The 278,990-nt window shown below is 57.1% G+C and overlaps 5 protein-coding genes across 11 annotated transcripts in view; 3 read left to right on the top strand and 2 right to left on the bottom strand.

The window, feature by feature from the left end:
* STK32C (serine/threonine kinase 32C) overlaps positions 1-20,637 on the bottom strand; it is a 49,442-nt gene extending 28,805 nt beyond the window's left edge. Inside the window, exon 1 of the mRNA XM_066354803.1 lies at positions 20,275-20,637. Coding sequence (XP_066210900.1) covers positions 20,275-20,536 — 262 coding nt within the window. The 5' untranslated portion in view covers positions 20,537-20,637. The remainder of the gene's footprint in view (positions 1-20,274) is intronic.
* Positions 20,638-26,176: 5,539 nt separating this feature from the next.
* LRRC27 (leucine rich repeat containing 27) lies at positions 26,177-52,304 on the top strand. Of its 4 annotated transcripts, none has more exons than XM_066354860.1 (11): positions 26,177-26,245; positions 26,449-26,719; positions 29,260-29,390; positions 34,342-34,400; positions 37,680-37,835; positions 39,503-39,887; positions 41,080-41,220; positions 42,488-42,584; positions 42,974-43,092; positions 43,846-43,966; positions 50,682-52,304. In XM_066354860.1, exons 2-11 carry the CDS (start codon positions 26,507-26,509, stop codon positions 50,826-50,828), a joined length of 1,569 nt encoding a protein of 522 aa, XP_066210957.1. In that variant the 5' UTR covers positions 26,177-26,245; positions 26,449-26,506; the 3' UTR covers positions 50,829-52,304. The 4 variants fall into 4 exon arrangements, with proteins under 4 accessions (XP_066210957.1, XP_066210956.1, XP_066210958.1 ...); XM_066354859.1 differs by having other exon boundaries at positions 41,077-41,220; XM_066354861.1 differs by lacking the exons at positions 43,846-43,966; positions 50,682-52,304 and adding an exon at positions 43,714-43,782 and having other exon boundaries at positions 41,077-41,220.
* A 3,237-nt stretch (positions 52,305-55,541) lies between these two features.
* On the top strand, positions 55,542-74,284 carry PWWP2B (PWWP domain containing 2B). Of its 3 annotated transcripts, none has more exons than XM_066354857.1 (3): positions 55,542-56,863; positions 63,241-64,876; positions 67,737-67,998. In XM_066354857.1, exons 1-2 carry the CDS (start codon positions 56,739-56,741, stop codon positions 64,856-64,858), a joined length of 1,743 nt encoding a protein of 580 aa, XP_066210954.1. In that variant the 5' UTR covers positions 55,542-56,738; the 3' UTR covers positions 64,859-64,876; positions 67,737-67,998. The 3 variants fall into 3 exon arrangements, with proteins under 3 accessions (XP_066210954.1, XP_066210955.1, XP_066210953.1); XM_066354858.1 differs by lacking the exon at positions 67,737-67,998 and adding an exon at positions 73,748-74,284 and having other exon boundaries at positions 55,543-56,863; positions 63,241-64,571; XM_066354856.1 differs by lacking the exon at positions 67,737-67,998 and adding an exon at positions 73,748-74,284 and having other exon boundaries at positions 55,543-56,863.
* Positions 74,285-126,003: 51,719 nt separating this feature from the next.
* Positions 126,004-274,780, top strand: INPP5A (inositol polyphosphate-5-phosphatase A). Of its 2 annotated transcripts, none has more exons than XM_066355184.1 (16): positions 126,004-126,337; positions 173,989-174,030; positions 185,244-185,344; positions 188,199-188,286; positions 221,472-221,535; positions 226,459-226,562; positions 232,510-232,562; positions 234,026-234,145; positions 245,815-245,899; positions 257,772-257,867; positions 257,990-258,064; positions 261,563-261,636; positions 270,616-270,727; positions 272,394-272,462; positions 273,285-273,321; positions 273,457-274,780. In XM_066355184.1, the coding sequence occupies exons 1-16, from the start codon at positions 126,263-126,265 to the stop codon at positions 273,471-273,473; spliced, it is 1,212 nt and encodes a 403-aa protein (XP_066211281.1). In that variant the 5' UTR covers positions 126,004-126,262; the 3' UTR covers positions 273,474-274,780. The 2 variants fall into 2 exon arrangements, with proteins under 2 accessions (XP_066211281.1, XP_066211280.1); XM_066355183.1 differs by having other exon boundaries at positions 126,005-126,337; positions 273,285-273,371.
* Positions 274,781-276,130: 1,350 nt separating this feature from the next.
* Positions 276,131-277,646, bottom strand: NKX6-2 (NK6 homeobox 2). The gene is made up of 3 exons (XM_066354938.1): positions 277,009-277,646; positions 276,752-276,924; positions 276,131-276,552 (listed from the first exon to the last, which is right to left on the bottom strand). The coding sequence occupies exons 1-3, from the start codon at positions 277,412-277,414 to the stop codon at positions 276,292-276,294; spliced, it is 840 nt and encodes a 279-aa protein (XP_066211035.1). The 5' UTR covers positions 277,415-277,646; the 3' UTR covers positions 276,131-276,291.
* Positions 277,647-278,990: the final 1,344 nt, after the last annotated feature.

Here is a 278,990-nt window from a genome sequence, read left to right as displayed (position 1 = left end):
ATCACAGCCCCCCCCCCACAGAACCACCCACCACGTGCAGGCTCCCGCCATCCCCTCCCTGGCCACGTACCCCCAGGCAGGACCAGAGCACCAGCCAGGACAGAAGAGCTTCCTGGCCACCACGCCCGGGCGCCAGGACCCGTGTCTTCCCTCTCTGAGCGTCACCCTGGTGGTTTCACCTCCCAACAGCTGGGGCTGCCCCTGTCCCTGATAGCCACAGGCTTCTTTGCTGGTCAGGCCCCCACCTGACCAGCAAAGAGCCTCCTGGTCACTCGCTGTCCTGCTGCCCCAGGGGCCACCAACCCAACATCCTGGCCACCTGCTGCCACTCCTCCAGGCACTCAGCCAGTGGAGCCAGTCCATGTGTCCTGTTCGTCACCAGAGGAAGGGGACAGAGAGAGGCACGGGATAGGTGACGTGACAACTGATGGGTCTGGGGAGGAGGGCGGGTGTCCACAGCCCCTGAGCCTCCTCTCTGCGCTGAGCTACCGGGGCCGAGGGCCCCCACAGCCTCTGCTTCCCCACAAAGGGCCACCACCACCAAGGACATCCCTCCATGCCGCAACACAGCTGCCGATGCCAGGGGTGAGGGGTGGGGGGTGGGGACAGGGCTCACCCTGGGCAGCATGTGGGCACCACGGAGTGGGCCAGCGCAGGAATGGGTCTTGGGTGGGGGCTGCACCTGGTGCTCGCAGCCCAGGGCCTGCGCTCAGTGACTGTCACCTGGGGCAGGGGGCTGCCTTGCAAAGGCCTTCCCTCCACCCAGCGTGAGTGACCCGCACACCGCGGCCTCAGGGACAAGGGTTAGCCAGAGGAGAGCCGGAGGGGCAGGTACTACCAGAGATCAGAAAAGGCCGCTGTGGCCGGCCTGTCCCGCGGGCTCGGAGACACCAGAGCTGCCACGGAGCCGGCGTTCCGGGCGGGGCTGCCCTCACCGTGTGACCGCGAGCAGGCAGCGTCCCGGACGCACTTACCTGGGACGCGGGCTCTGCTGGCGGGGACGGCGGGTATGGGGACAGGCCGGCTCCACCCACAGGGCCGGGCCTGTGGGGCCTCTGCAGGGGCTGGCCACACTCCCTGGGGGTAGAGGAGGCAGGTGAGGGGACAGTGCGCCCACCTCCAGGGTGGGTGGAGATGGGAGAAGACCCCCAGGCGCAGGAGGAGCCAGGAGGGTCCAGCCTCTGCGGAAGAGCCAGAGGCCAGGGGGGAGGAGACATGGGATCCTGGGGAGGGAGAGACCGGTGAGGCAGCCGGCCGGCTCGGCTCTGAGGTGGGGTGACTGAAACCACCGTCTGCCGCCGCCCGCCTCCCCCAAGGTCCTGCCGGTGAGCCCACTCCCAGACTGCTTCTTGGGTCCAGCAGACCCCGCCCCAACCACCCCACCCCCACCACAGCCGATACTCAGGGGTCTTGGAGAAGGGGGTTCAGGTGGTGGGGGAGCCAGGCAGGAGGGCTGGGCTGAACAGCACCCCCTGCCTGTGTGGTACAGAATGTGATCTCCCTGTCACACATCCCCAAACCCCGGGACTCGCTGGCAAGGCCCTGGGGAGAGCCACGGCTTGGTCTCCCCACTGGCCAACCGAAGGCTGGCCTCCTGTGGATGCAGAGACAGGGCGGGAAGAAGACCAACCGAAGAGGCCCGAGAACGCCAGCAGGCACACCTGCTCCCCGGAGGGCCGGCCGGGGTCCCGGCGGGAGGGAGCAGGTCAGGAGGTGGGGACTCTCGGTGCAGAACGCCTTCAGGAAGGGGCAGCCCCAGCCCACAAAGCCATCCCAGGCGGACATGGGGCTGGCCCCTAGGCTTTTGCAATGCGGCAGCCAGGACCACCTGTCCTGGAGATGGGGACAACCCAGCACACAGCAGCACAGACTTGCGGTGCTGAGTGAGCAAGACACTGCCCCTCGGGGCCTTCACGCTTCAGCTTGGGAGGTCGATGGCCAAACAACGGACAGACGGGAAGTAGAAAGCAGAGCAAGACTGCCCACTCGGGCATGCCAACACTCACGTTCCAGTGAGCGGGTCCACCTCCCCAGTGAGAAAGCAGACATTTTCAGACCGGACTGAACAAACAGGGCTCAGCCACACGCCATTTGGGCAAGACCTGCTTCCAGTTTAAAGACACAGGCTGGGACGGAGACCACCGTATCCCGCGAGGACGGAATGGAAGAAAGGTAAGTGGCCGTGTTAATACCAAAAGAACTTTTGAAGCCAGGAGCGTTGCCCGTGACAAAGAGGGATGCTTCATTAGGGTAAGAGATGGCCGTCATCGGGGAGACCTGCCATTCTGACTGTGGATACAGCCGGTAACGGACCGAATGCGGGAGACAAAGCCAGACAGCAGGAGCGGAGGAAACGGACTAATCCACCAGGCTAGATCATTCCTGCCTTTGTTCGACGAGAGAAGGAGAGAAGATACAAAACACCGGTATTAGGAATAAAAGGGAGGCGTCCCGCAAACGTTTACACCAGCCAACTCGAGGACTGGGATGAAACGGACTGATGCCATTCTGTGAAAGACACGGATAACCCAGACTACTGTGAGGATCACGGGGACACCTGAGGACTCCGTATCTGTTCGAGAAACAGAGTGAGCACTCAAACTCTCCCCCAAACCCTCGAGGCTCCAGCGGCGTCCCTTGGGAATCCTAACAAACATTTAATGGAGGAACAACACCAACCCCACACAGACTTTCTCAGAACACGGAAGGAGGATGCTCCTCCTCCAGCCGTTCTACGGAGCCAGCGTCAATCTGATACCCAAACCAGGCATCTTCCCACCAGAACAAAAAAAACCAAACACCTGGAGCCACATCCCTCACGAGCACAGATGGGAGGACGATCGACGGATTGTCAGGAAACTGAATTCTGCGACGACACTTGTTCAGAAGTCAGCGCCGTTTTACCACCTTGGCTGAATAAAGACGGAAATCGTACCTCCAGCTCCACAGATGCAGGAAGAGCATTTGACAAACTTCCAACAACTGTGCATGATTTAAAAAAAGAAAAATAACAACAGTCATCACCTAAGAAAGAGGAGACTTCCTCCATCTGGAGAGGAGTCTTTGGGAGAGCTCAGATAACATTCTATGGACTACTTCCCGGCGAGATAAGGAATGTTCCCACTGAGATCGGGGGTAGGCAAGGGTGTCTGCGGCTCCACGTTTGTTTGCCACACGCTCGAGATGCGGGACCAGGCGGCGAAGGTGTGAAGAGTAAAGGACAGAAGTGTCTTTACTCAGGAGCGATGTGACGGTGACACAGAAAACCCTAGGAAGTCTACAAACAGGTGAGTGCGGCAAGATGTCAGGATACAGTTAACTGACATCGGTAACTGTATCCTGTACCGATGTATACTGTATACTGTAATGGTCTCTTGTAAAAAAAAATGTCAACTATGTAGCGATAAGTTAAAATGTGCAAGGCCCGCACACTGACCACCATGCAACAATGCCCATGGAAATGCAAGTGGAGGAGAAATGCGCCACGTCCGTGGACTGGAAACCCCAACTCTGAAGAGGTCTGTTCCCTCTGAATTGATCCCGTTCCCTCTGAATTGATCGAGGTCTCCACGCAGCCCCAGTCCGGACCTCCACCGGCTGCTCTTAGGGAAGGACCCGCCGGCTCTCACACAGGACGGGGGGTGGTGGCGGGTCTGGAGCAATCAAGACAGTTTGAAAAGAAAAGGCAGGTTGTGGAGCAGAGACACAGGCTTTCAGGTCCTGCTGCGGAAGCCGTGATCGTCGGATCGGTGTGGCGCTGGGGTCAAGATGGACACATGGGTCGGTGGGGCAAAGCGGAGTTCAGAAAAAGGCCCCCGATTGCCAAGGCAGCGACTTTCAAGGGGAGGGCTGAGGAGGCTCCCTGGGGAGGGGGAGTCATTTCAGCTCGTGGCACTGAGTCACGCGAAAAGCCACGCGCGGGGGGGGGGGGAAGAGACAGAAAGAGAGAAGATGGGAGAGAGAGAGAGAGAGAGAGAGAGAGAGAGAGAAAGCCTGCACCCTTCTTACCGATACAAGAACCAACAGGAAATGGCACATAAACAAAAACTAACAGCTCAAACGATAACGAGAGATAGGAGATAACGATAACGATAACACAGGAGAGCTCTTAGACTCTTAGTGACCACAAAGAGTTGGGCAAATATTTCCTAGAGGAGGCACAAAAAAGAACAAGTGGCCAGAGGACTGGACTTCCTCAAAACGAACACCTCCTTTGCCAAAATGACCGTGAAGAACTGAAAGGGAACGGGGCATTCGCAGGCGGGGCCCAGCCAGCTGGCCACAGGGCTGACCGCAGCAGGGCGTGGGGGCTTGGCCAAGGGGCTGACCGCAGCGGGGCGTGGGGGCTTGGCCACGGGGCTGACCGCAGCGGGGCGTGGGGGCTTGGCCACGGGGCTGACCGCAGCGGGGCGTGGGGGCTTGGCCAAGGGGCTGACCGCAGCGGGCGTGGGGGCATGGCCACGGGGCTGACCGCAGCGGGGCGTGGGGGCTTGGCCACGGGGCTGACCGCAGCGGGCGTGGGGGGCTTGGCCACGGGGCTGACCGCAGCGGGGCGTGGGGGGCTTGGCCACGGGGCTGACCGCAGCGGGGCGTGGGGGGCTTGGCCACGGGGCTGACCGCAGCGGGGCGTGGGGGCATGGCCACGGGGCTGACCGCAGCGGGGCGTGGGGGCTTGGCCACGGGGCTGACCGCAGCGGGGCATGGGGGGCTTGGCCACGGGGCTGACCGCAGCGGGCGTGGGGGGCTTGGCGGGCTGACAGGGACACTGGCATTCCTCTTTGACAGCTGTGATGGTCACACAGCAGCACCCATCTCTCAGAACTCACTGGATCACGTCCATAATGTGGAGGAGTTTTATTTTACGTAAGTTCTACTCCAGTAAGACGGACTTTTCAAGAGAACCCTGTCTCCTCCTGGCCTTGGGGAGCGGAGCCCTGCCTCCCGCACACCAGCTCAGCCACCCTCTCCTCCTGGCCTTGGGGAGCGGAGCCCTGCCTCCCGCACACCAGCTCAGCCACCCTCTCCTCCTGGCCGTGGGGAGCGGAGCGGAGCCCTGCCTCCCGCACACCAGCTCAGCCACCCTCTCCTCCTGGCCGTGGGGAGCGGAGCCCTGCCTCCCGCACACCAGCTCAGCCACCCTCTCCTCCTGGCCGTGGGGAGCGGAGCGGAGCCCTGCCTCCCGCACACCAGCTCAGCCACCCTCTCCTCCTGGCCGTGGGGAGCGGAGCCCTGCCTCCTGCACACCAGCTCAGCCACCCTCTCCTCCTGGTCTCTTTGGTTCGAGTCGACAAGCAAGACCCTGTGGAGTCCAATGTGACCGAAACGCGGCCCTGTCCTCGTGGCCTTCCCAGCCCTGGAGAGGGACCCGTGCTCACATCAGGAGGTTCCCGGAGAGGGTGCCTGTGCCCTGGCCTGGGTCACCCACCCCGGGCCCCGCGGCAGGAGGCCGGCAGGCAGGGGCACAGCCCCTCAGACCGTGGGCTCCTCCCTCTCGTGCCCTCATCCTGAGGACGAGTCCCCGCCCTGCGCGGCAGCTCCGTGTTTGAGCGGCAGAGAGCTGCGCTCAGAGCGGGAGAACCCGCCAGGGAGTGAGTGGTAATTACGGAGACTTTCTGAACCTCTCAATTAGCTCGGCCGGCAGACGAGCGGGCGCGCCCCTCTGGGGCACTGCACTTCTCTCTAATTAAAAGGAACCCGAGCTCATTTTGTAAAAGTTTCTCGAGAGTCCACTGGACACGCGCACGTGAGTCCAAGGCCGGGACCGCCTGGCTCCGGGTGACCATCATCCCCTCCACTTTCTCAATCCAGATGCTCCCGCTCCAGCACCACACCGGTGGCCTGAAGATCTGTCACCCCAGCGAGAGGGTGGGGCTCGGCTTTGAAAGGACCCTCGGGGCAGGGTGCCGCCCATCAACCTGGCCCCTCCAGGGGCGTGGAGAGCCCGAGTGGGAGAGCCAGGTGAACAGACCTCACCTCCCAGCTCCCACACCAGCTCTGAGACCTGCCGGCCCAAGGACACTCTGCCTGCAGAGAGGTGGACACAGCCACCTGACTCCAAGTCCACCCGTGGGCACAGGATGGCTATTCTTAACCTCCTGCCCCACAAGCCGGGCGCTAGCAGTAGGAGGTGGACAGTCCGCCTTCCTGTTGTCCCCACGGAGAAGAGCGCGGGAGGTAGAGGTCACGTATGGGGCCCATGGTCAGCCTTGCCTCCTCCCCCAAACACCAGGCCTCCCTCAGGACCCAAGGCTCCCCCTGCAGGGGCTCCTGAGGTCCCACAGAGATGACAGAACCGGGAGCCCCAACGATTCCAGCTCCTTCTTAAAGAGGCAGGGGCAACGCCGGGGGTAGAGCCAGAGCCGCCACCCCCCCAGCCCTCCATGCGGTGGACGGCCAGGGCAGCCCCAGGGGAGTCCGCCTATGGTGTGCACACAGCCAGGGCCCTCACTGGGCTGAGGGCTGGGGCTCGTTTGCTGTTTCTCGCCCCTGCACGCACACGTACACAAAAACATACAAACAGGATTGCACACAGGCACGCACACACAATCCCACGCGCTCACACACACATACATGCTTGCGTATCCATGCGTATCCATGCTCACACACTCATAGAGACACCCATACACAATCTCACACTTGCACATTCAGACATGTGCATTAATACATTCATACCCACAACCTCTGCACATGAACATCCACTCTTACATGCACACCCCACATTCGTGCATACATTGTGTTCACACACACATGCTCACCCACACATGTACGCATCCTCACACTCACATGTGCACACATGCTTGTATGCACACACACATTTGAACACGTTTATTCAAACACACAGGCACGTTGGCCCCCAGACCCCTAGGACAGCTGGGATGGTTAGGCTGTGTAGCTGTGCAGGTCACAGGCCTCTGCCCGTCGCTGGCAGACCTGGTCCTGGCCTGGCTGCGAGGCCCACGTGAGCAGTGCTTCTCTGGTCTCGTCCGTGAGCTGGGGCTCTGACTGGACCCCGTCCCTAGGATGTCCTGGCCCTGGGAGGCGTGATGCCAGGGTGGGGACACCTGGAGACAACTAGAATCATCCCCGACACCCCCACACTGTTGGCTGCGGCTTCTCACAGATTAGGGGGGGCATGAGCCTGTGTTGGAGGCATGATTAACTGTCACCAACCGAAGTGTGCTGCTGGCACCGTGGCTAGAGGCAGCGATGCTGCTGACATCCCACAGCGCACAGGCCGGCCCACCACACCCAACGGCCTCCCAGACGCCCACAGGGCCGAGCCAGCCTGGCTTAGAGGAGGCCCCGCCCCTGCTCAGCCCGTGGACGTGCAGGGGCCCTGCAGTCAGAGCCACCCCCAGCTGCGGTCCCGGGGCCACCCCACGCCCAGTGACCCCCTCGGACGGCCCTGGACCCTCTGCGGAGGCGGCCGCCTGCCCTGGACACGAGGCACTTGGCTCATGGGCCTGCTCTGAGCTCCTGTCAGACGGGTGTTTCATAACCAGCCCACATACAAGCCTCCAACCTAATTCAGGAAAAGGCCTTCCGGGCAGCAGGGCCTGCAGCTGCAGAGACTCATCCGTCACATTTGGCCAGAAGGGAGGTGCAGCCAGCCTCCGTGTCTCCTTCCAGTGCCCGGGCAGGCACCCTGCCCCCTCCCCCACAGCTGCTCCTGACTTGTCCTAACGCCCAGCTCCCCAGCGGGTCCCTCCCAGTGTCTGGCCTGTGCCCACCACCCCGACCGCGTAACAGACAGCTCGCCCATCAGAGAAGGTGGAACAGTCGGTATGACTGGGTGAGAGCTAGGCTGTGAGGGTCCAAACAGCCGCAGGCTCCTCCTGCCTGGAGAGGTGGGGCCACCCATGCCTGTTGCCCCCGCGGTGCCCTGCTGAGGCCTCCCCAGCTCGCAGAAAACCCCGCCAAAAGGAGAGAGTCTCCAGGAGCCACAGGAGCGGCTCTGCGCTGTGCCTCGACTGCCCCGACTCCTTTGAAGGGTGGTGGGGACGCTGGGAGGCCTCTCGGAGGTCTGGCCGACTGCTCCCCCCCAAAGCTGGCCCTTCTGTGTGAGAGGCGGGAGAACACCAGCCCCTCCCAACCTGTACCCCTTCCCACTTCACACAGACAAGGGTCCCACCACCTGGAAACGGCCCCACCAGGAAAGCAAAGCAGGCCGGGCCAGAGGTAGGAGCTGGGGTTGGGAGGGGGGTACCTAGTTTTAAAGTGGGTTTGAAGGAGATGTGGTGGGCATGCTCTTGCCAAACCACTGGCAGGTGGCCCCTTCGGCCTCTGGGACAGAGCCGGGCCTTGTGAGTGTCCGGTTGACACCTGTGAGCAGACAGCCTGGGCCACTCTCAGGCCAGAGCGGGGTGGCGGGGGGGAAGGTGGCTGGAATCAGAGCTCACCGTTGAATGTGCTGGATCTGAAACCTCTCTGAGACACTCGAGAGGGGTGGTGTCAAGTCTGAGAGTGGACAGAAAAGGCTGGAATGTGGGAGGCAGGTCCCAGCAGATTTAAATGAGGGTGTCGTGAGCATATGGATGATATTTGAAGCCCGAGGTCGCCCGTGCGTGAGCCTGCCGCGAAGAGCATGCTGTGAGAAGGGGCCCCGAGGCGTTCCAGCGTCCCGTTCTGAAGAGCGGGACATCAGGACAGTGGGCGTCCTGAAAACCACAGGAAGAAAGGGGGACCGAGGAGGGGTCCAGAGGGTCCAGCCTGTCATGGGTCCAGGACGTAGAGGACTTAGCAGCGTGAAAGGGACCTCACAGGAGCTTTGGGGCTGTGGAGACACATCCTGACTCCAGTCAGGAGGGGCTGGAAACAGCAGGACAAATGCTTTCAAGGAGTTTTGCTACAAGTGTGGAGCAGGGAGCCGGCAGCAAGCGAAGCCTTCTCACGAGTAGGAAATGAAGCATGCTGTGTGTTCACTGCAAGCCCTCATGGCAAATGCCTTCTAAATGCCTGCATGACGGCCTCCCGGGGACACAGACCCACGGTTCACTCCCGCCCACCCTCGGGAGCTGGTGGAGGACAAGTTATTAACCAAACGTGCACCTGGCACAGTGCAGAGCTCACAGCTGAGCCCCAGAGGCCCAGAACCTCAGAACCTCGGTCTGCTGGCCCGCCAGGCTCCCACTCAGAGCTGGCACCTTGGACAGCTCCCCTAGTCCTCTGTGCTGCCGAGAGGACCTCCCACAGGGCCACCAGGCCTGAGAGAGCTCACGCCCGAGGCAGGGGTGGGAGCAGGTGTCCCAGGCAGGGACAGGCACATGGCATCCTGGTCCTGGAGTTGAGAGGGGGTGTGAGGGACATGTTGGGGCTGATACGGTAGTCCGGGAGGCCAGGCATTCCTGGCCGAGGTCACTTAGGCGCAAGAAGCAGGAACAAGGGTGTGTGTGCCCAGTGACGAGCCGTCCGGAGCCCTGCGACCCCGGATTCCAGAACCAGGTCTTCATCCCACTCGCCTCTGAGCCCGAGCCTGTGCGGCACGGAACCAAGTGGAGCAGAATTTCTGGATCGGGGGCCCAGCACTGGTGCCTTTCAAGTATTCTTGCAAACTTTTGGTTAGAGCCGACGAAACACACAATAAGAAAACAGTGCCTGTGATGAGCATTCAGCTCAAATAATGGTTATAAAGTGAACATGCCCAGGAAATCGGTGAGCAGATCAGGACACACAGCCTTCCTGGGCCCCTGGAGGCGCCTCCCACCAGGGGACAGATCCGTGGCTGTCACCTGCCATGCAACAGAGTCAGCAGCACGAGCTGTCACTCCGTGACTCCTCACTGTGACGGGAGGCCCACGCGCATCAGGGTCTGGGGCCTGTGCTCTGGTCCCGGCTCCGGTGAGTCCACACGGTGCCATGTGGCCACCCACGCGTGTCTTGGGGTGCACGGAGGTGCACATTCTTTTGGGTCCACTCCGAGGAGCACTGTTGTAAGTGTCAGTGCCCCCAGCCAAAGTCCACTAACAGCAGCTGCTGCTGAAGGGGCCGGGTGTCCAGCTGCTTGCTCCCAGGGAGAAAAACTCACATCGTGGGGCACAGGCACCCGGTCAGAGGGTGTCGGGCAGGATGGATAATAGCGTCACTAAGATGGGCCAGAACAGAGCAAACTGTGGAGGAGGGAGGAATACGCCCCTTTCCCTGCCCCACTGCTGAGTAGGGACCTCTCAGCTCATCTGCTCAGGCCGTCACACTGGGACTCGGACCGTCGCCTCCACGGGCCTCAGGACGGCAGACTCGAACTGGACTATGGTACTGGCTTTCCTGGATCTCCAGCCTATGGACAGCGGACTGTAGGACGTCTTGGCCTCCAGAGCCAAGTGAGACAGCTCCTCTATTTCTGTACAATCCATCTGTCTCCCACCTGTCTGTTACCTATTGCCTATCTGCCTCTCTATCTAACTATCATCTATCTATCATCTATCTATCTATCTATCTATCTATCTATCTATCTATCTATCTATCTATCATCTATTTATCTATCTATCTATCTATCTATCTATCTTCTTATCTCTATATCTAATCTATCTCTCTATCTGTCTATCTATCACCTCTGCACATGCACTCACTATGGTCCTATTGGTCTGCATCTCTGACTCCCACAATAATGTATCAATATAGGTTCACTGGTTAACCACAGATGGACCAGACTCACTAATAAGACGTGAACACCAGAGGAAACCAGGTGTGGGGTGGATGAGAACTCTCTGTATAAGCTTCACAGCTTTTCTATAAATCTAATATATTCTAAAACAAGTTCACTAGGAAACCGTTTCTTTTTTCTGAGTGACATACATCCATTGTGCGCATCTGCAAGTGTGGACTGAAGGGTGGCGTAAAAACCCCGCAAACGGGTCTCGTGTGAGTGCCGAGTCCACGTGCGACACTGAACTTCTCGGCACTTTTTGTCTTGTCACTTTGTGTTACATAACGATGAGCTACAACGGAAATAGAAGGGTCATCCGGGCAACGGTGTCTGGCGGCTAGATGGGCGGCCATATGATTTATCATTCCAACCAGGACATGTCTAAGAGTGACCGCTATTAATAAGTATGCCCAGTCGACAGGCCTGGGCGCAACGGTCAGCAGCCACGTGGACGAGGGAACTGCCAGCTTCTTCCCTGTCTGGTCCCCCCCCCCCGGTGTCAGGGACCCTGGAAAGGAGCCAGGGGGCTAAGGCAGGGGGGGTAGGGGGCCGAGAGGAGCCTGGGATAGGAGCATGGGGGTCACCGCGTCAGGAGGCAAAGGCTCTCTCTTCTACCTCTGAACTCCGGTCACCTGTTTAGTGCCTCCCCCCACCCCACCCCGTGCCCAGCTCAGAGTCGCAGCTGCCCAGCGCTGGGGGAGGGGGCTCTGTGTCCATCGTCCTGCTCATTCTAATCGCCGAAGGGAAGGGGCCTCGGATCCAGATGACAGAGGAAAGACGTTTTAAAGTAACAGAGCATTTTGCCTGTTTGTATTCGCCGACCAATTCTGTGTCACACCGTACCCTCTGCAGGAACCACCGTAGAGAACAGTGCCCGGGGCTGTCCCTTCCCTGTGGCCCTGCACGTCTGGGCGCTGTCCCCTCGCTGCCCCAGCCACTCCTCTGTCCTGACTCCTGCTGTCCCAGCACCTTGCAGGCTGGACAGCTGGGCCCACCCCTGGGTGGCAGCCCCGCGGCCCGATGGGGCCAGGACTGGTCACCACTGGAGGTGGGCCCTCCCCTCCCTCCCTTTCCGCACACCTCCCCCCTTCTGTTCTGTCTCTTCCTTCCCCGTCTCCACCAGAGGCTGACATCTCAAGTGATCCTTACTGCCTGAGGAGCTGGTCTGCAGCTTCGGAACTCAAGCTGACTTTGATACTTAGAAGGCAAAGAAAAAAAAGAGAAAGAACTAAGGATAAGCCAAGCAAATGTGACCAGTGGAGCCCACAGTGGATGTCCAGCTCTCCTGCTACAGAGACCAGTGGACAAGGGAGCAGCCTTGTGACTACAGAGGATCCCTGTGGTCATTCGAAATAGGTCCACAGATTCTTCAACCTTCCCGCCAAAGTCCCTTCTTTTGATGGTGGGCCCGACACCCGCTGTGACTTGTTTCTGATGGATAGAATGGGGGGGCGGTGACCATGTGTAACTTCAGAGGCTAGGTCCTAAAACTCACCAGTGCCACCTTGTGAGGTCATACAGCTACCTTAGGAGAGGCTCTTCAGTGAGGAGCTGAGGCCTCTAGCTGTGACCCATGTGGGGGACCTGGCTTGGGAGCAGGTTGTCCAGCTCCGGTCGAACCCTCAGATGACCGCAGCCTGGCTGACAAGCAGACGGCAGCCTCGCGAGGGACCCTGCACCAGACCTACCTGACCAACTCACAGAAACCACGCGGGTAGCGTTCCTTGTCTCAGATCACTGTGGTCTGAGGTAATTTGTTAAGCAGGGTAGGTAACTAAGAGACCAGCTCACCAGCTCACCGCGGGAATGGAGGCGATGGGCTGTGACTCCCAGGGGGCCCTTCCCAGCCTTCATGACTCGGGGCCATTCCAGCCTGGAGTGGGCGCCAGGCGCATGAATGAGGCAGCCATCGTGGGGGTTCGGGCTCTGCAGATGTCCCATGGAGCAGGAAGACCCGTCCCCACGGAGTCCTGTCCAAGTTCCCAGCCCACAGAATCATGAGAAATGATAAAAAATGGCTGCTGTTACATCCCTGAGTCACTGACATCAGGCTCCCTGGGCGTGAACGCTGCCAGGTGTGAGAAGCTCAGTGCCACGCCGCTGCCCTGTGCCACCAGGGTCCCAGTGCTGTAGGACCTGGGCTTTGAGCTGCACGGGGGACAGTGACGGGGACGACACAAGGGAGAATGGGAGGCCCAGAGAAAAGGCACCAGACACCGGGGCGGACGTCCCCACTCGCACCGGCTCGCGTGCAGGAAGAAACTCGAAGCCCACAAGACACAGGCCCGAGCGCCCGCCGCCACGCCTACTGCCCTCCTCGGAGAGGTCGGTCTGCTGGCTGCTTCTGGGACGAGTCCCGTCTCGTGCACACAGAACAGAGAGTCACGGTGTGAATTCTGGAGGCAGTGAGACCCTCCTAAGGTGGCTTTGACATCGCTGGGAGAAGCTGGGGGTGCTCAGCTCCTATTTTTAATAAATTGGGGGCGACCCCAAGTCCCTCCCCCACCACCTCTTTGGCTTCAGAACTTAAATAACATCAAACGGGGGTTTTGCATGATTGACAGGGGCCTGTGCCTGAGCTGGCAGAGCTGGCAGCGCCCAGGACCCGCTGTGGGTGCCGGGGTCCCGTTCAGGAAAATGAAGGGGAGGGCAGGAAGTGACCTGTCTCATGGCTGGACGAGCCTGGCCACAGTGAGCCCTGGGCCTCCTCTCTGCCCTCAGCCAGGCTGATTTCGGTCGGTTGCCTTGTTTTTTCCAAAGACAGATTTTAGGTCAATGAGGAAAAAGCATTTTTTGATGAAGCAGGCATCCCAGTTTTTTTGTTTGTTTGTGTGGGGGGTTTTTTTGTTTTTTTTTTTTGTATTTTTCCGAAGCCAGAAATGGGGAGGCAGTCAGACAGACTCCCGCATGCGCCTGACAGGGATCTACCTGGCACGCCCACCAGGGGGCAATGCTCTGCCCATCTGGGGCATTGCTCTGTTGTGACCAGAGCCATTCTAGCGCCTGAGGCAGAGGTCATAGAGCCATCCTCAGCACCCGGGCAAACTTTGCTCCAATGGAGCCTTGGCTGCAGGAGGCGAAGAGAGAGACAGAGAGGAAGGAGAGGGGGAGAGGTGGAGAAACAGATGGGCGCTTCTCCTGTGTGCCCTGGCCGGGAATCGAACCCGGGACTCCTGCACGCCAGGCCGACGCTCTACCACTGAGCCAACCGGCCAGGGCCGCATTCCAGTTTTTAAAAATAACAATAATTTCATTAATTACAGCTTCTCCCGAATGGTCTCTAATTTTGATCATTAAAATCATCCTGCGTGCTGGACCAATGTGTTTGGGGAGCAGGGAGGAGCCCAGAGTGTCCTCTGTCCTCCAGGGCACCTGGCCAGTGTGTGCCCACTCCCCGGGTGGGAAAGAGGCAACTGGCTCTGAGCTTTCCACCAACCAGGGGACTGGGACCACGGCCACAGAGCACAAGCCCTTCACCTAAGAACTGAGGGGTTCAGGAGAGACCCAAAGAGCTTGCCTGGGCCTGGGCCCCCCCAGGAGGGCCTGCTTGGTGAGAGCACCCATCGGCACCCCAGGGTGAGTCCCAGCGGTGTGGTGGCTGACCCTGTGGTGTCCCTAGCTCTGGGACAAAAGGATGGGTGACCAGAAGGGCGGAGCATCCGCACACGCTTCCGCACGCTGCCGGGTGGGGATCAGAGGAAATCGGCCCAGCCTCTGCTGACCGTGAGGGAGAGGCTGGGGCTGCAGGGTTGGGGGAAGATGAAGGATATGAAACGCTAGTTACACAGGTGACAGGCCATGCACCTGTCACCAGGAAAGGCAGCCAGGAGCAACACGGAAGCCAACACAGAACCCACAGCGACAGCCACACCACGCCATGCCACGCCGTGGCCCAACCTGACCACCGGCGGGAAGTTAGAAATCTCCCGACCGACACCTGTCCTGCATCAGGGCAGGTGCCAAGGTCACCCAGCCAGGTGGGCTTCTGCCCTCACTCAACAATGACACCAGCTGGACACTAGAGTGTGTCCACAGGCCAGCAGCAGTGACGTCTCCTGGGGGGCTGCTAGGAAATGCAGAGCCCAGACCCCGCCCATTGCTCAGGGTCCCAGGGGCTGGGCCCCTGAGGGTGGAGGTGCCGCTCAGCACACCCTAACCCCGTGGGGCTGATGCGTTTCCACGGCATTCCCGCCCCAGACCACCTCGGAGTGCCGTCCTCAGAGAGAAACCCTGGACAGAAATTACCTCCAGTGAGTTCTTGCAGCTTTTCTCAGCTGGAAGCTGGGTGGTTACATTTTTAAAAGAAAACAGGCTTATTTTTAGCGTTGTAAAATGTACAAGCAGATGGATAGACGTGCAGAGCTGACATTTGTTACATAAAGAAGTGTGACAGTAGTCCCGTAGTCCTGAGTCCATTTGAGACCGGCCCTGCCAGCTGCAGGGAGAGGGAAGCGCCAGACCCCGTGGCTTCCCAGAGGTCTCCCTGGTTCACCCTGTGCTTCCCGGGGAACCCAGGAAGGAATGGTCAAAGTGGGCTGGACCACATGCCCTCCAACCCAACTGGAACCCACCCCCAGACCTGGGGCGCCTGCACTGTCTCCCACTGGGAAAGGACCCCTGTGTCTGCAGCCACCAGGGCCCCTGTGTTGTGGGGGAGGGGTGAAGGGCTTCCAGCCCAAGCTTGGCCCACACATGGAGAACCAACCTCTCTCCCACCCCTCTTTTCAGGGTCAGAAGGGAAGGAAAAAGGCACCTGTTAAAACTCAAATCAGTGCCCCACTGGAAGAAGATTTAGTAAACCAGGGCTAGACCGACGCTGGGAACTGCAGCCCCAGCAGCACGATGGGGACAGCCACACCTGTGCTCAGCCCCACTGGACCCTCTGGGTAGTACCACGAGGAACATGGGTCTACAAGGCAGTAAGTAGGCCAGTCAGGCCTTCTCTGCAGGGGACACAACCGGCCGCCCGCAAGGCCCAAGGAAACAACTCAGAACCGGTGGCAGAGTGGCCACACACAGGGCAAACACTGTGGGAGTCACCGTATCCCGCACCCCAGCACGAACCCAGGGTGAAACTCCCGTTCCCAATTCAACAACAACAACAAAGACAAGCAACTGACACACAACAGGAGTACATTTTAAATGTAGGAACCGCCCAACTGTGCACAGCCTAGGACAGCACACAAAGCACGGGAGGAAAACATTCCCGTTCTACCTGGAATGTTTGTCTCAAACGAAATTTGTGATGAAAACTGAAAAAAAAAAAAGTGAAACCACAGAGGAGAAAAAGTAGGTGCCGATTGGTTTCCAAATTGGATTATTCCCGCCTGGGCTGCCCGGGAACAGGCTTCTGTAACCCGACACCAGGACGAGACACCGCCAGGACCGAGGACGCTGATGGATTTGACCACCTGAACATTAAACACATCCGTACCAAAAAAAACCCCAAAAAACCCAAAAACAAAACCAAGAGCTAGCAACCTTACCAGGTGAATGATGAGCACGTGTGGGGAGCTGCTCACAGGAAGCCGTTATGTGTTGGGAGTGGTGAGAAGAAGAGGGACAGCAAACACCCCCGTTGTGACCAGGAAGGGCTGGTCAGAGACGGTGCCCCAACCACGGAAAGCAGAGGTGACCGATCTCACTGGTGGTCAAAGAAACTCGAAGTGTCCGTGCAACCTCTTCACCTTCCAGACTGTCAAAAAATGCAAACACCCCCAACGCCCACAGAGGACTCCGACAAAAGTACTTTCTGGCCCCTGAGAGGAGCCTCCCTTTCCGGCTGCCCGCCGAGAGCAGGCCTCCCCTTTCTCTCTGCTGCGGCCCCGCTGCCGTTCAGTAAGGTGTTCGTGTGGCTTTGTCGATGGCGGCTCTCCCCATGGCCCCCTCTGTCCGGCGATCCCACACGGGCGGCACCCGCGTCTGTTGGACCCCCGCTGCACACCCGAGACAGCGGCTGGCTCGTGACGGGAGCCGGGCAGGTGCATCGAGCCACCTGACATGGATACCCCTCTGACGTGGCCTCGTGGGCAGAGGTGAGCATACAGCTCTGTTCGTGGCTAAACTGTTTATGGCATTTAAAACGGAAACACCCAAATGTCTTACCATAGGGAATTAAGTAAAGAACACTCTGTCTGCACAGAGAAAAGTGACAGAGCAGTGATTGTAGGCCCTGACCGCCCATCATAATCACCGGTGGCGGGGGGTGTAAGAGGGGGGGCAGTGCTTCAAGATGTACTGATGCCTGAGCTCCCCCCCCAACTCAACCCCAACAAAGTCAGCCCACGTTTCTGGGGGCAGGGCCCGTGGAGTCCAGGTCACAGCCAGGGTGGAGAATTGCCGCTGTAAATTCAGCCGACCAAGGATGCTGCAGTCAAAAGACATGCACAGCACCCGGCTCGGGGGGAAAAGCCTGTTATGACAAAACCATCTATGGAGCTGACCCTGTTCCCCTGTCAGAGGAAAGCCGTGCCTTTCAAGACGGCCACATGCCCCTGGGAAAGGCTGGGAAGGTGCCCGGGAAACTCCTCCTGGAGTTACAGGTATGGATGTCTCGGTTTTCCTATTACGTAGGATAATTTTAGAAAACAAAACAAAACAGGAAAGTATGAAATTCTTACAAACGTATGCATTGTAATGCTTCTGTGACTAGAAGAAGACAGAGGCTCATTTTTAACTTTAAGGAAAGGTGACTTGGTAACCGGGTGGCCCTACTGCCCGCCCGCCCGCACACCAGCACACGGGCCAGGTTCTGCGCAGCCTGCCAGGGTTCCCTTACTCCCGGTCTCTCTGGGTGAAGGCACACCTTCTTGGTGACCAGTTACTCCCTCCGAGCAAGCTCATGCCACATCAGGTGTGAGACAAGCCATGGTGTTCCCCAGGCTCCCCAGCGGGTCAGCCGGAAGGTGCTAGACCCCCCCTCTAGCATGGAAGATACCAAGACGAAGAGCAGTGAAGAAGGCGCTTGCCCAACAGCACGGCTCTGGAGCAGAGCAGCAGAAGAAATGCAGGTCGTCACCTAGCAAGTTTAGTCCCTAAAAAGAATTGCCCCCGGAAGTCAGGGAGGGACAGAACGGGAGGAGGGGGTGGAAGGGAGAGGTGCAGAGGACACTGACCAGGCCCTGACCCTGCCACAGAAGGATGATAGCTACAGATTCCACTGGATTGGTAGGGACAGGGGACCGTTAAGATTTTTCATATTACAGCTCTGTCTTTTTAGTTGGAGTTTACTAAATGGCGCAGGTTGGGGACGGTGCCAGCAACTCAGAAAAGAATACCAATACCCCAGCCACGAAAAGCAAAGGTGATCAATCTCATTGGTAACCGGAGGGTAGTTGTTCAATTACCCTCTTCTTTTCTTTTTTTCCTTTTCTCTGCATACCAAATTTGATATATTAATGGGGTGTTTTAATAATAAATAAAAAGGCATCAGAAGGTTTCCCATTGCCATAGCAACCATGCAGTCCCAGTAACTGCGAGTCACCAGGGCTACACCGTCACCTCTCAAAGCCCCTCTGCAGCGGGGCTGAGAGGGTCATAAGATGCTATCTGGAGGCGATGGGTGACTTTACACCCTCATCCAGACAAGTGGTGGATTCAGGGGGCACAGCTCCCCTCCTGAAAGATGTCCCTTCCTTCTTTCCATTCCAGATAAACCCATGGCCTTCACGCTAGGAGCTGTACAACATTCTCTCTGCGGACACGGATGTGACTCCTGAGCCTTATGTGTCCTGATGGTGACACACACTCATGGAATAAAAGTGGCTGCCCACCCAGATCACATCCACAGCCCCCGAGCCCAGAGACAGGCGTGGCCTCCTGATCTCACCAAAGCCCAGGCAAATCCTGATCATGTGTTCAGTTCAGGAATGTGGCCACCGTGCCCAGTGATGAGCAGATGATCAATGGCCACATGTCCTAAAAACAAGCAAGCACCTGGAGCCAACACCAGTTACCCACCCACCTCCCACAAGCCAAGACAGCTGGGACCCTGTGCTATTCTTCCACAGGCAAATAAGGGGGTGGGCGGGCATGGGAAATGACTGTCGAATCAAAGTACGAGCATCGTAAAGCGATTCCGCGCTCTTTTTTTGCCTTTTTAATCACTCTCGGATCCTGAGACAGAACTCGCTGAGCACATAGAAGAATTCCACCCTAATGAGCCTACGTCAGTGCCTCCATCTCTGCCTCGCAGGGCTCGATGCCGAGGTGAAGAGTGGCCGTGGGTGGCGGACACCGGCCAGATCTGAAGTCTGATGTGCTTCCCAGCTGTGTTCTCCTCCTGCACTCAGAGGCTAGGTGCACATCTGCTCCCTGATTAGGTCCTAATTCACTCTGGGCTTCCTTTACTTTGAACACAGATGCTCAAGACAGAAACAGATAACATGAAACAGGCGCAGCAGTGAGTTCTGCTGTCCCCGAATTCAGAGCACAGTGAAAGGCAGCCCCAGATTGCACTGTGCGGGGTGTGGCTGGTCCTGAATGTTTGTCTGCAGAGTGCAGGCATCCCTGACCTGCGCCGGACTCACCAGGGCCAGCCCTGCTCCCACCCCACCCCCCACAGCACAACAGAAGGTACCTCATCACTCCCTCTGAGGATGGTGAGCACCTGACCTGCACACTCACCAACACTGGCCTCAGGTCGGACTGTTGTAATGTCCTGGAACGCTTAAATTATTTATCGGAAATAAATAGCTTGAGCTCTCGTACCGAGCTGCGCTCTAAAATGATAAGGGATCCATCCTACCTCTGAAGGCTGCCTACAAATGAAAAAAAAAAATCCCCATATTTCAACTATTTTAGGAAAATGTCAAAAAAACATCAAATGTGTCATCACCGTGCCATTTCCACGATCTGTGTGGCATCTGTAGAGAAGGGCTGGATGTGTGCCTGTGAATGTGTCACAGTGCCCCAGAGGTGGCCACTGCACAGCCACCTCCCTTCCAGGTGCTGAGTTAGGGGTGCCTGCTGCCCAGCAGGGCCCCAGAGGTGTGCCTGGATGGGTAGCTGCTGGTCACCTGCTTTCCACCAGCACCCACTTCCCTATGGCCATTCAATGGACACCTGTGCTCTGGGTGGGCAACTTTACCTGGTCCCGGAGGACCTGACAGCAAACCAGTTGACCAAAGGGCAGGTCTGTGCACAGAGGCAAGGCCATCTCCACCGCACAGCTGAGAGCAAAGGTTGGGCATGCCGGTGGCCACGTGCCCATCACTCTGGAGACTGAGAGCGAGGGCTAGGGGCCCTGAGCCACTTGTGGGACACAGGTCTCCCTTGCACACTAGGCACAGCACAGGTGCAGAGTAATGAACCGAGCGGCACACTGCCCCTAACAGGAAAATGAAACCGTACAGCCCTCGGTACAGCGGCTGGTGTCGCACCCAAGGTTAGAGCCACCTGACTGCTACTGTACACGGAGGATGCATGCGGGCACGCTGGACACGCGTGGGCACCACAGGCACTGTCCGCGAGTTTCCCTGGAAACCGAGTGGCTCCATGACGGCTTCCCAACCCGGGGCTGCGGTGTCTGAATGTGAGGAAATCCTACCGCCACGGCCCTCCTGCGAGGGCGCGTGGAGTCCCCACGCTGTTCCTGGAGCTACCCGGAGTCCCCGGCGTGCAGCCAAACTCACCGTCCTCCTTGTCGTCAAACACTGGCCTCCGTGCGGGGGCCGCCGACATGGACGAGCTCATCCTCTTCTTCCACTTGCTCCACGCAAACAGGGGGCGCGGCTGCGCGCGGGCATCGCCCGAATCCCGGGCTCGAGGCTGGCCGGCTGCGGGAGGCTGCAGGGCCAGGGGCGCGTCAGGGCCCGCGGGGCGCACGCGGCCGGAGGGCGGCGAGCCGGGGGGCGCCGAGGCGCTACTGCCCCTGCGCTCGGCGCCGCTCCTCATCGCGGGGCCTGGGTGCGCGCCGCGGCGGGAGTACGGGACATGGCCCACCCGCTGGGCCGGGGGCGAGTGTGGGAGAGGCTAGCAGCGGCCGCTGTGCGCCCCAGCTCCGCGCTCGCGGGTCCGGGAGGCCGTGCAGGCTCCGCCGACTGAGAGCGCGCGGGGGCGGGGCCGGGGCGGGGCCGGCGGGAAGGAGTCAGGGTGCAGCCCAGCGCCCGGGGCGGAGACGGGGCGGGACTGGCGCGGGGGGCGGTGCGTCGTGCTTTATGTGCACCGTGCTTTGTACCCAGGGTTCCTCTCCGGAGGGGCCAGTTCATCCCGGACCGACTAGGCGGCGAAGACAACAGTGAGGGAGGAACGGCCATGGTCCCCTCCGAGTTTCCTGAAGGCCCGCCCCTAAAGGATAGAGTCCTGGGGAAGGGACGGCTCCGCCCGACAATGCGGCGGAGATTCGGTGGTTCCGTGGAGCCTGCCCACCCCTGCTGCCTGCGTGAACAAAGCCCGCCCTCGGACTATCGCCGCTCGATCTGGGGAACCTTAAACGTCAGCCTGCGGCTCTGCGCTTCGCAAGGTCGCGCCGGGCTCGGGATGAAACAGCTGCGCTTGGACCGAGGCCGGGTCCCGCTCAGGCTGGCAGCCCTGAGGTGCTGGTCCGAGTGCGGATCCCGCCCTGGGGTTGCAGGTGGCTCTCGGGACTGCGCAGCGGGAGGGAGCGGGGGAGGACTAGGGAGCGCGGCTGCAGCAGGGCTGGTGCGCGAGCCCCTCCCCGGGCGGCAGGCCCAGAGCCTGGCTGAGAACGCGTGCGCACACGCCTTCGCGCGGGTGGTGGGGGCGCTTAGCACGTGCACCCGCGCTTTCAGGGTCCCCTTGGCTGGGTCCCCCTCCCAATGCGGTCGCCAGGGCATTGGTGCTAAACCTCCTGGGTACCGTGTGTCTGAGTCGTCCAGGGTCCCCATGGCCCTGCCCAACTCCCACAAGGGTCTGGGCGCTGACTGCTGGTCTCCCAGGGGCCTTTGCCGTGTATTTGGGGCGTGCGAGGCGCTGTCTCACGCCGTGCGCCTCCATCCCTGCTTGAGCAGTCAGGTGAGATCGCCTCGTGCCCTGCGCCTAACACTGTGTCGCTGAAGGAATCATTTTTGTTATGGATTGTTTGACTTTGACTTTTGGAAGCTTTTACCTCCTTAAGTTCTGCCTTCTAGCCAGGCCACAGAGCCAGCCATGCCTTTCCACCCTGTGAAGTCCGGGAAAGCCTTCTGCTGCAGCACTGTGAGAACCGATGCTCCACTCAGGCGATGCATGATCACCAGGCCCTGCGGGTCTCCCGGTCTCCGTCTGCCATGGCATGGGGCGCTACATTTGTCCCTCACCCCATCTCTGAAATTCACTGTGGCTCCTCTACCTGCTTGACCAATGAAATGTTAAGTAGGCCTGTGTCATTTCTGAGCCTCGCTTTAGGAACAGTGTTCAACTGGCCAGATGCTATTTGGGGACCACCTGCCCACCAGCCGGGGACATGAAGGGAGAGGGAGAAAGCAGCACAGTGCTGAGCCATAGCCATGTGGGGTTATTTTTACCACAGCATCACCTGGGGTAGCCCCGCCACCACCTACTGCAGGACCCCTGGGTCTCTAGTTTCTGGCCCCCTAGATCGGGCTCAGCCTCCTGAGCTCCCTCAGCGCTCTGTCCTGGGCTCCCTCCCACAACTGCCACTTCCCGGGAGGCACATAAAAGGCACTCAGCACGATGCCTGCACCCAGGAGCCTCAGTAGGGCTTCACCCTGCTCGGGGCAAGAGCAGGGGTGTTCTGAAAGAGGAACCCTGTGCAGCGAGGCGCACACAGAACCCCCTAAACCCACTGCAGCCTCGGACTCCCCAGGGCATACAGACTGCCATGCTCCTCTGTCTCCTCTTCCACCAAGACCTTCTAACAGGGAGGAAAAGGAATAAAAAAATTTTTTAAAAAAAGTATAACTTTCCCCCTCAGAGAGGGGATATTAGTGGAAAACATGTTACTGGATTAAAAGGTGGGCTGGAAAAGTACTGAGAATGTTGGAGAGACTGAGGCCTTGGAGCTAGCAAGCCCACAAGGAACATGGGGGCCTAGACACAGGAGGGGGGTGTTGGGCTGACTAGGGCAGTAGAGCCCATTGGGTAGGGTCTCCTCCCCACCCAGGGCTGCTGGGGCTGGACTGGCTTCTCTGGATAGAGGGAGCAGGGGTTCCTGACTCAGGGACACTAGGCCCAACAGAAGACACAGTGAAGGGAGCTGCAGGGACTGGTGGGAACATCTGCACACTGAGCACCCCAAAGGCCAAACCAGGCACCTGCCCCTGGTCAGGAAATAGAATCTCTTCTATTTCCTAAGATCTGGGTCCCTTCACAGGCTCCAGTGGGACAAAAGAGGAACCAGTATAGCCAATCAGCCTGACAGCCGGCCCGTGGGCTCAAGGCACAGCTCTGACCAGACCTGGCCCCAGGATGATATCCGTGGTTGCTCAAGGATTGGATCGGAGCCAGGACAGGCTGAAATAGGGTACAGTGTGGGTAGGGGCAGAGGAAAGGCTAAGAGCAGCCTCAGCTGAGAGCAGACCAGGCCTCTGCACCTCTGGGGTGACAGTGACATTCTAGGCAGCTAGGGATGGGTGGTGGGGGGGGGGACTAAGGCTGGCACGGGGCTATCCGTGAGTGGAGAGGAGGCAATGAAGCCAACAGAGTGTCCCTGAATGCCTCTGGGTGTCCACGCTGATCAAGAACCTCTTCTGTCTTGTTCCAATGACAGGAGACCATCAACAGCCCAGTAACCAGAAAAGTTGATCCACAGTGTCCAACATGTGGGCAGGCACAAGCAGGGTCATGGGATTTGGAGATCTTTATACGTATCTCACCATTTTACCTTTTCCAAGGAGAACGTCATTCTGGAACAGGTGGGTGAGGTGACATCACCAGCCCACACTTCCCTCCGATTCTGGGGCTGGTCACCTCTGGCAGCCAGACCTCAGAGAGCCGGCCCAGCCCTGTCCCCACCCAGTTGCTGTGACACCGAGCACAGAGACATCCTGCCCGATCACGGCCCCGATGGGAGCACCCAGTACTGCCTCTAGGTTAAAATTAAACCTTGGACTCTGCCCCAGGTCAGGGACAAGGGCTACATGGGGAAGAGAGATGGGGGGGGGGGGTGATCCTTTCCCCCGACCCTTACTTCTGAGTCAATTTGATACAAATTCTAAAGTCTTCAGAAAGAGAGGCCAGTCCAGTTTTCTGCATCTCCTGGCTTTCTGAAGTTGTCCTCAATCCTCTTTTTAAAATGGGCTTATCATCTTCCTAACTCCCTGATTCATTTGTGAAGCTACAAGCTAAGGCAACTCTGCAACACAGTTGCCACCGTAACCTCCCCTGGAGAGGTGGCACTGTCATGCTTCCAAGGTCGTGGGTCTCTAAGGGGACATGTCAGCCCTGTGTCTCAGATAGACTCACAGCCCACTCCCCATCCAGGCAGCAGACACCTGTGGAAAGGTGCTGGGCCTGGAGCCGAGAGGCCAGGTCAGTGGTCTGGGCAGGGATGGAGACGAGGTGACATTGTGCAGCCTGTCCGACCAGTGCGGAGGGCCTCTTTGCTCCATGGAGGTCCGGCCCAGGCCAGGGGCCAGCGGGCATCATGGTTGTTGGTGCAGTTCTCATCAGATGGTGAGTCCGCTGGCTCTGTGACCCCACAAAGGCCCCTGTAGAGAATTCACTTCTCTATTTTAGTCTTGTTGTGGGGGGAGGATGTCTACCTTCTTGTGTTCCCCTTAGATGTGTGTGGGGAGCCAGGCGGCTAAGGGCTTGGAGCTCTGGGGGCCCTCCACAGACCCAGAAGCCATCTCAGGCTGCTGTGACCTCCCTGCTCTTCTCTCTTCCCTGTAAAATCGGAGTGACAACCCACCCCCTGTGTGGTCTGTGTCCAAATGTCTTCTTCTGGTAGAATAGCAGCCCTATAGAGTTAGGGCCACTTGTGTGACCTCACTTTACCTCTGTAAAGACCCGACCTCCAAGCAGAATCACATCCTGAGGGGGTTAGGAATTCGATGTATGAATTCTGGGGGACACATTTAGCCCATAATACCCACCCTGGGCTCTCTTGTCCCCTGCCTGCCCCCAGTCTGGGTTAGTGGCCAGCCAGAGGACTTTCCTTGTTTTGGAGTCTTCCCATCCAAACTGGCAACTCTACACTCAGTCTTACTCGTCTGAGAAACGTTTGTGCTATGGGAGGTCTCCTGAGACTCCTCTTTCTAAGAGTTGTCCTTGTCCTGGTGAGCAGCTAGCTACTGTCCGTCCATTTCAGGACTTTCTCTTGTCCTGGCCTCTGAAGTCCAGCGCTTGCTGACCATGAGCGAGGCTGCTGTGAACATCTGTGCCCGTGTGTGTCCTGATGCATCTCCACACCTTGATCTCACTCAGGGAGACCACTAGTTCAGACGTCGGGCCTCCTGAACTGTGAGAGGACAAATATGGCTGTTGGAAGCCACCAAAGTGTTTGCAAACAAATACACTAGCATTGAGATACATGTTTTTACCCTATTATATGTGAATTTCAAGATGATGAAAGTCCATCAGACATTGCCCTGAAAAGGATGATCTCCTTCAGGCTGTCGGCCTGAAAAGTGTCCTTTCCCACGTGTTTAGGCAGCTATCCCCCGGGGCCCGGTGTCCGCAGACCCAGCTCTCTCCCACCATCCCGCAGATGTCCCCCTGGTGCCCGTGACTCTCAGGCCTCCGCACCCTTGTCCTCTGTACCGAACGCCCAACAACCTCCCCCTCTGTGTCGGCGACCTCCCGGCAGAAGAGGCCTCAGGAGGGTTGAGGGTGGGGCATCTCCTCTGGGGACACCGCAGAGCGCTGAGGCCCGCAGGTGCCCTGCGCGCACGCGCACCAGGCCCTTCACGCAGCTGGGCGCCTGCATCTCCATGGCGACCGCGAGCACACCGCGGCATCCATTGTTGGGGTGCCCTCCCCGGCGCTCCCTGCGCCCTGGCGTGCTAGTGGCGGGGGGGCGCAGGTGAGGAGTGGGTAGGAGGAGCTGCAGGTGAGGCTGGGGTGGGGGCTCCGCAGGTGAGGCAGGTTGAAGGGGGCCCCGCAGGTGAGACGGGGATGGGGGGCTCCGCAGGTGAAGAGGGGGTGGGGGCCCCCGCAGGTGAGGAGGGGTGGGGGCTCTGCAGGTGAAGCGAGCTGGGGGGCGGAGCTCTGAGCGTGCGGGGAACCAGGGTGGGCGGGGAGCAGGAGGAGGCGGCGCCCAGTACCCGCTGCGCCCCCAGGCCCCGCGCATCATTAGGGCGCGCTGGCACCGGGAGCAGTCTCAGGATCTCGCAGAGCTCGCCCCTCTCGTTTTTAGATCCTGGTGCTTCGCTCCCGGTTTTCAGATATTTTCCCGGTTGGGGGGTTTGTAGGAAGCTGAAGGTCTCCTCTCCTCGCAGCCGGTGGGAGACGCAGAAAAGGACGAACCCGAGAAAAGCCCCTGGTCTCCACCGAGGGCAGGCTGCCCAGGGTGGCACCTGTGGGTCTGTCCCGCTCCTTAATTGTTTGACCTTTCTCGGCAGTTCCTTAAGCCCGCATTTTATGGGAGGAACATTGGTTTCGGGGCTTTGAAACATTCCGCCCTGTTCCTTCTGAAGCAGCCATTCCTGTTTTGCATTTTCCAGGATTTAAACGTTTTATCTCAGAACTCCGTGGCGCAGGGTGAGGAGCAGAACATTTTAATCTGAACCTTCCTGAGTCCCTAGGGAGTTTTAAATTTTTTACAAAGTTAGAAGTCAAATTTACGATACTGGTTATTAAGACAAGGATTTTTAAGCAGGTGAAATCTTTGTAGCCAGCCTGTCCCACCTGTGAACTGGGCGGCAGTGCTCCTACCTGTAGCTGTGTCCCCTCCCTGTCTCCAGGCGACTCCAGACCACAGAGGATGCGTGGTGGCCCTGGAGGATTCCTCCCGGCTGACGGATGGAGGGAACCAGCCCTGGGGCTGCTGACCCTGCCAGTGGGGCGGCTGACACTGAGAGCGGTGCTGCTCAGGCTGGGAGCCTGCCTGCCTCCAGCCCCAGAAACATTCCTGAGAGTGTCAGGAAAGTCATCTTTTCTTCCTCGCCGATTCTGGACCTGAGCCAAAGTGGTCTTCACCACTTAGAAGACATCCTTAAAATTCCCACCCTTCAAGTAAGTGGGGCCTGTCTCGGGGTACAGTAGGCATGCTGTGCAGACAGAAATGAACAGCTCACCCCCCCAAGCTTTTACCTGTAGGCGTCTTCTCAGGAGAGAAATTCTAGAATGAAATTAAGGGCTGGCTCCACGTGCTACTCACAGCAATTGAGAAATTCAGCCAGTGGCAAAAAAAAACCTTATAGGGTCAGACTCTGATGTCCTCAGTCCTCAAGAAAGTCATGGGCACCAAAAAGCTGGTGGTAGACAGCACTTGCCATAGACCAGATAGCCTTGGTTTTGTCTGTGAAACACAAAATCCCTAAAAAACAAACAAACAAACAAAAAACCCAGGCAACACTGACCCAGGGAAAAACTGCCTCTCACCCACACTTCGCTGGTGTCATATGCTGATTTTCACCTCGTGCCTGGTACCTTCACCAAGTGAGCCCCTGCCTGCTGGTAATCTTGTGTGATTTCCAAACTAAAGTTCCCTCAGAGCCCAGCTTTGAGGGGAGACGGCAGGGGTGCTCAGCAGGGGTGCTCTCAATGTCTGGTGGTCACATAATTTCCTTATGCCTCATCTGTCCTCAGCGAGGACAGAGGAAGATGGGAACGAGAGTGTTTTCCATGGGTTGCTATAAGAATTGGATGGCGATGGATACAAAGCACAATGTCCACATCATGGTGCGCACCTGACATGTTGCTCCGTTAAAGTGTTGATTGGCATTTCTGAGTGCTTTTCCAGAAGCTGCAGATGTAGTTTGTGAGAAGCTGCCTGTTCACGGACCCGCGCCGCTGTGTCCCGTACCCTGGTTTTGCTGTCAGGGCCTGAACGGGTCTTGCTGTTGCTTTTTGTTTGAGCACTGACCCGGGTGTGTGAACTACTGGGTCCTCCGGGCTCAAACCCACAGGTCACTTTTCATGAGGCCAGAGCTCCCGGTTTCTTAATGAAAAAGCCAGCACTGTCATAAGATTTATCTACCTTCATGAGTCAAGGAAGAGGAAGAAATTTGAAAACTCTTCTCCAGGCTTAATAAAGAAATGTCAATTATTTCTTATGCCTTTTAGAAAACTGATCATGAAATTAAAAAATTTTATTTACTGTGGCAACACATCATTGAGTGAGGCGACTGCTCAGAGTTGTGGGCCCTTGGGGGTGACGGGGCATCTCTGGAGTCCGCAACAGCACTGCCACAGACCGTAGTAATCGTCACACAGTCTCAGGTCAATGCGGAGGGACAGGCTGTGTGATGCTGTCCACTGGCCCTTTACCGAACCAGCTGTGATGACGAGTGGGCCATCTCTTCCTGCTGAGGTCCCTTCCTGCTGGTGTTCAGGGACCTGTGGCTTCTAGGCTGAGCAACAGAACTAGCTTTTCCTGAGAGAAGGGAGGCCCGAGGACCTGAGAGCCCACCTGCAGCCAGGGGCTGAGAGCAGCCACGCCTCCCCCTGTCCGTGGTCACTGACTGCTTCCCAGGGACGGCCGTCTGCCTACAGAGCAGCTGTGCCCTCGTCCGAGCTGTCAGAGGTTTGTCCTCCCTGCACCGAGAGTGTGATTTCCGAGACAGTGTTCCCAGGTTTCTGCTGTGACTCAGAAAGGAGCTTGGAGGACGGCGTTGGAGGCAGAGCTGGGAGCTGACATCGTTTCAGGAGAGGACAGCACGACGCCCCTTTGCTGTCCTCAGTGGGTCTCAGTCACGCGGGCTGGTGCTGGCCTGGCACCGCCGTGCCCCCTGGGTGGTGGGGTCCCATGGCCTGTTTTACAGGTGAGGATTCTGGAGCACAGAGAGGTTTGGGTACTTGTTGAAAGTCACACCACAAATAGGGTTTAAAATCTAGGTTTGAACCCAGGAAGCCTGGCTTCCAGGCCGGTGCTCCACCCTCTGTGCTCTGCTGCCCAGCCGGGTGAATACACGTGTCTCATATAAAAGAATCCAAGCCCAGCAGCGGCATTGGAGGAGGCATTGTGAGTCACCACCCCCCTGTGCGCCGAGACTGCAGCTCACGTGGGCATCTCGCCATCAGTGCTGCACTGTCCCCTGCCGCCCGCACTGTCGCCACCTTTACGACGGTGACTTGAGTCCAGCGTGTGGACATGATGGTCTGGGGTTGGTCTTGTGTGGCTGCTGATCACAGTGCTGCCACAGCCGGTAGCTCAGTGTGTGTGTCCTTATCTCCTTGGGATGCGTCCCTGGGACCTGACCTAGCCGTTCCTTCCCTGGGCAGCAGCGTGGTGTCTGCACTCTGGCAGTGAGTCTGGGGTTAAAGGGTGTTTTAGAAGTGGCTCCTGGTGGCGTGTGAGCCGCCGGCATGCGGAGAAGCAGCGTCTCTGGGTTGGGACGCGCTCTCAGCTCCAACCTTGGCCCTCGGGTCCTGGTGATTCTCTCGTTCAGTCTCAGATCCAGCGTCTAAACCACTTATGATAAAACAACAGTGTTTCTTCTAACTTGTGTGTGGTGGCAGCGGCTCGTTGCTCTCTGGGAAATGCATTTTGGAGGGATTGTGTTTTAAAATTCAGTTAGTTCACACAACCGGGTCTTTTCTTTCCCTGGAAGCAACTGCATCTTCAGAGAAATGCCCTCTGCACGATCCCTGAAGACTTCTTCCGGCTGCTGCCGAACCTGACGTGGCTGGACCTCCGGCACAACAGAGTCCAGGAGCTTCCCCGGGGGATTGGCTCTCTCAGGTAAGCCGCGCTCCTGCTCCCGAGGTCAGGTCACCGTCCCTCTGCACGTCCACGGGCTGGCTCTGTTGCTGCTAGCTCCCCCTCCTGGTTGAGTTTTCACTTCAGAATAGACTCACCTGATGGGACTTGGGAAGCTGGCTGAGAGGTACGGTGACTGGCTGTCCACTACGCATAGCTGTTGTGGTAACTCAGGACACATGGTAGAGCAGAGGATGCCGATGGCCGCAGTGCCTTTGCTAGATGACCGGCCGTGTGGGTCTTGCAACGTCCGGTTCTGTCTCTGACTCATTGTGTGAAGCTGCCCAAAGGGTTGGAAGTACAGCCATCGGCTCCCATGAGCCCATGTCTACCTGTGCCGGCTCCTGGTGAATAAAGAGAAAGTCTTCCCATTTCGGAAAGTGGATATGCGCTCTCCTGCCACATTCCGGCCACTCTGACTCCAGGGAGTCTCAGCACCCCCACTTCCAGGACAAATGTCACGTCTCCCTCTCCGCAACTCACCTGGACCTTCCCCAGCAGCCTGCCGGCCAGCGGCTGCCATCCTCACTGCCTCTGGAAGCCACATTCACCATGAGGTCCCCTCCCCTCCTAGCCTCTTTGCCTCCCGCCCCAAGTCCTTCTGAGAAACATTGCAGGTCTTCCTCTATGTCAGTGCATGTGGGCAGAGGAAGCACGTGCAAAGGCCCTGGGGTGGGCATGTGTTTGGGGACTCAAGAGATGCAGGGAAGCCAGTGTGGTGCAACAGAGATGGGAATAAGTGGTAGGGGATGCATTTAAAGGGGATCGGCTGAGCTCGTAAAGCTATGGTTGCTGTTTTGAATTTCATTTTGAAAGAGAATTTGAGTGGATTAGGGTGGAATTCAACTTGATGTTCAGATCACTGTTTGGAGGGCTGAAGGTGGCAGCAGTAAGGCCACTTAGGAGGCCACTGCAGCAGTCCATGCGAGAGGTGCTGCCCCAGGCAAGGCCAGACATGGCAGAGCTACCGCTGGACTTGGCAGTGGGAGTGGGTGGGTTCAGGCTGGATGTGCACGTGGGGAGGGGGAAGAGAGGTGTGCACGGGCGACCCCCAGTTCTGACACGAGCAACTGTCGCAGCAGCCAGGAAGCCACTGTGACACGGCGGAACACAGACCTGCAGCAGGCCCCTCACGTGTCTGAACATAGCCCTGGCCAGACAGCTCGGTCGGTTAGAGCCTTGTCCCAAATGCCAAGAATGTGGGTTTGACCCCCCGCCAGGGCAGGTACAGAAATGCAACCAATGAATGCATAAATAAGTGGAACAGCAAGTTGATGTTTCTCCCTTTCTCTCTAAAACCAGTCAAGGAATAAAAGTAATAAAATAGTAAAAACAATTTTTAAGAAGTATCTGTCACGTGTAACAGTGAGAGAAAACTCCTCTGGCCCTCAGTCTCTTCGAGGGAGCAGCGGCCGTCTGATGGGGAGCGGGCATCTCCCACAGGATGGCGACCGAGCCAGGAGCCTTCTTCCTGGACCCTTGGGGACGGCAGGGTCCGCAGAGCCGGTCACCTGCCGGGAGTTGTGTCCCTGGCTGCGCAGAGCAGAGTCCTTGGCTCCGACCGGGGTGGGCGCGCTTGCCGAGCCTGGTCTGCATCTGGTTGTGTGACGCGTGGCTGTGTGTTCTTGGGGGACGCTCTGTCCTGTTCCCTCACAGCTGACCCGAGGGGCCTGCCACGTCCTCTGAGCTCCTCCGGGGTTCAGGGCGGGCTGGGAGGGCTTTGTTCTGCACAAGGCTGTCCTCTGTGTTTAGGGTGACAGTGCAGTTTCGCCGTGAGTTGTGCTGGCATTAGCACAGTTCTGGAGAGTAAATGTTGCTCGGAAGGTAAAATTCACGTGTGTCACCCTCAGCACTGGTGTGTTTTTTTTTTTCTGAAATAAGCACTTGGTTCTCAAATCATGGAATCTTTGATTTTGTTAGTCAAAGCCAGCTGCTTCATGCTGTTTAAGATATAATTTTACAGGCCTGACCTGTGGTGGTGCAGTGGGATAAAGCATCGACCTGGAACACTGAGGTTGCCGGTTTGAAACCTTGGGCTTGCCTGGTCAAGGCACATATGGGAGTTGATGCTTCCTGCTCCTCCCCCTTCTCTCTCTCTCTCTCTCTCTCTCTGCCCTCTCTTTAAAAAAAAAAAATCAACAAATAAAATATTTTTTAAAAAACATATAATTTTACATGTGATATACAACCCATTGCATTATTAAAGTAAGCGGCCTGCTAAAGACCTGAACGCCAATTAATTAGAAAGTTTAAGTAATTATGGGCTTTTTAAAAAAATTTTTTACAGAGACAGAGAGTGAGTCAGAGAGAGGGATAGACAGGGACAGATAGGAACAGAGAGAGATGAGAAGCATCAATCGTTAGTTTTTCATTGCGCGTTGCAACACCTTAGTTATTCATTGATTGCTTTCTCATATGTGCCTTGACCGGGGGCCTTCAGCAGACTGAGTAGCCCCTTGCTGGAGCCAGTGACCTTGGGTTCAAGCTGGTGGGCTTTTGCTCAAACCAGATGAGCCCGTGCTCAAGCTGGCGACCTCGGGGTCTCGAACCTGGGTCCTCTGCATTCCAGTCCGACGCTCTATCCACTGCATCACCACTTGGTCAGGCTTAAAAGCCTAATTAAAACAATCCAGAAGTAATGTTCCCCCTCCTCAGTGTTGGAGGCATGATCTTGCTGGCAGAGCAGATTTAGAAGTGGACATCGTTGATTTTGGGGGTACACTTGCACAATGGAATACTACACAGTCATAAAAAGGAGGAAATCTTCCTTCTGCAGCAGCCTGGATGGACCCGGTGTGCACTGTCCTCAGTGAAAGGAGCCAGGCAGAGAAAGACGAGAACCGTGTAATCTCTCTCATATGTGGAATCTAATGAACAAAATGAACTAACAAGAAAAATGGAGACAGGCTCAGAGATGGAGAGAGCAGGCTGATGACTGTGGGGGGAGGGGACTGGGTGAGGAACAGTGGAGGGATGGAGCAAAAAAGGACAAAAAAAGAAAGGAAAAACTCACAGACACAGACAACAATGTGGTGACTGCCGGGGGGGGGGGGTTGGAGGAAGAAATGGGGATAAACGGTGATGGATGAAGACTTGACTTGAGGGTGGGGGTGGACACACGAAACAGAGCACAGAGACGTGTAGTAGAATGGGACACGTGAGACCTGTATAATTATGTTAACCAGAGGCACCTCAATAACTTCAATTAAGAATAAATAAGTTAATTAAGTAATAAAAGTGAAGATTGATTTGCTTTCCAAAAAAGAAGGAGAAAAAGAGAAAGAAGAGGAAGAGGAAGAAGAGGAGGAAGTGGAGGAGGAAGAAGAAGAGGAAGAGGAAAAGGAGGAAGAGGAGGAAGAAGAGGAGAAGGAAGAGGAGGAAGAAGAAGAGGAGGAACAGGAAGAGGAAAGAGGAGGAGGAAGAAGAGGAGAAGGAAGAGGAGGATGAAGAGGAGGAGGGGGAAGAAGAGGAGGTCAGGAAGAGGAGGAGGAAGAGGAAGGAGGAGGAGGAAGAATAAGAAGAAGACATCAGCCGTGCACCCCCTTAGGCAGGTCGCTCCGTTCAGGCTGTAGGTGGACGTGTCCAGCAGAGAGCCTGTGAGATGAAATGATGGATTGGCGGTGGTTGTCATTTAAACTCTGCACAGGAACATTTTGATGTGTCGTTATACAAGGTGGAAAAGCCCTGATACTTCAGGGCAAGCGTTGGCCAACTTGCTCCACGCCCCAAACCAGCAACGACAGGAACGTCCCAGTGCTGACAGGTGACAGCTGTCTGCAGAGCTGCGGAAGAACCTGGGGAGTGTGGACGTGTCCCCCTCCCCCCACCCCATGGCTGCTTCGTGTCAGCATGAGCAAAGGACTAAACCAAAAGCAGTTGAAGTAACAATGTTGAAATAACTCCTTTGTGCACATCAAGAAAAGTTCAGTCCTTCAAGTTCATTCCTTTAAAAGTTCAAAGAATAAGGAACATCCAGGGACATAAATAGAAAGAAAAATGTTCAGACCCCCTGGGCTGATGACACAGAGGAGCCAGGGTATTTACGGTCCTTCTACGCCAGATTTCAGCTGGTGGCTCCTGAAAAGGGAAGGAGAAATCTATGACATGGTCCACATCTGAGGGAGAAACAAGGGTCCGAGGCAGAGCTGTGGTGAAGTTCAGAGGAACTAGCTGTTTCCATCAGCGTTCAATCAAGGAGGGCATTTTATTGGTCCCTCGAGCTCTCCTGTCTGTGGTCTCTTTTATGCTAAATCTCACAAGTCCCGTTCACAGATGTCAGATGCGGGAGAAGCACCTGACCCTGCGGCCAGGTCTTCTTGCTCTGGGTGTGTGAGTCCCCGTCTCTGAGCCCTGGGTGTGTGAGTCTCCGTCTCTGAGCCCTGGGTGTGTGAGTCCCCGTCTCTGAGCAGGGCGGACACACCGTGCAGTGCAAGTCTTCCTGACGTTATTGGCTACAGAAAATGTTCTCACGCAGCCCCTGGAAATGCTGGGGTTCCTCAGCACACACTCCGGGAACCCCCATATGTGGTGAGTGCATCAACGAGAGGTCAGCAGCCTGGGCACTGGTTCTCAGCTGGGCGAGTTTGCCCCCGTCCTGCGCACATTTGACCATGTCTGCAGATTTTGTGGTTGTCTCAGCAGGGGCAGGTAGGTGGACAGGCATCAATCACACGAGGACGGGCCTGGATGCTGCTATACACACCCTGAGGCCACAGCATGGGTCCTCCGACAAGAATTTCCTAGTCCCGGGGTGTCAGCAGTGCTGTCCAACTGCTGAGACGGTGGACTCTGTGTGTGTGTGTTTGTGTGGTCACCCTGTGTGTCTGCACAGCTGCCCCTTAAAGAGAGGACAAGTAAAGAAACATGGTCCAGGGTAGGAATGGTCACTTAATTTTCTGCTTTTTTAAATGATGTATTTTGTTTTGTTTTCAAGGTATTTGAAGACTTTGCTTTTAGAAAGAAATCCTATCAAAATGTTACCCGTGGAGCTGGGTAAGTGTTCAAACAATAGAATAAAAGGCAGGTTTTAAAATGCGTCTTATGAGATGGGGGCGCCAGGCGTGGCCCAGCGGGGAGATGGGGGGGCAACTGACACGTCAGGACCCCCCTCCTGCCTCTGTCCTGGGCTGGAAGAGCTGTCGGGGCTACCACGTGATTTCCGCAAGTGAAGAGCAATGCCCCAGCTCAGTGTGAGAAGGAATGAACCCCCTGGGCCCAGAGCATAGCTTCAGGGAAACTGTGAACTAACATCGCTGTGCCTGAGCCTAGGCTAGGCCCCCACCCTTCCATTCCATTCTGCCTCCCCTCTGCACAGAGGGGGGCGTGGCCCTGTTCCCCTGCTTCCACAGTGCGCTCGACCACTTACCAGCCTGAACAACAGGTGCTTCAGGGGCCCTCCTTCCCAGCCTCTTCTAAATTGAGTCAGGCTGGGTGTATTCTTGGCCGCAGGCCTGTCGTGTGTCATAGCTCAGCACCGGGTCTGGGGGTCATCCTTGTGGACGGGCGGCTCTCTCCTGCTTTCGGCTTGGTACCTCTTCCTTGTGTGTATGGTAGTGAGGACAGGGAGGGGGACGGGGCGAGGAGGGGGAGGAAAAGAGGGGGTGGCCGTCTGACGTGCATCTGTTGTATCTCAGAGTTGCCTGTTTCCTTCAGGTTTCATTTTTTGTTCTTTTTCTATCTACTGATTGTAGATCCAGTCTGTGCAGTCACATCTGGGGTGCCCCTCTGAGCACCCCCCTGGGTCTGAGTCACATGTGGGCTGTGGTGTCCCCGCCACAGAGCTCAGAACACCTTCTGATGCCCAGCAGCCACGGGCTCTTCGGAGGTGTGCTGCCCATTACGGACAACGGGAGGCTTTCTGTTCCTTCTTTCTGTTCCTGAGTTCTGCCATCACGCCGCCTGCCTGTGTGAGTCTGATTATCTGAATGCTTTGGGGCGTGCTCTCTCTAGCCCCGGCTGTGCTCTGTCTGCTGAATGTGACCTCGCCCTGGAGAGGGGGTTCTCAGCAGCCGCCGTGTAATGTCCACGCGCTCGGTGAGGTCAGGCTGGTCATCGCGGCGTTCAGTGATCTGCACCCTCGACCGTCTGTCCTTCACGCCGTCAGCCCTGGACACTGCGAACGCCGTCCACCTCGACGGGCGTTTCTCTGCCTTTCCGACCACCAGCCATCGCGTTTTGCTTTGTGTACTTTGATGCTGTGTTATTGGTCGAATAAAAATTTCGGATCTTTGTATACTGCTCACAAAAATTAGGGGATAATTTCAAAATAAATATGAAGCGATAAAATACTCCCTAATCTTTCTGAGCAGTGTATTTCCCTGTTACATTCCGTGCACCCTGGCTTGTGTGCAGTGCTGGCCCGTGGTGGTTTTCACGTGTCTGTCTCGGGCTCAGAGCCCGCCGGTGTGCCCTGCATGCCCACCGTCCATGCGGCGCATGCACACAGGCCATAGTTTGACTTCCAGCCTCTCTGCCGTCAGACATGGGCAGGTGTCACTGAATGTCCCTCTTCTATCCGGTCAGATGGTCTCTGCCTTTGCATTGGCATGTTCAGTGAGTTGTATTTAATGTAATTATTGATGTGAATGAACATAGGTCTGTAATTTTATTTTTTTTTCTTAATTGCATTTACTGAGGGTGGGGGGACATTGGCTTACACGATTATCCAGGTTTTGGGTGCCCAGTTCGACAAGTCGCCTGTTCCTCCCTCCGGAGGTCTGTCTTCCCCGTTGACCTCGTTTGGGTTTTTTCCCTCTCCTACTTTTGATGTTGCTTTTTGCTCATTCTCATTTCCTCTCCTGGGACTCCAGTTACACAGACACACACACACCTAGATCTTGATCCTGTCCAATGTGCCCTAAATACGCCCCCCCCCCCCCCGTTCTTTCTTCTCTCTGTTTCTCCAGTTTGTAGTTCTTTCCACTGACCAGCCTTGAGTCCTGTCTTCTGCTGAGTCTGGTCAGCTGTTCCACTCAAGCCAATCAGTTTAGTGCTTTCCCACTGGACCTGAGATTGTATGTGTGTTGGGGAGGAGGGGGGTTAAATACTTCATTCTTCTTCACTGCTCTTGGCCAGTTCGGATTCTCCATTTCTTCCTGCATCCATCTGGGAACGTCTTCATCAGTGTTTCCGACGAAGGCTGGTTTTCTGGGCTCAGAGCCCTGAACTAACAGCGCGGCGACCACGTGGTCCCACCGTCCTCAGCCCCCCCGCGGCCCTCAGCAGGAAGTCAGCGCCTGGTCTTGGGGTCGCTCTTCCCGTTGTGGGCGACGGACTGTTTTCCTCTGGCTGTTTTCAAGGTGAGTTGTTCTCTGTCTTTTGGTTTTGTGACTGTGACGTTTCCCAGTCTGAGTCCCCTCGGCCTGTCCTGTGTGGGGTCTGTCAAGCTTCTCAGGGGTCTAGATGGATGGTTTTTGTCAGGTCGGGGCCACAGTGGCCCCGGTTAGCTCAGAGTATTTTCTGTTCTTTCTTCTGCTCCTCCTGGGACTCCGTCATGTGTGCGTCGGTGTTCCGGACGCTGCTCCGGTCTCCAAGTCCCATGCTGGCCTTGTTCTCTCTTCTCTCTGACATTAGATGGGGTACTTTTTTATTTCGCCAGCTTCAAGTTTAACGTACTGTTTCTTTCGTCATTGTGTGTGTCCACTGAGTTATCGGTGAATTTTTTTATTTATTTAGGTTTTCATTAAGGTTCAACTTGAATACTGCTGTATTTTTTATTGACATTCTGTGTTTGTTGAATCATTTTACTGCATTTTCCTTTCATTGTTTTTAATATTGGGTGGTTGTTCTTTTCTGTCATAAGATGCTTCTTTGAATATATTTATAACATCTCCGTGGGAGTTTCTGTCTGCTAAGTCCAACATCTCGGCCTTCTCACAGAGTGCTTCTTGCTGTTGGCCTCGTGCATCCTGAGTCAAGCACGTTCTATTTTTCTGCCCGTGCCTTACGGTCTTTGTTGGCATGGAACACAGGAGCTTTAAACAATGGATTATAGCAGCTTTATGCCATGATCTTGACCTGCGGGCTGTTGTTGCTGCTTCTGTTCACTCATTTTATTTGATTCATTTAATTTTGTAAGCAGGCTGGTCTCGCTCCATGGACTCTGTGTGTTCCCTGCAGAGATGCTGTGAAAGCATGCTCAGACATGGGTCATGTCATTGTACCCAGAATTCTCGACAGGGTTTCTTCCCCGCTGTGCAAACCGGGGCCGTCACGCCCTGGTTCCTGTCGCACTGGGGAGCGCGTGATGCGTGATGGCTTTCCTCCCCGCAGGGAACGTGGTCACGCTGAGGGCACTGAACCTGCGGCATTGCCCGCTGCAATTCCCGCCGCAGCTGGTGGTGCAGAAGGGTGTGGCCGCCATCCTGAGCTTCCTGCGCGACTGTGCCGTTGCGGAGTCCGCCGCCCGGCGAGGCCCGGCTTCTCCAGGTTCGTGGCACCATGATTCTGGGCAAACTGAAAATGGAAGTGAATGCTTTTTAATCGTCCCCAGGGAGCCCCTTCTCACAGCCGCTGGTCACCCACAGACCTCCGTGCTGGCCAGTGGGGCTGTCTTTCCCTAGTCCATGCTCACGCTTTGCATCCTCAGTGTCCGTGGTAGAACCTGTCCGGTGGGCGTGGGTGGAAGTTCACTGGGGTGGATACAGTGAGGCAGTTCTTACCCCCAAGCTCCATCAGGTAAGTATTTCAAGAATTGCTTGGTCCATCAGACAAATGATTGCCCGTTTTGTAAACTTTTTTTTTTTTTGGTGAGACAGAGAGAGGGTCAGATAGGGACAGACAGACAGGAAGGGAGAGAGATGAAAAGCATTAACTCTTTATTGCGGCACCTTAGTTATTCATTTACTGCTTCTCATATGTGCCTTGACTGGGAGGCTACAGCAGAGTGAGTGACCCCTTGCTCAAGCCAGCGACCTTTAGGCTTAAGCCAGCAACCAAGGGGTCATGTCTATGATCCCGCACTCAAACCAGCCACTCTGTGCTCAAGCTGATAAGCCCACACTCAAGCCAGATGAGCCTGCACTCAAGCTGGTGACCTGGGGGTTTCAAACCTGGGTCCTCTGCGTTCCAGTCTGACACTCTGTCCACTGCGCCACCGCCTGGTCAGGCGTCCACTATTTTTCTTTGAAACACCGACCCCAGTCATGTAAGAGTCAGGAACGTGTGGCATTGGGAGCGTGCTTCCCTGTGCACGTGCATGTCTCACCCAGCCGCCGGTGGGGTCCCACAGGACACGCTGGCCATGGGGTCGTGTGGGCCAGCACTGACGTCACTGACGTCAAAGCCTTCACCTGCTTCATACTCTGCATGTTCCTGCCGGACATGGTGTTTAGAGAAAGGCTTTTTCTTGAAGAAAAAAAATTGTGAATCACTAATATTAAAAAAATATTTTTTTGGAGTTTAATGTTTTCATGAGTAATAAGATCGTCCTCATTCTTACCTTTCAACCACATTGCTGTTTTTGCTTTTCACATGGAAGCTGGTACCTGTTGAATACAGTAGACACGTAACTGACAAAAAAAAGGTAGAAAACAGCTAAGCAGATTGGGCTCGAAAGGCTGAAAATGAATTCGCTTCTTACTAGAAGTAACTTACAGTGGTTGGAGCTGGCGAGGGCACCAAGGGCGTGTGGGTCTGCGTGCCTGGAGGGACATGGCGGCCGGGGCTGGGTGGGCACACCCCAGCCTGTCCAGGTGTCTGTCCCGCTGGGAGCAGAGGAGGCCTCGCATAGCCAGGCGACCCCCCTCTGGGGGACCCCGTGACTATGACACCTGACACAGGGCCTGGCAAAGACAGTGGGCGAAGGGATTCCGGGCCGGTTTGCTCTCAAAGAATTGAGCTCCAGCTGGAGAGGAAGATGTGTGAACGTCAGCAGGGGCGTCGCAAACAAGAACAGCCAGCCCGTGAGCAGAAAGCGGATCAGGCGTTCAGATGACCGGAACGCGGGCGGGAGGCAGAGCGGTCTCTTCACTTCCGTGGCCATGAGAGTGTGGTCGTGTGGACGTGGCAGCCTGGGCAAGGGCATGGCGCTGGGTCTGCTCAGCCCGGGACCGGCTGGCAGCGCCATGGACTGACTCGGGGCTTTATTTTACCAGCGATCTCACCCCTGGAAAAGATACACCTCTGTCAGCCACCACATCCCCCATTGGGCTTCCCTGAAGATCGTGCCCCCAGTGGAGAAGGCACGCACCCTCCAGGGCTGACGGGGACCAGGAGAAAGGAAGCGGTGGACCCCCACCCGCCTGTTGAGACGCTGGACCTGAGTGAGCTGAGGAGGTCCCCGGAGCCTTGGGGGCCGAGCGAAGAGGACTGGCCGAGCGAGGGGGAGCTCCGGCGCTTCTGGGCGCTGCGGCAGGAGATCGTGGAGAAGGAGCAGGCGGAGGTGCTGGAGAGCCAGCTCCTGGCAGCGGAACTGCCTCCCACCCTGCAGGCTGTGCTGCGCGCCCCTGGGGCACACCCCAGCCCCAAACACGTCTCCCGGTGCGTCCCAGAGCCCGCGGCCCTCGTCTTGGTCTTTGTAAAGCTAAAAAGCTACTTTGTTGTTGTTGTGTATCTTTTAAAACATCAGAGCAATGGCTGTCTGCATTGCCATCCCTGGTCACAGGACGGTACCAACCTGGCTATGTGTCAAAGTCACCCAGCACGGCTCCAAGGAGATGGTTACCTGAGAGAAAGCCTGAATCCCATGTGTCTGAGTGTGTGTGTGCCTGGTGTGTATGTGTGGTGTCTGTGCATGGGGGGTGTGCATGTGTGTGTTTGTGTGTGTATTATGTGCTGTGTGTACCTGGTGTGTGGTGTGTGTACATGCTGTGTGCTGTGTATGTACATGTGTGTGTGTGTGCATGGTGTGTGTACGGTATATGTGGGTGTGTGTGCTGTGTGCTGTGTGTGCATGGTATGTGCTGTGTTGTGTGTTGTGTATGGTATGTATATGGTGTGTATGGGAGTGTGTGCTGTATGTGCATGGGGTGTGTGCTGTGTGTGTGGTGTGTGCTGTGTGTTGTGCATGGTGTGTGTACGGTGTGGGTTGTGTGTGTGCTGTGTGAGCGTGGTATGTGTTGTGTTGTGTGTGTGCATGGTATGTGTATGGTGTGTGGGGGTGTGTGCTGTGTGTGCATGGTGCGTGTGGTGTGTCCTGTGTGTTGTGTGTGTGTGGTGTCCATCATGGGGTGAGAGCCATAAGTGAGAGGCTGGGGTTCAGTAATATTGGGAACAGGCTGAGAACCTTCGGTCTTCAGGGAAGGTGTTTGGGTGGTCACTGCCTGTGTGTAGAATTGAAATCTCTCAAAATAAAACACTTTGAAGTGTTAGGAACTGTGACCTTGGAGGTGCTAGAAGCCGCCATGCAGGTCTCCATGGCAGCCTCTGCCTGGAGTCCCCTACGCCAGGACAGCCCCGCGCAGCCTGCCATTCAGAGCCTTCCTCCCCCTGCGTTACTGCTCTTGTCATGACCAGCTGTGAACGGTCATCCAGTTCACCCAAGGGAAGCCCTTTCAGAGCCGTGGCCCTAGGGTTCCAGGAGGCTTGGGGGGCGGGCGTTGAGGGTGGTGTCCCAGGGTCGGGCCAGCATGCACCTGGTTGTGTTTGTTCTCTAATGCGTGCCTCCCAGGCGTGTTTTCGTGGCAGGGCTTTTGTTAGACGTTCAGCTGGAAACCCTGTGTCATTCCAGAAGGAAGGCACCCTCCCTGAAGGACACGCTGCCCAGCCTGGCATCAACGCACCAAGGGCTGCCTGGAGCTGGGTGGCTGGAGGAGAGGGCCATGGCCCTCCAGGAGCTCCGAGAGAAGCAGGCGCTGATGGAGCGGCACTGGAGGTGAGCGTGGGTCAAGTGCACTCTCGCCCCTACCTGGCCAGGTCTGCTGCGGGCTGCGGTCACGACCCCTGTGCTCCCTGTGACCTCTGACCTCCAGCTCTGCTGACTGCCCATCTTCCCCGCACTCTGGGACCTGGGAGGCCGGCCGTTATGGACCTCGTCCACATTACCCTAGGACCCCTCAACCTCCTGGTTAGATGTGGCCAGTGGGGGAGTCCCAGCAGGAGGTCAGAGAGAAAAGGGAGCCGGGGGCCCCTTTATTCCCCGCGCCCCTCCCTGTCAGCACCACCCGGGCCTGGCTGGACCCTCAGAGTGGCCCGCTCCACACCTCTCCCTTCTGGGTTCCAGCAGCCACTCCTTCCTCGCTCTGGGGCCCAGCACTGCCCTGGGGCCTGCCTGCCCCTGCCCCTGCCCTGTAGGAAGACCCATTGTGCATAAACCCTCCTGAACCCATCCCACACCAGCGTGTCTTCTCTTGGAGCCTGAAGGACACAGACCCAGTTCTAAGGGGGCACGAGTGTCCTCCAACACCAGCCCTACTTTCTAGAATCTAGTCGGTTTCTTTTCCTTCAGTGCCGCACCCTCAGAACTGGTCACAGGGCTCACGCTGTCCCTGTCTCTGGGTGGTCACCCGGAAGGTAGGGATGCAGCCCACAGACAGAGAGGCTGAGGCTCAAGGTGTGGTCTGAGCTGCTCCTAGGATCACCCACCCCATCTCCAAAGCTGTGAGCGCAGCCCAGCCCAGCTTCCAAGCTGTGGGCAGTGTGACTCCTCTCGGGTATGACTGCGGGAGGTCACAGTGCAGCAGGGGACACCATGGAAGCGAGGTGAGAGTCATGGCCATATCACAGGCAAGGACTGGGGAAAGACACGTTCCCTCTGCAACGTGAAACTCAAGTGTCTAAGAGGAAGGCGACGTGTCCATGGTTCCTTCAAGCCTGCGGTGACTGGTCAGCACCTGAAGGCTTCGCATGCGAGGCTTCTGGCCACAGCCCGACCTGGCCTTCTCAGGTCTTACCTGGCAGAGGCTCAGGGCGAGCCCAGCTTGCCCTGGCCCAGAGAGCCTTGGGACGGGTCCAGTGTGCCCAGCTCTACCCAGGGCACTTTCAGAAGCTGCCCTGGATGCTGGGCACGTCCAGCCAGTGTCTGCCCCCTGGACAGCTGGACCGGAAGAGCAGGGCTTTTGTGCAGAGCTTTAGAATGGACAGCAGAAATCCTCGTAAGGTTCGCGGCTGCTTTGACCAATGCGATGACATCTTTTCTCCAGAGACAGAAGGGTTCTGCTGGACTGGCGAGAGCAAGCCCAGACGATGAAGAAGAGGAAGGAGGAGCTTGGCAGGCTGCTGCCTCCCAGACGGACGCTGGTACGTGGCGGTGCTGGGTGGGAGGGGCTGTGGTGCCCACAGGGAAGCCGCCGTGGGCACGCCGGCACCGTGCAGGGCAGGGCACCTTGTGCTTGTGCACATGCTGCTCAGCCCTGTGACGTGCTGGGTGGTGCAGACGAGCCTTTCACAGGGGACAACTGAGGCCGGCAGGCCCAGTGCAGGGAGGGGGGCTGGGCCGGCGCTCAGAGCACCTGGCCGTCTGCCCTCTGAGCTGTAGGGAGTGGAGGGCTGGGTTTCCTTGCCCTCGGGAGGTCACCCCTGAAGCTGAGAATCAGCGGTGCAGGGGCCTCGTGCCCTCAGCGCCCTAGGCTGTGATCACCACAGCGTCTCCTTAGATTCCTGAGAACATCCTGTTGCATTTTTCCTAGATGGCATCCAGCATCCCCTTCACCACAGACCTGCTAGACAGGGAGAAAATGCCAGTGAACCCATCTGGAAAAGGGGGACAGAGCAAAGAGAAGTCACTGCAAGCAAGTAACAAGCTGAGGTTGGTTCTGGGGGGGAAGCTGTGTTGATGCTCCCTCCCCCACCCCAGTTCACAGGTCTTGGTTCCCCACCGGGCAGCATCTAATGAGAAGAGGTCCAGGCATTTGGGGGCTCAGGTAGAACAGACAGCAGGGAGGATGGGTCCCCACCCTCAGGAGCTGCTGTAGTTGCCTGATTTCTCACCCGTGTCCACATGTCCCCTGGGACCCCTCCCCACACAGCCCAGCAGCTTCCCGGGGCCCCAGCATTTCCATGGTTTCCCGAGCTCCCCCTTCGCTGCTGGGCCTTCTCAGCCCCCACGCTGAGTGTTATGGTGTGTAAATCAAAGAATAGGACCCCCAAACTCCGAGGCTAACAGAGCAACTATGTTTAAGATACTAATTCCATTCAGTGTTCCAGGATTGATAAGAACTAGGTATCTGACATGAATGAAAACAGACACACTCTTGTCACGTGGCACCACATGCAGCACATCCTAAGTGTGTGACACTTGAATTCGTGAATTGGACGTTTCCAAAATAAAGTGTGTTTCAGCAGCTTCTGGCCAAGGGGAAGGTTGGAGGGACCCCAGGCCTGCCAGCAGGGAGAGGCAGCGACCTCATCCCCTCACCGCATACCGCAGGTGCACTGGCCCCAAACGCAGGTGCACTAGCCCGGGACTGTGATTGGCCCGGAGGAGAGGGGAGGTCCCGCCCCCAGCCTCATGGGGACAGAGCCAGTGGACAGCGGCCTGCCTGACCACCGGTCCCCTCAGTGGCACCAGCGTCTGCGAGGGGCCACTGAAGGAGCAGCAGGCGTGGCACGTGCGTGCACGAAGGGAAGCAGCGCGCGGGGCAGCGCAGGACAGCAGGACCTCCGCCGGGGACTTGGAAACGGTGAGTTTGTGTCGGCGGCGCCACTAAGACGTGAGTTGCTTTAAGAAAGCATAAGGGGGCCCTGGCCAGTTGGCTCAGCGGTAGAGCGTCAGCCTGGCGTGCAGGGGACCCGGGTTCGATTCCTGGCCAGGGCACATAGGAGAAGCGGCCATTTGCTTCTCCACCCCCCCCCCCTCCTTCCTCTCTGTCTCTCTCTTCCCCTCCCGCAGCCAAGGCTCCATTGGAGCAAAGATGGCCCGGGCACTGGGGATGGCTCCTTGGCCTCTGCCCCAGGTGCTAGAATGGCTCTGGTCGCGGCAGAGCGACACCCCGGAGGGGCAGAGCATCGCCCCCTGGTGGGCAGAGCGTCGCCCCTGGTGGGCGTGCCAGGTGGATCCCGGTCGGGCGCATGCGGGAGTCTGTCTGACTGGTTCTCCCCATTTCCAGCTTCAGAAAAATACAAAAAAAAAAAAAAAAAAAAAAAAAAAAAAGAAAGCAGAAGGGGGGCCCTGGCCGGTTGGCTCAGTGGTAGAGCATCGGCCTGGCATGCGGGAGTCCCGGGTTTGATTTCCGGCCAGGGCACACAGGAGAAGTGCCCATCTGCTTCTCCACCCCTCCCCCTCTCCTTCCTCTCTGTCTCTCTCTTCCCCTCCCGCAGCTGAGGCTCCATTGGAGCAAAGTTTGCCCCGGCGCTGGGGATGGCTCCTTGGCCTCTGCCTCAGGCGCTAGAGTGGCTCTGGTTGCAACAGAGCAACGCTCCAGAGGGACAGAGCATCGCCCCCTGGTGGGCATGCCGGGTGGATCCCGGTCGGGCGCATGCGGGAGTCTGTCTGACTGCCTCCCCGTTTCCAACTTTAGAAAAATACAAAAAAAAAAAAAAAGAAAAGAAAGAAAGCAGAAGGGGTGTGCTGAGCCCTTTGCAGAGCAGGGCTCCCTGCCTCAGGGTGGGCGTGTCACAGGACTGTGCTGGGTGCTGGGCACGAGAGTGTCAGGGGCACTGTGCCACCTGCTGGGCCTGCCAGCAGCTCCTGCTTTCTCAGCGGGAATGGGCGGGGCTATGTGTGTGGGTCCTCGCTGGCCGGGGGGCGGGGTGGTTTCTGGTGGGGCGCTGCCATGGTGGAGGGGCCACTCGCTGAGCACCCAAGTCTGCGCAGGACAGTGATCGCCTTCTGCCAGCCTCACCCACAGGTCCTGGTGAGCGCCCACTGTGTGTCCGGCATGTCCTGGATTGTGAGAGTAATGTGCAATCGATGAGGGCGCTCTGTCCTGCCTGACACAAGGACCGCTGCCCTCCCTGAGAGTGACCAGGCCTTATGGGGTCTCAGGGCGTGGCAAAAGCTGCCCACTCGTTCTCCTGGACCACCTGGCCCGGTTCTGACTCTCTTCAGTCCCAGTGACTCAGCAGCTTGGATCCCTGCTTCCGGGTCTGGCAGCCTTGGGCTGCACGTGGCTGTCCCCAGAGCCAGCTGCAACATCCCACAGTCCCTCAGGGCTCCATCACTTGTCCCCAGAGCCAGTTGCAACATCCCACAGCCCCTTTGGGGCTCTGCCACTTGTCCCCAGAGCCGGTACCACCATCCCACAGTCACTTGTCAGCTCTCTGGAGGCCCTGGCAGGGGTGGGGAAAGAGGAGCACAGGCAGGTCTGGGCCACTTCACAGAGACCCTGCCCCTCCCTCAGCCTCTCTTGCCCCTCCCCCTGCCCAGCCCAGACACGTTTACTGCATTCTGATAGTTCATTATTTCCCTCCAAATCTGCTGTTTACAGTATGACCTCGTCCTTGGATGTCCAGAACCCGACCTCTTAGGGCTCTCAGCATGTGTCCCAACCCACTGCTTTGGGATGTGGACTCAAAAGTCTATTTGTATTACAAACAACCCTATGCTCAGAAACTTGATAACCTACTTGAAATGGACCAAATCCTTGAAAGACAGGATCTGCCAAAACTCACAAGAAGAAAACGGAGTAGGTCAATATCTACTAATGAAAATGAACCTGTAACTTTCCAGTGCATTTGCCGGTGGTGTGAGGTCGACCAAATACTTATGAAATCACCAGCTCTCGACGATCCCTCCCTGCAGATGGAGCAGAGGGATCGATTCACAAGCTGCTGTGAGGCCAGCACGGCCCCAGCCACCACACCAGTCACCACACGAGGGAGGAAAGTACAGACCGTTTTTTTTTTTTCATGAACACAGATGCAAAAATTCTCAACAAAACATGAGCAAAACCAAGCCCCACAGTGTATAAGAAGCATTCTACAGGACGGCCGAGTAGGGTTTGTCTCAGGTGTGCAAGGAGGGCTCAGCATTCCAAAACACAGCAAGCCACTTCCACAAATTAAAGAGCCACAGGACCATGTCAGCAGAGGCAGAGAAAGCATCTGACAAAGCCCATCACCATCCATGGGGAAGACTCTCAGCCAGCCAGGAAGGGGCGGAGCTCCCTCAACTTGATGAGGAACATCTACAAAACCTACAGCCATGGTTACACTCCCTGGGGAGGAGCTGGGTGCTCTCCCCAAGGTCAGGAACCAGTCGAGGACGACCCTTTCTCTCCCCATTCCTTCGGCATCTACCGAGGCCCTGACAACCACAGTAACACCAGAGGGGGAAATGGCACTCGGATTAGGGAGGACAAGGTGAAACTTTGTTCTCAGCTGATGTAACTGTCTCTGTCAGAAATCCCAAACAACTGACAAAAAATAAAATAAAATAAAATAAAATAAAATAAAAAAAAACCCGTGTAACTAAGAAGCAGTGACAGCAAGGTTGCAGGATACCAGGTCCATAGTCAATCCCCTCCTACACACCAGCAATGAAAAGTGGAATTTGACACTTAAAAACGATACCATCTATATTAGCACCGAAAAAGTGGTGTAGGTATCACTCTAACAAAGTGTGTGCAAGATCTGCGTAAGGCAAACTGAAGAACTCTGACAGAGGAAGAAGTGAGCTAGGTTCCTGCAGAGGCATTTCATGTTCATGGACTGGAAGACTGAACCTTGTCGGAAGGTTTCGGTTCTTCCCGACTTTCCCTGGAGATTCAACATAAGCCTGCCAAAATCCCAGCCGGTTATGTTGTGGATGTCGACACTTTGATTCTCACGTTTGCGTGGAGGGCAGACAGAAGACCCAGGGTGGCCAGCGTCACAGTGACAGGGAGAGCAAAGTCGGACGACTGACGCTGCCCGACCTCTGGCCTGGCTGTAAGAGCTGCAGCCGTCACAGGGTGGGTGTTGGTCAAGGACAGAAGGGACAGAGACCCGGAAATGGCTGCACGTGAATCCAGTCACCTGTGCTCTTTGTCCTGGGAGCTGTGTTATACGACAAAGACACAGTGACATGGGCCTGCTCCAAGCAAAGTCTGTTTGGAAACTGAAACCTGAGCTCTGGCCGTTCAGTTCTGCGCTGTGGCCCGGACGCCCCACTTCCCCAAGGAGCCACCCGGGGGCCCCTGACAGAGCTGGGTCATGACCGATGCCTGGAATGATATGCCTCACAGCCTCAGCCTCTTCTCCGCCTGGTCCACCCCGCAGGGTCAGCAGGATGGTGCTGAAGCGGTTTTTAAGTCCAGTCCGGTGGGAGAGAGAAACCAGGCTTGGAGCACGCAGGGTGAGGGACTCCCTAAGACAACACTGCGGGTGGGTGTCGGCACAATCTGATAGCAGTATTCTAAAAGATGACCTTTTTTTTCTTTATAATTTTAGTGAGGAAAATTAATTTAATGGGGTGACATTGATCGATAAGAGTACATATATAGTTCCTGGCTGGTTGACTCAGGGGTAGAGCATCAGCCCGGTGTGTGGAAGTCCCAGGTGCGATTCCCAGTCAGGGCTCACAGGAGAAGTGACCATCTGCTTCTCCACCCTTCCCTCATCTCTCATTTTCTTCCCCTCCTGCAGCTATGGCTCAAAAGTTGGCCCCAGGCACCAAGGATGGCTCCATGGTCTCCCCCTCAGGAGCTAAAAATAGCTCGGTTGCTGAGCAACAGAGCTGTGACCTAGCCAGGCAGAGCATTGCCCCCTAGTAGGCTCGCTGGATAGATCCCAGTCAGGTCATATGCAGGAGTCTGTCTCTGCCTCCCTGTCACTTAATAAAGAAAAAAAAAAAGAGTACATATATTTTATAGCATTTGAACTGTTGGTTATGTTGTATAGTCATCTTGAGATGATTTTAATTACCATTGTTTTTTCTGAAATGTGCCCCCACCAAGGACCTCAGTCTCCTACAGGCCCAGGGCATTTCAAATGACTGTCTTTTTAAGCCGTCCACACGGGACCACTGGCCAGAAGGAGCAGTGCTGTGTGTTCTGCACCAGGCAGTGAGCCTGTCTGTACAATCCCTGGGAGAGGGTTGGTGTCGCCTTGCTTGTGACAGGGGTGACCACTCCCCTTGCCACTTGTAAAAGCACAGGCCACCCCACCAAAGGCCACATTTCCCAACCTCCTGCAACCACCTTCTGGCCAATGGGCTGTGAAGAGAGATACAGGTACATGGAAACTCCCTCTGTCTGGAACGCACAGGTGATGGCAGGAGCTGGGCAGCCATGTCAGGTCCTGAGGCAAAGGCCTTGGATGAGGAGCAGAGTGACAGCCTGCAGCCCGGAGACCCTCTTTCTCAGACATCCCACTCCACCTGGTGTCCTGGCTGTCACGGGCCTTTGTCACAGCTGCTGAGCCTGAACCCTAGCGCATCAGCCAGCTAGCGTCATTTGGGAAGAAGCCAGCCCCCTAGTGGGCAATGTGAGGGCCAGCTGAAGAGAATCCCCACAAGAATCAGGACCAGAAAGCACAGGCGGTGAGACTAGAAACAGATGGGAGAGTTGGAGGTCTGGACAGGGTCCTATTAGGTCCCCTTCCCCTGTGCTGCCTCTACGCTGCTGAGCTCACTGACACCCACCCACCCAGCAGGAGCCCTGGGGTGTGGTGTCTGGACACAGGAGCCTTCCTGAGCATGCAGGGTGGTGAGGACTGGCCTTCTCCAGGGCAGCGGGCCAGGCACACCCCTGCAGTCAAGAGCCAGCAGGGTCCTCTCTGACGACACTGATCCACACAGAGGGCCAAAGAATCCTGACACATGGGTGTCCCCTGCCCTGACCTGACTGACCTACAGGGACGCCTCCAGCTGGAAGCCCGCCTGCCGACATCCGCTGTATGTAATGGTCTGGAGTGAGTGCGAGTCACAGATCCCCCCCACCCCCCCACCCCCGGAGCACAGCCCCAGGTGTGACGGAGAGCGTTTGGAAGAAATGAGACATTTTGGGAAACAGAATTAAAACTAGAATTAAAAATCCTCGGGGCAACAATAGAAAAATGGAGCTACCCTGAAATAAGTCATTATACACACAGAACACTCAGATCACCAAGAATTCTCGGAGTTGTTTAAAATATGGCAAAAAAAAGTTTTTTTAATTAAAAAGTACTTAAATCTAAAGGCGAGTTGGAGTATGCCCCCACCACCACCACCAGAAGCAGAACAGAAGGACCAGGAGAGATGGAAGGCAGACAGGCAGAAGAGCGTGGCCCAGGGGTCACCCCCGCTGCCAGCGTCCCAGACGCTAATAAAAGGACAGCACGGTCTTCACGAAGGGAAGGGACGTGTTTCCAGACTGAAGGCTCGGCATCCCAATGGGGAGGCGAAGATCCAGAGATCCCAGGGAGGGAAGGCCAGGCTGGTGCGTCCCCTCAGCGAGCAGAGTTGTGTCTGTAGTCTGATGGGGAGTCCTGGCTCCGGTTACCAGCCAGGGCCAGGGTGGAAGGACTCAGAAACATTACCTCCTGTACAGCCTTCTCTGGAAGCTTCTACAGGATGTGTTCTCCCCAAATGAGGGGGTGGACGGAAGGGGACGTGGCTGGTGTCCAGGAAAGGGAGCCCTGCTGTGCACCGGGCAGAGCCAACGCCCCCCCCCCCCAGGCTGAGCGTGGTAGACAGGTTGGTCCGAGGACTTGACCGGTGACAGGCCACTGGGAGGGTCACAGTTTGGGAGGACTCAGTGACAGCTATGAAGAAAACAAAGTGTTTATGTTTTCATAAACACAAAGAATGCAGATGTTTCAGGGAAGAAAATGTGACCAGGGCATCGGCAGCAGATAATGTTTGCTGGTCACGAGGACTTGAACCCTGAGCATCAGTTCACCCCAGTCGTGGTGGGTCAGCACGGGAGGCCAGGCATGCCTGCAGGTGGGGGTCCAGGTTATAGAACAGAACTGAGGGGGGAGAGTGAGCAGACCATGGACAGGCCCTCCTTGGGGACAGGGAGGTCCTGGCACTGCAGACTCAATACCACTGGCCACCTGTAGGCCACCTGCCTCATTCTCCCTGTCACCTCTTTCTGGCCCAAGAGATGGGCCGGGGACAGGGCATTTGCAGCAGAGCCTGCACCTGGTCCCCTGTTCCGCCTTAGGCGTGCTGGGTTCTGTTTCTGTGTCTGTGGGACAGGGCTCCACCTCCCAAGGCAGGTGTGAGTCTCAGGTGGGACTGTGGTGGGGATGGTACCAGCCGGGTGACATGAAGGAGAGTCAGTCTCCCTTGTCCTTTCATTCACTGGCAATTATTCAGACATCTTTGTGTGCAGAACACCTGGGCTGAGCAATGAGTAAGGCGCCTCTGGGGACAGGCTTCAGGGCCCAAGGGACAGCACGCTGCCCCCTCCACAGGACAGTGTTTTGACGGAAACAGGCTAGCCCCAGTCCTGCCTGCCTGGGTCACTTTGTCCCCCTCTTCCCTCCCCAAAGGCCAGAAAGCTACAGGATAAAGTCACGAAACTGAAGTCGGGACCCACCCTGAGCAGGAGCTGCCCACACCCGGCCGTCCCCAAGGGCCTTCCCCTGCGCCCACCGGCATCACAGCCGCAGAATATATTTTCTAACACGAAGTACTAAGCATCGGAAAACGGTTACCGATACTGACGACAGAGTCTCCGTGCAGCGACAGAAACATCCCGCAGCCTCAGGTGTGCCGGGGGTCTTGGGCTTAGCGTCCCCCCATGGTTCACTGCAGACAGCCTTGTTGTGTCTGATCTGCGTTGCTTTTTCTGAGGCTGTGAAAGGGTCCGGCTGCATTAAAAGGAAGAGACTGCTGTACACCAGTCACGCTGCTTTCATGCCGAGTGAGCTCACAAACGCGGCCATAGCTTCCCTGACTGGCATTTCCCTGCAGGGGTAGGCCAGCCCACCCGATTCCAGCCAGGTCAGCAGTCCATCCCCACGGGGGCTGTGGCTGAGCTCACCCTCCTCCCGCCAGCAGCATTCTCCTCTGGCCTTCACCCCTTCCTGGTTGCGGACCCCTCACCCTGCACACGGGACAGTGACATCCAGCCTGGGCACACCCCTGCCCCCGGAAGGGCGTCCAGACCCGACACCCATGTCAGCCCTTTATTCCACATTCCCTCACGTGGGCGCTTCTGTTCCCTCCAACTCGGTGTTCTGCTCCGAGCTCACTGCACCCGGGAGGGGAAGCGGGGACCCCTGCTCCCTCCATCTCTGGGCCTCTGGGTGGGAGCTGCCCCAGCTGCCAAAGGGGCTCCCTGCTCATCCTGCCCAAGGGGCCGACTCCAGCCACGGTGCAGAAATTGCTCTGCTTCAGGAATCTTCAGAACGTTACAGATAGAAGTCAGACACTGTTAGTTACAAGGACGAGCCGATGGAAAACTCCATGGTAGGACCGGCGGCAGCTGGCTGCATGCCTGGTTCCCTCCCGCCAGCTTCACGCGTGTCCGTTTGTTTGCTGGTTTGTTCAGTTGAGGTGATTCCGTTGCTGTCCTTGTTTGCCTCGAGGGTTGTGCACTTTCATTATTCGTAGTGACAGTTCCTGTGTCCTCTCTCCCATCAGCAGGATCACAGCTGTTGGCTCTCGTCTGCTTCCCAGCCCCCCTCACCTGCTTCCCGCCCTGAGCCCAGATGAGGCCTTTACCCCGAACCCGCTCTCGGTGATCTAATGCTGCGTGACAGCCACCTTGGGCCCTGAGGACTCCCCAGTGCCCTTCCCTGTGGTCCCCCCGCAGGGAGCTCAGGGCTCTGAAGATGCAGAGCGGAAGCCTGCAGGCTGGTGCAGTGACCCGCGATCGCCTGCAGGTGGCGCCTGGGGCCGGCCGCCTGGGCACAGGCCGAGGCCAGGGCCTTGCCGGGCAGGGGCAGGCATCCTGGCTCATGTGCCCAGACTCTGCCGGTCCTCTGTCTCTGACTCCCACAGGAGAGCTCAGTTTCTAGCCAAGCAGTGTGAATCCACATGGGGCAATTTCTCCTCTTGCCCACACGAGGACATCAACGGCCGTCTGTGAACCAGGTCAAATGAGGACCTGGACAGGTGCCCGGAAGCCTCTCGAGGGGAGTGTCACAATCATGCTCACCCCCAGGACTTCCCAGTGGCCCCCACCAGCCAGGGGTGCTCTGCTCTAGTGCTGTTGTCATGGAGAACAGGCTTATCTTAAGGAATAAACAGCCAGCTGGCCCACAATAGGGCCACAGATCAACTCTTTTGAAACTGAAGCAATTATTTGGAAAAGAGATGCCCCACCCTAAAAAAGTGTTTGCTCAGATGCCTCCAACCACAAGGCTCTCAGATTGGGGCCTGGCAAGGATTTCGGGCCACGGCAGAGTGCTGCCTCACTCCCAGGGGATGCAGAGGGCACTGGTTAGGGAGTGGGCAGGGTAGCTCTCTAGGAGGTGCTAGGCCTCTATCAGGGCCCAGGAGCATCCCCACTGGCCCAGGTGAGATACCAGTGGGGGGTGGATGCTGCACAGGGATGTGACCAGTCTGCTGCTCCAGCCCAGCCCTGACCATGGCCCAGGGCCTGAGATCCCACTGCTGGCCCAGCCCCAGGGGAGAACTGTGATGAAGGTGATAATGATGGTGGTGGTGGTGGTGATTAATGGGGGTAGTGATGGAAGTGATGATGGTGGTGATGATGATGATGGTGGTGATGGAGGTGATGGTGGTGATGATGATGATGGTGGTGATGATGATGATGGTGGTGATGGAGGTGATGGTGGTGATGATGATGGTGGTGACAGTGATGATGATTGTGGTGGTGGTGATGGTGGTGGTAATGGTGATGATGGTGATGTGGTAATGCCTAAGAGGGAAGCCTGGCTGGCTCATACACCCCACTCTGCCCTGGGTCTAGGATGGATGCTAGCACATAATGATGAGTGCTCGCCAGGCCCAAGTTCTCAAGGGCCTCATCTCGTCCTCTCCCTTCCAGCAGCTGCCCAGCATGAAGCCTGCCGTGAGGTGGCCTGGGTCCACGTGATAGTTCCATTCTGGCCCTCACACCTGTGCCCTCTGGGCACTGGCTCTGGGGAGATTGGGTGAATCCTAGAGCACCTGGGAGGACCAGCACAGAGACCAGGACCCTGAGGGGAGGTGGACACAGAGGTCACCCCCTGCCTGAAGCACTATTGCCGCCCCTCCTGCCAGTTCATAGTCACCCAACTCAGTCCTAGAGAAGGTTCTGGGTAGTCTCCTATTCCCCTCCAGGCCACCACCCTGCCCATCTGACCAGGCTAGGCAGCCCTGGTCACTCTGCCAGAGCTCAGGCCAGGCCAGGCGAAGGGCTGGGTGCTGGGTAGGCCTGGTGGTGACTGTGGTGCCACAGGGGGGGTGCAGCTTCAGGGGCAAAGTCCAAAGGCCTAGGTAGAGGATCCTGGCCCTGTTTTCCCTCCTCTGGGGTGGGGGTGGGGGGGTCATTTGGCATCCTTGCCCCAGTCCTGGTGGGCAGCCACCCACAGCTCTTGGTCTGGGAATGTTCCTTCCAGGACCCGCCCGTTGTCACTGACCGCCACGCACAGGGCTGGCTCTTGAGGGGGACACTAGAGGAGGGAACACTGGGTCAGGAAGGAAGGGGCATATGGGGGTCAGCACCCAGGCCCCTGGGCTGATCAGGCCTCCCTGTGAAGGACATCTGCATTTGCACTTGGGGCTCTGAAAACTCCCAGGGCCTTCTGGAAATGAGAGAGGGGACGGGGAAATGGACAGGGAGCAGGTGAGCAGGTGGGCAGGTGGGCAGGCAGGTCTGCTGGGTGGGGCTCTGAACAGCCACTTTTAAACTGCAGATCCACTTTTCTGTCTACTCTTTTCCAAAATTTTCTACCCTGTAGAAACACGTTTGTACAATGGTTTCCGAGTTCACTTAAAAAATACACAGCACATGGCCCTGGCCGGTTGGCTCAGTGGTAGAGCGTCGGCCTGGCGTGCAGGGGGTCCCGGGTTCGATTCCCGGCCAGGGCACACAGGAGAAGCGCCCATCTGCTTCTCCACCCCTCCCCCTCTCCTTCCTCTCTGTCTCTCTCTTCCCCTCCTGCAGCTGAGGCTCCATTAGAGCAAAGATGGCCCAGGCGCTGGGGATGGCTCCTTGGCCTCAGCCCCAGGCGCTGGAGTGGATCTGGTCGCAATAGAGCGACGCCCCGGAGGGGCAGAGCATCGCCCCCTGGTGGGCAGAGCATCGCCCCCTGGTGGGCGTGCCGGGTGGATCCCGGTCCGGCGCATGCGGGAGTCTGTCTGACTGTCTCTCCCCATTTCCAGCTTCGGAAAAATACAAAAAAAAAAAAAAAAAAAAAAAAAAAAAAAAAATACACAGCACAACTGCACAGATGGGGCTGGAGGTGGGGGCTTCTTTCCTTTTTACTTCTCATCTCTGTGCCCCCCCCACCCTGTCCCATCTGGCCATCTGGTTCCCCTCCCCCAACCTCCACCCCCTCCCAAAGCCCATCCTATCTTCAGGTGTATCTGTCCCGCCTACCTCCTTCCAGGGAAACCTGGGAGTTACCAGGGAAGCCCCCGTCCTCACAACACTGGGTGCTTTTAAGAGGGTTCCCTTCTCTGCACTCTCCTGCACCCAACACTATATACCCCTGCCAACCGCCTGCCCACACTGCCATGTGGGGCCCATTCTCCCTCTGGATGGATGCCTTTCCCAGACACTCGGAACACCATCCACACACAGCCTCCTGTGCACACATCAACACCCCCCCACCGGTTGATGTCCCCACCAGCCAAGAGCTGATGCAAACCCTGGATCCCTGGTCCATGGTACTGCTGTCCCCAGTGCCCAGGAAGGGCAGTGCCCAGCAGGCACCTGGTGGCCCTCAGGCACCTGTGCTGAGCTGGTGGGCCGCCCCTGGTCAGTTCCTGCCAGCTCCCAGTTCCAGCAGGGGTCCCTATTGCCTGGCCTTTCCAATCCAATATCAACCCATCCAACTCTGCGTAGGGGAGGCTGCAAAGGCCTGTGGGTCCGGGGGCTAGAGTCGTCACGGAGAGGTTGGCTGACCCTGGAGAGGAGGCCGGGTTGAGGGGCCTGAGCCCCTCTGGTGTCTGCTGGCACCCGGGCCACGCAGAGGAGGACAGATGCTCGCTCTCCTCCCACACCTCCACCAGGACCTCTCCTAGGGCTGGACTGGCGCTGCTTGGGCCTCGTTCCCCAACCCTGTGCAGTTGGGGTCAGTGAGGCTCAGAGAAGGTCCCTGTGCCTTCCTCTGGCTCCGCCAGGACTCCTCTCGGACGGCTCTGCGCCCCGCGGCCGCTTGAGGGCGAGCACGAGTAGAGCCGCGGCGGCCCCGGGTCCCAGGCGGCACCGGGGGTGGCGGCCATGACGCAGGTGGGACCGGGCGGGGCCTGTGCCCGGCTCTGAGGGGCGTGGCCTGGCGGCGGGCGGCGTCCGGGTCGTCAGGACGACCGGCTTCAGGCTAGTCTTCGGTGCCGGGTCAGGCGCAGCAAGCCCGGCTTAGGGGGCCAGGCCAGGCTCCGAGCAAGGTCACTGCAACAGGGTGGGCCCCGCGCGCAAGTGCTCAGGAAAGCCCAGAGCTTTAGGAGGAAGGCGCGCGGGAGCAGGACCCGGGCTGGGGTCCCAGGCGAGAATCGGGCGTCCCCTCAGCGCCTCCACCTCCCATCCCCACAGCCGGCGCGCGAAGCGCCCCACTCTCCCTCGCAGTGTTCCTTCACATTGTGAACTAGCTGCGTGGCACTCCGGCCCCTCCGGCCGAGGTGGAGTGGCACGAAACGCGCTGTTTCCCCAGCGACCCAGGTGGCAAGTTCGCGACTGAGAGAGTTGCAGTCGGAATCACTCTCCCTAATCCTGGTGCGGGCCACCCCAGGAACACAGGACACCCAGAGCCCGGCGCACGTCCTATCGTAACCCAGGGGGGCGCCTAGTACACGGGAGTCGCCAACTGCCCCCCTACGCGGCGAGGGAGAGGCTGGCCCGCCCATGTCCCCTCGGCGCTGCGCGTCTCCTCGGCCTGGCCCGACCGGCTTCCTGCTCGCTCCGCCGGGACTTCCTTCCCGCAGTGCCGGGTGGCCACTGGGCGCCTGACCCGGAGGCGGGGGACCCAGGGTACGGGGTTTGGGGGCGGAGAGGAAAGGAGAGGAGGAGACCTGGGGCTGGGAGGGGAGGCACCCCGGAAGGCCCCAGGCAGGGGTGGGGGAGGGGCCCTGGAGCAGGGCTGGGAACGCTGCCCGCGGCCCCTCGACTCCGGCTCCTGGGCTCTTTCCGCGGACGCTCGCGTCCAACGTACCCAGAAGCCGGGCACAAACCCTGCCCTATCCCGGGAGCTGCGCAGTGCGTCTTCACGCCCAGCTCCGCAGGCGGCACGGCCCCCGCGCGCCTGTGCGCGCGGGGTTCCGGGACAGCGGCGTGGGCGAGTGTCCCGCGCGCCCTCCGCGCCCCCGGCCCGCGCGCGGTAGCTGGCCGAGCCGGGCTTTGTGACGTCAGGCGGCCGGTGGCGTCACGCGCGGGCTGACCCGGCGGCGGCGGCGGCGGCGGCGGCGGGCGGGCGGGGCGGCCGGGACGCGGGAGCATGGAGCCGCGCGCCGGCTGCCGGCTGCCCGTGCGGGTGGAGCAGGTCGTCAATGGCGCGCTGCTGGTCACCGTGAGCTGCGGCCAGCGCAGCTTCGCTGGGATCCTGCTGGACTGCACGAAAAAGTGAGCGCGGAGGGAGGCGAGGGCCCCGGACACCCCTGGAATCCCCCCGGGACACCCCTTCCAGCCCCCCCCCTCCCCCCGCCCAGGGCCGGACCTGAGTCCAGGGCAGAGCCGGCTCCCTCTTTCGGTTTCCCCAGCCAGGGTTTCGGGGCGCGCGAGAACGGCCGCCACTGGAGGCGAAAGTGGTTCTCAAAGTCGTTGCTACTTTTCGGGCTGGGGGGCGGGTGGGGCCTGGGCGCGGGACGTGGAGCTGAGTCCCCGCTTCCCGCTGGAACTCCACCCGTCTGCCGCAATTAACGCACTTTTCTTTGTTAAGACACACTGTTGATTTCGGCTGTTTTCAGAATTGTCATCCGTTGGGGGTGGGGGAATGGGTTCAGAGGCGAAAGACTTGCCTTGTCAGTTACTCACACTGGTGCTGCCCTGTCTGATGTCACAGTGCCCCAGGCTCCTGGGAGCAACTGTGACTGAGGTTTGGATTGGTGACCAGCAGTCGTGTCCAGCGGTGGCATTTAAAAATTGTGTGGGGGGAGGAGCCCCCAGCAGTGCAGGAGTGAAGATACAAGTTGTGCTGGTTTCTCTAGAGGAGGGTCCCCCGCAGGCCTGGGGGCAGGTCCCTGCAGAAGCACCTGTGCGCTGCAGGGCTCCTGCTGCAGGAGTCTCCTGGATACCGTGTCACATGGTGGTGAGCTGTCGGCAGATAAATGATGAGGCATTAACCAGGCACTAATGTCTGGGCACTCCTGCTGGGCCTTATTTTGAGACTGGGCCCAGGCCCCGGCTTTCTTTGCAGATGCCGGACTTCTCTCGCTGTGGAGCCGGATTTTGTTCCGGTGGTGTGGATGTGACTGTCATTCTTCCACAGTCACCCTGCTGGCATTCTCTCTTCATTAGATGTGCCAGAAGCCATTTATGCACAAGTCATGTGACTTACCTCCCAGTGACTGCCGTCCTGCTCCCAGTTGGCTACCGCAGAGAGTGCTCCGTGGAACCAAGGGACACCCGGGGGCTGCAGCATAGCTGCCTGCACGCTGCTAAGCCTGTGCCCTGGGGTGTCTGTCCCCTGCCACGGGTGGCCACCACGTCCTCCCTCAGGCAGGGCTGCAGGCCTGGGCCCGTTGCTGCTCCCGGGTCTGTGCAGGGCTGCTCCGACCAAGGAAGAGGGGCACTTGCAGCAGCGGTTACTCCTCCCCTTTTTTGGGGCTCCATGAGTCAGGACAAGGGAGACTGGTAGGGGCCGCCCCCTGGCTTGTTGCTGGGGCTGTCTGCAGAGGCAGCAGGCCTGTGGTAACCTGGTTTGGAGATCCACACCTCCCTACCCCCTTCCCACCAACTCAGGGAAGGAAGCAGGCCCTGCTGGGATATGGCAGCTGCAGGCCGAGTGGGCGTCAACCCTCCCAAGGCCACGTTTGGCTGTAACCAGAGCCACCCACAGAACGGGGAGCTGGTTCTCCGAGGACACAGCTCTGCTCAGCAGGGTCTCTTTCGGACTTGAGTCCCCCTCTCCGCACCCTGTCCTTATGGAGAATCAGAGAATGAACCTAGCCTCCTGGCCCTACAGCTTGCAAGACTTGGCCCTGGACTGGCTCCACGGCTGCAGTGCCAGCCCACCATTGGCATCCCTTGCTGTGTCCCCTGGCTCACCCAAGCCCAATTCTCTACCCATAACGTCATGAGTGGCAGTGCTTGTGTGTTCTGCCGGCTTGTTTGGAAAGGTCAAGGAAGCTCACCCCCTTGGCCTGTGTGGTTCGGACTCTGGGTGTCTGGCCTTGGGCCTCCGAGTCCAAAGCACCCACCTGCCTTCTCTGGTGCCAGTTCCCTCTCCCTGGCACCTGGTTTCCCTACACGTATATGACAGTGACAGAGCTAGATGTGGAAATTCACTGGCGGGGAAGAGCATGCGTCTGCCCACCTCTGGGGGCCCGCAGGCCCCAGAGCAGCAGTCCGTGTTGGGGTGCCCGGGTGTAGCAGCTGGGCCCGTGCCGACGACCACCGTGTGTCAGCAGCTTCCCAGGGTCACGTGCAGACCCGGGGGTTTGGGAGGCCCGTACAGTAACGAACCTCAGTGTCTCTGCTGGAATGGAGCCATCCCGTGGGAAGAGCTGTGTCCACAAATTCCTGGTCATTCTCCTTGAACAACCAGTGTTAATGGCCTAGTGTTTGGGAGGTGGGGTACTTCCCTTGGCGCTCTGGGAGGTGGGTTCTCTTCCCTGAATATTGGTGGAGGAGAGAGGAGCTCAGGGGCTGAGTGAGATCTCAGCAGGTGCGTGTGCGGAGGCGGGCTGGGTGCCAGGCGCCGCCTCCTGTCCATCATCCGTCGGAGTCTGGCTCCCACTGCCCAGCTGCTGTGCGATTTTAACCAAGACCCTCAGGAGCTCAGAGTGCCCACCTGCTCATGCGTTCACGTACAACTGTTAAGCACCTACTGTGCACCAGGACGTGGGCTGCCAGTGTTTCCACAGGCACAGGGATGAGGATGCAGGTGGCCCAGGGAGGGGCACAGGGTGGTGTGGGGGTATACCTCGGGTTGAGGACATCTGGTGGGGTGCCCTGGCTGAGGGGTAACCTGAGGACAGCAGAGACACAGAGTGGTGAAGGCACGGTGTCATGGACAGTGGGTGTGAGGGCCCCCTGCCTGCCAGACCTGACCAACCCAGAGCCTCCAGCTTTCACCTCTAAGCTGGTGCTTCTCAAAACTTCCCCAGGTTGCTGTTACCATGCAAGCCCCCGGGGCCCCCCTGCTGGGAAGGGTGGGGTGGGGGCCTTTGTGACCCACACTCTCCACTGGGGGATTGGGACCCAGGCGTCTGGGGACTCTGCCAGCCAACAACCCCTCACAGAAGGCCCCCGCTCCATGCTGGGCACAGCCCCTGTCCAGAAAGGAGACTTGGCTGCTGGTGGCTGCTCCCAGGACAAGTCACTGGACAGACACCTGGACCAGGCCCCACTGGGCACATCCTCCTTGCCCTGGGGGAGCTAGAGGGACTGAGAGTGAGATGTCCAGTGCGTCGTAGAGTGGCATGACCTGCATCCAATGGGCAGATGCCACACATGGGGACCTGACCCCCATCACTGGTCTTCAGAGCTTCTGCCAGGAGGTGGCGGGGGCTGTGGCCTGGAAACCTCGTGTTGCAGAGGAACCCTCGGAGGGCTTAGAGAGGGATGCAGTCAGCTTTGTTTGTTAAAATGATGCTTCTGGTTATTAAACCTTTTAGTCCAAGACCCTGGGGCCAGCTGTGACTACCTGGCCCCACAGCTCTCCCTGACGACCCTGGGGGAGGGGCGGGCTCCTCTGTGTGGCCCTGGACGAGGAGCCACTCGGGTGTCCAGACTGTGACTTCGCCCACCAACGTGCTTTCCCCAACTCCCTAAACAGAGGTGGACCCAGAGGCCTCCATGCTACCATAGGCCTGGTATCCCCTGTGGGGCACTGCCAGTCCAGCCGGAGCCTCTGTCCCTGGGCATGGGACAGTGCAGGCACAGCCTGACCTCACGGAAGGGCCAGACCCTGTGGGTGAACCCTAGTCCACAGGGGTGTGATGCCTTGTGCCCCGGGGCCCAGTAAAGGTCTTCCTATTGGGAGCAAGCTACTGAGGTCCTTCCAGGGGGCAGCAGCCTGGAGCCAGCGGGCACTGGGTCACGAGCACCGACCTGCTCAGCCCGTGGGTCTCCCCGCGCCTCACTCCCCCGCCCCCGAGCTGGGGCGGCGATGGCATGTACCTCATGGATCGAAAGGGCCTGGAGGCTAAAGCCAGGGCCTGATCCGTCCTGCCGGGCAGGCCCTGTTTACCCACCAGGCAGCCGTGGGTGTGGCCTGGGCAGGGCAGCCGCTCTGGGAAGGAAGTGTGTCTGCCTGTCATGCCAGAGTCACGGGGCCTTCCCTGTTGGCGGCAGGGCCGTCCACAGGCTGCCCCTGCGGTCTGGGAGGACGCCCCCACCCTCAGTTTTGGCCCAAGGGGCGTGCCCACCAGAGGGCAGGGGCATGGCTGGTCATGGTCCTGGGCACCATGCACCGAAGCTGCTTCTGGTTTGATGGGGCCAGGCAAGGAGGGCGAGCTGGCACAGTGACCTGTGTTTGGGGGTGCAGGCCGGCCCGCCCAGCGGCCCACATGGAGGGCCCAGGCTCAGGCCTGGGTCTCCTGGCAAGGGCCCCGTGTCCTAAACACGCTAGTTTCCCCTGAGGGGCCTGTACCACACACACACGGGGGTGAGGGAGGCACTAACACCCCTGAACCAGAGCTGTGGGGACTTTGGAAATGGAGCAACTTGCTCCGTACCCTTTGTCCCAGCCTGTGTGTGAGAGAAGTCGCCCAAAAGCCTCCCTGCCCTGAGCTGGCCGGCCGGGGGCCCAGTCTGTGCACAAGGTCCTGCAGAGGAGGGTTCCTGGAGGGCTGATGGAAGGCCCCTGGGCCCCAGACGGCCGGAGAGCTTTGGTCCGGCATAGGCAGGTGGTATGGGGATACAGGCCAGGGGATTGAAGACAGGTGGGAGGGAGGTGAAGGCCACAGAGGGAGTGTGGACTGGGACCGGGTCCGAGTAGGGTGGCAGACAGCACAAGGGCCTGGGAAGGTGGCACAGTGAGGATGCAGATGAAGAGGAGGGTGTCAGAGTGGACTGCAGTTCCTGGTCTTGAATACCTGCAAATGGGCAGGCAGTGGGATTTGGGGTAGGCCTTAGAAACAACCTTCCAGGCCACAGATGTGTGGTAGACCTCCGGACTGTCAACTCCCAGACTGTGGACCGCCCCCCACCCCTGGTCTGTCGATCCCCCTGACCATGGGTTCCTAGACTGTGGGGCCCCCTGAACTGATAGGAAATATAAGAAAAATGAAAAGTCTGTTGTGATTCCCAGGCTTTTACCAGAGGTGCTTTTACCAGTTGGTGACGTGAACTGTGGAGGGCGTGTCTGCTGTGCGAACATGTCCTCCAGAGTCCACGTCACCAACATCGTGACAGCAGAGCCCCAGGGGAGGTGACGGGGGCCATGTGCCGGGACGGGCCTGGGCCTGTCTCAGGGCCGTGGGCTCATTGCCGGCTCTGTGCCTGTGTTTGTCATGTAGCCTGTACCCCGCCCCCAGCCCAGCTGTGGGTCAGTTGAGGCACCGGCCCTGGATGCTCCAGGGACATGCTGGAGACTGGGACATCACGAGTGGTCAGCCGCTCTTAGCGTCCCTAAATCCTCCTGGAGATGAGTCAGTGGAGAACTCATCTGTAGGTTGAAAAGCAGCAAAGTCTTATCTTTCCTGCTGTCCGGTCAAATCAGAAAAGGAAGGTAGAAGGTAGTGATGCCACGTGCCCAAACCTCGTTGCTAAATATCTACTTTTGTGCTTAAAAATAACAGCTGTTCACTAAAGCAGTCTTACAAATCAATTCACATTTGTTTCAAAGTGATGTGTGTTCACAGGTGGAAGAAAGGTGTGGACTCTTTGGGCTTGTTTTTTACTGTTTGAAACAATGTTCCTGTTTTCTGGTGGGCCTCCAGAACAATGCAGCAGTCTGGTCTGGGGTAACCACCTGCTCTAGAAGACACAACAAAGCCCCCCCCCAGACCATTTGAGGTGCCCATCCCAGCGCTTTTGGCCTCTGGCCAGACAGGTCCTGCCCAGGGATCCTGGGGGGTCCTGGGGTGCTGGCTGCACCTGGCTGGCACCATGAGCCTCAGCTATGGTCTTCGTGGGAGTTGGACCTTCTGCCTTCTCGAGGCCCTTTCCTGCAGGTCTCCTGGCCTTGTGGGTTCTGGCTGCTCCGTGTCTGGAGCTGTGAGTCCTGATGGAAGGGCCTGAGGGTGCCAGGCAGGAGGGTCCCTCCAGGCTGTGGTGGGTTAGGAGAACCTGGGGGAACACCCTACCCAACGGCAGTGCTAACAGTTGGAGCCAACTCAGCATTCAGGACAGAGTGAGGTCACTCCCTGGCTCGTGGTTCTGACTTGGTGGCTGAGCCCTGACCCCCCAGGGGCTGCAGCTACAACCCCCACCCCCAGACACACGTCAGGCACCTGGGACGGGGATCCTGTAGCTGTCCTGGGCCCCAGGACTGGGAGTCCTCCGGGAGCTCCACTTGGGGTCTCTGTTCTGGGAGGAAAGAGGGAGCAGCGGAGGGCTGAGAACCTCAGGCCCTGGTCCTGGGGGGGGTCTCCAGTATCGATCCCATGCTCCCCCTTTTTGCCGGGAACTGAGATGTGAACGCAGAGGCCTCGGTGCTGGTCACATGACTTTACGAGCTCACACCTTCATCTGGGGTTCCCACATGCTGTGTGCCAGGTGCCCTGTGCCTTCGGATGCTCTGGGCGGTGCCAGCACCCAACTCCACAGAGCCTGGGGGTGGGGGGCGGCAGGGTTGTCACCTTCCTGATGTTCCTTCTGTCTCCCCCTGCCAGGTCCGGCCTCTTCGGCTTGCCCTCGTCCACGACACTGCCCCAGGCCGAGGACACCCCTGTCAACGGCCACCAGGGCCCAGCCGCCAGAGAGGGGGACACAGAGGCAGTGCAGCTGGGGATGGGTCCCCCGCCGCCACCCTGCCCCGAGCCGCCCCCAGCTCTTGTACCTCCGCTGCCTGCAGGAAGCCTGCCCCCGTTCCCACCATATTTCGAGGGCGCCCCCTTCCCGCCCCCGCTCTGGCTGAGGAACACTTACCAGCAGTGGGTGCCACAGCCACCCCCCCGGACCATCAAAAGGACAAGGAGGCGCCTGTCCCGTAACCGGGACCCAGGCCGGCTGGCCCTGAGCCCCATCTGCCTGCGGCCCCGGCGGGTGCTCTGCGAGAGGTGCAAGAGCACGCTGAGCCCTCCGGAGACGGGCCCCGCACCCCCAGCCACCCCTCGGCCTCGGAGGAGACTGGGAAGTGGCCCGGACCCCAGCAGGGAACCCCACAAGCATGAGGACCCCGATGGTGGGGGCGACGCCGTGGCCTCCGTCACTGCCAGGAGGAGCAAGAGGGAGAGGCGGGAGGAGGACCAGGCTCAGGTGCCCCGGAGCCCGGCCATCAAGATCTCCTACAGCACGCCCCAGGGCAAGGGCGAGGTGGTGGAGATCCCGTCCCGCGTGCATGGCTCCCTGGAGCCGTTCTGCCCGCCGCAGGCCCTGCATGGTGCCCAGGACCCCGAGACGGCTCGGGACAGGACCGCTGGCGGGCCCTCTGCCTCCATTCCTAAGCTGAAGCTGACACGACCCCCAGGGCCCCCCAGTGCTGACCTGCCACCCCCCAAGATCCGCCTGAAGCCCCACCGCCTGGGGACCGGCGAGCAGGAGCCCATCTACAGGGCTGAGCTGGTAGAGGAGCTCAATGGCCATGGGCGATGCCCCCGGGCCGGCTCACCCGCCCACCCTGCGCCTGGCTCTGCCCACAGTGCACTGGTAGACTTGTCTTCAGGAAGTTCCGGCGAAGACGATGACTTCAAGAGGTGTCCCCAGGGTAAGCATGGGCGTGGCAGCCTGGCCTTTCTCACCAGCTGCCCAAGGAGCAGAGGGGACTATGCCCGGGAGTCAGTGTGGAGCAGTGACAGCCTGGATGAGTCCAAGTCGTCCAGCTCAGAAGTCACATCGCCAGACACCTGTGACCTCTCCTCTGGAGACGGCGTGTCTGCGCCGTCCTCGTCTAAGGACGCGGGGCCGACGGTCCCGCCCCTGACGGTCAGGCTGCACACACAGAGCATCTCCAAGTGCGTCACCGAGGACGGAAGGACCGTGGCTGTAGGGGACATCGTGTGGGGTAAGATTCATGGTTTCCCCTGGTGGCCAGCTCGTGTCCTTGACATCAGTCTTAGCCAGAAGGAGGACGGGGAGCCCTCGTGGCAAGAAGCGAAAGTCTCATGGTTTGGTTCTCCAACTACGTCATTCTTGTCCATTTCCAAACTCTCCCCTTTCTCTGAATTTTTCAAACTGAGATTTAACCGTAAGAAGAAGGGGATGTACCGGAAAGCTATAACAGAGGCCGCCCATGCCGCACGACACATGGCCCCCGAAATCAGGGAGCTCTTAACTCAGTTTGAGACATGACGGGGGCTCCCTGACCAGGTGAGTGTGCGCTCAGGGGTGGGACGACCTCCTGCCTCAAGCTTATGTCTGCATTGCTGTCCCTCCGCTCTTGACCTTGCAGGGGTCAGGGTAGGGGGGCGTCGCAGCCATTTGCCTCGCTGCTCCGAGGGGGGCCACCCGGGAGATCGTCCTGCGTGCTGGCGACCTCACCCAGCTTTGCAGAGCACAGACGATACGTTTCAGAAGCGGGCCCGCCCGTCAGCCGTGGCGTGCAGAGAGCGGAGAAGCTGGTGTGCGTTCTCTGACCGGTTTCAAAGTGCCCAAAGGGAGTTCCTTACTCTGTCTCAGCCTTTGGGGGAGAGGGCTGTGTTTTTGTTTTTTTAAAAAAGGTGGTTGTGACTGAGAGGGAAGGAGTGCAGGGACCAGCCCGAGGGAAGGAACCCATCTTTCCATCTCCTGCTCACACGCAGGTCCTGTGGTCTTTGCGTGGCAGGAAGGAGGAAGGTCACTGAGGTGTCTGCCCTCACAGCTGCCGCCCCCCTACCCTGACCCCTGCAAGGTCAAGAGCGGAGGGTAGGGGCGCTCTGGGGTGACTCTCCTGCGTCTGCAGGTGGCCGGGTGCCCTGGGCTTCTGGTGTTGGCTTTGGGATCTGTCCTGGGGCCCGTGTCTGGCTGTTCGTCTCTCCCTTCTGGAAAACTTTGTAGGTCCTCCAGCCGTGCACCTTAGAGACTGTCTGAGCTGGGGACTGTCACCATGCGGAGTCGGGGACATCACCGTGTGCGATGTCTGTGGTCACCATGTGGGGTATCAGGATGTGGCCGAAGTGCTGATACCACTGGCCATGAGCTTACCCTGGACCCCGAGATGCTCTGCGTGTTCCCACCTGGTGGCTGCCACCAGCTGGTCGCTGGGCAGGGCGTGTGTCTGGCGGGTCACTGGCCCTTCTGAGGATGAGCACAGTCCTCCATCCAGCTGGGCCTCTCCCTTGGTCTCCATGATCTTCAGATGACCTTGTCTGGCCTGGCATGCCTGTCCACCCCCCTGTCTGGTGCCGCCGTTTCCCAGGGGACGAGCCCTGTGTGGCTGGGGAGGGGTTAGTGGGGCGAACTGCTCTGCGTGCCCCGCGCGGTGGAGTCACAGGGTGGAAGCCATCATGAGGGGCTTGTCCCCGTCCCTCCTCCCCCACCTGCTTCCTGTGTCAAGCCTGGTCACCACCTGAATTCCTCTTGGGTGTCTGGGCACAGACCTCTCCTCTCCTGAATTAAGTCCATCTCCCGCCCGCTCGTCCTGGGACTTTGTGTTGGGCATGGGCGTGGCCTGACCTGCAGCTCCAAGCCAGAGGGGGTCTCAAGGGAGGTCCCCATGGGGAGGGGCAGCCAGCTCGGTTGAGGGGGGGCAGTCCAGGCAAAGGTCTGATGCCCCCAGGTGGCTTCCCAGGATTTCTCCCTGCTGTGGCTGGTCTCAGCTGAGACCTCAGGGCTGTGGCCAGGGCCTGCTGGCCTGGGGCTCGTCCGCAGGGTCTTCTCTCTCTCTGTGCCCTTTGCTGCCCCTGGCCCGCTGCTCTGCTCACAGGGTCCATCCTGCCTTTGGCCTGGTCTGGGGACAGGCATGGAGGTGGACCCCGCCCATGTGTGCTGTGGGCCCATGCTGGCCTCCTGGGAGTTGTGAGCAGGTACGTCCTCAGAGTGACCTTCAGGTCCCAGGTCATGATGGACAATTACAGGGGGCAGTGAGCCCGCATAGCATCAGCCCAAGTGAAGCTGGTTGCCCTGGAGCCCAGCGTGGCCCTACTCAGTGGAGCCCCATGCAGGGAGAAGGCCGCCCTGTGGGCTCAGGGCTGGCTGCTGGTCAGGAAGCAGCAGGAAGAATCTTGCCGGGCGGGTTTGCCTGCTGATGGCCAGTGCCCACACACTGCACAGGCCTCTTTTGAGTCTCGTTCTGGACTGCTTCTCCTGGGGCCGTGCCCTCCGTGGTGCGTGTAGCTCCGGACACAGCCTGCTGGGGCCCTTTCGGCCCCAGAGCATACAAGGTTTCTCCTGGCTGGCTTCTCGGTTTTGTGTGTTGAGGGGTTACTGTGAGCAAGGTCCACGCCTGCCAGGTGGCTGACCGGCGCGTCCACGAGCCTGGGTGTCCTGCTCTGTGTGGGGTCGGGGGCCTCCTGGTGGGAAGTTTGCTTTGAAGCATGGGGCGGGTGTTACTGTTTGGGGGCAGCCCCTCTGACCAACTCCTTGAAGGGGGGACTGGGAGCCGCGTGGACTGGGAAAGCTGGGCTTCCATGGGCGAGGCGAAGGAGGCATGGGGCCCCTGAACCGGCCTGCCTTCAGGTGGGCTGCTCCTGACACTGGGTTTTCTACTCCATTTTGAGCAAACGGTGCCCATGGGTCTCGCCTCATCCCCTCTGTTACCTTCCTGTGGCTGGCATCACCAATGACCACACACTGGGCAGCTAGAAACAGCCGAAATTTATTCTCATGGTTCTGGAGGCCAAAACCCCAAAATCAAGGCGTCAGCTGGATTGTGTTTCCTGTAGGGGCTCCTGGGGGCTCCAGCGTTCCTGGGCTTGTGGCCCTGTCACCCTAATCGTGGCCTCTCCTCCACTTGCATAAGTGACAGAGATTCACCGGCCACCTGGATAACTTGCTCCTCGCAGAATCTTGAACATAATCGCACCTGCAACACCTTCGCTGTAGAAGGTCGCGTTCCGGTTCCAGGTTGGGGACCTGATGTCTTTGGGGGCACGACTCACCCGCTGTGCCCTGCCGTCCGCTCCATTTGGGGCTTGAATGTAGCTCAGGGCCCCCAGCTTCTTGGACAGATGGCTGCCTGGGCCCAGGGAGGGATCAGTGGCGGTGAAGTGGACTGGGTTGTGCGGTGATGGAGGACCTGTTGTTGTTCCAGAAGGATCCCTGCAGGTGGGCTGGATGATTGAGACGTGGGTCCTGGAGGTACCCGGCGGTCTTCGTGTTCAGCTTCCTAACAGAGATTTCTCCCAGGAAATGAAGACACAGATCGAGAAAACCCGCCAGGGAACGGCATGGTGGCGCTGGTGAGGGCATCATCACTCCTGATGGGCTGGGACTCGACTCGGTGTGAACGGGGTGCTTGCTGATCCAGCAAGGACAAGCGCTTCCCGATCCTGTCTGCGGGTTTTGGTGGGGTTTTTTTTTTTTTTTTGGTATTTTTCTGAAGTGAGAAGTGGGAGGCAGATAGACTCCCGCATGCGCCCAACTGGGATCTACCTGGCATGCCCACCAGGGGGCGATGCTTTGCCCATCTGGAGCATTGCTCTGTTGCAACCAGAGCCATTCTAGCACCTGAGGCAGAGGCCATGGAGCCATCCTTAGCACCCGGGCCAACTTTGCTCCAGTGGAGCCTTGGCTACGGGAGGGGAAGAGAGAGACAGAGAGGAAGGAGAGGGGGAGGGGTGGAGAAGCAGATGGGTGCTTCTCCTGTGTGCCCTGGCCAGGAATTGAACCTGGGACTTCCACACACCGGGCCGATGCTCTACTGCTGAGCCAACCAGCCAGGGCCCTGTCTGCGGGTTTTGACATTTTAATGTATTTTTCTTTCTGTGAGCCACATGCCCCGAATTAGCTTTTCTCTGTCTTCCAACTCTGAATAAAAATGTCTTTTCTGCTTCTGAGGACAGTTTCCAGCTGACATTCGCATTGCTTCCAGGGAATTCAGGGCCTCCGTGGAGGTTGTAATTATTTTGTTCCAGAAGGAAACCGAAGCCTGTAATTCCAAGCTGGCTGCGGGGGCTCGGGCCCCGTCCACCTATACTCCCAGCACCGTCCTGCAGCCAGCCTCCTCCGGGCAGTGCCTCGAGTGTCCTGGAGGGCTGGGTGGGTGTGGCCGGCCCGGCAGGGACAGGGGCAGAGCAAGGCCCAGGGAGCCTCCTGGGGGTGGGGGGGTCCTCCGTCGCTCTTCCTGCTGTTGAGGCGCCTTAACCTCCCGGAAGAGCCCTATGCCAAGGTCTTCACGGCTTCCTGGTCTCCACCACCTGCTCCAGACTCCCAACCCTGGCCCAGCTGGCATCTGCGCCCCTGATGGGCACCTGCCCTGGACTCCTGACGGTTGAGGGCACCCTGGAAGGGACCGCTGTGCTCTCCTGCACCCCTGCATTCGGGCAGGACCCCTCCAGGGACGGCAGCAGTCTCTGCTAGTGGACCCATTTTCCTTGGAGTTGCTGGTGTCCCCCGTTCTCAGCGGTCCTGCAGGGACGCTCTGGTCTTGAAGGCAGGATGTGTCTGCGTGGTCACCAACACCCTTCCAGGGTGACCGGTGAACTCTGTCCTGAGCGTGTGCGGATCACAGGCGTTTCAGCCCGTGTCTTCCTCGGCAGGGTTGGGAGAGTGGCTGTGCCTGTCATTTCCCAGGGTCGTGGACATGGGGGGGCCCTGCACACACCTCTGCCCGACGACAGTGGAGCGGGGAGCCAGGCCCCTCACTGCCCTGGCCTGCCTGGTGACACCTGGCATTTCTCACTGTGCCCACGGCTGCTGGTTCCTCTGCTCACAAACCACACTGATGTCACCATTTCAAAAAGGTTGTGGTTTGGGGAAATGGGCCTCAGTAGTTCTGGTTTTAAGTGTTGAGAGCAGCAGGGTGGTCTTCATCCCAGGGCCCTGGGCACTGGCTGGCCCTCTCACCCGATGTCCATGCAGCCCAGGTCCTGTGTGGGAGCAGGGCAGCCCCTCCTGTCGGCCCCGTCTTCTTGAACAGCCTCAGCCAGAGACTGCGGCATCCCTGGTGGTGATCTCAGCCCACGGGGTCACTCCTGCAGGGGACACTGCGCCCGTGAAGTTGGCTGGGCCAGCAACGGTCAGGCGGGGAGAAGGGGCTGTCAGCACTGCGTGTGGGCGGTGGGGCCTGGTGGGGCCTGCGGCGCGGGCATGGGAGGCCGGCCCAGAGCTTGGAGACACTGGGAGGTCTGTCCTCCCAGGGCAGGGGAGGCTGGGGGCGGGGTGGCCTGCGTAAGAGATCTGTGGTCCCCCCGGGCCCAGGTGGAGCCTAGATGTGGTGCCACCTCCATGGACGTGAGGGCAGCAGGGGCCTCCTGCCAGGACGGGACTGAGAGCGTCACAGAGCATCTCTGGGGGGGGGGGGCTGGACTTTGGGGGCCACGGCCACGGAAGGGGTGAGAGGGAGCCTGCAGTCCTGCAGACGGCTGAGGCAGGCGGCAAGGAAGCCCCGCTGGGCAGTTGGGTTGCTTCCTGGCCAGACGGGCATCTTCCGGCCTGGGAAGCCCCTGGAAAGACGAGCTTTTCTCTTAAAGGCCCCCAGCACAGCCTCTCCATCATTTTCAAGTTGGGTGGGTGGGGGAGCAGGGGCGCTTTGGGGGGGCCATCCAGGCTGGCTGTGGTCAAGGAGTAGAGACCTCCTGACCCAGAGCGAGGGTCCCCTGGAACACCCCACAGTTGCGTGGGGGCAGGGTGCGTGGGCCGGCACAGTTCTGTCTCATTCTGAGGGATAGGGACGTTTCCTGGCCCATCAGTTAAGAGGAAAGCGCAGGGTAATTCCTGACTTGTCTCCAGGTTTCTAAGAAGACTGTGTCCTGGAGGAGGCCCAGCTGCCAGAGCGCCCTGGGCTGCCTGCTGAGTCAGACAGAAAGGGCGGGTGGATGGAGTGAGTGACAGATGGGTCTCCTCTCCTCATCCGCTGGCTTGATTGGCAGTTCTCTTAGGGGCGGAGGTGTGCCTGACGGGCCAGCTCCTCTGAGGCCCATTGGTGCGTTTCTCCTGAGAATGGCAGCTGCTGGGTGTTGGACAACATCTCTGAAGGTTGCACTGTAGTGGAGGGGACACGCCCCCGGGCTGTGTGTTTGTTTAGCCGAGCCTGGTCGCCTTGGAACCCCTTTCAGATCCCGAAACAATCTTAAGTGGGGGGCAGCTTCCCCTGGGGTGGTTCCCCACCTGTGCCAGCAGCCCCCGCATGACCCCCGATGGCCCCTCACACCAGATCTCGAATGCAACTCTGGCCATTGTGGAGGTTTAGGAGGGACCGACCAGCGACACAAGGATGCAGAAGTGGGGCTGCCCAGACCTCTGCCCAGTGTGGGCTGTCGTCCTCACCTATGGCTCCCACCTGGACATTTGTCACCTGTGGTGGTGGTGCGGGGGGGGTGGGGTGGTCCAGGGGATCAGACTGTGTTGTCACGACTACTTTCGCACTTGAAAGACAAAAATGAATGTGTCTGTATGACAGGCTGGGATCCAGGTGAACTTTCCCTTCTCGTCACTTGGAAGCTGCTGTCCTCCAGTGTGATGGCCACGGCCTCATCCACCCGGAGGGGGCCGTGGCAGTGAGGATGGGAGGGGCTCCATCCAATTCCCTGCACCCATGGGGAGTGGTATCACCTTCCCCAGCTGCCCTGAGGCGCCCCAGGCAGGTCTCCCTCCCAGAACGCTAGGGTCCTCAGGTTTCCTAGGACTCAGTGACGTCAGGCCGTGTTTGGCTGGAGGACATTTTCTCAGGTACCCTGTGTTGGGGCCTCCATCTGGCCAGGGAAGGGGCTGCCATCCAGGGTCAGGCAGCAGCCCTGCCCTCAGGCGCTTGTTGGGGTGATGTCTGCGCCTCTGGACTGAGCCCCTCCCTGCCAGCAGTGTGGCCCGGGCCAGGGTGGGTGGTCAGGCCTGGACAGAGATGGGTGAGGGGACCTGTGCCCAGCAGAAATGTGTCACCTCAGGACACCTCACTGCAGGTGCCAGCCGGCTGCCAGGGTGGCCTGCATGGCCCCAGGCCTCATGGGGTCCCTCAGGGCTTTTTGAGATGGGCCTTCCCCATGGTGACACCTGGATCCCAGGTATCTGCCGTACAGGACTGAGAGGGGCTCTGTGTCTGTGGTTTGAGACCACCTCGTCTGTGCCCCTTTGTGCTGGCTGCCCAGGGACACTAACACCCTGGCCACTGTGCTGGGCCAGCGTTGCACCCGTGGGCAGATACTTGAGTTTCCCTGCACATCTCTCCTGGTGGACGGGGACGCCTTCCAGTGGCTCCTGCTTCCCGCCATCCGTCAGAGCGAGGCGCTCTCTTCACAGAATCTCTCTCCGCTTCATTTTTGTGTGTACCGGTGCCTGGTGTGCTCATCACATTTTAAAGTGATTCATGAAAGACATTATCTCCGGGCTCCTCAGTGGTCTGCTTACCCTGCTAGGCCTGGCCTCGTGGTTGTTCAGTTTCGGCCTCGTGAGCAGGCCGTCTCCATGGAAAAGGAAGGTTCTGCCGTCTTATGACCTGTTCTCCTCTGCCACCCTGGCGCCCAGACCTGGCTTTGGGCTAGGTCAGGGTTCAGTGTTATGTTAAGAATCGCAGCTTATCCCTGTAGATAATTGTGAATATATTTTACTTTTGTTCAGCTCTGTTCTCTGCAAAGCTGGATTGGCCTCCTTTTCTGGCTGCTTGGTTTTTGTATCCTTATCACCAGTGTGTCCCCACCCCTCTAACAGAAATGGACACAGCTTGTGGCGGCAGACGCGTGAGGTGTTCGATTCAGTGTACGATCGCTGTGTGGACAGACTTCCCCAGACAAAGTGGCTGAAAGCCAGATTGTTGATCTCCTGACTCTGTGCCCCTGGGCACTGAGGCTGGAGTGCTGACCTGGTTCCCCACCTGCCGGGTACTGGGGCCTCGGCGGGGGCACCAGGACAGGCAGGTAGGGTGACCGCCCACAACCCCCACGGGCACTTACACAGTGTCACCCTCTTTCACACATTCCGGGGCCCACCACGTGGCTGGAGGGGGGGTGTCTCTGCCCAGCATGGGGTCTGAGGACAGTCCAGATGCCCTCACTGCAGCTGCTGTGAGAGTACAGATAGGAGCAGCTCTGTCCAGGGCTGGGCCAGGTCCCAGCAAAGAGCGCTTCTGAGTCTTGTGTTGGTGGAAGAGTCATAGGTGGGCGGGGCGCCTGCGGCCCGGGGGGCGGGGCTGTGGGCGGGGCTGTGGGATCTGGCCCCGTGGGCGGGGCGCCTGCGGCCCGGGGGGCGGGGCGGTGGGAATCCAGCTCTGTGGGCGGGGCGCCTGCGGCCCGGGGGGCGGGGCGGTGGGATCTGGCTCCTCCTGTTCCTGGAGCCTACCCAGCGGACTCTGGGCTGGCGTTTGGCTGGCCTTTCCCTCTCTCCTTTCCCGTTTCCTGGGCCCCTGCCTCCCTCTGTCTTGCCAGGAGCCACCGTGGCTGTGCATAACATTGCAGACCTGCCCTGCCTCCTCCACTCCTACTAATGGGGGAGGGTGTGTAGAAGGCTCTTCCCTCCTGGAAAACCAGGCTGCTTTTCTTTGGGGCACTTGGCCCTTAGAGGCTGGGCTGAGAGATGCCTGTCTGTCCCTGTAGCCAGGTCTGCACACTCTGGGAATCCCTTCCGGAGACCTGGTGTTCAGATGGGAGGTGGGGACACATTGAGAGGCAGGGCTGATGCCCACGGTCCCCACCAACCTGGGAAAGGATTCTTTACTTGAGGGTGGGGGCCTCCGGGCTAGGGGGAGTGCCTCTCCAGGCATGTCCGTCACAGTCTCGCTGACGGTCACACACTGGGGTTCTCCTTAGCCCGGGACCTCAGCCATGTACAGGAGCGTCCCCTTAGCACCCTGTGTCCCTGTCCGGGGCTGCAGGCATTAGGGCGAGTCCTGAGATCCAGGCCCTCCTTAGCCCACAAGATCCTGCTTCTAACCCCAGACAGCTCTGGGCCCCTGGAATGTGGTATGGGCTCAAGTCCCTGCCCAGAACAAGAGTAGCAGACACCCTGTGGCCTGAGGGAGGACAGATTCCACGACAGTGAGGGCTGCTGGAGCTGGGGTTGGGGGGAGGCTGAGAAGGCTCCCAGTGGATGCTCAGGCCTGCACTTGGACCCCAAGGGACCTGTACCCTGTACCTTATCCCATGGTAACCTCAGCCCCTTTCTGCTTCCCACAAGGTCACCAACGGTGAGGGCACAGCTGTTATGGAGCTTCCGACCTCGGGAGTGTCCTCCGTCCTCCATGTCCCCCATTCCATTCGAGGGACCCTGCGTGCCTCCTGGCCGGCTGCGTGCAGCGTGCGGAAACACGCCAGGCCCACGCTGGTCAGCCTGGTCCCGGGATCGCCAGGAGGAGCAACTATGTGTGGCTGTGAGGACAGCCTAGGGTCCTGGCGGCCAAACTCATTTCTTCTCCTGGTTGGACTTTAGTTTTTCTGGAGGTGAAGCGGCGGGAGCCCAGGGCCCCTGTCCTGGGGAGGCTGTCCACTCAGGACCATCTGGCAGGCTCCAGGACTACCGGATTGCACGTGGGTTTCCGTGCACTTGAGGAACAGGGACCCGCCCATCCCAGAGCTTGGGTCCCACTGGGCACCCAGCACTGGCCTCCTGACCGCCCTGTCCCTGAGCTGCCAGGAGGTGCCTGTATGTGCGAGGCGATGAGCATTGTCACTTTGAAAACAGACTTCACTGTAGAAAGTAAACCACTTGACTCGGCTGTTTGTAAAGTGTGTTCCTTCCCCCTTTGTGTCGCTTTAAAGACTAGAAAGAAATAAGAAGAGAAGAGAAATGACGTCTACTCTTTGTTCCATGCGGACGAGAACAGAGAGAGCTGCTCCTAGCGATGCCGGTGCACCCCGGGCTCAGCCGCTTGGAGCGTTGGGTGCAGGTGGACCCTGTTGAAAGGACCCCACCCCTCGTAGAGGTCTGTTCACCCATGACACATGGCCACCTGTTCCCTGCACTGCTGCTTGTCAGGAGCGGTGGGTCCCAGCCTCCCTCGGGCGTGCTTGGTGACATCGACTTCCCCAGGGTTGGAGGGGGGACCATAGCTCTGTAAATGGGACAGTTCTGCTGTGGCTTCTCCCAGTGAGACCTGCATCTCCTGTTTCCTGGTTGCTCATTTGGAGTCCGGGGACGTCCCTGACGGGACTGTGGTGGCTTCGCCTGTTCCTCATTCTACTAGAACAGGGGTCGGGAACCTTTGGCTCGCGAGCCAGATGTGGCTCTTTTGATGACTGCATCTGGCTCGCAGACAAATCTTTAATAAAAATAGTAATAACGTTAAAAATATAAAACATTCTCATGTATTACAATCCATTCATTTCCTACGCTCACGTTCATGGTTGCGGGTGGCTGGAGCCAATCACAGCTGTCCTCCGGGACAACACCAAATTTTTATTAGATAATGCATAATGTACACGGGTCGTTGTATGGCTCTCATGGAATTACATTTTATTTATTTATTTGTTTGTTTTTATTTTATTATTTTTTGCATTTTTCTGAAGCTGGAAACAGGGAGAGACAGTCAAGACAGACTCCCGCATGTGCCCGACCGGGATCCACCCGGCATGCCCACCATGGGGCGACGCTCTGTCTACCAGGGGGCGATGCTCTGCCCATCCTGGGCGTCGCCATGTTGCGACCAGAGCCACTCTAGCGCCTGAGGCAGAGGCCACAGAGCCATCCCCAGCGCCCGGGCCATTTTTGCTCCAATGGAGCCTTGGCTGTGGGAGGGGAAGAGAGAGACAGAGAGGAAGGCGCGGCGGAGGGGTGGAGAAGCAAATGGGCGCTTCTCCTATGTGCCCTGGCCGGGAATCAAACCCAGGTCCTCCGCACGCTAGGCCGATGCTCTACCGCTGAGCCAACCGGCCAGGGCCTCATGGAATTACATTTTAAAATATGTGGCATTTATGGCTCTCTCAGCCAAAAAGGTTCCCGACCCCTCTACTAGAATGTTGTCTGCTGTGAGGGTGCCTCTACCCCAGCATGCACTGCTCCTGGCCGTGGGCGTGTGGGCACGGTGGAGGTGCTCTTGGGCCCTCTCCGGGAAAAAAGGGGTGCGACTCCCCTCCTCCAGGGCCCCAGTGGTCCCAGCTGGCCTTGAGGATGGGGTGGGCAGCAGCACAGACCTTTTCTCAGGCAGAATCTCACCTGAATGAGACCCTCAGGAGCTGTTCTGGTCTAGGCCCCTGGACCCTAAGACCCACAGGGTCCCCATGTGGGAAGGGGACCTCACAGGAGTCCAGGAGAGTATTGGGGAGGGGAGGTTGGAGGAAGAAAAGACTAGCTATCCTTCCTCTGGCTCCCCCCTCCCCAGGAGCCCCCTTCCTGCCTCTGCCTCGTGAGTTCTGGTTTGGCAGAGCTAAAATCCCAATGCAGGGCAGGTGGTCTGGCCTCCCATTGCCGGCTGGAGGAGGGGTCCAGACCTCTGTGCTCATGCTGCCTGGATGCTGTCCCCCTCTCGGAGCCCTGCTGTGAGGCCTTCGTCCTGGAAGTCCCCCAGGTGCCTGGAACTGCTGTGCCCACCTCTCGGGGAGAAATGGCTGCGGGGGAGAGGGGGTCACCTGGACCTGGGGAAGTGCTGAGCAGAGAGAGAGACAGGGCATCCTTCAGAAGCAGGGTGTTGCCCCTGCAGACACATCTTAAATGGAGTGATCGAGACTCAGGTTCCTGGAGATGGACAGCCAAAGGCAGCCCTGGCCTGGGTACTTTTACTCCTGACCACCCAGCGTGGATCCCTGGGCTCGGGCACAAGGCAGCACCAGTATAGGGGGTTTGGCTTCAGGATCGTAACCACCCTAAGCTTCAGGGCCGGCTGAGGCCCTTGCAGGAGGTACAAGCGGCCCCAGCCCTGGGCTAGCACCCTCCTAAGAGCCAGCTGGAGTCCAACAGCTGAAGTCTGGCCTCAAAATGACCGCTGGGACTATGAGTGCCCCGGTCACTTGTCTGTCCAGTCCCTAATGGCCCAGTGCTGCCTGGTCCTGCCAGGGTGCCCTCCGGCCCTGGGCTTGAGGGTTCCACCGTGTCCACCGCCACCCACAGCTCAGTCACTAAGAATGGGGCTGCCCCTTGTGGGAGGGCTGCCCTCGCTGAATTCACCCAGCCTGCCCGAGGAACTGGACGGAGCTGAGTCCTTGCTGTTTGCCAGAGCCAGTCCAGCTGTCCACCCCACCCCCACCCCAGCCGGGGACGCTGGCCCGTGGGTGCTCAGGGACAGACAGCAGCTCTAATTAAAAGTGAAGGTAGCTTTGTTGCTTTTTTAAAGACTTTGTGACGCTTTCTTTAAGCAGCAAATTAATCATGTCTTCACGTCACCTGGATTTCATGGTGTGCACACGCCGCCTGGCCGTGTGGTTGTCATTCATCCCAGGATCTGGGAGACGGGACCCCCACCTGGGCTGGTGGCCCCCCTCCCCCTGGGACCTCTGGGTGCCATGGTGACATTGGTGCTGTACTCCTTCCCCTCCCTGGGCAGCCTTTCAGGGAGGGTCCGGCATGGGAGTGTGGGAAGTGGTGGGCTTCCCTGGGGGCACCCTCTCACTGGGAAAGGCTCTGGGGTGGGGAGGCCCATGTCAGCCTAGAAGGGAGCTAGGGAAGGGGTCCCTCTGTCAAGGGACAAGCATGGCCTGGGCAGGGGAGGCCAGCTTGCTCAGGCTGCTGCTGTCCTGGGTGCAGAGTGGAGTGCGTGGCTCCCTGCGGCTGGTGAGCAGGCTAGAGGAAGCAATCCCATGGCCCTTCTGGCTCCAGGTCCCATCATCCCCCCAGGTGGTCTACCCTGTGTCCCCCACACAGAGGGCTATGACCTTCTTAGCCTTCAGGGGGCCTTGCAGCGGGGAGCACGTGGCCTCAAGGGAGTCAGGCTTATGCTCTTGAGAGCAGCCCCCAGCTCACTGTGCCACCCACAGGGAGCTCCAACCCCCTCTATCACCGTAGGACCCTGTGGCCCCCAGTTGGCCTCAAATCCCTGGAGGTCGCTGACCCCACAGGGCAAGGGTCCTGCTGTATCCTCATCCTCCCCTCTCAAGAGTCAGCAGGGCTTTACTGGAGAAGGACCACAGACGGCAGCACTGTCCCCGGGGGAGTCCTCTCGACCCCCCAGGTCCTCCCTGGAGACCCGAGAGTGCCCCGGAGCTCATCCAGGGGAGCGTGGGCAGCAGGAAGTCCTTCACCTGCCTGTGGCTGCCCCTTCTGCACTCGCCCTTCCTCGTGGCCTGAAGCCAGTGGGCTCCCTGCAGCTGGGGGGGGGGGCTTGGGTGTGAGGCAGAAACTCCCCCTCCAACACCACCACCACAATGCCCTCCAAGCTTTCAGCCAGGGCAGGGACCCTGCAGTGTGTGTGTGTGTGTGTGTGTGTGTGTGTGTGTGTGTGTGAGAGAGAGAGAGAGAGAGAGTGTGTGTGTGTGTGTGTGTGTGAGAGAGAGAGAGAGTGTGTGTGTGTGTGTGTGTGTGTGTGTGAGAGAGAGAGAGTGTGTGTGTGTGTGTGTGTGAGAGAGAGAGAGAGTGTGTGTGTGTGTGTGTGTGAGAGAGAGAGAGAGTGTGTGTGTGTGTGTGTGTGTGAGAGAGAGAGAGAGAGAGAGAGAGTGTGTGTGTGTGTGTGTGTGTGTGTGTGTGTGTGTGTGTGTGTATGATGGGGGTGGGGGGGCTCTGATCTCCCCGTATCCCTGTTACAGAGTAGAAGATACTTCCGAGTGTTCCTCGGTCCCCTCACTCTCACCTTGGGTACACAGCTGGGGCTTGCAATGATCAGGGGAGCAGAGGAGTCCCTGCTACCTCTTAGGCCTCCTCACAAAGCACACGGGGAGGAATCCCCCACATGCCTCCTGCTCTTGAGGGGTGGGGGACAGCATGGACTCCTTAGTGTGACCGGCTAGTCACCACAGCCTGGGGGGAGTGAGGCCTGGGGGCCACGTCAGCTGGTTCCTGATGCCCCTCCCCCATCTGCCAGGTGTAAGGCCCCCAAATCAAAGCCCTGGGCATTCCGAATCCTGTCTGAGGTGACCTGGCACCCAGCTGTGCTAGGAGCCGGGTCGGTACCCTCTGTTGCTGAAGGTTTCTTTTCCCCAGATTAAAAAGTTACCCTGGGCCCTGGCCGGTTGGCTCAGTGGTAGAGCGTCGGCCTGGCGTGTGGGAGTCCCGGGTTCGATTCCCGGCCAGGGCACACAGGAGAAGCTCCCATCTGCTTCTTCACCCCTCCCCCTCTCCTTCCTCTCTGTCTCTCTCTTCCCGTCCCGCAGCCAAGGCTCCATTGGAGCAGAGTTGGCCTGGGCGCTGAGGATGGCTCTGTGGCCTCTGCCTCAGGCGCTGGAATGGCTGTGATTGCGGCAGAGCGACGCCCCAAGATGGGCAGAGCATCACCCCCTGGTGGGCATGCCGGGTGATCCTGTTCGGGCGTATGTGGGAGTCTGTCTGACTGCCGCCCTGTTTCCAACTTCAGAAAAAAAAGGAAAAAAATTTAAAAAAAAAAACAAGTTACCCAGATGGGTGGTAGACAATTAGTGAAATAAAATAAAAACAGAAAAGAAGGTAAAAAATCTCTCGTAGTCCCCAACCCCGCTGGCCTCGGCACCGTGCTCCCTGGGTGACGGTCCTGGGCACGAGCAGACGGGCTCTGGGCTCTGGACCTCCTGCCGCCTGGGGAGCTCTGTCAACTCTCCTTCCGAGGCCTCCCCAGCCCTGGGCGCTCCTGCCCCTTCCTGCCTGAGGTGTGTCCAACCTCTTGGTCGTTGTGGGAGGAGCTGTCAGCCGGCCTGGGAGGAGGGCAGGACACTGCTGGCCTAGTGGGGGCCCTGGCCTGGCCTGAGAGTGGCCACTGTCTGCTGAGGGTTAAGTGGCTTGTGCCTTTCCAGTACCCCCGGGACCCTGGAAGCTTCTGGAGTTGGAGACGGTGGGGGTGGGGGGCAGATTCTTTCCCCTCCCCAGCCCCCAGCGTTCTCTAGTTGGCCACACAGCAGCACCTGTCCTGTGTGGCCTTGCTGGGCCCTGGTGGTGCCACTGTCACCAGGGCCGGCCTCCTCCCACCCGCCCACTGCCTGCCTGCTGTGGAGGCCTCCTGGCAGTGCCGGGGGGGGGGGTGTTATTTTTAGTCCTGCTTGACGCCAGGATCAGCCTTCTTGCCTCTGAGATTAGAAATAGGTGGGTGAGGCCCTCAGGCCTCTGACAGGGCACCCAGCACCTTTGACCCCATGCTTCTGTGGACTGGCTGGGCGTTGGGCATTGCTGACCACAGAGGGAGGCAGGACAATGGGGCTGCCCTGAATCCTGGGTGTGGCTGAGAGTGGGGCCCAAAGAGCCCACAGGGAGGCAGGGGTCACTGCGCATTGTGTAGACAAGGTCACTGAGGCAGAAGCCTAAGCAAGTCTGACAGCCTCTCCTTGGGTTCAGGGGGACAGGAGGGGCATGTCTCAGCCCCATAGCCAAGTACTACGGAGGCTGGAAGTCCAAGGTCAGGGTGTCGGCTGATGCAGTCTGGCGAAGGCACCTTCAGCATGGCAGGCAGAGTAGCCTGGTCTCTTCCTACAAGGACACTGACCCCTGAGGGGTCCCACGTCATGACTTCACCTGACCCGAAACACCTCCCAGGGGCTGATTTCCAGATACCTGCACACAGGGGTGCTGCCGCAGCACCAGGCCTGGGGGAGCACAGACCTGCAGTCCAGAGGGAGGTGGTCCTGTATGGGGTGGGTGTGAGCCGGGCCTCAGGGGCAGCAGGGAGTGTGCGGAGGGGGGTGCTCCGTGGGTGCTGGGGGCTCAAGGGAGCTGGGAGGACCAGGAGCCGACCTACACTCAGACTGCCCAGCCCTGGGGAGGGGCGAGTGGCAGAATGGGGTCCAGGATAAAGGCCTGTGAAGGGGGGGGGGGTCGTGGTTGGTGTGAGACGCTGCTCCCTGGGCTGCAGGACACCCTGAGGTCCCGGGACTGGGCTGTCTGGGCTGGACCTGGCGGAGAGGACCCGATGCCTGCGTGTGGCGGGGAGGACCCCATGCCTGCGTGTGGCGGGGAGGACCCCATGCCTGCGGGTGGGCAGATGGGGACCATCACTGCCTGGAGGAGGACTGGAGCTGCTGGTAGAGACACAGCTGGGGCTGCTTCGGGAAGGAAGCCTGGGGCCCTGCCTGAGCCATTGGCCTCCTCCCCTCTTCCCTGTTCCTGTCACCCCGTGGAGCTGGGCAGGGCAGATCTGGGGACGGGGCCTGGCACAGCCACCCAAGGAAGCTCCTTGCAGTGTTGGGAAGGGGTATTTCAGGGCCACCCGCCATGGTGATCACCCAGCCCATGGGTCCCTAATCGACATATAGTTTCAAGCATGGAGCTTGAGACAGGATAGTGAGAAGCTGGGAAAATTCCTTGGCAGGTAGAACGGGGACACTGAGGCAGACAGCTGAACCACCTGGCCGGGCCATTTACAGCCAGACACAGAGGGTCACCTCCCTAGAGATGACGTCTAGGCCTCAGTTGCATTTTAGCTCCAGGCTCAGAAAAGCGGCAAAACCAGGTGGGCGGCCAGGCCAGGACCTACAGCGACTAATGACCCAGCACCAACCAATCAGTAGAGACCACGACCACGGAAGGGCACGCTCAGAAAAAGCTGATGAATCTTCAGTTGAAATCCTCCCCTAATTTCCCAGTTTTGAAAAACCCTCAAAACGGAGGAGGCAGCATGTGCTGTTCCCTCCCAGGGGCAGGCCCTCCCCTTCCCCTTCCCTCTCCCCAACCCGACAGGCCTGCATCTCCTAAACTAGAAGGGTCCCCACCAGACCTGCAATCAGGGGAGCAGTGGGCAGTGGCAGCTCGTCAGGGGCTGACCCCCTGCACGTGTCTCCAAGGCCTCCTCTTCTCAGACTTCCCAGTGTGGGCTCATTTCCTCCCCATTATGTTTCTAAGGAGCCCAGGGAGCCTCCAGGGAGTCTGCCTTAGACTCTCCTGTGGCTTCTTCTGTTCTAGGCCTTCCTCCTCTCATTGTCCGTAGCTGTAACAAACGTGCCTTCAAAATCAGCCGGGCTCTGTAGTGAAACCTTTCCTGCAGGGAGCCAAGAACCCACCCACTACTGGCCTGGTCCCCTGTCCAGTAAAAAACAACAACAACAAAAAAAACGCAGGAGGACACTAGCATCCCAGGAGAGCTGCTCCCTAATGTTCTAAAGGCACAGATCTGTGGGATTGCGAAGGAAGCTCGTTATTTTAGAACAATTATCAAAATGTCACGAAGCAAACGTGTGAGAGGGTGAGGGCGGGCTCTCCCTCACTCTGGGTCAGAGCCCGGCTCCCGGCCACCGGGCTTGGAAGCGAGGTGAGTGGTCGTTTGGGAGTGGCCTGCAGCGAGGTGGGCCACCTGTGCTGCCCACAGGAGGGAAGGCCACGTTCTGCAGAGAGGTCCTTTTCTCACTGAAAAGGGTCCTTGTTTCCTGTCCCGGTTCTAGAAAACACTCTGAGGGCCGGTGAGTCGGAAGAGCGTGCCAGCGGAAACAGAGAGCGTGTTCCCCAAACAGAAGGTGTGGCTGCTGAAACCGCCACCGTGGCGGGCCTCCCTGCTCTGTGTGCTCAGCTAGCGCCGGCTCCGGGCCCTCACATGCCTCCTGCTGATGGAAAGGGGCGGACATGGGGTTTTCGGGAGTGTCAGGGGTGCCCGTCCTCACAGCAACTCTCCATGTGCCCGCCAGTGTCTCCCCATGACCCGAGAGCTGGGAGAGGCTGCCCAGCAGAGCGGCAGTGGGTCTCGGGCACCCGGGCGCTGCCAGCACCGAGGGCCCCAGCCCGTGGTTCCTTGTGAGGCACGCACAGTGCTGTGGGAACTCTGCTGTGTCCCTACCAGTGTGCAGAGCAGGTGTGAGCTTGGTCTGCCCAGCGGCCCCAGGCCAGGCCCCTCTGTCTCAGCCTCTCTGGCGGGCAGGCTGTGGGCGGCAGCTGTGCCCAGCCTCTGACTCCCTCCCCCTCCTGGCACACTCATCCTATTTTCTGCCCCACTTCTCCTGACCTTCCTCCAGGCCCACAGAGCTCACAGCAGGCACCTGTCCCCAGTCAGTCCCTCCTGCCCCTGGAGGCCAAGGTCTTTCCCAAGCCCCTCCTCCTCCATGTGGGACACGCAGCGCCTCCAGCCTCCATGCCAGCCCACCTCACAGAGGGGCGGGGAGGCGCAGAGGAGCCACACAGGTTCTGAGCAGAAGAAGCCCTAGGGTTTGAACCTGGGTCTTGGGCTCTGCAGCCCTGGACTTGCCCCTGTGCCCCGCACGCCCAGAGGTCATGGTCCAGCACAAAGTCCAGCTTTGGAGGCAGGGCCACGGAAGACTTGGCTGCAGACACTGCTCTGGGCTGGTCTCTGCACGTCCAGATCAGGAGCGATTAAGGGAGACTGGCTCAGACCTCGGGCCTGCAGCCGACCTCAGTGCCAGGAACGCAGAGTGGGCCAGCCAAGGTGGCTGCCTCCAGGCGTGGCCCTCCGGCGAGGCTTGCCGGGGCTGAACCCCGGCCTTCACCCCTGCAGCCAGTGTCTGGGGACAGCAGTCGGGCCTCTGTCGCCCTCCAGGCCCTGCCTGGCTTCCACCAGCACGTGGACACCTGGGGGCAGAGGGCCACCAGTTGCCAGTGCAGGGTCTTGGAGGGGGCCCCTCATCTGGCCCAAGCAGAGGCTCAGGACCAAGCCCCACCTGGGAACTGGGCTCCCCTGGTCCTGCAGTCGCTGTCCCTGCCCATGTACCGGGAGGGCCCGTGGGACTCCAGCCCTGCCCCCGCCCTCTCCTCTCCTCAGCTCTGGCTCCCGACAGCAGGCCTCTCATCTCGGTGAGGGTGCTCCTCCTCCCATCCCAGGATCTGGGGTGGCATAGCCTGAGCCCATGGGACCTGGTGGGCATGGCCTGTGCATCTATCAGGCCTGGCCCCCTCTCCCCCGGCCTCCGCAGCCCAGCAGGCATCTCTCTGCCTCCAGCCATGCCCACCTGCAGCCTGAGTCCCAGGCGGGCTCAGGGGGGCGGGGGGGGGCTGGTCCAGCACATACTGGAGGCCCCTGAGACTCTGCAATGCCATGGCAGTGACAGGGTTTCCTAGGAAACCGCAGCCAGCTGCCAGCAGCCTGTCTCTGTGTGTACGTGTGTGTGTGTGTGTGGGGGGGGGTGGATGGTGTGAGTCTTTGTGCCTGTGTGGGAGTGGGGGATGTGCCGCTGGTGTGTGTGCTCGAGAGCCTGTGGGTGAGTGTGTGGTGGGCGTGCATCTCCGTCCTGGGGAATCCAGCATTGGCAGTCTCACAGTGCCAGTGGGCAAGGCTGGCACACCACTCCCCGTCTGCCCCTGGGCCTGTGGTAGAGGCCCCGAGCCTTCTGGAAAACTCCCAATGACAAATAGCAGTGGGCCAGCCTTCCCCCATGAGGAAGGAGTGAGCCCACCACTGATGACCCCCTGTGAGGGACCACCCCCTGGTCCCCTGGCTCTGAGGAAGGGCTCACTCCTGTCCAAACATCACTTGAACTCTGGTCCTGCAGACCTGGGAGACTGAGTCACCCTGGGTCATGGCTGAGCTCTGGGTCGGTGGAGGTGCAGGTCACACTGGAGACCCCCTGGGCCCCTCCTCCACCTCCCTTCTGTCTGTGTCAATTACTGGATGGCCCAGGTCGCCCCTTACTGCACCAGCAAGCATGGGAGCCAGCCAGGAGGAAGGCCAAAAATGAACCGCCCCCTGGGGCCACTGGCCTGCTCTGACTGGGGACTAGCTTGCTCCGTGGTCTGTGACATGGCAGGGCTCAGCGGGGACCCCGGAGCTCTGGGGGCCCCTCACCTGACCCCTGTTCTGGTGAGGCCACAGGCTCAGGCAGGTCTGAAATCAGCAGGGGCTGGGCTTCCATGAGGACAGAAGGGTCCTTAGCGCGGGCCAGCTGGGGGCACCTTGCCCTCCAGCCTTTTTCAGCCTTGAGACCACCCATTGGGGTCCACCGACCCCCAGCCTGTCCGCCTCTCAGGGCCCCAGCAGGGGGCCGACATTGCTTATGGGGGTCTTGTTGCCCCTCCTGGGGGGCTGTCCCACGTTGCCTGGGAACCTGGGAGGCAATGAGTACCCTCCCCCAAGCCTGCACCTCCCTACTCCCTCCCTCCTCCCTCCCTGCTCCCTCCCTCCTTCCCTCCCTCCTCCCTCCCTCCTCCCTCCCTGCTCCCTCCCTCCTTCCCTCCCTCCCTCCTCCCTCCCTCCCTTCCTCTCTTCCTCCCTCCTCCCTCCCTCCTCCCTCCCTCCCTCCCTCCTTCCCTCCCTCCCTCCTCCCTCCCTTCCTCTCTTCCTCCCTCCTCCCTCCCTCCCCCTCCCTCCCTCCTTCCCTCCCTCCCTCCCTCCCTCTCTCCCTCCCTCCTCCCTCCCTCCCTCCCTCCTTCCCTCCCTCCCTCCTCCCTCCCTCCCTTCTTCTCTTCCTCCCTCCTCCCTCCCTCCCCCTCCCTCCCTGCTCCCTCCCTCCCTCCCTCTCTCTCTTCCTCCCTCTCTCCTCCCTCCCTCCTCCCTCCTTCTCTTCCTCCCTCCTCCCTCCCTCTCTTCCTCCCTCCTCCCTCCCTCCCTCCTCTCTTCCTCTCTCTCTTCCTCCCTCTCTCCTCCCTCCCTCCCTCTTCCCTCCCTCCCTCCCTCCTCCCTCTCTCCCTCTCTTCCTCTCTCCCTCCCTCCCTCTCTTCCTCCCTCCCTCCTCTCTCCCTTCCTTCCTTCCTGCCTCCCTCTCTTCCTCTCTCCCTCCCTCCCTCTCTTCCTCCCTCCCTCCTCTCTCCTCCCTCCCTCCCTCCTCCCTCCCTCCCTCCTCCCTCCCTCCCTTCCTCCCTCCCTCCCTCTCTTCCTCTCTCCCTCCTCCCTCCCTTCCTTCTTTCCTTCTGTCAGTCCTGCTGGGTGCGGATCTAAGAGCAGGCCCATGTGGATGCCATCAGTCCTGGAGACATCATCAGGTCCCACATATAAACTTGCGTCTCTGCTGGTTGGAATATATCTGCCCTGGAGGCTGATAAAAGAATTTTAAATGAGCACGTTTTGCCCTGGAAGCTGATAGTGGATCAAGACGAACAAGGTGGCAGCCTGAGGCTGACCAGAGTGACTGAGGAAGGTGGTGACTTCACTGGAGGGTGTGTGGTGGCCACAGCGGTGGGGGAGGGGTGTCGTCCTCACAGCTGCTGGTGGGGTGGGGGCAGGGAGGCTGTGCTGCTGGCAGTCTGGGAGAGTGGGGTCCTGAGGATCAGTCCGGGGCTCCCTTGACCTACAGAAGGGTGAGGTGTGGCAGAGGGCCCAGCCGGAGGCACTACAGAGACTGCAAGGCCAGGCCTCGGGGGACAGACGGACAGCGGAGCACCTGAATGAGGTCCTGGCAGAGCAATACTGCAGCCAAGTGGAGGTGGGCACCCAGACAAGGCAGGAGGAATGGGACTCCCGGGGTCAGCTCTCTGGCTTCTCTGTCCTGACCCCCTACCCAGGAAGGAGCCAGGCTGGGGTGGGGGTGACAGTGGGCAGGGCCCTACACTTGGTCAGATGCTGAGGAAGCCTCAGGGAGGCAGGGCATTCTAGACACAAGGAGGCCTGGGAGGGCCCAGACTGGCCGGCTGAGATGGCCTCTGAGCCCAGCTGACTCATGGGGGAGAGGAGAGAGACAGACCAGAGAGGTGCTGAGGCAGTGGGAGGAGCTGGGGGGAGGGGAGGGGTGGGGAGGGGCTGGGCAGAGGGTGGCCACGCCCCAAGCCCCAACAGCCTTCCTGGGCCAGGCCCCCTATGTGGCCACCCTGAGGGCCCTGGCTCTGGCCAGTCCCGGTCACAGGAGTTTGCAGGCACGGAGGGCCCTGTGGAGGACAGAGGGGCTGAGGGGTGTCAGGGGAGGGGTCATTGGCTGGGGTGGGGTGTCCGGGAGAGTCGCACAGGAACCCACGGCCCAGTGCTCCCCCCGCCCAGGGACGGGCAGGCTTCTTCCTCAGGTTTGGAGTGGCCGGTTAGCAGGCAGTGGTCATCACGGTCTGCCAGCTGGCTTGGGGCCCAGGGAATTGGGCGTGGGGATCCCCCTCTGTAGCCCCAGGTGCTGTCCTGGTGGTGCCGTGGGCAAGGGGCCCCCAAACAGCAGGTGGGACAGCAGAGGGTGCGGAAGGAGGGAGGAGGCTGGCAGGGCCTGGGCGGGTGGGGCAGGGCTGAGAGAGTGGGGAGCATGCGTGTGCAGTCAAGTGGGGAGTGGATATGAGAGCCCGGTGTGAGCTCGGGGGCTCCACGTCCCTCTATTCCCTGCACCCCCTTTCTCTGTCCCCCCATCAGCCTTCCGTCAGTGCCCCCCCTGACCACTTGGGGAGCCAGGGCACCATGGTACCTGGCCCCATTCTGAGGTTCCGGCTCTCACACGGACCTCAGCCCAGAACCCCGTGTCCTCGTCGTGCCCTAGTCTTCAGGAGGCCAAGCCCCGACCAGAAGAAACTGTCCTTCTCCTTGGCGGCCCCACCTTCTCCCCCTCCACCCCCACCCCGCACCCCTGGGCAAGGCAGTGATGTGGGGCAGCTGGAAAAGCCGGTTCTGCGGGGCCCCTGCCCTGGCCTGCCTGTGCGCACAGGTGGATCTTAGGGTTCAGGAATGCAGAGAGAAGAGGCTGCCCCTGGGGGGAAAGCCCAGGGTGCTCCAGACTCAGCCAGGGGCCGGAGGGAACCTGAGGGACTGGGTGCCCCTGACCCCAGGGAGGCCTTCCCCACCCTGGACCCTCCTCAGCAACTCCCAGGGGACTGTGGCCTCCTGGCAGGATTCCAGCGCCTGGAGGAGGTCAGGGCCCCTGGAGAGGCCCGGAACCGGGAGCTGTCCCCCATCTCAGGGAGAAAGCTGATGCCCAACCTGCAGCAGCGGCAGGAATCAAATTCCTTAATTACAAGACAGACTACGTGGCAGCTCTCTGCTCGGACACAGGGAGAACCTGACAAGAGCAGCTGTGTGGCCAGCCCAGCTGGGTGACCGGCCAGTTCACCGGCACAGAAGTTCAATGTGCTCGGAAGCGGGGGCTGTTTGACCACAGGAAGGAAGCAGAGAGACCCAGGTCCCACGTTCAGTTCCCCCAGGGTGCCCTCTGCCCTCCCAGCCTGTCCAGCCTGCCCGCCCTGGAGAGGCCCTGGGCAGCCCTGGGCCCAGAACTCTTCTGGGAAGACTAACAGCTTTGTCTTAACGTTGCCTGTTATAAAAATAAAGTATACCTTTTTAATAAAACAAAGTGTTATCAAACCTACAGGAAAAGTGAAACTCTAAAGCTAGGGTTCCACCGGGGAGAAGGGAAGAGCCCAGGGGTGGAGGGAGGGGGCGGGCAGTTGTGGACTGTTTGGCTTGTCCACTGGGAACCCGTCCTCCCAAAGGCAGTGAGGCGGGTGCCGTGGGCTGGGGGCCCGCCCGGTGCTGCCCGGGTGCTGGTGAGGGTGCCGGGGCCACAGCGGGAGGGCACAGCTTCTGCCACGGGACAAACCCCACCTCTGTGTGACATGTGTGACAGCCAGGAGGCTGTCAGCCCCACAGGGTGAAATGTCTTCAAAGTGGGCAGCGCCACAGGCCCTGAGATAGTCCGTCTTTCTAAAGAAGTGCCTTATTGTGGGGGCCGCCCGTGGGACATGCCTGTGTGAGTCTGACCCGAGCAGCACAGCTGGTGCAGGTGAGTGGGCCACAGGCTGGCCGTTCCCAGTCTGCCAGGAGGGTGCTGGGACAGGAGGAAATTTCAGCCCAAAGCGGGGGCCCTGGGCTCCTGTGCACCTCGACGCCCCAAAGTCGGTGATGGTGGATAAAAGATGGCGAGCCCCTCCCCGTGAGCTGGCTGGGATCCTGGGGTGCGGCGTGGCCCACACACACCTTCTTGGGAGGGCGGGGCATGGGCCCGTTGCAGGAGGGACCCAGGATGTTGAGCTGACCGAGAAGGGGGTGTGGGAAAGGAGAGGAGGGAAGGCCTCAGAACAGGGGGCTGTCGTGCTCCAGGGTGTGCGGGGTTTCTGGGGCCCCAGGGAGTTGTTGTCATACGGTGAGTTGCAGCCACTGGCAGAAAACCAGGAGGCCAAACGGGCAGGGTCGAGAGGATGGCCTACTTGCAGGTCTCCCAGCCCTCCGGACAGCAACATGTGTACCTGGTGGCCCTCAGAGTGGCCACCAAAGCTCCTGGTCCCTGGGAACAGCTACAAGCCGCCATGAGAGCCCAGCTAGAAGCCCACCCTGGAGCCTTCTGCTGCCTGCCCAGCTCTCAGTGCCTGGCCTTGTCGTCTCCGGGCGTTCTCACAGCCAGGGAGGGGCGTGGGTGCCCTCTGGCGGCCGCATTGCAGAAGGCAGGCCCCCCGGAGCTGGCGGCCCCAGGCACCCACATCCATGCTGTCCCGAGGCTCCCACACAATCCCCAGGTCTACGCCTTTCACATTCCCCTGGGGCGCTGCACTCGCTCCCAGTCCCATCATGCTTGGTCCCCAAGGCCGAGGCCGGACCTCCCTTCCATCCCTGGGGTAGTTGGTTTAGGCCTTGTCAGGGCCTCTGCCCTGGGGGCTGGGCCTGATCTAAGACCCTTACATTTTTAGCACCCCCAGGAGTGGGCTCCCCAAGGCATGGCTGTCCATAGCGGCCACCTGTAGGTTGGTTCACCCTGGACACGGGAGCCAGAGGGGTCCCAGGAAGGAGGGGGTGGTCTAGGAATGCCGACTCCTCTTGTTCACATCCAAGCATCTGGCCCTCGGTGATGACAGCTCTAGGCCTCAGTTTCTCCCTCTGAACCTGGAGATCAGATTACTCCCTCCTAGGATGTGTGGAAGCTCCTACAAACAGCAAAGCCCCCTACGCATCTCAAAGGCCATGTGAGTCCCTGATCTTAAACTGTACCCCTTTGGGGACAATTAAGTGAGACCTGGTCACAAGCCCCACACAGGGACTTCTGAGTGCAGGGCCTCTGGCTGAGGCAAGTGGGCAGATCCGTACCCCCCCCCCAAAGTCTTCTTTTGAAGGGTTGCCTTGGTGCCACCTGCCTCTCTCCCGGGGAGGCGCTGTGGGCCTCAGCAGGGCTTATACAACGGGCCCAGGGGTTCCCAGAGATGCAGACACAATTACTTCTTCCTATGTAAGGGTTTAAAAAGCTGACTAGCATTCATTTACCTGTACAAACATTTACTACATCAAGACCAGGGAGGTAGCACACGGCAGGCTGGCCTCTTGCAGGCGAGGGGGTGGGGGTGGAGCGGTGGCAAAGGACGGGGACTTTTTCTGCGTCTGAGCAACCAGAATTGGAGTTAGAGGCCCTCCAGGTGGGGAAGGACCAGGGCGGGTGTCTCAGGACCAGTGCCGGACACTCCACACTGACGCTGGGACAGGAGGCCAGCTGTGGAGCCCCCTGTGACCCTGGCCGACGTGCTGGGCGATCCAGACTTCTCGCTGCGTCCTGGCCTCGGAGTTCTGACAACGCGGCCTGTCCTGTGGGGCCTGTCGGGGGGGGGGCCACCGCCCTCCCCAGTTCTCAGAGCTCTCTCTCCACACTGGTGTTAGAGGCTTACAGTGAAAAAAGCAAGGTGAGCTTCTTCCTGAAATAGAAGGGAAAACTGAGACAGAGCAGCTCATCCCAGGGGACACCGGGCTTCTCCAGCCGGGGCACATCTCCCTTTGTGATGGGCTTCCCTGCTGCAGCCTGAGCACCCCGACCCCAGCACACACGGCACCCCGACACACTTTCCCCAAAGCTGGCAGTGGGGTAGGCCATGGAGGCCCATGGCCAGAAGGTGCCTCCCCTCGCCTGCCCAGGCCCCTCTGCAGTTTCTTCCCTTGTCTTCAGAAAGCATTTTGCCAGCTGGGCCGCAGAGTGGGCGTATGGGACCTCAGGGAGGGCACAGGTGGCTTCCTGGGTGTGTCTGTGTTTATAGACGACGCTGCAGGTGGCTTCTGGGAAGCCCAGAGGCAGCCCTAACCCCCCCCCCCCCCCAGGCCACTTGGGCATGCCCAGGAGGCTCCATCAGGGTGCCTTCTTCCTGTCCGCCACTGGGGGTGCCGTGGGGCCCCGGAGCAGAGGGGCTTCCGGTTAGGGCCCCACTCCAGCCTCCGGCAGCAGGAAATGCCCTCGGATCACAGGTAGGCATTTTCAACCTTGACTGGGGCCTGGTGAGCCCCACTGAGATGTCAAGTGAGCAAGGCAAGTTACCTGTCTGCTCCCGGGGCCCTCGGGACACAGGCAGACCCTGTGAGGAGTCAAGGGAAGGCCTCTCCAGGTGTGGCGGGGGCCCAGCTAGTATTAGAAGGCCTAAAAGCTCCTCCACCCCACAGAGCACAGAGATGGACTCCATCCACCCAAAATTGATAGCCAGCTTCACTGCAGCTCCAGGGACCCCTACTCATTGCCCACTCTCGAAAGGGCCATTGTGGTGGCCTCAGTGCCTAGTGGGTGGATGGGAATGTAGCTCTGATCCTGCTCACTTCCCAGGAATGGCACCCCGGGCGGGGAAAGGGGGTTGCCAGACCTCACCCCTCCCCTTGGTCACCTGGTGCAGTTCCCTGGGAAGAGAGATCTGTCCCCCCAGAGGCCTGCTGCAGTGCCTACCTCTGCCAGCAGAGGGTGCCCTTCGTGCACAAGAAGTCACCCCGCGACACCAGGAGCCCTACCTGACCCCTGCCTTCCTCACAAGGCCCCCAGTACCCACAGTGCGAAAGAATTCCAAAGACCCTCTGGCCACGGCTCCACAGGTGCTGCTTGAGGATTTGAAGAAGGCACGTGCCCCGCCCAGAGACAGCCCTGGGGAGTGGGCATCCTTGCAAAGGGCACTTTCTTTTCCCGCAACAGTCCTGTTCCTTAGGTGGCAGCTCCATCTCCTCGCTGGGGCCAGCTCTGAGGGCTCAGCCCTCCCCCGACGCTGTCCACAAGAAGGCTGTGATGACACTGGCCACCTGGACCCTCCGGGACCGTCTCCCCACCTGGAAATCAGCTGGTTGTCAACCTCGTTCCACCCACAACCTTCATTCACTTTGCCACATGCAGCGATACCTTCACAGGTCCTGGGGTCTAGGATGTGGACATCTTGGGGGCCTATTGCCCCCCCTCCATGAGGAGTCTCTGCTCTACTCCCAAGTGTATATCGGGTGCCACGCTCCAGGCCTCCTGCTCGGAGTTGAGACTCAGAGTGGGCCCCCCACCTCCGCATGCAGCACCTGAGCTGACAGTGGAGCCATCAGCACCGTCTGGGTGGCAAGGGCACCAGGTGAGAACGTTCTCAGGTAGTTTAGCGAGCGCCCAGCAGGGCCGCAGCCCCGCTCACTCAGACCCTCAGCTGCCTCCTCTAGAGTGTGCGTGTCCACCCCTTCCCGGGCCCTCTCCTCTTCAACCCCTACTCCCACCCCCAGCGGGGCCCTCCCTGAGGAGTGAGGTGTGCCCGGGAGCCAGGAGGAACCAGGGGCAGGGCACCACGTCGCAGGGGTCCTGGCGTAGGTTTGGAGCCAGTGAGAGGGATTTAGCAGAGGCACCGTGAGGGACACTCCACACTGACGCTGGGACAGGAGGCCAGCTGTGGAGCCCCCTGTGACCCTGGCCGACGTGCTGGGCGATCCAGACTTCTCGCTGCGTCCTGGCCTCGGAGTTCTGACAACGCGGCCTGTCCTGTGGGGCCTGTCGGGGGGGGCCACCGCCCTCCCCAGTTCTCAGAGCTCTCTCTCCACACTGGTGTTAGAGGCTTACAGTGAAAAAAGCAAGGTGAGCTTCTTCCTGAAATAGAAGGGAAAACTGAGACAGAGCAGCTCATCCCAGGGGACACCGGGCTTCTCCAGCCGGGCGCATCTCCCTGTTCTCAGAAGGACGGTTCTCACTGTGGCTCGGGACAACCCTTACGGCTCAGGGTGCCCACCTGCGGGGCTGGTCCAGGACGCTGTCTGGATCTGCCCAGCGGCCATCTGCAAGGGCCTGTGGCAAGACCCGGGTGGGGAGAGAATGTCCTGGCCTGGCCAGTGAGCAGAGGTGGGCAGAGCAAGTATGGTGACTCCTGGGTACCCCTACTTCATCTGAGGGGCTGTCACTGGCCATCTGTGTGGGCAGCCTCCCACCCCTACCCTCCTACCCTGTCCCCAGCTCAGCAAGGGGCCCTCCTGCCTGGCTGGGGCAGGTCAGGACCTACATCCTGGAACCTGGGGGCCCACAGGGAGTGTGCTCTGATGGTCAGAGTGGGCACTGCCAGAGCCCTCGTTAGCCAGCACCCGCCAGGCCCTGCCTTCCCTTGTCCACTCTGTTCTGAGACCCTGTGTGACTCCTCCAGCCCCACCCACCACCACTTTCCAGCTCTGACCTCACCTCCTCCCTGCAACCCTCCTGACCTCTCCCTCCCCTTCCCACTGGGCCCCGACCTCTCTCTCCACCCTGCTCTGACAGGACGGCAGGTGGGGGCCTGAGAGTGGGCGGGACCTTCAGGCTGGGGGGGGCTGAGACTCGAGCCGCGCAGGGCCACCGTCTCTGTCCTAGAAGGGAGCCTGCGTGTCCTCACTCTCCCTTGGCCCATGCGTGTGGTACCACGCTCTGCTCTGCGGTGGTGGGTAAACCAGGTCACCGTGGCTCCCCCTCGAGGGGCAGCAGGCCGTCGCAGAAACCAGGACAGATGGCAGCGCTTCTCTGGGGCGCTGACTCGTTACTGTTTCTAAATTAGACAGAGGGCTGGGAGACTGAGCGGGCCCTGGGAACCGGAGTCACGTTCCAGCCCAACAGGTCTGCAGCTTCTTCTCAGGCCTGGCTGCCTTGGGAAATGGTGGTGGGGCGTGGGAGGGGGACAGACTGGTGGGGGGCTGGCCTTCAGCCAGGGGAGGCTGCCCTCTGGGCCTGGACCCGGGTGACACTGTCCAGCGGCCTGAGCCCTCCCCATGAGGCAGCGGCCACTGGAGGAAAACCTGTTTACCAGGAGGAACCCGACAGGAAGCTGCCTGCGTCTGCAGCCCCTCTGAGTCCCCTTCTGGAATGTGGTTCCAGTAGGCTGTTGATGGGCGGGCCTTGGTCACTGAAAACCCGGACAAGCCTGTCATTCCTGATTCCTTGAGCTAGCCAGACAATGGCGTCTGCATGGTGGGGACCTGGGCTGTCACCCCGTGTTCTGCCTGCTTCCCTCCCCCACGCTCCTTTCTCCTCCCCACAGACTGAAGCAGCTTCCAGAACTGTATGGGGGAGGCAAGCCGGCCTGCAGGGGGTGGGAGGGCACTGACTGAGGGGTGGTGGGGCATCACGGGGACCTGCGGCTGCCCCCAGAGTGCCCAGCTGAGGCTGTCAGGTCAGCGTGCCCAGACGGGATGGGGGCTGTCTTCCACGGCCGGGGGCGGCTCCAGGACTCCTCCTAAGGGCCAGGGGAGGATGGGGACAGGCAGGGCTGCAGCTGGACCAGACCTGGGCAGGCAGAGAGGCCGGCTGGGATGAGTACACGTCCAGGAGACAGGTGGACCTTACGCCAGGCAGGGTCAGACCAGCGCACGCACCGTACCTGGGGCTGATGTAGACACTCAGGCCTAAGGGGCCCCGAGAAAGACCCTGTGCACCACGAGGTCTAATGGGATAGCCAGCATGGCCCCATGGCCCAGGCAGGGCCTCCTTAGGGACACCCTGCCCTGCACCCCCAAAAGAGACCCCTCCTCACTGCCCTGCTGTGTCTCCTCTGGGCCTCGCTCCTCTGCTGGACTCAGCACTCCCCCAGGGCCGCGTCCTCCTCAGCGCAGGCTGGCAGGTGGTCGGTGAGCAGCTATGGAAAGAAGGCGGTGGCCAGTGGTCAGAAGAGGCTGAGGCCGGGCAGGAGATGCAGACCCAGCTGTCGTCCCAGGAAGCGCGTGGGGGTGCAGGGCAGATGCAGAGGACCAGCAGCACCCACCCACCCCCAGGAGGGAGGCGCACTGAGTGCCCAGTCTGGGTGAAGGAGCTCCTGGCGGGCTGGTTCCACTGTGGCTCAGGGACTGTATGGAGTCTGTGTCACCGATGGGGACAGGGAGACCAGGGACTGTATGGAGTCCGTGTCACCGATGGGGACAGGGGGACCACCAGAGCTGCGTCATTCCCCCAGGTCACCAGCCCTAAGCTGCAGCACCAGCTCAAACTGCGCCGTCAGGGCCTTGACCCTGGGCTGCCTGCAGCTAGCTCCCAGGCTAGAGCCCAGTGTCCACCATGGCTCCCACACCGGGTCCCTTGGGCTCTGTGCACCAGACGGGCCAGCAGACCCCTTGCTGGGCACCCTCACATAAAAACCAGCCCCCGCCCACACTTGTGCACTCTGGCAGGGTGGCAGGGAGCCTACACGGAGGATGCCCAGCCCGCCCACGCTCCCTGGAAGGGCTGCCCTTGTGCTCGGCCAGCTCCTCATGTTTTCTGGCTGCGGTGAAAACCAGCCTGTTCTGTCCAAGCCTGGACCTGGCCCAGGTTCCAGGAGGGGCCCAGGAGAGCTGGAGCCTTGTGCTTGGCCCAGGCAAAGGAGGCCCTTCCCCTCCAGCACTGCGGAGATCCTCCTGCGTCTGCTCGACCCTGGGTGTGCAGACAGCTCTTGGTGAAGGCAACCCCTCGGGCAGGGAAGGGGGAACTGAGGCCCTGGGAATGGCCCCTGACCTGGTGCTCAAGCTGGCACCTGCGTCTGCCAGGTCTCAGCCCGAGAGCCTCACAGCTGCCTACGAGCCCACGCCATGTTCGTGTCTCTGTCCGCGAGCCTGGGGCTTGTCCCCCAGAGAGCAGGAGAGAGAGGATGGGGCGTGGCTCGGGGTGGGGTCCTGCCCGTGTCTTCCCAGGGCAGGTGCCAGGCCTCCTGGAGGCAGGATGATAGCTCTCCCTTCTCTGAGACCGGTGCCCACACAGGTCCCAATGCTGGGGGCAGCGTGGGCCTGGCCCTGAGCAGACCCTGTCTGGTTTTCTTCTCCGGAGAGATTCCTGGGAGCCAGCTGCCCGGCCCTGCAGCTTCCAAAACACCCTGCGGGCAGAGCCAGGCCCTGCCCAGCGGCCCGGCTGGAGGAGGGCTTTGGCTCAGGCCTGGCTCTCAGCCCCTTGCTAGCCAGGAGCTGGGGGCTCAGGACCCACCTGTCAGCCTTGATTTTCCCTGTGAAATGGTGACAAGATGTGGGCAGCAACCCAGCCGGGATGGGCACCCAGACAGGCTGCCGGCAGACCGAGCCGTGTCCGTGCAGCTATAGTACGCGGGCCAGCGGCCACCGGCCTGCCAGAGGTGCTCCGGGTGGGCTTCTGGGATGGCCAGCTGTGCCCTGGCCTGGACCTGCTCTGTGTGCCTGACTCAACCCTCACTGGCCCCGGCCTGGGGCCCAGGTCTCTAAGTCCCTTTCGGGTTCCATGCAACGGTCTGGTCAGCCCTGAGGTTCCTAGTGCTGAAGGACTAGGGTGCCCCCAAGAGCAGCTCAAAGTGAAAACAGCGTTTGACAGCAGGTGCACGAGCAGAGGTCAGAGTTCTGGGTTCTCTCTCTCTCTCTCCCTTTCTTTTCTTTTTGTAAAAGGTCTTGCATTTATTACTGCAACCTTTTGCAGGAAAACGAATCAACACAGCAGAGTGCTGGTCTTTCCAGGGTGCTGCCTGGGTACCTGATTTGAAATAACAAACCCCAAATCCTTTCTAAATAAGTCGCTGATGGCCACCCTGCTCTGGCTCAAGGGTGTGCGGGTCCACTGACGAACAACCCCAAAAGCCCGCCCCTACCCACCTCCAGGCTGTGCAAAGTCACCCCTGAATTTACCAGGCAGGAAAACGTGTTGCCATGAGCGTGAGCGGCTTTAATCTCGGGGAGCCCACGGCGCTCAGGCCCAGAGGCCAGGGCTCAGCCTTCTCCAGGGTCTGCCTCCCGGGCAACAGAGACAGCCCCAAACAGCCCCACCATGTCCTGGCTGGAGATCCAAGAGGAAGAGGCCTCCCCCCGTGCCCGGCGTGGCCACCTCCGTCCATGCTGAGAAAGCTGAGGAGTCCAGTCCACTTGGAGCGGCTCCCCCAAGGGAAAGGAAGGGGAGGCTGGCGGGCCTGCAGGAGTGGCCCCTGAGTTACAGAGAGAGCCACCAGCCTTGGGTGAGGCCACCAGTCCCCCTACACTGACCAGTCCTGGAGGTGGACAGCTTTGGGCAGCTCCTGGCCTCATCTGATCAGCCCCTTCTTGCAGTTGGGGACGTTGACCCCACCAGCTGGGAGGAGACCCTGCCTTACTGAGCTGCTGCTGGCTGGCCAGGGCTGTGTCCCGTCAACCTCTGAGCCGGGGGCTCCTACAGACAGTGACAGGGCCTATGGCAGGTGACACCCTGGGTGACGACCCAGAGGGAAGACCTGGAACAACAGGTGGTGAGCCTGTGCAGAGCAGACTGTCATCATGGTACCCAGTGATTTGCCTGGTGAAGGAACCATCCGGAAGAACGATGGCTGGTGGCTGACCGGGAGGGGAGGAGGAGCAGCTGCCTCGTGGATCTGGGAGGTGAGGCTGTGCTCAGTGGGCTTCCCATGCAGGGGGCCAGGGGGCTCTGTGCACCTGCCCCTCCCATCCAGTCCCAAGCGTCCGTCCGGCCTGAGCTAACCTCTGCTCCTTGGCGGACCGGGCAGCCTGGCTGCAGCAGCAGCATGCTGGCAGTCAGAGAGAGACCCTGGCCGGCACCTCTCAGCCTATCCCCCCCAGCCTCGCTGCCATCACAGTGCCCCAGATTCCACTTCTGGAAATACACTTGCAATTAAATCTGAAGGCCCAGAATGCTGCCCGGAGGGAAAGGCGGCCTCACACAACCTCAATACCACACTCCCAGCGGCAGCCGCACAGCGGGCCTGGCCCCAGCCCCCACCCTTCCGGGACAACTCTGGAGAGGGGGGCTCCATCCCAAGCAGCGTTCTGGCTGGAGGGCTGGGGGAGGGGCATGGAAGGGGGGTCAGGCTGGGGCCGCTGCAGGCGTCTCAAGTCTTCACAGGGCACAGGTGACCAGGCAAGCGGTCACTGCCGCCATGGTTATTTAAAGGAAGACAGGAGTTTTTCTGGGTGAAGCGGTTTTCCCTGAGGGTCCCCAGGCTCCCAGGGGCTGCCAGGCTGAGGGTTGGATCCCCAAGATTGGGAAGAAGAGTGGCCACCCCTGGGAAGTGCAGGGCTTCCAAGGGGGAGGGGCAGGGGTGGGTGGCCGGACAGGGACTGAGTGCAGGACTGAGGCCCGGCACCAGTGCAGCGTAGAGGCCAGGGCCTCTCTGGAGGAGTCCAAGAGCTGGCCAGCCCTGCAGGATGACCATATCCACCCTCTACCCCATCCAGACAGGCTAGACTAAGGTTCTTTGTGATCAACGCTGAACCAGAAAGGAGGGAGGGAGGGAGGGAGGAGAGGAGGGAGGAAGGGAGGCACCTGGAGAACTGCTCCCTAGGATTCTCTAGGCACCAACTCCTGGCCGGGGGCAGAGTTCTGTGGGTCTGTTGACCCTCACGCTGCCCTTGCCCGTACCTCCTGCTGCCTCCTGGGTAGCAGCTGGGTGTGGCTGGGCAGGTGGGGCGGTCAGCACACCACGTCACAGCTCACAGCCTGGGAAGTTCTGGCTGAGTTGAGTACTTGCCACTTGCCCTGGGCAACTGGACGCTTCCGTACAGAAGGTATTTACGACCCCTTGTCCAGGTCCTGTCCTGGGCAGTACCAGCCCCTTCTCCCTGCCCTGCACTCCATTCCCTGGGCTGTAGCCTCGTGCTCCAACCCATCCCTTCTGCCACACGGAAGCTCAGCTGGTGTCTGCTTCCTCTTCAAACAGTGACACGACCTTCTTTAGGGACAGAGCCATCTACCTGTCCTGCAGAGACCTGTAAAATAGAGGCCACTTCCCCCATCCATCCAGAGCCAGAGGGACCACATGGTAACTCCCTCAGCCGTGTCCTTTGGTCTGCCAGGGAGCTGATGGAGTCCGTCCCTGTGACACTCCTGCCCTGTTTGACAGGGGAGACCAGTCACGATAGGGACGGAACAGATGTGGCCGAGAGTGCTGGGAAGCAGGTGTCCAGCACCCTGGCTGCTGGCTGGAGGGGGTGGGGGCCCCGCTAGGAGGGGATACTTGAATAAGCCCTGGTTGTTCAAAGGAGGCTATAGGAGGATGCCGGGGCTGTTCTGAGCAGAGCTCAAAGCAGCAAAGCACGTGCAAAAAGCCTTGAGGCCAGAGAGGGGGAACAGAGGAAAGGGTGACACAGGCAAGTATGGGGTGCGTCAGTGGGTCCCTCAGACCCCAGAGGCCAGGGAAGCGGGGAGTTAGGGGGCAGCAGGTGGGGGACAGGATGAACAGGGGCTGCTGGTGGGGTTGGATGTGTCTGTAGCAGGTACAAGCCTCATGTCCTGTGGTCTGACTCTCAGCCCTACCTGCTCTGGTGGGACTGCCACTTTGTTTAGAAAACTATGTTCAGGGTTCTTTGGGTCTGAACAGAAAATGCAAGGGCGCAGTCTGGAACAGGAATCCAGAGTCAGAATGGCCCTGGGTGGCGGCTGACTCCCGGGCCAGGGGTTCTGAAGGCCAACCTGTGCGGTGCCCACAGGGGGCCCCGAGGTGGGTAGGAGGTGGGGCTCGGCTGTCTGGTCCAAGACAGACGCCATCTGGTGGCCATTTAATTTCTCTGACAACCGAAGAGGTTATGCATTTCACTTTAGACCTTTGCTGTATTTTATTTAAATTGCTTTACTTTAGCCTGTTTTTGCCCATTTCCACTGGGGTCTTTGTCTTGTTTCACGGTTTTGGGGCACTTCATCTATGGCAAATATTTCTTCCCTTTTGCCCCTTGAGTGTCAATCTGTTGAAGGTGTTTTTACGTATAAAGCTGTTAAAACTGGATGTGCTCAACTTGACCCGTATTTGCTTTTGAGGATTCTTCATGGGTCTGTGCTCAGAAAGTTCTCACCAAATTCAGCATGGGTGCAATACTTGGCATCATTCATTATTTGCTTCTCTGATCCATCTGGAATTAATTTATAAGAATAGTTGGCTAAGAACTTAATTATCTTTTCTCCAAATTATTAACTCGTTATCCCAGGGATGTGCGTATTCATTGTGGAACAGAGGTCTCTGTCACGGCACTTGGAAGTCGGGCTTAATAGCCAGACAACTGAAGTTATGGGAAGGGCTTAAAGGACCCCAAGAGGACTGTGGGTCCCCAGGAGGTATGCAGCTGGGGCCACCCCAGCCTGAAGGAATAGAGAGCATTCTGGGGACCCCACAGGACAGCTGTTTGCAGAGACCCCTGAAGGGACCTCATGTCCCTGCATAAGAGACACGGCCTGCCCAAAGCCACCTGGCCGAGCACGTCAGGAAGTCATTCTCCGAGGGTCCTCTCCTCCTGGCTCCCACCTCCGGGAGGTCCATCTCTTTCGGAACCCAATCTGAAGGCAGCACTCGGAGGCAGAGCTCAGAGCTGACCAGTGCTGCACAGAGACAAGTGGAATGTGCCCAGAGGTGCTGATGCCCTTAGGATCCCAGAAAGAGAGGGGAGAAAATGGGGCAGAAACCAAGGGCAAAAGACAATGGGCCTAGAACTTTCCAGAAACTCCCAGAATAGGTGATAACAATCCATGACCTGAAGTTCGGCAAACCTCAAGCAGAAAAATCAAGTGGACAAAACGTAAGGCAATTATCAACTCCAGGAAAATAGCAAGTGACGCGCATAGGAAATACCAAATTGCATTTCATAGCTCAGAACTGCATGAGCCTTACCTAATCTAATCACACAAATGCTAATTTGATTTACTAGAAAGTTGTGATATATCCCCTAAAAATGGGGGAAAAGGAGTTCATGGATGTGTGTAGTGGAGGAAGTGATATAGGGCAGTGGTCCCCAACTTTTTTGGGCCACGGACCGGTTTAATGTCAGAAAATATTTTCACGGGGACCGGCCTTTAGGGTGGGACGGATAAATGTACCACGTGACCGAGACAAGCGTCAAGAGTGAGTCTTAGACGGATGGAACAGAGGGAATCTGGTCATTTTTAAAAATAAAACATCGTTCAGACTTAAATATAAATAAAACAGAAGTAATGTAAGTTATTTATTCTTTCTCTGCGGAACGGTACCAAATGGCCTACGGACCGGTACCGGTCCGCGGCCTGGGGGTTGAGGACCACTGATGTAGGTGGCTTTAACTTTCATCATCCAAAACAGGAGTCAGCAGGTAATATCTAAAGCTGAAACAGCAAGCAAGGACAGGGTAGGTATGTTATTCAGAAACGCATTGGTAAGTACCTGACGACATTTCTAAAAATAGCCTCTTGGGAATGGGAATTTTCTAGAAATAAGAAGAGTTAAGCAAGGGACTACAGCATTTTGTTAGAAAAATGTCTAACAGTTTTGACTTAAAATTAAATATGTATTGGCCTTGGCCAGTTGGCTCAGTGGTAGAGTGTTGGCCCAGCCTGTGGAAGTCCCAGGATCAATTCCCGGTCAGGGAACACAGGAGAAGGAACCATCTGCTTCTCCACCCTTCTCTCTTCTCTCTCTCTCTATCTCCCCTCTCCTCCTGCAGCCATGGCTTGATTAGTTCGAGCGAGTTGGCTCCGGGAGCTGAGGATGGTTCCATGGCCTCTGCCTTAGGTGCTAAAAATATGGTTCAATTGCTGAGCAATGGAGCAGTGGCCCCAGATGGGTGGAGCATCGCCCCCTGGTGGGCTTGCCGGGTAGATCCCAATCGGGCACATGCGGGAGTCTTGTCTCTTTGCCTCCCCTCCTCTCACTAAAATAAAAATTGTTTAAATTAAATATGTATTACTTCGATTAAAATTTGGGTTAATAATTATTAAGTATTATCAAATGCCTTTTGTGGAGTCTATTGATAAGGTGTCACATTTCTCATTTAACCTCTTGATATGATGAAGTTATTGATATGACTTAGATTTTATAATTTTAACTCACGCTTGCCTTCAAGAAATAAACCCAATGCATGTAATAGAGCGTTCATTTAAGATAGTGACTACATTTAGTTTGCTAAGAATTTATTTGAAATTCTTATGTCTATATTCATAATTGAGATTGCATTACAATTTTTTTATAATGCTCTTTTTCCAATTTTGGGGGAAGCTTTCCATATTTTAAAAAGTCAATTATTCACTTATATAGCATTGAAGCTGTCTGTTCCTTAGATGTTTGAAATAATCCATAAAATTGTGTTGGTCTGGCACCATCTATGGGAATAACACTTTGGCTATCCTTTTCAATTCTTCCCATCGTTATTTAGGTATTAACATTTTCAGGTGCCCTGTGGAGATGGCTTTGGAAAAGTACATTTTTCTTAGGAAGTCACCTCTTTTATGAATTTATCTCAATAGTACTGTGCACTTGTTTCACTCCTAATTTTTTATGCTACTATGCGATTTTTAAGAATTGTTTTTGAGGTTTAATTCTGTTTTGTAATAAATACAATTATGTAGGCTATTTCCATGTGTAATTGATTCCAAAACTCGCTACAAATAACTTAAAATTGTCGCTGCCCCCACCCCCACCCCGTGGTTGTGTCTCTGCTGCCACCCCTCAGCTGTTCTGTACCTCTGGGACTCACACTCCCTCTTCGCTGCATTCCTGTCTGCTTCTTGGGCGGCCGCTCTCCTTTACGAAATCTTACCGTTTCCGCAAAGACCACCTGTCCACCCTCTGCATGCTTAGTCTTGATTTTTAGTGCAGACACTAAAATATACACGTCATCTCCATTAGAGAATCTTTGTAAAGCGTGTTTTCCATCTTCGTCTTGGCTCCGTTCTCCACCTTGTGGGATGGTGGGTGTTGTTCAGGGCCAAGTGGTTTTTATTGTGTGTGCGGGCACATGCATGTGTATGTGCACATGTGTGTGGGTTGCGCGAGCACATGTGTGTGCATGTGAGTGTGTGTATTTGTATGTGTGCAGGGGTGTGGGAGGGTGCATGCACCAGTGTGTTATTGCGTGTCTGAGTATGTGAATGCATTTGTGTGCGGTACGTGTGTGCGCACACGCCTGAGTGTGTCTCCTGTTTGACATCCTGGAGCAGCAGGTGGCCCTGCAGCACTACAGGGCAGACATCTTGTGAGCAGAAGCTTCTGGACTCCCCTCACGCAGGTTTGCTTTCTCACGTAGCTGAAGGTGGTCAGTGCCCCCAGCCCCTGGCCACCCCTCCCGTCTGCCAGCCCTGCACCTCCCATGGATGCTCCTGGCCACTGTCACCATACTGACTTGATGCTGGTCCCTTCCTGCAGAGGGTGACTAACAGCTGTGGCCCTGGGACCACATGGCCTTGTTGTCATGCAAAATCAGCTACAGACAAAGGGACCAGCTCAGTGTTGCTGTGTCCTGGGAGCCCAGGCCTTGGGGTTCAGTGTTGGGTCTCTCTGGGCCAGGCTGGGCTGGTGGTTCTGGGGGTGTGTGTGTCTGCTGTCTGCAGGTTTCTGTAACTCCCGCTGCGATCGATAAGCCATTTGCAGCTGCAGAAGGGGGGCTCCCTGACACCATGTGGCATTTCGGTGGAGCGGCATAATCAGCAGCAACCTTTGCGTCTGTCAGATGCCTGGCTCACCACGCACTTGAAATCCCCCACATGACACTGGACATTTGTCATAGCAGCTCCAGATCCTCATCCCCTGGAGGGGCTTGGGGGCTGCTGTCTGAGTCCTCTTATCACCCATGCGTGGGGACCAGCAGAGCCACAAAACCAGACATGGGGTGGTCGCCCACAGCCCGTGAGGAACTGAGGTGCTGTGGGCTCCTTACCACCATGCCTCAGCCCCCCGGGAGACCAGAACCAGGAACAGGGGTCCTCAGTGGGCACCCTCATGTGGGCAGCCAACCCTGATACCACTCTGTTCCGTGTCCCCTCTCTCTGCACCTTGACCTCTGTGGCTAAGATCCCCCTGGGGGGGAGTCTCACCCCCCTCTGCCCTAATGTTCAACAGGCCCTCCCCCTCCCCCTCGAAGTCCCACCCTGACCTTAATCCTGATAACACACGCCTCTGACCATGTGATTCCGGTGCCCTCACGGCCTTTGGGAAAGCCCAGGCTCGAACAGGCGTCAGGCTGCTCTGGGCCCCACCAGGCAAATTGACTTTACCCCTTGCCTGCTCTCAGCTCTGCCCCCCACCCCCCTCCTCGAGGTTCCCAGGGTCTCAGGCCTCGTCCTTGCCCAGGACTCTGGGTCTGGCACACAGGGGGCGGGGGCAGCTGTGTGGCCAGGCTGCAGGCAGACTTGTGTCCCAGGAGCCCCATGGGGGCATGCGCAGCCCTCGAGACGGAGGGTCCTGCAGGAGGTGCAGAAACCCTGGGGGAAGGCAGGGTGGGGCGGCCATGAGGCCCGAACGGGGCTCCTGCTCCCTCTCCAGCAGGAACTGGGTCATGGCTCAGGGTGGTTCTCGGACAGCCAGTTTTAAGTCCTTTCTCATAGAAATTCTGAGAAATGCTTCACAGGAAAGAACAGAGACATTGAAACTAGCTTTAGACCTGCAATAAACACCTCCAGCTGGGCCAAAGATTGTTTCATCCAAGTGACATCCTTTGTTTTGAACCAAATAGAGGGCAGGTGAGGGGTGGGGGTGGGGGTTACTAAATTAGCCACAGCTTCCCGAGAGCCCAGAGGAGACCTTCTGCCAAAGCCCTGAGCACAGGGACCCCAGCTGTCCTCAGGGGCTCAAGTGGAACCCACACGCTGGGTGGATGCAGTACCCAGCCACCTGGCACCGTGGGGACGCAGCCCCCCGGCCTGTCCCTTGTTCTACGGCACTGTGAGCAGGGCTCTTGCGGCAGGCTCTGCAGCGGGCGCCCATGGGCTGGTTTGGCTTCTGCAGTGGACTTGAAAGGAGTTAAAAACCACAGCCCTGGGAAGCTGGGTGTGTCCGAGACAGAGCGCAAACCAGAGGCGGCACCCCGTCTGGGGTCTGTCTGTCTGTCTGTCTTCTCCAGGACAGATGGCCCATAGGCTGGTGGCTTAGGGGCGAGGACACTGAGTGGAGCAGCCCCGGGGTGGTGACTTGAGCGTGTGTCGATCCAGGACCTGCATCCACTCTGTTTTCTACCTGATTCCCGTCAGTGCGCTGGGCAGGCTGTGTGACCACGAAGAGCTGGCTCTGCCACACACACGTGGCTCACACGGCCCCTCTGCGGGGGTGAGGAACCCGCCCGGAAGTCCCCCCAGCAGACCACACCACGTGCCTCCTTGGGATCACGAGCCCATACCCACCACGCCACGGCCAGAACAGGGCCCAGCTGAGCCAGGGACAGGCTGAAGTAGGTCACGCCACCTCTCCCTGTGCCCGTTACCTGGAACTCAAAGAGAGAAAGTCAAAGAGAACGTCCCACTGCATGGCGTGTGAATGTTGCGGACCCTGTGACGTGCCCAGCGGAGACAGGCAGAGACAGAGCGTGGATCAGAGGTCGCCTGTGGGGGGGGGGGGGAGGGGTGAGTCACAGGTGAGGGTAAAACTAGGGGCTTCTTTCTCAGGTGCCAAAAACCTTCTAAAGCTGACGATGGAGGGCTGCCCGTATTGGTGACAACACCAAACCACAGATCTGTACAGTTTAAACGGGCAAATTACAGGGTGTGTGAACCATACCTCAAGAAAGCTGTTTTTAGGAGAAGATAATGTCCCAACAAAAAGAGTATTTTTTTCTCAGATGTTTCCAAGGCCGACATGGGTCCAGGGCAGGATCCCAGGTCGGGACTCCATCTTTGCGTGTGGGGGGGCTGTCCCCCCCTGCCTTGCGTCCTTGCTGGCCACCCCCCTGCCTGACCTTGCCCTCCAGGGAGGTGGTGACCACGTGGACCCAGGCCGACCTCTTGTCCCGCTGGGGGTGCGGCCTTCGGCTGGACCTCCTCTCTGTCCACGGCATGAGCCGGTGGGTCAGTGCGTGAGTTGGCGGGTCAGTGCGTGAGTCAGTGGGTCAGTGCGTGAGTCCACGGACGCTCGCTCGGTGTGTCGGATGTAAGGAGTCATGGAAATTTCCCACGATATTTAGGCCAGGATGAGTCAATGACAAAGGGAATCCTTTTTTAGATTTCTCCCTTGTAACCGACTTAAAAGGTCAATTATTAAGGGTAATGTTTCTACAAGGCTTTCAATCAGAGTGAGCTGCTGCCGGGCTGAACCGGGACTGGCGTCGGGGTGAGGTTGTTCTTTCACTGTTTTTAAAAAATCTAAAAGGCACTGATAATAATTCTGAGGTTTCCAATTTTATGCCGTGCTCCTCTCCCTGCCCCTACGCACCTCGCTGGGGACATGCTAGCCTCCCGGAAGCTTGTGGCCTGAGCATCACGGATGATGGTGACGCACCTGAACCCCCCATGGACTCTTCCAGTTCAGACTCATTCCCAGGTCAGCCCTCCCAGGACCTGCCCCAGGACAATATGCTGGCTAGAGCTTCAGTCCGAGTGAATGCAGTCTGCGTGTCCCTCCCTGACGACCCTGGGTGAACTGAGCCGGTCAAACTTGAGACTTGATGTGACATAAGGAAGGTTAGGGAGATGGGAGAGCCATGGCTAGGTGAGGGGGTCATTCCTCGTGACAAAGGACAGTTCTTGGCCTCCTGGAGCCTCAGTGTCCTTGACTGTCACAAGGTGACGTGTGAGGCTCCCACAAGCGCATGCCCCAGCATTAGGTCCCAGTCTTGGCCGCGTAGGATGATTTCTTGAAGAGATTGAAAAGTCCTAATGTCCGCACCCTGGGCTGTACTCCAGAGCCTCAGGGTGGGACCCAGGCATTAAGGTTCCAGTGAAGCCAACTCAGGAGCCCCTGCCCAGGCCACTCCCGTGAGTAGGAAGCAGCCTTGAGGGTCCATTGGCCAACCTGGGCTGGGGGGACAGGGGCCACGTGTCTGGGCATCGCTCAGCCCCATCTGTGGCTCAGGACTCATTTGCATGGGAGTTTCAACAGCCGAGTTCCGGCCCCGAGCAGGGCGGAGCCTTGAAGGCGTCCTCAGAAACAGCACGCTGCCTCAAAATGCAGCCCCCACGGCTAAGATGGCCACTCAGTTTCCAGTGGGCGCAGGCTGGCATCCTGGGTGGACAGCAGAGAGAGGCTGGCTGGCTGGCAGGTGGCCACCCTCACGCCTGGGCTTCAGGCCCCTCCGCGGCTGAGGGCACAGCGCAGGGGCCGCCGTCCGTTTCTGCCAGGCCGGCAGCTCGTGGGTGTTCCTGCCGGGCTCTCGTGACAGAGGGCAAGCCCGGCGTTCCCAGGGGTGGCGGGGTTTGTTTCTCTCTGTCTTCTAGGGTGTTTCAGCGGGAGGTTTAGGAGGACGTGCGATGGGGCAGGCAGCCGGATATTTTGAATGGACCCCCTTTTGCTGAGTGACTTTGAATGTAATGAAAAACGGCAGAATGCTTTCCATTCTAGCAAGTGGCTTTTGTAAATCACTTTATTTTCCCGACTTCATTTAATGCAGCCTTGAAGATTAAAAGGAGAGAGAGGTATAGGATCAACAAAGTATAATTTACTGTTATTATCCATCTTTAGAAAGCCATTTCGTCCCGAAATCTAACAGCGTCCTAACACAAAGCACGTGAGGGCGGCCCGAGGCCATAGGTCCGAGCTCAGCACCCACCACGCTGTGCCTCTGAGCAGCCTCATCCCGGGAAACGACCTCTGCACACACCCATAGCCGAAGGCAAGCACACGCGTGGTGGGGCGCGGGGGGAGAAAGGGGACAGGGGGGGAGGAAGGGGATGGGGGGAGGAAGAGGATGGGGGAGAGGAAGGGGACGGGGGGGGGGAGGAAGGGGACGGGGGAGGAAGGGGACGGGGGGGGAAGGAAGGGGATGGGGGAAGGAAGGGGATGAGGGAGAAAGGGGGTGGGGGGAGGAAGGGAATGGGGGGGAAGGAAGGGGATGGGGGGAGGAAGGGGGTGGGGGGAGGAAGGGGATGGGGGAGGAAAGGAACGGGGGGGGAGGAAGGGGATGGGGGAGGAAAGGAACGGGGGGGGGAGGAAGGGGATGGGGGAGGAAAGGAACGGGGGGGAGGAAGGGGATGGGGGAGGAAAGGAACGGGGGCGGAGGAAGGGGATGGGGGAGGAAAGGAATGGGGGGGAGGAAGGGGATGGGGGAGGAAAGGAATGGGGGGAGAGAGGGGATGGGGGAGGAAAGGAATGGGGGGAGAGAGGGGATGGGGGAGGAAAGGAATGGGGGGGAGGAAGGGGATGGGGGAGGAAAGGAACAGGGGGGAGGAAGGGGATGGGGGAGGAAAGGAATGGGGGGGAGGAAGGGGATGGGGGAGGAAAGGAATGGGGGGGAGGAAGGGGATGGGGGAGGAAAGGAATGGGGGGAGAGAGGGGATGGGGGAGGAAAGGAACGGGGGGGGAGGAAGGGGATGGGGGGGAAGGGGATGGGGGAAGGGGATGGGCAGACGGGGTGCAGCTGCGGGAGGCAGGGCACGGCGGCAGCTCCCTCTCCTGTCTGCTGCGCTGTGTGCACGCGCAGTGTCTGGCCCACAGTCACGGGGAGCTGCCAGGGGAGGGGGCTGGAGCTTGCGAGAACTCTTCTCTCCAGCAGCAGCCTGGGGGCTGGGACCTGCTCCCCATGTCCACCCATACCCCCAGGGCCAGGTGCCCACTGCAGGGTCTCCTGGATGCTGGAGGACCCCCAATACTCCTTCCCACTGCAGATACGGGTGTCCCCATGGAGCCACCATGCCTGCTGGGTGCCAGCATGGCTGTCTGTCTCCCTCCTGTCTGCTCAGCTCTGACCACGTGGAGGGCTTGGGACACGCAGGACCTGGTGCTAGAGGCCCATCCACACTTCCCCCTGGGGGAAAAGCCCCCAGCAGGAAGAGGAAACATCCATCAGGGGGTTTCCACATGAGAAAATTCTGAAGACACAGCAGTTTATTCCCAAGGGACCAAAGCCCCCACACACATGAACACACTTGTGTCTGCACATCACATAACAGACACATGCATGCCCCCACACATGAACACACATGTGTCTGCACATCACATAACAGACACATGCATGCCCCACACACATGAACACACATGTGTCTGCATATCACATAACAGACACATGCATGCCCCCACATGAACACACATGTGTCTGCACATCACATAACAGACACGTGCATGCCCCCCACACATGAACACACATGTGTCTGCAGATCACCTAACAGACACATACATGCCCCCACACATGAACACACATGTGTCTGCATATCACATACCAGACACATGCATGCCCACACATGGGTGTGTACACACCCACAGGCACACACAGCCACATGCTGTGCCCTGCCCCACCCCTTTCTGGATGAGTGGAAGAGGTCAGGGGCCTCCACGCTGTGCCTGCGGCCCAGTGACACAGAGCTGGGACAGGGATCCACCTCCCCGCTCCAGAAACTCTGCAGTAACTAATGACTCAGAGGCTACACAGCACAATTGGGTTGGCACCTTGGGGCACATGGTGCCTGGCCAGAGGCAGTGGGGCCCGGCTGCACTGGGGGATGGGGGAAGCGAAGGACAGTGGCCCCCAGGGGGGCGGGATGCCTGCAGGGAGGGGCAGACCCAGGCCGGGCCCCTTGGACCTCTGTGCAGCTTAGGGAGGTGAAGGTCAGGCCACATTCTTTGTGGACGCTGGAATTCTGACATCAGATTTTCCATGCTCGGCTTGGGGGCGGGGCCCGGCCACCAGAAGGGAGCTGTGGGGCTGGGCGGGCAGAAGGCTGAAGGCTGTACTGTCCCCAGGATGTCAGCGGCCAGAGGCCAGAGGCTGGAAGGCTCTGCTGGCCTGGCCTGTCCATGCCCCTGGACCCAGGCTGCCGGAGCTCAGCCGTCTATCCCACAACTTTCTCATCCCAGCTTGGGGGCCTGGCTGAGTTACATGAGGGCTGGGTTAGGGACTCTAAAAATAGCTCTAGTCTGGGGCCAGCACTGAGTTATTATTAGGCTGGGACAGAGCCCCTCCACCCAGCACCGCCCCTCCCAAGCCCCAGGAAGAGCAAGGAGCTCAGCCAGGGGCCAAGGGGAGGACGGCACCCCAACTCTGATCACTGAGGTTGACCCCGCCCTTCTTGGGCCCAGGGGCTGGAGTCCCCCTGCCTGACTTCCTCCCTCCAGCCAGCTTCTTCCTCTGCTCTCACCGTGCCCTGGGGTGCTCCTGGCCCTGGGCCCCCCGGAGAACCTGTGGACGCGGGTGCAAAATGAAATGTGGCCCCTTGTTCGAAAATAATTAGGAACTTTAAGACAAGCATGGGGCGCTGTCTGTGCTTGTCTTAAAGTTCTGCGTGTGACGTCCTGTGCAACCGCCCGGGCCATGACCCGGGAAGCCAGCCCCGCACCCTGTCCCCAGCAGTCGTTCTTGTCACCCAAGGAGAGGAAGCACAGTGAGGGGCCCACAAGGGCTGGATCTATGTCAGGGTACAGGGGTCCCCAAGCACCCAAGCCTGTGTTGGTTTCCATGGGGAAAACGGCCCCTAGGCCAGCACCTCTCCTCGTCACCTCAAGCCACTCACATGACATCACTGACCTTGGGATAGTCATTTCTGTTCAGTGAAGGAGCGAGCCCCCCCCCCCCCCCCGCCAGGTGCAGCTCTGTGAGAGCCAGACCCCAGTTATAGCCCGTGCTCAGATGCCCCAGGAAGGGGACCCAATGACATGCTTGTGTGCCCTCCCCCGCTGGTCACTGCTGGACCCAGAACATCAGCCCGGGGCTTGGGTTACTTCCACTCACCCTGCCCTGCACCTACCATCTGACCGCAGGGACTGAGAAAGCTCCAGTTCAGATTCAGCCAGCACCACCTCCAGCTGCAGCCCCAGGACCCAGCCCATGTCTTCCAAGGCCAGTGTCCCCTTCAGGAGGGCTGGACTCTGGCCTCATCCCAAAGCAGGCCTGTCCCTGACCCGCCCACGTGGGGTCACTTCTGGTGTTAAAGCGGCATCCACACAGTGGTGCAAGAAAGTGCTTGCACCAGAGCTGGCCTCTGGGCTTGGGGAAAGTGCGCCGGACATCCTGGGGTGGAGCCGTCCAGTTTCTGTAGAGCAACGAGGTCCAAGGTGCCGGCTAGCAGAGCCCGTCCAGTCCCCACGATCAGCTGCTGCTTCTCAGGAAGCCCCCGGGGAAACAATGCTCCATCAGGGTCCTCCCTGGGCTGGGTGGGGGCTGCTGTGACTCACAAACAGGATCAAGGTGGCCTCTAAGTCGAGGCCCTAAAGCCATTTAGGCTGTGGGTGCTCAACACCCCGAGAGGCAGTGTCTGCAGAGCATGTCACAGCATTGCTGTGAGTGTCCCCCCGAGCTTGCTGCATGCGGCTTCCTCTCCTGGCTTGCGGAGGAGACAGCGTGCAGAGGGCTATGTGCCCACTGAGGGGGTTCTCCGGGGGGCAGCCATTCTACAAGAAGAGACCATGGCCACACCTGCCTCCCAGAACTTCTGGCAAAGAGAAGGCTTTTCCTTGAGGACAAAATAATTTGTGGGCTGGAGGGGGCTGCACCCCAGTCCTCACCTGTCTGCCTCTGGAAGTCTTCACATGGCTGTCAGCCTGAGCACCCACCTCAGGGAGCTGTGCCCACGTGGTGGGGGGAGGGCGTCCAGCTGTCTCGTTAAGCAGCCAACCGCTCCCCAGAAGGTCTCCTCTGTCTGTGGGTGTTCCTCTGCAGAGAAGATCGGCAGCGTGCGCTCCAGCTGACGAGTGACACCCGAGACCACAGGTGAGCCCGCGGCACCCGGAGATGCACAGACGTGATGTGGCCAATCAGAGTGGCCGGGACACAGGTCGCTCGTTGTCAAGAACAAGTTCACCCAGGAGTTCCATGCTGCCGTGACGCGGCGTGCTGCTGGCATCACGGGCTGGAGGCAGCCGTGGCCTAGGTCCAACCTGCCCCCTACCTGCCAGGAGGTGATGAACCAGGAAGCTGCCCATGGGGCAGTGACCACTGTGTGTCCCTCCCCAGGACAGGGCCAAGGTCTCTGGAGCAGACGCTGTTCAGGCCCCTGTGGGTGCTCTGGGTGGGTGTCGTGGGACTCTGGCAAAGGACCCACTCCCCACAGGAAAGCCACAGGCCAATAGTCAGGCCCAACATGGGGGACAACAGTGCCTAAGGTGGGAAGGTCCCTAGCCTGGGAGTTAATGACTGGCAGGAGAGGAGCCACTGAGGACCCCACGCCACCGCTCTGTGAGTCCTGCCTGCTCAGTGTCCCCTTTGTGAACACAGTCAAGTGGGAATGTGTGGGTCTGCACCCGCGAGAGCCCTTGGGAGACCAGAGATGGACGCTCAGCACTGCGCACACCCTCCCCTCCTCGTCTTCACGAACTGAAAGGAGACTGTCTTTCGGTTGGGCTGTCATCAGGGGTGGCCCGGGGGGGGCAGCTCTGGACACTGGTAAGGGGGCTCCTGTGATGTGGTGTTTGAAGGACACTTGCCAAGTCCTCCAAGACCACCCTCGGCCCTGTGGTCTGTGTCTAGCCCAGCCTGGAAACCATGCAGACCAAGGGAGGGAGCAGAGATGGAGAGAGACCAGGATGCAGACCATGAGGTGGGGGCTGATTTCATGACCCCTGGCCCCGACGAGGACTCTGGCCTGGACCCTAGAGGCGGTTGTGGGAGAAGACAGGGCCACGTGGGCCTAGCAGGCAGAGTCTGGGGAGGTAAGGACAGGGCTGTCCTCTCCTCGCTGGGGCCCTGCTGGACACGCCCGCCTTGGCCTGTGGCCAGCACCCCCGCAGGATGAATCACTGAAACTCAGCACTGACATGGCCGGCTAGACCAGCTGCCTGCCTGAGGCCTGGGTGTCCGGCTCTGCCGGGGAGGGTTCCAGCTGCTCGGCCCGAGGGCCAGCTTCTCTGCTGCATTGCTCCAAGAAATGGCATGTTCCTGAAACTTTTCAGTTTACAGCTGCTTTTACTTTTTAAGTCCATGCTTAAAATAGCCCGAGCGGCCCTCTGGTTTGCTCTCCTGAGGTCAGCAGCGTGGCCCTCGTCAGCCTGGCGTGGGAAGGAGGGCGGCTCAGCCAGAAAGCATGTCTTTTATGTAACGTGTCACGATGCTTATATTTTGAAAGTCAAGCAAACGCTGGACTGGTTCCATAAAGTTACTTTCTTTTACGTGTGTCTGGGGAGCATGCTGCGTGCAGAGGCTGACATCTCTGTGCGGTGACCATTTCTCTCTCAGCCCCTTCACCACCACAGCAGAACTCATGCTCAGCACACAGCAGGGGCCCCACCAGGAACTGGCTGGCCCCCAGAACAGTCCTGAGGGCCCAATTCACTCTTGTGCACCACTTCACAGATGGGGAAACTGAGGCTGAGAGGTACAGTGATTTTTCCCAAAGTCCCGCTGGAGCTGTGGGGGAAAGTCCTGAGGCCCTCATACCCAGTCCTACCCCACCAGGACTGCACCCCAGAAAAGGCCCAGAAGCCACCTACACTCTAGGGGGTGCCACACCTCCAGCACCCCGAAGGGGAGGGCTGCGGGACTTTCCATCGGTCCACAGAGGGTCAGGCTGTTCCCAGGTTCCCCCTCCACTCCCAGGGCTCTCTTTCCTGAGGGCAGAACCCCGGGCCAAAGGAAGGTGGACAACCACATCTGGGTTTAGAAAGGCCCAGCAGAGTTCCCGGTGCCCCTCGGGACACACCCCAGTCTGGCCAGCCCTGGAAGAGGACCTCGGGGCTCTGCAGCTACAGGTCACAGGTGAGCTTCCCATTCAGGGCCTTGGAGAGCGCCCGGCTCTAACTGTGCTGGTCACAAGTAGCCTCTGGATGCTAAGGAGACTGACTCTCCAGGCTGCCTAGAAGCAAGCGACAGCCCAGGCCCAGTTTAGAGAAAGAGGAATGGGTCAGACACACTGGTCAGCTGGAGGCCAGGGGGGCCCTGGCTGTGGGCAGGCTCCTGGGACCCTCTGTCCAGCTCCCCACACTCCCCCATCCACTCAAGGGTGATGGGGCTGACTGCATGAAGGCCATTCCAGGTCACTGTCTGAGCCTCGTCTCCCTGAGCTCCTCTGCTCTCTGTCTGCCCCTGCCCCTTATTAACCCACCTGACCGCAGGGGTCGGGGGCTCCCACCAGTGGGCAGTGAGCCTGAGGCTGCTGGGAAAGAGCATGTGTTGTCAAGGCCTAGGGCTGTGGAGAGGTGCCCCAAGAACCAGGATGTCCGAGTGTCACTGGAGAGCCCCACACAGAGGGCTGTCCCTGAACATCTCAATGACAGAGAGGAGGGTGTGGCCCATGGTCAGGTACCTGGTCCCTGCAGAAGCAGCCTGTCCTCGGATGGAGCAGGTTTCTGGCCGAGTGAGCAGGGCTCGGTGCTGGCAGGGCTGCTGGGACCTGAGTCCCATGGACCAGTCCCCGTCCCCACCCCGTGCCCTGCACACACTGCTGGGAGACTCCATGGTAACCCCCAACCCTGTTGGCTTCCTGGGAGAAGAGTACATTTCAGGAAAAGAAATGTACAGAAACAAGTTCTAGGAGTTTAATTATCTGTTGTCTCATGTGGGGACTTTGGGGGTGAGGTGATGCTCATTTTCCCCCTGTCCCTCCTGCCCATCCTGTTCCCTCTGCTCTGGCTGGGAGGCTGAGCCCAGGACCAGGGAGAGAATGGATGGATGGGGCATTCCTTCCCACCCCTCCAGCCCTGGGCTGTGTGACCCTGGCTCTTGAAGGTGGTCCCTGAACTCTGGTCTGGCCACACTTTCCTGTCTCCTGGCAGGGCTGGTCACACTACCTGGCCCATGGTGTTGTTCCTGGCCCACACTTGGGGGACATCTTGAAGGACCTGAGCTAGCACCCCACTGCACCCCCTCGGTATTGACAAAAATGTGGTTCACCTACTGCGTGGGTTTCCTCCCTCGACTCAACCCCGTTCTTACGAAGGTTTTATTTCTGATCTTATGAATATCTAATGTCAGACTTAATTAACATCGGTCCTTTGCTTATAGCCAAAAAGAATTGCATGGCTCCTCACTTGACAGCTGCTGCCTTTCCCCGCCACCTTCTGTCCCTTATTTTGGTCACCACAAGAAACATCACAGTCATGTTGTCACTCAAGTGAGTGGTCAGGGTCATTAACCCCAGCTCCTGACTTGCACCAGGAGCTCAGTGAGTTGAGGGCCACCCATTAAGAGCGTTGGGATCAAGGGCGCCTGGCCAGACAGGATGTCTCGGTCTGGGTGCTGATGTGCAGGAGCTGTGAGTGAGGGGGTGCGCGGCGGACCCTGAGTCAGGAAGCCCAGGCCAGCTCCAGGCAGGGCTCGGCAGTGTCACCAGGCCAGCTCCAGGCAGGGCTCGGCAGTGTCACCAGGCCAGCTCCAGGCAGGGCTCGGCAGTGTCACCGGGCCAGCTCCAGGCAGGGCTCGGCAGTGTCACCGGGCCAGCTCCAGGCAGGGCTCGGCAGTATCACCGGGCCAGCTCCAGGCAGGGCTCGGCAGTGTCACCGGGCCAGCTCCAGGCAGGGCTTGGCAGTATCACCGGGCCAGCTCCAGGCAGGTCTCAGCAGTGTCACCAGGCCCGTGGGTTTCGGTCTGTCTCTGTTGCAGAGACTCCAGTGTTCTCGGGTTCTATTGGACTGTCTGTCTGTCTGTCTGTCTGCCTTTCGACTCTTGCTTTGCTGTTTTTGCAAATGGCTTCTTCTCTTCTCCTGTACACACAGCCTCAGTGTTGGTGACCCACATCCTCCTCCCCATCCCCGCCTGGGGGTGTGTGTGAAGGCCCCTGGATGGGGCCTTGCCCTTTGAAAGGATGAGTTCAGTCCCCGCAGAACCAGCAGAGTAGGGCCCTCAAGGAAAGGGACCCAGCAGAGTCTGAGGCCAGTGGTTTGAGGAGAAGCATGAAGTGAATCTACCTCCCTGCTGGGCCGGCAGGTGCCCAGAGCCTCCAGGACCCCTGAGGGAGCCTGCAGGCAGTAAGGGAGCAGTCCCTGCCCAGCGCGGTCCATCCTCAGAAACCAGAAAGGACAAGGAGGTACCTGGCCTGGCTGAGCACCCCCAGCCACGTCCCTGAGAGGAGCCCAGTGTACCCTGAAGGACGAAGGGCAGATGGACCAAGTGGCTAGGTCCCTGTCCGTCTCCCCAGGATCAGCAGGGCAGTAGAGCCCTGTGTGCATGGTGTCGGGATTCACTGTCTTGTCCAAGCAGGAGGACTGGGGCTCATTGTGCCCTGGAGAGCAGGAGGCAGTCAAGGAGCTGTCATCGGTGCCCTGTGGCATGGGGCAGGAACTGGGTCCAGAGGGTCCCTCTGGAGAGCACAGTGGTCACCCGGCACCAGGACCATGGGCTTTGTCTACATAGTGCACATGTAAGGGAGTGGGTTCAACTGCTCATGTCCGAAGTGTTTGTCTCTGACCTCTGGGAAGACCCCTGTCCACCATATCCAGCTGTTTGCTCCCCCCACCTGACTAGCATTGTTCTGCTGTGGCCTCCTCTCTCACCTCCGTGCCAAGCAAGGTGGTGAGCTGAGCACTTGCTGGATGGGGGGCGGGAGTGTTGGCTGTTATCTCCCTTGAAATGTCAGGGGCCCCTATCGGGTTAGTCTCTCAGGCTTCGGCTGAAAAAGGCAGGATCTGCGGTGTCTAAGCAGGCTTGGAGTTGTGAATGAATCTTTTAATTAACACAACTGTTCTACTAATTGATCCTGGACTTGTTTTAAAGTTGAAAGGTGAGGGTACCAGCTGCTGAGTGAGTAATTATACCATCTGCAATTCTGGTGCTAGATTTTGGGCAATTTCTGCCTGCCAGCTTAAGTTCGTGTTGGCAGACGGGCACCGAGCGATTCAAGCAGAGGGGGACGAGGGAGATGGTGCAGGTGGGGTGCTGGCACCAGGCAGCTGAGCCCCTCACTGGGTGGCAGGCCCGGCAGGTAGTCCTTTCTCCCGGGAAGGACTGCTCAAGATGCTTTATTCCTGGAGATATGTTGCTTTAAAAATTATGATGGGTCATGTTGTCAATATTTTACTTGATTCATACTTCAAAAAGTAATTTAATTAAATCTATTTGTGGTTTAGGAAAAAGAAATCTGTTATTATTTTCCATTTTGGGTGTTATCTTAATTAAGTTTTAAATACAGTGTGTCCGTAAAGTCATGGTGCACTTTTGACTGGTCACAGGAAAGCAACAAAAGACGATGGAAATGTGAAATCTGCACCAAATAAAAGGAAAACTCTCCCAGTTTCATACCTATTCAGTGCAGTTTGATGTGGGCTCATGCACAGATTTTTTTAGGGCTCCTTAGGTAGCTATCCCGTATAGCCTCTACAGACTTGTCACTGACTGATGGCCTACCAGACGGGATTTCTCCACCAGACTGCCGGTTTCCTTCAACTGCTTATCCCACCGAGTAATGTTATTCCTATGTGGTGGCGCTTCATTATAAACGCGCCGATATTCACGTTGCACTTTGGTCACGGATTTGAATTTAGCGAGCCACAGAACACACTGAACTTTCCTCTGTACCGTCCACATCTCGACTGGCATGGCTGTGGGCTGCTCTGCTGTATACACAGTTTTACATCATCATCTGCGCATGCGCACATGCTGCCACATCATCCTACAGAAACTGGGAGGGTTTTCCTTTTATTTGGTGCAGATTTCACATTTCTATCATCTTTTGTTGCTTTCCTGTGACTGGTCAAAAGTGCACCATGACTTTACAGACACACTGTACATAGCATTAAAACCGTCATTTCAAACCTGTTACTGTGATTGTCCACTGAAAAAATCCAAGAGAATGTCTAGTAAGTCATTAGACAGAGAAAACTAGAAGCAATTGCTTTCAAATGTTCAATACACATTTAGATTAGCAGCATTTCTGTTTGCAAACCACACTAGTTTGAACATGGGGTAGTACACAATCATATTCCTAATGGCAATACAAATGATTAATATACCCAAAAATAATTTAAGTGTGCATGACCTTTTTTTAAAAAAAATAATAGGCAATTGCAATGAACATGCATAAGAGTTCTTGCATTGATAGAAAGGCTTGTTTTTTGATATTAACATATTTTAAATTTATAATTAAAAGAATAATAAAAGTTCTTAACCAAATAAAAGAATGCATCATATAATATCAGAATACCCTTAGTAGGATAACAATATATTTCTATTTTATTTTTTAAAAAGACTTTATTTATTCATTTTAGAAAGGAGAAAGAGAGAGAGAGAGAGAGAGAGAGAGAGAGAGAGAGGAGGGAGGGAGGAGCAGGAAGCATCATCTCCCATACGTGCCTTGACCAGGCGAGCCTGGGAATTTGAACCGGCGACCTCAGTGTTCCAGGTCAATGCTTTATCCACTGCACCACCACAGGTCAGGCTATTTCTGTTTTATTGAAGTGACCAAAATAACAACAACACATAAATATGTATAAGAAAATGAGCTATTTGGTTTTTACTGATTTTTCTTATTAGACTTGACATATCCTTAGATACAACCAATGGTAAGTTAAAGTAGCTAATTAAGTGAAGAAGGCAGTGCTCCTACCTGTCTTACTTAGAATTATGCCCAAGACATTCCTGTCTTTAGGAATGAACCTGTTTTGATAAGGTATTACCAGCTAGAAATAAGTAAATATGTAAAATAGAAAGCTATTTGAAAACACTTTTCCTTTTGTAATGAAGGTGAGGCCCAGTGCCTCCGTTTACCCTCCCGGAATGACCCACACCTGGACGAAGCTGGCTTGATGTTCAGCCACATGCATATGGGGTTCGAGTAGCAATTTTTCAACTGCCCTCAAATGTATGAAAAACCATCTCAGAAGTCATAGTGACCACCAGTGTGTCTTCCTTTTCTCTCTCTTTTTTTTATTTTTTAATTTATCTTTTAATTTTTAAGTGAGAAGAGGGGAGATAGAAAGACAGATTCCTGCATGTGCCCTGCCAGGGATCCACCCAGCAACCCCCATCTGGGGCTGATGCTCTGCCTACCTAGGGCCATGCTCACAACAGAGCTATTTTTAGTACCTGAGGAAAAGGCTCCATGGAGCCATCCTTAGTGCCTGGGGCAAACTTGCTGGAATCAATCAAGCCACAGCTATAGGAGGGGAGAGAGAAAGAGAGAGAGAGAGAGAGAGAAGAGGGAGGGAGGGAGAGCAGATGGTTGCTTGTCCTGTGTGCCCTGACCAGGAATCAAACCCGGAACTTCCACATGCCAGGTCGATGCTCTACCACTGAGCCAACTGGCCAGAGCCTCTCTTTCCCGTTTATTCTTTCTTTAATTCAGAAAAACTAGCTCCAAAGTATAGTCAGGGTGACTGTAGCCTGCACACAGTGCACACGTGCAGACACCCCCACTCCCCCACCCCATGAACATGATGCGATACATACAGTGGAAAAAGCCAGGTGTCCCGCAGGGAAGGACACTTCACTTCCCAGGTGATGTGTCGTCAGGTGGGCTCCCTCAGGGTCCTGCCGGGCATGGCCGACTCAGTGTGTCTCCAAGGTCCAGCTGTTCTTGTGGCCACAAAGGACTCTTGCTCCCTGACACCAGACCGAGTGCTGCTGCCACTTGTGACGGCCTCCACGGGCTTGGCCCCCAGCTCTTTGCTGCTCCCAAGCCTTCCCCACTCCCTGCTGCTTACTTCCAGCTAATGATGACTTTCTGATGTTTGAGGTAAAGGCCAGTGGTGCCCCTGCTCCTCATGTGTGCGTGGCCACGGCTCCACCAGCCAGCCAGACAATGCCTCTCCTGCCCTACGACACCGTGTCTCCCCATTCCTTCCTGGTGACTCTCTGTCCTGAGTGGAAGGTCTCAGGGAGGCACCCTGACCTCAGTTCCTGCTTCCCTTCCCCGGAGCTGTGGCTGAAACTGCACTCAGCCGACAGAGAAGACACCCTCAACTGCCAAAACCAAGTCTGAATGAAGCTCAGCCCAGCACCACCGGGCTTCTTCCCAGGCCTCGGCGCTACTGACCATCGGCGTCCAGTGACCACAACTCGCTGTGATTTCTACCGCTTTCCTTAAAACAGAGGAGACAACGTGCTGACAGCAATGTTAACAAGGACCCACCAAAGCACACTGTAGGCGGTCGCCCAAGACAAATCATCGAAAAATTAATTCTGATAGAGAGACGTCCGTAATTTTTCTAAGTCATGAGATTCAATTTTGAACAGGCCGCGACTTAACAGAACAGAAATGTTCCATAGAATGGCATCTCCTCATTACAACTTAGTGAGGTCATTTATTCTGGGTCCACTGTTGATCTGTCTGTCCACTCGCTGCCACCAAGTCTCCGCGTGTGCCATGGCCGCGTCATCTTCGGTACGTGCCAAGAAGCCAAGCCCGCTCCAGCTAGCCCCATAGGAAAGAAGACACATGTGTCACACACACACACTGCTGTTGAGCCAGAGCCTAGATACGTGCGGGCTTTTTTGTTTCTTTGTTTGTTTCTCTTAAGATAATGCTGGGATATGTTTGAAGTCTTGAAGATCCAAACAATGGACAGCAGAGACGAGCCTTCATAAAGCAGATTTCGTGAATCTGGAGTTTCCAGGTAGAAATTACAGTTGCGAATCCTTGAAAAAACGTAGGCTGCCGAGTGCCAACACGAGTGGTGCTGATTGTTGCAGCAAGCCTTGGCACCCCTTCCAGCCTGGGCATCAGGAGGAAACCGCAGCGTGCTTGCTTTTCCCTGGGAACGAGCTCACAGGACACCGGGAGCTTTGATGACTGGCAAAGAGCATCGCCCGCCCGAAGCCAGATTTCCCTAGCCCGACTTCCCTGACTTTGTCTCAGTTTTCATTTGGGGCTTGGTGCTTCTGGAACCTACTTGGCCTTTTCGGACAGGAAAGCATCGCCCTGGCCGGGATGTGTCCCCGAGCAGGGGGGGCATCACCCAGGCATGTCTCCTGTACACAGCTCCCCAGGACGTGCACCAGTTTCTGCCTGCATAAATTTAGGTAAACAGACTCACCCCAAAGAGCAAGCCTCACGTGCCCCATGTGCGCGCAGCTGATCGCTGAGCCAACCAAGACGTCGCCAAGAGAATCCAAAAAAATCACTCCTCTTTTCCTGCAGGATTGGGGGGTGCCAACAGTGCCAGTCGCCACGGGGTTCAGAGTATGGGGCCCCCGGCCTGACGGGACCTCAGACCTGTTGGGAATTACATATTATGGGCTCTACACATTAATTGTATGGAGCTGATTGAGAACAAACCAAAAGGAGTTGCTGCAAGGTTCCCGGGAGAGCGGAGTGTGCAGCCTGGCGGACTGAGCATCATTTCTTATCTCCTTTTCATTTCCACCCGCCTTGTTCTGTAGCCTTCACTGCAGAAGTCTTGTACATATTTGTTACGTGTATTCCTACACATTTTGATTTCTGTGCTCTAGTAAATGGAAAGGACTAATTTTTGGTCCAATGTTCATTTCTGATAGATAGCAATACAATTCATTAAAAAAATTGTTTTTTTTAATTTATTTGGTTGATTCTCATAGGTGCCCTGACTGGGAATCAAACCCACAACCTTCGTGTAGCGGGACAACGCTCTTGGCCAGAGCCCAATTAACTTTCGATCATTGATTTGTGTTCCCTGACCTTGTTGGTAGCATTTTTTTTTTTTTTTTTTGTAGATTCCTTAGGATTTTCTATGCAGATGATCATATTGCCTGAAACCAAAGGCAGTTTTCACTTCTTTCTTTCCAATCCGTTTGCCTTTTATTTCTTCTCCTCACTTTATTGTACAGACAGAGCTTTGGCCCAGTGCTGACTTGAGGGTTGAAGAGGACACTCCCGTCCCGTCCAGGATTCGTGAGCGAGCACTTCATCTGTCAGCACCAGCTGGGATGGGAGTTGGAAAATTTGCGTCATGCGCTTTATCAGATTTAGGAAGTTCCCTTTATTTTTAGTTTGCAAAGAGTTCTTTTTTTTTTAATCATAAAAAAAGGATGTTATACTTTTGTCAAATGCCTTTTCTGAATCCATCAACTGATCATGAGAAGCTGGAAACAACCTAGACTTCCGACACCAGGGCATCACCAGTGACGCAAAGCAGAACATCCCTGCTGGGTGATGGTCCCATAGGCACTTGCACACTTAGGAAGCATTGTCCGTTGCGTCGGGAAGCACTTACCTATGAGTGCTGGGTTGTACAAAAAGGAGTCAGAGCCATGTGCACAGCGTGATCAGAGCGCCAAGTGTGGAACTGAGCATCATCAACACTCGGCAGATGTACCACCAGCAACGGTAACGGTGTGGTTTGTGCAGCACGACGTGATGAGTGACCACTCCCTTCCTGTCCTGCTCTGTGTACTGCTCTCTCTAGCTGTCAAATGTTCCCTGATGGGCATGTGACTTTTTGTAAGGAAACCCCCAGTGCGTTGGCACAGTGCCACCTAATCAGAGTGACCCTCAGGCGTTTCTTGCCTGTTCTCTTGCTGGAATCTCAGTTTCCTGAGGGCATGGACCATCCATCTGCCCTGTTATTCAGAGTAGTGCAGAGCTCAGAGAAAGTGCAGAATGAACGAGTAAGCGAATGACGGGATGGATGAAGGTTTAAGCTGGTTGGTAACCAGCTGGGCTTGGAGTTCTGGCTTTAGTTTTGCTCCTGGCTGTGTACCTACGGGCTGTGGAAAGTTGGCCAGCAGTTTAATCCTGAAGCCTCAGTCTTCTTATTTATAAAACATATGTACCTCATACAACTATGAAGACTGAAAATGACTATTGTAAAGCACCTCACATATGCATGGCTGGGTCCTGCAGAATGGTAGCTATTACCACGCTGATTAATGAGGCAAATATCCCACCCAAATAATTTATAGAGGGAAACAACCTTCCTGTCCCAAATGAATCTGGGGTCAGATTATAAGCTGCCCATCAATTTACTAATGGGTAAAGCCACCACCTCCAGCCCCTCACAAAGAGGACTATCACTCTGTGTCCAGCCAGACTCCCCACATCAGAAAAGTAACCAGCCCTGGCCGGTTGGTTCAGCGGTAGAGCGTCGGCCTAGCGTGCGGAGGACCCGGGTTCGATTCCTGGCCAGGGCACAAAGGAGAAGCGCCCATTTGCTTCTCCACCCCTCCGCCGCACTTTCCTCTCTGTTTCTCTCTTCCCCTCCTGCAGCCAAGGCTCCATTGGAGCAAAAGATGGCCCGGGCGCTGGGGATGGCTCTGTGGCCTCTGCCTCAGGCGCTAGAGTGGCTCTGGTCGCAACATGGCGACCCCCAGGATGGGCAGAGCATCGCCCCCTGGTGGGCAGAGCATCGCCCCCTGGTGGGCGTGCCGGGTGGATCCTGGTCGGGCGCATGCGGGAGTCTGTCTGACTGTCTCTCCCTGTTTCCAGCTTCAGAAAAATGAAAAAAAAAAAAAAAAAAAAGAAAAGTAACCAGAGTAAGTTAAATGACCTGAGTCATTTAACCAGTGTTTTTATACACCGTGAGATAAGTTTGACGCACCTGACAAGAGTATTAAAAATGGATTATTAAATGACTGAAACACACTTTGTAACTACAAAGTGCCGTCTAACCATCTATTCATCCAACCATCCATCAATCCATCCATCTATCCATTTGCTGAAGGATAATCTCTAAGCATGCTTGGGGATGAGGAAACCTCTCAAATGTCTGATAATCTGAATCCATAAATAAATTGATCATTACCTTGAACTAAGCAATGATGTGATGATATGCCATAGCTAATGTGCTGTCCCTTTAAAGAAAAAAAAAAAGGCTTATGGCATATTGTTATTTAACATAAGCCTTGAGCCAATCTCCCTCCTGGGAGCCCAGAGAACATCTGGCCAAGCAGGCTGGATTGGAACAGGCTGGCTCCTTCTGGGGAATCCTTATCACAGCTCTGGCTGCCTCCACCTTCCCTCCTCTGCCCTCCCACACTGAGGGGTTGGGTCCAGATGCGGGGGGCGGGGACAGGCCTTTCCTGCAGCCAGGTAAGCAAGGCTTTGCAAAACTTATTATATTATTTTGACAAAGGTAACACACTGACACCCAACAGCGTTCCAAAGGTGAAGATGGGCATACAGGAAAAGCAAGCCACCCTCTCACCCATGATTGTGTGAACGTGGCTTTTAACATGGGTGATGTCAGCGTTTCAATATGTATCAGAAAGTCAGGTAGCCCAGGCCCAGGCATGGAGATGGTCACACCTCCCACTAATTTGTGTGATATGTATTGACTATTTGCCCATGGCAAGCTCTGTCAGACTGCGGAGGCCCAGTTCCCAGGCTGCCTGTGTTCCCATAGTGGTTGGGGACACGAGGGGGAGCTTATGGAGTACAGTGGTAGGCAGGGAGGTCTGACAGAGGAAGGGCATTTCATGGCCCAGAACTGGCCATGAATCCCACCAACAGCAAGCAGGTGCACTGGTGGAAGGGGGCCGATCAAGTATCTGCTGCCCGCTGGGTTTGAGATACCCTGCTCAGGGCAGCAGAAAGTCTCAGGTGTGGGCCCAATGAAGCTGGCCAGCAGAGAATGCACACAGAGGAAGGATGAACCAGGGCCACCCAGGATCCCAGGACGTGGGGTGGGGAACTAGAAGGAGCCAGGAAAGGAGGCTAAGGTCATGGCAGGACAGAGGAGGTGCAGTGGCCATCAAATGCTGATGGGCCAGCCAACCTAGCAGCAAGGTGTCAGACTGCAAATTCCTCCCTGGTGAAGGGCATGAGCATCTGTCAGGTGGGGAAGGTCTGTTGGTGGCTTGGAGAGGGGAAGGGGTGAAATGATCCTTCATCTTAGGGTGATGAGTGGACACGTGTAGAGAAGCCTGGAGGCTCAGTGCCCAGTAAGGATGTCCCAAGAGCTGAGGGATGCCAGGCCACAGGGCTAGAGGTTCTCTAGCTTAGTTTTGCTGATTTAGGCAATCTCAGAGTAAGCGAGTTTGTGTGCATGCAGGCACTTGTGTGCAGGTGTGCCTGTTTCTGGCCAGGAAATGCTAGGGTGTGAGGGAGAAGGCAACCTTAGGGGAGGGAAGCTGGCAACACCACTGCTTAGGAAACAGGTTCCAGGTGTCCTTGATGTTCCTCTACTTGGTTTCTACCCAGGGTATCCTTGGCATGTGCCGACTTTGTAAAAAAGGAAAACAAGAGATGCTGTATTAGTCAGCTCCAACAGGTATAATACTACAGATGGGGTGGCCTGAACAACAGGAATGCATTCCTCAGGGTTCTGGAGGCCAGAAGTCCAAGGTTGAGTTTCCATAAGCTTTGGTTTCAGGTAAGGAATTTCTCTCCCTGGATTTCAGGCAATGCCTTCTCTCTGTGTGTTCACATGACTTCTTGTCTTCTGTTCAGGGGTGAAGGGACATGGGGGGCAGTGAGTACTCTGGGGTCTCTCATAAGGATACTAATGCTATTTGGAAAAGGAACCCACCCTTATGACCTCATTTAACCTTAATTGCCAACTTATAAGCCCCATCTCCATGTACAGCCACACTGGAGGCTGGGGCTTCAACCCAACCTATGAATTTGGGAGGATACTATTCAATCCATGGCCCACAACCACTGAATGAATTAGACATTTGTGTCTAAGTCAAATGGGTTTTGGTATTTAGGCTGAGTGCCACTCTAAGTGAGTAGGGACCTCGGATAGATTGACAAGGGGTGGTGGTGCCTTCCTTAGTGAGGACGGGTGCTTCACAGAGCCTGCCAAATGGTGTCCCCAGCCCTGGCAGGTGGTATCTGAACGTCTCTGTTAATAGAACAGCACCCACATCTGATGCCTTTGGGCACTGAGGTGAAGGCTGGCCTTGCTGGAGCCCTGTGCCAGAGGCTCTGTCACTTTCCTGTGACACTCTCCATCCCTAAGTTGTGCTTGCATAGCTCTGGGAGCCACCCTGTCCAGCTGGGTGGCAGGTGCACGTGGCTGTGAGCACTGGAATCATGCCCTGTGGGAACTGATTCAATGTCTCGTTTGGAAAGCGCACTGATGATGTTTAAGTACTGGTTACATACGAATGATATTCTCGGTTGAATCAAGTGTCTCCTTAACGTTACTTTGGCGGTTACTGGTTACATTTTGTAACGATAACTGTCAGGTCATTTAGCTTTACAAATGTGGGGCCCTCTCCTTTCCAGGGGAGGGGCCCCATCATCGGGCCTTGCCCACCCAGTCATCTGCACACGTCGTGCCCCACCCGGCCACCTATGCCCTCCAAGCCCCACCTGAATCCGGGCACCACAGTCCTGCCCGTGCTGAGCCCCACCCCGGCCCGGCCTTTACCCTCACGCTACCTTTACCCCCCACCCTACAGCCCAGCCTCTTTTTCCTTCCACTTCTAAGGGTCCGAATCCGGAAGGCGCAGAGCCACGTGCTCAAGCTCCTGGGGCGCCGCCAAACTGGCCCAGCGCTGCACACCGTAACCCGCGGGAGGGAGGGCCCGAGACCCCTCTGAGATGCGAAGTCGCGAGCGGCCCCTTTAAGAGGTACCTTCCGAACCGTGGGCCCGTGACGTCACCGCAACTGCGGAGGGAGGAGTCAGCGTGCAGCCACGGCGCAGGGGTGGGGCCAGGGTCGAGCGGGGCGGCCGCAGACTGTCAGCAGCACTGGAGGAGCAGCCAAGGCCCACGCAGGAGCGCCCCTCGCAGGCCCCGCCCCCACATGATCGCGCCACGCCCCTCTCCCGGATTCCCAATAGCCCGCCCAGCTCCGGGGCCCCGCCCTCCAGGCCCCGCCCCGCCTCACGCCCCGCCCCTGCACGCCCCGCCCCCGATCCGGAGCGGCCTCGCCTCAGTGCTCGGCTGCCGCGCTGCTCGACTCCCGCGGCAGCGCTGCTAATGGCTGCGCGCGGGCCACGCTGAGGCGCCGGCGGCGAGCGACGGGTGCGGGCCGCGGAGAGCCAGAGCGAGCGCGCGGCCGGACCCCGGCCAGGCCCGGCCCGACCCGCCGAGCCCGCGATGCGCCCCGGGGCCGCCCCCCGGCGCAGCTGACGCGCGGCCCGCGGACACCGGCCGGCCGGCCGGCCAGGCCACGATGGCGGGGAAGGCGGCCGCCCCGGGCACCGCGGTGCTGCTGGTCACGGCCAACGTGGGCTCGCTCTTCGACGACGTAAGTGCCGCGGCGGCCCGGCCCGGTCCAGGACCTCGGAACCGGGGCTGAGCCGGGGAATCTAGAGCCCGAAACCTGGCCTGGGACCCGGACCGGGACCCGAACCCGGACCCGGACCCTGAGCCTGGGACGCCGGCCCTCGTCCTCACAGCGCCGGACCCGCTCCTGCGCCCCTGAGCCCGGAGCGCGGTCCTGGTGCCCCGGCCCTGACCGGCCTCTGTCTGCTGACCCCCGGCCCGGCCGGCCCCGAGTCTCCCTGCACGTCACCGGCCGGCGTGCGGGGCCCTCCCTGCGCCCTGTGACTCGGGGTCTCCAGTGAGAGCCGTCCTGAGAGGCTCCTCCTGGCCAGAAAGGGATGCCCGCTGCGAGGCCTCCGCTTCCAGGGCGCCCGCCGGGCTGCAGCCCTGGGCTGAGCGGTGGGGGCGCGCGCTCCGCAGGCAGGCCCAGGCTGACCCAGTTCAGGGTGTCAGCCGCCTGCCACCCACTGCTGATACCTAAACTGCCACCCCCAAAACAGCAGGGTGCAGCTCCAAGGGGCGGGTGCGTTTGGGAATCAAGGGGATGGCACAGGTGGGGCTGGTGGCGTCCTGTCCCGCCTGCCTAGGTGAGCCAGGGGTGCGGCCAGGGTGGTGGGTCCAAGGCCAGCAAGACTCAGGCTCCTGGTGGGCCCCTGTCCCCGTCCCCGTCCCCATCCCCACTCCTGTCCCCACAGCAACCACGGGAGGTGTTACAGGAAGCCAAGCCATGTGCTGGCCAGGTTTGATTTTATTGATAAAAGGTAGGCACTATTTCTGTGTATTTCTTATTTTAACTTCCAGGAGCCAAAAGCATTATTCCTCCCTGCGAGAGATGAGTGCTTTCCCTCCGACTCTGCCGCAGACGACTTTATCTAGTTTCACGTTTGATAATTTTCTTCAAAAGTGCCTGGTATGGGTGTGTGTCTGTATATTTAGCAGTCTATTCTCGGCTTTCCAGTAACATGCCCTGTAACATGGGTTTGCTCAGATGATTCAGATCCGTTAGCTGTGGCTTCAAAGCCTCAGAAACGGCAGGAAAATGCAGCGTGGTGGGGCATTCGAGTCTCAAAGGGAACAGACTTCTGCTGTGCAAACATTCTTCCCCGTAATCTTTGATTCTGACTTCTAACATTTTTGTTGTGTTTCGACTGTATACACACACTTCTCTCTGTGGACATGAGAGTAGGTAACTTAATTTACTTTTGTTTGGCAACACGGTGTCTTTTAAGGGCTGTGTGGCGTTTTGTGTTATGTTTACATCTGAAGGAACATTCGTTTTGAAAACGGTGCATAGGTTAATTCTGCAAGATGTTTGGATTTAAGGGCTAATGAAGAGGTGTCAGCCTGTGACCCACGTTTCTTGCTGTGGGGAGCAGCTCAAGGGTGGGAGCGTCCCCTGTCAGTGGCAGCAGGGAGGGCATTAAACAGTCTCACCCGTGTGCCGGGGCACCTTCCTCTCTGAGACTTAGAGTGGTGCTTGTGGGAGAGAAGCCTGGTCAGGAAAGTGGCCAGTTCCTGAGTGAAGGAAATTGAAATTCCTTGGTTTATAATAGGTTCAGGAGATCTGCTTGGTGACCCTGTCTCTGCCTGACACGTGTCCATGCTGACCACCACACTCCTTAGATGGAGTGAGGCCTGGGACGGATTCTGGATTTTCTCCTGACAGGTCCAGCATCTGGGAAACCCTGCTCCAGCTTGCAGCCAGGGCATTGGCCTCTTCCTGGAGAGTGGTGGATCGAGGAGGAAGGGGGTCTGAGTTAGAAGTGCACCTGTCCTTCTAACAGGGGGATGCACTCCTGCTTTTGTGGTTTTGTCATCTTTCCTTGTTACCTCCTCCCCTCCAGAGGTGACCACTGTTAAAACTCTGGATGTAGACATGTCTTGGCCCTAACATCTTGCTCTCACCTTGTCAGCACTCCTGGCTCTGCTGTGTCCCCCAGATAGGCAGGCCACAGGAGTCCCCACAGAGGGCCCTCAGATTGTTCCTCACCCGGCGGTGACAGACAAGGGTGTGATAAATATCTACAATACATTGGTGCTCAAACTTTTGCCTCTTACTTTCTTAAAATCATGGAGGACCCTAAGAGTTTTTGGTTATGTAGGTTATAAGTACCAACATTCGCCACGTTGGTAGATAGACTCAGAAAAGCTGAAGCTCAGAACCTTGCGTTAGCTGTGAGAACAATGACATCACACACACACACCCTCCACCGTTAACTCAGGAGACAGCAGGGTGAGGAAGGGAAGTCAACCCGTGGCATTATTATAAACATAGCTGTGACCAGTGGACCGCTCACCAGGTCTCCTGGGCCCTCGAGGCTCTAATGACCTCTGTCCCAGCTGTGGCCCTTCCCAAACCTGCAGGGCCATCTCCCCGCTGGGGGCCTAGAGATGGCTGGGGCACCTGCGACTTTTCCAGATTTTCAGTGACCACTAGACTGCCCTCAGAGAGCCTTGTGCTGTTCTGTAACCCTGTGGGACTCCCACTTGCCTGGGAGACGGTGGACAGGGCTACAAACCTAATTGTTTTGCTTGAGATGGCCGGGTTTTGACCAGTGAGGTCTCCAGCTCTAGGTTCTTACCTTTTTGCTAGGAGTGAACTGAGAGGTGGAGTCTCACAGGCTGAGGCTCCGGAGCTGGGCCCACCCTTACATGGTAAGGCTGCTTCCCGGGAAGGAGACCGGCTGGGCGGTAGGGTTCTGAGAGCACAGCTCGCTCTTGGGTGTCTGCCGGTAAGGCCTTTGTCCTCCTACTTACTCAGAGCTAAATGTCAGCTTTGAGCTGGTTTCCCTTTTTGCTTGGTCAATCCCCCGCAGCCCTCTGCCCAGGAGTTGCAGACTGGTTGTGCAACTGGGCTCTGCTGAGGACTGCTTCTGAGGCTCCAGGCTTCCCAGGGCCTTGCAGACAACAGGTGTCTGTGAGGTGCTCCCTTGGGCCAGATGGGATGGGCAGCACCTGGGGTGCCGTCCCTGTCTTCCCTGCACCACCAGCTTTGCCCTCCTTGCCCTCCTTCCAGCCCCACCCCGTGAGCTCCCTGGACCCACCGCCCCTCCTATTGCTATGGGCTTCCTCACTTCCACTGTTTGTTGCGTGCAGCAGGGGCTTTGCAGGCTTCCCCAGCCTTCTCCCAGCTCTGCCCAGCTCTGCACCTCCAGGCCTGTTGGCATCCACTGGCACCTCATGCCAGAGGGCCTCTATGGCTGGGTCCTCTGCTTCTTTAAGGACTTTTGTTTGGTGATGGCTTCACTGAGATGGCTGTCACACGCCATACACTTCAGCATGTAAGTGTCCAGACAGACTTGTGCAACTATCACCAACTAATTTTAGCGGGTTTTTTTTGGATCTGAAAATGCCTTTGCTGTTGCCCCCCCCCCCCGGTTTCTCCATCTCCCCTGATTGCCCCCACCCCTGGCATCACCAGTCTCTTGTCCGTCTCCAGGCATTTGCCTGTTCTGGAGTGGCACAAAAATGGCGAACTCCTGTGGCCTTTGCATCTGGCTTTTTTCACCAGCATGTTTTCAGTGCTGGCAAGTGTCAGAGCTGCGTTCCTGCTCAGGACTGGGCACTCATCTCCTCCTGGGCACGCCAGACTCTGCTGTCTCCCACCTGTGACGGGCACGTTGGCCGTCAGGAATAGTGCTGCCATGAGCTTTGTGCCCAGGTTTCTGCATGGACGTGCACGGGTGGGCACTGTGGTTCTTTGGTGGCTCTTTGTTGACCCTGTTAGGACCTGCCAACTGTTTCTCAGGCTGGCCGCCCCACATTGCAGCACACCTGCCGCGTCCCAGGGCTGTGGTTGCACCCCGTCTTCCCAGCACTCCCTATTCTCTGTCTTCTTTCAAAGACTCCTTCCTGGCTGCCAGGACAACCTGCATTTGGCTCTCATCCTCACCCCCCACCTCCCACCATCACTAGCCTTCTCTAGCCAGACTCACCTCCTGGGGAGCGCCACTAGACTCAGGCCTCTGAATACCATCCCTGTGTGGACACAGAAAGCAGGGAGGAGACCCAGACCCCAAGCCCACCATGTAGTGCCACTGCCTGGGGAAGTCCGCTGCACAGGGCAATGCCTAGTCTTCCAAGAGATTGGGGAAGCAGTGATCCTTGCTGTCCACACAGCCCTAGAGCTGGCTCTGGTGTGCTGGACAGGGTAGGGGCTGACCGCCTGGCCTCTTCACAGGCTCCTTCCCTGCTTTCCTGGTCCCCAGGCCCTGGTCCCTTGAGGGTGGCCTATGGCATTACTGCCTCTGCCCTGAGATCTCAGTATACTTTCTCTGTGAGCATCTGGTCTGTTTGCCTGAGATTGGGACTCTTTGTAGATGCAGTCCTGCCCTTCCTCACAGTGGTAGGATCAGATGAGGTGGTGGTCCCGACTCTGGTACAGTTACAGGGCTGCTTTCTCTGTGTCAGGAAGCCACATCTACGCCCTGCACGTCTCTCACCCTCATGCCTTTGATGTGGTTCTGATGGAAGTCACCTTGATGGTGGTCATGCCACACCTGCCTCCCAGCCCCCCCAGCCCAGTGTCCTGGGCCTCACAGGCTGTGCTGTGTCGCTGTCGGCCAGCCTCCGAGAGCTCACACTGTCACTTGCGGGGTTTCCTGTTTTCATCGGCTCTCTGGTTGCTGAGGGAGGGTTTAGGTCACTGGTGGGGGAGGCACTTTCTCGATCTAAAGTATATATTTTGCTTGTTTGAATCCAGTGAAGTGAGCACTACAGGTCAGCCTGCAGGACGTCTGCTGCGTGGGTGCTGAGAAGTCACGTTCTGGCGGGACATCTCCGAGAAAGTTCCCTATGCTTGAGTTTGGGGCCTGTGTGCCCTCCTGGTGCACACTGTCGGCAGGAGTCTGCGCATCTTCCCGGAGCAGGGAACCTGGAGGAGGGGAGGAGGGGCCATACTGCCCCCTAGAGTCCTTCTCTGGTGGGCGATGTCCAGAGTTTGGGGAGAGAGGCCTGTGCTGGGGTGAGTCAGAAGTACAGAAATCAGACCAGGTCTGCCCCCAGCAGATTGCCTCTGGAGGGGAGGGCAGCAGGGCTCTCCATAAGGGACTATAGAGTAATGGCTTTTTAAATGTTGACTACCTCAGTGTTTGCCTGGCAGGTGGGTGTGGGTGGTGGGGTCACTTGTTGGGAAGTGGGCTTGGTTCAGGAATGGGGTCCAGTAGATGGGGTCAGTGTAGGGCCAGGTGGCTAGTCAGAAAGCAGCAGAGGGTCTGAGTGGCATTTCGATCACCCGCCTGTCATCACTTCTTGGGACGCAGCCCTGCCCTCCCTGTGTCTGTGCCCGGGCCCTTAAGACCAGCTGAGTGAGCTTAGGGAGAGTAATTGTGGGCCTGGGGGGGAGGGGAGATGGTGTCCCCGGGGGCATGCAGAGCTGGTTTTCCAGTGCCCCCTTCTGTTGTGTGCCAGTGAATTGTGGCACCTGAGACTCTCCTCCATGACCTACTCTGCAGAGACCAGAGACGGCGGCATGAGAAGCCAGGATGGAGGCCGAAGGGTCATTGTCCACCTGCCAGGTCCCTGGTGGCACTCTTTGGGTGCCAGCTTGAGGGCCAATCCTGCCCTGGCTTACAGGGTCCCCTACTCTCTGCAGAGTGAGCACAGAGAACTCTGAAGCCTTGGCCCCCCCTCCAGGGTCTCCTCCTTTTGGAGATTGCAGTGTGCAGGTAAACCTAGAAGAGTCCAGACACCAGACTCTTTAGTGGGGCAGGTGCTGAGCTTCTCTGCTTCTTGCGCGGCCTTGAGCTCACTCCTGGGAGAGCTGGGAGCATCCCACACGGTCCTGACAAAGACACTGGCAAGACGTCTTTATGATGAGCAAAATATGGCAGCAGCTCATGTAGCTAACCTCAAATGTGGACCAGCCTGGGGCCACCGGCTTTGCACAGGAGACAAGATCATTAATCCAGAAATCCCACCATGGGATGAGTCACATCAATCTGCACTTGGAGGTTTTGGGGTTACCCACATTTCCCCAAGCCTGTGATGAGGGTCCCTGTCCCTCATCGGTCTGGGGGAGGCCGGGCTGCACACGTGGGTCTCACCCACAGCTTCTGTTTTGGGAGAGCATCTCAATAGGGAATTCCCTTGATGTTCCAGGTCCTTTAGTCACAGTCCTGACTCTGCTTGGTGTAGTGATGAGCACTTAGAGGGTGCCTGCACTGCGTTCTAAAATTTAAAATTTGAATTACAGGGTTTGCTTTGGAGAGGGAAATGGCACTGGAGCAGAATGTCTACTTGGAGGGGACATGTGGGAGAGGCTCATCTCAGGGGGAGGCGAGCAAGACGTGCAGGGTGGAGCTGCACACGTGACTGGAGATGATGTGGGATCTGGCTCGGGTCCCTGGATAGTGGTCAGGGTGGGTCGATCTGGAGCAAGTAGGGGAGTGACAGGTCCCACCTGAGGCCGGTCTTGGTGCTGTACACAGGCTGGGTTTTCTGGGCTGACGAGGCGCCTGTCCGGGAAGCTTTGGTGTTGCCCGTGCTTGAGGAGAACTCTGCCTCTGGTTTGGTTTCCCCCTTAGTGCAGTGCACCCCATCTGCCAGAGCATGGCCTTGGGTCATGTGGTCTTGGGCTTGTCTTCTTGGGCCATCAAGGTCCTGGCAAGGGGTTTGGGGTGCCCCGTGGGCTGTAGGCTGCAGTTTCTCCCCTGTCTGAGCAGAATGCCCTGGTGGTTGGGGTGAGTTTCCCTGAGTTCCTGCCCCATCTGCACTGCCCTGGCACCACAGAGCCCACGCTGAACCTGCCCCCTCCTCCACCTGCACCCTGGCCCTGGTTACTTCCTGTCCACCAGGCCTTCCTGGCTCATCTGGCTCTGACCTGAGAGCATGCCAACTGGTGTCTGGGCCTGTGTCCTGGAGGTTGGGGGGTGCTGTTCCCCCTAGTGGAGTTTAGCCGTGGTTCTGGCCTGAGCTTGGACAGCCCTCCTTCTTGCCTGGCCTCTCAGGACCTCTGCATGACCAGCAGTTAATCTGGGAACCAAAGGAGATTTAAAAGAAGGCATGGCCTGGGTGCAGGTCTAGGTGGGGGACATCGCCTTTAAATATGCTGTGTGAGGCCACACCTCAGTGTCTGAGGACACGTGGTGAGAAGAGAAGTGTGGATGCTGGAGTCATCTCTGCGTTTTGGGCCTCTGTGTGTCAGGAAGGTAGGAATGACACCAGCATAGTGGCTGCATTGGGTACAGGAGGGACTGGAGGCCCTCACACACGTGTGGCATTGGTGGTGTTAGCTGTGCCTGGGTGCCTTCCTCAGCAGGTTTCTGTTTTCTCCTTCCCGGCTGAGGGCCTCCTTGGGGTGGCAGCCTCATCTTCATTGTGTCCAGGGCTGAGCAGTGCTCGGGTGGCTGGGTTGGTCCATCAGCTGTCCCCTGAGTGTGGCCGAGGGGATAGCCTTGTTGCCTGGACAGGATGTGCGTCTGTCTTTGTGCTTCTCCCCAAGCCACTCTCCTGAGGATCCCCTTTGCCGCCCTGTCACCAGCTCTGCAGCACTTCCCTGCCCCACTGAGTAAACACTTGCTGACCTGGATAGAGCCAGTGCCCACCAAGGCTGCCCAGTCAAGCCTGGGACCTGGAGCAGGTACAGGACTCTGAGTGCACCTGGTTACAAGCTTTGTGCTTGGTCATGTCACTCTCCCTGTTGATATTGATCTCATCACATGACATTCCATTCAGGTGTGCTGGCCTCTGACCCGCAGTGGAGGGCAGTTTTGGGGTTCTGTGTGGATGGGTGTAGGGGCAGAGCGGACACAGATCTAGGGAGTCAAAGAAGCTGTGAGGTTGCTGGGTTCCTGGACCCTGGGTTCAGGCCAACAGGTGCACTGGTCGAGGCATGGGTGGGGCTGGGGGCGGTCAGTTCTTCAGATAGCTGGGAAAGGTGCAGATCCCTCTGGCGGTATTAGTCCTTAGGAGCGGGCAGTGGCAGGACTGGTTCCCTGGAAGAAATGTGGGTGTCCACAGCCTCCCCTCCCATTGCCCCTGGATGAGGCGACACCGATCCAGATTGGGGCGGAGAGGGCCTTGCGCAGGTGAATTCTCTGCCCCAGCCTCTGGGAGTAGGGGCCCATTCAGAAGGCTGTCCTCACCTTTTCCCAACACCTTTCCCTCCTGGTTGTCTGCGTGGCTGTTAAACCTGCCATAGGTCTCGCAAGCATCTCTGATGGTGATGCCACTGGGGTTGTTCCATGGTGCACTCACCTGGTCAGCGGAGACCCTGTCGGGTAGAGAATTTCTGTGAATTGGCTGCGGTGTTCCTGAAGTTGCAGGGATGAGAGGTTCACCCCAGCAGGTCCAAAGGTTCTGTCACCTTCCCGATGGGCATGTGGCTGCTCTGGTCTGGGCTCATCATCAGTGAGGACAGTGTCATCGCAGAACAATGGCAGGGGGTACAGATGTCAGATCCGACTCAGTATTAGAAGAACAAGAGGAAACATTACTTGGGTCTGCTTTGTCCATTTAGGTGGGAAAACTTTGTGACTATGGAGGTGATGGCCATTCAGGCTGAGGCTGTGCTCAGTGGCCTGGCCTCCCACTGTCCCTGTCAGACGTGGCATTGCAGGGACTGTTTCTGCCCGACCTGCTGGCCCCCATGGCAGTTGGCCAGTTTGACTTCAGGGAGCCTTGGGGTGTGTGGCCCTCCCCTTTGAGCCTGACCACCCTTGATTGAGGACATGTGCCCAGGGCCCTGCAGTCCACCTGGAAGTGGGCCGTATCAAGGTTCTTTTGGGCCAGCAGCTTCGTTAGCTACACTGCTTATTTGTCTCAGGGTCCACAGAGCAGAGGAGGGAGGACAGGGTCCTGAAGATGATCCCAGCATGGACCCCAGCTCTGAGCATCCTACCTTGCTGACTTAGGCTTTTGGGGGACTGTTGGTGGACACCTGGTAGCTCTGTAAGAGGCGGGAGTATAGAGTTGAGTCAGGGTGCTCTGGCCCCGTGGGTGAGCCTGCATATGTGGACTGAGAGCTGGGTTGAGTGATGAGTGCTTTCAGAACGTACATGAGGCCTCCTCTACAGAGCCGCTGGGAACCCAAGAGGCAGGCACAGAGGGTTAGGGAGCAGACAGACCCACTCGTCCTAGTTTATCCAAAAATGCCCTCCAGGTGCACTCAGAGTCCTGTACCTGCTCCAGGTCCAGGCTTGACTGGGAGGCCTTGGTGGGCACTGGCTTTATCCAGGTCAGCAAGTGTTTACTCAGCACCTGAGTGCAGAGCACCCTCTGCATTTGCTACATTGTAATCTGGAGTGATTTGGGACATACTTTCAGACAGATTCACTCTGTTAAGGATGACATCTGTCTAAGTCACAAATAAATTTGTGGGGACATATGTTTTGCTTTTCCTTTCTCCTTCATCACTGTCACCGTTTTCAGATCTGTTGCAACTTCCTGTTTTCGCTGTACCGCTGTCGCTACCCTCACCCTGCATTCAGGCAGCGTGCACTGTGCATAATCCAGGTGGGAGACTGCGGCCTGGGCTGCATGTGGGGCTGGGGGTCGTGGTTATTAACGCTGCAGACAGCATCTGGGTGAGCAAGGGAGACAGACCAGCTGGGAAAACAAAAGTAGCACCCCCGTGGCCAATTTGATGACTCCAGTACTGTCACCAGGACCAGGTAAGGTCTCATCTAACTTTCTGAGTCCATAGGGCATGAGGTCCCCCCCATCCCCAGCCTCCAGGTTTTGGCTGGTTTTGCCATGCTGCCCAGGTTCAAACTTGGCTGAGTTTGCAGGTGCACAGGTGACGAGGGTCCAGGAGAGCTGATTTATAGGGACTGTTAATATCTGGTCCCAGTGGCTGCGGGTGTTCGACACACTTGTATTTAGTGTGAGTCTCCTTGGAGCTGGCCCCCTTTCAGGTGCATCAGGGAGCATCCCTGCGGCCTCTCCGTGGCAGTGCCCCCATCAGAACACTGCCTCTGTGGGCATCCCCTGAAATTGGCCAAGCACAGTGGCCAAGCACTGGGAGCAGCCCATGGCCCACTGCAGGGAGGCCCCTGAAGCCCCCATGTGCTGCTGCCCCCCCCCCAATTTCCTACCCCTCCTCCATCAGTCTGTAGAGTATAGCCTGGATGGAGAGCAGTTGAGGCCACAGGAAAGAAGGAGGCAGATTCTCGGGCTGAGGCCAGGAGAGGTGAGGACAAGAGGGGGCCTGGGAGTCTGGGGAGGGGTGTTTCAACGTTTACTGGGGGTGCGAGGAATGGGGCCCCGGGCAGACCCAGGAACCAGCAGGCCGGAGCCATGGATCAACTGCACGGAGTCAAGATGCCTTGCGTACTTTCAGGCTGTGCCTCTCTGAGGCAGGGGCTCTGCTCCTCTCATCTTCAGGGATGAGCATAGACCCCTTCAGGGCGATGGGGGTCTTGCACCGGGACCCTGGCTCAAGGCTTGTGCTCTGGTCCCGAGCTGCTCCGGTGGCCAAGTGCAGCAGGAGGTGGACTCAAGGTGACTTAGGATGCAAGCGAAGCCCTGTGTGTGGAGACCACAGAGGACCTCCTGGGACAAGTGGCCAGGGCCAGGACAAAGGCTTTGGAGTGTGGGAGCTGACCAGGGGAAGTCAGGAAGGGGCTCCCACTGGGGCTGCTTCGGGGCAGGGGCAGAGGCAGGAAACAGGGGGCGGGCCTGCTTGGGGAGCTACGGGGCTAGCATGGGTGCTGAGTGGTGGAAGCTGTAGGCTGAAAGCCAGGGTGTGTCTGTTGTGTTTGAGCCTCTGTTTCTTTTACGTACTGGGGACCACAACCAGTGTCGTCACTTCTGTGGTCTTTGCGAAGATGCGGTGAGCGGGTGCCTCTGCCATGGCCCCCTGCTGCCCTCCCCCAGGCGGGCCTGCAGTGTGGGTGGTCAGCTCCTCCTGCAGCATCGGAGCTGCCTGTGCCCACTGCTGCCCTCCCCCAGGCGGGCCTGCAGTGTGGGTGGTCAGCTCCTCCTGCATCATCGGAGCTGCCTGTGCTCTATCGATGTTTTTTAAGCTACTGATAAGGGGGTCAGTCTGGAAGGGGAAGAAGCGGGGTTCAGGCCAGGCCAGAGGTGAGGAGCTCAGAGGCAGGGGCAGCTGGAGAGGATCCATGTCCTTGGTGGTGCGGTGCCATGAGGTGCCCTCCAGGGAGCGGCCCTCCAGAGCGGGCTCTGCTGTGGCACGCCCCCTGAGGAGCCAAGGACGACCAGCGTGGACGCACCACACGTGCACTTTCCATCTCCATTTTTAATAGAATAAAATTCCTCTTGGGGAGAAAGTTAAAAATTTATCCCAGTTTCTAGGAGAAAATTGATGCCTGTGACCCTAACCTTGCTAATTTTAGTTTTCCATAATGAGAAAACCATGTAGGGTGACTCAGAAAACCTGACGTGCCTCATCCGTATTCCACATGGTGTTCGCATTGCTGCAGGCAGACCGTGCTGCTTCCAGAGCTAGGCAGTGGCTGCATCAGGACCCTGCACTGCAGGTGGAGGACACAGTTTTACTCTGTGAGAGTAACACCCGCTTTCCTACTGGAATTTAACTGGACTCCAGCACCTTGTTGCTTTTCATGGAGGAAGGACAGATCCCAAGTTGGGTGGCGCTGACTTGGGTCGGTGTGCATGATCCTGGTGCCGGTGGGGCCGCCTGCATGCACGTGTGTCAGACGGGGCTACGCACAGAACTCTTGGTCGTGTTCACCCTTGGTCATGTTTTCCTCCATGAGCCCTGATGCACATGTGGAAAGTCCTGACTGGAGGTTTCGTCAGTCTCTCACTGAAAGCCGTCACATGTCCCTGTGGTCCTCCTGGCTTGGTCCACGGGGCTTCTGCGCCATGCTGACCTCCTTAGCTGAGACTTGGGCAGACTGGCTGGTGAAATGTGAGCTGCTTTCTCTAGTGAGGTGACAGGTGAATGTGCTGGGACCAGGCCCACTGGGGGATAAGCAGTCTCTGCTGGAACAAGCCCTCCTTAGGGAAGAGCCTTTCCTGGCTGCCCTGCAGCACTGGACACCGAGTGAGGTTTCCTTAGTTGGTGGGACTGTGGGTTTAGATGGTGACGTGTCATGAGGGCATTATCATGGCTCAGACCACACTTCACTTTAAAAGTGAGAGAGAGCGAGGGTGGCCGCCAGGTGGGTATGTGCAGGGTCCCAGCCTAAAATGGGCTTTCTACTCTGGGCCTGTTTTGAGTTCATCTTTGTACGTGGCATGAGGTCTCGGTGCTCACTCAGTCTGTGCATGTGTGTGGGTGTCTGGCTGTCCCAGCACTGGTGCTGAGAGGACTTCTCTTTCCCCACTGACTTGTGTGGCCCCTTGTTGGAAGTACGTAGGGTTATTTCTGGACTCTCCAGTCTGCTGCCTGGTCTGTGTGTCTGTCCTGTGACGGGAGCACATGGTCTTGATGACAGTAACTTTGTAGTAAGTTTTTGAAATCAGGAAGTGTGAGTCCTCCAACATTGTTGTTTCTTTTCATAATTGTTTTGATTGCTCTCGTCCACTTCCACACGGATTCTAGGATTTGCTGGTCAGTGTCCACAGCAGGGACAGCTGGGATTGGATAGGGATTGCACTGACTCTCCAGGTTGCTTTGGGGGTATTGCCATCTTGACATTACGTCTTCCCATCCAAGAACATCAGATCCTTCTTTCTTTGGATGATATTTGTAGTTTTCAGTACAATTTGTAATTCTTTTATTTAACTTATTCCTTTTTTTTTTTCTGTAAGTCTATTCAGACTTCCTATTTCTTCTGACTTAAGTTTTGAAAGTTTGTATCTTTCTGGGAGTTTGTCTTTCTTCTAGGTTATCTGGTATCCAGTTGGCCACCATTGTTCATGGTGTTCCTTTATAATCCTTTTTCTGTGAGGTTGGTAGTGACGTTCCCTCTTTTATTCCCTATTTTAGTAATTTGAGTCTTCTCTTTTTACACAGTCTAGCCAAATATTTGCCAGTTTTGTTAATCTTTTCGAACGACCAACCTTGGCTTCCTTACCTTTTCTCTGTTGTTTTTTGAATCTTTGTCATTTGTGGCTGCATTTACGGTGACACAGGCACACCCCTGCTGCCACTGCTGCGGACAGAGCTGCATTCTCTGCCCCTTTGCCTTGTTTTTCCTCGTTTTGGTCGACACCAAGCCTTTCTCCCACTTGTTCTCGAGTGGAAACTGCACTTCCACGGCAGGCTGATGTGGCCACCCTTCTCCTCAGTCACTGAGGTGGGCACAGTGCGTGTGGCCCCGACTTTGGTCTTCTCTCCTGCACAATTAAGCTTCATGCAATCTCTGTGCATTGGGCACTGCTAGCTTCCAGCCAGATGCTCCCCTGAGTGTGCTGCTGTCTCCGGGCACCATTCCGGCAGCTCCGAGAACTGCAGGGACCAGGCCAGCAGCACTAGGAGCCCAGGGTCCTGCCACAGACTCCACGCGCTGAAGCAGCCCTCCTCCCTGACCTCCTGCGACCGACAGTGAAGAGCAGCACCTGACCCAGTACCAGGAGTGCAGCCGAGGAGGGTGCCAGTCGCAACCCCCGCTGGGCCACTCTGTGGAGCCACCTCCTGAAGGCTCCCTGTGTGTCTGTACGTCCTTGAGGGTTTTTAAATGGCATTTTCTGGAATTTTTATAGCTCTAAGGAGACCGAATGAGCGTGTGTGTGTGTGTGTGTGTGTTTATACACGTGTAGATTTGTAGATTTAACATGTTCACATGTAAATAGGCATTGTTTTAATATAAACTACCTCTTTAGTGTGCATTGGTTTTTAAAATACATAAAGTTATTGTCTGTGAGCTGCATTTCAAGGCAATAAAGGACCCATAGTGAACTGCTGGTCTTGAAGAAGGCGTTGCTCTGATGGACTGAGAAGGACTGGGTCTCTTCTCTGCATCTGCCGGCACAGAAAGGAGTGGGCAGGTGCTGGGCCTCACAGGGATCAATTGCTGCTTCTGGTTTAGACGCAGTTTGGGGACTGTCACCAGGCAATGAGATCTGTGCTTTGCCCAGGCTCTTGACCAAGGAAGGAAGGATGCAAGTCAGCAGCTACTGGGCCACAGTGCTGAGCCTCACAAGGTGTGTGTCTTGAGGAGCAGGCAGTCCTCTAGCAGGAGCTGAGGCTACCCCTTGGGACTCCATTCTTTTCCTCTATTTCTGTCCTGACCCCTAGAGGTTACTGCATTGTGCCCATGCCCACCTCCTCTACTGTCCCACACCAGGCCTCTGTGCCTTCCTGTTTGCATGCCAGGAGACCTTACCCAGATGGCCCCACCTTACTCATCCCAATCTACCCACAGCCAGGGGACCAGGGTGACCACTGCGAGGGGATTGGGTGACCACAGCGAGAGGACTGGGTGACCACAGTGAGGGGACCACAGGACTGTGACTGGCTTGGATGCTGTGGGAGCCTTGTTTTGCCTATTGTGGATCCTGTGCCCATCCTAGACCAGGTGAGGGACACAAGGGAGGATGCATGAATTGGCTAGCCTGGGCACTTCTCACTTTTGAAAAGCAGGCAGTGACACTCACTGTCAAGGAGGATACAAGAGACTGTGTCCCTGAGGGAAAAGGGGTCTTGAGTAGCTTTCCCGGCAGCCAACATTCTATCTCCTCTGAGGCATGACAGGCTGCTCCTGGGGTCCACTAATGCTTTCCCCTGCTTCCCTCAGCTGTGAGCACCCACCAGTGGGCTGGGCCTCATGGGCTGGTGCCCTTGCATCCATATGTGTGCTCGCCATCTGGGAGGCCCTCAAAGGTTTGCCAGAGAGTTTGCTGAAGGTTGAGGGGTGGCTTTGCCCAGTATTTTGAGATTGAGAACATTGGCTTTTGAGCTGGATATGAAATGTGATGTCAGAAAGTGACAGGAATGGATGAACTTGTGCTTGTGTATGCAGCCAGCTGTCATTTCCATGGACCAGATCAAACATCCATGGACTTCTATGAACCAGCTCTGACATCTGTGATCATCCATGGACCAGCTCTGACATCTGTGGTCATCCGTGGACCAGCTCTGACATTCATGGATGTCCATTGAACCATTCTCATGTCTGTGGACCAGCTCTGACATCTGTGGTCATCTGTGGACCAGCTCTGACATCTGTGGTCATCTGTGGACCAGCTCAGACATCTATGGAAATCTGGGAACCAGCTCTGACATCCATGGTCATCTATGGATCAGCTCAGACATTCGTGGTCATCTGTGGACCAGCTCTGACATCGTGAATGTCCATTGAACCATTCTCATGTCTGTGGACCAGCTCTGACACCCATGGTCATCTGTGGACCAGCTCTGACATCCATGGTCATCCTTGGATTAGCTCTGACATCTGTGGTCATCTTTGGACCAGCTCTGACATCCCTGGACTAGCACTCACTTTCCTGGTGGCCAGAAGCATAGAGGGCCACGGTGGCCCTGAGATATGGAGCACCTTGGAGCTGAGAAGGGTGGCTGGGCTGGCCTTGCAGCTCTCTCTTCTCCACCTGGACCATTGATGTCACAGGGTCAGTGGTCCAGTTTTTCCTGGCCTGCTTGTCTAGCTATACCCATTTTTTCCTTTTTTCTTTTTTTTTTTAGAGCACAAATTTCAGACTTGAATGTCTTATGATTCAGTAAGTTCAGCCTGCAGAGTGCACTGTTATACCTGGGAGCCCCACTCACTCAGCCAGAGCACAGTCCTCTCACTGGTGCCCCCCACCCCCTCTGTCCACTGAGTGTGACCTCAGCCTGGCAGCAGGCTGCCCTTCCTCTCCCCATATGACCCTCTCCACCCTGACACTGGCTTTTGCCCCTCGGTCCCTTCTTCTGAAGGGGGGACAGGCTCAGACAGATTTTTAGGGGTGGAAGGGCAGGTCCCCTATGAGCTGGTTCCTGTCCAGACTGCTCCCCAACCTCCTGCTGGCAGTCCCACCCCTACCTGAGGCATCTCAGTCCGTCCACACCTGAGCTCTCCGTCCGGGCAGCACCTGCTGTGCCCGTGACCCCTGCACTCGCCAGCCACTGTGTCTCCTACTGCAAGTGCAGCTCATCAGCCGAGGGCTTTGGAGCGTGCCTGGGAAGCTGCTGTCTGGGCAGTCAGCATGGGCTGTCGTTCCTTGCTTGGTCTCCATGCCTTGGGCCCCGGGCCAGCAGGACCCACAGTGGCTGTTGAGGTGGTCAGCTGTGTCCCTTCCTCTGGTGCCCACTGAGACGCAGCCCGTTTCCTCTGGCCCCTTGTGCTGCTTCTTCATAGCTCTCCCAGTGACAGTGTGTTATCTGGTATCTGCGTGGCCTGGTCTGTCCCCTGCAGAATGGAAGTTCCTCGTGTGCCTACTTGCTCATCGCTGGCACCTGGAGGCTCACAGACAGACTTCAAGCCCAGGAGCCTGGTAACACATTTTGGAATTCACTTGGGACGTGTGAAAGCCTGTTGTCCTCTATCTTGTTCTCCGTCCTTTAAAGAACCTAAGTCAGACAAGAGTTTCGTCCTTTCTTGAACCAAGTGACGGCAGCCTTAGACCACTGGCTGAGGGCACTGCTGGGCTGAGCTGGAGTATGCAGAGAGCACGTCTAAGGTCCTCTTTCCAGGAGTCTGACAAGAGACAGGTCCCCACAGGAGCTTCAGTGACACCATCGGCCCTTGTATCCCTCTGCTCTGTTCTCTGCCACCTACTCCGTGGCCTGTGAGCCCCTCACCAGCCTGGCTGGCGCTCTGTCTGCAGAGGAGTGGCCTTTCTGGGATTCTCTCCCAGTGGCTCAAAGCTGAGGCCCTAGAGCTTCTCATTTCCATCTGGCACTTCAGCCCCTGTCCTGCTCCCTGCCCAGTCTGGGCTCACCTTGTCCTCACACACACGCTGCCCTCCGCCCATGGAGAGCAAGGTGGAGCCTTCTGGGAAGCTGTCATGGGCAGCCGTCAGACTTGACCGTGCAGTGCTGGGGCTGTCTGTGTGTTGTGAGTGTGTGGTGCTGGCCACACCGAGCTGGGCCCTTCCAAGTGGGGACCACGGCAGCCCTGGTCTCCTGAGCTGGCATTGGGGGACACAGCAACAAGACCAGTTCCAGAGTCACAGCGAGTGGCCTTCTGCCATATTCGGGGGCTGTTGGGAGGCAGTGTCAGTGAGGACCTGGGGAGACCTCCCCCCACCAGGCAGAGAGACAGAGCAAAGGTTAGGAGGTGTGAGAGGGGGTTGGTGGAGGACATGAGCAGAGTGGAGGGCGTCAGCATGGTGGGCCCACGGGGCACGGATGGCTTTGGTCTCTCGGGACAGTAAGGGCAGGAGGAGGAGGGACCCGCTCCCGTGCACAGCCTGGTGTGGGGTGGGGGCTTCTGCAAGCAGCATCTTTGTGGCCCTGCTGGGACCTAGGTGTCCTTGTCCTTGGGGCTGGGGCTCCAACTGGGTTTAGGAGTGTGGTGCTTCTAGGACACTAGGCCATGGGGGTGGGAGTGCAAAGGGCCTCCATACTTTGTCCTTATTTATATATATCAGTACTTTTTCTATCTAAAACATTCACCAGACCCCCACTGGGTTCAAAGTGGACCTGGAAAGTAACTTGATGTTTCGTTCAGAATCTGGGCTATGCGGCTCTGGGCTCTGAAGCAGCCACACCTGGCGCCCAGGTCTCCTCATGGCCCCAGCGCAAATGCACCCTGCCTGGCCCATGGCCCTGGTGAGACGGTCTAGTGGAGCTGGCCCAGGACAGCCTGGCCAAGGCCGCCCTCTCCAAGGTGATTATGTGTCTCAAAGCCGAGTGTGTGCCACATATTGAAATCACTGACACTGGACAGGAGCGTATTCACGTTCATATGTCTAGGAGAATGCTGAGACTCTGTTTCTGTGAGTGAACGCAGAGCGTGTGCAGGCAGGAACAGCTGACAGGAGAGGCATGTGTTTGAAGGACGTGATTATGGGTGCTGTGCTGAAGAGTGAAAGCCTGGAGGACCGCTACTGAGAAGCGGAGAGTGAACGAGTGTCTCTCAGGAAAGCCAAGCCCGGGGAGAAGGAAGGAGCAGCCCCGACTGTCCCAACCACGGTGGAGGGGCTGGGTTCTCTGCTGGCCTGAGTAGGAGGGACCAGTACCTGGTATTCAGTTAGTCTGCTGTTCGGGACAGTTGTCAAGGAGGCACGTCTGTTGGAAGGTGTGGGCTGTGTCGAGGTGCCACTGAGGTGGACATGGGAGAGAGGGAAGTCCCCTTTGCTTTGTCAGCTAGGATCCCAGCAAGTGGCAGGTTCTCTGTCAGGTTCTCAGAACCAGCCTGCGAGTTGGTGGCCACCAGGGCACTGCCTTCAGGTTCTGCCACATCTGCCCCAGCACCTGCTGTCTGGCCTCCTCTCCTGTCTCCCGGCTTCCTAATGTCTTGTTGCTACGCTCTCGGTGTGGTTGGGGAGGTGAGAGGCCCCTGGTGGTGGGGCCATCCTTTGTGGGAAAATTGCAGTTGGTCTTGGAATGGCAGTTTGTCCCCAGGGGTCCCTTACCCCATGAAGCCCTGGCTTCCTCCTCCGCCCGGTCCCAGCACTACTTGTGAGGAGCATCTGGAATGTGTTTTAGAGTTTTTGACCCTGGCCTGTGGACGCGTGACGTGGGGTTTTGCAGGGAGGGTGCTCTCAGGCCCGGTGCCTGTCCTGGGGTCCCTCCTCAGTTACCTTGTGCAGTCCTCATGCACGGCTCAGTTGACGGCTGCAAAAGCAGCACTCATATCAGGACTCTCTTATGTGTGTCTGAAAACCTACGACTAAAAGTAAACAGTGGTTTTGGGGAAGAGCAGGGATGTGAGTGTGACTCTGGATGCCTAGCACCCCCCTCTTGGGAGTTCCTGGCAGTGGTGTGGCTTTCCAGGTGGTCTGAGAGTTCTTGTCTTTGATATGCTCCATTTGGGGTTGGTGTGTTCATGCACCAAATGCTTACTGAGCATCTGCTGCAGGCTGGCCCCACACTGCATGTGGGAACAGTGCCCTGAGCTCTGAGCTCTGCTTGCTGAGGACGCCTAGATAAATCTACACCAGCCTCACAGGGGCAGAGGACTCTGCCGCCCCAGAGATGGGGGCTGGCTCAGCCATGGTGCCCCTCTGCCAGCTACTTCTCTGCCGGGTGCTCCTCTGCTGAGTGACCCCCCCATGAAAGTGCCTCTCTGACAGGTGCCTCCTATGCCAAGAGCAGGCAGACAGCAGCAAGTCATTTCCGTAGCATTGTTTTACAACTTGTATGCTGACTGGAGTTTGAAATGTCACTGCATATAGAGCATATTTTAAGTGATGCATATTTGAAGATTTATTTTAAATCCAAACCTAAAAAGTTAAGGAATAAGCCAAAGTCTTCTCTAAAGTACTTTACACCCCTCGCCCGCCAGCACATGGCGGCACACCCTCTGACGTGGCCGTCTGACGTTTGGGTCGCAGTTGGTCTGAACACAGACTCTCTGGACGGCTGGGTTCGGGTGTTAGTGCATGAGGTTAGGGTTGCACTTCAGCCTAGAGCTCCAGGTCAGCAGAGCACCCCCACCCCCCACATGGGACCATGTCATGAACCTTGCAGGCCTTGGTGGCTTGGCTGTGGCCTTGGGAGGGCCATGCAGTACTGGTCACTGGGAGTGATCTCAGGCTGTGACTATCAGCTGGCCACCTGCTTTGCTGTCCTTTCCTTGGTTTTCTAAGGAAACCTATCAAGATTCAGTCTTAAGACATTAATTTGTTCAACTATATTCAAATTATTTTGAAAAACTTAACAAAAGGAATCATTTTCTAGCAAAATACACATGATCACACTGACTCTAGAAGAGAGAGAAAAGCTAAATTGGCGCGTTATTAGGGAAGAAAGATCAATGGACCTAAAGCAATGGCCCCACAAAAGCTCCAGGTGCAGACTTTCAACAATGGGCGCTGCCCAGCTGTTAAGGGCACCCTCCTTCTGTCTGCACTGCCCCAGTCCATGAGAGACCAAGGACACCAGAGACACTAGGGCTGCGAGGCAGCAGTACCACGACAACGGCCAAGTGGTCTCACCCTACGGGCAGAGCATCTCAAGGAGGGACGTGTGTGTGTCCCACACGGAAGCACAGCCTTGTGTTGCAAAGTCTGGGTAATGTCGTCAGCATATTCATAAGGCAACAATTGTACAATAGGAAAAACCCCTTATTGACTCATTTCTATAAATGCTGAATATATATTTGATAAAATTCAACATCTTTTTTTCCTTTTTACTTTTTCCTTCTTCTTTTCCAAGTGAGAGGAGGAGAGATAGAGAGACAGACTCCCACATGCACCCTGACCAGGATCCATCTGGGGCCATGTTTGCAATGAGCTATTTTTTAACTCCTGAGGTGGAGGTTCCACGGAGCCACCTCACTGCCCAGGGCCAATGAGCTTCTCCTGTGTGCCCTGACCGTAAATCGAATCCAGGACTTCTATACGCCAGGCCAATGCTCTACCGCTGAGCCAACCAGCCAGGGCTAATTCAACATCTGATTAGAATATTATTACTCTTAATAAAATTGAAACAGGTACATTCTTCCTTAATATGATTTTAAAACATGGAAATCAAACATTTCCATTAGAGTCAGGGTTAATACCAATGTATACTTGATGTAACCATGATTATCTGTAGTTCTAGGAGCTCTAGCTGGTGCATTTAGTAATTAAACATGAGAAAGAAGGGTAAAATGTTGGAAGGTCAGAATGGAGATACAGCATTTTTAATATTTACAAATCATTTTATACATTTACATATTTACAAATCATATTTTTGAATATGATTATACATCTGAACAACTCAGGAGAGTCTACTGAACATCTAGAATTTAGTAATGATGTTAATATGTAACAGTCAATAGCATTGTTACCTATCTAAACAGAAGAGGCCCCTTTGTAATAATTCAATGCAAGGGCAAGAACTTAGGAACATGGTCAATGTGGAGACCTGAATCCAGGGGTGATGAAGGCGAGGACAACTTATGCAGAACTGGTAGCTCTTTTTGGTAGGTGCTCAAAAAATGGTATTTATTTTTAATTCAGGCAATTTACTGTCCAAATTACCCAAATTGTCACTCATATTCTGCCTTGTCATTTTACTAAAATCTTCTAGCATGTGCATGTTGAGTTGGGTTTTAAGTTTCTTAAGGGCAGATTCTGTTATGGCATCTAAATTCCTCATAGATAGAATAATTTTGTGTGATGGGTAGTATGTGAGTCGCCCTCTGAATTAAAAAAAATTGTTTAACCTGATTACATCTTTCAAAATTCATTCATTCATTTGCAGATTAAGTGTGAATGTTGTTTATTTTTAAAATGAGATGAGACCTGAGACCTGAGAAGTTTAGTTTGAATGTGAACGTAGCTAGTCTCGGGGACTGTAGCTAGTACTCGTATGTGAACAGGACAGTGTCTGTTCTCTTTAGTTTGAGAACAGGCCCTGTCCTGTTCACCTACAACAACCACCAAAACAGGAAGTATACACAGAGTGATGATCGATTTTGTTTCTAGGTGTAAACACCTGTTTCAGTTGGGAACAATTATAAACATCTTTATGGTTTAAACGACTAGATAAAACCTTACAGACTGGTGACCAGAACTTGTGCTCATCTTTAAATCTGACGAGTCTCCCAGGAAAACAGTGTCAGTTAGCATGCTGTGGGTTGCAAGTGTCAAATTTACTGACATTGGCTTACATCGTCATTTAACCCTATACACAATGGAAGGTTTGGAGGGAGGCCACTGGACAGGCTGGTGGCTAGTGCCCCTCTCAGGTAGAGGTCGGATGCCCCCATCAGATCCTCACACCACACTCTGCCAAAGCAGGAAGGAAGTGGATGGGACAGGAGCGAGGGGTATGCCCCTGAAAAACCAAAACAGAAAATTCTACATTTTTCTTGGGCAACTTTTATAAAACTTTTTAGTTTGGGAGGATTTTAGATTTGCAGCCGGGGTGGCCAACAGCAGAGTCCTCAAGCTTTTCAGCCTGGAACGTCGCACACCTCCGTGGTTCATTTGTCAGAGTGAAGAACTTCACGTCGGCACAGCCCTATTGACCAAACCACAGACTTTATCTGGGTCATACCAGGTTTTCACCAGGGTCCCTTTCTGCCCCAGGGTCCCATCCAGGGCCTGCCCTGTCCTCATGTGTCCTCAGTCTTGTTCCCATGTGGACAGGACTCTTCCCAGGAATGAAGCCTGTGGGGCAGGGCGTTGCTCAGGTGGATCGTGAGTGAGTGGTGAGTGAGTGCAAAGGCCCGGACGTGACTGTGCATGACTGGGCTAGAAGAATGCACACTTAGGCTGCACTAAAGTGATAAAACAACCTGAGATTAAATCGAGGGGAAGAGCAAATGATGCAATCAAGTAAACACGAGATAGGAGGCTGCCGTTGGTGTAACATGGCTACTGTTCACAGAAGACTTTCTTTCTTTTTCTTTAGGTGAGAAGTGCAGAGGCAGAGAGACAGATTCCTGCATGCTTCCCAACTGAGATCTACCCAGCAACCCCCATCTGGGGCTGCTGCTCCATTGCTCGGCAACCAAGCTATTTTAGCCCCTGAGGCGAGGCCTTGGAGCCATCCTCAGTGCCCGGGCCAACTTGCTCCAACCGAGCCATGGCTGCAGGAGGGGAAGACAGGGTGGGGGGGAGAGAAGGGGAGGGGAAGGGGTAGAGAAGCAGATGGGTGCTTTTTTTGTGTGCCCTGACCAGGAATCAAACCCAGGATGTCCATACGCCAGATGGATGTTCTATCCACTGAACCAACTAGCCAGGGCCAGCAGACTTCCTTTAGAAGTAGAAGAGTGCACTCTGAAACAAGGATGGGAAATGTGGCAAACACAGACCCTGCAGTGCAGATGTTTGTTGTGGCCATCGGGTGTCCGACCCCTCACTTAACTGTGGGCGCTGCACTTAACATGAGACAGGCAGCAGTCTTGTTTAACCGGCGTCATCACACTCCTGTGAGGAGCGCTGTACTGGGACCCTGTTGTCATAGCTGTGCCATCGCAACAAGACTTTTTCAGCTCTAGTACGATTTTATGAGACCACGGTCATGTGTGCAGTCTGTCCCTGCCTGAGCACCGTTATGTGGCCGTAACTCTATATACATGTATTAAATACCACACTGTGCACCTTAAACTTAGACAGTGAGGTGTGCAAGTTTTTTCTCAATAAAGCTGGGAGAAAAGAGAGAGGTCAGTGAGGCATGTCAGAAAGAGACATGCACGTGAGGATTCAGGGTGTGACGGAGGTGGCATTGTCATTGGAGAAGATGGATTCCACAGTGTGTTCTGCCCCAGTGTGGTAGAACAGCCCATCCCTGCTCAGTCCTGACACAGATGATTCTAAATGCATCAGAGAATGACCAGATTTTATCAAATCTAGGAGTATCAAGTGGGACGTGCCGTTATTGCTATACTTTCTGGGAAGGAAAAAGAAAACCAGCTCCAGAATGTCAGACACCAAATTGGTGAGGCAGATCTTGATTTCAGAAATGTGGGAAATTTGTCTGTGAAAATTGATAAAATTCAGTAAATGTGAAAAAGAAACAGAAAAAGTACCAAAAGAATGAAAAGAAAACTTGTCACAGAGGAGACCTTTCTCAGTAGCACGTGCGCACAGGCAGAGTTCGCAGTCGCGGCAGCAGAGATGGGCAGGTTCCGCAGTGCCCATGGCCTTGGCGTGTCTGCAGTGTCCCAGGCAGCTCCCCAGGCCCTGGGGACAGGCTGGAGCAGAGCAGAGCAGAGCAGGACGGGATGATGTTCCAGCCAGTCTCCACATGACGTCTGCTTGCAGACTGTTTGCTTCCATTTAAATCGTCTGTTGAGGTGGAGATGGAAGACACGGGCGGTTTCCAACCTGCCTCTGCGCCCAAGGCCCTGCCCGCTGTCCCTCAGGCACCCTCCCAACTTGATCGCTTCAGTATCTGGTTATTTAAATGTATTAATTTAATTTTCTCTAAATACAAAGTTTATTGAGAAAAGACAGTGTGACCTGTACTCCCACTTTTGTTGAATCATCATGTGATAGCTTAGTGCTCGGTTAGAACATCCAGAAAAGGTTTTATGTGCTTGTGGAAGCCTCAGCTGCCCTTCCTGGTGTCCATCTGGCCATCTCCGTCAGCACCACTCTGGTGTCATGTGCGTGCTTCTGATGAAAACCCTTCCACAAGGACTGGCAGTGAGATCCAGTGTTTCCACGAGATCAATGGAATTATTAAGCTCTCTTTAATTAAAGTCTGTGTTTTCCATTTCAAGCAAATTATTTAAAATTTTTGTGAAAAAATAGGATTGAAATGCTCTTGCCCCAAATGTGTAAATTTGCTGCATATATTTGCAAAAAGTGAGGCAGTAAATCCAGATTGCAGCAATATGTTCTCATTCGTATTCTCTTTTTGAAATTCTTGTAAACATTGAACATCTGAGAACATCTAGTTAATTCTGGCCACAGCAGATGGTCTCAAATTTGGATACTTTCTACATCTTTTCTTTTGAATTGTTACTGATTCTCTCTGGTTAAAAACAATTTAAGTTTTATTTAAAATGTTTCCTTCTATGAGGCTACTGCTTTCCACCTGAGTTTTGGTCCTTTTCACCTGCTCGGGGCCCTTGGAGAGGGCAGCGGAGGCCCAGCAGCTGCCAGTGTCTGGTGCCCTGGGTGGGTTTGACGAGGCGACAGGTACTCGCCCACGAGTTCAGCCAGGTCAGGTGGAGGGAGGGTTTACACAAGCTGAGGCACCTGTAGAACCCACAGGAAGAAGACCTGTTGGCTACCGGATCTGAGTGGACAGGGCCGTTCTGGCTCAAAATTGTAGAATTAGTAACCAAAGCAATTTAACCACATCCACAATCATTTGGAAACTAGTGAAAAGGGGAAAAGACTAGCATAATCTCACTTCCTTACGCAGACAGACCACAACCCTCCGAGTGCATTGACTTCCAGGCTTTTCCCTGCGGAGACCCGTTGATTCGAAATTCTGTGAGCAGTGTTTATGTGGATGAGGTCTTAAGAGTCAAGTATGAAATCAAACAGCTGCACCTGGGCGCCGCCCTCGGGCCACCTTTGCGGCCAGCCCTGCACATGCCCAGAGGCTTGAGTTTCCTTGTGGTTCAATGGCCAGGGTCCTCGGTGGTCTAGGGTGTGGGGGGCCCCTGAAATGTCTGCCTGGTTTCTTTCTTACTCGTACAATAGCTGCTTCTCACACGGCTGCTGGCAGGCTGCCTGGCATAGTTCACATGGTTCCTTTCGGTCCCATTCCATGCAGGTGCTGAGGAAAGGGTTTCTCTGGTCCGCCCACTGCAGTCCTCCTTGCACCCCAGCCCCTGCACCCACAGTGGCTCCCAAGCTGCTGCCAGCCCTGCTTCCCTGGCAGCCTGGGATCTACCTGTCTCTGCGGCCACATTCTCAGAGGCCAGGCTGCATGCACAGCCAGGAAGATCAGTCAGGGTTAGGCTGCAGGGCCGAGGCGGGGTGCCCTGCTCAGTCCCCTCCCCAGAGGACCAGCACCTGCTGGTTAGTGTGCTTCTCCAGGTCGTGGGACAGCACCAAGCCTGTAGAGTTTGGGCTCTGTGCAGGGCAAAGGGAAGGTTCAGAATGAGACAAGGGGTTAGGGCTGGACATCAGCCTGGGCTCTAGGACCCAGTCCCTGAAGGTCTTGGCCCTGGATTGAAAGGGGGCATGAACCCTGGCCTTGGCCCCCAGCTGTGGGCGACTGCCCAGGCCATGGTGGCAGGAAATGGTCCACGCTGGGACATTGTCCTCCTCCCGCCACCCCCACCCGGCACTCTGCCTGCTCTGGGGCCTAAACTGCACACGACGCAGTTGCTCTTCCACTCGGTTGGTGAGCAGTGTGCATGTTAGAATATTCTAGATGATCCTGGGACACAGCTTGTCTGCACTAGGTGCACTCTATATTGAGCAGATGTCTCGATGGACTCATATCTCTCCTGTGCCGCCTGGAGCTCATACTTTCTGAGAGTGGGGGTCCTGACCCAGAGGACATGACCAGCTGTCCTTCCACAGCTGGACTGTGCTGCAGTGGCGGGCACTGCTGCTGTTTGCTCTCTCACTTGTTTCCAAAATGCTGGTCACAGCTGACCACTGCAGGGCCATTCCAGAGCGTGTGGCCCGTCAGGGACTTGGAAGCTTTGACGGGGACCTTGCAGAGAGTGAGATGGACTGGCGGGGCAGGAGCGCAGAGCCAGGGCAGAGGGGCCGTGGCGTTCTGCTCCTGGTGAGAAGTTTGAAGGACAAAAGCAGCCCCCAGGCAACCCTGAAGGCAGCGTGAGTGTGAGCGCAGGCACTGTCTCACGTGAGGCACTGGGAGACCCACACCCCACCTGTGGCATCTCTGCGTTTGGGACTTGTGGCGTTGCAGATTCATCTGGGGCTGTGACACACCTGGCCCTAGTCCAGTGAGGGTGTGACCAGGGGAAGCACGTGGGTCCCCACTCGCCTCAAGCCCATATTGGAGTGGGAGAGCATGCATTTGTCCTAGGCCCACATCAGGGCCTCACCCACTCAGGAGGAGCTGGGGAGTGACATCTGTAGGACAGGACCCAAAGGAGGGGCCTTGGTGGAGATGCCTGGTAGGCAGAACTGGGCATGGCCAGAGCTGAGGGCTGGGGCTGGGACGGTGGGCAGCAGTGGGTGCTCAGCACAGCTGTCGCTGTTAGAGAAGGCCTAGTGTCTGCAGCAGGGCATGGTTCCCTGAGCACCCCTCCAGCCCTGGGCAGCGGCACCATCCTTTGAGGCAGCCTCACTCTGGTCCTGGTGCGTTTGCTCCCAGGCGGCCTCGGACTCAGCGGTACCACTTATGGGGGTGCTCTGAGCAGTTGAGCAGATAGCCCTGACGTGGCGATTTCTGGGTGATTTTAGTTCTGGGCTTATTTCTTAAATAAATGTCAACAGTTTGGCCTCACTGAAAATTTGTTTTGAGATTAGACTCAGTATTGAATTTGTATTGAAAGAAAACTAGGATTCTAAAATTAAAATATTCTGGTAAGTTATTTAACCCTTGGGAGATTATTATCTCCCTATAAAAAGTGTGGCCAAACTTTGATTTAACATCTATAAAAAAAGACAAGAGCCCTCACTTTTGTGTGTCTGTTTTAAATACTATGTAACATGACCTTGTTAATGACCAGAGATGAGTGGCTGCTGTCCTTCCGTGCCACATGGCCGTGGAGTGTGCTTCATGTGTTCATGTGGCTTTTGTAAGGCGAGCAATAGCCTTCGAGAATAATCTGCAACACATCACAGAACATGTCAGCCAGTACTGGTGACAACGTGCTGCCTGTCCCTGCCTGTCTCTGGAGACTGGAGTGTGTGCCACTCTCTGGTCCCAGAACAAAGTCAGAAAACACCTCCTCGTCCCTCGGCAGTTGTGTGCTTCTGTTTGGGGCCTGAACTGTGCCTTGGTGGTCATTGTTCGGCTGGACACCAAGGGGTGGGAGAGTCCAGCGTCTGTGGGGCAGAAATCTCAGGAATGGCACCTGTTGGTCTGGCTCTTGCAACCCTGCTCCATCTTCTCCCTGGGTCCTGACTCTGGAGCACATGTTGGGCATCAGGCCGTGGGGTCTCTGATACTCCTGGCTGGGGCGGGGGGATGTAGCGGCGCTGCTATGGGCGTGGGTGGCATGAGATGACCTTTGTATCCCCTAACAGGAATGCTGTGCAGATCAGGTTGTAGTGGCCCTGGGCACCTCTGTGTCCTCAGGGCAGGGATAGGGTTTGGAGTGCACTTAATGCCAGGTTTCCCAGGTGAGCCTCAGCCAGTGGCAGGGCTGGTCAGGCATAGTGCCCCCCCCCCCGTCTCTCCTCTTGTTCTCCACTTCCTCCCCATGCACCCCCCTCCCTGCTCTGTTAGGCTCCTGACTTGCCCTCCCTCTTCTTGGTGACTGGTGGGCACTTGTGTAGGGCATCAGATTAGCTCCATGTGCAGACTCGTGTTCGCTCTATCTCTCTGAGCTCACACCAGCCCTGGGGTTTTTTAGCTGAGAGCAGGGGCCCAGGCCACTGTGTGGCTCTGGCTGTAGCCAAGGTGGGTGGGGGCCAGAGGGACAGGGGATGTTAAGTGGGTTCTCAGGAGTACTGGCTCCCTTGTGGAGTGAGGAGGAACAAAGAGGGAGTGAAGGGAGCAGAGGGAAGGGGAAAGCCCTTGATTTTGAGAAGTTGGTTGAAGTGTGAGTTGGCAGTGGGAGGATCTGTCTTCTCCAAGACTGGCTGGAGAGAGCAGGAGGTCCTCTAGGGTGCAGACCGGGGCCCCACGGAGGGGCTGTGGGTGCCCGGTCTCCTCGAATTGAAGATGGAAGTGAGCCAGTGCTGGCAGAATGCCTGAGAGTCAGGGAAGGGCAGGCTTGGTCTCCAGGGAAATGCTGTCTGCCTTCCCACTGCTCTGGCCAGACCCTCAGAGCAAAGCAGCTCTCCTCACCTTCCTGCAGCCTGTCCTGCCCACCTGGACAGCCTGCAGCTCTGGTGGCATTCTGGTGAATCAGCCTGGCCTGCAGCTGGGGGTCCTGAGGCCCTGGCCCCTGCTACAGCCATGGGACCGCCCCTCCGGGTGGGGCTGTGACAGCCCCGCTTAGGGCGCGGCTCTGTTGCAGAGGCCAGGGAAAGGAGGCACAGCTGGGAAGGTCTCACGTGTTTACTTGACAGGCCCCACTTTCAGACCAAAGCTATTCTGGACTGGAATTTTAGGGTTTTAAAATTCTGCAGAGACTCAGATTGTTGAAAAGGGATGCCTGGGCTTGACTACTTCATGACCCTGGCCTTCGTTCTGTGGCTCCTTTGTGGGCTCCACACCTGCCCAGAGTGATGGGCTGCAGAGGGTCCCCTGCCTGGAAAGACCCCACACCATGGCAGCACTGTCCTGCTGCTGGGAGGCTTTGCTGGACCTGCTGTCATTGCATAAGCTGCCTGAAGTTGCCGTGGCTGGCCCTCTTGGTTGTAGAGTGGACAGCTTGCATGGGCTCCATTTGAGAAGGGGAAGAGCAGGGCCCGGTCTCCTGGGTGGCATGCTCTGTGCAGAGCCACAGAAAGGACTGTCAGCTTCAGTCCTGTGGGCTTTTATTTTTAAGTTCTCTCCCAACATTTATTATAAAGATTAAAGTTGTCAAAAGAAATAGGACGTCATAAATCATTAGCTCTTATATATCCACCACCTCGATTGCCATGAACATTTTACTGCTTTATCACATATTTGTTTACCCATCTATCCATCCATTGAGCATTCTTGTGTTTATGTATTTCAGAGTAAGTTACAGACAACAGCGTACTACTCTCTGTATACTTCAGTAGGAATACCATTAGCTAGAGCTCAATATTGGTTTAGTTTTTTTCTCATGGTATAAAATTTATATACCGTGAAATGTGCAAATTTAAATGTATGTTTGCTGACTTCAACAAATGCTTCTGTTGAGCCCAAACTATTATTAGAATGTAGAATGTGACCATCACCCCTGTACCCTCCGCCCTGTGAGTGGTCACTTCCCCTTGGGTCCTGGGAGTCAAGTCACAGGGTCCCACAGGAGACTGCCTCTTACAGACAGTTTTGAAGTTGGTCTGTGCTGTTGCCTAGTTTTTTCCTTTTGTGGCCAAACAGTATAGTTTCTGACTGAGCTGTGGCTGCCGGCTTCTCTGTGGATGCACACCGGGGCTCTTGCCACATCTGCTGCTATGTGAACATCCTTGTGCAAATCTTTTTTGTGAACATGCTTTCATTTCTCTTAGGTAATTCCACCTGGAACTGGAGCTGGTGAGTCGTGGGGTAGGTGTATTTAATGTTCTCAGAAGCTGCCCGAATTTCCCCCCAGTGACAACGCCGTTTTACGTCACCCAGCACAGGAGGGCCTGCTGTCCCTCGCTCCAGCCGGTGCCTGCTGTTTCGGTCTCTGGCATTTTTGTCATCCTGGTGGTTCTCACTTTGGTTTTCATCTGTGTCTCCCTGGTGACTAATGATGTTGAGCACCTTTTTAGGTGCTTACTGAGTACCGTGTTTTTACATTTTTTCTGTAAAATATTTATTCCTATGTTTTGCCCATTGTTATTGTGCTACTTGCTTGTATGACTGGGTTGCAGGGCTTTGCGTATCCTGAACACCAGCCCTTCCAGGTGCTTTCTCCTATGTCTTCTGCATCTTCTTAGTGGTGACTCCAATGACCGCGTGTTTTCAGCTGTGATTTCTGTGTGCCTAAGAAATCTCTTGCCTCCTGCCCAGTTGTGGAGACATTCTCCCCTCTGATTTCTTTGTGGACATTTTGCTCTTTCATTCATCTCAAGTGAATGTGGTGTGTAATGTGCGGCCCAGACTGAGATTTAGGTTTTCCATGTGGGCCGTCACCATCTGCTAAGATTTCGTTTCCCATGTAAATTGCTTGGGCACCTTCGTTGAAAATCAGAGTATAGGTGTGCACCTCTCTGGACTCTGTTCTGTCTGATTGCTCTGTTATTGAGTTTTATTCTGGGGCCATCTGTCTGGATTACTGCAGCTTCATAGGAAGCCTTGACGTCAGCCTAAGTCCCCTAATTTCATTGTTCTTTTAAAGACTGCTTTGGCTCTTCTAGGCCTGTTGCATTTCCAGGGATATTGTACATCTGTTTGTCAATTTTTCCAAATGCCTGCTGAGATTACAACCCTTGTTACACCAAATCCATAGATCAATGCGGGGAGAATGGATATTTCAGCAGTCCTGCATCTTCTGCTAATAGAGACCACGTGTCACTTTGTTTACTAAGATCTCTAGGTTCTCTCAGTAGTATTTTGTAGTTTTCAGCATAGAGTTCTGAATATCTTTTGTTAAATGTATTTCTATGTAGCTTATGCTTTTGGAATGCTATTGTATATTGTAAGTAAAGTTGTTTGCTGTTGTTATAAAGAATTGCAAACCAGTTTCTGTGCGTTAACTTTGTATCCTCCGACCTAGCTCATCAGAGTCCCTGGGGCTGTATGTGTGGACAGTATGGTCGGCATCTGCAGCCAGCTTTCTCCCTTCTCTCCACTTCCCTGCCCCGATCAGGACGTGGACCAGGGTGCTGAGCCTGGGCCTCTGTCCTGCTCTTCTTAGGGGAAAGTGTTCAGTAGTTCACCAGAGAGCACGGTGGTAGCTGGAGGTTGTTTTTCTTGTTTAAGATACTCTTATTAAACTGAGGAAGTTTTCTTCTATTTCTTATGTTGCTGTGAGTTTTTTGTTTGTTTCTTTTAATTATGAAAAAAATGTTGAATGCCGACAAATGCATTTTCTGTATCTGTTGAAATGATCCTGTAGTTTTTCTCCTTGAGTCCGTAAATGTGGTGAATTACGTTGATTTTTCAACCAAAGTAGTATTCATGGGCTAAAGCCTGCTTGGTCATGTGATATCCTCTTTCTCACACATTTCTGCATTTGGTCTGAATATGTGTTCATAAGAGATATTGGTCTGTAATTTTCTTCCTTACAGAAGAAAGGGTATTTGGGTTATTGTTTCTTCATAGTACAAACCAGAAAGTATCCTCTCCTCTATTTTGAAAGAGCTACATAATATTGCTGGTGTTTCTTACTTTAGTGATTATACTGGGAAACAAAATTTTTATTGCATCCACAAAAACACTTGTTCTTACCTAATTCGAGTGTGCTGACCTCAAATCTGACATTAGTTTTTCTCTGTAAGCTACAGTTTTTTTGGAATTCAAGATTTTTGGTTTTCATCTTATTGTAAAATTTTCAACATTTAGTTTAACATAATGAAGTAGAATGTCTTCTTGGGCATCATATTTGTGAAAATATAATAATTTATATAATGCAGTAAATACACTAAACACTAAAAGATATGATTGCATCATATCTATAATTTCAAAATAGAACATGTTAAAACACTTATTTTAATCATAAAATTTGCACAAAACTTATTTAAATTCTATTCGGGCAAAAATTTGCGTTTGTAGCTCTTGCATTTGTGTACTTGTTGAGGACAATCTTGTTTGATACTCCAGCAGTAGTCTGCTCATCACTAACAGTTTCAAGATTTTCAGGAAATTTATCAAGGTGACTGTTCAGAAAGTGAATCTTAACGCTCATGTTACATCCAATGTTGCGGAAAGCCAACAGCATCCTTTGAACCAGAAGTTTATAGTTTTCTGCCTTTTTGTTGCCAAGGAAGTTATTTGTAACTGCCACAAAAGACTGCCATGCTGCTTTCTCCTTCTTATTCATCTTACTGGCAAATTCTTCGTCACGTATGAGGGTTTGAATTTGAGGTCCATCGAATACACTTGCTTTTACCTTCTTGAAAGGCAAGGCAGGAAAAGCAGAAATAATATGTTGAAAGCATTCACTTTCTCTATTCAAAGCCTGAACAAACTGCTTCGTTAAGCCAAATTTGATGTGAAGTGGGGGAAAAATGATCCTGTCTCCATTAACTACAGGTTCATTCACAATATTTTGCATCCCTACTTCCAGAGCTTCATGTTTCAGCCACTCCTTCTGTGTCCCACGTTTCTCCCGAGCTCTCTGTCCCACAAACACAGAAAGCAAGGATACTTTATGAAACTTCTCTGTTGTTTTAGCAGGAAATTTACCATTTTAAGATCCACACAAATGATCCAGTTATACTGCTCCTCATACTTCAGAAAGTCAAGGACAATTTTTATGTCATTACAATCTTCTCGCAGATGAGTTGAATAACCAGTTGGAACCGCTGCATAACCATTACCATTGTGTAGGAGAACACGTTTCAGACTCCATTTAGAGCTGTCAAGAAATAGCTACCATTCTGTTGGACTGTAAGTGGTAACACCTAGCTGTCTGAGAAGACTACTGATATTATAACAGTAAACAAAGTGTTTATCTTCAGAAAAAAAGTCCACAAAAATTTGTTCATGCTTCCTGAAATGGGATACTTTAGCTGACTGGTGAAGTACATTCTTTTCTTGAAGCCTGGAGGCTAATAACTCAGCTGCTTTCTTTTTTTTTTTTTTTGTATTATTTTTCTGAAGCTGGAAACGGGGAGGCAGTCAGACAGACTCCCGCATGCGTCCAACCGGGATCCACCTGGCACGCCCACCAGGGGGCGATGCTCTGCCCATCTGGGGTGTCGCTCTGTTGTGACCAGAGCCATTCTAGCGCCTGAGGCTGAGGCCACGAAGCCACCCCCAGCGCCCGGGCCATCTTTTCTCCAATGGAGCCTTGGCTGCGGGAGGGGAAGAGAGAGACAGAGAGGAAGGAGAGGGGGAGGGGTGGAGAAGCAGATGGGCGCTTCTCCTGTGTGCCCTGGCCGGGAATCGAACCCAGGACTTCTGCACGCCAGGCCGACGCTCTGAGCCACTGAGCCAACCGGCCAGGGCCAGCTGCTTTCTTTGATAGGCCCAAATCTCTTACTAAGTCATTCAATTCGGGTTGGTTAATGACTGCTTGGCATCAGAAGAAGACCCTTCAGATTCTACAACCTTTTTTCCTCATGCATCTTATCAAAATACACTTGATCACAATGTTCACTTTCTTCATCCTTAGAAGAAATAAAACCATTGAAAACTGAAACCAGGAGTGTCTCAGAGTGTGGGATAGGTCAGTATTGCTGAAGATATTAGGATATGTATTAGGATATGCAATCATATGCTGTTTTTTCTTGCCAATGCCCTTTGTATGGATCAGACAGAAATAACAGTCACTGCTGTGGTCCTTAGGTTCACGCCAAACCATGGGAATACCAAAAGACATTCCTTTGCGTTTTCCTTTTGTCCAGTTACAAAGCATTTCCTCACAATTATGACACACAATATGAGGAGCCCAATTCTTGTCTTGATCGCCAAGGGGAACTCGAAAATAGGCAATATATGCACGTGTCACAAATGATGAAACATTGAGCCTTTGACATTGAAGTGTGTAATAGCCACATATATAACAGAAGGTGTCAGGAGTATTCTTACATTTACGCCTACTCGAAGAAGCCATGATTCAATCTTAAAACAAAATAAGAGGGTGTTTTTATCAGATAATAATTTTTTACATTTAAAAACAACTACAATTATGTAAAAGTGATGTTTGTAAAACATTAATTGCCTTGTAGTTATGTTCAATCCAAGAGTCGTTGCCCTTTAACTCCAATTTAAAAGCCAGTGCATGCCATTAACTGTAACAAAAAGAAATTAAAATTGCATAAAAACTAAAGCATGCACCAAAAAACGGATTTCAGATTTGGAATCAGCGATGCAGAAATATATAGAAAAAGTTCTAAAACCTCATGCAACAGAAAATAAAAAAAATTGTTCCCCAGTGTTATTAGGAATTCCCTAGTGAAACCATCAGTATTTTGTGGGAAGGTTTTCAATACAAATCCAATTTCTCTAACAAATAACAAGTCTTGTTTCATTGTGTCATTTTATTTTTTAAGGAATTTTCCCATTTCTCCTGAGCTGTCACATTTGTTAGTGATGTGGACAGACTCTCCTGTTGCTCTTTTTTTTTTTTTTTCTTTTTGTGACAGAGACATAGAGAGGGACAGATAGAGACAGACAGACAGGAAGGGAGAGAGATGAGAAGCATCAATTCTTTGTTGCAGCTCCTTAGTTGTTTATTGATTGCTTTCTCATATGTGCCTTGACCAGGGGGCTACCACAGAGCGAGCAACCCCCTGCTCAAGCCAGTGACCCGGGGCTCCAAGCCAGCAACCTTTGGGTTCAAGCCAGCGACCATGGGGTCATGTCCACGATCCCATGCTCAAGCCAGCAACCCCACGCTCAAGCTGGCAACCTCGGGGCTTCGAACCTGGGTCCTCTGTGTCCCAGTCCAACGCTCCATCCACTGCTCCACTGCCTGGTCAGGCTCCAATTGCTCTTTTGATGCCTGCACTGATAACCTTTGATTCCTGATATTGGTCACATGAGCCCTTTTTTCCTTGACTGTTCCACCAGGGGTTTATCAGTTGTGCCGGTTTGTTTAAGAGCCAGCTTTTAGGTTGGTTAGTTTTCTTCACTTTCTGCCACCGACACTTTTGCCGGAGTTCCCGCCTCTGACTGTTCCATCGTGTGACCGGGACACTGGGCTCTGACCTGCCCCGGTGCATGCTCTCTGTCACTTTTCGCAGATCTGGGGCTGCGTTCAGGTTATTCAGACACCCACGCTGCCCCCCCCCCCCCAACTCTGCATTTATGTAATTCTTTTTCTTCCTGGGAATTTCATCTTCCTTTTATACCTGGTCTTCCAGCCCTACAACCCAGCATGAGTCTGGCCCTTTCTCTGTGGACACCTTTTCTCACCTGTGAGCCAGAGGCCGTGTGCTGCAGCAGGAAGAGGTGGCACTGCAGGGTCTGGGGTGCCCCTCCCCAGAGCCCCAGGTGACTACCTCATTCCACTGGAATCTGAGCCAGGAACCTGCTTCTTCATTTTTCTCTGGACAGGAGATGCTGTGAGTGTGGGAAACCCTTCCCCAAAGGAGCTGAGTGTGTCATTTAAGAAAGGGACAGGAAAGTGCGTGTAGAGTCTAACCTTGCTGGGTCTGTGGCTGGGCCTGTACTCTCCCTTCAGAGGGGTGGGCCTCCCTTGGAAGGTGAGACCCTCTTTCCTGGCTTTGTCCCAGGCCTCCACTGTCTCCCACTCTCAGTTACAAGTTCAGGTTTCACCAATGGCAGAAGTAAGCACCACCACGAAGGTAGGGGCGCAGGGTTCTCAGGACCATTGGTGGCTACTGGCGGCCACCTCCTTGTGGGGTGCGGTCGCCACAGCTCTGTGGTGAGTTCACACCTGTCCCCAGAAATCCCCCAGGGACTTCATGCTTTAGACCAGGGGTCTCAAACTCGCGGCCCGCAGACTAATCCACGAAGTTGAACTTGAGACCCCTGCTTTAGACGATGTCAGCGGTGTACCCCAACTCTGTGACTTGTCGCACAGAGCTTTTGAACCTGCCTAGCTGACCAGCCGCAGCAGACGACCTGCTGGAGGGCAGGTAATGGCTGACTGCACGGCCATTACGGGGTAGTGATAGGGTTCGAGGGCACCGGGAGATGGCTTTGTAGGCAGCTGTGGTTTTATTGTTTGCTCCCTGGCTGACTACCCCAAAATGTCTGATGTGAGTGAGACTCACTTTTTTTTTTTTTTTTCTTGTTTCTTTTTCTAATTATAGAGACTCACTTTTGAAAAGAACTCTTGTTGTAAGTTGGGCCAGGGGAGGCTCTGGTCTGAGAAGATTTGCTCCCCATGTGTCTCCTCTCCCCAACAGCTCGCTGCTCACACGTGGGCCCTCCTGCTGGTGTTTGTTTTGGACTTGGAGTTTAATCTCCATCATCTGTGAACTAGCGTGGACCGCCGTGCGCTGGCCTGCTCTTGTGCACCTGCTCTGTGTCCTAGGTCCAGTCTGCAGGCCCCGTCCTCTGACCAGCACACACTGCTCACAGATGAGTCCACGGCGTGCTCTGGTTCTCGTCTCTCAGTCTCCTTCATCTCTAAACCCACTTGGAACAGGAAACACAGACAGCAGTGTGGAGACAGGCACACAGACTGTGCTGAGGAAGTCTGGGGGACAGAGAGGAGAGGGTGGGGCCTAGGTGTCGGACCCCTGGGAGGTGAAGTGGCAGCGTGAGAGCCCAGTGCAGGCTGCCCATGAGCCGCTGTTCCTCCCGTGGGAGTCCTGCCCGGCTGGTTTGATATTCTGGCTGAAGGCGTTATCGAAGGAGAATGCAGTGGTGTTGGGGAGCTTCCCAGGGAAAGGCGCTAGGCCAGTGATGGGCAATCTTTTAAGCTTGGTGTGTCAAAATTCGCCAAAAAAAGAGTGTAACTTGGGTGGTGTGTCACTTCAAGAAAAAACCCATAATTTCACGATATTTATAGTTTATATAACAAAAATGTATAATTGTAATATTAAGTATTTAATAAACCAAAAACTAATTATTTAACTTACCTGCTTAGTGACTTCTTTGTTCAGTCGGTTTCTTTTGTTGGTCTTGATATTATTTAACTTGTGTGGGGTGCCCTGAACTAAGATAAGTGAGGGGGAGGGGGAATTCTTTAACTAACCTGCCTGTCAGTGACTTTTTTGTTGCTGAATTTCATTGGCTAAATCTTCAATTGAAGGTTGGTATTTTGTACACTTCAAGCCCAAGCAAGTACTACTAACTTCATCTGTCAATCTGTTTCTTTTGTTGGTTTTGATATTATTTAATGCTGAGAATAAGGTCTCACAAAAGTACGTAGAGGGAAAAATTGTGAGTAAAGCCATTGCTATATTTTTCAGGGTGCTAAAAGTGTCTGGTAATCGGTTCCAGGCACTCCAAATTTCCTGTTCATAGTGACACTCCTCTTGATTCTCCAAGCGGCACCTTTCCAGATTCTCAAGCTTTGACCTCAAGTCGACAGACACCTGAGCCCAGATGCTGTCTTGAAATTCTGCAAGTTGCATCTTATGTAAATTAAGATGGCTGCTGCTATTTCTAATGGCGGGAAACGGCACCCATAGCACAGGCCCTCGCCTCTCCCAGCCTCCCCCTCACTTATCTCAGTAATGATGGTCAATTAGAAATCCACGACACCCCAGAACAGTAGATTGGATGATGGTCGCTGTGGTTATGTGGTTGCTGGTAATGGTGATCACAGAGCCTCCAGAGATGTGTCCCCCGGGGCATTCTGCTGCTCCCTGCTCCGCCGGAGAAGTGAGGTCAAAGACCCCCTAACAGCCTAACTGAAAGTCCCAGAACTAGACGCTCTGGGCCGGAGTTCTGTTGTTCTGGCCTACAGACCTCCGGCACAGAGTGTCTACACTACAGCAAATGTTTTATCCTCAGCTACCTGCACCTGGCCATGCAGGAGCCGAGGATGAAACGTCCTTCTCGGCATGCGGCCCCATACTTCTCTGGTATGTGGCTGTTGGGCGGATAAAGTAAATTATGCTCACTTTGTTAAAGATGGCGCTGCCCACGTGGAGGCCATCGCCTAGGTGATATTAATGTGTGTTGTGGGTGGGCTAAAAGCAGGCAGAATCCTTGTAGCCTGGGGCTTGGTTATGGGATTAAGCCTTTCCCACCCGTCTTGATATGGGGTGGTACAATCCAATCATGCCTCAGAGAAGTGACTTTGTATTAGAGACTTCCCTATTTTGTATATTGGATTAAAGGTTTGGATTTCTACACTATAAAATAGGGGCAGAACAGGAGCTTGCACTCTCGGTTCCTGAGATTATCATTAGAGGAGAGAGCAGAGCAGAGAGCAGAAGGAGGCCACGTGGAGGAGGCCAGGAGAAGCAGCCAAGATGGCGGAGTACTGAGTGAGAGGCCAATTTGTGCAGTTTGACGCTGGAGAAGGAAGGAGATGGGGAACAGAGGTGAATAAGTCTGGTGAGCTAGAAACCTTTGATTCTAGGAAACTCGGATAAGTCAGTAGCTTTGTGAGCACTGAATGTGAGTGGGTTTTGGAGCCCAGTGTGTGTTTTTTACTTGCCCGCCGGGTGCAAGCTAGGATTAAAGACTATGGCCCACCAGTTTGTGGCTCCGTTGTTTCTTTACCGACTGTCCGAATCCAATGCGAACCTGCATGTGAATGGCAACGATGGCGGTTCCTGGCTTTACAGTGGCCACATGCGGCCGTGTGTCATCGAAAATGGCTATGTGTGTCAGTGCTGACACGCGTGTCATAGGTTCACCATCACGGCGCTAGGGGATGTGAGGCTCTGCTGGGGGGAGGGGAGATGTGCTGAGGCCACAGCACAAGGCCTGTCTCCATGTGGTGTGTGAAACTGCCTCGGTTGGCCTTCTGTTCTGCCGTGGTCCATGTCTGGTGCTGGAATGCAGCTGGGTGCCCCTCTGCTGAGAAGTAGGCTCCCAGTGTTCTCAGCCCAGTGCTGGCCGTGCAGAAAGTGCCTGGGGACTGGATGCTGTCATTTTATAGGTCATGTCGAAGTTAAACTTGCTTCATTTCTCGGAATTGGATCCAGTGTGATGATACATTATTTTAAACATATTATGTTTTGGGACACCCTGTAGGGGAAAATATGTATTTTTTTTTTATAAGTTTGCCACACCCTTCTTCCCAGGGGATTAGGTTTCCAGAGGGCGTGTCTTTGTGGAAAGATCTGGAGAGACTTAAGCAGCTTTTCTTCTGACTTCACAAAAGAGGAGGGTGTTCCCAGCTGCCCCTCGTGGGAAGACTCGCTCTTCCAGTTCCCTTTCTTTCCCAGCCTCTTACTGGGTTGGTGTAGCTTAAGGGATAAAGGCCGAAGTGGAGCGAAGGCCATCAGAGCTCACGGCGTCCGGCCCTCTGCACTTGCCCTGCAGGCCGCCCTGGCTGGCGGCTGTTGTCCGCTGCCCTGTGCTCACACTCGTTTGGTGGAGGGCTGACCGTCACTTCCTTCTACGAGACTATTTTTAGCCCCAGTGTATTTCTGACTGCACAGACAAGATTTCCCTTCACATGAGAGGAAACAGTTTTCCGCAAGGATAAGTGGGTGGTGGGGCCAGGATTTCCTGCGGCCGTACAGCGCGGACCCGAGGCCCTTGCACTGGAGGCCCCATGTCAACAGGGCGAAGAGTCCGGGGTGTGCTGTGTTAAACGGCTCATGTTTGAAAGTGTCCCGGAGCTATCTGGGGACAATGAAGCCGTGTGCCGTGTGCATGGTCCTGGTGCTCACTGCTCATGGAATGCTGCTTGACCTCACGGGCTGGGGTGTTGCCTCCAGGACTGGGGGCGGCTGAGTCCACTCAGCCCAGGGTCCAGTGTGGCTTCTAGAGCCAAGTAATCCTTCCTTTTCCTGACCATGGTCCTCGTGCTACCAGGGACAGACAGCTCAGCTCTCCGCGGCCCACACTCTCCTGCAGGACCCCGAGGTCAAGGGGTCTCAGAGGTGGGGGTCAAGATGGGGCTCCTGGTCTCCAACGCTGAGACCCCTGAGGGAAACGATGCCCACAGCTGGTCTTTCTGCAGTGTGCTGTCCAGAGCCTTTGCCCACCATGACCATCCTCAGACTCTGGGTGGGGCCCCTTCTGTGCAGCCGGCCTCAGCTTCCGGCATCTTCTTTCCCCTGTGTGACTCTCACAGCCCTTGGGAAATTCCTCCTTCCAGATGTCTCTACAGGTTCAACCTGCATACCTGCAGCCCTTGGGGATGTGTTTAAGTGCCTGCTGTATTCCCTGCCTACAAAGCTGACAGAGGTGGGGGCCCTTTCCCCCATAAACTGTCATCTCCCAGCCATGAGGGCACAGACCAGAGGTGGACGTGGTTGCAGGGTGTTCTCTGGGCCTCCCCTTGCCTCCTGGTGCAGACATGGGGGGGAGTGCTGTCTGGGGGGTGGAGAGTGACACTCACCCACATGTCTCACATATGGGCACCCTGAAGGCAGCTTAGGGACATGCCTGCTGTGGGTGGACAGACTGTTCTCACGGTGCCCCTCAGAATCCGGACAGCACATCTCACAGGTTCTGAGATATGCACTTGTGCTACATTTCACAGGTCCTAAGACATACATTTTTATCATACAACATGGATTCTAAGGAGTGCATTTTTCACATTTTTAGTGTCTCTGAATTGAGAAGAGCCTTCAGTGTTTTAAAATTCACAGAGTGGCTGACATCATGGCATTTTGGAGTCAGTGGAATATGATTGTCATAGCTGGTGACCGTCTGCCTTGGGTGAGAGAACATCTCTGAGGGCTTGCGTTCTCATGTTGTCTGGGTCTGTCCTGTGGAAAGCAGGTGCCGTCCCCTCTGTCCCTGATGGGGACCCTAGGCTGGAGGAGCCAGTGCCTTCCCTAGCACCCTGCAAGGAGAGTTGGGATTAGAATCTGCCCTCAGAGCCCAGTTCTTTCTCCATGAAATGGGCTGCACAGCAGATGGTGTTGGGCTCACCGTGGGGAGGGCTGCTGGAGCCGGCATGCCCAGCAGTGGTGGAGCAGACAGGTTGCCCGGGTAGTGTGTGGGTCTTGCTCCAAAAGGTTCTAGGTGGGGTGGTCACTCACTGTTGACCAGTGTGTGTAGGATGAGCCATCAGGACCAGTGTGGCCCTCCTGGCTAGCCAGGCTGTCACCAGAGACACCACGAAGGGGCCGGTGGGGGGGGGCAGTTCCTGGAGCTTGGAGAGGTGGATGGAGGGCTATTCAGTGAGCCAAGTTCTCACGAGGCCCACAGGCCACACACCCTGGCCTCACCCTTCACCTGCTCAGGTCCTACCCTGGTGCCGGGCAGCTGGGGGCTGGCCAGTGTCCACTGCACTGACCTACCTCCCAGCGTGCAGAGGTGCTGCAGAGGAGAGCCCCCAGAAGTGAGCCGCAAGCACCATGACGCTCAGAGAGGTCAGAGGCTCTCCCACGAGTGGACCTTTCCCACCTGAGCCATGTGGGTCTGGACTCTGGCCACTCAGCCGGGTGCAGAGGTGTCTTGGTGCATTTGACAGCTCATCACACCAGCTGCCTCCTGTAGCCTCAGTGGCGTTTATGACTCCTTTTTCTAGCACGTGCTCAGGGCTCACATGCTGATCTGGGGTCACAGTGCTTTTGTCTGCCGTTCTGTCCCCCCACCTTTGGTCTTTCTAACCTTGACATTGTAAAGAGACCAATCACCCTGTGGGGTGTGGATCTCTGATTGTTTCTTCTTCCCCATTTGGGTTAGAATCGTTGTAAAACACCGAGGTGAGGTGAGCGGGTCCCCCTGCCTGCACATCAGGGGGCCACTGCCAGCGAGAGGCGAGTGTCTCTTCACAGAGGTCATGTGCAGGCCTCCCTCTGACTACTCTGTGTGGGTCTTTTGCCCATTTTTCTATCAAACACTCTTGTTTTTCCTTGATTTTTAAGAGTTCATCAAATTTTAGGAAGATTAACTCTTTACATGTGATTTATGTTACATTTTGATATTTGTCTTTTGATTTTGCTTATGGTTTTGCCACTCAGAAGTTTTTTGTTCTTTTAATTGTAGTTGACTGTGTCATTCTTTTTTAAAATGGCATTTGGATCTTGAGTCATAGTGTATTTTTCCATATGAACTTTAGCATCAGCCTCCCTAGCTTGGGCTGGGTGGGGCAGGCCACTCACTCGTGGTGGGACGGTGTCATTTATATACTGACTTGGAGAGAATGATGGCTTTATGGCACTGAGTCACCCTCCTGAGAACCAGACAGGTTGTCCATTGACTCAGGGCTACTTTCTGTCTCTGCCAGGAATGGCTTAAGCTGTTTCTCTTACAAAATTTTCGCATTTTAATATTTATTCTTAACTTTTCTCTTTCTTTATGTTGCTATTGTAAATGGATATTTCTTTTCCAACATATTTTCTGCCTGTCTGTTCTTTGTGTTTATGACTGTTGATTTTTATATCTTAATTTCACATCGTGTATTTTCCTAAATTTGTTTGTTGCTTTTAGTTGAGTCACTAAGTCCCTGGGTCCCCGGGTCCTGTCCTGCTGTTTGATGCCCGTGTTCAGCTCTTCCTCTCAGCATCAGGCCTCCGGTGATCATCTCTCTCTGATCTAGTTCCTTGGCCTTTGAGATGAGTTTAAACAGGGGTAGAAATAGGCGTCTTGGCCTCATTCCTGACCTCAGTGGGAGTAGCTCGTGTTTCTCCATGGAAAGGGGACCTGCTTTGTGGGGGGCATGAATGTCTGTGTGGTGGGTAATATTTCTAACACAGATTCTGTTATGTTCACAGTTGTTGCTATTAAAAAGTAGTCATAAAAATAGGCCCTGGTTGGTTGGCTCAGTGGTAGAGCATCGGCCTGGTGTGTGGAAGTCCTGGGTTTGATTCCTGGCCAGGACACACAGGAGAAGCGTCCATCTGCTTCTCCAACCCTCCCCCTCTCCTTTCTCTCTGTCTCTTTCTTCCCCTCCCGCAACCAAGGTTCCATTGGAGCAATGTTGGGCCAGGCGCTGAGGATGACTCCATGGCCTCTGTCTCAGGTGCTAGAATGGCTCTAGTTGCTACGGAGCAATGCCCCAGATGGGCAGAGCATCACCCCCTGGTGGGCATGCCAGGTGGGTCCCGGTCAGGCTCAGACAGGAGTCTGTCTCTCTGCCTCCTCGCTTCTAACTTCAAAAAAATACAAAAAAAAAGTAGTCATAAAAATAAAGAAAACATTTCACTCAAAAAGCTAAATTACAGAACAGTGCCATAAACTGAAAGAACATAGAAAGCATATATATAAACCCAGATTTTATTGAATTAAAAAAAAAAAAAAGGCAGCCTGACCAGGCAGTGGCATAGTGGATAGAGCATTGGACTGAGATGCAGAGGACCCAGATATGACCTGAGGTCACCAGCTTGAGCATGGGGTCACTGGCTTGAGCGTGGGATCATGGACATGACCCCATAGTCCCTAGCTTGAACCCAAAGGTCGCTGACTTGAACCCAAGGTCACTGGCTTGAGCAAGGGGTCATTTGCTCTGCTGGAGCACCCCTGTCAAGGCACATATGAGAAGGCAATCAGTGAACAACTAAAGTGCTGCAGTGAAGAACTAATGCTTCTCATCTCCCTCCCTCCTTCCTGTCTGTCCCTATCTGTCTTGTTTGCTAAAAACAAACAAGCAAACCAGAAAAAGCCCATAAGAACAGTAAATTAAGGAAATTTAAAGAGTTGTTTGACTACATAAATGAAATGAACATCTGGTAAGGCTAATTATTTGAGGGAGATGGGAAAGGGGAGGACTGGCACTTAGGAACCAGACCTGGTGTGGATGGTGGGCTGTTAGGGCAAAATGTTAAACTAGACCCTTACCATATACCTTATATCAAAGTAAGATCTGAATGGGGCAAGAATGTTTAAAACAGTCTTCATTGTACTTCAAAGTATTAGTCTTCTGTGCTGTCTGATGAAGTACCACAAACTTAGTGGTTTAAAGCAGGCACCATTTCTTGTCTCGTGCTTCTGAACGTAGCAGCTGGGCACAGCGTAGTGGAGCCATCTCCCGGGGTCTCGCGGGCTCCGCTCTGATCCCGAGACCGGCAGGGGAAGGACTGCTGTCTGAACTCCCTCAGGCTGTGGGCAGGAGAATGTCCTCTGCTTCCAGAATTCGACCTTTAGAACCTCTGAAATGGCTCACCTTGTGTCTGATAAGGTCAGATCTACCCAGGATACGCCCTTTTGATGAACTCGAGATGAACTAACTCTGAAAATTAATCACATCTGCAAAGTTCCTTCACTTTTGCCATGTAATGTTGCCTCATCTCAGGAGTGACATCCTCAGGTCCCGCCCACATGGGGGAAGGGAGCCCTGCAGGCCTGACTCCGTGGTGGGCACTTGGAGGAAGTTAGAGTCCTGCCTATGACAGGAAGTCCCTATCAGTTCCTGGTCCATCAAAACTTTATCATACAGGCTGTGACTTTTATTGAAGAACTTGCCAGATTTTTTATTTTATTTATTCATTCTCTAATATTCTTCCTTCCTTTTGTAAATCCAAAATTTTGACTTATATCATTTTCCTCGTCTCTGAAGGCAATTTTAAAACATGATTTTTAGAGCAGAGCCCAGCACATAGTCCACTTTGGGCTAAAATGAGAGTATTTCGCTAAGATCTAGTTTGTGTGTTTATCTTTTATTCTTACTTTAGTGGCTTTAAAAATAACTCTGCACTAACCAAACATGGACTGCAGCTCCGAGGAGGCTGGCATCCGGCATCCATGTGTCCCCGGGCCTTGCCCAGAGCTGCTCCTGGGCGGGCCTGCCATGTTGTCATGTCAGCACGGAGCCTGTGTACTTGAAATGTGGCCAGTGTGACCCCACGGCATTGCAACCCCACCGCCCGGCTGGACAGGCGCTGAGTGAGAGGGTGCTGTGCTGGACAGGTCTAGCTTTATAGAGGTCGGGGTGTGTGCATGTAAAGAAACCATTTTGGGTTTGTTCTTGGCAGGAGAGCATGCCTGTGCACGTGCTGTGTGTGTACTGTGCCTATGCGTGTGCTGTATTGTGCATGTGCTGGGTGTGTGTTGTATGTATGCTGTGTGTGTTCTGAGTGTGTATGCAAATACGTGTGACTTGTGTGTGTGTGCTGAGTGTGTTCTGTGCTGTGTGTGTTCTGTGAGTGCATGCGAATACATGTGTGTGATGTGCATGTGTGCTGTGCATTTGCTGGGCTTGTGCATGTGTGTGCACTGTGCGCGCGCATGCTGTGCATGTGCTGTGCCTATGTGTGTGCTGTGTGAAGGTGTACGTGTGTATGTACGCACAGGCTTGTCCTTTACTGTGTCAGGGTCTGTTTTCTAGGAGTTTGGAGCCATCGCTGACACAGCTTGTCAGCGTTCCTTTGGGTCTCTCTGGAGTTTCCCCTTTCCCCGCAGTGTCGTGGGTGGTGTCAGGTATGCTCCTGCATGGTTCTGTCTGTGTGGGCTGGTCCAGAACAGGGACCAGAGGGCATGTGTTCTGATCACCTCACTGAGGACATGGTGGCTTGTTGAACTCCTTACATTTAGTGAAATCGGATTTGAGGCAAACATTAGGGTATCAGACTGTAAGCTCAATTGTGATTTTCAAGGAATTATATCTTTCCTGCATCTTCAGGGAAGCACTAGGGAGTTAGATGAGAGGGCCGTGTGTGGGCAGGGATAGCTTCATGTGCAGAGTTTAGAAACTGACACCAGCACCTGCAGCCGTGTGCCCTCCAGCTGTGTCCTCGTCTCTGTTCTCCGTGCCTTTGGCATGTGTGGGAGCGTGGTGCGCACAGGGACGCCGGCCGCGCAACTCACCACTTTCAGTGTCTCAGTTGGATTGAGCCTATGGGACCTCCCTTTCTTATCACTGGGCTTGAAACTTTTATTTTTCATATTTTAATAAAGTTGGAGTACAGTGCAGAAGTGTACACAGCATGAGCTCCCTACTGTTGAGCATAGCCCGGTGCCATCCCTGTGGTCTGGTTGCCTGGTGGAGGGCTGAGATGGCGGGATTGGCAACAGGGAGCACACGGGGCTGTGGTTTCAGTGTGGCCACAGGTTGTGTGACCACCCCCACAGCCAAGTCTAGAACATTCCACCATGCCCCTCCCCCGTCAACCCTGTACCCATTAGCACTCACTCCCGTCCCCCACCCTCCTGGCAGCAGCCTGACTTCTGTCCCCAGGGCTGTGCCTGTTCTGTACGCCCATCAGTGGTACCACAAGACCCTTCTGCATCTGACTCCTGTCACTCACCTCACGCCTCTGCGGCCTGTCCGGGTCGTGATGAGTGTGCTTTCTTTCTGCAGCTGAGTAGTGTGTGGTTGTGCTACAGGCCCGTTAATTTACCATCCATCACGGGGGGGGGGGGGGGGGGGGCTGGCCATGGTGACAAATGATGTGGATGCCATGTGTCTGTTTCTGTATGGACACAGCTTCCACTTCTGTTGGGCATGGACCTAGGAGTGGGGTTGCAGGGCCATGTGGTGACTCCGTGTTCAGCATTTTAAGGGCCTGCCGGACTGTATGCACAGCGACCTCAGCGCTGACACGTTGGTGTTCCCACCAGGGGTTCCTGATTTCTGCCATCCCGGTGGTGTGGGCTGGCCCCTACTGTGGTTTGCATCTGTGTTTCCCAGTGGCTGATATGTCCGACATCTTTTCATGTGCTTGTTGGTCACTGTGTTTAAGCCCTCTGCCCAGTCTTAACTGGTTGCTGTCTGTCTGTGGCACTGTCTTCTCTGTCCCCCTGGGAGGGTGACGGTGGAGGCTGCAGTGCCCTCCTCATGTGTGTGGGAAGTGGGCCTGTGGGGTGCTCAGCTGCCCTGCCCCTGGCTGGGTCCTGGCCACTATATCTGACCGGTCCTCAGAGTGTCCTTGGCTTTCCTCTTCTGTGGTTGGCAGGGTCTTGTCCCACAGCTGGGCTTCTCCCTCCTTCATTAACTTATGGCTGACTTTCTAGGGGTCAGTCCTGCTTCTTTTTGGGACACTTGGAAACATCAGCTGGCTGTTGGCAGTGCCTGCCTGTGTGAGCGGCCTGGTGACACTGTTGCATCTTGAGTTGTGGGTGGTGTGTTTGGGCCCAGTTGTAGTCAGCCTGGACCTGGGGCTGTACGTCTGCAGCCTCAGCTGGGGGCTCTCCTGGGTCAGGGACCTAGGACAGGGTAGGGCCTCAGTTCCCAGGGTGGTGGGTATTTGGCGTATTTTTGAATTGTAGTAAAAGTGCACATACAGATTTGTCACCTTCACCATGTGAGTGTGCAGTTCCGTGGCGATGATGTCACACTGTTGAACAACAGGACTCTAGGAGCTCACCCTGCAGATCTCACCCTGCACCCACTGACCACATCTCTTAGCCGCATTGCAAACCTAGCTTTGCCCGAGTACCTCATGTCACACCAGGGCTGTGGGTCCCCCCGGCCCATGGCCAGCTTCAAGTGGCTGTGCGCCTCGCTCACCAGCAAGCCCAGTTGTCCAGGACCCTGTAGCAGAGCTGACAGGGCCACACAGGCCAGGAGGGGTCAGGTGAGAGTGAGTCTGGTGATTAGGACCCCCAGGATGGGGCAGTGTCTCGATTCTTGTAGACTCGTACTCCTTGCCCGCTGGTGCCAGCAGCATCCGGAAGCTGGGCCTGGCGCTCAGTGCTATGGGTCCGCCCAGCTTCTTGGGGCCATCTGCTGTGGGAAGCCCCTTAATGAGCCCTGGGCACAGGGCAGGACACTGGGCTCTGCAGTGCTTGCCCTTTGCCAGGTGGGTTTGGCTCTGGGAAAACCTGCAAATTGGGACTCTCCCTGTGTGTAGTGTGTCCCCTATGTGGAATGTGGGATCCTGTGTGTGGGTGGGTCCCCACGGAGAGGCTGGAAGCAGCTGCATCACTCATAGTAGTAGCCTCTGTTATGGCTGCTCAGGGCTGTGTCAGTGGCCTAACTCGCCTTTCTTTTTCTTCTTAACTTACAGCCAGAAAACCTGCAGAAGAACTGGCTGCGGGAGTTCTATCAGGTGAGAAGTGCTGACAGCTGCTCCTCAGGACGGACTGCCTGTGCAATAAGTATTGCACTTCATGGAGGCCGGATTTGTCCGCGTGTGGACTCGGCTGTCCCGGCACCTACCAGCACGGGTCGCATCTCTGCCTCACTCAGCCGAGCCTCCTTAGAGGCCCCTTTCCAGCCCCTCTCCCTGGCCAGGATTGGGGGAATTGGGAGGGGGTCTCCTCATTATTGGAGGGGGCAGGGTGCTAAAAGCTTGTGGGGACATTAGGATGCCTTTTGAGCGGTTCTGAGATTGCAGTGTGACAAGACCGTGCAGAGGGGCCACCGGGAGGTCCGGGCAGGAAATGTGGGGGACCCTGGGGAGATGCTGTGAGGACGGGCTGGCAGTCTGTGGGGAGCTCTGCTCTGGAGGTCTGGGTGCCGCTGTGGCACGGCAGACAGACACGGGCTCTGTTCCTGGGGACGCTGGTGACGGACACAACCAAGGGCACTCAGTCTCCCTCCCACCAGCAGCCACGTGGGCCCTTAGTGGGGTGTGTGCATGGGTGAGCATGCTGGACCCGGGGGGACCTTCCAGAGGCCACTCTGAGGAGGGCACACGAGCCGAGACCTGGAGGACCTGGCGGCTGGGAAGGAGTCCAGCTCGGCTGGGGCAGCAGGACGGCTTGGCCGCCCACACCAACTGTGCCCGTGAGCCCTCCTCCCGTGTCTGCTGCCCAGAGTTAGTACCTCTCCCCACAGAGGGCAGCTCCCTGCCACGGACTCCTCTGAGGAGCTTGACCCCCAGTGGGTGGCATTTGCTGGGGCCTTGGGAAGGTTGTGAGGTTTTGAAACCCATGGTGGGTTTTATGCCTTTGTGAAAAAAGGAAGAGACCACAGCTTGGGAGGTGCCAGGTGTGGGGGTCCAGCAGTGAAAGGGACAGACACCCCTGCCCTTGTGGGTGTCTGTGGCACTGCAGAGAGACATGTGGAACCTCCCCAGGCTGGCTCAGGGTTGGCCTGGGGAGGAAGTGACCACCTGGGGGCTGGGCTGCGGGTGCATGGGTGTCAGGAGGCTCTTGAGGAGGCACATGGAGACCTGCAGCTCAGACAGGAGCGGCCTCCCTGCCTGTGGTCAGCTCTGCCTTAGTTCTTCCCAGCGTGGGCAGGGTCGCCAGGGTCACCTCTCCTTTTCCAAGACAGTGAACGGCGCGTGTGTCTCCAGGCAGGAGCAGGGTCCCGAACGCCTGAGCGTGTGCCCCGCGCATCGGCCCTGCTCGCAGTTCCTTGTTGAATGACACTCAGGAAATTGCACACAGCAGGAGAATAAATAAACCTCCCCCACCCCCACCCCGCCTCTGGTCTGATGTCCACACCCTCATGTCTAACCGTCCGTGTGGCTGCAGTTTGGCAACCTTCCTCAGCTGGTCACAGGTGCCTGTATTTTTACAGTCTACTCCTCTTGGGGGTAAACTAAGAAAACTTTGTATGTAAATTAATGTACACTATTCATTTTAATGGTGTCAGAGTTTTTTATTATATAAGTGGGCCATCATTTACATCAAATCAAATTAAATTGAAGTTGTTTTTTCTATTGATGAACCTTAGGTTGTTTAAGTTTATAGTAATGCTACAGATAAATTTTAAAATTGATATAATTTTGGCCTGCATACAAATGTAAAATGAGCAAGTGCTGAAGACTTTTTTATTAAGATAATAAATTTTTATTATTTATGAATGAGAGGACCAGTAAGATGTTCTAAGTGGTTCAAATAGAGTCTCACATCAGCAATGCTGAAGTGAAATTGCTGACGAGACGCAGAACTGGCCCACAGTTGCTGCATTCCCCCAGACATCCCGTTCCTGTGGTCCAGGGGCATCTGTGTTACCATCGGCTTTTAGAGTCCACAGAATTGTAAAACAGCTCAGACAAGTCGAGGTAGCGACACACAGTAGGTGAGCTAAACAGGACCGTGACATTTTTTGCCCATTTAAAAGTCACAATTTTTTTTCTGGCAATTTAAAAAATACTGTGATGAGCAAACCTGCTTCCACTAATGTGGAGGAACAGGTAACCTACCCTCCTGCCTAAAAGAAATTAAAACCAGAAAACATCTGAAACAACGGTTTGCGAACATCAGACCTCAGGCAGGACAGGGCAGCCACTGCCAGGAGAAGGGCCGGGGTCCGTGGCTTCGGGCCAGGAGGACTTCCAGGTGAGTGTCCAGGTGAGTGTCCAGCAAGGTACAGGAGCAGTTCTAGTGATGACGTCTCGTCAGCCCCTTCCGGGCAGCTGAGAGCAGAGAGGCAGAACTCAGGAGCCAGGTCAGACTCACCTGCGTGTCACTGGAGGGCTGTCACCTGTGATCGCAGAGACTGGTGTCTGTCTTCGCTGATTTCTGCTCTTTATTTCTTCCTTCCTTTTGGTTGCTTTGGGTTTAATTTGCTCTTTACATCTGATTTCTGAAGGAGAAACAAAAATGGTCAATTTCAGAAATCCGACAATGGGGCACCATCACTAAAAATCCTGCAACATTAAAAAGATAATAAGGGGTACCCTGGCCGGTTGGCTCAGCGGTAGAGCGTCGGCCTAGCGTGCGGAGGACCCGGGTTCGATTCCCGGCCAGGGCACACAGGAGAAGCGCCCATTTACTTCTCCACCCCTCCGCCGCGCTTTCCTCTCTGTCTCTCTCTTCCCCTCCCGCAGCCAAGGCTCCATTGGAGCAAAGATGGCCCGGGCGCTGGGGATGGCTCCTCGGCCTCTGCCCCAGGCGCTAGAGTGGCTCTGGTCGCAATATGGCGACGCCCAGGATGGGCAGAGCATCGCCCCCTGGTGGGCAGAGCACCGCCCCCTGGTGGGCGTGCCGGGTGGATCCCGGTCGGGCGCATGCGGGAGTCTATCTGACTGTCTCTCCCTGTTTCCAGCTTCAGAAAAATGAAAAAAAAAAAAAAAAGATAATAAGGGGAATATCGTGAACTACTTTATGTCAATTGATTTGAAAACTTATGTGAAAGGAACAGATTTTTGGAAAAACAAAGCAGCAAAGCTGAGTCAAGAAGAAGTGAATGGCCTCAGTAGTCCTCTATCCATTAGATTAAAATTCTGCCTGACTTCCCTACAGAGAACTCTCCAGGGTTTTACTAGCAAATTCTGTCAAACGTTTAAGCAAGAAACAACAATTCTATGGAAACCCTTAAAGAAGTTTAAAGTGTAAGTGCTGCTGCCCAAGTGACCCTGTGGCAGGACCTCGGCCAACCACAAAAGCAGGGATGCTGCAGACAGACAACATCAGAGTCCTCCCCGAAGTACCACAAAATTCATAACACTTTAACAAATCAAATATGTGAAAGTATATGTCTTACACGTTTGTAAATGTGTGATAAAGCAGAGAAACAACAATGTAGCAGAAGTTATTACATCATCCCAAGGGATGCAGGCAGGCCTGGCTTCACATTCGTTCAGAAGTTAGTAAGTGGGGTCCTTGGGCTGCAGAGTGAAGACAGAAACCGCAGTCATCTCAGCAGTCGCAGAGAGAGCTTCGATGGAACCCTAACCATCTATGGTGAAACCCCAGCACCATGACTGGAAGGGGCTCCTCTAGTTTGTGAGGACCTTCTGCAGAAACCCAGGCGTGGGAGACAGCATGCGTGTTGCCTGAAGACCGGGAACGGGCCAGGGTGTTGCTGCGCCTCTCCCTCCACAGGGCGCTGGCGGCCAGCGGCCCACGGGTGGGCGGGAAGGAGAAGGCAGGTGCTTTGGAAAGAAAGAAGGGAGGCTCTCGCAAGTGGCAGAAGGCTTGACCGCTCTTTAGAAAGGCCTGACGAGTCCGCGCAAAAGACCGTGATGCGTATCAATGACTTCACATAGTTTGCAACATGCAAGGTCAGTCTGAAAACATCTTTCTTATATTAGCTATGAACAATTGAAACATAAGAAATAGCATCTCGAATAGCATTGCCACACTTAGGGGTGAATAGTGCAGTGTTCACACTGTACACTGGAAGCTGTGATCCACTGATGGGAGAAACGAGAGAAGCTTGGTGGGGCGCCTGTGTCAGCACGTCACTCCCTCAGCAGACCTTCCGGCCAGAACTTCGCAGGGTCCAAGGAAGACTCCCGAAGCTTCCAGCATGTGTGGGGCACGAGAATAAACAAGACAGTTGTAAAGAAAGCTAGTAAACTTGAAGACCTCACACTTTATGATTTCAAGACTCACTGTAAGGCACCTGCATTCAAGACACTGTGCTTTTGGCAGAAGGACGGAGACATGGACCCTGGAGCAGAGATGGACCCACACACACCACCCAGCAACTGACGGGAGAAACAGTTCACTGGAGAAAGGGCAGACTTTTAACCATTGGTGCTGGGACAGCTAGACATCCATATGCAAAATAAAAGCTTTTTTAAATACACTTTTCACCATTCACAAATGTTAAAATAGACTATACACCCAAATGTTAAAATTATAAAAGTTCTAGGAGAAAACGAGACAGAAAGCCTTGCGACCTTAGACTGGGTGAGGGCCCCTGCACACCGTCGCCGAGGGAGAGCACTGTTAGGTTAAGGTCACTCAGCCTACATCTGGGCTTGATGTCCCAGAGCCACAGGGTAAGTGCAGTGTGCCACACTCCACATCGCTGCCCCTCGTCCAGCCCTCCAGACCAGCATGAGCACTGGTGCCCTCCCTGTGGGCCCGCTGCTCAGCCTCTGTGGTCAGCCCGCCAGCCTGGCCAGTGAGCCCAAGAAAACCTTAGCCCCTCTTTGGAGTAGACACCGGGCCGCACACCCTGAGCACACGGGCAGCACGTAGCCTGCTGGGAGGCCACAGAACTGTGCAGTGTCACGTATGTGTGTATGGAGGAGGCATGCTTGCTGCTCACATCACTGGCTGCTGCTGCTGCTGCCCTCATCAGTGGCCACGTGTAGTGTGGACTCCAGGAGGGCATCCGACCGGGCCCACCCGGAGCTGCGCTCACACAGTGCAGCTCTGGAAAGAGGAGGGGGGCAGCCTGGGTGTCCTGGAGGAGCCCCACCGGCCTCAGGCCCAGGGTGGCAGCCAGCCCTCAGGGACGTCCCTGGAGCACAGCTGGTGAACAGCAGCCATCTTTCCCTCTCAAGAGATTCCTTGTCCTTCTCTGCTCCTTATCTTGGGTGTCAGGCTCCACTGGGTTGTTTGGAGGATGTAATTCCTTTTTAGGTCACTCAGATACTCCTCTTTGGAGAAAGCCTAACAAGGCCTGGCCGTTTCTATTTTTAGCGCTGACTCCGGGCCAGTGAGGGGCTGGTGAGCGGGCTGCTGTGTGCTTCCTGGGCGCTCTGCCCGCCCCTGCTCAGCACCTGCACAGCCTCAGGAGGGGGTTGCGTTGTGTTTGACTGCTTGCTACATGTGTCTTTTTTGCTAAAAATTTTAATTCACTCTCTTCCAAAATAGTCCTCTTTAGCGTTCCTATGAAAAAGCCCACATATTTTTATCAGTTGCCTACTTTTCTCCCTAAAATTAGAAGCAGCTCCATTTTTTTGTAGAATTTTGGGCAAGCAGATGTGCCACTTTGGACAGTGACTTGCCTGTGGTCCCAGGTGAAGGTGTGCCAGCATCACTGTCGGGCCACATGTTAGCCACTGGGCCAGAGCAGGGTTGGGGGCCTGTGCTGGGTCCTCACTTTGCTGCTGTGGGCCCTGCAGGGGTCTTTGTCCAGGGCCAGGCACTGTGACAGTGCATCGCTGAGCATCGCCCCCACCTGTGTGCTCAGTGGCATCATGCCAGGAGCTGGAACTGGGCCTCGTAGGGACGTTTGCACGGTGGAAATGGGTTTTGCCCCAGTGAGCTGGCTGTCAAGACACTTACCAGCACACCGCATTAAAGCAGGTTGAGTGGGTGCCGTCTCGCGGACCACTGAGAACACAGCTGTTCCAGGGCAGTGACCCTGGATGTTTTGGAGCTAGCACGGGGTTCCTGTGTCCAGCAGGTTGTTACAACACGAGGGTGCCCCTCGCCCTCCTTTTTTGAACCTAGCCCCTGCTCCGTCAGCCTCATTTCCCGGCCACGTGGTGTCTGGTGCCACCAGGAGGCTCCCACTGCCACACACAGCACCCCTAGCCTCACTCACTGGCAGAGGAATATCTCCTACTGTTGGCAAGAAGTCCCCACAGCATGCCACTAAAATTATTACCTTCTCATGCGCGATTTTGAATTTCTCACCTTGTGCGGTAGTTAAATCTATTTTAAAATGAAGTCCCTAAGTTGTGTGTCTCAATCTGCCTTTGAGTGACGTGGCTGAGATGCCCAGGCATGGGGGACTTACGTCTGCTTGGGCACCTGCCCTCCCGAGAGCTGCAGGCAGCGAGGTTTTCCAGCTGAGCTCCAGGTGGGCACTAAGACGAGACCTCTGCGTCTCTGTCCCGCCTGGGTGGTGGGACGATGAGGTTACTGGTTTTGTTCCCACCGAGTTCAATAGTGAGTGTGTTCAGCTTGTTTTGTTATGACGAGTTCAAATATACCACGAGAGGGTGGTACAGGGCACCCCGTGCCCATTGCCCGCCCAGCAGTTTCCACCTCAGAGCAGTGGGTTCAGCCAGGCCCCCACCCAACCTCCCACCCCAGCACCCACAGCAGCAGCAGTGGCGTCGCGCAGTGCCAGCACTCCCGTGTCTCGAGGAGAAGCTCAGACACAACCCTCAGAGTGTCAGGGTCACGACTGAGACCGACAGTCTTGCCCTGTCACTACGTGTCCAGGCCAGTGCAGCCCTCCCCAGTTCTCATCACGGCTTGTAGTGTGTGTATTGGAAAGAAGTGGTGTTTTGTTAGAAATTAACTTTCACACAACTTGATGAGGTGTAACTGGAGCACAATCGACTTCACATGTTTAGAGAGTGCCATTGGGTGAGTTTACGGGCCCATCTGCCCTGGGCAGCCTCATAGAACGGGTGTGCCCTGCGCCCTCATGGGGCCTTGTGCCCCTCACGCTGGCACCATGGGTTCGCTCCTTCCCGTGCTGTCCATCCTGTGCAGCGTCAGGTCAGGCAGCGTCGGGTCAGACAGCGTCGGGTCAGGCAGCGTCGGGTCAGACAGCGTCAGATGCTTCTGGTCGTTTGCCTTCCCTAGATGACTGTGTCTCTGTGGTCAGTCCGCAGGGCTTGTTTACGGCTAGCCCGGACCTTTCTCAGAGAGAGGGACTTCAGGGTGCCCCACAGCTGGTATCTGGGCTTTAGTGCAGAGGTTATGCTGTGCCGTCTGTGTCTCGGCTGACAGTGTGCACACACATACATGAGTGTGTATGTGCATGTGTGTTTCTGTGTTCAGCCACACGCACATATGGTGGTGCTGTCCTCCTGGTGGACTGTCATAGTCGTTACGAAATGTTCTTTGTCTTGGAGTTCTTCGTCTTTCACTGGCGTGGTCACTCCAGCCTTCCTGGCCTAACAGGCAAGCGGTGTCTTTTGTGTCCAGCACATCCATCTGTCCATCTTTCTGCTGGAAGTCCATCTCTGACGGGCAGCCTGTGCTCAGTCTTGCGTGCTCTGTGCAGTCACTCCGCCTTTGACCAGAGTGTTGAGACAGCGCTGCCTGGTCCAGCAGAACGTCCCTGATTGTAGGAATGTCCCGTTTCTAAGCTGCCCAGCACCACAGCCACTGGCCATATGTGGCTCTTGACCACTTAAAATGTGACTAGTGCTGAATTTTAAACATGTATTTACTTTTAATTAATTTGCATAGCCACACGGCCCCGAGGCTGCCTGCCTGTAGGGAGCAGCAAGACGATTAGACCACCGGCTTTGTCTGGGCTGCTGCTCACAGGTGCTCTCAGCTCACCCCGGGCTTCGTCCTTTCTGTGTTGCCCATTCCAGCTCCCTTTTTGGGTTATTTCATTTTTTTTACATTCATTTTAATTTTTCTGTTGGCTTTTTGCCTTTAAAAATTATTTTTAAGTGATTGCTTTAGATTTATGATCTGTAGGTCTAAATGTTTTACTGCTTTGAGTTGACATTATATTGCTTCGTGTACAATGTAGAAGCCTTGAAATCACATAGGTTTCTGTAGGGCTGCATATGATGTCTTGGTACGTTGAACCCCCAGTAGGCAGTACTAAGGTCAGCAAAGCACCCCACCCCTGGGCAAGCCCTGCCCGCTACCTGGTTTGAAATCAAATTTCAGTGGCGTGTGGCCACACCCACTCCTGCGGCATCCTCTGTGGCTGCTTGTGGCCACACTGGCAGAGAGGAGCTGCTGCCACGGAGATACTGTGGCCGCAAATCTCAGACCTGATGTGGCTCATGGGAAATGTTTGCCAGCCTCACTCTCTCAGATTCTTACAAAAGGCCGACAGAGATGGAATTCCTAGGTTTCTCTGTGTTGAAAACTGTTTTCTGTGGTTTGATATTTGAAGGACACTTGGCAGGATAGGTAATCCTTGGCCTGTGCTTCATTTCACTGGGTTCTTCCACTGCTGCCTTGGTTGACATGTTGGTTTTGACAAATCTGGTGCCAGTCTTTATAGATACAGATGTAGATACAGTGGTACCTTGAGATACGAATTTAATTCGTTCTGTAACTGAGCTCGTAAGTCAGTCAACTCGTATATCAAACTGCCGATACTGGATCCCTGCGCCAACGCACCAGCTAGGGGCAGCTTCCCGAATCACAACTCGTATCTCGGAATTTCGCTTGGATCTCGAACAAAAATACAGACTGAGTCGCAGCTTATATCTTAAAAAATTCATATGTTGGTCTGTTTGTATCTCAAGGTACCGCTGTATAGATATAGATATAGACACAGACACAGACATAGATGGAGGTACTTGAATGCTAACTGACCTTGTCCCTGGAGGCCTTGAAGACAGCGTCCTTGTCTTTGGACTCCGCAGTCTGACTGGGTCACGGCGTGGAGTTGCTTGTTCACTGGGTCACTATTCCCAAGTGCCCAGTGAACCCTGTCACTCTGTCAGCTCAGGTTTTTCCTATTTGGGAAGTTTTCTTGGATTATAATTTTAATTTCAGTTCTGGTCCCCTTTTGGTCTCTCTGCAGGGACCGTGATGATGCATGTTCTTTGCCCACCTCCACGGTCATGCCTTTCCCACTCTCTCATTATCATTTTACTCCCTGGTTGTTTTTCCGGCTTCAGGGCCTGTTGTGAACTGTTCTCTCAACCAAATCCCACATGTTGTGACTTCTTCCCTGCGATGATTTTGTGTCCATTCACTTCTTTCCTCGGGTCAGTCACATTTCTATCATTGCTTCGTGTACAATGTAGAAGCCTTGAAATCACATAGGTTTCTGTAGGGCTGCATATGATGTCTTGGTACGTTGAACCCCCAGTAGGCAGTACTAGGGTCAGCAAAGCACCCCACCCCTTTGTGACTGACCCGAGCCACATTCTATCTATTTAGTTTTGCAATTTTTTGAAGTTTATTTTATTATTTTTTTTATTGATTGATTTTAGAGAGACGGGGGGGGGGGGGGAAGAGCACTCATTTGTTGTCCCACTTCCTTGCAGGGTCCTAGTCTGCTTCCCACAGGTGCCCTGACCAGGGACTGAACCCACAACCTTGTTGACTCAGGATGACATCCCAACCCACTGAGCTAACCGGCCAGGGCTGAGTTTTGCATTTCTGATTTTGGTTTGTTCCTATTTTCAAATGCTTGCATGCACTGCATTCTGTTCGTTCTATAGGCTTGGGATTCTGTCCCATTTCCTGATTCTTTTTCTGGTTGGGGCCTTTTCCTCAGTTTACATGTGAGAATTTTTTCTTGCTTTTTATAGCAGCGTTGTAGGACTTGTATTCCCCTTCATTCATCTTAATGGTGTTAGAGTATTGTGTGGCATTCCTAGTTTAATAGCACCCTCTTCTGTCCATCCAGCCAAGTCCAGGTGTGTGAGGGACTTGCGACTGTCTGTCTATCTTGGCAGTGACTGGAGTAGTTTCAGGTCCTCTGTCCTGCAGGTCCACACCCTTCCTGCTCTTCTCCGCTGTTCCTCGTTGCCCACGCTGCCTCTCCCTCTCATCCTTTCTCTTCCCCAGAGCAGTGGGGATGTGCTGATAGGCCTGGGGCTTTCCTGTGCTGTCAGACCCTGGCTTCTGGCCACCCCTCCAAGCTGGCCTCAGGGCCTCCTCCCCCGCATCTCCTGATGCCAGTGTTGCAGGTCTACAATGTGCCCTTACAACTAGAAGCATGCAGGGTCTGCGTGGTCACTGCTGCTGGTTTCAAGGTTTTGTTCCTTCTGGTCTAGCCAGGGGGACCAGTGTCATGGTCCTTCACAGAGAGCCTCTGGCCTGCTGGCCTGTCTTGCGAGTCTGTCTCCACCCCCTGATCTTCGCTCTTCAGTGTCCCTCTTTTGCTTTCTATGGGTTTATTTGCTGCCGTCTGTGCTGCAGCAGCTCTGGATGGAGGGGGAGGGCAAGCCAGTTGCTGCAGGCTCTGGAGACAAGCACCCTCTTAGCCTCCAAGAGTCCAGGGCTTCTGTGCATCTCTACCACGGCCCTCAGCCTCTGGCCCCCACAGCCCCCACTTACCGGCCCTCCTGGCTCCCCGGTGGCCCCGCATCCTACTGCATCCTACTGCCACCTCATCACCCGGTAGTGGGACCCGTCGGTGACGCACTGCCCTGTGCTCCCAGAGGGCAGGTAGTGTGCCTTGTGCCACCTCATCACCCGGTAGTGGGACCTGTCGGTGACGCACTGCCCTGTGCTCCCGGAGGGCAGGTAGTGTGCCTGTGCCCTGTGCCCTCTGTGCGCTCCCCGGGACTTCAGGGAAGAGGCTGGCTGTGTTCTTGTGACTGGCACCACTCAGCAGATGGGAGCGGATGCTCCAACCCCCACTCCCTGGCAGCATGGTGGTAACAGGTGACAGGGCAAGGTCACCAGACACCGGGACCAGGGCTTGGGGTCTGGCTGGGGGCTGGTTGTCAGAGGTAAGTGAGGGGATGAAGCATGTCTTCAGGTCTCGAGGACAGCGCTGAGGTCTGACTCCATGACCCTCTGTCTGGTCTCTGGAGAGAGGAGCCCCAGGGCTCAGAAGATGACTACCACTTAGGTAAAGATGGGACCCTCAACCTGCAGAGGTCGGGCCTGGGACCATCTGTCCGGTCGAGGCCCCTGTCTTCTGCTTTGGGTGCTGACTGTCCTGGAGGGGCCAGGTCTCTGAGGGGAGTATATGTGCAGAGTTGATTCTAGAGCCGGGATTTAACACTGGATGTAACCAGAGCCTCAGGGACCCTCATCTCATGGCTGTCTGTGCTTCCTCCAGGTCGTCCACACTCACAAGCCGCACTTCATGGCCCTGCACTGCCAGGAGTTTGGGGGCAAGAACTACGAGGCCTCCATGGCTCACGTGGACAAGTTCGTCAAGTAAGTCCGGGGCTGTACATGTCCCTGCTTTTCCCGGGTGGGGTGTTGGGTGCTTTCTGTGGACACGTGGTGCAGCCTCATGTTGGTGAAGCCCCGTGGGTGAGCCACAGTTTTCCAAAGGGAAAAGGTGTGGCCCAGGTGTGTGATGGCATGACCCCTGGGAGGGTGGACCACGGGTGACAGTGATGCCTCGCCTTAGAGACTTCAGCCCTGGGTTCCAGGCAGAGGGTCCCATCGTGTGTGCCTGAGGCCACACCTTGTGTGGTCTGACGGCTGTCAGCCTGCTGCTGCTGAGGATGGGCGGGCAGACGGACAGACAGGCCTGGTTGTCATCTAGCAGCTCACAGCTGCGTCTCTCACAGTGGGATGGGGAAGCAGGGCCCTGGCTCTGCGTGGACTTGGAAGTGGGTGCGTGGGCACATGGGTGAGGGCAGAAGCAGAGGGGCATGCACTCGGTCCAACACGCTGAAAAGCGGCACCAGTCCAACGGCTGTGGAGCGCCCATTCTTTCTTCTGCTCTGCCTCTGGCCCACATGTCCTCTCTGCCTTCAGGCACCACTGTGTTCACCCTTGTGTCCCTGCAGTGTGACATTGTCTACCTGCCCCCGCCCTAACTCAGCACAGGGACTGCTTCCCCAGCAGTATGTGGAGAAGTGACACTTCCTGACTTCCAAGGCAGGTCACCCAGGGCTGCAGTGCAGGGCGGTGGGTCAGGCGTGGGGCTGCAGGGTCCCCAGGCTACAGGCGCAGTCTCTGCACCCTTCTCACTGAGGACAGTTCCAGCTGCAGTCACCAGCCTCAGGCCTCCTGTTGAGATTCCCCAGCATTTGGCTGAACACAAACCATCCATGTTTTCGGTTGTTAAATTATGGGGAAATTTGTTAAAGGGCAATTTAAAAAAATGCCAATTTTTCCCAAATAATCTATAATTTTAGGTAATTCTAATTAAAACATTTTCTTAACACTTGAGAAACTAATGCTGAAGTTTCTGTGGCCGAGCAGAGGGTTGGGACTGGCTGCAGTAAGTGTGACTCCTGAGGCATCGCCTGCCGGCCCTGAGGGTTCCCCACCCGCTGCCCCCAGGTGGTGGTGCGGGAGCGGGTCACCGTGTCCCCTGCGGGAACGAGATCGTGTGCCTGCTTCCCCTCTCGGTTCTCTCCCCACTCACAAGGCTGAATGAAGCTCAGGAAGCGTGCGACCAAAATGCAGGAGAAAATAGAGGTCGAGTTTGGATAGAGGTAGAGTTCTTTAAAGCGGTGCAGCAAGTGAGGCCTGTGAAAGAAAAGATCGATACATTTCACCTTGCCCAAATTTGAAACTATTTATCATAGACACTCTCTAAACAAAGAAAAATTTAGCCACATTTGGGGAAAGATGTCTGCAGCACACTATACTGACAAAATCTAGTATTAAATACATAAGGAACTTCTGCGTGTTGATAAGAAAAAACCACCCATTGGAAAAGCAGGGCGTTTCACAGCAGAGAGAAGGTGCTGGTGAGCAGCAGGAGCCCGCACGACTGCGAGCTCCACTCGTCCCTGCCATCCCGTGCTGTGGGCAGAGGTGTATCCAGGACACACATTGGCAGGATGTTGCTTTAAACAATGGTACCTGGACCATCTTCCTTCAGCCCGGGACTTGCCTTTCACCATTAGCACCAGTCCCCTGGCGCTCTGCGAGAGAACGCTTTGTCTTCCATGTTTCCACGATGTGTTTGTGAACAGTTCCCTGCCTCTCTGAGTCTGTTGGGCCTCACGCCGTCACCCTGTGCGGCCTCGCAGGCTGAGAGAACTGAGCCTCTTCCCTGCGTCTCCTTTGTGACGCCCCCTGGGGCCGGGCCTGGCGCTGGGTCGCAGCATCTCGATCATGTCTCACCTCAGTATGGTTTTCTCGGAGTGTTTCTGGCTGGGATTCTTGGGACCTTTTCAGGCTGCAGGTTTATCATTTTAATCAAACTTGGGGAAGGTGTGTCCACTGTTTCTTAAATAGTGTTTTCTTGTCCTGCCCTTCCCTGCCCTCAGGCTCCGACCCCCTGGTTTAGATGGTCCCTCGCGCCCCTCCTCCTGGGCGGGCTCCCTGTGTGAGTGGTCTCGGGCGCTGTGCTCTCAGCCCATCTCCTCCTCTGCGAGTGCCACTCAGGTGCCTCCAGCAGAATCATTTCTGACATTCTGTTTTTCTAGAACTGTTTTTGTTGTTCTCATCTCTGTCTTTCCTCTTGCTAATGTTTTCCTTTAAATCTTTGGTTGTATTTGTAACAGCTGTCTCAGGTTGTCTCAGTTATTCCATCATTTTGTCTGTCTGTCCTGTCTGTTTCTGTTGACAGCGTGTTTGTGGACTGCGGTCGTGTTCTGTTGTTCACCTGTGCTGATTTCCGAGATGACGCAGACACGAGTGGTCCAAGCGCCCGGGTTAGAGGCTGTTTTCCTCCTGTGGGGACTCTGGGTTTGCTCTCGCCGGGCCAGCTCTGTGAATTGGACCCACTCTCTCCCCAACCCATGTGCTGGCTATCACGTGACATCTGTGTCCCTGCACCACTGTCATGGGGCTGGGGCCACAGCAGTGAGCGGGGCAGGCTCCTGCTTCCTGTCCCTGTTCTGGTGCATCTGCGGACCTCTTGGGCACACGGTGGCTCCTGTGTCAGCCTCATTTGCAGAGATGGCAGGGAGGTCCTCTGCCATAGGCTCTCTGGGTTGTAGTTCTTACAACCCCTCCCTCTTCCTCCTCCTACCCTGTCTGGTGTTGTTTCCAGGGTGACGTCACATGTGGTACCCAAACCACCATCCTGGGTCTCACCAGCACCTGTGAACAGTGAGGCATCTATGTGACTTTTGACTAAAAACTCTTTTCCTTCCAGAGAGCTGCTGTCCAGCGACGCGATGAAGGAGTACAACCGGGCTCGCGTCTACCTGGACGAGAACTACAGGTCCCAGGAACACTTCACGGTGAGTGCCTGCCCCTGCGAGTGGCTGCCGAGCTGCCCTGCTCCTCATCCGTCGTCTGTCCATCAGTGGGAGAGCGGGCGGCCTGCGCTGCCACAGGGCATGCCTCCGTGCTGCAGTGAAGTGTTAAGTGGCTCCCTCGGGGTGGCTGCTGTTGGCATAGGTGAGGCCCGCGTGGTGGCTGGGAGGTGGACAGCCAAGGATGGGCCAGGGCCCCAGTGTGCAGGAAGCGAGAGTGGCCAGGGCACCAGTACTCATGGGGGAGGGCTAAACGCACACTGGGGTCAGCTCTTCCTGCAGTCTGTGCGGTGGGCTTGCTCCGTGCTCAGCCGGCTCTCTGTGCTTCAGACAACCTCCAGGAGGCAGGCCCCCTCCACACAGCTGGGTCTTCCAGAGGGGCTGGCCACAGGGTGGACAGAGCCCTCCATGGAGCCAGGAGTCCCACCCTCCTCCCTGAGAGCCGTGGGTCTGGGAGGATAGTGGGCACCTGGAAGGCAGCCCAGTAAGGTACAGCAGCCCCGGGATGGGCAGGTGAGGATGGGAGGGCCCTGGAGGAGCAGGTGTTACAGGTTTGGAGCACCTGGTGGCTGGTCTGGAGGAAGGATGCCCACCTCCCTGACTTTAGAGGAGTCTCAAAGCTGCTGTGTGAGCCCAGTGTCCCTGCTTTCTGTTCTCGTGGTGTCCTTCCCCTCCCCTCTGTCACATCATGCTGCCACACGTGCCGGTGCCTGTGTGATCACTTTTCCTTGCAAGGCAGCGTCACACACGGTGGTCTTGTTCCTCAATGCGTCCCTGCCCAGGAGCCTGGTGGACAGCGGGCCCGTGGGGGGTGAGGAGAGCGCCCTATGCAGGGAGCAGCTGTGCTCCACGTCCCTGGGACTGAGATGTTGAGATCATCCTTTGGGTTTGAGAGGCATCTGTCGGTTGTCAGTCTTTAAATTTAGGACAGCAAGTGCTAGTTATGTCATGTCTCCTGTCACTTTGACCGTCACCATCTGCAGTCACATCGCCTCCTTTAGCTGTGTCTACAGTGTCCCGTGTCCCTGATATCTCCATGACAACTCCTCCAAAGACCCTCCTCCGTGCAGTCTCCACCACATCTCCTCAGACACCCCAAGGCCAAAGGCCCACCGCACTCAGTTCTCACCCCCACTTACCCGTGGGGGTTCACCCATGGGGGTTCTCATCCACCAAGGACAGCACACAGGCCTGTCCTCTCTCCTCTCCCTGTCACCTCCTCCCCCCAGCTGCTTCCTTTAAGCAAACCGTCCTCCCTGGACGTACTTTCCTCTGCTGGGACCCAGCTTCCTTCCCCCAGTGGGACCTGCTCGCAGCAGGTCTGGCATTGCAGAAGAAAGGTGGCGGACCTGGGAGAGGCAGTGGAGAAACTATTCAAGATGAAAGTGCACAGAGGAGGAGAGAGTCCAGTGAATAGAACCCTGCTGCCCTGTGACACACGCATCATGATCTGACACGCGTGCTGGAGTCCCAGAGGAGAGAGACGAGGAAATGCACAAATACTTGAAGTAATGATGCATGGAAATTTCCGAACTGCTCAAGCGTGTGGGCCACAGACCCACGTGTAGCGAGCTGCCCACAGGACGGACTTGACACCAGGGTGTGTCTGGTCAGACCGCTGCAGACGGTCAGGCTCTGCCCGCGTCTTGGCTCTGCCATTCTGGTCACCACGTCCCACAGCAGCCACCCCTCCTCGTCCTCCTGGAAACAGCCGTTGGGTCTTCACAGCCTCCTTTAAATAGAAGACGTGATGCTTCGAAATAAAAGGCTGAATAAAACATACCGTGCAAACACAGGTGAGAAGGAAGCAGGTGTGGCCGTGTTAATGCTGAAGCCAATTTCAGAGCAGGGACATCACAAGGACATAGCACTTGTAAGGGTTAGGGACCAGTCCCTCAGGAAGATGGCGCGGCCCAGTGCGTAAGCTCCCAGCATGAGACTCACACCCCTGCTGGCTGGGAGCCAAGAGGCCAAACAGACCTTGGCTGGCAGCTGACACACCTCTCGTCAGTCATCACCTACGTGGATGGACAGTCACGGTGACAGCGTGACCTCGTGGGTGTGCGGCCCCAACTAGAGGAGCAGCATGCGCGGCTGCAGAAGAGGCACGTTGCTCAGCGAGGGCAGGACAGCGGGCACAGGCGGGGGTGGGGTGTCAGCTCGCCCTTCCTCAGAACCGTCTCGCCCAGGGAAGCCGGAGTTCCGCGGAGGCCTTCCCAGAAAGGCTTGCTGCGCGGCTTCCCCCTGAGGTCGGTGTGAGAGGGAGCGTCCCAGCCTCACGTCCAGGCCTTCTGTCCTGACAGCCTGAGCCCGCACGGGACAGGCCTTTGGGTCCTGTGAACCATTCACCACACACGTGGAGATCTGGGCTGTAAATGACAGCACATTGGAGAGACTGAAATCTTCCAAAAGGCGTTTCTGACCACAAAGGAATTAAATTAGAAGTGAACAAAAATTATATCTGGAAAATTCCCAGGTATTTGTTAATAATTTGTAAATAACCCAAGTCAAAGAGAAAGTCACAAAGGAAATGAAAAAAATAAATCCAATTACATAAAAAACTGAAAACCTTCAAAATCTGTGAGATGCGCCTAAGGGAGAAATCTTGAGCGTGAAGTGCTTCCATTGGAAAATGTCTTCCTCGTGGATGTTTTCCGTTGCTGTTTCCCATGGCTGTTCAGAATTCGCGCCGTGCTGGCTCTCCATGTCAGCTCTGCATCTACAGCACTCATGCCAACATGGTGATGTCATTTCTCCTCCAGCCAGAATGTCTGCCTGGCTGAGGAGGGAGGCGGGGTCGCTGAGACACCAGGGCCCCTGGTCTGGCTTGCTCACCCCTTGAGCTTTACCTCAAACTGTCATGTCATCATTTGCAGAGGAAACAAAATTTGAGTCATGAGCATCACATGATTCAGCAAGTTCACAGAAGAGATGTCTGTCCCTGCCGACAGCTGTGTGTCAAGGTGGCCCTCAAGAATTAGTAGCAAAAATTGGGAGTAACTTAAAACACCCAGAGGTCGAAGTTTTCACATGGTGGGACAGCCGTCTGAAGGAGCAGCCTGCACACGACAGCCCTGGGTGACGCAGGGCTCAGTGAGGCCCCTCATGGCTCCCAGGAAGAGGCGGCTGCAGCAGGCTGTGGCCCGCCATACCTCGCCGCCCGGGCAGTGCGCTGAAGTACATAGCGATGACATTACGTCTGGTCTGTTCTTCACACACAGGTCTCACACCTGGAACAGCTGACACCAGGGTGATCCAGCACCTGGGCGTCTCTCCGACACAGCTGCAGTGTTTTCCTTGGAGGGACAGCGGTGGCACCTTGGCCAGGGATGCGGCCATCTGTGGCTGGAGCCTGAGATGGCACAGTATGAGGGCCTCCATGGGCAGACTGAGCCAGCACAATTGGCAGAGGGAGCCACCCAACATGCTCACTCCCGAGTTTCCTGAGGCTGTGTCCTGGTGTCCACAGGATGAGACAGCATCTGGGAGACGAGGAGGAAGGCTTGACCCACCCTCCAGGGATGTGGGGTGTTGCCTGCTCCCCTCTAGTCTAGCAGTGCCTGTGGCCTGGCTTTCCTGTTCAGGGTCACTGTTCAGTTGGATAGCTTGACAGCTGTGTTTGGAGGGTGAGAAATGGCTGGCCATGTTGCAGACTCTGTCTGGAGCCCGCCTCGAGGTTGGCCCTGGAGAGGGGTGCCTTGTCATCCTATCTCGTGACCAGCAGGGTCATGGTTTACAATGACATGTGCTGGACCCCAGGCTTGCCTGGAATGCTGTCCTCTTGATGCCTGCCCATTGCCCCTCAGTGTGTCATGCATGGACCGTCTCTGCTGGGGCCTCTGGACATCTTCCTGGAGGGGACCCTGCTCCTGGGGGTCTGGGGCAAGGCTGAGCAGCACTGGCCAGCCAAGAAGCCTCCCTCCTGCTCAGCATGATGGCCTTGGGCTGTCAGAGGGAGGAAAATTTAACTTTTACAAGATTAATGGTATTGGAGCAATATTTTTATCTGAGTGTGGTTCAAATAATAGGTCATTAATTGAAAAAGGAAATTGAAATGAATTTATCTTGTACATAAATGCTGTCAGAGGTATTAATAGGGATCAGAAGACAGTGGCCTGTTCCCAGAAAGACGCTGGACCTGACGCTGCACCTGATGCGTGAGTGTGAGTGTGACCGTCGGGGTGTGCAGTGCGTGGGAACATGGGGTGGGGGGGTGGGAGGGTGCTTTGGGCCTGGGGGACTGCAGACTGGGGGCTTTGGGCTGGTGGGTCAGCGGCCTGGATGGAATATGGCTTTGAGGGAATCAGGCCTGGAGGGGCTCTGACCTGGGGCCCTTGGGGCTGGAGGAGCTCTGTGGCTGCAGGCACCTCGGCCTGGGGGCCTGGAGGGACCACAGCACGGGCAGGAGGCGGCAGGTGTCCACCTTCACCAGCAGATGGCGCCCAAAGCCGCGTTTTGTATCTGGATCTTGTAGTACAGGAGGTTCTCAGGAGGCAATTTTTAGGTTTAAAAAGGATTATGTTAAATTTTGTTTGCTTGTAAGAACCATCCTGAGTGGCCATTTACTGAAGCAGAAGGCTTGTCTGGTGTACTCAGGGCTGAGAAGACAGCCGGCCCCCACTGGCCGTGTCCTGGGCACTGTCCCTCCCCTAGGCCTGGGCTGCTCATGCTGGCGGTCATTGCCTGGCTGAACTTCCCTTGGATCCTTGAGAGCTGGAGTCTGTTCCTTCAGAGAACTGGCCCGTCTGACAGGCTGTGGCCCTGTCCTGTTCGTGGGGACTTGTTTAAATGTCCATCATGGTGGACTGAGAACCCTGTTCTATGCCGCTGACACAGCCACATGTGAGTTGGAGGGCATGGCCAGGAACACTGTCCGGGGCCCCGAGCGCCCCAGGCTCTTTCCTCCTGGACGTGCTGTGTCAATGCTGACCTCTCCTTCCTGAGCACAGACCCCCAGGTCAGCTCGGAGTCTCTTGTAGTCACGCCAGCACGTCCTGGGTGCTTAGTGACCGTGTCTGAGTCCTCAGTGTGGGTTGGAGGAATGCCCAGCCCTCCCTGCAAAGGGCCAGGGGCCATGATGCACCAGTACCAGCTCCATGGGGAACAGCAGCCTGGAGACAGGACTCAAGGCTGTGGGCGTGATGCTGTTAAGATCATGGATTGAGTGAGAGCCTCAGGGTGCAGGCTGCAGGGGTCCAAATCTGAGCCCCACATTTGGAGATTGGAAAGACGAGGTGGTTCATCAGGAAAGGTGAGAGAAAGCAGGGGAAAGGGTGCTGGAAGCCATGAGGCATGAAGAAAGACCCCCCAGGGCAGAGGGCTGCTCGCCCATGCCCCCCCCCCGGGGGGGAGCTGCTGGGAGTTCCTGGGGCTGGAGAAGAGGGAGCAGCACCCAGCTGAGGGGGCCTTGTGCTGGGAGTTATGCCGGCCCAGGTGAGCACGCCGCAGGCCCCCTCCCAGCTTCCCCTGCGGGGAGACTGCAGCGTCAGTGCCCACACGCTGGCAGATCCGCATGTTGACTTCCCATTGATGTTCTTGTATTTGCCCAAAAGAATTGCGATGCTCCGGTTGTAATCACCAGCAAGTTCAAGGTTCTGGGTCTGTTCCATGTAAATAAACATTAGGTGGCAAATGTTTACAGGGCTGTGAATGCACTGTAGCTGGACCGCGGATGTGAACGCACTGTAGCGGGACTGCAGATGTGAGCGCGCTGTAGCGGGACTGCGGATGTGAACGCACTGTAGCGGGACTGCGGAAGTGAACACACTGTAGCGGGACTGGGGATGTGAACGCACTGTAGCGGGATCGCGGATGTGAACGCACTGTAGCGGGATCGCGGATGTGAACGCACTGTAGCGGGACTGCAGATGTGAGCGCACTGTAGCGGGACCGTGGATGTGAACGCACTGTAGCGGGATCGCGGATGTGAACGCACTGTAGCGGGATCGCGGATGTGAACGCACTGTAGCGGGACTGCAGATGTGAGCGCGCTGTAGCGGGATCGCGGATGTGAACGCACTGTAGCGGGACCGCGGCTGTGAATGTGCTGTAGCGGGACCGTGGATGTAACGTGCTTTGGGGATGTGAACGCGCTGTAGCGGGACCGCGGATGTAACGTGCTGTGGGGATGTGAACGCGCTGTAGCAGGACCGGGAATGTGGAGCATCAGAGCCTCAGCAGTGCCCCCTCTGCCCCTGGGGACCCCAGAGGCCCTGTGTCCTTCCTGGGCACCACATGGTGGGGTGTCCAATGACAGGAGCTCATGCACTGGGGACAAGACTGGTTGTTGAAGATACTACCAAGGTGGGAGATGATCATCAGTGGCCACCGAGCAGAGGTGTCGCTGTTGCTCATTCGTACCCCCTTGTGGATGGTGGGCTGCCACCCGCCACACCTTCTGTCTTCCGACCCCTGCTTCTTCCCTCCCCACCCTGCTTTCCATCCCTCACCACCTCGGCCCTGTTTCTGAAGGACGCACATGTTTGTATTGTCCAGCCCCAAAGTGAGGACAGTTGCCAGTCCTGTTAATCGTGGGATTAGTGACCAAGTCCATGTGGAAGTGTGTTGACAGTCGGGCCTGTGACATGACTCTGGATTGTCAGAGAAATGATTAACACAAAGACACTTGAGAGAGACCTTCTCAGTTACAAGGAGAGGCCCCAAGGGGGGTGGGACTTTGCCTAGACAGTGCCAGCCTCCCAGGCCCAGCAGCTCACAGCCTTCTGTCCCCTGTGGGTGCTGGCCCCAGAGCACAGGAGGGTTGTGGGACTCTTTCCAGAGGTATTCAGGGCCGGCCACATGGCCTGGCCACGCACGTTGGGCAGAGCTCAGGGAGGAGGCTCCCGGGGAGACACTGGCCTCTGTGTGGGCCCAGGGACCAGGGACTGGGGACTGCCTGGGGGACAGCAGGTGTCCACAGAGGCCCCAGCACCCAAAGTTCTCCTACAACACCTGCCTCCTGCCGTCCGCCAGTCATCGGCCTCTTGGAAAATGCTTTCCACCCACACTTCCTTCGCTCGCCTCCTGGGGGACGGCCTCCTGGGAGGCCCAGGTGCCGCTGTCGTTGTGGGTGCTGCTCGCTACCTGCCAGCGCCCACAGGCCTTGACACTGAGGAAGTGCCGCGCTTTTTCCCAGGCCCCCGTGTCTATTGATCAGAGGCCCACATGCATGGCAGTCAAGTGTCTAATTTCACAGGTGCCTGGGGGAGCATAGAAAGCCATCACTTACTGCCCGGAAAGCCTGACCGTCGATGGGGACGGTCCTATCCTGCAGCTTTAGAGACGGTGACGTGAGGGAGAAGTTGCAGACTTGTGTTCACATAATATCCTCATCTTGTTTCACTGCGAAGCCTCCAGCATGAGGGGTCCCCGCTGTGCCCAGCGGTCGTTTCTCTGACCTGTGAGGCCAGAGAAAGGGGAGTGGGTCATGCTTGTAGGTGAATTTGCAGGGCTTCTGGGGGTGTTGCAAGCCCCATGGAAGCACAGCCAGGGGCTACCCACCTGCCCCTCACCTGGGGATCTGCAGGGAGGAGGAGGAGTCTCCTGGCAAGATGTGCAGGCCACGTGGGGACCCCGACCTGCTGTGTCATCGTCCTGACGGGCCGAGGAGCCCTTTTACTCGGGGACAGCTGGTTCCTCGGACTGTGTTGAGCGTGCCATGTGGCGGCTTCTCCCTGAGCAGGTGACTCAGTGGTAGACATACAAGCCCTTTCTCTGAGGCTAAGCTAAAAGCCATGAAACCCAGCCAGGAGCCCACACTGGTCTGCATGCTGCAGGGCAGCGGGCTGCTAGGGACAGGACCCCACGCTCAATGGCTGGTGGGAAGAGTGAGGGTAGGCACTCGTCTCAGGGCAGGTGGCACAGACGGCCCCTGTGTGGCCCGGACACGGCTGCCCATGGCTGTGGCCTCGTGGCTGCTGAGCCATCTGCTGTAGGATGGGCCTGTTTGGCTGCTGCCTTCGTGAGTCCTCGCACACTTGGCGCCAACCTCAGAGGTGTCTGCAGCAGCTGGAGCGCGCCCTGCATTGTGAGAGTGATGCGGCAGCCCTGTGGGCAGCGAGCACAGACAGGATGGGCTGGCAGAGGCTGCTCTTGCTGCCTGCACCCACAGTGTGAGGAGGAGCCTCTCGTGGAGCAGAGCTGTGCTAAGGGTGGGAGCGCTCTTGGGCGAGCTGGCAGGGCCCTAAGCCCTTGGAGCCTCTGTGTGCGTCCAGGCAGCGGGGCAGTGGAGTGACTGGACACCAGGCATCCTTGGTGACCACAGGGCTACCTTAACACATGGCAGCTCAGACCTCCCTCAAAGCTCTAGAAGTGGGGTTCTGTCTAGGCAGTGGGGCCCCAAGCTGGAGATATGTCAGGTCCTTCAGCGCCTGGAGTGCAGCATGGACAGGGGTACCAGGAAGGCTGTGGCTGAGAGGCCCCTGGCACCCCGGGGGTTCTGAGGCTGGTCCTCTACCTTCCAGCTGTCCAGCCATCACCTTTGTCTCCTCAGTAATTTGGTCCCTGGAAAGAGGCACATGTGTGGGTTCATTATCTATGAGGTGAGAAGAGCAGCTAAACCAGAAACTGCAGACAGGAACTTGAGGGACATCAAGACTCCTGGGAGTACGGCCTGACTCATCTAGGGTGAAGTGGAAACAGGGAGACAAAGGCATGTTTCCTGACTCCCGGAGGACCCTGACAGGCTCCCCTGGGGGACACCGTGGGCTCCCCTGCAGCCACCCCTCCCTGGCCCAGAGCTTCGCTTTGCAAACCCACCCTGTCCTTAGGGTCCGTTCCCAGGAAATTGGGATTGCAGTCCCCCACTGTGGTCAGACCTCCCGGGTGCAACCCTGGCCCCCAGGAGCATGGGTACACACCTGAAGGGTCTGTCCTCACCCTGGAGGGGTGTCCTCACCCTGGAGGGGCCACGCATCTACTCCTCCCACTCCGTGTCCGTGCTGGTGGCTCCTGGGCTCTCCCCCACCCGTTTGCCTCTTGCGTTGCCATGAGGCGGATTCCACACTTGCCTTGCAGTCCGCTTTTCCAGGAGGGCGGACTTCCCACTGAGCAGTGTATCTGCTGGAGGGTAGCACAGGGGGGGCTGCGGGGTTCTGTCCCCCGTCCCGTGTTGGGGTGGAAGCTGTGCTCCTTCCGAGGAGAAGCTCCCTGCCTCTCCTGCCCCTTCCCTCCCCCCATTGTCCCTTCCCTGTCTCTGCTGTCCTGAATCAGATTTTAGGGGAATATATGGAAAATTAATGGAGTTACTGATGTTCTTTGATCCGAGGAGGGGAGGAAGGCAAATGTGTTTCTGATGCGGGAGCTCATCTGCTTCGGGAGACCCCCCCACCCGCTCCCAGCCGTGCTGACCGGCCCAGACAGCCTGATGAAGTGGGAGAAGCGAGATTGGTTTTCCGAGGGCACTGGGCCCCGCGCGCAGCTAAATCACGCCGTCTGCTCTGCTGGCGGGGCAGCCGCACCCCCTCAGCGGCACCTGCAGCCCCGCGGGACGCAGTGATGTGCGGCCGGGCAACGGCGGGCTACAGTGAAGGTGAAGCTGTCATATCGATCTTTTTAGCACTAAAATATGAGCCACTTTGCTCCGCTCCCCGCTGCTGTGATGTGAAAAATAATAACTCGGGTCCAAATTAAAAATATTGATCTCGGCAAGGTGGTGAAAGTAAATAAACACCGCCCGAAGTTTCCGCCGCCGAGGGGGGTCAGCAATAAATGTGCTGCGCGCCACGCGCGGGGTTCTCGATCTGTTTTCTCTTTGCATTGATTTTTCATTATTTACTTCCTAAAAGTGTTGGAATCCGGTTCTCTGCTGTTAGACCCCAGTGTTGGGGCAGACTGTTTCTTTGGGGCTCACAAGGTGCTTCTAATCCACTCGCTCATTGATTGATTGATTTCCAACTCAATAAGCTCACAGCCCCTGCCTTATTTAGAGCCTCTGTCATAATTTTTTATACATTTAGGCCTGACTTTTTTATTTCCCACTAACAGATGAGCTGACTTGTGGCCATCAAACGGGGAGGATGGTTGCCACAAGGTTAATTGTATCCACTGCCTGCATTCCGCGCCAATGTCGCGTGTGTCCATGCACAGGCTGGGCAGCCGAGCACAGATCTCCCAGGTCCCTGAACCTCTCTACCATCTGGGCTGTGACCCTGCGGGTCTGCGAGCTGCTCTGGCCGGGCCCCAGGGGTGTGGGCATGAGCAGTCACTGAACCATTAGCTTCTGGGGGCTTGTCCTCAGGAGGCCCCCAGAAGCTTAGGCGAGCCCCACAGCTGCACAGGGACAGCTTGAGAAGGACAGAGGAAATGGTGTGGTGGCCACATCTGTGTGGTTGTTTGTGGGCAGTGAAACTTGATGGGGGGACTTAGGACTTAAAACACATCCATCCCGCTGCTCCTGAGAGTCAGAGTTCCTAATGACCATTTCTTGGTCACTGATGCCCAGATTGGGAAACAGCCAGCCACAGGGCTCCATGGGCTCAACCCCAGGGCCAGGAGGAAGCAGGGGGCCTGTGCCCAGGGCTCCAAGGGGACGTCAGCTGCCCACTCTGTGCCTAGTGTTCTCCACATCGGAGAGCCCACTAGCTGCTTGCTGGTGGCATGCCCGTGAGCCATGATGCTGTCAGTGCATCTGTCCCTCTGTGGGTATGAAAAGCGATATGAAGGCAGGTATACAGTGCTCCACGCTCTGGCCATGGGCACGCTGCTTCCCAAAAAGGCCTCTTAGGGATCTTCGTGCACCGTGGTCCTGGTACCCCTACTGGAGAGGGCAGAGGCTGGGCCAGGGCAGGCTTCTCCATAGTCCCTCAGACTTGAAACCGAGGCAGTGAGGCTGCTTCAGGGCCTCGCACGAGAGCCTGGGGTTCTGACCCAGCAGGTGGGACAGGGTGGGAAGGTAAGCAGGCATCTCTGAGAATGGCTGGTGTCCAGGCTGGAGGGATGCTGGCTGGGGCGCAGGTGAACCGTCACTGGTTCCTGGACAGAGGCCAGAGTCCCTGGGGTTCAGCTGGCCTGTCTGGGAGGGAGGGTCTGCAGGAAGGAACTGCTCCTTTCTGTTGTTCGGGAGCGGGAAGGAGCAGGAGGATGTGAAGTGGGACTGTCACCCCACTCTGGGGTTTGGGTGGGACCCAGGCCCTGCTCTTTTGGGGCCGAGACAACCATTATCCAGCAGAGAACCCATATCTGATGCTGAAATCCAAGTGTCCAGTCCTGTCAGGCCCTTTTCTGGAGCCTTGGACCTACCTGTGTCCTTTGGGCTCCATTTCCTCCTCGAGAAGAATGTTTCAGACAAGACATACCTCTGGGAAGGGTGGCACACCCTCCAGACACATGGAAGGCTTGCAGACTCACTGCACAAGATGATCCAGAATGCCGCTGGATTTCCTCAGCAAGGATGGGAGGGCAGGCGGGAGAGCCACTGGGAATGGCTCCCCTGGCATGCTGGGCCCACGGTCCCGGGGGTGCAGTGAGACCACAGTGTTGTCTTGTTTCCCCAGAGCGGGGCTTGTCCCTTCTGGGGCTGGGCGAGAGCAACGCTGTCCCTTTGCTGCAGGAACCAGACAACTTTGACGTAGAAAGAGCATTGCCCAGCCCTCTGCCGGCCATGGCCCAGGGCTGCTGACGCTGCTCTGGCCAGACGGTGCTGGGGAGGCACTGTGGGCCATCCCGTCACACACTTGAGGACGGACAACTAAGTAAAGAGTGTCCTTAGAAGGATTCAGAACTGGAAATGCCAGAGCTGTCGTTTTCCCCCAAACTGATGTGAAGATTCAGCGCAATGTCAATCAAAACCTGAGCAGACTCTGTATGTAGAAACCGACCAGCTTCTTCCGAGGGACCTGGATCAGCCTCAGTAACCTTAAACATGAATGGAGATGGAGGACATCGCCCTCCCTGACTGAGATGTATTGCAAATCCACACTAATATGGCAGCGTAGCATTGGTGACGACCAGATGACAGGCCATGGGCCCAAGTGGGGAGTGTGGAGACAGGCCCACTGTTGATTTTTGACAAAGGCTTCAGCAGCTCAGTGCAGAGAGGAGGGAGTTTTCACAATGGTGCCGGAACAGCTCACTGACCATGAGCCGAGAGAGAGAGCCTCACCCTGAAATCAGAGCAAAAACTGAACTCGAAACGTCGAGCAGAACGAAAACTAAAACTTCTATAAGAACAGTTGGAGAAAATCTTGGTAACTTTGGCTTTTTCTGATAAAAGAAAAAGACTTATCACACTTCATTAAAATGAAAGACATTTGTTCTTCAAAAGAAACAAAAATAAGCAGTTTACACACAGCCATGGAGAAGACCTTTGCAAATACACAGACGATGGACTCTCTCGAGCCCTGTGTGCAGAGACCTGGCAGCCCAGCACCCAGACAGACAGCCTTCCTTGAGTCTGAGCTCTGAGCAGATGCGCCCAGAGGAGTGTCTCCTTAGCCCACGGAGACGCTCGGCACGTCAGTCCCAGAGCCGAGCGCGTGGAGACCGCCCATTCCCACTAGTGGCTGACATTAAGACTGACCACCTCATGTGCTGGTGAGGGTGTGGAGACCAGACCCCCAGATGAGGCTGTAGAGGAAGAGTCAGATTACAGCCACTTGGGAAGCACTTGGCGGCTTCTTTTTTTTTTCTGAAGCTGGAAATGGGGAGAGCCAGTCAGACAGACTCCCGCATGCGCCCGACCGGGATCCACCCAGCACGCCCATCACGGGGCGACACTCTGCCCACCAGGGGGCAATGCTCTGCTCCTCTGGGGCATCGCCCTGCTGCGACCAGAGCCATTCTGGCGCCTGGGGCAGAGGCCAAGGAGCCATCCCCAGCGCCCGGGCCATCTTTGCTCCAATGGAGCCTCGCTGCGGGAAGGGAAGAGAGAGACAGAGAGGAAGGAGAGGGAGAGGGGTGGAGAAGCAGATGGGCGCTTCTCCTGTGTGCCCTGGCCGGGAATCGAACCCGGGACTTCTGCACGCCAGGCCGACGCTCTACCACTGAGCCAACCGGCCAGGGCCTTGGCGGCTTCTTAAAAGCTGAAAACACTCCAACCGTGTGGGCTTGCGCTCCTCACTGGGTGTCTGCCAACCAGATGGGCGAGGCTATGTCCATGCAGGGCTGGGACACAAGCATTCAGTAACCCCAGCTGCCCCCGGCAGGTGAGTAGTGAGCAAGTGCCGAACCGCTCGACGAGAACAAGAGCTGTGCGGGCGGCAGGGGGGCACCGTGGAAGCACTTGTGCCGAGAGAGAGCCGGCAGAGGGGTGCGTTCAGTTTGCCTCCCTTGTGTTGAGTTCCTGAAAGTGCAGGCTGATCTAAAGGGCAGGAGCAGGTCAGGGGTTTCCTGAGAGAGGGGGGCTGGGGACAGGATGCAGGGCTGCCGTCAGGGGCGAGGGCTGTGCTCGCTGTGTGCATGCGGCCACGGCCCTTCCGGTGCACTTGTCAGACCTCTTCAGGGCACCTTAATTCTGGGCAGTTCTGTGAATGTCAGATGTGCACTAATGACACTAAAAAGTCTAGTCATCTGGTTAGTGGCTGATAAGCAGTCAAAATTTAAATGATTTAATTGAAAAGGGAAATGCTTCCGTTATAATCCGACTCTCTGGGAAAGCAATATATAACAAGTCAGTTTTATTTGTCTTATGATCAAGGCAAGTTAACATTCCACAAGAAACAATAGCAGAGTGGGAATGATTTTCGATTTCATATACACACTCCGGATTTTTCAATATAAAACTGAAAAGACATTCTTCAGGTTAAATAAGGCTTTATTGATTTTGGGGTGTGACATCATTCCAACTCAATAAACATGACTTTGGTTAACATTCGCCAGTGCTTTGTCTGTACTGTGGGCAGGTAGGTGCTGTGCTCAGGTTTAGAGTTGACCGGTTGACTTGCAAATGAGTCTTTGCCTATAATGAGGCACTTCCTGTGATGAGGAGTCACTGCACTTGTCCACCCACCGCGTCTATTGTGAAGAGTTAAGAGCAGCTCCGACGCTGCATGGAGCTTCCTCCTGTGCCCCTTACACCTCATACGTCTTCCTCTTGTTCGGGTCTGCAACATGCCGGGCCCAGAGGTGTGTGATGTCCGGCCGGTGTGTCCCGGCCCCCCAGCATGCAGCCTGCGCCACTCAGGCCAAGTTCCTGCGCTCGCACAGCCATGCCCGTATTCTGGTCTGGGTGTGTGATCTGGCTGGGCCCACCCACCAGCCCGCAGCCTTGCCCCACCATGCAGAGGAGGCACACCCCGGTCCCTGTTTAGGGACCGAGAAGCAGGACATCAGCAGGTGGCCACAGCATCAGGGAACACCCTGCATCTGGGATCTGGACTCCTGCCTGGGCAGGCTGCCTGGAGGTGCAGGTGCCCACTTGTGACAGAAGGAAGTCCCGCCTGCCCTGCATGACTCTCAGCTGTCCCTGCGCCTGTCTTCACGTGCCCACCTGCAGGGGCCTGATCTCTGTGGGAGCAACACCAGCTCTGCCTGGGCAGGGCCTGTGGGCAGGGACAGTGACCCTGGCAGCAGCCATGGGGCATAAGAAATGGTCCCCTCCCCCCACCACAGGCTGGTCACTTGGCCGCCATGGCCTTGCCTGTCCCTAGACGTCGCCCATCGGCACCCACACTCCCCGTGTGGGCTGGGCCCCGGCGAGGTTGTGCGTGAATCATCTTGACATGACACGGGCAGTCCCTGTCCCTCTGCCTGAAGCCCTGCCTATGTCAGCCTCTCTGGTGGCTGCTCGTCTTGTCCTTGCTTTCCTCCAGGCCACGGCCCCCCTGCAGGCCAGGCGGGTGGCAGCCAGCTGTGAGCTGGGGTCCCTGCCCCAGGGTGGGGTGGGGGCTGGGCCTCGGCTGTGGTGACAGCGGGCGGAAGAGCCCGGTGGTTGGCTGATCCGTCAGCCGACACACGTGATGGAGTACCGTGTCACTGCAGCTGGGAAACAAATGCGCCACGGAACGTATTGGTGAACAAACTGAAAAATTGTAAAGCTCTTAAGGACTTTCATGCTTGTTAGCATTTTTTGACAGAAAATCACTGAAGCAGTGAACATAGAAAAATAGCAATGGCTGAGCCACCTCTCAACTGTTGTTCTAGTCGTTTGGCCTCGAGTGACACTTCATTCCTGGCGTTTGGCTCTGCGCTCCTGCTCACTGGGACCCTCGCGTCTGCCTCTGCTCCCGCCCAGGCGGTCTCCCCAGAGAGCGTGTGGCTGCTCCAAGGGAGCCCAGCCAGGACTGACTTCAGGTCCCGAGAGCTGTGTGAATGTGGGGGCAGAGTGGGCCTGGGTGGGCTGGGCTGCCACGCACCTGGAACCCACCCACAGGAGGGACCATGTCTCCTGGCAGCGGTCACAGGAGGCCCCTGAGGTGAGGACGGCTGAGCTGTGGCCACTCAGGCCTGCGTGCCATCCCTGAGGTCTGTAGACGCATCCCAGGGTGCCGTCCCCGAGGTCTGCAGACGCGTCCCAGGGTGCCGTCCCCGAGGTCTGCAGACGCGTCCCAGGGTGCCGTCCCCGAGGTCTGCAGACGCGTCCCAGGGTGCCGTCCCCGAGGTCTGCAGACGCGTCCCAGGGTGCCGTCCCCGAGGTCTGCAGACGCGTCCCAGGGTGCCGTCCCCGAGGTCTGCAGACGCGTCCCAGGGTGCCGTCCCTGAGGTCTGTAGACGCGTCCCAGGGTGCCGTCCCCGAGGTCTGTAGACGTGTCCCAGGGCACTCACAGCACCTCCCTGGGGCTGTCTGTCATTCATGACTTGTCCTCGGGCAGATGAGGTCCTTGCAAGCCTTCTGTGTGGACTACCTGCGTTTCCTGTCGGGGGCCAGGGGCACAGAGCTGGGCTCCTCCTGTAAGACGCCCACAGCCCCTCCCAGGAGAGGAGAGGCCCATGGGGCCTGCCCCCTGTGCCCAGCTGATTGCGCAGAACAGCATGCTGCCCACTCAGACCCTCGAGGTGTGGCCGGCAGGGGCTGTGTTCAGTGGGTTAATCTGCTGCCCATGTGTGAAAACAGACTCGCCAGGTGCACGTAGACCCGCCCTGCGTGTCCTGCTCTTCAGAGGTTCTGCTTCCTCTCCACGTGGCCTGGTGGCGATGGGGCCTAACTCAGCCAAGTGCGGTCATAGGCTCTGTTTGGGTGACCGTTTTCTGGATTTGTGTCCATGAGGCTTGCTACCATCGATGATGCTTCTTCCTGTTCGTCTGTGTTGAGCAGTCGCGTCGACGTGGAGGAGGGGCGGTGGCCCTGGTCCTGGCTCCCTCTGCCATTGGGCTGCAGGAGGCTGGCGGTGCCCGTGGCTGGTGCCCGTGACCTTGGCCTCCAGCTGATGCGGGTCAAGGGCGGTGTCAGCGGTGCTGGCCGGGGGTCAGTACCTCCAGGCCGTGCAACTCAGGGCCGGTCCCCCAAACAGAGCTGTTGCTGCTCAGACAAGAGGGAATGAAACTACATTTACGTTTCAGTTACATGTTTTCAGAAAAGGCTGGCATCACGGTCCCAGGTACTGTCACCTGGGACACATCCTCCCAAACAGCTCACCTCCTGAGGTAAAGCTAGCCTTTAGAAATGCCCTCCTGAGGTCAGCTCCTTCCACCTTTGCCCTTGGCTTTGTATCTGTGGCTTCTCAAGACAAGACCTGACTTTTAATTATGACAAAAAAGTAGCATTGAGATTTGGGGTTCCCTCATGGGTGATTGTTTTTCTGGTCAACAGGAAGGGCGTGTGACATTGTTTCTCTTCGTAGTGATGAACTTCTAATACATCATTAACAGCTCCCTGTCAGCTCCTCGTCCAGGCTCTCACCTGTGAGCGTGGGCGTGGTCTGTATTCAAGTGCTTGTGTCTGATAAGTCAAGACAAGAGCAGCCTGAGGAGACATGCTGCCACCTCCAGGCCCCGAGGACGGGGGCGTTGTCAGCTTCATAAGCAGGGATCAGATGGGGCCTCTCCCTGCAGGTGATGAGGTGCAGAGCACCAGCCTCAGCCTCCGTTCCCTGCAGGAGACCTGAGATTTAGACGACAGCAGCATACCAGAAATCCTGTCTGGTTTCCCCCCCAAGTTAACCAGTAGAAGATGCTTCAGCCAGAGGCGCTAGCCCTTTGCCACAGCTCCCTGTCCCCGGCTACCTCCCAAGTGCAACAGTGTCCATGATTGTCAGAGAGAATAAGGAAATATCTTTCAGAGAGAAATTGTTACACTTCACTCTTCATCTTGAAATGAACGTTGGGCTGTCAGTTTTTATTGCTGATCACGGAGGCCCCGTGATAGCAGCTACTCCCTGGGTGGCCCGTGTGCTGTGTGGACTGGCTCCCATGCACCCTCTGCTGTGGGGGCTCAGTGCACAGAGGACAGTCTGACCCACACTGTGTCCCTGGTGCCCTGGGGTCAGAAAGGGGTTCAGTTTCCTTTTGTTGCCCCCACCCCAGCCTGCCACTCAGAAAAAGAGGAGGCATGCTAGATGCATCTGTCCAGGCTGGGGCCACAGCGGCCAGCCCTGGGAGAGGCTGGGGTTCTCTCCACGGCCGGCCGGGCTCTCTGTGTCACCAGTGAGACCCGGGTGTAATGATGTGACGGACTTGCCCAACAAATGCAGCCAGGACAGCTTGGGACAGCAGACGCCTCCACTGTGACCTGGGCTGGCCACGCGGCAGTCCCTTCTGGGTTAGAGCTAAGCTATTTAATAAATGTTGGCTACTCCTCCAACCGTCGTAATTATTTAAAGGGATTTCAAAAGAGAGAAGACAAATCAAATCAACTATAACTGTTGTATCTCATTCAGAGCTAAGTGTATGTTTTAAATGTGGGCCTGTTTAGACCCCCCCCCCCAGGTTTCATCTATTATCACAATAATTGAGTTTGTAGCTGGAATTAAATTTATCAAATTGCGTTATCCTCTTTAGAAATTGGATAGGGCCTCGTGCGGGGAAGCGGAAGTTAATCCGCTTTGCTGAAGCCCCTGGCAGCGCGAGCAGGGTGAGGGCTCAGACACGTCCTGTCACCCGGACACGAGGTAATTTCTCCTCAATCCCTTGTGCAAATAATGACATTTGAATCGAGCATTAACAGGCTTAATTACTTTAAAATTGTCATTTTAATTTACACTGATATAGTATTGATCATACAAGCAGAGATTAAGCTGTTCAGTGGAGCGGATGATGGGGAATTAAACATTAAAGGGTCCTCCAGGGGCCGTGGCTGCCCAGCGAGAGCCGGAAGAGGGATGATATTTCTTGGTAATGAACTGGCGGCATGCGGGGACATGAATCTTGGGCTCCTGGAAAAGGGGAAATAATGGGGTTTGGGCAGCATTTGCAGGTTACTCATTCGCTGCCATGCACCAATCCTCCAGTGATCTGTCCGCCTCACCAACATTTATTTATCCAGCAAATTCCCAGCTTTGACCTTTCGCTAAGTACATTGAACATAAGTTTGAGTGGAGATTTTTCAGATGTTAACTTTTATAAGTATTTGTTATTTTTTCTCATTTCTATTCAGTTTTCCTAGCGTACTCGTGTCCGTAGGCCTTGCAGCTGTCTGTTGCGTGCCTGGAGTGGGCGCGGGCAGCGGCGAGGGCTCACGAGGGGCGGGGGCGCCCGGGGCCCCCCAGGCCAGGGCCTGGCTCCCGCAGCCATGCCTCCCACCTCATGTTGGAAGAATTCCAGCAGAAAGTTCCAGGGTTCAGTGTCACTGTCCTCTTTTTTCAACAAAACGATGTGAAAGCCTCACGTTTGGCCCTGGAAATAATGGCCCTCCGCCTGTCTTCTCTGTTCATTTTTAAGTTTTCTTGTGACCCTTGTGCAAAGCCACGCCCTGGGACTGCAGAGGCTGCGAGTGGGGAGGGGTGGGCGTGGCATGGACACGTCCTTCTCAGAAGAAGCACAGTCCATGGGCTCCATTCGGGGGCCATCAGACCCCCAGGTCATGGAGGCGCTACGCTCTCCAGGTTACGTCATCGAGACTCGCGTGATTGATTGCACAGCTGCATGGGGAATGATGGAACCCTGATCCCTGTCCATAAGGGCCTCCCTTTAGCAGCGGCCAGAGCTGTCAGTAAGCATGGTCAGGGGAGTGAAGAGTGCTCATGCCCCTCCCAGGGATACGGGAGCAGGTTTGCACGGGAGCCTTGGGCTGTCGTTTCTCTCCAGTGTGCCTCTCCGCGTGGCTCCGTCACCTCCACCCCTGACGACCACACCTGTGGTTTCGCTGTGTCTGTGACCTTCTGTAGAATCCATGTGCTCTGATGTGCCCACCACGTCTCGGTTTACTGGGCACCTCCTGTTTGCCAGGATTGTTCTGTCTGCGAGCTGGGGGACCACAGACACAGAAAAGGAAGCAGCTGGTGAGGTACAGAGGTGCCCTCCCGCCGGGGCCCCACCCCCTGCAGCTCTGCTGTCTGTGCATTTCATCCCTCGCCAGGGTCCGTGAGATGGAGGAGACCAGAGGGACAGCCTTGGCGGCCGTTGTATACACTGGAAATCATGGCCCCAGAAGGACGCCCCTGGGACACTCCCATCAGTCTGGCTCAGCCTCTTCCTTGGAGCTGTAGGGCGGCTCCTGGCCTGCGAGTCCATTGGTGCGTCAGTGCGACTGCACTGGGTGCCCTGCAGGCCATGAGAGTGGCCAAGGGGCTGACCTCGGGGGGCTCCCCTGCCCTGGGAGTGCGCGTGCTGCTCTGGGCACCTGGCGGTGACCCGTGCAGTGACACTGCTTAGCGGCATTGGGGCTCGGTGACTGAACCTCTGGCCTCGGTTCTTGAGTGGCTGTTCCGGTGTTCTTTCTTGGCTGCGGTATTAGTGTTCTTGCACCCGGCATTTCATGTGGCCCCAGCTTTCTCCTCCCCACACTGTTCCCCACCAGGTGTGCTCCTGACGTGGCATCTGCATGTCACAGACCGACTGGGACTGCCTCACACATAGCTGCACACGGACGCGGCGAATCTCATACTGCCACCTCTGCAGTCTCGCCAAGTGGCTCTGCCTGTCCCTTTCTAGCCCTTCTCAGCCCCAGTGCCCGGCCCCTGCTGGGTGCTCGGGACCTCCATGCTGCTACACGCCGTTTCCTCTCCCCAGAGCCTTCTGGTGGGTCTCTGTGCAGCCCTGGCCCCAGCATCCCCCGCCCCCTCCCCACGTCCAGCTCTTCCTCCTCCCGCTGCACCCTGGCTCGTCATCCCCACAGCACACTCTGTGGCCAGCAGGGGGCAGCACACCCGGCGCTTCCTGGTCCCCACCAGTAGCACGGTGCCAGCATCCCCTCTCTGTGTAGCACACCCCTCGCCCTTGCCCCCATCCTCTCGGTCCTGCAGAAACACTGGTCTGCCTCCCTCTCCTTGTTGAGGAATGTGACGGATCTCCCTGTGGTCAGGGAGCAGTGTCGAGTGGGGAGAGGCGTACAGAGGGTGGTTGACAGGTGTCACTCCTCCACAGCCTCATCGGGCTCTGATTTACGTCAAAGCCATTAGCAGGAGGTGGCTGTTCCCGGAAGGGCTGTTCGTGATTTGGCCCCAGAAGAGAGGTGAGGACGAGGTGTTTGCTTTAGGTGATGGGGCTGTGGGTGCCTTGGGGCCTCCCCCGTCTCTGCCTCCTGGCTGGGCGGCAGCTTGCTGATGGTCAGGCAGGGCTCCGGTGCAGCGGCCTATCCCTGAGGACATGATTCAGAGTGGGTGGACATGGAGACCCCTGCCTGTCTGCACTGGACATGGGAGGCCATGCCTGGGTCCTCTCCCTGCTCTGCGTTGTCATTCCAGTGTCCTCCCTTCTAGCAGGGGAGGGCGTCAGGTCGGTCGGAAAGAGTAAAGAACATCGATTGAATGATCATTAACACTGAACTGTGATACCACCGTCCTGAGTGCTTTTCTGTGAAGCAGGTACTGTGGCTGTCTGCCTGAGCTGCAGATGGAGAGAGTGAGGCACGGAGAGGTCAGTAACTTGATGGAGGTCTCTAGACCAGGAGGAGGCAGGTACAGGACTTGAGCTTGGCTTCGTGAGCTGGTATGCACCGATCGCTCAGCAGAGCAGGGATGCAGGGTGATGGGCAGGTGGTGCACTGGTGCCCTGGGCTAGAGGCTGACCAAGGAGATGCTGGGCTCCAGAGCTGGAGGACGATGTTCTGGAGGCTGAGGTGTGACAGCACCCCGGTCAGGGCACAGGGAGAGAGCTGTGCTTCGCGTGGCTCTTCCCACAGCCATGTGCCTCTCTGGCAGGCCTCTGTGGAAAGAAATGGATGCTGTGGCCCGTTTTACAAATGAGGGAACTGAGCCTTTACTGGGGTATTTGCCCAAACCCAATAGCTGGAAACGGAATAAGTGCCGTCGATTGGAGAGCTGCAGGCCAGGAGCACGCGAGGACAGAGGACGCGTGCCATCCAACACACATATGACTGGAGCCTGAGAAGAGAGTAGAAGGATCAGAAGTTATTTTTGAAGAGATGATAAATTTCCCGATGTGTGGAAGAGTCCCAGGGAGCCCCCAACAGGATAAGGGAACCTCACCCCAGAGAGGTCACAGTGAAATGGCACAAAGCCAGAGACAGGAGACCCTTTAAAGGCCCATGTGGGGCCTGACCAGGTGGTGGCACAGTGGATAGAGCATCGGACTGGGATGCCAAGGACCCAGGTTCAAGACCCCGAGGTCACCAGCTTGAGCATGGGCTCATCTGGTTTGAGCAAAAAGCTCACCAGCTTGGACCCAAGGTCGCTGGCTTGAGCAAGGGGTTACTCAGTCTGCTGAAGGCCCGCAGTCAAGGCACATATGAGAAAGCAATCCATGAACAACGAAGGTATCGCAATGTGCAACGAAAAACTAATGATTGATGCTTCTCATCTCTCCATTTCTGTCTGTCCTTGTCTGACTCTCTCTCTGTCTCTGTAAAAAAAAAAAAAAAAAAAAAAAAAAAAAGGCCCATATGGGGAAAGATCACATGCCCTCACCAGCGGGACGTGAGCTGACAGCTCCCTGTGCCACAGGGACAGTGACAGCCAGAGGATGGGGGCTGCAGTGCCACCGTAGAATCTGTGTCCCCCAAAACACCTTTCAAGAATGAGGGTGACATATATAGACATTTTTGTTCAGATAAAAGCAAAGAGAACGTGTCTCCTGTAGACCCCACGGGGCAGCAGTGCTGAGGGGTGTCCACTAGACGGTCCCGAGGGAGAGGCAGGAGCCAGGAGGGAAGGGACGAGCAGCAGTGAAACGCAGGCCCGGTGCGAGCACGGCGTGTGGGAGATAAATGCCCTGAGGGGACGCTTGGTCCCCGGCTCCGGGCTCCGGCAGCATGCGTGCGGTGGACCAGGGGGGTTTGGAGAATGGCCGTCAACAGCCCTGAGCAAATGCTGCTGTGTTAGCATGTCTGTGGACAGCACTGCTCAGTTATTTGAAACAGAGTAGATGGCAGTTTCCCAATATAATTGAAATTTAAAAATCAATTAAACCTTTTTGGTCGCGCTCTGTGTGCCCTGAGCTTTCCTAATGGCAGAAGGTATTTAGTAGACAGCCCGTCCTCAGTGTTGCCATCCCTCAAAGTGCATTTTACTTTAATTATCCTCTTTATCCATAATGCATGTAACCTGTTTCTCCAGGACATTTGTAAGAACGAAGCTGTAATTGAAAAGCTAATGATTTTTGGAGATAAAAGAGCTGTTTTAATTATGATACAAACTCTCCGTGTAATTTAATTGGCATAAAAGTTTATTGATTTGCTTTTGTAATCATTTAGACATGGAAAATATGACTTAATAAATTTCATAATTCAAACTAGTTGTTATTTTGAGACTGATGTATTTCCTTACTGAAACTTTCCATTTGCCAAGTCTGTATTATCACAGAGGGCACCCACGTTGCAAATCAATGTCATTTTGAGAGGAAGTCACACAGGTGATGCCACTTGTACAATAACTTGGGGGGCCTGCAAAGGAAGCCCAGGCCTGTGTCGTTTCTCCATGCCACTGATGGTGCCGGGCGCATGGTGGTTGTCCTGCAGCGCGGCGCTCTGAACGCTGCATGGTGGGTGTCCTGCAGCGCGGTGCTCTGAACGCTGCATGGTGGGTGTCCTGCAGCGCGGCGCTCTGAACGCTGCATGGTGGGTGTCCTGCAGCGCGGCGCTCTGAACGCTGCATGGTGGGTGTCCTGCAGCGCGGCGCTCTGAACGCTGCATGGTGGGTGTCCTGCAGCGCGGCGCTCTGAACGCTGCATGGTGGGTGTCCTGCAGCGCGGCGCTCTGAACGCTGCTCCCTGCGCAGAGAAACGGGTACGGAGCTCCCTTGCCCACCTGCTGTTGAGCGTCCGCTCCTGAAATCTGCTAAATCAGGCAGATATCAGCAGGACTTCCCCATCGGAAAGGAGAGTCCAGGGTAACGTGTTGAGCACTAGCCGGGGAGACTGTGTGTGGAGGAGCCAGTAGGTCCCAAGTGACGATGACCTGTTACGTCTCCAAGCTGCCCCTCCTAGACGGTGCATGCATCAGCCCTGCCCTGGCACAGGAGGAAGGGCAGGACTGGGGGCAGGGCACTCAGCTTCCTGTGCCACGTCGTCCTCTCTGTGTGGACAGCATCCACCACTCTCTGGCCCCTTTGTTCTCTCACACGGGCGGTTCTCCAGGGCCGAGGAGCAGCAGCTGCCATCGTCACAACTAACTGGGAAAAAGTTAGGACTTCCCCTGCGAGAATGTCTTCAAATCGACCATTTGGATGTGGCTACTCACATCACCCTGGCCTCTGAGCTGTGGACTGCAGGGTCACCATGTCCCCGTGCCCTTCAGTGCTGGCCGATTAGGTCCCCGTGGCCACTCCTTCCCCACTCACCTCTCAGGGAGCACCTGCCTGGACCCGTCCTTCTCCCTGACGGCCGTGTCCCTGCTGCCCTCCCCCGTCCCTGTGCCCATGCTGACGTGGCTGTCTCTGCCGGCTCCTCACCGGCCCCCAGGCTCTCCATGATGGTGGTCTCGGGCCCAGCCCTACTCTCTCTGGTTCCAGGCAGTCTTCAGTGAGCTCGGCCCTGTTCGCATGGAGACCCACTCACATCTCTCTGCACCCAGACCCCTGTCCTGGACCCCAGACCCAAATGTCCCACTGCTGCCAATGTCTCCCTGCCCTGCTCTGCGGCCACCTCAGCCTCAGCATGTCCAAAGCTGCATGCCTGCCTTCTACTGCCCTCGCGACCCACTTCCCGCTGGCCTGGCGGAAACCCTGGTGGCCCTCGGGTGCCTCCCCATGCTCACGTCTGTTTCTCAGGGCTCCCTGTGGACACTGCCCACATTCAGAAGCTGACCTTTCCTAGGAAGCTCCTGTCACTGTCCCTTGCATCCCACCATCTCACTCTTGGGCTGTTTGCTCAGCAAGACTCCCGGACACCTGCCAGCTCTGGTGCTGAGGGACATTGGTGAACAGCCGAGTGAGTTCTCGGCGAGACCGTGCCTGAACCAGTGGGTGACCTTGCCAGACAGGGCGTGAGGCGAGTGGCCCTGTGTGTGCGTGTCAGGCCTCCCCCCACGTGCCATCAGCACCCCAGGGGCGCCCTTTCCAGCACCCTGTCGGTGAGGCCCCTTTAAAGGCAGCCCCCACCCCCAGCTGTCCCTCACTGTGGTGACATGAAATGTTAACAGGCACATTCATCTGCTGGATTTATTGTAGCCTCACGAGACGTTAGTGGCTGCTGCCCAGTGTTCCCCCCGTCTGGGTGCTGTGCTCTGCCTGGCCCCTTGCTGGGCAGCCTCATTAGGGACACTACACCCAGGGGCTGCGACAGGGTTCAGCACCCCGGTGTACAGCATGCCAGCTCCCATGGAGCACGCTTTATAAAATGCTCTTTAATTCCGGAACAGAATATCATTAACTTTGTAAGTAGATGAACACAATGGACAACCAATTTAATTAACTCCTGATGTCGGCTGTTGGACAGAAGACAAAATGAAATTATGTGAGCGTCTCTCGAGCAGGCGGCCAGCCTGGAGAAGGCCTGGTGGTGAGGGTCAGACAGGAGGACACCTTTGTGCCGTCACTTCATGTTTAGCCCAGAAGCTGAAATTGGAAAGTCAGTACTTTGTAAAGAAGCCAGCTCTCATTTTCAACGTTACAAAGCCACTCAGAGAGGAGGGGCAGCCTCGTCACCGTGACATGCTAAGCGTGACCTCTCCTGCATGCAGCCCTCTGGGTGAGGCTGGCGGAGTGGGCAGTGACGCCGCCTCCCCCAATTAGATTGGCCGTCCGTGAGTTCATTATGCAGGAAGATCAATGAAGAGCTGCATTGATTTGAACAAAAGCTTTGTTCCATTTATTATTATTTGTAATCTAATGAACGTGATAGTAACTGAGCTTTGATCCATTACTCAATCTATTAAATTTTATTAAAGCCGGGAGTCGTGGGGCTTACTCTTGTGAAACAGTGGTTCCCCTCTTGGTCAAGTGTGTGGAGTTTCTGGTCATGTTCGGCGTCTTGGAAGGAAGCAGTACGTTGGGTTGTCCTGTAGAGCCTGAGCAAACAGTCCCGCCCATCAGCCCCCGAGCCGCTTAGCCAGTCACTCCTGTGGGTGCCCTGCGCCTCCACATCCCTCTCATTTTGCCAGGACTCGTTAGACCCCAGCCATGCACCCAGCACCATGCCAGGGACTCAGAGGCGACCAGACCACCCTCGAGAAGCTCCCGTCCCCTCCCAGTGAAGGAGGCGGATGGTAGGAAGACAGAGCTGTGCTGGGCTGCCGAGCTTCTGTGCAGAGCAGTCCAGCAGGAGGGCTGCAGGGAGGGGAGCATGGCCATGGGGACCTGCAGCGTAGGGCTCACGTGAGAAGGAGGTAGAAGTGGGGAGGACAAAGCAGGGAACTACCGGAGTGACGGCAGAACTTGACTTTCCCCGGAATTGAGGCCAGTGTACTGGGAGGGGGGGGGGGGGTTGGGTGAGCAGGCCTGTGCTGGAGTCACTGGGGCAGAGGCGTGGCAAGACCAGATTCCCGTTTTTTAAAAGGTCGCCTTGGCACCTGGTGGACAAGAGGCTGAGGGCCAGTAGCAGCAGAGAGGAGGGGCCCACAAAGGAGTCCACTGGCCGGGCAGCGAGGATACAGAGAAGTGGAAGGTCAGACTGGCTGTTCTGGAAAGCGTGGACGTCTGGGGAGGGCCTGTTGGGGAAGCAGCAGGGGCTCTGGAGAGATCTGCAGTTTGCAGCGGGGGCAGGAGGCTGAGCGATGCAGGGCTGTCCTGAGCCGAGGACCAGACTCCTTGAGAGAGATATCCACATGGGGACTGCTGTCCCTGGACCTGTGGGGCAGCCTTCCGGGGTCTGGGCAGGTCTGATGTGTCGCCATCACTCGGAGAGGGAGAGGCAGCCTAGTGTCCAGAAACTCGGAATGAAGGTGCTCGAGGGGGAAGCTGGGCAGGGGCCCTGCTGCTGAGACACCGAGTGTCAGAGTGTCCTGTGGCTTTGCAGCTGGACAGTCGCTGCAGACCTGGAGTGCAGCCATTTCACTGGGGTGGTAAGGAGGGAGGCAAATTTGGAAATAGGCACAGCTCTTACACACGTGTCAGCGAGCAGCACCAGAGTACATCAGCTGTCCCGAGATCACGGAGGTTGGTGCCCGGCATGCAAGGCAGCATGACATGCTCAAGTCTCTAAAAGCCGTTCTCCACTCTTAACAACTGAAACCAGAAATGCCTGCCATCAGCACTCACCCACCAGCCTGCTCTCTGTAGGCACCCCATGTGCCGCCCTCCGACTCTGGCCTGTAACGCCCCAGGGCTCAGGCGGGAGGGGCTCTCTCCATTCAGCATCTGCAAGGTTTCAAATCTCAGCCTTCAGTGACAAATCGGAAATGGCCTGTCTCACTCAGCCATGACCCTGACCCCAGACTTGTACCCAGGTACCCGTGTGGCACCCCCACTTGAGTGCCCAGCAGACATCAACCCCACTTTCCTCGTTTTCCACTAGTCTCATTAGTCTCCTCTGCCTCGGAAAACGGCACTGCCCTCCTCGCTCCTCTTTCCCACCTGCGGGCATCCCCAGCCCTCCTGTCCTTACTCGCCGACCTTCAGTTTATCAGCAACACCCTGTTCTGCTCTGTCCCAGCTGCCCTCGCCTCAGCACACCTACCTCCAGCACACACGTTCTCGGCACCGGCCAGACTCGGGATGTCCGGCCGTGCACAAGATAACAAAAAGGGGAGAAGTGGTGTGAGGGTTGTGAAGAAGAAGAAGAAACAATCAAAACAAGCTGTCCTCACAACTTACCTAAGAGAATCTGTAATTACCGGAACTGAGAGATAAGCGAGCGAGCTTGCTGAATGGGAGGTTAATGTACAAAGTCAGCAGGGTCTTAGACACTGGGAACAGGTGGTTCTAAAGCAGCCCTGGTTTACAAATTGTGTTATCTAGTAGCAGCAGAAACTAGGCTATACCTAAAAATAAATATAACAAAAGGTCTTCAAGACCTTGATAGAGAAAGTCGTGAAACATGGTAAGACACTAATAATGAAGCCTCACTGTATGGTTAAAGAGTCCTCGCATTCACGGGAAGGAAGGCTGACGCGTAAGGACGCTGCCCACCCCTCACCCCTCGGCAGCCTCTGCGTCTGTGATCCTGACCCAGCAGGGTGTTCGGGGCGTCACCTGCGGCTGTTTCGCTATTTCGTGTGGAAATACAAAAGGCCAAAATAACAAGCAGTTGTAAAGAGAAACAAACGTGGCACCTGTGTTACTAAGTATCAAGACGTGCTATGAGCTGAACCAGGAAAGGACACAGAACAGGGGACCACAGCCAGGGCTCGAGAACAGACCTGCGTGGAGGGAAGTGTGGCAAGGGATGGTGGCATCCCAGTGCTGTGACCCGGCCGGTGTGTCTGCGGGGACTGAAGCAGCACAGTGCACCATGTGACCTCTCCCCAGGGAGCCCCTGTTATTGTGAAAGCGAAGACAGGAAACCTTTTACATGGGAGTAGAGAGAATCTCACTGTGGAGTCAGGTGAGGACTCTGTTTTCGAATAAGACATGAAGTTCTGAACTATAAAAGAATATATTGATTAATTTGCCTACTTTAGAACTAAAAACTATCATTTAATGAGAGGCTCCATAAAAAGATTGATGAGATGAGCTTAAGAGTGGGAGGAAGTCTTTGCAATGCAAGTAATAGAGAAATAATTCTGGGTTATATTGAAAATTTTAAAAACCTCAAAATGAGAGAAAGAGTGATAGAAAAATGGACAAACGATGTGAATGAGAAGTTGATGGGAGAAACTTAGATTGCCAACACTCTCAGAAAGATGCTCAACCAATGTAACAAAAATGCAACTTGGAACAATGATGTGTGACTTCACACATGTCCAGCTGGCAAATGTCAAATTGGCACCACATCTTGGCAAGGATGTGGCACGGTGGGCAGCGCTCCACATGCTGTTGGAGGGCAGGTCATCACAGCAACTAGTGACGCTTGCATTGAAGATGCACATTCGTCACGACCCAGAAACTCCACCCGCATGTCATTGCCTGTGACACCACGTGATTCACACAGGTACACGTGGGCTCAAGGGCATGTGAAAGGACATTCATTGTAGCCTCAGCTGTAATAGCGAAAACATGGGAAACTTTTCACGTCCAACAGAAGAATGGATAAGCTGCAGCGTTTTTGTATGTTGGATTATTATGTAGCATTAAAAAAAACTATAAAGTTTGTGTCTCGACATCACACATCTCTAGACTCTAACTTTGAATGGAAAACAGCAAGTTTCTGAGAGGACAGTAGATACGGTGGTGGTGAAGTCGAGGGCTTCGAGCTCTGCTGTTGTTGCCTTTGGCCTTGATCATTGCCATTCAGGATGGTGCCCGCCTCTGGGGAGAAAGGACAGTGGCTGTGGGGTGCTGAACAGGACCATCTCTGAAGCCCCCGTGGACCTGTGCTGCTTCTAGAGCAGGGCCCCCCTCTGCCCGTGTGCCTGTCCGCCTTACCGCTGATCCACAGATGACCCCTCTGTGCATTGATCATGTTACTCCTCTGAATTCAGCTCCTTCTGACAATGCTTTGTCCTGGCAGCATGCCACGTGCGTTTTAGGTTTTCTTGGCATTGTCTGTGAGGCCGTCTGTGGTTGGGAGTGTGGTTTGTTTTCCATGCTTACACTATTCCATCCTGGGACTACCTCAGATTTACCCATCTTCATGGGCTGAGGATTTGGGTGGTTTTAGTTTGCTAGTGTTTCCAAAAGTGCTGCCTGCACTTCTGTGCACATCTCCCAAGAGCCCCACTGCCTGGAGCGAGCTCTGTGTGCACATGCGTGGGTGTTTACACAGGCATCCCCTGGGTTGGAGTGGCCTGTGAACTTGTGAGTTGCAGGTTCATGGGACACACTCATGTTCCTGTGAGTGAACCTGAGCATCATAGCACTTCTTTCATCACATAGGGGAGACAAAATGTGGGGGACACTCGCAGCCAGGGCACTGTCAGGTGCACAGCTGGATGCAATGCCCAGTTCAACCTCTGCCAGGGCCTCAATTTTGTTCTCAGAGAGCGGAAATGTTTGCAGCCCATCCTGAGAGGGTATGAGGACAGAGCCAACCACGGCAAGCCAACCACGGGACCGTCACAGGCGAGCCTGGTCCCTATATCGCGGGCAAGGCCACATCCCTCCCTGGGGTCCTGTGTCCTCGGAGCAGTCTCTGAAGGAGCTGGGAACCACGGGGAGCAAGCGTCAGGAGACTCCTCGTATGCCCCCAATTCAGAGGCTTTCCGGCCATGATTTACTTAACCTTGTTGATTGAAGGTTAGTTACCAATAACATCTTGTGAAGTTCTTTTCTTGTTCACAGATCCACTCACTATTCTTTAAATAACTTGTTGAAAACACTGACACACTTGCTGCCTCTAGGCGCAGCTGTGAACCCCGCCCTGTGCTGTGCTGTGTTGACCCATGCTGTCGGCCTTCCTGGTGGTGGGACTTCACTTCCTCCTGTCCCAGGAGCGGAGCACCCGCTCCCCAGGGGATTCCCGCCCCAGGTCCCTTGGGAGGGACAGAAGGTAGTCTGTTCCTGTGACTTTAGGAGGAGAGTTCCCTTCTGTTGTCTCAGCTGGCTGCTGGGAGCTCAGGCCCGGCCATCACTCCGGGCATCCTGGAGGTGCACAGCTGGACACCTTCCCGAGGACATTGGTGGTACCGGTGAAAGCCACTGTTCCCACCTTGCGCTCTTGCGTGAGAAGCCCTTGTATGTGTTCTGCTTTCATGGTATCTGGAGAAGAAAAATGTGTTCCCGTCGGCCCCTTCCTGCTAAGTCAACTTGATTGGAGTGTTAGGATTTTTCTGTCTCATGAAAATGTGAGCCGGAGGCAGGAGGCCGGCAGGTTAATGGTGTGTACTCTGGCTGCCAACCCAATTGCGGAAATGATAAATCACCGGGCATTTGATCCGTTTGCAAATAAAGAGTGATGGAGGCATTTCTGACCGGGAGTGGGGCTTCTTCCTGGGCCCGCGCCTGTGCGGGGCCTCGGCAGGGGGGTGGGGTGCCCTGCCCGGGTCTCCTCCTGCCCCAGCACGCGGGACGCGGTGCGCCACGGTCATCTCAGTCGGCTGTGTTTGCAGAGCCGCTGCCGCTGTCAGGACTCAACGCCAGAAGCACGCTGGGGTCGGGCGTGGCCACTCCGCACTGGGCGGGCTGCGACAGAGGCCGGCACTGGCTGAACTGCTCTGCCAACACGTGTTTTCACCAGGCACCTGGTTCAGCTGCTGAGCCACCTGAGGAGCGGGTTTCATCCGCCCAGGGCACTGATTTCTGCCAATGCCTGGGTGGGTGGGGACTTCAGGCCATAGCTGTCTCAGAGACGGTCCCATGCCCGGTTTCCTGTTCACATGGAGCTGGCACCTGCTCTGTGGCCACCCGGCCACTCAGAGCCTCAAGGGCTCAGCGCTGAGGGCACCGCTGACTTCAGCTGTCCCGTGGCTCCCTCACCGCAGGACGTGGCAGGCTCCTGCCAGGTCTGCGCTTCTGGCAGAAGAGCCACCACGGCTGGTTGAGGCTGTGCTGACGGGCTTTCACAAGTACTCTGACAGTCAAGGGTTATAAATATGTAAAAAGTATTTTAATTGTTTTTAACAAAACAGGCAAGGAGTCGATATCCTCAGGCGCATCAAGCACACTGCTGACAGGTGCTGTGGCCGCGGCCGCGGGGCAGCCCCGCCTTGCTGTGCAGACGTCGTTGCTCTGTGATAAATGGGGGCCCTGAACCATATTGATAGAGCGGGCTGAACATTGAGAAAGTTAGCTGAACTTTGACTTTAAATATTCATTAGAGCTAATTATGGATTTTCTGACTCTATGAACTAGAGTCTCCATACCTGCCCTGGCGATGTATCTTCCATTTATTTGTTGTAAACTTAATGGCTTTGTATTAGCTTTACCACATTCAATGAGGGAATAGTTTAAGTGTTCGTAGTGACATTTATTTACTTACACCCTTTCCGAGTGCGTTCTGCCCAAAACAAATTAAGATATCCTCAGAATAAACTGATGACAGGAGCAGCTGCGAGTGTCACAGGTGCAGCCCTGTCCCCGCCTCTCCCGGCTACTTACACGTGCCCCGCCACCTGTCTTACACGGCAGGGCCTCCACCACAGTACGTCAAGGGAAGCCGGGCACCAGCTGTGCCCAGGTGTGCCCAAGTGTGCTGCCAAGGTACCTCAGCTGTCCTTACACCTGCTGTGGGCAGGTGAGCAGTGGCCTGCACACTCCGTTTATTTGGAACCTGTCCGTGTTATAAAACAGGTCCGGGGACATGATGTGCCATGTGTTGACTAAAGATACTGTACTGCATATTTGAAAGTTGCTAAGCCAGTAGATCTTACAAGTTCTCATCACAAGGAAACAAAATTGTAACTATGTGGGCGATGGATGTTCACTAGACTGATGTTCAGAACCATTTTGCAATATGTACAAACACCAAGTATTACACTGTGCACCTTAAACTTATACAATGTTTCGTGTCAACTGCATTTCAACAATGCTGGTAGAAAAGAAATACTGTAACAATATCTTGATGTTGATAAAAATTAGACCAGAAGGCGGCTCCTGCCCTAGTGTGCGGCCTTTGGCCAGGCCTGGCAAAGGGCTGAGGATGGGCAGAGCCTGGGCCCAGGCTCAGGTGACCTGCGTCCCCTGAGGGCAGGTGCCCGTGTGTTTGGCCGGGGCCTCCCTGCGAGGGCAGAGGTGCTGTGGACTATGAGATCCGCTCACCAGCAGCTCCCCTGCCTCTCTCAGGGGCTCCTCCCACCCTGTCCCCCAGGAGGTCTCGTTAGGCGTCAGCTGGCCCGAGCAGCTTGTGTGGTGGTCAGGATGCAAGGCACGGAGGCCTGGGAGGGGGTTGGTGGCTTCGGTGCTCTCCACCTTCCTCAGGTACTCACATGTGTGTGCATGTGTGTGGCGTGTGGGGGCCTGGTTGGGACAGAAGGTGGGTCGCTGTTCAGCTGTGCCACCCCGCTTCCTGCCGCATGCGGCATGGTGGCGGAGTGCGGTCCTGCTCAGCCAGTGCCCGTGCCCAGGGCCATCCCTCACAGCACACGTCTGTGCATGTGCTCGGGCATACACACGTATATGTACACACGTGTATACACACCCACGCACACACACACACATACACACACACACATACACATACACACCCATGCACACACACACACATACACACACACACACACATACACACCCATGCGCGCGCGCGCGCACACACACACACACACACACACACAAACACCAAGTTTGAATTTCAGGTAAACAAGTAGCTTTTAGTGACAGATGTCCCATGCCACCCTCCGTTGGTGGCCATCCTACTCCTATCCCAGCCCCTGCAGTTTTGCCTTTTCCTGAGTGAGGAGGGCAGGGCTCGGGCCCTGGTGGCAGCCCTGCCGTGTGTCCAGGAGGAGGCGGTGAAGAGGACAGTGTGGACGCCTCGGGCAGGGCAGCCATGTCTGAGCACCTGGACCAGTCCCACCAGCAGAGCCCTCGCCTGCCGGGCCTCCGGGCCCCACAGCAGAAGTGAGACACCCTGGACAGCAGTGGGCTCCTGGCTGGAAGCCCTGGTGTTTGGGTGTCAGGGTTCCGTGGGGAACATTCAGGTCTCAGCATCTGAGCCCGAGTTACAACGAGTGGGCCTTTCACTCTGTTTGAGAGAGAGTTTTATGCGTCACTCAGGACTGTGTCAGAAATACCCACACGGTGGTGTCTCACCTGGTTCCTTTTTTTGCTCCACAGGCTTTAGGAAGCTTTTATTTTCTTCACGAATCCTTAAAAAACATCTACCAGTTTGACTTCAAAGGTAAGACTCCATGCTGTAAATTCCCAGAATTCTTGGGGGTTTCTCGTCTCAATGGACGTCTCACCCCACTGGTGGCCTGGCTCCTTTGGGCCCTTCTTCCTGGTGTCCCTGTGCGGGCAGTGTGGTCTCAGTGTGTGTCACTTAATGGCTGTTGCTGACCAGTGACAGCATATGGAGACCTGGCTCTCAGGCTACCCCATCCCCTCACGCCATCACCCTCCCTTCCACCCTGCTCCCAAGGCTAGGAGGAGGGCTAGGTTCTGCATCTGTGTACCTGTTTGATGTGGAAACGAAAACAGAATGAGAGGATGTCCCCAGGGAAGCGCCAGAGCCTGTGTTTGGCCAAGTGGACGTGTGCCCTGTGTCTACTGGGCAAGCCCCAGTGTCTGTGGGGAGGGTGGCCTGAGCTGTCTGACGTCATGTCCCTGTCCTGTGCTTGGGCCACTTGTGGCCCTTGCCCAGACCTGACAGATGTCTGGGTTAGCCCTCCACCCGGCCTGCTGGGGCTGTTACTTCCCCCTCAGCGTTGTGCCTCCGGGTTCTGTGTAAATCCGCAGAGCTCCACGCGGGCTGCTGAGCCAGATCCCATCCATGTGAAATGTCATTAGAGCTGTAATAACTACAGAGAGCACTAATTATGTCAGTGTGCTGTGTGCTCACCGGGAGACGGATCGCCTCACGAAGCGGAGGAGCCATTTTCTCTGAACGGCGGGAGCAGGGACAGCATCAGGGCTGAGAATGGGTTCAGCCAGCAGGCGGTGTCTCTGGCCCTGTTGCCCGAGGATTCTTCACACACTTTCAGACACGCGCATCTGACTTTCCCACCCGCGGATGTGGTGAGAGGAGAGCCAAGGCTGCTCCCGCCACGGTCTTCGTAGACACTGCCGTCAGCATGTTGCGTTCCCCAGTGGAGAGCCGGGAGACGTCCCAGCAGGGCTGGCGGCAGAGGGCTGCTGCTGCAGGTCAGCCCACCAAAGGCCTGCGCGGCTCTCGTCTGTGGAGCCTGCCTTCCCTAAGGAACCGTCTGCATACATGTCTCACTACCAGTCAGCTCAGTCAGAGGTTCCCGCTGGCCCGCAGTGCTGTTGAAGCTGCGTGTTGGGGGTGCAGTGACTCCAGCACAGCCTTGCCCAGGGCCTCACGCTGTCAGCGATGAGAACTGTGATCACAACAGCAGCGAGCATGCTCTGAGCAGTCTGTGTCAGGAGGGCGTCAGCTCTGAACACACTCGCAGGGTCACTGCTGCCCCACAGCAGGGCGCAGGGTATAGAGCGTGGCCGGCATCTCAGGCAGGGGTGCCGCTGCCACCTGCTCGGCAGCCCCTGTTCTTCAGGGTTCACTCTTCTGCCCCGAACTAAGTCATAGGAAGAATTATACCCTGTGACCATGAGGGTTATGCCAGCTGTGCAAGGCTGGTTCAGCAGTCAAAAACAAGTGAGTACACAATCTGTCACATCAACAGGCTAATGAATAAAAGTCACATGATCATATTTAGAGATACAAAAAAGCACTTAACAAAAGTCAACACCCATGTGTAATAAAAACTGTCAGCAATCTAAGAATAGAGGGCAACTTCTTCAACTTGATAAAGGAAGCTTCAAAAACCTATAGCTAACATCACACTTAGTATTGAGAAACTAGAAGCTTTTCTGATAAGAGCAGTTACAAGATGAGGATGTTCACTCTCACCATCCTCTTCCACACTGTCCTGGAATCTTGGCTAAGGTGGTAAGACAAGAAAGTGAAATGAGAGATTATTGTTTGGGGGGAGTGAAAAAAATGTCTCACTCTCAGATGACATGATTATCTCTGTAGACAATCCCAAGGAATCACCAACAACGAAGCTGGTATAACAAGCAAAGTCACAGGGCATGAGGCAGACGAGAGAGTAGCTTTCCTGCACACCAGCAGTCAACAAGTGGGATTTGAAATGGAAAACAGAGTAACAGCTCCATTCACACACATAAAAATGAAGGATTTAGGAATAAATCTAACAAAACATATATAAGAGCTATATGAAAAAAACTACAAAACTCTAAATGAAAGAAACCAAGGAAGCTCTAAATACATAAATGAAGAGATGCCCCAGGAAGAGTCAATATTTTCAAGATGTCAGTTCTTCCCAAATTGATCTCCAGATTCAGTGCAACTCCAGCAAGTAATTGAGTGGGTATCAACAAACTTGTCCTAAAGCTTATATGGAGGCAAAGAATGGTCCACACAGCATTCAAGGTGAAGACTGACACTGCCTGACTTGTGGACGCGGTGAGGCCAGGGCAATGAGACAGCATGGCGTTGACAAGGGAGGGGACAGAGAGGTCACTGGAACAGAATAGAGAACCCAGATACACACCCCTGTACACAGTCAACTGGGATCTCTGACCAAGGGGCAAAGCAGCACAGTGTAGCAAAGATAGTCTCTGTAGCCAGTGGTGCTGGACACCTGGCCGTCCACATGCAGGAAAATGGATCTGGACTCAGACCTGACACCCTGCACAAAATGAATCGTAGACCTAAGTGTAAAACAAGACTATAAAACTCCTAGAAGATAACAGGAGGAAAGGTAGGTGGCCTTGGGTTGCAGATGAGTTTTTAGATCAACACCAAAACCACAGTGCATGAAAGAAAAAAAATGATAAGTTGGGCTTCATTAAAATGAAAAAGTTCTGCTCTGCAGAAGACACTATTAAAGAAAATGAAAAGACAAGCATGGACTGGGAGAAAATATTTGCAAAAGACACAGCCGATAAAGGACTGTTATCCAAAATAAACAAAAAACTCATAACTCAACAGTAAGAAAACATAATAAATGAGCCAAAGATTGAAACAGATGTCTCATCTAAGGAGATGTATAGATGACAGATGGACATGTGAAAAATGTGAGCATCGTGTCATCAGGGAAATGCCAGTGGAATCAGTGCGGTGCTGCACACACTTGTTAGAGTGGATAAAACCTGAAAAATGGACACTACCCAGTGTTGGCAAGGCTGTGGGAAGGTGGGGATTCATTCACTGCTGAATGTGAAACCCTGCAGCCATGTTGGCAGAAAGTTCTCACAAAACTAAACATACTCTTACCACATGGCCCAGCAGTCACATCCTTTGATATTAACTCCAGTAAGTTGAAAACTTATATCCACACAAAATCCTGCACAGGAATATTTGTCATATATGAAATCATTATATTACCAAAAACGGGAAGCAACCAGAGCATACCCTTCATAGGTGACTGCCAGTGGTACAGCCTTATGATGGGTGTTCAGCAACGGAATGAAATGAGCTGTCGAGCCAGAGGAAGGCATGGAGAGGCTTACTGTAGATGGTTGGCCCTTGAACAACATGGGTTTGAGCTGCTCAGCTTCCCTCCCATGGGGATGTTTGCAGTGAATACCAGCACTGTTTTGATCTGTGTGGGTGGGAGTCCATGGACACAGAGGCCGATCGTATGCATCACCTGCACCGTCTACACCAGGGACTTCAGCATGCTAGCAGCTTGGTATCCACAGGGCATGTGGGAGCTCTCTACTTTCTTCTCAGTTTTTTGTAGTTGTGAAAACAGCTCTAAAAGTAAAGTATTTTTTTAAGAATGCCAGCCTCTTCTCCCAACTCTCCCCACCCCTGATCCTGAAATGACCCTACACGCACCTGTCTCACTGAGGCCTGGGGCATCTGCACAGGACTCGCCTTGGAGGCATCTGTCCCTCTGCTGTGTGAACGGGCGGCTGGGTGAACAGCTGCGAGTACTGAGCCTCTCCCAGGAGGAGCCATGCACCTGAGCAGATGCAGGAAGAAGACCTCTCCTCACGTGTAGGCACCAGTGAGCCACGCCTGGCTGTTAGCTAAAGGTCCTTCAGAAAAGAGCACCTGTCAGTGGCCCTCTCGCGAGGGAGGGAGGAGTCCACATGTGTGTTCATGCTGCCGTCAGAGCAGCGCCCCCGGGATGTCAGAGCAGCCTGGAGCCCCGCGGACGTGCCCGGCCGTGCCAGCAGCCACGTCGTTGTGCTGTTGACCGTCTGGAAGGAGCAGGGACATCCTCTAGGTCTGGGCAGCCAGAGCCAATGCAGGGCCAGGGCTCTCTGCGGCCGTCAGTCCTCCAGACAGCCCGTGGCTCAGCCCTGCCTGGGCCGGGCACCTGTGTCCTGCTCTCACAGCCAGTGCTCTCGGCCCCCACAGGCCCCTCCCCCGCCACCCACTCCTCCATCAACCCCACATGCAGGCCCGTCCTGTGGCCACACCCAGGGACTCTGTCCCCCATGCCATAGGTAAGACTGTCCCCAGCCTTGTGCCCCAGGTGTCCAAACTGTGTCCTGTGCTGTGTCCCTGTGCACGTGCTCAGTGCTCGCAAGTGGTCGAGGTGTGGGGAAGAATGGGGAGCAGGTCAGGGAGCCCACAGCACAGGTGGGAGCTGCGTGAGAGCTTCCACGTCCCCAGTGGGTGCCGGCCCTCCCTTGGGCAGCAGCCCCTGCTTTCCAGTCACCCGGGCGGGCCTCCAGGAACTCCGTTTGCAATGCCCCCCTCTCCAGCTCACATAAAACCCCTTGTCCTTGGACATGAATGATGTTGGCTGGGTGTGAGGAGGAAATCGATGTTATTAAATAAATTTGTATTAAGGTGTGAACGAGCAGTAAAATCAGCCTCTTAAACATAGTCATAGTCTTAACGGAGGATGCCAGTTAGCCCCGTGAATCTGCAGGTGGGAGCCGTGCGCAGACAGTGAAGTGGAGCGTCAGGTTCCAGGGGGCGGGCCGCGCTGTACGAGCCACGGGCATCGCCTGGAGCAGCTGGCCGGCTGGGTCGGCGCCCTCGTCGTGTCCCATGCTCCCCACAGGGGTCTGTGGGTGGGATAGGGACCCCGTGGCGCGTGGCTGTTGGGTGTTTGGAGGGCCCAGTGATGCAGTTGTTCACGTCATTCTGTCTCTCCAGCTAAGAAGTACAAGAAAGTCACTGGCAAAGAGATCTACTCGGACACGCTGGAGAGCACGCCCATGCTGGAGAAGGAGAAGTTCCCGCAGGACTACTTCCCCGAGGTGTGTGCCTGCAGCCTCTGCCCTCAGCCCCGACTCTCAGGAGGGCACGTGCGACGGGGAGGTGGAACACGGGTCTTCCTGTCCTCGGTGGGTCACGCCTGCGGCTGCCACGCCCGTGTCCCTCAGGGGGTCTGAACTGCACGTGGTTCCTCGGGGCTGTGTTAGGTGAGAGCTGAACGTGCAGTGTTGACCCTTAAATCACCTGCTGCATCTTCCCATGAACTGTCTCCTGGCAAAGGGACCATCCCCAAACATGTAGAGGAATAATTGCCAGTTCACTTTGGGCCTGGGGTATGAGCAGGTCAGTCTGGCCGAGATCTACCTACCCCACATAATCCCCCTCCCGAGCTGGGGTGTGGCCAGGAAGAGGCCCACCTGGGGCCTAGGTGCTGTGTTCGGGTGATGGTGGCTCCGTTCAGCTCTGAAAGTGAGGGGAGAGCGGGAGTTTGTCCCGTGGCCAAGACGGTCAGAACGTGCTGACCTGCATCCTTGGGGTTCAATGCGCTTTGCGGTTTGCTGTTTATGCAGCATTGCTGCCTGCATGGTGCTGGGTCTGGTGTCTGTCAGCGTCACAACAGCGCTCGAGTCTCCTAGCCCCATGTGGTCACACAGTGACCCGGCGCTGGGCCTACCCCATGTCATAGTTTACTGCTGTCGCTGGAATGCTGTGACTGAGCCCGGGGGTGGGCGCAAGGCCTAGGCGTCCGCTCACTGGGACAGGCCTGCCGGGAGGACTGCCCAGCCCCTCCTGCGCGAGGCCCGCTGCACTCAGCAGTGCCGCCCTCGCTCGGAGCTGGTCTTCAGCAAGGCCACGGCTTTATTAACTTGCTTTATGGCCTGAGCTGGGACTGAGGGGCTCTTGTGGCTGCTTCCATAAAGGATGGCCCTCTTGTCACACCAGGGCAGCTTCCTCATCCATTGTCTGAGCCAGGGACGCAGTGTCAGGGGCCAGCCTCCCGTCCTGCAGCCCGCGGCCCTCTGCTGTCCCCACTCCTCGGGAAACTGGAGGAGGACGGGCCTGGAAAGCTCTGGAAGCTTCAGACTCAACCTTCCCTGAGTCCAGCCCCTGCTGTGACTCCTGGGGATCCCCGTTATGTTGGCCATGGTTCTCTTGTGTACATTGCGGGACAAGAAGTCAGTGTCAGCGTCCAGTTATGGCTGAACTCCGGCCCCTGTCCTGACCCAGACCCATGCTTACCTGAAGTCCACGCTAGGGCCCACACTAGGGGCCCTTGCCTGAGGGTGACCAGAGCCCCAGTGAATGGTGGAGCTAGAGGGATGCTGGACAGGCGACAGCCCAGGATCCCGGCTCTTCCCAGCAGGAAGAGAGTGAGCTTGACCAGGGCCGCCAGGCTGGCTGGGGCAGCCCTGAGCTGGGCAGGAAGGGCCTGAGTCCACGTACCTTCACCATGTCCAGGATCCTGGCTCCCCTGGGGCGATGACCTGATACCCACTGGGTAGGAAGCCCCCAAGGCCTCCTCAGCCTTGGTCCCAGGCACCACTGTCCATTAAAGGCTGGGCTGGGGCCTGAATCATCCTAGCCCTCTGTTCTCATCCTGGGGTCCAGTCCCAGCCTGAAGAGGCACCCAGCAGACCCAGGCAGCTCAGGCTCCCCAGAGGAGGTGGTTAGGGCCATGAGCACCTGAGACGGAAGGCAGGGTCCGGCGGGGGGGGGGCACCCAGGTCACCACAGGTCAGTGTTGAGTAGCAGGGCTGGGCCGAGTGGACAGAGGCCAGCGTGGGGGGAGCCCTGAGACACCCACACACACATACAGTTCAGTGTCCTTGTTTGCACGGTTGGGAGTAAGGGGGCACCTGGCCTCTAGGCTGAAGCGGGGATGGGCCTGACTTCGCCCTCACCAGGTCCTCCCAGGCCACCCTCCGTCCTGCACGTGGGCCCAGCCGGTGCCTCAGCCAGCCCGCACGTGTGACCCCATCAGGCAGCCATAGCTGCAGCCTCTCCCTGGCCAGAGCTGTCTTCGTGTCAGAGACACTGGCCCCACCCCCACACGGGATGGGTTATACCCTGAGGCCCAGCTTGTGATGGACCCCAGCACACAGCCCCTGTCACCCAGGAACTCACACTGTCTCCTGGGGCCCCTCGTCCACTCGTCACTCGTTTGTGAACCCAGAACCTCGGTCCTCAGAGATGGAGACGCCAGAGTCCCAGCACCTGTGGGCCGTGAGTGGTGACCCTGCCTAAAGAGGCTTCTGTGACGGTCACCATGTCCTCTGGTGATGAAGGGGAGGCTGAGGCGGGGCTGGTCCTGTGTGGACGTCCCATGTAGGAGCCAGTTCCTGGGGAGGAGCCACCAGGTGCTCGGAGACTCGCTCCTGGGTCCAGCATACTGGTCAGGGCTCCTTTCTCCTCCCTGCACAGCCAGCGCTCAGCTGAAGGTGTGGGTGGGATGCGGCGAGGTCTGGGGGCCTCAGCTGTGGTGTGCCCCTCCTTGGACACCGCTTCAGAGAGGCAGGCACGCTGGTGCCCAGGGCCAGGGTGCTGTCCCTAGGACGGGCAGCAAGGGGCTGCCCGCCTCCTGTGGGGCATATGGCCTACTCTCAGGGTGGCCACACTTTGACTGTGAAGGGGGCCGCTGTACCTGGCATCAGCCCCGCCGGGTGGCCGTGCATCATCTCGGGAGTGAACTCTGCAGACATAGGCATGCCGTTCCTGGAGCGAGCTGTCAGTCTCTCCTCATCTGAGAGGGACTGAGGGGAGCCGACGGGAAGCCGGCACATCCCAGGCTCTGCTCTGTGGGGACACAGTTCCAGGTGTGTCTTCAGCAGAGGGCGGTCCACCTGGGCGGGGGGCGGGAGGCCACGCTGCCTGCCACCGGCCTGCGCGCGGCCATTCTGCGCCTCAGGCCAGCCCTTCAGCTTGGCACGGACACATTTTCGGGGAGGGAGTTAGTCTGAGACGGATCTCCTTTCTTCTATTCTATTACTGTCACTTAAGGATAATCTAAATGTAATTACCACGATGGAGGCAATTCCAAATAATTACAGCCCTGCATATAAAACTAACAAAACTCCCGCTGATTTACGGCTGCTCTGGTGCAGCCGGGCTGCCGACGCGGCCTCTGGGAGCAGCACTCCAGATAACGTGAGCCCATTTTTAAAAAGCAGATTTGTGTAGTCGATCGGGGCCGAGGCGGTTTTTCCTCTTGCCCGTAGTGAGAAATTGGTTGTTACCATAGATCACAGGCTGCTCCTGGCTCTTATGAAAGATGAATTAATTTCACTAATGCTCCAGAGCGGGCCCTTCCCGGGGAGGCGGTGTGGAGATAACCTTCCGCAGCCCCCCTCGCGTGTGGTGATTTATGCCGTCTTTTAGTAGATGAAGCCGTCTGTGTTCGCCATCCATCTGCTGCTAAAGGAATCCTATTAACGGGTCTGAGCAGAGACTTAATATTGTATGGGGAGCGGCATGGCAACCCCCACTCCCGCCCGGGTGACGTGGCTTCACTTCGTGGTGACAACCTCTCTGAGAGCCAGGACGGCCACCCTTGCCACTGCTGTTTCTGTTCACCATAGCCTAGAGCCCTCGGTGGGGTTTCAGACGGTGGCCGTAACCAGAAAGCTTAGCGCACAGATGGGATAGGGCCCCAAGCTGCCTGTATGCTCTGTCCCCTCACAGGAGCGGAGCGAGCCTTCACCCAGACGCCTGTGGTGGGTGGTGGTTGGTGTGGGCAGGTCCCGGGCAGAGGCACCTGGTGGGAGGGGAGGGAGCTGGGGAGAAAGGGAGGAGCTTGTTTCTGACCCCCAGGAGTGAAAGGAGCCCTTGGTGCCCTGTTTTGCTGGAGGATGGGTCGTGGTGGTGACCAGGGGCTGCAGAACCAGTTTTTATTCCCAGAAGTCATGGAGCCTGGCAGCCATGTCCTTCAGCTGTCCCCATGTTCCAGAGCCAGGTCCAGAGTCAGAGGAGGGGAAGGGGGTGGGGGAGGGGCAGGGAGGAGGGAGCAGTGAGCTAGAGCCCCTGGGTGCAGGCCTCTCCTGGGAGGTGGGAGCCGGTGGTTAGGAGCAGCCTCGCAGGGTCACTGCTGACCCACACAGCCCCTCAGGGAGGGGAGTCCCTCTGCTGTTTGGGGCTGCGTCCTCACTTTGGGACAAGAGGAAGTGGCCTAGGGTCGGGGGAGAAACTGTGGGCTCTCCAGGTGGGCAAGTCAGACAGCAGGTGCGTGTCGAGGCCCCTCTGTGCCGAGCCAGGTGGCTGTTCTGTTCTTTAAGCTGTCCTTGCCTCCTGCACTGACAGAAGACATGGCCACAGAGGGTCAGGGTGGCTCTGTCCCCACCATGTCCCATCTGGGCAGGGTGAGAGTCAAGCCGCCTGAATCCCTGAATCCAGCTCTTCCCACCCTCTTGCTCTGTGACCTTGAGCACAGTTCTTAACCTCTGAGCCTCAGTTTTCTGGTCTGTAAAATGGGAGCTGGTGGTGCCTGGCCCATGACTGACGTGAGCACTGAATTTGCTGTGAGCATCAGGCCCTAGGCCTGTTGACCCCGGGTCCCAGGCTGGGTGGGGTGGTGCTCATAGGCCTTACGGATGCTGAAAATAACAGACTGAACCAGGTGCGGTCAAATCAGGACTCAGAGTATTAATGAATTTGTCTGGGGCATAGCCAAGAGACACAACAATTTGGAATGAAAGAGAGCTCTCTGGGCAGAGGGCTGGATGCAGGAAGCAAACTGCTGTGAGGCCACGTGCAGTGGAGAAGCAGGGGCCGTGTCTAGATGTCACTCGCGAAGTCCAGCTGTCAGGGGAAGTGGAGGGAGCCGTGGGGCAGCAGCCACAGGGCAGTGGCCTGGCAGGGCCTGGACGCCGGGTGTTTGTCGACGAACCGTCCGGGCCCTCCACGCAGGGAGCACTTCCGTCAGCGCCTGACTGTGGGTTCCTGTGCGGTTACCTTTGTCCTTGCTTCTCACTCCCAGCGCAGCGAAGAGGGCTGGCCCAGGGGGTGCGCCCCCCCCAGCCCTGCCCCCATTCCCAGGTGACCCAGGTGACCATGCACAGGTGCGTGCTCCGGCCAGGAGTGTCGGAGGGAACAGGATGTTCTCGTCCAGCATGCACACGGTTGCCAACACAGTGTCTGCGAGCTGAGAGCTCAGCAAGGTCTCCCCGTGTCTCCTGGGGGCTTTCAAGGGGTGCTGGGCAGGAGCTCCAGTCTCCAAGCTGCTTAAGTTGTGAAGTGACCCTGTTTGGTGTTGCTATTTAAATTAAAATTAAGATAAAATAACAACAGTTCCAGTGGTTGGCGGCTCCAGCTGGCCGATGGCTCCCATTCTGGACAGTGTGGCACAGACGCTGCCACCATCACAGCTGCGTCCTCCTCCCTGGCCCAGCCTGGGCACGTGTGGGCAGACAGGTGGCAGCCCCGTGGGTCTCTGGGAGGCAGCGTGGGCCTCGCCCCACACGCCCCATCTGCTCTGGCCCTGCCAGGTCAGGAGCCAGCAAGGGAGGGACGTGGGCCTATGACCCAGTTGCAGCATCCCCAGCAAAGGACACCCGAGGGAGGGGAGACAAGTCGTGAGTCGGGGCCGGGCTCCTGGTCTGCTGTCCAGCAGTGTGACCAGCTCTCCCGCGGCAGGGCCAGGCCCCAGCTCCTGGAGCGTGCCCGCGGGAGATCCTGAGCGGGCCTTCGTTGCCAGCCATGTGCTCGCTGTTGGCACATCTTTGCAGACACTGCTCAGGAGTTCCCGTGGTTTGGCCACAGTGCCCTCTTCTGAGCCTGGGCAACTGTGGTTTGCTGGTAGCCTCCTCCTTCCGGGGAAGGGGCTGAAAGCTGGAGTCGCCATGCTTGCCCGTGCCTGTCCACCCTGCCGGAGCTGTGTGCGGGGGCTTCCTGTCCTGAAAGTGGCATCTCAGCCCCTCTGAGCTGAGAGATTAGTGTTCTCTGAGAGGCCTTCCCTTCCTCTTGACCGCTCACCTGTGTGACCTGTTTATTTTTCAGTGCAAATGGTCAAGAAAAGGCTTCGTTCGGACTAGATGGTGCATCGCGGACTGGTACGTGTCTATGCTGACGGCCGTCTCTGCCTCGTGGAGTTCTTCAGCTGCTAGTTCCCCCTTGTGTTTTATACATCGTGTGTGTCAGACATCCCTTCAGAGGCCGTGCCGCCCAAGTGCCCCAGCCACCTGAACCCCGCTCTGCATTCCTCCTTGCTGCCAGGGACTCTGTGTGACATGATGCACTGTCACCCTGTGTGACATGATGCACTGTCACACTCTGAGGCGAGGCTCTCTCCTTTGTGGCCACGATATTCCCAGCGCCACCCCGAGAGCAGCTGGCTTCTCCTGGCAGCCCGCGCTGTGGCCCACTGCAGTCATGTTCCACTGCGTGATGGCAGCCCAGCAGCGTGTCCTATGGGGTTTAGGGCGTGGCTGCGGTAGGACCCCCCACCTGAGACCCAGGCAGGCTTTCCTGCGGGCAGCGGCTCTCAGTGGTGCGACAGGAAATCTCACCCCTGGCTGCCTTCCTGGCTGCGGAGACCAGCTCTGCTCACGCTGACATGGCTGGCTGTGAGCGCAATCTGCACGTCCTGGACGGGGTGTGCACCCTTCTGCTGCTGGCAGGCTTGCGCCAGCTGAGGGTACACACCCCACTGCCGGGCAGTGGGGAAAGGCGCAGCTCAGCTGGGTCAGCGGCCAGCTCTGTGCCTGTGTCCCCCACCTGACCCCAGAACACCCCATCAGGCTGCCCAAGTCGGCCATGACCCCCCCGTGCAGGCGGGGACTTGGGAGGAGCAGCTCTGCTGTCTGCACAGGGGCCTCCTGGGGGCTCAGGTTCCTGCTCTAGGAGCAGTGGCCACACTCCTGCCCTTCGCCTTGGGTCACACAGGCCACCTCGCACAGTGGGGGCAGGGCAGTGGGCGGGCTCCAGGGACCGGCTGGAGGTCTTCCTGCCAGTCCAGGGAGGCTGAGCTATCGACGCTCCATCTCCACGGTCAGTCCTATCTGCTGGGTCTGGGGCCTGGTGTCCCAGCTCTGCAGGTGACCGTGGTGGACAGGCAGGGCTGGGGGTGCTAACTGCATGCATCCTTGCCTCACCACAGCCCCACAAAAGCTGGGGCTGCAGGATGACTGCTGGGCCTTCCCTGAGCGCCCCCTGGAACTGAAGTGAGTCACTTAGTGGTCCCCAGTCGTTGGACCCCGACAGTGAGCACTGTAGGCACCTGAGACCAAGTCCCTTGCTGCCTGAGGGAGCTGAGGCCTCCCCCCGGCCCCCTCCAACTCCTCCTGGTTCATGGACAGCTTGAGAAAAGTTTCTGTGATCTTGCGAAGATTCAGAGGACACTTCAGGTCTTGTGTGTCCCCGAGCAGGTGTGTGCTGCTCTGGGTCAGGAGCATCTGAGGACAGGAGCATGGAGCACAGCTGGCCTGGCCTGGGTGACCCCTGGGGCCCTGGGTCAGGGCTGACCACTCACCTCCCGCAGGAGCAGCTTCATCTGGGCTCCTCTCTGTCTCCGCAGCGCCTTTGACTTGGTGAACATCCACCTCTTCCACGATGCTTCCAATTTGGTTGCCTGGGAGACGAGCCCGTCCGTGTATGCAGGGGTCCGGCACAAGGCCCTGGGCTACGTCCTTGACAGGTAGGTGCTGCGTGCAGTCCCCCACTCCCGGGGATAAGGCTCGTTATTTTGAGACAATTTCTCCCATTTTTGTTTTTCTATTTGCCAGAAATACGGAACTCAACAAGGTTGACCCATTGATGGGACACAAACCCTGACCCCTAGCCCAGGCCCTAGTGGTCCCTCCCAGACAGGCTTACTTAGGGTGGGCTGCGCCCCTCGTTCTCTTCAATGTCATGGGGGAGACAGAAAACATACCCAGAGCTGGGACAGAAAAAGACACCAGCTGGTGTGCCTGGGACTCTGACGTGGCACGTGGCTGTGGGCTGGGGAGCAGTGTCCCCGGGTCCGCCACCCGCACGGCGCCTTCCATGGCTCTGGCTCCCTGCTGCTCCTGGAGCTGACGGGCTGGGTTGGGGCCCCTGGACATCCCCAGCTGTGCAGTCAGCTCAGTGAGGCCCCGCTGGCCAAGGGCCTCCTCCCTCCCAGCTCTGCCCTCCCAGTCCAGCCGCCAGACCCCGGGCCCGGGTCCGGGGGTCATGCTCCTCTGGTGAGAGGTCTGCCTCTGGTGGAAGCTGTCCTGCCCCAGACCCATGCTCCCAGCAGCCTCTGCTCAGTCCCCTCCTGCCCTGGACCCTGGGGGAGTCTCCCTCTGTTTCTGGCGGAAGCTGTCCTGCCCCAGACCCATGCTCCCAGCAGCCTCTGCTCAGTCCCCTCCTGCCCTGGACCCTGGGGGAGTCTTCCTCTGTTTCTGGTGGAAGCTGTCCTGCCCCAGACCCATGCTCCCAGCAGCCTCTGCTCAGTCCCCTCCTGCCCTGGACCCTGGGGGAGTCTCCCTTTGTTTCTGGTGGTATCGCCTGACCCTTCACAGGATCAGAGCTGACGGGTGGTCATTTAGAAGAGAGGCAGCCCCTCAAACTCGATGGATGGGGGTAGGTTTGGTTTGAGGACCAGACAGATGTCTCGCCTGAGCTCAGACTAGAAGTCAAGTCCCAGGGCTGCTCGTCCTGCTCAGTCCTCACTGAGTCCTCTCCACCCACAGCCCATGACCCAGGTGATGGTCAGCCATCTACTCAGGCTCGGGACAGCCACTGCCACAGTCTAGCCGTCTCCCTATTCCTGCCTGGTGACCTCAGGATTCTGCAGGCCCCTTGCTGTCCTCGTCATGCACTGAGGACTGGCCACCCCCCTGCCCAGCCTCGTGTCCCCAGCCACCCTCTCTCTGGCATGGCATCTGGACTCTGACCTTTCAGGCCTCCTGTCTGTACCCGCTTCCCTCCTGGGCTTCACCCTGTTGTGCCACAGGGACCCTTGGGCTGCCGTAGCTGCTGTGTGGCAATGCCGTCACCTCACCTCTGAGGCCCTGAGACGAGGGCTGGGTCCTGTCCAGGCCTCTGGCAGGGCCCTCACAGGGAGGCAGGAGTGTGGGTGGCCTGCCCTCAACCCCTAACGCAGCTTCCCGGGTGTGGACTGGGCTGGGCTCAGCTCAGAACTGGGTGACCTGAGGTGGTGGAGGGACAGAGCAGACCTGAGCCCTAACCTGAGTTCTCGGCCACAAGGAGCCGTGGGGCCCGTGGCTGGTCCCAGCCTGCTGTCCCGTGACTGCTGGGATGGGGCTCTCACGTCCCTCTGTCCAGGCACCGCATCTTTGGCCATCTCGTCCACGAGCCTCTTGTTGCCCATTCGCACCTGGCTGGTTCTAGAGTGCCCCCAGCACGCAGGCCCTGGGGCTGCCAAGTCTGTGTGGAGGCCAGCGCTGCCCCGCACTGCTCACTATGGGCACTGGCCCGATGGCACTGGCGTGGGACAGTCTTGGTTCAGAAGGAGGCAAGAAAGGCAGGGTATGCAATGACACCAGGCTCAGGGGAGGGGTCCTTGGCGGCAGCCAGGGCTGGTCTCCCGAAAGCAGCCAGGCTGGGGTGCTGTGGGCAGAGCCGCCATCCCTGGAGCAGCAAGCCAGTAGCTAGAACTGGGACCTCACTAGGGCTCTGCTGTGGGCTCTTGCCCAGCCAGCGGCCCCGTGGCTGCCGAGCGCTACGGGGGCCCACACAGCCGGGGCTGAGGCGGGCTGTGTGCAGGTGGTCTGGTGTGCTGACCACGACAAGCTTGTCCATGAGCTATGGCATGAAAGCGTGTCATTGCCCCACACTGCCGTTCCTCTGCGGCCTCAGGGAAAGCAGCCTTGGGGTCCCAGCCCTGTGCTGTGGCTTTGCATTCCCACGAGTCGCCTCTGTGGGGGCTCGGCCAGCCGCAGATCCGGCCCCTGCCCTCAGCACAAAGGGCCGCTCTGTAGGAGCGTGAATGCCGGGCCGCCCTCTCATCAGGGCTGCTAACCTTTTGGCAGCCACCAGCAGACTGCATTCTGCTTTGCCGATTGGGAGGACAATGCCACGCTGGCCCTTTGAATGGACGCTGCCACCAACAGTGCCCCATTCACGCTTTGGGAGCCTCTGGGAGCATTGTGTGCAGGCCGTGGACACAGAGACAGCGAGGACACTCCTGAGAGCGGGGCTAATCTCCCCGTGAAGCTCTGTGGCCCCATTTCCGTGAGCCCGTGGCATCAGACCTGGGGACGGTGGCCTGTGAGCCTCAAGTCCCCCCCCCCCCAGAGCTGCTGGTGGACCCTGTGTTTAAACTAAGAGGCACCCAGGGCTGCATTTGCAACTCTCCTGTAAATCTAAGATTATTCCAAAATAAGAAGCTCATTTAAAAAATGGAAAGACAGATTCTCTTTGTCTGAAGTGTGTAGACTCTTCAGAAGGGTCTACCCTTCCGCAGGGCCGATGCGCGTCACTGGGGCCGGGGGCCCGGGTGTGTGTAGGCGCGGCCCCGCGCGCCCTCACTGCAGCCCGCGGCAGGTGGGCTCCTGGAGACAGCAGAGGACAGGGCTGCAGGGTTGGGGTGCAGCCAGTGTTTCTGCAGGGGTGGGGTAGGCATTGCAAATCTCGTTTTCTGTGCAATTTAATTTTTGAATTTTTTTCTTTTATTCTCTTGCTTTGAAACTTTTAAAAAGAAGACAAACCTCCAATTAATGCAGAGTATCAGGTGACACTCAGGGACCAGTGCTCCCCGGTGGGGGGCCACCATCGGCCTGGGATCCCTCCACCCTGGGGACTCTGGGAGGCTCCGCGTGCAGAGGGCCGTTGCACCTCTGTACCTATTGTGGGGACCTCACAGACACAGTGCAGCTCTCTGGGGAACGAAGGGGATTAAACCAGAAGCAGAGGCCTCAGCGTGCGGTCTCCTCACTGAGGCTGAGACTTCCTGACACCTCCTGGAGCTCTTGGCCGTGAAATGAAATTTTTTTTTTCCACAAGTGACAGGGCTCTTCTGTGTCCCCTTTGAGATGGGGCCTGGCCTAGTTCAACAGAAACATTTTTACATTACAACTGTGAAATCTTGGCATAAAGCACCTCTTTGTTCCCCCCGTATTATTTCCTCACAAATACAGTCTATTGTCACAGTGCTGAAGTTAATTTGATCAACATTGGGACATTTAACTTTTATGTCCGGTCAAAAGAGTTGTTTCATGCTCATTTTGGGCATTCAGAAGGGATGATGGCCAGAAAAATAATGTTGCTGCAAACAATTTGGGGCAATTAGTTTCCCAGGGAGAGGCGCTGTGATGCCGGCCGCCCACGGCCCCTTTGTCGTGCTGGGGGCGGTCATCAGTCAGCTGTCAGCCTGCTCAAAGGCCTCTGGCCTGAATGTGTCTCTCAGGCCGTTCCCAGCACTCGCTCCTGGTGGGCGAGGAGTGGGGCGGGTCTCCAGGCAGAGGGCAGGCCTGGGCGCTCCTCCCGCACCTTCCTGGTCATCTGCACGTCCACTCGGGCCTCAGTCCACTCGGCTGTGTCTGTTTGGGGCCCAGCTCAGAGGGCATGGAGTCCAGGCTGGACAGGCCACCGTCCCCACCATCCCCCTGCACCCAGGGCGGGATCGCACCCAGTGAGGACGCGAGAAGTCCAGTTGCCGTCCCAACAAACAAACGAGCTCTTTGTTCCTCTGTCTCAGATGATTGATGCATCTATAATGTACCCTTTCTCTTATTTATTGGAAACTAATTCCCACGTCCAGAAGCACGTAGCAGGCTGTGATGATGGCCACGCACCCTCTGTCAGCTCGCTCAGTACACGCGCTACGAGCCTGTGTCGTGCGTCCTTCTGCTAAGGAATGAACCACAGACACCCCAACTCCCCTGTGTTCTCCACACTGAACCCTTGTCCCGCCCCCCGTCTCCACCCAGTGCCTGTCCTTCCCTTGCACACAGACCACATTTCTCCGTCATCCGTGAACACGTGTGCACATTTGCACAGTCTGCGCGCCTTGTCACCTGCACCACGAGCACCTGGGTACATGTTCGCAGGCATCCCCACTCAGCCCTCCGGCTCCAGCCAGGCTCTGCTGTGGGCATCCTCAGTGTCCTGCTGACATTCAGGACAATGTCGGGAAACGTGCTTCTGGCTGCCCACTGCCCTGAACCATGCCTGGGCCCACGCCTGTGTCCTCCAGGGGCCTGTCTCACATGCCTGCAGCAGCTGGGGGCGTGGCATGGTTTGCATTTCCCAGAGCCTATAGGCCGAGGGTCACCCTGCACCCCCACTGGTGAAGGCTGTGGGGCTCACTGGGCTGGAGTCAGCCTGTGCTTTCTGCCTGACGCTGAGGAGGAAAGTCGCGGTGGGAGGGGCCTCCCGTGTGCCGCTGTCAGCCGCGGTGCAGCGAGTGAGGTGATGTCCCACGCTGTTTGAGGACGAGTGAAAATGCCGACTGCTAATGCAGCCCAGCTCATGCCCCTGGGTGCACTACGGGGTCCCGCGCCACGCTGCCCGAGAGGTTCTCACGGGAACAGCGTCCCATGGCGTGGTGTTAGGAGACTGGCAGTGGGTAGTGACAGAGAAGCACCGACAGAGTGACTGGGCCTGAGGCCGCCTGGCCCCTGGCGCCCCACCCCAAGAAGCAGCCATGTGGCCAGAGACCCCTGCAGTGAACAGACAGGGAGGTGAGGCCCGCGCCAGACCTGGGAGCCTGGCCCTCCGCTTGGGCTCCCACCGCGCAGTGCAGACCTGGTGGCTGGAACCACACCGTCATTTCTCCCAGCTCCGGAGGCTGGAGGCCAGAGGTCTGGGGGGGCCTGCCTCCTGGACTTGCAACTGCCCCCTTCTCACCGTGTCCTCCATGCCCCGTGGACGCCTCTGGGGCCTCTTATTCCGAGGCTACCAGGTCTGTCAGATCCGAGCCCACTGAGAACCACCAAGCTTCCCCACCTCCTTGAAGACCCACCTCCACAGTCACATGGGGGCTCGAGGAGACACTACAGAGCAGGCCTCAGACTTCCACACAGCAGGTGACCTTCCAGAAACGTGAGCGTTCCCATGGGGACGCCTCTGGTGATTACTGCCGTTGAGGCTGTGTCTGCGCCCGAGACACCGCAGCTGCTCCAGGTCAACCCCGCCTGAGTGTCTGAGGGCTTGAGTGTCCCCATGACTGGGAAGGCCCGCGACTGCCACCGGGTGCTGTGGTGGGCACGGCAGGTCCACTAGCCTGGCCCAGCTCAGGAAGTGTGCACAGGGGCCTCGGAAGGCCGAGCTCAGAGGGCACCTGCCAGCTGGCCAGCAGGCTGGTCACTGAAGCCTAGGCGCGCTTATTGATGGGACTGCAGCATGGGATGCTGTGGGACCACCAGAGGGACATGTGCTGCGTCGTACTGACACTGGCCCATTTCCTGTTGCACACGGTCCTCTTCTCCGGGCTGTCCACCTGGGGCTGCGGCCTCACCAAGCCAGTGCCAGCACGGAAACAGCCCCCATTCCTGGATGGGAAATGAATTGGTCGACTTGTTTATAGCAGCTGAGACATTTCTGTCACACGCAGTTCAGTGAGGTATTTAAGGTTAGAGGACACTTTTAAGGAACTCTAAAATAGTCTGCCTGGTTTTAGTATTTTCTATTGTTGATGTTTTTGTTAATAAAAATTGTTAGACAGGCCCTGGCTGGTTGGCTCAGTGGTAGAGCGTCGGCCTGGCATGCAGGAGTCCCGGGTTCGATTCCCAGCCAGGGCACACAGGAGAAGCGCCCATCTGCTTCTCCACCCCTCCCCCTCTCCTTCCTCTCTGTCTCTCTCTTCCCCTCCCACAGTCAAGGCTCCATTGGAGCAAAGTTGGCCCGGGCGCTGAAAATGGCTCCATGGCCTCTGCCTCAGGTGCTAGAATGGCTCTGGTTGCAGCAGAGCGGCACCCCAGATGGGCAGAGCATCGCCCCCTGGTGGGCGTGCCGGGTGGATCCCAGTCGGGCGCATGAGGAAGTCTGTCTGACTGCCTCCCCTGGACTGTTTCCAGCTTCAGAAAAATACAAACAAACAAAAAATTGTTAGACAGGGAATATGGTCTCTACCAGATCTGAGAGACAAAAACTGATGTTAGCCGATTCCTAGTGAAGTGTAACTTCACTGCATTCATAGTTAAAAGACAAGAATGGAGAGAAAGACAAGGAGCAGCCCCGGCGTGTTGGTCACTGGAGGGGACAGCTGGCGTCTTAGGGTGCACGGCAGGCCTGAGTTTCGAGGTGACCAACCGGAAACACTGGGATTTCTGAACACTTAGCCATGACTCCCTGGAGAGGGTGTCTCGTTACTGGAGGTCCTTCCTCCGCAGCACGGGGCACCGCGAGTCCACAGCCCAGTTCCGCTCACGGGGCGTCCTCGGTGACGCAGCGATGTCGCTGTGGCTTGTCTCATAATGAAATCACCTGTCAAGACAGAAAGACACTCCGTTTTCAAGTCCAAAACATTGATTTTTATGGTTGTTCTTGTAATTCCCTTTTTGAATTAGGCACACAATATTGATGTGGGCCTACTTTTTAATCATAATAGCTCCTGACAAGGTAATTAATTTTAAAACAACGCTCTTTTTCTCCCGGTCCAAATGGCACTCTGTTGAAATTAAAAGTGGGGCCGCGGGCCCAGCACTCAAGCGATTGCCTCAGCCCGGGACGCGGCCACAGACCTCAGACCTGCGCATTATTAATGGGCTCCCCCCACTGCGTCAGGAAGAGCGCAGCCATGGAAATGTGATCCCGTTTAGGTTTTTAATGACCGTGTTACAAGGTTCCAGACAGGTCTATGAAGCCCCTCGCCCCTGCAGGTACATCCCCCCGGGCCCCCCACCAGCTCGGTCCCTTGTGGGAGGAAGAGCCCAGCCCAGGGTCGGCAGCATCTTCTCTCTCTGAACACTTAGAGGTTCTTAAAGTTTATTCACCCAGATGTAAATCAAATTTGTTAGTTTTTTAAAAAGAAATTTACCTCAAAGGGGGCTCTACCATCTAACTAGCCAGATGGGTGTTTGCTTCCCGAGCCGCAGGTGGGTGTCAGCGGCTCACAACCCTTCGTAGCCTCTCGTTCCCTCTCCGCAGCTGTGAGGACTGCAGGTGAGCTGGACATTTCTGTCGTCCAACCCACCAGTGCCCAGCCTAGCATGTGCTCTGGGAGCAGTGGCACCTGTCTGTGGGCAGAGAGCACCTTGTGCCCCTTCAGCGCACTCTGGATGTGTGCTCCCGCAGGCCTTGCTGTGGGCTGGGGCATGACTTCCTCCTGCCCCGCCCTCCACACAGCCGCCCGGCGTCACTCACCTGTGAACCTCACGGATTCCACAACACAGGAGTGTGGCCTCTTCCCTGAAACAGCAGTGATTTCTCGCTGCCCCCCACCCCCTGCTGGGGAGAGCGCTGCCTTAGAGCTCAGATCTACTGTGATGGTGTCAGCTCCAGAAAGTCACAATGGACTGGCAGGTGTCGACTCCCTGCTTTACACACCAGCCCTCAGCCTGCACCCACTGCAACGAGGCTCGCGGGACAGGAGGAGCCCCAGCGGGAGGGACGGGACCTGGTGTGTGCTCACAGCCGTGCAGGCCGCACGCACGTCCTCCTGCTGCCGTCATCTGCACGCCTGGCCAGCCTGGGAGTCCGGCACATGGACACCTGGGCCTGGGGAGCACTGCTGCCCTCCCTGCACCCTCAGGGCGGTGCGACTCCCGCGCGGACCAAGGAACACCACTGGCTCGCTGCTGGAGGAGGGAATGGGTGGGTGCTGTACAGGTGCTCCTGCCCGGGAGAGTGGCGGCCTCCCCTCTCCAACAAAGCCAAGCTGGAGAGAGTCCATCTGAGTGGAATGAGGTCCCCCGTGCTGTGACGAGGCTGGGACAACTGTGTGACCCTGACAGCATGGAGTGGACAAGGGGCTCAGGGTCCTGCACGCTGCCTGCAGCCCTGGGGCCGGGTGCTGAGCTGAGGTCCCTGTTGCCACATCCTCTAGCCCCACTCCCCAAGGACGAAGCAGCACACATGTCTCAGGAGACATGGGGCAGTGCTCTGAGCGCCCAGGGACCACACAGCTCAGCCAGGGGCTCTGCCTCTGGTCTGGGAGCCCTGCCCATGGAGACACGTGGAGGTCAAGGAGGCCATGTGCAGGACCCAGGGTGGGGTAGGTCAGCAGGACGAGGAGGAAGCATGTCCACGGTGACCTCCTGTCCTCAGCCACCTTGGGGCAGCCATCCCTGCCGGGCTCTGACGCACCTGGAGGCCGCCGCAGAGCTGATAGATCTGCCACCTCAACGGCTCTGCTTCGGGGGGAAGGGGGCGCAGAGAACTGACGCTGAGCCAGGCGGGGAAGTCACAGCGGGAGCGCTAGGGGTGGCAGACGGTAAGGGAGCCCACGCCTGCCCCTGTGAGAGCCCTTCTGTGTCCTGAGGATGCGAGGATGCCGCCTCCTGGGAGAGCAGCGGCAGGCACCAGGGGCGAGGGACAGGCTGCGCTGTGCTCTGCCCACAGTCAGAGTCAGTCAGGTGAGCTGTGAGGACACCGGGTTTGGGTTTCTTAAAGAAGCATCAGGTGGTTAAATCCTAGTGACAGTTTCCTCAACCTCTGCTGGTTCTGGGGGGCCGGCTTGTGGCGGCATTGTGGGGTCAGGGCTGTGAGGTCAGGCCTGACCCGCAGGACAAGCCTCCCTCGTGAAAGCTGAGCACAATGCTGTCTTGTTCCCATCACGGCCTCTGTGCACAGGACCTGGACCCCAACGTGCATGGGTGGGGGTCGGGGAGCCTGTGTCCTGAGGCTCCTGATGGGAGGACACTCTTCCTGACCTTTCCAGGAGACGCACGGATTCTCTGAGGAGTGTTTTTCCTCTAAAGATGTTCAACACCAGAAAAACATCTATTTTTCGCAGGACGGCTGTGGTAGCTGGAGGGTCCTGTGAGACAGGGCTGCATCTGCTCACCTGTGAGCACAGGGCAGGTGGGAGGGGAGGAGGGGTCAGTGGCTGGTCCTGGACATGGTGGCCAGTCCACGGAGCTGGGTGTGGCAGGCGTTACGGCAGGTGCCCCTGATGTCTTTGCTCCTGAACAGTAAACAAGTCAGTGAAATTGCTGGTCACCTGCCTGTTAATAGCATCTGTGAGAACGTGTTCTCTCTCAGATTGATGTAATTGAACGTTATTTCACACTCCTTATTAAGAAGGGAGAACAAAGCTTCTCGTGAAATTTAGCTGGATGATAGAGCAATTAGTATGCAAGGGAAGTAGGAAAGCAGCTGAGATGATTTTTTAAAGAATTGTCGACAGAAAGGGTTTCCCTATAAAGTTAGACTAACTGAAAGTGCCGGGATAAAGTGTGCACAGAAAAGAACAGGGAGCCCCGGGAAGACCTGAGTCGCTGGGGAAACTCTGTGCTCTGAGAACTCAGGGGAAGAACCCTGTCTGACAGGGAGTGCAGCTTGGTCACCCAGGAGAAACTGACTCACTTGGAGTGAGGGCAGCCGCAGACCCGCCCTGGTGGAAGGGACAGGGAGCTGCTGGTACGGCACAGACGGCTTCCGGACGGTGGTCTCCCTCGCGGCACAGAACCTGGAGCTGCAGCAACAGTGGACGGCCAGCAGCGACCAAGCCCTCACATTACACCAGGGCAGCTCCTGGAGCCCAGCGCGAGAAGGCGGGGACTGACCAGAAAACCGGGCTCGTTCTTACACAAGGTGAATCAGAGATGGTGCAGGTCCTCACAGGTCTGCACGAGGACCATCAACTTCCTGGTCATCACGCAAGTTAAAACAAAACTAGCCTTTTCCCTCCAATGAGACACGTAGAACACGGCACGTCCACCCTCTCGGTCATGTGCCGGTGAGCGGTCAGCCCCTGTGCCACCTGGCAGCACTGGGAGCCAGACCCTCATGGCCAAGTCCAGCCACCCTCATCACCACGGGAGGCGTGGGCCCAACGCCACTCCGCTCGTCACTCCTCTTGTCTCAGCTGAGGAATCGTTAGAGAAGGCAGAGCAGGTGCCTCACGGCAGCCACGCCCTGTACTATGTGACAGGCTTCACAGGGCGGGCTGGGACGCCTCGGGTTCCCAGTAAGCATCGGCAGTCTGTGGTGGTGAGGGCACTCCCCGGCTTTGCTGCCGTACACACTCCCTTGGGTGTGGATCTCTCAGGTGCAGCCTGTGCAGCTGTCACAAGGTGTGCCAGTGTGGCCACTGGGGACTGGGTCCCCAGGCCTGCCTTTCCTCTGCGTGGACGACCGTTGGCCCGGCTGATGTTTATGTCAGCAGGGGTCTCCTGCTTTGAAAGCGGGAGCAGCCAGCGCCTCACTAGCTCTGGAGCCGCTGCTGCCAACAGTGCGAAGGGCAGGGTGTGCGGGTGTGAGCAGGTCCGCGGCTTCCTTGTCTGAGGACAAAGGCAGAGAGGTGCTGGCATGGGTGGCCGGTCAGGGGAACGTCTCTGTGAGACACGTCATGACTGACAGGACAGGCAGGAAAGTGTCCTCGAGCCAGGTGGTGCCACCTTAGCGCTTTGAAATATCCAGATGAAACAGGTGCACAGTTCTGGAGCAAGTCTCAGCACCCTCCTTGCCGGGGGGCCATCCAAAGGCAAGTGCGGCGGCCTGGTCCCCATGGGCCCTCTCGCCCTCATGGCTCCCTCAGGGCCCCCAACCCATCCCCCATTCTGTCACCGAGTGCAGGCACCCTGTGCAGGGCACAGGAGCCAACCTGTGGCACCTGCTTTTGAGACAAGAAAACGCTTTTCTGTGCAAGTTCTGTGGGAAAGGAGACAGGAGGGTCTTAAATCTGTGTCCTTGTCCTGTGCACAGGTCGGTTCATGGGCATCCTGCACAGGACCCTCCTGAACAGCAGCTTCCCTCCTGAGAGGGTCCAGGTGCCCAGGTCCCAGTCGGTTCGGGCCTGTGGCTTAGTGGGGACAGTTAAGGGTTCCCAGGGCCACTGCTGGACAGTGTTCACAGGATGACCTACAGTGAGTGGGGTCAACTGGCTCCAGGTCCTGTGGGAGATGGGACAGGACGGGGTGAGCTGGCCTCCTGTGACAGTCCCTGTAAGTGCACCGCCCCAGCCACCCGCGTCCCCGCACCTGCGCGCCCGCCCCGCCTCTCCCCAGTGCCTCTGTAGTTCCCACTGCAGGTGGCTATACAGCGCCCTGGCCCAGGTGGTGAGGACATGGGGACACACACGAGTGAGAGAGAGCCTCGTGCTGTCGGAGGCCGTGTGTGGCCGTGGCCATCGTGCTGGGAGTGTCTGGGCTGCACGCCTGCCCTTCACAGGAGAGGGCAGCACATGGTGGTGGGATTGCAGAGAAGCTGGCGCTGGCTGCAGAGGTCAGTTGGCACAAGCACCCGGTGACCTGTCTCCTTCTCTCCTCCCAGGATCATTGATCAGCGATTCGAGAAAGTGTCCTACTTTGTCTTTGGCGACTTCAACTTCCGACTGGATTCCAAGTCTGTGGTGGAGGTAGGCACCCCCGCCACATGCACAGCCTGTATGTGTCCGTGGGTGAGGAAGGCAGCAGAGACGCGCTGTCCTCACGGGCGAGTTCAGTGTCAGCATTCCCGCGGGCTAGGTTTCCGGCAAAGACTCCTAAGACAGCAGCATCTCTATCAGAGAAGCGGCCCTCAGACTCCCACAGGTGTGGTCAGCCAGCGCGGCTGAGCCCCCGGACTCGCTGTCCTCCCATTGAGAAGAATAGGAAGGGGCCCAGAGGCCCTTGGCTTCGTGGTCCTGCGTCTCCCTCCCTGCGCAGTGGTGCCCCAGCTCCTTCTGTATCAGAGCACAGAGGCCGCGGTGTCTCCTCGGCGCCCACAGGACTGGGCCTCGGAGTGCTGATCCCGCTGGGCTCGGTGCAGGGGACGAGCACGGGGCATCGAGGCGGGGCGCCGGGCTCGGTGCAGGGGACGAGCACGGGGCATCGAGGCGGGGCGCCGGGCTCGGTGCAGGGGACGAGCACGGGGCATCGAGGCGGGGCGCCGGGCTCGGTGCAGGGGACGAGCACGGGGCATCGAGGCGGGGCGCCGGGCTCGGTGCAGGGGACGAGCACGGGGCATCGAGGCGGGGCGCCGGGCTCGGTGCAGGGGACGAGCCCGGGGCATCGAGGCGGGGCGCCGGGCTCGGTGCAGGGGACGAGCACGGGGCATCGAGGAGGGGCGCCGGGCTCGGTGCAGGGGACGAGCACGGGGCATCGAGGCGGGGCGCCGGGCTCGGTGCAGGGGACGAGCCCCGGGCATCGAGGCGGGGCGCCGGGCTCGGTGCAGGGGACGAGCCCCGGGCATCGAGGCGGGGCGCCGGGCTCGGTGCAGGGGACGAGCACGGGGCATCGAGGAGGGGCGCCGGGCTCGGTGCAGGGGACGAGCACGGGGCATCGAGGAGGGGCGCCGGGCTCAGTGGAGGGGACGAGCCCGGGGCATCGAGGAGGGGCGCTGGGCTCAGTGCAGCTCTGCTGCGTCCCAGTCGTGTGACCTTGGCTGGGCAGCACGGCCCGTGGCCCAGGTCTGCTCTGGGGGCGCTGGCACATGGGGTGGGGGCTCTCATGGTTGTGGGGCTGTAGCTCGGAGGTGATTCTGGGCAGCACCGGAGCCCGCCCCCACGCTGAAGGAGCTGGTGTCGGCAGGGGGGGTGGGGGTGGGCAGCCGTGTACCAGGCGTCTCCCAAGAGCTCAATCCCGCGCCCACACAGACTGCGCGGCACACATGGCGACCATGGTGAGAACAACATAAGAAAGTGGTCGTTCCTCCCACTTTTATCTCCCCATCAGCAGTCTCGTCACAACACCCTCACCCATTAATCTTCCACCTTGGGTAGAGAACTGTTTCTTAGAGACAGACCGCTGGCTGTGCTCACCCGTGTCGCCCTTGGCTGACGGGGGTGAATAACGCACTGGAACTGTTGCCATTTAATGGTGCTCACGGCACCTGACACACCAACTCACACGCGTGTGTCAGTGCCTTCACCCCCCTACGTCGAGGGGCGGCCCGTGAGTGAGGGCTGGGTCCAGCCCACAGGCGTGTTCTCAGGTGGATGTGTGAGCTCCCCGGGGACTTTGCGTTCGTCCTCTGGGTCAGCCAAGTTTTTTCTGTCCTCGTTTGAAGCTGAAGAGCTAACCCCTCAGTCACCAGGGACTCGGCCAGAGTTCCTCAGGCCCTGCTCCCTGCAGGAACCCAGGAGCAGCACCGTGAGGTCGAAATCTGCCCCTTAGAGCCAGGCCTGAGGGGCCACAGAGCCAGTGCCCACAAGCAAGGCCGCTTCTTCCGTTAACCGTATGCCACTGGGGCTGCAAGGCTGTCGTTTTGGTCTTGAGTCCCTGGGCACGGTCATGTCTGGCTGGCGCTTGAGGCCAGTTTGTCTCCTGTGCATGGACAGCACTGTGCTCCCTGAGGGCTCCTCTCAGAAGGTGGGGCGGGCCTGGACGACCAGGCTGGTTTGACTGGAGCCTGCTGCCTGCCGTCAGGAAAGGTCAGGGGCACACACGGCCGTTCTTTTCAGTGGAACAGGTGTCACACAGCATGACGATGCTGCAGACAGCAGGGTGTCAGCTACACACACCTGGCACTGGTTCCCGTGGGTGCTCTGCTGGGCACCAGCAGAGAATGTGAGAGGCCATGGGCAGCAGGGCTGCGGGCTGGAGAGCTGGTCACCCGTGCGCTTGGGGCGGCTCGTCTGAACGGTCAGGTTTCCTTTCCTCTCCTCGTGAGGGCCAGGGCCTGACTGCAGGAGGCCGAGTGCTCTGGGGGCAGTGCAGCCCTGGGGGCACAGGGGAGTGGCAGTGGGCCACCACACCAGCCTGGGCGCTGTCACTTCTCCCTGGTGGGCGGGCAGCAGACCACCTGCAGCAGTGGCTCCTCCCAGGACCCCTTCTCTGGATGCCCATGTGTAGGACCTGCAGACCAGGTCCTGAGGACAGGAGGCCACGTGGCCTCCGACCCTGTGTTCTTGGGGAAGTCTGTGTTCTCAGCTCAGCAGGTCACCCCCACGTTATGTAAGGTCACCTGGGGCAGCATGCAGGGGCCCACACACATCCCAGCCAGCAATGGCGCCGTGTGTGGTAAGAAGGCCGAGAGCTGTCAGGATGGGGGCACAGCATCAGTCTTCATTTGGGAGCAGGTGACCTCCCTCTGGAGGGAGAAGGTCGAGGTTATGTTTCTGGCTCAACTAAAAGCCCCGTCTCAGCTTTGGTCTCCTCGCTCCTGGGTCCTGGGCGCTGGCTGCCCCTGGCTGGCACAGCCCACGGATGTTATTATTCAGCCCATCCCAGAGCGGGAGGCCAACAAGCTGGTGGACACGGCGGCCGTGAATCAAAGGCAGTGATTGTTGCCCCGCAGCTCCGAGGGGGGGGGCAGCCAGGCCCTGGCGCTCGGGGAGGTGGAGCCCTGCTGTCATTGGTAGGGAGGGAAGATGGCAGGGTCGCCACAGTCTCGCTGGCATGCGCCTGGGAAAGGGGACTGTCCCCCGGGACAGCAGCCTTGTGTGTCAGATGCAGATCAGACGCGCCTGCAGAGCGGAACTGGGGGCACTGTGATCACGGCGGCACCGCCTCAGCTGTTATTAAAGCACGCAGATTAACACGGGTACCATGTGCCATCTAGGACACTGCACCTCATGGCCCCATTACTCATGCAGCCCGCACCCGCCCACCGCAGGACCGCTCAGAGGGCGTGTTTGCTGCCTTGCGCAGCAGCAACTGGCAGCTGGGCGCTCAGCTGGGCTCAGTGACAGAGAGTGACAGCAGTGCCAGGCGCTCCCGTCTCAGTGCGGCCCAGCCGGGCACCCACCTGCCATCCATCAGCACTCGACAGTGACGGTGATGGACGCAGTTTTTTCAAGGCTGGTGGCCGTTTTCAAAAACCAGTTGCCAGTTCCTGACCGACACACGTGTGTGCAGGTGCCAGATGGGCCAGTGGGGGGTAGACATCAGCAGCCCGGCAGGTCTGGGCAGTTTGCTGTCTGTGAGACGGGCGATGGGGGCGTGCCACTCGACTGCCACAATCCCTGGAGAAAGCCCTGCTTAGAACAAGGCCTTTGCCGCCTGTCACCTGAACTCCAGGTGCCAGCCCACTTCTCTGCCCTCAGCACACGGAGTCGCTGTGAAGGTTTTCTGTATGGGGAGCCAGTGTCCACCCCCCTCCACCTGAGTCCTGTGCGGCTGTACCGTTTTGACTGACGCGGCCGGGCATGGAGGGACTTTGAGCGAGTGTCTCCACTGAGTGCACTTTACTCACTTGGTTTAAGACAATAGACTTATTACTTTACATCATCTAAGTTATGTTTTAATTACTGTTCTAAAGAGACCTTTATTTGATCTGTTTTGATACAGGGCTTGTGACAGTTAACCAACAATGAAGAATAATTTCGTATATAATTATGAGTATGCTGGTTTGTCTTAGAGGGTTTTCTTCCAGAAAGTGTGTTGTATAAACATTGGCTGGTGTTTCCAAGTAGTAGATTGATGTCAGGATCATTCCCATAATTATAGGAAAGGAAGAAGAAGACCGGCACTGGGGCTCCTCCTCCCTGTCACAGGAACTCGGTTTTCTGACTCGAAATCAGTGCTGTGCTCACTGGGCTCGGATGGTCTTTCTGGGCGCTCTGCCAGGCCCTCCTGCCCGCCCTTGGTTAGCACAGCACCGGGCTCTGGGGTGTGCCGTCCCTGCCAGCCAGTGGTGGGACCTCCAGGCCTCCCTCCGTGGCTCATGCAGGCCTGTGCCTCCGTGCAGATGGCCTCCCCCAGCCCTGAGCCCAGGGCTGTCAGTGGAAGGCTGGGGACGTTCTCAAGAGGCCACACCAGAGTGTACCAGGTCCCCCTTCTGGGGCCTCGCTGTGAGAGGGCCCACCGCATGACAGTGCCCGTCCTGGGAGCCGGTCCTGGGCCGGTGGCTTGTGTCCCAACACCTGCTGGACACAAGTCTGAGAAGCCCTGCTACTGAGGACCATGTGGGTTTGCACGGAGCGCTGGTGCGGGTGCTGCTGCATCGCCACACTGCGGGGAGCGCGGGCGCTTCTGGGGTGGGGATGAAAGGGTCTTTATGGCGTGTTGTTGTTCTGGACAAACAGTGGACAATATAAAACAAAGAGGAAGAAGGCGCCTCTGCAGCTGACACAGCCCCCATGACAGCGCCTTCTCTCGCTGCTGCCAACGCACCAGCCACTCAGCCCACAGCCCTGGCCGCCCGTGTCCAGTGACGTCAGCACCCTGGGCGCCCAGGCCTTCTCAGCAGACGCCTCCACCTCCCTCCTCCGGGTCCAGGACCGGCCCTGGGAAGGGTGGCGCTCAGCAGGAGGGCCTTCTGGGAAGGCAGAGGGATGGAATGGTGCACGACCTGGGAGGTCCTGCCGGAGCGGGGTGGGATGGAGCCCTCAGGGCCTCGGGCCCTCCCACAGGGTCCTTGTCTGTGTCCATCAGGTGCCACTCTGCTGACCTGCCGTCACCTGCAGCCAGGTCTCCCCCTTGCTTCTCAGAGCTGTGCACACCTGCATGTGTGTGCGTATGTGTGTATATATGTGCATACACGTACACATGTGTGTGCCTGTGCGTGACAGGAAAGAGTGCTGCAGCCTTGGCCAGAGTTCATCTGGGGTCGTGTGCGCATGCATGCGCTGAGTCTCACTGTTCCCGTCACAGCTGAGTGGCACCTGTGATGTCCTTGCTGTTGGAGTACGGGCCACTGTCCTCTGATGCTCCAGTGGCCCGCTGGGCAGAGGTGGGCTGGGACCCTGTGCCTCTCGCTCACCGGGCTCGCCTCCTCTGGCTGGCGGTGTGGGCAGTGGCCAGTACCTGTCTGTCTGGAGAGCACGTACTTTTTGGAGCGTAGCGTGTGTCCACCCCAACGGGGACGGTCAGAGAACTAAACGGGGCACCCTTGTCTGAGTGCTTCCCTCAGACACGCGCCACCGGCAGCCACAGCGAGTTTTAACTGATTCCATTCTAGAGTCATCAGTTCAGTGGTTGACTCGCTTGCCTGTCTGTCCTCTGACTGTGTTGAGGACTCGAGACACATCTGGGGGTGTCAGTGACCCGGGCTGCTGCCCCGCGGGGCCATGCTGCTCGTCTTCTGTTCCCAGGACGTAGACGGGGATCCAGGAGATGAGGTGTGTCTCCGTCTGTCAGACTCGTGCTTTAACGCCGGTGCACTTTGCGTGAGTGGAGTTTAGCCAGAACTGGGGTATGAGGAGAGCAGAGGGACAGGGCAAGTCCCCGACGGGCCTGTGCTCACCCGCACCGCAGAGACGCCCGCTCCCAGCTGCACAGCAGGAGGGGAACCCCCAGACTCAGGAATGGAGAAAGCAGAGACAGACCATCTGGGGGCCAGAGTACGAGATGGGCTGTCCAGGGCCTGCAGCACAAGCTGCTGGCCTCAGTGGCTCCCACTGGACACACGGCAGAGGAAGCGGGAGTGCCCTTGCCGGGGAGCCTGGCAGCATGAGGCTGGTTTCCACAGTAGCTTCTTGACCCCAACAGCCAGCACTTGACGGCACCCAGAGACAGCTTCTGCCCTGGTGTGGACATCTGGCTGCAGGGAAAGGGCATGCTGGTGGGAGTGGCTGCCAGCCCAGCGTTAGGATCTCAGGGTTGGTGGACAAGCCCCTGCCTCCAGGAGGCAGTGGGCTCCCGGGTGGGTGTGTGCTGGGTGCCTGGCAACTGTGGCTGTGAGCGAGGGCTCAGTTAGGGCTGACGGGCTGACGGTGTTCGGACAGGGCAGAGACAGCTAAGGGGGCCTCGTCTGTTACCCGTTTTGGTGCCTGGCAGATGGACCCAGAACAAAGTCATTTGTGAGTGGACAGAGCTCTGGGCCCCACCAAGCTCGGCCAGCACTCGTGCCTGGCCATGGCTACGCTTTCTCTGGGCAGCAGAGCCCAGCCTTTTCAGAGGACACTCTCCCCTCACTGACCAGCTCCCCGCTCCTTGCCAAGAAGGGGGAGGATAACCCCCTGCCTGGGACGCAGAGCTCCATCTGAGTTCTGAGATTCTGCTGCAGGCAGCGGCGTGGGCTAGTCACGTTCCGCTCGGCTTCCTAAGCTTTGCCGTCTTTGTTGTTGCAGTTTTTTAGGAAAAGTCTCGGAGATGATGGCACAGGTTTCGGCCAGGCCGTGCTGAGAAGTGCAGGCGGGTGGGCAGGGTGGCCACACTCCTGGGTGGCGCTCAGGGCCCAGTGTCAGCCTCCACATCTTCATCCTCCGGCGGCCGCCCTCGGCCCTTGTTCACGCTGTGCGACAGTGTGTCAGGGCCTTGTCTTTTACAGATGCTTCCTTTCAGCTCTTCAGGAGTCAGGTCCTGTGAACTCTGTTTGTGGCTGAAATGATCAGCCGGCTGGCCAGGCCACCGCCTCCCCATCTCCTCGCCTTTGTGTCCGATTTCATGCTGTCAGAGGGCGGACGCTCTTGTGCGCGAAGCTGTCAGGTGTCGGGGGAGGAATCTGAGCAGCGGCGTCGAGAGGGACGGGTGTGGAAAGAGGTGGACTGTGTCCTGAGCCCACCCAGCAGCGGGCGTGCAAAGCCCAAGAGCACGGCTCGACATGGTGTGCAGCTGTCACGAGCGTGTCCCGGAGAAGTGGGTGTCACAGTGTATGTGCTTCAGGTCTCATTGGAAAGTGAGCAAAGCCTTGTTCTCTTGGTGGTGATCTGACTCCTCAAGAACACGCTGGAACACTTCCCTCAGCCGGGGTCAGATGGGGCCACAGCGCTTGTTGTGTCTTAGTCTGTGGACACCTGGCTGGACTGGTTTCCACCACCAGCCAGTCAGGATGAAACCTCGTTGTGCGACCACAACTTGACTGGCGCCCCCAAATGTGCTGCTCCGGGCCTGAGGTGGCAGTGTGCGGGGTCCACCAGGTCCATGTGTGTGTCAGGGACCCTTCCCGTGTGCAGATGTGGGCTGGGCGTGCAGGGGCCAGAGGCCGGGTGAGTGTCCCCACTGCTGCCCTAGGAGCTCTGGGCACTGGTGGGGCTGGGAATAGAACAGCTCCTTCTGGGGACTTACGATCTCAGAAAGGTAGCTTTGCTCACATGTCACACAGGACCAGGGCACCTGTGTCCCCTCCAGGTCCACTCCTTGAGATACTTCCAGAGGGCAAAACATGTCTGCTGAGTGTCCCAGCACTGTGGCCAGCCCGTCCCTGACAGATGGGCTCCCGGGGCAGGCAGGGGGTGTCACCAGCCTGCGGGTGGCCTTGTCTGCATCAAAAAAAAGAACAAGACAAAACCAGAACAGACCTCATCAGTCCCTGGTTACATTGGGACTTAGCAGAAAGGGATTTTACAAACAGGTTGCTTCTGAACTTTTCTGATGACCCTGCAGAACCCCGTGACGCAGCTCCCCTCTCTGTAATCGCAGTGGCCTGGGCATCTGTCCTGCCACCCCAGTGACCCTCCACAGCGAGCACGGGGTCCCAAAGGGGGTGTCAGGGACCCAGTCAGGCATGCAGAGGGCAGGGCGAGCTTTAGCCCCTGGTGGCCTGGCTCACCTTGATTTGGCCCCGCAGGGTCCTGACTCCCCCCCCACACCCTCGGTAACCTCTGGAACCTGCCGCAGGGCCAGCGAGAGTCTGGAGACCCCGTGGGCTCACAGGACAGGCCTTCCTGACTCCCGGGAAGGGACACCTAGATGCCTGTTCCCAGTCTACGCAGAGCTTTGTAGACACCAGGCAGGACTAGCAGTCATGTTCAACCAAACAGGATTTTTAATTCAAAATACACTTGAAACATATACATCACTTCCTGTGTTTAGTTGGGTGGAGGAAAGGTAAAGTGGAAATGTGTTCTCGTTCTCTTCCTGCCCCTGAGGAGGAAAGGAACCCCAGGGCCCTGGGTGGGGCATCAGGCAGGGGACACTGCTGCCTGTGCAGTGAGAGCTTCTCAGGGTGGGCCGTGCCCCCCCCCCCCGGCCCTGACCTGCCCTGTGCCCCTCTCCCCTGCCCCTCCCGACAGCCCCCACCTGGAGCCCCTGGCTCTGCGCACCCACCCGCCCCTCAGCTCTCACACTGCCCGTCAGGCCTTGGCCCAGGCTGGACCCTGCACTGGGACACCCCCACCGCAGCTCCATCTCCTCATTGGACGTCCCACACCCCACCTCCAGGCACACAGGACACACCCTGTGCAGGGGCTAAAGCCCACGGGGCTGCTGGACCCTGTGGGCAGGTTGCTTTGTGATGCTGCTGCCCTTGAAGTGGGCGCCTAGGGACAACAGCAGAAGGCTTTTATTGACCACTGAGAAATGTAGCAACTGGAGCAGGGCCCTCCCCCGGGCCCCATGCATCCGTTCTGTGTGTGAGCCACCTCCCCAGCCCCTGCTCCTGGTGGGAAGTCTGACTGACACCTCCGTCTGCGAGTCTGTCTGATGGGACTTTAGACACAGAGCAAACCATATGGAACTGACCCTGGGAATGTCCTTTCTAAAGGAGGCCCTTGTCCTGAGCGCTGGGGCCACCCGGGGTGGAGAGGTGGGCACAGGGACACAGATGCACTCCTGTTCTGGGGGTCGTGGCCCCTGGGCTTGGTCACGCAGGCGCACAGGATCACTCTGAGGCTGAGACCCACCAGCCGCATGTCCCCAGCTGTGGGCCCGGGCCCAGTCTGCGGTGAGGGCCCAGTGGGTTCCGGAGGCTCGGCTCTTAGGGTCCGAGAGACTCTGTCTTAGTGGAGTATTGCACCTCAGAGCGGGGGTGACAGCTGAGTGGGAGTGACGGGACAGGCTGTGCTCCTGGGACGGGAGGGGCCCCTGCATACTGCACTTCTGGCTGCAGTCCCGGGCAGGGCAGCTGCACGGTGCGCAGAAGCACTGACCACAGCCCCTGGCCCCAGCCACTTCCCTCGCTGTCCACACAGCAGGTGGCAGCCCTGGCGAGCTTGGCCCCTTACGCTCCTGCAGAACCGGCAGGCACTCAAGTGCCTCAGACAAGAGCAGGTGGTCCTGCCTGCGCCCTGCCCGTTCCCATGCCCTGCCCTGCCCGCTCCCTGCCCGTGCCCGCTCCCTGCCCGTGCCCGCTCCCTGCCTTGCCTGCTCCCTGCCCGTGCCCGCTCCCTGCCCGTGCCCGCTCCCTGCCCGTGCCCGCTCCCTGCCCTGCCCGCACCCTGCCCGTGCCCGCTCCCTGCCCGTGCCCGCTCCCTGCCCGTGCCCGCTCCCTGCCTTGCCCGCTCCCTGCCCGTGCCCGCTCCCTGCCCGTGCCTGCTCCCTGCCCTACCCACGCCCTGCCCGTGCCTGCTCCCTGCCCACGCCCTGCCCTGCCCGCACCCTGCCCTGCCCGTGCCCTGCCCTGCCCGTGCCCTGCCCTGCCCGCGCCCTGCCCATGGCTGCTCAGGATGAAATCAATTGTAGGTGGCCCCGTACAAAAAGCATTTTGGGTACTTTTTCTCCTTTGAAAAGAGAAAAATCCCTTCTGTAAGAGGAGAGCCGGAAAGAACGGCCAGCGTCTCCGCATGAGTGGACGCGTGGATTGAGGGCGGGAGGCCCTGGCTGGCTGCCTGATCACTTCTTCACGCTGGTGAATGGGGGGGGGGGGGCGCATCCCCGAGGCTGAGATCAGATGTTTATCCTCTGGGAGCCTGGTTTCCAACAGATGCCTTTGGGAGGAAAACCGTGAGTTTCCCGAATCCTGTCCTGTGGGGGCTACAAAGGCCGGCGGCTGCCCCAGCCCACCCCATTCACAGAAGCCCATAAGCCACTTAAGTACATTAGCATCTGGATGGAGCCGACCTCCTTGGGATACAGGAGGCCGTTAGGCTGCTCTGCTCGGATTGCGCCCAGCTTGTTCTAATCCTCCCCGTTTGAAGGCCTCCAGACTGATTTGACACATGAGTCCAAAAGCCACTTTGGGGCTTGACTTACTTAGCTGGTCTGTGCTCTGAATGGAAATGGCCTGTCCTGGCGTGCACTTTGGGGCTGGCGGCTGCCTCCCCTGCCCCATGTCCCTGGAAGGGCCTGTGTCCTCTGGAGGTGCCTGCAGGGTTTGGGACCTCGCTCTGGCCGGGACATCGCCCCAGCACTAGGACCTCACAGGGCCATTCAGAAGAAAGTGTTTTTTAAAAATGAACATTAGAGCCCTGGCCGGTTGGCTCAGCGGTAGAGCGTCGGCCTAGCGTGCGGAGGACCCGGGTTCGATTCCCGGCCAGGGCACATAGGAGAAGCGCCCATTTGCTTCTCCACCCCTCCGCCGCGCTTTCCTCTCTGTCTCTCTCTTCCCCTCCCGCAGCCAAGGCTCCATTGGAGCAAAGATGGCCCGGGCGCTGGGCATGGCTCTGTGGCCTCTGCCTCAGGCGCTAGAGTGGCTCTGGTCGCAGTATGGCGACGCCCAGGATGGGCAGAGCATCGCCCCCTGGGGGGCAGAGCATCGCCCCTGGTGGGCGTGCCGGGTGGATCCCGGTCGGGCGCATGCGGGAGTCTGTCTGACTGTCACTCCCTGTTTCCAGCTTCAGAAAAATGAAAAAGAAAAAAAAAAAAAAAAAAAAAAAAAAAAATGAACATTAGGTTTTCCTTGCAGTGGTCTTTTTAAAAATAAACATTAACTAGCTCTTTTTAGAAAACAGCATGGAGGTAGATTTACATACAGACTCAGCCCCGGGAGGCTCTGCATCAGGCCTCCAGGGCCCTCGCCCTCGGTACCTGGGCCCCTGGCTGCCTGGACCTGACCGACTGTCCCCCATCCTGTGAGCGTGTCACCATGGGGTGGCAGCCCCTGCGGGGCCCTCCTGTCTGCAGCACTGGGTCACGTGGCGTGTGACCTGCGCTCCCTGTGACGTGTGTCCCGAGTGCCCTCCCCGCCCCTCTGTGTTCCCATGGCCCTCGGAGCCGCGTGTAGGTGGGGGCTCTGTGGTCTGCACATGCTCATGCTCACACTCCTTCACATACAGATGCCGAGACAATAAGAATTTTCTAAATAAGCCCAATTTAATTTTTTAGCCAATCCCATAGCAGCCTGGGAGGGGGACAGTGCCCACTCTTCCCCTTGGGGCTGGTGTCCTCCTCAGGTCACCCCAGCCCGTGTCCAGCTGACCCAGACCTCTTGGGGGGTTGATCGCACTGCAGGTGCCCGCTGTGTGGCTGGTGGTGATGTCCCCGGCCCCTCTCCCTGTCTCAGTAAAGACTGCTCAGACCTTCCTGGCCAGGGACCAGGCAGTGTGTGGAGACACTCAGGGCTCCTGGGCCCAGGACTCTGGCTCAGGACAGGCCTGCCTTCAGCACAGCGTCCTGGGGCCCTGCCCTGGGGTCCTTTGACATGGAGGTGTGAAATGGGGTTGGGGCAGAGGTCAGGGGAGGAGCTGATTGCTTTGAGGTGATGTGGCCCACGGGCAGCCAGGCAGGAGGACCCTCTCCTGGGACTGAGCCCGCCCCCATCTTTCCTAGACTCTCTGCACAAAGGCCACGATGCAAACAGTCCGGGCTGCCGACACCAACGAAGTCGTGAAGCTGATATTCCGCGAGTCAGACAATGACCGGAAGGTGAGGGCCTGTCACTTTTGGCAGGTAACATATGGCAGGTGCCATGCTGTGCGCACTGGGGCAGCATGGGGCTGTGTCCACGCCGCTGGCCTGCGCCCTGCACTGACGTCCTGTCCTTGCAGGTGATGCTGCAGCTGGAGAAGAAGCTGTTCGACTACTTCAACCAGGAGGTTTTCCGGGACGACAACGGCACCGCGGTGAGTCCGCTCTCGGCCGGGCCCGTTCCCCACCCACAGCCTCTGCCTTCCCAGCTCGACTCCTCAGCCCCACCGGCAGCACCTTCCTGCTGGCCCCCGCCCAGCCCTGGCCCTGGGTGGTGGCAGTGTGGCTCCCCTTGGCCACGGGCGTTTGAGACCCTCTCCTGGGAGAGGTGGCTTGTGGTCAGGTGTGCTGTGCAGAGGGAAGGTGCCCAGAGACTGGTGCCATCCTGTCCCAGGGCAGCTGTGTGGCCGTCTGAGCTGGAGAAGGCCAGGCAGGGTGGGCTTTGAGGGCCGCCAGCCCAGAAGCAGCCCCTCGGAGCCAGGGCCATGCGGCCAGCAGGGCAGGATGAGAGTGGAAACTCCTGGTAAAGCAGGGACACGGGGAGCAGCTCGGGGCAGCCAGGGGCCCAGACGGTAGGAGGACCTGCGGCGGGGGAGTGAGGGGGGGCAGCGGGCTGGGAGGGGCAGTGAGAGTACGTGGGGATGCAGACTCAGTTCTCGCTTGGAGTTGAGGCAGAGAATACACGATGGGCATTGGACAGAAACGCTGTTGCTATTGGCAGTAATGAGACATTGTTTTTTGCTGTGGAGGAAGATTAGTTTGACTGTTCCGGGGAACTTGTGAATTTGACTCTGTGATGAAACGTGCAGTGGAGTTGGAGTAGACCCCCCCCACGCTGTCACTGTCACGTCAGGAGCCTCTGTGGGAGCGGCCGGTCTGCACGGGCAAACCGGTAGCTGGCCCTGAGGTGACAGCGGCTTCAGGCCCCTGGTGGCTCGCATGAGTGTGCACCCTGCCCAGGCCACTCAGCACGTTAAGGGGTCAGCCCCCTGTCAGTCACACGCGGAAGCAGGGTCAGTCACTCCACCCGGGGGGACAAGATAAACGGCATGATGAGCCGTCCGAGAGCCTCCCCTCCACGGTGGGCCAGGCAGCACACGGCCGCGGGGACAGACTGCCGTCCACAGGATGGATGTGCCCACGCCGCCGCGGCCCCCAAATCCATCGCGCCCTCCATCAGCCACCGGTCTTGTACCCGTCTGACAGGAATTTAATTCAAGCTGGCTCCTGAAAATAATTATTGTATTTTAAGAGTAGTAATCATTGGCCAGGACATGATTGAATGTGTCCATGCCTATTGACTTTTTCTATGATTTATAGCTTTGTTTAGTCGATATTCCCATCGAAATTGTATAATTAATTATAAGTGTGGCTGTCAGGCTGCAGGATGGAGTGCCCTGGCGAGGATTTGGAGAGATTAAATTTTGCTGGGCTGTCCCGCCGGCCTGGGGATCTCCGTGCTCTGCCGGGCGGAGGGAGGTGTCTGCTGTGTGCTCAGCGGCTGCCGCAGCCCCGAGCGCATCGATTTCCAGCTCTTTTCTTTATCGCACGCCCTCTGCAGCAGCGGGGAGTCTGCGGTGGGCCGCGCCGTGGAGGGGTGTAGTCAGTACAGCTTCATCATCGTCAAGCCCTGCGCTGGTTCTCGCTGTGTAATCAGGAGGCGCGTGTAGGATACAAGCGGACTCGGCTGTCATGTTTGCGAGACACCGCGGAGGGACACGGGCGTGCGGCATGAGGTCTAATCAGAGACACCTCACGTCCAGGGGCTGTGCCCACGGCCGGCTCCCTGGCTGTCGTTTTGTGTGGACTTGGGCTGTGGCCAGATCCCCCCCCAGGCCCTGACACTCAGGCAGCCAGGCGTGGGGTCTGCAGGCCTGGGCAGCGTTTATAAACACCCGGCGCTCAGGCCACAGCTGGCTGGGGGGTTGACCGCAGCCCTCCCCCGCTGGGAAGCATGTGCAGCCATGGCTTCCCACCCACATGGAGTCGGAGTGAACGGGCCTTCAAATCGGCTCATGCTGGTACAGCCCTGGCGCTCCAGGAGCATCTCTTGGCTGTGGAGAGGGGCTCGCACCGGGTCGTGGGGGAGGCTGTGCTGTGCTGTGGGCAGGGCAGGCGGGCACGTGGACACGGAGACGCTGGAGGCCCGAGCCCCCCAGGTCAGCTCTGCTCCTGTTTCAGCAGCTGGAAGGTTCCAACTCACTCCAAACCACATGCTTATTTGCCGTTCTTTTTACTCAACACCTTTCATAAGGGGAAGATGGGCAAGATTCGGGTGGCTCCACCCCTAAATGCTGCCCCCGATGGCTGATGGGGCTGCCCAGCTGGGCCGTGGGCAGGGGAGCTGGGGCAGGAAGGTGCTCAAGGCCTCACCAATGGCTTTGCCTGGACTTTCAGTGCCTGTGGCAGCCTGCTGGGCTGTGTGCTTTGGAGTGTGCACACGTATGTGTGTGTGCACACATGTGCACTGTCTCGAACACACACATGCACTAGACACAAACACATCAGTACTGGCCTGCATCCCGCACACACACCTCCCCTTGAGTGCATTTCGTCCCGAGACCTCTCCCCAGCCCCACTGAGGACCTGACTTCGGGAACGGTCCAGAATCCTCCCTGGACGGGGAGCGCGTGTCCCCTCAACACAGAGGCCGCAAGCCAGTTTGTACCTCCATTCCCCTGCTCCTCTCCTTCCCAGATACCCCCCAACCTGGCACCTTCCCCTGGTCCTTGTTGTCCTGGTCACTGGTCAGCATAGCCAGCAGGTGTGTGCTCATGTGGCCTCCCGGTCTGAAGCCTCCAGGTAGGGTGTGTGGCTCCCGTGACGGGGTCTCTGCAGGAATATGTGTGAGGCTGGACTCGGATAGCTGCTGGACACGGTCCCCTTTGTGCACAAGGAGCTTCAGACCTCCTCCCAGTGTGAGCGCTCCGGGCAGCCCTTCCTGTGGGGTTTCCGCTCGGCTTCCTCCTCTCCCAGCCTGGGACCAGTGGGGCTGGTAGGGGCCGGTGGGGAGGGCTGCCTGGTGCTCAGGTAGCAGCCTGGCACAAGTCATTACTGTGTACATGGCGCTGCGATCACACGCTTCGGGGGTGATGGATGAGGTGCTTTGAGGGGAACCCCTACGTAAGGCTACGCTCCCACCCAGCTGCGAGGGGACATGATTAATGAACACATCCGAGGGTGTGCGTGGTGACGGCTTGTCACAGCCCAGTGTGGCCAGACACTGCGTAGCACCCCGTCCCACATGGGAGCACCATGCTGCATGGGCCGTGTAAACGTGGGGCCATTTTTATTAGCTTTCTCTGTGAGGTGGACACTGCTTACCTCTGAGTTTGGGTAAAACAAGAGAGGTGTGCCGTCCTCGGAACACCACCACAGTGAGCGGGCTCCCCAAGGCCGCCCTACGCCGCCCTGCCCAGCACCGCAGCAAACGAGCTGGAGCCGGAGCCCAAGCATGCCTCATGGGCAAAGGCTGCCGGTACCCACGGGTCCCTCCGTACACGATGTGGCCGCTCTCAGTGGAGGGGGCTGCACACAGAGCGGACATGTGGGTGCGTTCCCAGCAGCCACAGGCGGTGCCACTCCGACCAGGGGCTCACGGTGCCCCAGACAGACACACCAGTGACTTTATTTTGTTCTCTTTCTTTCTTCAGCTCCTAGAATTTGACAAAGAGCTGTCTGTCTTCAAGGACAGGCTGTATGAACTGGACATCTCGTTCCCTCCCAGGTAAGGAGCACCCCTCCTGGATGTGGGGTGACTGTCCTCCTCGTGGGGCGGCCAGCGTGCCTGCGCTCACCAGCCCCGGGCCTGAAGGCAGCGACCTGTTGACAACAGCGGGGGATCTGTCGTTTTTTAAAAAGACATTTTCTCAGGACATTTGCCCAAAGTGGTCGGTCAGCCGCGTGCCCCGTGCACGGAGGCAGCAGCTCTGCACTGTGTCTCCCGCAGGGGGGTCTGCGTGGGCGTGGCAGGTGACACTCAGAGCCCTGAGGTTTGACCTCATGGTCCAGGCTCTGGCCGAGAGGGCCGGGTGCTCAAGAGTTCAGAGTCCCCGCCCAGACTAGTGGCCTGACTGTCAGTGAGCCAGAGAAGCAGGGGCCGTGGGCCCCACTCAACCCTCGGGCCACTGGGCAGGTGCCCAGGCTGAGTCTCAGACCCGTGTGTGAGCGGGTCAGCCGCTTCCCCCGCCCAGGGTGCCGGCCCGAGCACGACTCCCTTGCACTGCAACGCCGCTTCACGCGTGCTGTACGAGGGTGCACTCCCGGGTCCACTGAAGTCGGAGACGTTCGTGGGGGTTGTTCAGACTCCCTTCTTGTGGGAGGTTGACCCAGTGCTGCTGAGCAGTATCGACTCTCCCTCCCTCTCAAGCTTGGATATCTTTTTTCCTCGTGGTTTTGTTTACCTGGCCAAGGACCAAGGAGGCCTGGAAGCCACCGTGGGCCCGGGCACAACTCTGTGCACCTGTGCTCCACGCTGCCTCTGCCTAAAGTTTCTCCCAAACCCTGTACCCTTAAAAGTCACCTGGGCACAGGGCACTAAAGTGTAGGCAGGTCCCCCAGGGGCAGGGCTGCCGTTCCTGGGTGAACAGTAAGGGACGCTCAGGCGTTTATAGGAAGGCAGCTGCAACCTGGTGGCCCCTAAATTCCCACCTGTTCACCTGAGGTCTTTTCTGTCACTGGGATGGGGGAGGGGATGCTTTGGTGCCAAGTGGGAGGGGCTTCAGAGAGCCTCCAGGATGGTGATGTTTGGGTGTTTTCTGCTGAGCCCCAGGATATGATGCCTGGGGCAGCTACATGCACCGGTGCACCTGCCTTCAGCATAGTCCCAGGTCACCTGCTGAGCAAAAATGTCCACAGGGTTTCCTGGTTTGTGTGGTAGGAGAATAGCCCCCAGAGATGTCCCACCCTCATCCTGGAAACTGAATGTCCCACATGGTGGGCAGAGGGGACTTCACGCGCAAGGGCCTCAGGGCAGGGAGTGCTGGCCTCAGCAGAGAGCTTCCAGGATGGAGGCAAGAGCAGGGGCGGGTGTGGCTGCGGTGCTGCGTGGCCAGTCGATTGGGTTTTCAGATGTTTTCCTGTGGTTTAAAAATCATCTTTGAAGGGTTCCAAGCTAGACATATGGGGAGGAAAAAGGGGGAGGAATTTCTGACCCGTCAGCTCTACAGTTGGGACCCAGCGGCCAGTAAGGACCGCAGTCAGCTTCAGCCCAGTCACAGCACAGGCTCTGCACAGAGTCCGCCTCAGGTCCTGGGCCACCCTCCCTTCCCCGCCCCCCGGGTCACACCTGAAGTCCTCCATCTTTGGTCTTATTGTCCTCTTAAAACCATGTCAGTGTCAGTGGCTGCCCAGGGGAGTTACAGCCCATGGGTCACCACTGGGCGTGCAGAGCTGTTTGCAGCAGAAGCACAGAGGCTGCCACAGGGTGGCCAGGACAGCAGCTATAGGTCAGCGGCAGCTGTAGGTCGGCGCCTGCCCACCTGCGTTGTCTGACCCGCGCACCAAGTCGTGGGCTCAGGCGCGTGGGCTCATGTGCACATGGGAAGTATGTGCATGTGTGCTGTGTGGATGTGTGTACAGAGGAGTGTGTGCATGGGTGTGCTCACTTGTGCACATTGGGAGCTGCATGTGCACTTCTGCACATATGTGGGCATCACATAGGTTTTGTACGTGTGTGCACATGTGTAGGTATGTGTGTACATGCCTAGGAACAGTGTGCGTGCCAGGTGTGAGTGGGTTATGGACAGTTCTGCGTGTGTGTGGTCTGTGGGTTTGCCTGTGTGTACAGTGTCCACACATGCAGAGATGTGTGTATATGGATGTGTGTACACGGTGCGGGTGTGCATGTGTATCTGCCAAGTTGGTACATACAGCATGGTTGTATGTATACTCATGTAGGTATGGGGGTGTATGTGTGTGCATATCTCTTGTTGGGATATAGGGGTGTGGATTGTGTATACATGTGTGCATGGGTGTGGTACATGTGTGTGAGGTGTAGCTGTGCATGTAGCTGTATGCATGTACATGGATGTATATATGGGAGAGTATACACATATAAGGTGTGGGTGCATGTGTACATCTGTGTGTAAGTGTGTGCATGGGTGTGAGTGGGTATATTGTATGGGTGTTCGTGAGTCTGGATCTGGGTATGTATGGGGGAGTGTGCATTTGTGGGTGTGCGTGGGTCTGGGTGTAGGGTGTATACAGTGTGGGTGTGGGTGTGGGTGTTGTCGGCACTCAGCTTCCACGAGGTAATCTGTCGCTGATGAGAGCAGCTGGGGACTTGTGACTGGCTGCCCTGCAGATCCTGTCTTGGAACAGCAGGGTACAAGCTTCTGAGAACCCTGTCTGAGGGGCTCAGAGACAGTGAGATGGCTGGCCTGGTCCTGCGTGGGGAGAGGTAGCCCTGAGTGAGTCGTGGGAGCCAAGCAGCACTTGGTCCAGGGAGGGCCTTCCGGAAGACCAGCACCCTGTCCTCTTCCCTGGCTCCTTCCTGTCCCACACGCCCATCTCCTGGCACAGGTCACCCTATGGGGACTAAGGCTGGGCCCAGTGCAGGACGCCCCAGAGTCACCACAGAGACCCCGCCCCACTGCACCTGTCCTCCCCCGGGATGCCCAGGGTGTGTCCAGGAGCTGCTGCGCCCCCAGCCCAGGGCCACGCCCGCCCCTGGAGGAAGCTGTCTCATCGCCGCTCCGCCTCGGCCCGTAGGCCTGTTGGCTTCCCACCGCCAGGCCAGGCGCAGGCTCTTCTGGGAGGATGGACCTCGTGGAGCGTGAGTCCTTGTCACATGGCTCCAGCTCTTCAGAGCGCAGGGATGCGGGTCTGAGAGCATCTGCCTCCTCAGCCCTGGCTCCCGCCTTCAGAACCTTTTGATCCTCTTGCCCTCATCATTCAAGTGATGAGCACATCGCAGCCTGGCCCAGCCACCGTGGTCCCTGTCCTGATGGAGGTGAGCCCCGGTCGCGAGCACAGGGCACGTGTCTGCTGGAGGTGCCGCCGGGGGAGCCTTCCTTCCCACGGTGCTCCACGTGCTGCCGGCGTTGGTCAGTCGCACACCCGGGCAGTCCCAGGGACATTTCATTAGCAATGGGTCTCCTAATGAGAGTGATGGAGATCTACTCCAGGAAAACCGTCTGTTACTGCTCTCCACGGACTAATAGAACGTTGCTCCTAATGGATTATAACTTAATGCTGCCTGTCATTTTGCTGGAGAAGATGCTAATATTTCAGACGTTTATGGAGCCTTCAACACTCGTTCTTCCCAGCCGAGCATAGCCCCTTCGTCAGGGACAACTGTAGGGGCGGCTGGCGGTCAGGAGGCAGACTTGCCGCAGAGCCAGGCTGGACTCGGAGCAGCCAGGAGGCGGCTGGACAGGCCCCGGCCCCTTCCTGTGCCTCCACCAGAGACGCTGCAGCCCCACCCGGAAGGATGCCCGCAGGGTTCCTGTGGGCCCCGCACACGAAGGGCTCTGCATGTGCAGAGTGGCCGGTGGGCAGACAGGATGGCAGAGCTCTCCACACAGCTTTCTGAAACTGCCACTTCGTGTTGGCGCAGAAGTTACCATAACGGTAGTTGTTTGAAGTAAACGTTGGTGAGAAGAAGCTTCCTCACACTGTGCCCAGGCCCCGCAGAGGGACAGGTGGCCCTGCCCACCACCCCCCTCTGTCCCAGCATCCACTCAGTTCCTACCTCTGAACCCAGATTTGGGTTATTTGGAGCTGATGGCAGGAGCCATGCCTCCCCAGGTAGCTCAGTGTGAGTGACAGCTGCTTAGAGGGGCGGAGCCTCTGGCTCCATTTGCATCCCGGCCTGGGGTATTATTTACCATCGTGGGTTTTAAAATAGACAGGAGGAGAAAGAGAAGGTAGTGGTGCCTAGAAAGAGAAGAACGGTGGCCACCACCACGCTGAGTGTCCCTGCAGCCCGCATGGCACAGGGCAGTGGGCACTGCGGGTGCCGGGATCCATCCCTGCAGGGGCACACTCTCCTCTCCGGTGCTGAGCCTTGAGGCCCAGACCCTGCCGATCGCACCCCCACCCCGCTCTCCAGACCTTCCCAGAACCACCCTCTCCTGAAGCTAGGGAACCCAGGGTCCCCAAGGAGCGGCCCGCAACAGAGATGACCTCCTTCCTGCCATCACACTGGTCTGCGTCAGCAACAGGGCGAAGTCCCCCCCTCGTCCCCTCCTTGTCCCCACAGCTCCCAGTGCTCTGGCCATGTGGACCAGGCCAGAGTCTCCGTGTCTGTGTGTTAAATACAACCACTGGCTGCTCTGTCGCTGAGATCGGCTCGCTTTCCAGTGTCTGTGCAAGTCCTTCACTGATGACGCAGCTGAACCTTCCCACTTACCATGAAGAAAAGCCATGTCCCAACCCCAAAGTGGCTGGTGTTGACTTTAGGGACGAGTCCCAGAGAGCAGTGTCTCTCGCCCATGTGGTCCCGGGACCCCTTTCCACGGCTAGAATGACAGACCCCAAAAGGCTGTTCTACGTGGTATGCACCTGCTGATGGTTACCATCACTTAAAAATAGTTATTAGTTTACTTTTTAATGACAACAACAAACCATTGCATGGTAACATTTTTGTGAAAAAAATTAACTATTGCCTAACCAAAAAATAATTCCCAGAAGAATGGCATCGTTTCACATTTAAAAAAATTTTTTTTAAGTTCAGCTTCATAGACGACAGCTGAGATCTTGTATCTGGGTGGCACGTGAAGCGGGCATCCCCGGGAGGCATCCTGTGGGCGTGTCTGTGGCCTCCGGAACCGTGTGTCCGAGGCCTGAGAGTCCTGTGGAGTTGCTGTGCTGCTCGTCAGGTGTTCGGAAGGTGGTCGCTCTGTGACCATGAGTGACACAGGGGCACAGACCTGACTCCCACTGCGCCCAGGCGGCCCGTGTCAGCCCTGTGAGGGCGCAGACAGTGTCCTGGTGTGATTATGAGTACCGTGTCTACCTTCCGGACCCCAGAGGGGCCTTGGGATCCCAGCAGTCCACGCTCACAGCCAAGACCAGCCAGAAGCTGCAAACAGCCAGAACGCACCCATCGAGGGACGGGCTGCTGACGGGGATGTGGCGGCGAGCACACCTTACGCCTGAGCAAGCCCTGCTCTTGGCACCGGAGCGGCCACCCACCTCCGTGCAGGTCACTGAGCCAGACTGGCTGGTGGTGCTGGGGTCACGACCCTCGACCTCCCAGGCTGTGGGGTAGGTGGGCCAGCATCACTGTGCTGTGGGCTGTTCCTGCTGCATCGTCCTTGAGCACAGGGCAGTGTCGGCCCTGACTCTGTCCATCCTAACTTCACCAAGTGTCACCATCCTCAGAGAGAGTCGGGTGGGATCCCACCCTCCCACCCTCCCACCCACAGGCAGGCTCACTGCACAGCGGAACACCCGGTTACAGGATAAGACCAAGTTGTAGCTCTAGAAAACGACAGAACTGTGTGTAACACGGCCCGACATGCTGGACAAGGCTGACTCTTCTACAGACACGTTCATTTTTGAGGTAGCGACTGGGAGGCTCTTTTCAAATGTTTTGTGGGCCATGACTTGGAGTTTGACCAGCTATAGACTCGTGTCTGTAACAACGTGCATAAAATTGCAGACTCATGCAAGGAGGGTGACCTCCCTGCTGTTTACAGGCCCGGTGCTCAGGGGAGCAGGATGTGCATCTGTCCAGCTGGACCGTGAGCCCCCCCCAAAGCTCAGGACCCAGGAGCTGGGCCCGGGGTGCGGGGCAAGCTGTCAGCCTCTCTCACCTGACATCGGACGTGACAGTGTTGCATTTAGTGGTGTCGGTGCTGCAAGCGGGGCATGAGCCCTGGTGACACACCTTTTCTGTGGCTAGGTCGGCCTCCATGCAGGGTGCTTTGGCAGTCACTGTGCACAGCTGTAACCTGGGGGCAGCTGCTACCTTACCAGGGGAGGTTCGAAGGCCTGTCCTTACCCTCCCTGAGGAACGTGAGAGGGCATCCGCCCCTTCCCCATCTGCTCCTGGTGGGCTGCTTCAGAAAGGACCCCCAGTTCCTGCTGAGACTGGGCGGCCCTGCAGATTCCACCCTGGCCAGCACAGCAGGGCTTTGTGTTACTGGCCTTGGGCCGTGGTGACGCCGACACTGGCCTGCTCAGCCTGCTCACGTGTCCCCCAGCAGAGGGGCCAGGGCCCACATCCTGAGGTGTGGGGAGGTGGGGCAGCCTCAGGGACAGGGGGCGATTGTAGCTTTATCACCCTGCCATTCCTTACGCGGCTTCTCCCTCGCTGTCCCGAGTCCCACCCTGCTCGGGGTTTGCTTTCAGATAAGTCTGAGTGCACAGCGAGTGCCGCATTAATCAATGTCAGCCCCCGAGGGAGTGGCCGCGCCCTGCTGTGGGGCCACCGGGGCAGTGCCTGGCCAGGTGCAGGAAGGATGTGGCACTGCCAGGCTCCCCTCCTTTTCCAGGCCACGCTGGCCTTCCCCAGACCCGTCCGGGCCAGCACCACCCTACTGGGGAGAGGCCTGGCCCTGGGAGTGGCTGAGCCCTCTAGGCTGCAGGGTGAAGGCCCGGCCATGGCCCTGGGCTCTCCGTCGGGTCCCGGCCAGTGCAGAGCGGGCAGACCCAGCGTACTCTCATTGCCCGTGGTGTGCGCAGGACCACCATGCACACAGCTACTGAAAGTCGCCTTTGGTGTGTTAGATCAGACGTGCTGGGATTTCACTGCACCTTGGGCCTGGGGTGCACCCCCTTGGGGTAGGTGGACATCGTGGTGCCTCCTCAGAGGGCACAGCTGCAGGTGCTCTGTGGGAGGGGAGCTTCCGTTGTAGAAACGTGTCTCGGATGCAGCCGAGTAGAATGTGAAACAGGTGACGTCAGCCTGGTCTGAGCAGCCTGCGTCCCTGAGCGGTGCTTTGCAGCCCGGTTCCTTTGACTCTTGGCGAGCTGCCTGTGGCCAAAAACCTGCTCCTCCGAAGCCACTCAAACAGGACACAGCTGAGGCCAGGAAGCCACGTGGCTGGACACCCCTCACAGCGCCACAGGGTAGCGATGGAATGTTCTGGAGTGACAGGAAGCCCCTGACTCACAACACTTGGCACGGAGGCTGCCAGAGAGCGCAGGGCTGCTGGGTAGAGAAGCGGGCAAGGTGCTGAGTGGCCATTGTCAGGACAACCAGGTCACAGGTCTCTGCTAGACATGTTTCACAGCCGCTTCATGGCAAACACCCTCCACCTGACCTGTGTCCCAGCGAGGGGACTTAGTCTGTTGTCCTTTGGAAAAGGGGAGAGTTGTGGGGGTCCCACTGTGGGCACCCGGATCGGACGGTGCCCCCCAGGCCAGGCAGGTCCCAGTTGGGTTAAACTGATAAGGCCGCACGAGGTGCTGTCCTCCGTGTGGAGACAGGCGTGGCGCCTGCTGCCCTGTGTCCTGAGGTCTGTGGACAGCTGGTGCTCTTCCAGAGTCAGCAGGGCTGGACGTGGGAACTGCGTCGGTGCACAACCACGTCCGCGGCGGTGGGTCCTGATGCCGTCGAGCCGGGTGCCCTACACGGGGCCCACTCAGGCCTCTGGTGAGAGCTTTGTGGGTGAACCAACTCCAGCAGAGACCCAGGTGTGACCCTGATGCCCGTCAGGGGCCCAGGGTGGAGGACAGGGCAAGAGTCAGTCTCACACTTCCCTCCCAGCCCCAGCAGGAAGACGTAATGGCAAATGGGCCTTTACAGCAGTACCGTACAACTCACTGGGATTAACCCATAAGAACACACGAGACTTTCACAGGACACGCGTTAGTCTCTGGCGCGGCCATGCTAGGGGCACCACGAGTGAGAGGACAGCACACGGGGTGGCACTGACCGCAAAGCCAGGCCTCCCGAGTTCATTTAATGTGACTTCACTCCGTCCCCATCAACGCGCCCGCTTGGGTGGGGTGAGCAGTGTTCATGGTGAAGAAGCCCAATGGGCAGTGCAGGGCCCGCAGGCAGGACGGTCCCTTTGGAAGCAGGAGGAAGCTGCTCGCAGGGGGGAACACGAGGGCCAGGGACGGGCAGCTGCAGGACAGTGTGGGCTGGTGGCCAGTATCTGTGGACAGTGGGCTGTGCTCAGCGGTGGCCACAGGCCCGACCTTGGGCTGGCAGCACCCCAGCCTGCTCCTCACCCTCGTTGTGTCCCGTGCTGGTCAGGTGGTTGGCTGTGGTGGCTGCATTCCCAAAGGGGCCCCAAGGCCTCTCCTGATGGCCAAGCAGGCAGTGCAGTGGGACCTGCATGGGCAGGGCAGGGACAGTCTCCACCACAACGCTGACCCAGGCCATGGCCTGGGCTCCTGCCCCCTCCTGAGAGGAGAGCTGAGGTGGGAGCAGGCTGTGGGGACAAGGGTGAGAGGCCAGGCTGGACGCCCACTGTCCGCCGGCTCCCTCTGGGCCCACAGCAATGTCACATGCCAGTCACTAGGGTGCAGGCCGGGAGCCGGGCGCGTGAGGTGCTGACGCCATTTCCCAGGCGGGGGTTGTGGCACTTAAGACCATGTCCACAGCAAAGCCAAGTTAACAGAGGACCTCAGCCCTCTAAAGGGATGAGTTTGACTTGATATTCTAGAAACTTCTGTACAGGGACTCTCTCTCTGGATAGCACTGCTGGCAGAGGAGGCTCGGGGGAGAATCCCAGCAGCCCTCTGTCGGGACGGGGAAGAGAGGCCGGAGCTGGCAGCGCTGACCTGCCTGGTCCTGTTTCCCCAGCTACCCGTACAGCGAGGACGCCAGCCAGGGCAGGCAGTACATGAACACCCGGTGCCCCGCCTGGTGCGACCGCGTCCTCATGTCCCCGTCTGCCAAGGAGCTGATCCTGAGGGTGAGTGGTGGGCAGCCCTGGCCTCGTCCTGCAAGGGGCCTGCAGTCACTTTGGAGATGGCGCTCAGGTGCGAGGCGCCCAGTGAGACCCATGCTGGGAGGTATTCGGGTTTCCTGCAGCCTCTGGATTGCCCAGGGTTTTTCAATTACCACATTTTAACACAAAAGGAATGTTTTCAAAAGAATCAATATCTGAATTGGTTTGTCAGCCCCCTCGATGTAATAATGAAAAAGTACAAGAACAGCCGGCACTGAGTCCCTGGGGGCAGCAGCCGGACGCTGTGACGTGAGCTCGCTGCTTCAGGTCCCAGTGCCTCCCTCCCAGCCCCTGGGCAGCCCGGTGCGTCCTGTCCGTGCCCTGCTCCTGACCCGGGCCTCCCCACTGGGCAGGAGGGGCTGCAGGCAGGAAGGCAGAGCCGCAGGTGCTGCCCTAAGCGCACAGCCCAGCCCACCTGGCCCGCCCCACCACCCCCATGCCCCGCACCCCCTGCAGTGGCCCCTGCAGCCTCTTCTCAGAGGCCCTGCTGGAGTCCCTGGGGTGAGCTGGCCCTGGCTGCCCCTCCCTGAGCCCGGAGCACCTGGGAGTCTGGGGAGAGGTTCCCCTGTCTGCAGGCTGCCCTGAGAGCCGGCCAGGGGCCTCAGCCATCCTCCCCAGCCTGTGCAGCGCCTGCCTCTGGGCCCACGCCTGCAGCTCTGCCTGTGGGGTGAGCTGAGCACTGGCTGCGGCCAGGACAGGTGCCTCCAGGATGAGGTAGGCGTCACCTATCCAGAAAAACATCGAAAACAAGGAAAGTCCACTTTGCACTGTGAGCTCAAGTCTTAGACCAGCAGGGAAGGTGTCAGGAGCCCACGTTCCCCATGCCCGGGGGAGCTGCTGGACACTCGTTCATGTCTTCTCCAGTTTGGGGGACAAGATCTGATGCTGCAGACCCGGCAGGGACGAGCCCGGCTCCTGGGCAGCGGTCCCACAGCCCTCCCCCAGCTGCTGGGCAGGGGCACTCAGGCCGCAGGTGCACTGGGCCGCACCCTGGGCTCATCCATCACTCCACGCTAGGCTTCCTCATCATCGTGTTCTGGCTGCTTCCCCGCCCGGAAACGCCGAGGGTGGTGGGTGGGCGGGTGGGCTACTGGAGGCCTGTGACGGACGCTCAGTGCACCGTGCACACCCAGTCATTTGTTTATCTGTCTCCGGACCACGCTGTTGGAAACCCACAATTTTATGCTTCCTTTGTAAATTACCACACCACCTTTGATGAATGTCCCCACAGCTGGGGTGGCGCTGACTGTGAGGGTGGGAGTGCCCACACCTCCGGGCAGGTGGGCGCGCCAGGAGGGAAATCTGACCTTGAGCTCCCGCTGCACCAGAGACCATGGGCTGTAACTTGATCGGCCGCGGATGGAAAACCTCGGCCCAGTCCGAGCGGAGGGACAGCTCTGCACCCTCACCCAGCACGGCGGGAGGCGCGGGCACGGCAGCTCGTGACTGCGATGGGCTTGGGGCACTGTGCCTACCCCCCGGCAGACCAGGTCCCAAGCACCAAGGGGCTGCCCCCCCCCAGCCAGCCACCCCCTTGATCAGTGGCTCACTCAAAGGACGGTCCCCTCTGCTCCCCGGGGAAGCCCCACATTCCTGCCTCCCACACAGTTCCCTCTGTTTGCTTTTCCAGTCGGAGAGCGAGGAGAAGGTTGTCACCTACGACCACATCGGGCCGAACGTCTGCATGGGAGACCACAAGGTGATGTGGCCGGCCGTGGTCCAGGGGCCGGGCCTGAGGGGCAGGCAAGGGCCACTGCTTCTCTCTCTCATCAGCTGGGCTCCCCAGGACAGGCCCGTGGTCTGCTCGCACTCAGTTTTAATAAAATACCAGCAGGTAGGGAGGTGGGTGGACAGGTGGGAAGGCAGAAATGATTAGTCCCAGTAGAATAAAATACAGTTTTACTATTTCTAAAAAAGAAAGAGAGATACTGTCCCTATGGGTCGTCTCCGTGGCCATTTCTCGAGTGTGTCTGAGGGGCTTCACTGTCCTCGTGTGGAGCAGTTCTCAGCAGGCGGGCGGTGTCACAGGTCCCCGTGTCAGGAGTCACTTCGCACACGAGCCTATCTCTCAGGGAGCCCCCAGCCCTCCTCCCCGAGGCTGTGCGGCCACCATGGGGCCTCCCTGGGCAGCCGGGCCGCCCTCACGCTTCCCCACCTTGAGGCCCCTGGGTGAGGCCGCTGGGCATCCTCCAAGAGCAGCCCCAAGCTGGGGTGGGCGGGAGCAGCCATGAGGAGGACAGAACCCTGCCCCACCCTCATGGTGCGGGCGCAGTCAGCTGTCTTGAAATCAGCTTTTACATTAGTTTTTAGTTTTTATCTGGAAAGAACATGTTTTTACAAAACGTGAAGGCGCCCTGCCTGGGGCCCCTGGCGGCCGGCCGGCTTCCCCTCAGGTCATCTGGTGTGTACAGGACAGGTGACGCAGCCTCCCTTCTCCCTGGCCCTCTGCAGGCAGCCCTGGCGCGAGGGTGGGGGTGCGCCGGGCCGCCTGGGTGCTGACGCCTCCTCTTCTCCGCCGCAGCCCGTGTTCCTGGCTTTCCGTGTGGCGCCCGGGGCAGGTAAAGCTCACGCACGCGTGCACAAGTGTTGTGTCGTGCAGTGACGTGTGGTAAATATGCTCCTTCCCTTGAGTTCACCTTTTCTGAGCTTTCCCGGTGTGTCTGTCCCTGTCACCAACCCCTGGTTCTGCACAGGGAGGCAGCGCCTGTGACACGAGGACCCGGAGAGGACCACACGCGAGCCCAGCCTGTAGCCCAGGAGCAGAGGGGAGTCGCGTCCATTGAAACCCACACTCAGCAGCTGCCCCGATGACCCGCCCGCGCCCACCGCTAGCGGCCTGCCCACACTGCGCTTCAGCCTCCGGGAGCCTCACATACCTCACTGTCCCGTCTGCTCGTGTGACATTACGTAGACATACTGGGTTTTTTAATAAGTCACAGTCCTGTTGCCAAAACTCTAATAGAACGCGGCGGTTCTGTATTTTAGACTTCACGGTTCGTGTGTCATAGGCGTCAGCCTGGGGACCCCTCGGGGGCCAGTCACCCCCTGCTGGCGGGCGGCATGCTGTGGGTGCGGCTCTGCGCCAACCCAGGCAAGGGCCACTGCGAGGACAGCCAGGGCCCTGGGGCCCCCTCTGCTGCCGCCCTTGGTTCTCACTGCAGCTGCGTCCCAGTTTTATATATAAATAGATATAAATATATACTTTTTAAAATAATTTATAAATCTTACCAAAACTTACGCTAAATATACTTTCCAGTATGAATGCTCAAGAGTGTCCTGTCCGTGGGCGGAGTCGGAGTCTAGGGGTCAGTTAGGCGAACGTCACACACACATGCACACGCCTGCAGAACAGCTGGGTGACCGGCCGTGCACCGCGCTGATCGCGAGGCACACCCAGCCACACTCGCAGCGACGCTCCTCTGCCTTCTTCTGTGTGATATTAAGACCTGAATGTGAAGTTTATAGCCAGCTTGGGTGTACCTTTTAAGAATTTTGTAAACCGTTTTGTCTGTCTTTTGTTACTGTTCTATGGTGCCAAGTATTATACATAAAACAATAATATCGTGGGAGAAATAAAAATAGCCTAGTCTGCTTCCAATAGAAACTGCTTTTAACATGGGCTGTATATAAAAACAGAGAAACAGGACTGTACACGCCCTGGGCTCAGCTGCAAACGCCCGGTAGACACCACGCTGCCCACACGCTCCCAGCCTGGCCTCAGAGCCGGCCCGCTGCGGGTGAGGGGCCGCACTCTCTCATCTGCTCTAGAACACTAAGCCCCCGCGGGGCGGGCGACACTGTGTTTGGGTCAGTCACTACCAGTGCGGTGGCGGAGGGCCGCTTGCTGATCTGTGTTCTTGACAATATGTGGTGGTCTGGGTCAGGGCTGCGGTCACTGCGCTGTCCACAGCCAAACGGAGATTTTGTTCAACGGGGTTTCAGCTGCTGGTCACTATGGTGGCCTTTAGAAATGACCGCTCTGGTTCCTAAGCAATAAAATTGAACATGGTGAACACAGTTCTGCTTGGCTTTGTCTCTCTTCCTTCCCCGCGGGTCCCCTTTGAAATGCTAAGTGATGGGCGGGCAGGCGGCACCCTCAGCCTGCTGCAGACCAAGCTGGCTAGAAATCCCGGCATTTCGTCCCGTCAGACACCCTCACACAAAACTGAAGCCATGGGTTGAGAGCAGAAAAATCATCTTTCAGCTTTTTTACTGTGGTGGAAACTAATGGGACTCACCTCTCGGCATTTCTTAATGAGATTATGTAATTGCGCGGCTTTCCTCAAACCTAAAATGGGGATCTCTTTGCCCTAAAACTTGAGCTGAGAGAACACATCACTTAATGGAAATAAAATAAATTCCATATCGTTCCCTTGAAAAGAAAAAAAAACAGGCAGTGGTTCCTTACAAATGTCTGGTTTTCAGTCGACGGTAGAGCCTACTGCAAAAAAACAGAACACTTCAGCTGCTTTCAAAACATCCAAGAGAAGTCAGTAATGCACTCTTGCACATTCAACTTCTCAAATTAACACTCAAGACTTGTGCCCATTAAGATGCAAGGTGCACAGCTGGGGCCACAGAGTCTGGCAGAGACAGAACCAGGATGGTGGTACCGGGACCAGCCCTCGGATCCAGGAGGAACCGGCCCAGAGGAGGGCATCCCGGACCCTGCTGGCCGGTTCTGCCGGGTCCTCCCACGCGCCAGGCGGAGTTCCAGACCCAGCTCCCCGCGCAGGAGGCGCAGGCTGCTGACTGGACTGCGCTGTCCCGGTGGGCTGAGGGTCCCCATTTCTTATTCCCAGTTTCAATTAAATAGCGCTTTCTATAGAGGAAGAGTCTATAATGGGAGCTGCAGGGCCACGATGCGGAGGAATTTAAGACCCCTTTTATTCTGCCTGATGCGAGGTCAGGACGTATTTGCAAATATTCAGCTACTGGGGCTAAAGCTGTTTTAATACACAATCCGAGCGAAATGCGTCGGCAGGAGACGCGAGCTGGAGGGAGGAGGGAGGAGGGAGGTACGACCCCCAAATGTATTCCAATCGGCCCTAAACCTTATCCACCTGAGCCGACACGACGCGGGCCCACGGCGCCGGTGAGGGGAGACCGTACCTGTCGCCCGCGTCTCCGCGCCACGCGCCCCACTCCTTCGGGCTCTTCGCGGCTCCTCCAGCGCCGCGCTCTGCGGCTCCTTCCCGCGGAGGATTCGCGGGGTCGGGGCCACCCTCACGGGCACCGGGCCTACGCTGTCCCCCGGCTCCCGCCGCCAGATCGGGTCAGTTCCGACGCGCAGGACCCGCGCCGGATCCAGGCGGCCCGGCGAGGGATCAGGGAAGAAGAAACACGCGGGGCAGCGGGAGCCGCGGCTCCGACGGGTCGTGTTAAATAATTTATTGATGATACAAAGTGATTCCGCCTAGCCTGAGCCGGCCGCTTTATAACTTATTCTGTAAAAATATATATACAACTCCGGCTTTGGGGGGGGGCGTTGGCTGCGCCCCACCCTGGACCTCTGGCCTCGCGCGGCCTCACAAGGCGTCCCCCGCGCCGCTGCCGCCGCCACATGGGCTGACCAGCGCCAAGTTCGAGGGTTTGTGCTTCTTGAGCAGCCGCGTGATCTTCTCGTCGTCAGAGTTGGGGTCCAGAGGTCGGTTGTACTCGTCGTCGTCCTCCGCGTCCGAGCCGCCCACCTTCAGCTTCTCGGCGTCCGAATCCTGCTTCTTTTTGGCCGACGCCATCTCCGCTGCGTGCCGCTTGCGCCACTTGGTCCGGCGGTTCTGGAACCACACCTGGGGGTACACAGGGACATCAGGCCCCGCCGCCTGCAGCCAGCACCTCGGCCCCCACTCCCACCCCCGGCCGCAGGGCTATGGCTTTTCTGGGGCTGGGCCGAGGCCGGCAGCCCTGCGCGGACCGTTCGCAGGACGCGGGCGCGAGGGTCAGCCTCGCGCAGCGGGACCCGCGAGAGGCCGCCGGTCTCGGCCTCACCTTGACCTGGCTCTCAGTCATGCCCAGGGAGTAGGCGAGGCGCGCGCGCTCCGGGCCCGCCAGGTACTTGGTCTGCTCAAAGGTCTTCTCCAGCGCGAAGATCTGCTGGCCAGAGAAGGTCGGCCGCGAGTGCTTCTTCTTGCCATCCTTGTCCAGGACCCCGCCGGCCTGGGCTGCACAGGAGAGCGGGTCAGCGCGGCCGCCGCCCCCCGCCCAGAATCGCCCGCCCCGCGCCCACTCCCGCACGCGCCACTCACCCGGGCCGGCCAGCCGCGGGTCCCTCCAGGGCGAGCCTTGCACCACGCCGGGCCAGAAGATGGGTGGGCGTCCGGGCAGCTCGGCCAGCGGCTTGGGGTACCCGCGCGCCACCGCGGCCGCGGGCCCGAAGTAGACACCGGCCGACGAGGCGAGCCCGTTGAGACGGGGCAGGCCGCCCAGGAGGCCGCCGCCCGCCGCGCCCACGGGCCGCCCCAGGATGTCGCTGATGCCGTGCGGGGTGCCCAGCGGCAGCTGCGCGCCCAGGCCGCCCAGGGCGGGAGCCTTGAAGCCGGCCGGGCCCTGCAGCGCGTACGGGAACAGCGACGTCTTCATCTCGGCCATGTTGTGCAGCGCAGCCAGCGGCGCGCTGCTCAGCACGAACGCGCCCGGGCGGTTAGCGTCCATGGGCGCCGCCGCCGCCGGCCCGGGCGCCCATCCGGCCCGGGAAGTTCGCGCGCGGCCCGGGCGGGCACCGCTGCACGGAGCGCGGGGCGCGGATGGGCGCCGACGGCCCCGGAGGGCGGGCGCTGGCGTTCGGGCGGACCGGGCGGCGGGGGACGGCGGGCGTGGACGACGGCTCCGGGGTCGGTCGGAGCGGCGCCGCGCGGGCCGGACGCGCTGATAACCGCGGGGCCCCCGGAGTGGCGCGCGCGCTGATTGGCTGCGGGCGCCCGCGGCCCGGCCATTGGCCAGCGCGCCGCCCGCCGCGCGCCCCCGCCCGCCGCGCACTCCATGAAGGGCCCATTAGCGCGGCAGGTGCCTTCCGGGCTGTAAATTTGCCGGATTTATCTCCCCCGGGACGAAATAAATCCCGTTGGATGGGAGTTTAGTTAGGCAAAGGTTTTAATGGGAAATCAGGAAAAAATACGAGAGCATATTTTATCGTCCGAAAGAATGCAGATTTGAGGATCCGCTCGATATCCCCGTGCGCCCCATTCGGCGAAGCTCCCGCTGGCGGGCGCGGTCAGAGGATACGTTCAGCGCCCCACCCTCGGTTGCCCGACTGCCCTCGCTCTGGTTGGGGGAAGACCGCAAACGTTCCCGGGGACACTCTCAGGGATGCAAACGGGCGGCGGAGGGAACCGGGGCTCAGAGTCCAGCGGTCGAGCGGCCAGACTTGGCCCGCGCGAATCTGCTCTGCTTGGCTGACGAACAGCTGGCGCCGTGGCGGGTCCTATCCCGGGGCCACACGCGAGGCGGCCGGGAGGCATCTTATCCTCGCCCAGACCGAGGGACAGCCCTCTGCCCCGTCAGAGCGCGGGGATGGCCCCATCTCCCCGGCGAGGTTTCGGGTCTAAATCGTAGCTCTGTTCCAAGGAGTCAGCCTGAGCCCCGGGCTTCTCCCCGGGCCCTGCGACCGAGCCCAGGGGCCATTCTCTCGTGAGCGTAGCCCGAGCCCAGGGAAGAAGACCCTCGCAGGCTCAGGGCCCTGACGGCCACAGAGTGCGGAGCCGCATCCAGGGCCTCCACGTGGGTTCACGCCCGAAGCGCAGCGGGCAGACCCGCGGCCTTTAGAAAGACGGGTGGGACTCACAGTGTTCTCACTACAAATAAACCACCCCCAGAACTGCTGTGGGTTCACCTAAGATCGCGGTTGACTCGGCGCGGTGGAGAGAGGTGCTGAGTCAATGCCGGGCAGTAGTGCCCAGTCCTTCGGGGTGGCGTCACATGTTAATTAACTAGGGGCGGATATTAGCCATGTGAGCTGCCCGTTTGGAGTTGTGACCATCGTGCTCGAACAGACAGCCATTTCGTGGCTCCGAAACGGGGGTTGCGCCAGGCCGGCCTTTCGGGCCTCGCGCGGTCCGTCCGAGATGACTTTTCCGTTTCACCCGGGCCTCCAGGGTTTCTGTGGAGCGCACGAAGGCGACCCTCTTGGTTCTGTGCAGGGGACCCAGTGTCCGCTCACACCGTGACCCTCGGGGGTCTGTTTTCGTTTCGGGCAGTTAGCGACGGGACTTGAGTCCCTACACCAGATCAC

This window comes from Saccopteryx leptura, chromosome 13, assembly GCF_036850995.1.
Source record: "Saccopteryx leptura isolate mSacLep1 chromosome 13, mSacLep1_pri_phased_curated, whole genome shotgun sequence".
NCBI lineage: Eukaryota > Metazoa > Chordata > Mammalia > Chiroptera > Emballonuridae > Saccopteryx > Saccopteryx leptura.
Note: the sequence above shows the minus strand (reverse complement) of the source record. Positions and strands in the feature narration are given on the sequence as shown.

What these genes read in the sequence shown, in the direction of transcription:
- NKX6-2 (XM_066354938.1), bottom strand. Translation starts at nt 277,414, where the DNA reads ATGGACGCTAACCGCCCGGGCGCGTTCGTGCTGAGCAGCGCGCCGCTG. An exon ending in CCCGCGGCTGGCCGGCCCGG is followed by an intron (nt 276,925 to 277,008) that starts GTGAGTGGCGCG and finishes TCTCCTGTGCAG; the next exon opens with CCCAGGCCGGCGGGGTCCTG. An exon ending in TGACTGAGAGCCAGGTCAAG is followed by an intron (nt 276,553 to 276,751) that starts GTGAGGCCGAGA and finishes GTGTACCCCCAG; the next exon opens with GTGTGGTTCCAGAACCGCCG.
- LRRC27 (XM_066354859.1), top strand. Translation starts at nt 26,507, where the DNA reads ATGGAGGGAACCAGCCCTGGGGCTGCTGACCCTGCCAGTGGGGCGGCT. An exon ending in AATGTTACCCGTGGAGCTGG is followed by an intron (nt 34,401 to 37,679) that starts GTAAGTGTTCAA and finishes TCCTCCCCGCAG; the next exon opens with GGAACGTGGTCACGCTGAGG. An exon ending in CCGCCGGGGACTTGGAAACG is followed by an intron (nt 43,967 to 50,681) that starts GTGAGTTTGTGT and finishes CCCTCCCCAAAG; the next exon opens with GCCAGAAAGCTACAGGATAA.
- INPP5A (XM_066355183.1), top strand. Translation starts at nt 126,263, where the DNA reads ATGGCGGGGAAGGCGGCCGCCCCGGGCACCGCGGTGCTGCTGGTCACG. An exon ending in CGCAGGACTACTTCCCCGAG is followed by an intron (nt 226,563 to 232,509) that starts GTGTGTGCCTGC and finishes TTTATTTTTCAG; the next exon opens with TGCAAATGGTCAAGAAAAGG. An exon ending in TCTGCATGGGAGACCACAAG is followed by an intron (nt 272,463 to 273,284) that starts GTGATGTGGCCG and finishes TCTCCGCCGCAG; the next exon opens with CCCGTGTTCCTGGCTTTCCG.
- PWWP2B (XM_066354856.1), top strand. Translation starts at nt 56,739, where the DNA reads ATGGAGCCGCGCGCCGGCTGCCGGCTGCCCGTGCGGGTGGAGCAGGTC. An exon ending in CTGCTGGACTGCACGAAAAA is followed by an intron (nt 56,864 to 63,240) that starts GTGAGCGCGGAG and finishes TCCCCCTGCCAG; the next exon opens with GTCCGGCCTCTTCGGCTTGC.